This window comes from Pieris napi, chromosome 20, assembly GCF_905475465.1.
Source record: "Pieris napi chromosome 20, ilPieNapi1.2, whole genome shotgun sequence".
Taxonomy (NCBI): Eukaryota; Metazoa; Arthropoda; class Insecta; order Lepidoptera; family Pieridae; genus Pieris; species Pieris napi.
In genome coordinates this window covers 6,817,092-7,026,022 of record NC_062253.1, presented here as the reverse complement: position 1 = coordinate 7,026,022, position 208,931 = coordinate 6,817,092, and the positions used below count along the sequence as shown (strand labels likewise).

The 208,931-nt window shown below is 33.6% G+C and overlaps 10 protein-coding genes and 2 long non-coding RNA genes across 14 annotated transcripts; 5 read left to right on the top strand and 7 right to left on the bottom strand.

Annotated features, from left to right (window-relative positions):
• Nucleotides 1–2,215: 2,215 nt before the first annotated feature.
• Nucleotides 2,216–12,013, bottom strand: LOC125060027 (pancreatic triacylglycerol lipase-like). Its single transcript, XM_047664768.1, has 7 exons — nucleotides 11,805–12,013; nucleotides 11,252–11,339; nucleotides 10,233–10,381; nucleotides 6,385–6,633; nucleotides 5,793–5,984; nucleotides 5,035–5,206; nucleotides 2,216–2,627 (listed from the first exon to the last, which is right to left on the bottom strand). The coding sequence occupies exons 1-7, from the start codon at nucleotides 11,845–11,847 to the stop codon at nucleotides 2,480–2,482; spliced, it is 1,041 nt and encodes a 346-aa protein (XP_047520724.1). The 5' UTR covers nucleotides 11,848–12,013; the 3' UTR covers nucleotides 2,216–2,479.
• A 3,559-nt stretch (nucleotides 12,014–15,572) lies between these two features.
• Nucleotides 15,573–117,830, bottom strand: LOC125059905 (cadherin-related tumor suppressor). The gene is made up of 9 exons (XM_047664593.1): nucleotides 112,290–117,830; nucleotides 32,379–32,687; nucleotides 31,446–31,679; nucleotides 27,416–27,617; nucleotides 26,915–27,102; nucleotides 25,676–26,098; nucleotides 24,580–25,081; nucleotides 19,048–24,412; nucleotides 15,573–18,745 (listed from the first exon to the last, which is right to left on the bottom strand). The coding sequence occupies exons 1-9, from the start codon at nucleotides 117,441–117,443 to the stop codon at nucleotides 16,123–16,125; spliced, it is 15,000 nt and encodes a 4,999-aa protein (XP_047520549.1). The 5' UTR covers nucleotides 117,444–117,830; the 3' UTR covers nucleotides 15,573–16,122.
• On the bottom strand, nucleotides 69,119–70,134 carry LOC125059906. Its single transcript, XR_007118746.1, has 2 exons — nucleotides 69,937–70,134; nucleotides 69,119–69,675 (listed from the first exon to the last, which is right to left on the bottom strand). It is a non-coding gene; the product is annotated as an uncharacterized LOC125059906 (long non-coding RNA).
• An 8,622-nt stretch (nucleotides 117,831–126,452) lies between the features above and the next one.
• LOC125059916 lies at nucleotides 126,453–129,521 on the top strand. Its single transcript, XM_047664614.1, has 3 exons — nucleotides 126,453–126,802; nucleotides 126,962–127,751; nucleotides 128,014–129,521. Exons 1-3 carry the CDS (start codon nucleotides 126,753–126,755, stop codon nucleotides 128,110–128,112), a joined length of 939 nt encoding a protein of 312 aa, XP_047520570.1. The 5' UTR covers nucleotides 126,453–126,752; the 3' UTR covers nucleotides 128,113–129,521.
• Nucleotides 129,522–132,946: 3,425 nt separating this feature from the next.
• On the bottom strand, nucleotides 132,947–135,485 carry LOC125059761. The gene is made up of 3 exons (XM_047664310.1): nucleotides 135,049–135,485; nucleotides 133,838–134,682; nucleotides 132,947–133,185 (listed from the first exon to the last, which is right to left on the bottom strand). Exons 1-3 carry the CDS (start codon nucleotides 135,141–135,143, stop codon nucleotides 132,947–132,949), a joined length of 1,179 nt encoding a protein of 392 aa, XP_047520266.1. The 5' UTR covers nucleotides 135,144–135,485.
• Nucleotides 135,486–136,030: 545 nt separating this feature from the next.
• Nucleotides 136,031–147,439, top strand: LOC125059923 (synaptic vesicle 2-related protein). Its single transcript, XM_047664622.1, has 13 exons — nucleotides 136,031–136,406; nucleotides 136,652–136,811; nucleotides 137,114–137,210; nucleotides 137,767–137,891; nucleotides 138,748–138,811; nucleotides 139,694–139,819; nucleotides 140,367–140,438; nucleotides 142,358–142,497; nucleotides 143,898–144,058; nucleotides 145,138–145,246; nucleotides 146,301–146,385; nucleotides 146,688–146,777; nucleotides 147,200–147,439. The coding sequence occupies exons 1-13, from the start codon at nucleotides 136,286–136,288 to the stop codon at nucleotides 147,335–147,337; spliced, it is 1,488 nt and encodes a 495-aa protein (XP_047520578.1). The 5' UTR covers nucleotides 136,031–136,285; the 3' UTR covers nucleotides 147,338–147,439.
• A 6,525-nt stretch (nucleotides 147,440–153,964) lies between these two features.
• LOC125059716 (lysine-specific demethylase lid-like) lies at nucleotides 153,965–157,884 on the bottom strand. Its single transcript, XM_047664260.1, has one exon. The coding sequence runs from the start codon at nucleotides 157,333–157,335 to the stop codon at nucleotides 154,900–154,902; it is 2,436 nt and encodes an 811-aa protein (XP_047520216.1). The 5' UTR covers nucleotides 157,336–157,884; the 3' UTR covers nucleotides 153,965–154,899.
• Nucleotides 157,885–160,754: 2,870 nt separating this feature from the next.
• On the top strand, nucleotides 160,755–162,398 carry LOC125059837 (39S ribosomal protein L38, mitochondrial). The gene is made up of 4 exons (XM_047664476.1): nucleotides 160,755–161,059; nucleotides 161,128–161,690; nucleotides 161,761–161,922; nucleotides 162,072–162,398. Exons 1-4 carry the CDS (start codon nucleotides 160,875–160,877, stop codon nucleotides 162,344–162,346), a joined length of 1,185 nt encoding a protein of 394 aa, XP_047520432.1. The 5' UTR covers nucleotides 160,755–160,874; the 3' UTR covers nucleotides 162,347–162,398.
• A 417-nt stretch (nucleotides 162,399–162,815) lies between these two features.
• Nucleotides 162,816–171,332, bottom strand: LOC125059649 (hsc70-interacting protein-like). Its single transcript, XM_047664164.1, has 9 exons — nucleotides 171,159–171,332; nucleotides 170,843–171,080; nucleotides 170,545–170,636; nucleotides 170,172–170,383; nucleotides 167,835–167,944; nucleotides 166,267–166,426; nucleotides 165,639–165,920; nucleotides 164,528–164,660; nucleotides 162,816–163,579 (listed from the first exon to the last, which is right to left on the bottom strand). The coding sequence occupies exons 2-9, from the start codon at nucleotides 171,025–171,027 to the stop codon at nucleotides 163,506–163,508; spliced, it is 1,248 nt and encodes a 415-aa protein (XP_047520120.1). The 5' UTR covers nucleotides 171,028–171,080; nucleotides 171,159–171,332; the 3' UTR covers nucleotides 162,816–163,505.
• A 1,975-nt stretch (nucleotides 171,333–173,307) lies between these two features.
• Nucleotides 173,308–181,591, top strand: LOC125059859. Its single transcript, XM_047664501.1, has 5 exons — nucleotides 173,308–173,652; nucleotides 179,921–180,070; nucleotides 180,162–180,427; nucleotides 180,556–180,685; nucleotides 180,758–181,591. Exons 1-5 carry the CDS (start codon nucleotides 173,559–173,561, stop codon nucleotides 180,904–180,906), a joined length of 789 nt encoding a protein of 262 aa, XP_047520457.1. The 5' UTR covers nucleotides 173,308–173,558; the 3' UTR covers nucleotides 180,907–181,591.
• Nucleotides 181,592–181,868: 277 nt separating this feature from the next.
• Nucleotides 181,869–182,892, bottom strand: LOC125059860. Its single transcript, XR_007118738.1, has 3 exons — nucleotides 182,391–182,892; nucleotides 182,075–182,215; nucleotides 181,869–181,978 (listed from the first exon to the last, which is right to left on the bottom strand). It is a non-coding gene; the product is annotated as an uncharacterized LOC125059860 (long non-coding RNA).
• A 1,232-nt stretch (nucleotides 182,893–184,124) lies between these two features.
• On the top strand, nucleotides 184,125–202,929 carry LOC125059858 (glutenin, high molecular weight subunit DY10-like). Of its 3 annotated transcripts, XM_047664497.1 has the most exons (14): nucleotides 184,125–184,253; nucleotides 185,329–185,474; nucleotides 186,568–186,666; nucleotides 188,051–188,119; nucleotides 189,221–189,307; nucleotides 191,692–191,778; nucleotides 192,548–192,616; nucleotides 193,664–193,774; nucleotides 195,034–195,117; nucleotides 195,941–196,045; nucleotides 196,532–196,694; nucleotides 198,114–198,243; nucleotides 202,293–202,426; nucleotides 202,848–202,929. In XM_047664497.1, the coding sequence occupies exons 1-14, from the start codon at nucleotides 184,202–184,204 to the stop codon at nucleotides 202,886–202,888; spliced, it is 1,377 nt and encodes a 458-aa protein (XP_047520453.1). In that variant the 5' UTR covers nucleotides 184,125–184,201; the 3' UTR covers nucleotides 202,889–202,929. The 3 variants fall into 3 exon arrangements, with proteins under 3 accessions (XP_047520453.1, XP_047520454.1, XP_047520455.1); XM_047664498.1 differs by lacking the exon at nucleotides 188,051–188,119; XM_047664499.1 differs by lacking the exon at nucleotides 192,548–192,616.
• The last annotated feature ends 6,002 nt before the right edge of the window (nucleotides 202,930–208,931 follow it).

The window sequence follows — 208,931 nt, the reverse complement described above, 5'->3', positions numbered from 1 at the left end:
CTGTCGTATTCTGGGTATCTACTGACCCCAGAAGATTTCCAACGAACAACTCTAAAAGCACTGCCGAGAAACTCCGATTGACTATCACATCCAGGGACTCATGGTTTGGTTGACGGAGACGCTGTCTCTGCCGTATTCTGGGTATCTACTGACCCGAGAAGATTTCCAACGAGCAACTCTAAAAGCACTGCAGAGAAACTCCGATTGACTAACACATCCAGGGACTCATGGTTTGGTTGACGAAGACGCTGTCTCTGCCGTATTCTGGGTATCTACTGACCCGAGATTTCCAACGAACAGCTCTAAAAGCAGTGCCGAGAAACTCCGATTGACTATCACATCCAGGGACTCATGGTTTGGTTGACGGAGACACTGTCTCTGCCGTATTCTGGGTATCTAGTGACCCGAGATTTCCAACGAACAGCTCTAAAAGCAGTGCCGAGAAACTCCGATTGACTTTCACATTCAGGGACTCATGGTTTGGTTGACGAAGACACTGTCTCTGCCGTATTCTGGGTATCTACTGACCCGAGAAGATTTCCAACGAGCAACTCTAAAAGCACTGCAGAGAAACTCCGATTGACTAGCACATCCAAGGACTAATGGTTTGGTTGACGGAGACGCTGTCTCTGCCGTATTCTGGGTATCTACTGACCCGAGAAGATTTCCAACGAACAACTCTAAAAGCACCTCCGAACTCCGTTTGCCTGGCACGTCAAGGGACTCTAAGCAGGCGCTTGGTGAAGAGAACCGGAAGTACTAGAAGCGGGAATAAGGGACGGTGTGGATGCCCTCTACGTTAGGCAAGTGTTATAGGAAACCAAGTCAAGTAAATCATAACATGGCCTTAAGATTCAGAGTCAACGTTGCTATTTGATATATGGGAATAATTATTAATCACTTAGTCTGACTCTTTGGATGGCTGACCTTCGGGTCTTGCCCATGACCGCTATACGGTATGCGCACGTTGTATGTGTTTAAAAATATAGATTATAATATATTGAAAGGTGAATGTAAAACGCTGGCGGCACGTCCGTTCGTTACAAACACATACAAATCTTTTCTCTTTATAATATTAGTATAGAAGTATAAATATATTTAAATGAAAGCAAAACTTGCAGCTACTAATTAGTAAAGATTGAAATAAAAGCGCTTTCTTGTGAAACAATTGTACTACTGAGTTATACAAATTTTTATAATTTTGACATTCTATGTTTAAGTACAGTAGAACACATCGTCACCAAGGAGGTTATCAGCGAGCCATCTCTATATTATAAAAAAAACAAGCGTTTCGAGGTGCATTTTTCTAAAGAGGTTGAAGATTGTAGTCCTTATATTATATAAACATTGATTTTTATCACTTGGCCAAAAAATAGGCTTTTCGCACTTCGTAAAAAATGAAAAATCAAGATCAATCATTACAAACGCAATATAAACGCAGTTGCTTAAAATAGTAATTTTATTTTTGGAGTCGTATATATTTTTAAATTTGAGCAGTGTTGGCGTAGTGGCTTCAGCATGCGACTCTGATACCTGAGGTCATAGGTTCGATCCCCGGCTGTGCACCAATGGACTTTCTTTCTATGTGCGCATTTAACATTTGCTCGAAAGATGAAGGAAAACATCGTGAGGAAACCGACATGTCTTCCCCTTGTCGGATCAAAAAAACCGACGGCGTGTGTCAGGCACTGGAGGCTGATCACCTACTTGCTTATTAGATTTAAAAATGATCATGAAACAGTTTCAGAAATCTGAGGCCAAGACCTAAAGAGGTTGTAGCGCCACTGATTTATTTATTTTTAAAAATAGTTATCTGTGAAAGCGTTCAAGCATGCGTATGCAGTGCGAAGTTTTGGCGCCCTTTCTTCAGTGCTTTGTTAGTAATATGGTGGATGTTTTCCATTAAAATTTCCTACATTATAACTACTTAGAGCTAGTGTTTAAACTGGATATTATAATGCAAGACCTGTGGTCACTTGGTGGTTAATAACATAGTAGCAAATCCTTACTGCAACATTTATTGCATAAATAACAACTGCTCTCTTTCAAAATATGGATGTATTTAGTAAAAACGTATATTACCAAGGTTTTTAGGTGTTAAACAACTTTCGTGTTACAAGGATGTTTCTAGATGTTTTTAATACGAATTTAAATTAACGTTGCGTTATATGAAATTACTCAATGCGCTTGATATATAGGAGATAAATAATAATAAAACATTTTAATTTTTAATAATATAAAAGTTACATCGAGCTTTGGTTAGATCATCTTTGGTTAACATTCATCAAGAATAAATAAACTAATTAAATTTTTAGTAGCGGCCATTTTGGAACAACTAACACGTGTACCGCGGAGTTTTTGTTAAATTATTAGCATATTTCGAAACGTTCGAAATTCAAATCATAAGTAGCTCTTGCTAAATTTCGTTTCTTATATATAACGTAACTATATTATATTTCTTTGATGTATAAAAATCTTTTCATTCAAATAAAGAGGTGGACAATGATGAAAGTAGTGAGTTGTTCTCATAAGAGTCGTCGTAAACATCTGAATAGTTTGAGGAATTGGACGGTCCACGTGCATACGGGGATTCTGAGTTCGTAGTAAAGAAATATACGCCAGATTCACTGAAAAATAAACATTACCTATGTTATTACATAATTGTATTATACAAATAAGATCAGTCGTTTGCGTTAGAGGTGGAAGAAATGTGCTGATCTTCCTCTAATTTAAAATGATGAGGCCACTAACTGGCCGGTCGAATAGAAAAAGGCCAGCAACGCACTCGCGAGCCCTCTGGCATTGAGAGTGTCCATGGGAGGCGGTATCACTTAACATCAGGTGAGCCTCCTGCCCGTTTGCCCCCCGTTCTATAAAAAAAATCAAATGTCGAGAAATAGTAGAAATCCTTAACGGTCGAAATATGAAGTCGTCGTTTTTTTTTGGAACGGAATCTCGCCGTTGGCCTTATGGGTCTTTACAGCTCAGCTCGGGATGTTTTGGCGAGCATAGCTCGGCCTGAATGGGCGTTTTTCCACGACTAGCGCAAGGGCGTCTCCTGTGAGACTCGAACCTCGGCTTGGGCCGTCGCGGTGTGGTCAATCGCCAGAAGAACAGGACGGAAGCTCACTAGAGTGAGCGAAGTACGCAGTAAACGTCCAAAAAACAGCCTTCAAACAGCTTCCTGCACAAAATTTAGAGGGAAACATTACAGAAAATAACTTAAACATAAAAAAAACAAACAAGATTAAAAGTAAAAAACAAACAAGATTAAAAAATACAAACGCGCAATTTACAAATAAAAAAAAACCAAATAATTTTCTACTTTGCACTTATCACTATTAGTCACGGATCAACAGTGGCTGCAGCATCTTACGCCTGAAGACATGGAGACTGTCATTAAATGGATCTGTTTCGCATGTACTCAGAGCGTCGTTTAATTTCGATATAGATCTGTGTAGGAGCATTACAACCGACGTTGGTCCTCACTGCCCGAACGTAAAAAAAAAATATTGTTAGCTTCAGCCTACGAGCCTTTTTGTCTGATAATGAAGTCGTCGATTATAGGTATCTCTATATATGTGTTTTTTTTTTTTTTTTTGAAAGGGATCTCGCTGTTGGCCTTTAGGGCCTTGACAGCTCAGCTCGGGCTGTTTTGGCGAGCGTAGCTCGACCAGAATGAGCGTTTTTCCCGCGACTAGCGCAAGGGCGTCTCCTGTGAGACTCGAACCTCGGCTTGGGCCGTCACGGGGTGGTCAATCGCCTGAAGGGCAGGACGGAAAATATAATATGGTTTGCACCATATACCTATATATACCTTCTATTTACTTCTATCTTTCAGTATACACATTTATGATTTGTTAAGAATACGGAAAGAATATGAACAAAGTACTGAGAACAATCCGCACTTATTTGTCGCCAGTATAATGAGGAAGCGCATTCATTGAAATGAAGTGAAAGTATAAACACTTGTTTAGGTCTTAATGCGTTTGTAAAAGATGATGTTATCGAAATCGAAAGTGTTATCTTTGGGGCTCACTTTGTTTATGAATGTACTTTTGAAATGCAATAGAAGCGTTATGACGTTTAGCGGGACCGAAGGGCGCTGTGTGATAAAAGTGGTATGGTAAAAATCTCTCTTTTCACAGTATATTGCAAATCATTTTATACATACAACTAGCTGACCAGGCAAGCGTTGTTTTGCCATGTACCTATATTATTTCTAGGAAACATTTTTTAGTTCAATAAAAATAACCGTCTACTAAGGGTTGTATGTATTTTTAATGGAACACAAAAAAAAAATTTGGGTGGACACCCCTTATCATTTAGGGGGTTGAAAGATAGATAGTAGCCGATTCTCAGACTTACTGAATATGCATAAAAATCTTCATAAGAATCGGTCGAGCCGTTTCGGAGGAGTATGGGAACGAACATTGTGACACGAGAATTTTATATATTAGATATGCCGTAAAAAAGATCGTGCTATCAAAAAAAGTCGTACAATGCCATTCGTGTTTAGTTCATTAATACGTTCAGGATGTTGATGGGACTCTTACGGGAAAAATACACAGACGGAAAACATGCGACGGGGAATTCCCCGGTCCGTTCGACATACGCGCATCGCACATAAAATGTCAATTGATCTCAGGGATTCCAACCTTGTGATTGGATTTTTTTAAATTGTAGATATTTTTTTTAACTGTTTAAAATATTGCCTATTGTTTTCAGTGGGGACTGGGGGCCTAACCCTAAGTGTTTATGAATCAGTCGTGCAATGACAGTCATCGTTATATGGATAATGTCGCAGTGTTTCGTGAACCATTTGATGCATAAATGTTTTTTGTTACGCCTAGGACGATTTTTCAAGCAATTTTGTTACAACAATTGCCTTGTCCATAGACACTAGATAACACTAGATATAGTTTATATATGTTGTTCATCAACCTCATTGTTCTAGTGTTATTTCTCGATTTCGATTTCCGGGTGGAACCGAAAATAAACATCACGCATTTTTATACGTAAAAGTATACTTACTTTTTGGAAACATATTCACCAACAAGTATCTCATCTCCTGTGCCAATAAGGTGGCACAAACCCAAGATATATGTGAACCACGAGTAGCACTTTGAAGCGTAGAAGCCTGTCTTCGATGTTATAGACTCGGCATAATACAATGGAGCTCTGGAGTGACTGCAGGCGGATTCCGCTGGAAATTTTAATAAAAATATAACCCTGACAATGTTTTTGAATCCGATAGCGATTGTTCTAGGCGATATAAAGGTCGGTAGTCACATACGGTTACTCGATAGTTTTACTCGAAGGCTCGCACCGAGCCGGCTCGATGGAATTAAATGAAAGTAATTTCCTTCGAACCTACTCGAAGCGAGCCGTCAATCTTGACTCGAACGTGTGTACGTGATTGCGAGTGGCGCGAGGCGAGCGTCAGTCTGGTATTGTTTGTCGTGATTGAAACACGTGTTTTAAGAGAAATGGATTTGCGATTTATTCCAAAAGCGCTATAGAAGACTTTATTAACACATATAGACAGTGTGAGTGTTTATGGAATGTCAAGTCCAAAGATACTCCCACAAAAATAAGAGAAATGAATGTTATGATAAATTTCTTTTCACTTTCTTTGATTTTCTTATTAGATTATTTAGAAATATTATGACTAAGTCAGCTATAGACCTAAAAAAATTTTAAAGAGGTATTTTAAATTTCCGTATAATTTAATAAGTAACTCCCTGAAAATATTCTTCTATACAAGAACCCGGAATAAATCCAGTACTTACTTTCATTTTCAGTAGATGTACAACCCGGTTGATCTACGCCATTATTAGCAAATATATCTAAATGGCCAGAAAGTTCCAATTTTCCTTTTTGTAACGAATTCGTATGAAGTACATCTACGAATTTAGCATCGCTAGCATCTATTTTCTTGTCTTTGTCAATTGTCACGAATAGCGGTAAGGCTGGGTCGAGTGCTGTAAACGATTTCATCAATTGTATGTACGAACAAAAATATTGACTAGATATGTGCTTTATTCTTCGTAAATCTAAATAATATTGTTCAAACTACTAATAGGGTATAAACTCTTTTAATATGATTAATATTTTATTTGTAATTTAAATATAAAATGCATAGCTCAACTCATGCAAGTAAAAAAACTAGAGCAAATAGCTCACCATCTAAAGAAGAGGGGGGGGGGGGGGGTAAAGAAATACCAACTTAAGAAAACACTAAATAGGACACATAATGTTTAAAGGCAAAACAAACTTGCGAAGTTCAATTTTATTTCGTAATAAGTACCTGTTTTTGATCACTGAACGGAAAAATTACATTACGTTATAAACTTAACAAAACCTTGATACAAGGATACCCACCTGTTATTCTCTCAATTTGACCTGACTGTATAAAATTAGCAATAAACCCGGCTGCCTGTCCACCAAGACTAAACCCTATAACGTGAATGTCTTCCAATCTGAAGCCTTCATTCACCAGCTCATCAATCAGGAGGGCTGTGCACATACCTACCAGCTCTGTATTGGCGGCTGCTTGTATATAGCATGGCTCTAGAGCTATTGGATTATAGTCTATGGATATGATGTTGTAGTCACAGCAATCGAAGTATGCTGAAAGGTTTATTAATTACAGTAAATTCAGAAAATAAATTATAATATTAAAAAGCCCATACGTGTTTAATTTAGAAGTAAAGCCTCTAAGACTAGTCTAGCTTTATTGTTATCATATACAAATGTTATTATTCATATAAATATTTACATTACGTTTATAAACTTAATGTATGCTAAATACTATATGTCGGAGCAATGGCACTGGTATCGGCTGCCATTGTCATTATATGTCTCAGAGCTCGTAAATTAACACGTTCGCTGCGTTACGAGATCTATCAGATCTCTTGCAGGACTTTTGTATTGTGCGTTGAACATAATCGTGTTTTTTCACTCCTTGCGGGAGGGTCTAACTTGTAAAGTTCTTTAAGGATGAACAGGACAAATATACATATTTGCTTCCTACTTAAAGCTGAATTCAAGGACATTAAAAAATAAATTAGAGATGGATTAGGTCCCTAACGCACAGTTTTGTAATTATTTTAATTCCTTGCGTTAGGAGATATGTCGGTACTCGTGAAATCGTACGCCTCGTAGACGCAAGAGATGGAGGATGGGATTTTTAGTGTTGTCCTAGAATCGACATTCGGGAAGTCGCGGGCACGTTTTGGAAATAACACTCGCGTATATACCAGTGTGTTGATTATTTTTGTATGATAAAAAAGTGTAAAAAACCTATTTTATTGCTGAGGTTTCTAACAAAAAATCAACGCCGGATTATACTGCTGCATCGTCCAGTAAAATATTTGTTTTGGAAAATGTTCAAATTTGCCCCCCATTGACTAATAATGACAGTGATTCTGATTATGAAATATTTAACGATAAACCTTTTTCGTTGGAGCACACGCAGTTAAACAGCACTGACGCTTCTAAAAAAACTAAACGAATTGTTACCATTTGCGCGTAATGTACAAGCAATCAATGTGCTTACCATGTTTTAATGAAAAACACTTTGCATAATTAATAAAACTTTTAGAATCGATAACTGAGATATTATTTTATTCCCATCACTACTTACTACACATATTGAACTATCTTCGGGTGCGGTACGAGATACAATCGATATCTAATTTTTTTTTGGTATTTGTAGTTTATTCAAATGTCGTAACTGCGTGCGAACCTAGCAAAATATAAAGCAATTAGCTATCTTTCACCCACAAAAAATTCAAAATATATGTCATTGTTTTTTGGAAGATATAAATTATTTTCAAAAGTGTATTTTTAGGAGACTGATTAGGTCTCAAACGCACCAGGGGATAGGCTTGTTACGAGATCTTTTAGGTCTCCAACGCACCAGCTGAAAGTTCTTTAAAAATGATGGCGCAGTGAACGTGTTAACATCGTCAAAGACTTGTCAGTTAATTACCGTTAATACTCGTGTTTTTTTCGATTTGCCAATATTATTAGATCAATAAATTAACAGACTATTAGATAGTGTAGTAATAGCAGTTTTTTAGTCATTATTATTAATTTCAGAGGGATGGCGTTAGTGTCAGCTTACGTTTTCATTATTATTTAATAACATTAAAGTCAAACTAGTCTAAATCAGATAATACTACTGGTTAATTATATCAGTCAATGTTGCCAGAACTACAAATTAACAGACTATTTGATTATCTGTGTTAATAGTACTTCCATAGTTATTATTATTAATGTCAGAACAATGGCGTTAGTGTCAGCTAACATTGTAATTATAATTTAATAACATCCAATTCTATTTAGTACAAAACCGTTAGTTAATACTAGTGGATTATTTGATTAGTCAATGTTGCCAGAACTACAAATTAACAGACTATTTGATTATCTGTGGTAATAGTACTTCCATAGTCATTATTAATAATGTCGGAGCAATGACGTTAGTGTCAGCTAACATTGTAATTATAATTTAATAACATCCAATTCTATTTAGTACAAAACCGTTAGTTAATACTTGTGGATTATTTGATTAGTCAATGTTGCCAGAACTACAAATTAACAGACTATTTGATTATCTGTGTTAATAGTACTTCCATAGTTATTATTATTAATGTCGGAGCAATGACGTTAGTGTCAGCTAACATTGTAATTATAATTTAATAACATCCAATTCAATTTAGTACAAAACCGTTAGTACTAGTGGTTTATTTGATATGTCAATGTTGCCAGAACTACAAATTAACAGACTATTTGATTATCTGTGTTAATAGTACTTCCATAGTTATTATTATTAATGTCGGAGCAATGACGTTAGTGTCAGCTAACATTGTAATTATAATTTAATAACATCCAATTCAATTTAGTACAAAACCGTTAATACTACTGATTTATTTGATTAGTCAATGTTGCCAGAACTACAAATTAACAGACTATTTGATTATCTGTGGTAATAGTATTTCCATAGTAATTATTATTAATTTCGGAGCAATGGCGTTAGTGTCAGCTAACATTGTAATTACAGTTTAATAACATCCAATTCAATTTAGTACAAAACCGTTAATACTAATGGTTTATTTGATCTGTCAATGTTGCTAGATCTATAAATTAACGACAATTCAATTGTCGATAATAATAATGACACCATAGTAATTTTTATTATTATAAGCAATTTGTAATTTTAAAACTCTTAACTTAAAGACAATCAATATATATACATATCTTAAAATGTCACATGGAACATGGTGTAATGGTTGCAGCTCCTTACAAACATTTTGTAAAACAAAAAAATGGCGATTAAAAAGAGTGGCGGAGAGTTTATTGCCAATTCTTCTCTCCCGTTCTACGCCCTTGATTTGAGAACTGGCAGTAAATGTAAAATTAGAAGCATTAATATGTATTTCTTTACTGACAAGTCATAAGTGTACATTATGTTACCTATGTGATTAAATGATTTTTTATTTATTTATTTATAAAAGTATAAACGAGTATCTTTGACACTCGTTCCAATGACTGCCGTTTGACTCTAGTCGATTCGGGTTCTGTCACGAAACGAGTACACGAAACTTGTTTATCAAAAATTCGGGACTGGCACATTTCGGAACTAGTTGGTGCCCTCAGTTCGATTGAGCGGTCAAACAAAGCAGAAGCCTTTAAAAGTAGACTCTAATGTCGAAATTAGTTTTTTGGCATCTAATAAAATTTTAAACTGACGTCATTAATTCAATAATTTACAGGTCCTGTTTTGGTTAATATTCAGGCCATGCCGTTATTGTACCTAGTTTCCCTTCCCCTTGCACTTTGTCTGTCTTAGCCAGTTTTCCCATCGGTTGTCTTTGTCTTTCTTTTACGTTTTATCCAATCTGACGCCGTAATTTAAATAAATTTATTTAATTTTTAATTTTAATTTTTTTCATTTTCTGACAATTCATTTTCATCAATTTTCAGCAATTGAGCTAACACTGAAAAACAGGTCGTAACGTCGTATAAGAAGTTATTGTCTTTATGTCAATTAAAAAGTTTAAACATTTAGGAATTACTTTTCCTTTATCGTGTAATTGATTAAGTAATTGTTTATTAATCTGAGATAAGGTTAAGGCTGTTATAGTATCTTGTTGATAAATAAAACTGGGTTGAGGACAAGTAAGTAACTTCCAATGCGGTTTTAATACCATTATACCTATTCGTACCTGGTCGTATTTCCGTGTTAGGAGAGAAGTCTCTATGCCCAGTGTAACCATGGATTAGAATTTTGATTGGAGCATTCTTCACCCACGGAGCGGAGCGTATCGATTCTATATCTTTTGTTTTGATTTCCGTGGGAGTATTTGCGGTTTTCCTATAACGAATGATACATTAATCAGCTGTTATTTTGTATCAACTTGCATTAATTATTCATTTATGTTACAAAAATAAAAGTAAGTTAAGCATTTATAAATAGTATGTTATATTTCAGTTTACGACTAAAACAAATTATATTGAGTATACATAAACTATCATAGATATTATAAAAAACCTTGTCAATCCTTTAGTCGTTGGCTTGTATATGTCAGCGTAAAATTGTAAACACCGTTAGATTGTAATATATCTCGCGAGATTGTAAACTGTCGAAAGATTGTGAACCTCAACGAACTGCTTACAATTTAAGGTATTATTATTCGGTAGTTATATGAAATTGTTGGGAAGTAATATTAATCTGTAATTGACCAAAGAAGTTTGAATGATAACTAAGTTAGTGTAGTACAATCTACCGAATAATAATACGTTAAATTGTAAGCAGTACGCTGAGGTTCACAATCTTTCGACAGTTTATAATCTAGCGAGATAGATTACAATCTAACGGTGTTTACAATTTTACGTTAATATATATAAAAATTACCAGGTCTCGAATCCACGACCGACGTTAAATATCGCTTATTTAACTAGACTAACGAAGGAACGGAATTGTTTATTTATTTAAAAAATAACAGTTTCGCTACTACCCTTTAGATCTGGACCTCTTTTTGTTTTTTGTAATACGAAAGTAGGTGATCAGCCTTATGTGCCTGACGCACGCATTCGGCTTTTTGAGTTTAAGGCATTATGTTTTCCTTCACCGTACGGGCGAGTGTTAAAATTATTTACTCGACATGTTTATTAAAGTGCTAAAAAGTAAGTCAAAAGCTATTTTTTGCAATTAAAATGTGTTTAATGAATTAAAACGACGTACCGTGTATATAACCAAAAAGTAATGTTTTTATTTGGACATAATAGAGGCGGCGTAACACAGGTGGATCCAAATATATCCAGACCACTGCCTAAAATGTTTAAAACAATTGAATTTTTATATATAAAAAATGTGTCCACAGTACAAAGGTCTGTAATGAATTGACATCGCTGCATTTCACTAATAAGAATACCATAACTAGTACCACAATTATTTTGATATGAATAGGGGAAATGGTTAATTAAATCAATTAATAAATTCCCCCTAAATAATGATCGATTAAGGGTCTATTTCACAATGTATGGATAAAGTACCAAATATGTATGCAACACATAAATTATTTGGATGATAAATTGTGCTATTTGACACTTCATCTGACTCATAAGTTATGATGTATACGAATAGCGCTATCTAACAGTCGTGAAACGCAACAATAGTTTTTATCCTACCAATAAGTAATAAAAAGCTAATTTGGAACTTATGTAGAACTTATCCGTACATTGTAAAACAGACCCTAAGCATTGTATCTAAAAATTAAAATACAAATCGTACTTACTGAATTTTAACGAAATATATATTACAAATAAGTAGTGTAACATCTCCCTCAATTAAAATAAACTACGAAAAATACTTAGTCTTTTGCGACTACGTTTTTATTTATATAGGTTTATGTAGTCTTAAGATCTTTTACGAACTGCCTGCTTTTGACAATTTTATCAGTGTTATTGAACGAACTAGATCAATTTACCTAGACGAGTCCACAAATATACAGCGTGTTCTCAAGAAGTTCTTGGTACTATTGTGGAAAATAATTGATTGTTAAAGGTAGTGTTAGGGTAGTAGGGCCTTAGGTAGTTCTGTTATAATAGTAGGGTAGTAATAAGTACATCTGTGAATCGATAGTTATATAGCTTCTATACATATTTACAGCTTCATATAAATATATATTAATTTTCTTTCTGAAACATGTTATTTGGTACATTCTATCGAAGCGTAGCAAAGACCGTGGCCTATTCCGATTATGGTCCATTTCGTTTGTGATTAATAAAATTCGGATCGACTCGCGTGTCTGATTGGTCTAAATGCTGCCCTGCGATTCTGTAACTCACTTTTCGAACTCACACAGCGGTTTTCGCATCGGCGGTCGCTCTGAAATCAGTTGTGAAGCAGTCATTTTATGATTTGGCATTCTGATAAACAATAAACTACAAGCTCCCACCTCTTCAGACACAAACAAACAAAAACAAAGACAAACAAAGATTTGTTTGTTTGTTTTTAATTCGAAATTTTTGTTTATCTGCAGTTTTAGGTTAGTTGTTGTTCTTTGTAACCCGTTTTTATATTTTTATTTGAATTCGCCTCGTTGTGTTTTGCATATTGCAGGGACCATACCATTTTACCATTAAGTATAAGTCTATTTAGAAAATAAACAAATAAACATTTGACAAAGTGGTCCTAGCAAAAAAAGTAAAGTAACTTTATCAAGCTTTGTCTTTTTGTTCCCACTGTATTTAAGAACTTTTTGTAAATTATGTAAATTGTCAGAACAGTGTTTAGTGATGTTATCGCAGTCAACCTTTTTGTTTTGTGGCCCTCATAATTACAGTCAAGGGCTCAAGCAATTGATAAAGAGAAATTATTTCATTCTTACCTTGTAATCTTTATAAGGACTGACGATAATTAGTTCTAAGATTACTGAAATATTAAGTAATTAAATGAAACAGAATCCGTCAAACCAGTTTAATCTGATTTAACATTTATGAGCCTTCAATGATTCTGTAGATTGAAAAAATTTGTGATCTAAAAAACGCTTGCGTTATTTTTATTATTTTTAATTATTAATAATACTCTACTGCCATTGTGTCCAGGGACTTTTTCTATCTCTCAAATTTTTACAAAAAAAACATGACATATTATATTAATATCAATAAACTAGTTCACAAATTGTGTGTTACGCGTCTCACGAAATACGGCCCCGGCTACTTCGGTAATATTTTTATCTACAATATTCATGGGTGAGCCGGGGCGCAATTCCTCGCGTGACCCGCTCTTTCAGTTTTGTTTGCCGTCTTTATATATTTAATTTTTTTTTGCAGAACCGTTCCAGGCACGGTCTGTGCTTTATTAACATGTCCTGTAGGCCGTTACGGTCTACAGTCATCTGCATTTGTTGCTCCAGGTCGTGCCTGGACGATGCGAATATAGGGCAATGTAGAAGCACATGTTCTACTGTTTGTTATCGTAAACATTGAATATTTTATCAATGTCATACTAAGCATTATGTGGGATATGTTAAGGAATAGGGATATCAGATGAAGGTTCAGACTTGATACTTAGCTCGTAAGTATGACTACAGCCCTGCGATTCTGTAACTCACTTCACGAACTCACACAGCGGTTTTCGCATCGGCGGTCGCTCTCAAATCAGTCGTGAAGCAGTCATTTTATGATTTGGCATTCTGAAAAGGTGGGAGCTTGTAGTTTATTGTTTATCAGAATGCCAAATCATAAAATGACTGCTTCACGACTGATTTGAGAGCGACCGCCGATGCAAAAACCGCTGTGTGAGTTCGTGAAGTGAGTTACAGAATCGCAGGGCAGTATATGAAAAATTGCATTCAGAGACACAAATGTGGATCGCCTAGTAAAATAAAGATATCCAAAAGGAGCATAGAACGTGTCTGCCACCTAACAATGTTTTTTGATATGACCTCTTTCGTATGTTGTTATAAATCATTATAAACTTTTTCTAATCACATTGTTATTACAGCAATAGCAGATTGTGTGTAAGCGAATAATATTTTTATTCGCAACGTTAGGGAACGGAGACTGCGACTTCGGAAGAACTGCTGCATCTGGCACAGGACAAAGACACGCCAAAACTTGTAATACAGGGTCACTTTTCGGTAGAGTATATTTTTTTCACAGTGAGGTCCGAAGTAAACAAGAAGTTATGATTTGAAAAAAATTATATCGTATAACTTAATATTATCTTTAATAAACTCAATAAACAACTATAAATAGTATGTCTAACGCAAGGACTCATCAGTTTCATAATATCCACTAGCCAATCTAGTTATGAAAAAGATACAGGATGTAGATTTTTTTCGAATTTGAATAAGAAATAGTAAAAAACATCAATTTTCTTATAAAAACGCAAAATAAATTATAACTCTGCAGGGGTTGAGCTTAGGGACCTCCCGTAGAACAATTTATTGCAGCCGATGACCTCATCTATCCCCTAGTTGCGTTTAATCCATGACTTTTTGATCATCCTGTATATAATGCTAAAATTTCAGCTCGATCAGTGCACAACTTTTTGAGTTTTTGAAGCGTACACAAACCAACATAACATTTATATGTATATAGATAAGCGTACAGTTACCTCCGTAACTACAGTTTTCCACAAAATAAATTTCATTAAGATCGTTTTAGTATTTAAATTAACTGATTTTAATGTTATTTTTTAATTATATTTCGCATCCGTAGTAACCAGGAATGTATATAAAAGACTTTAATGTCTGAAATATGTGCTGTAAATGGTAATTAACCAGTAATTACTATTTACAGCACATATAAACGAAATTGTTATCGCTCGAAGATAAGGTAAGTATCGGAAAACTTTTATTACTTTAGTTTATGAATACCTTTTCCAAACGCACATTCCTGAAACGTGGATTTACCACCATTTAAAAAGAATATTCTATTTTTAAAATGATTCTCAGAAGACAATTGCGTGCTTGCTACGTCTGTATATGCCACTTGGAGGATCGTCCATTCCTTTCACATCGACTCATTCCTTTTGCACTCATTCCTTGGGCTTCGATGCAAGGGACGTGTATTCTTCGATATATTTGTTTTGTAATACCCTTCTGATCGTCAAGAATATTATATAATAACAATCATGTAGTAATAGCTACTAATAGGAAGTTAATGCCGGTCTTATGCCTCGGCACTAAAAGCTGACTTTCTTGCGACAGGTCTCGTGAATTGATTTTGATAAATTTCCGAGCTATTGGAGTAGAGTTTGTCATTGCATAACACTCTAATATCTCCTGCCAATATTTGCCTTAATTAATATTTATATAATTAATGTTTGATCATTTTATAGATGATGTATTTTTAATAAATGAAATTTTAATCGATATATTTGAACCATTTTCAATTATTAAATATTTAAAGTCCAACTCAATTAATATTTGAATACCTTAATGTACTAGGTTTGTAGGCATTTTTGTATAGTTTAGCTAACCAAATTAAATAATAATAATAAATTTCCGCCTACTCTACGTAGAGAAACTTTTGAAAGAAAAATAAAAAGCAAGTTAAATTATTGTCATTTATTTATATTTAAAATCAGTCGATTCTTACGAACAGAAGTAACATTTGGCACGTAATTCACTACATGTATGGCTTATGTCAACATACCATTAAAATCCCTGATAATAGTTACATTCAATTCTATCACATACAAAGTATAAATTACAGTTATAATAAAATTCAGTCTATTGTTCCAATTAGAATTTGATGTATATTATAGTTAATTTCATAAATACAATCAAAATTATTACTTATATTTCTGTTGTGCAAGTTTTTTTGTTACAAATATTTGAAAAGAGGTAGAATTTAATAATTTATATTTCATTCCGATTTTTAATTACAAAATATGGCTACAAAAATACAAATTACACGTTTATGCTACATTAATAGTATGTACAATATATTTACAAACATTACAGTGAAAAATGAGGTTCAAATTTAGGAAATAAGCACCTACAAAAATACATTCAACAAGATATGGCAAGATAAACTAGTCTAGAGATCTTGATACAAGATCGTAACATTTATGTACATATTTCGGTATTTACAAGACTTTTAAACATATTCTTCTGAAGGTTTCGGTGTTCCATTCGGAAGCCTTAGTGAGGAAGAAATGCGTCCATTTATTGAGTCTGGCAGTTCAGCAATATCCTTAAAGACGCCTATCATACTTTCAAAGTTTAGTCCCCAATTCAAATGGTAATCCCAACCCAACGTTGCCGGGGCTGGAGATCCATTGGCTTGCCTGTATAGAGCTGCACCTACGTGTGGCGCTATATCATCATCCGAAGCGACTAAAGTACTTAAGGAACCACGAAAGGAGGAATCGAAACTTTCATATGGTGGTGGCAGTATCGGCTTTTTACTATTATTGGTACTAGTCACGTTAGGCCTTCTGACATCTTCGGGTTTATCGGCACTTAAACTATTATTATCATATTCTATTTCTGAACACGTGAAGCTGTCATTCCCACTTTCATCGTCTGACCCTGTTGAACTCCTATTATCCACCGGTGGGGAATGGTGTCTATGGGACATATGGTGATTAACTCCGCCACTACGAGGCGCTTCACTAGAGCTTGACACAGCGTCTAATGTGGATACTAAACTTGAAGTGCGCTGCCGGGCATTCATTCTCTCTATTTCCTCAGCAGTTAGCCCCACAGCTCCGGAGCCAACAGAAACTTGAGGCACTTGAGCCGATACATTAGGTGTTTTTCTTCCTGCTGACGAACTTTGTCCGCTTAACTGTGACATAACTGGACTATTTAAACTTCTCTCACTATTGCTATGTAACGCATCTTTGCCAACACCACCGGAACTAGATGTTGTGGCTAGCAAAGCACTCTGCAGTGGTTTGCCTGAAATGTCATGCAGCGTTAATATCCTTGGCTGTTGGCTGAGCTCACTGCTTGGCGATAGTCGTGCAAGAGGAGTTGTTTGATGTTGTCTTGGTTGAGGAGGTGGCTGGGAAGCCTGTGGGAGTGCTCTGGGCGGATAACCACTTGAATGATGTGGTGAATGCCTATGCTGTGGATTTTGGTGTTTGTGGTGATAGCTTGCAATCGGTGGCGGAGTTGCTTTGTATTTCCGTACTCCAGCTGCTTCTCTAAATCCTTTATAATGGTAAACTATATCTATATCCGACGGCGCAATAGAACTTGCATTTTCAAGGTCATAATGTTCAGGTACTTCAGAATTTAAATCCATGCCACTAGGGTGCTCGTGATTATGAGAATGCGAGGTATTAGTAGACGTTGGAGGTAGTACGTGATGATCCTCTCTTAGGGCTGGGCTTTTTCCTACTACTTCCCTTTCAATGATATCAGGTCTTTGGGGTCGGGGAGGATCAAGGTTCATTATTTCCCGGTCTTTATATTTTTTGGATAGTAGCTCCGGCCCGACAATATGACCCACATTTCGCATAATATCAGCACCTTCTGACATATAACTGCTTAGACTTGTTTCATTAGTGTGCATATTTCTATTTAATAAATTGTCATTTGTACCAGCGATTAAATTAGGTGCATTAAGCATAGCTGGTCCCCCGTTTTGCTTGGAATGTACAGCATTACTTTTTAGATTTGGAACACCATTCTTTTCTTTTTTCTGTTTTCGAAGGCGGAAAACTATGAAAGAAACTAATATGGCTACAATTAGAATGATAAAGAATGATATGACTAGTGTTATCCCGATGCTTAATGGATCAGGGTTTTGGGCTAAGCCTGCTCCAAAAGCACTATGACATCCAGATATTACTTTTCCTTTACGGTTAACTTCTTTAAAAATGCTTCCATTTCCTGTGAATGGTTGGATTTCATGATTTACTGTAAAATTTGTGAGACAACCTTCGAATTTCTGATAATTTGATATCCACTCTGATTTGACACCGCCTAATGATATAACTGTTAAGTATGGATCAAGAAAATCATGTACACTTGCAGCATCAAGCTCCTCACCGACAATTTTGTTATCCACGATTAATTTTATACTCCTTCCATAGGCATACAACGTAACATTGTGCCAGTTGCCATCAGAAACATCGTGTTGTTCAGTTTGGGTCATATTCACAAGTGAACTTTGTTTTGAAGTGTAACTGACCTTTCCGTCAATCAATTCAACTAAGGTATAGTACTTATCCGTAGCAGCATAAAAAAGCAAACCAAACGGTTTATGAGATTTAAAAGAGAAAGATAAAGTTTTAGTTGGATTATTGGTTTTAGATGCAGTTTTACCATAACTTCTACTTGTTTTTTTATCCCACGTAGTGCTTCCTCCATAAAAGGATTCAAGCAGTTGCATACGTCTGTGTTTTTCGGAAATTGTGTAAAATAAAAATCCAGTCTCTGCAACTGAGATACTTTGTAGTGAAGAGCCGCAGTCTGATGAGATTATATTACCTCCGCATTTACAATAATTCGTTTTCCAACGATCAACACATTCACCACTGCCACATATGTCATTCTTGTAACATGCTCCATTTTCTGATCTATCGCAATTTGCTTCAACGCCTCTTGCTTTCAATGGAATTGTTAAATTCAATAATCGGCCATTTACTGATATACTGTGCATGCAGCCTACAAAGTCATCAGAATGTATTTGACCTGGTCGTTCTAAAGCAGGATCTGCCTTTTCCAAACCACCAATAAGAAGAGGCTCGTTGTTGAAGTTAAGGGTACTGAAAGGAATTAAATAATTTTAATTAGCAATGTTCCCCATGCGAAGTATAACATGTTACTATTAAGATGAAAGATTATTGGTGTATTTCATTAATTGCTAAAATAAAATACATAATCTTAATAATTAGAAGTAAAATTTCATTCTATATATTAGACATTAATAATTTGATTTTTTTAATAAAAGGAAGCGAACGAACAAGAAATAAAGGTGAGAAATAATAAGTCAACTATTCAATCCAAACCTCATTCATCATGGAAAATAAATAAAATGAAATAAAGATTATACTATTTAAATACTAACCCAGCTTGTCCAGTAGCATCATCATAGCAGGATTTGTCGCCTGGCTCACATTCTGTACATATGTCGCCGTGGTCTGTACATGAAGCGATACTCAGTGAAATAACTCGCCCATTTCTTGTTGCAGTTAACTTATACCATTTACCGTCGGCTAAATTTCTTTCAGTATCTGTAATAGCTACAGTTGTAATCGAGGTTCTCGCGCCTCCGAAGGAAAATACAGGTTTCCCTCCCAGTAGTTCTATAGCTATAAAATCTGACCGACCGCCCGTCTGTGCTCCGTAGTTATACAATAGAAGGGCGTCTGCTTTAGTTGTAGCGAATATCAAGGTAATGTCATTAGTCGATGCATCTAAGGCTGGGAACTGCATATATGACAGTTCATTAAAGCCAAACGTTGAGCTTTCACAATGTGTCCCATAGCGACCATTTGTACAGCTGCATTGATATCCTGGTTTAAGGCTAATGCATATTCCGCCATGTAAACACGGATTAGGTCTACATGAATCAATGAGACCTTCACATTGATTTCCACGATAGCCTGGACGACATAAACAGAAGTATGAAGTTCGATCTGAGCTTTCTTTGCAAGATCCGCCATTTTTGCAAGGATTGCTACTACATGCGTCATCTCTTTCTACTTCACAAGTTTTACCTTCATGGCGAGCTGGACATGAACACATGAAATCGTGACCTTGTTTTCGACAAAGTCCCCCAAATTTACATGGGTTTGGTGAACAAGGATCTTGACGTTTTTCACAGTTTTTACCCACAAATCTATCATTACAAAGACAGTTATAGTCATGCTCCACTGCGGGCGAGGCAATGATTAAGGCTGAACTTTCAATTACTTTTGTATCATTTATGACATTGATGGCATCACTGCATATGCCTGAATTTTGGCAAGGATTTTTGTAACAAGGAAAGTAGGGTATTATGAGTTGCTTCTTTATTACTTTTTTTATTTCTGCCTCCTTAGACTTCAGGTGATACTCCGTATTTTCTTTTTTCCATATAGAATTACCCTCTTTTATTGCTATGGTCAAATCCAAACTATCTTTCGATTCATTGATACTATATATCGAAATTACTTCCTTATTCTTTAGACCAACTTTTAAAATTTCTAACAAGATACGGTAATAATGTGTCAAAAAATTTGTGGCAGTTATGTTGAGTATGCGGAGTGTGACGGATTGCTCTACAGTTTCGTTATCATATAAAAAGTACTCAAGACTTACTGATGAAATCACATCTCTGTGAATACCATCATTTCCAGAGACTGAAAAAGAATATCCTTGTCCTGGTTTTATAGAATTGGTATAAAGATCACATCCTCTTCGTATAGTTAAAAGTGAAAGTGTATTTTCAGTAGTTGTCTCTTTTATAATTTTACATTTGTAATCTCCTACCACATCTAGGTCATTTGGCTTAACATCGGCTATCTTGCCTATTGGTACTTTGTTGTTAAAGGCATAAACTAAGACATGAACAGATCTTGGTGTTGGCGGGTTATCATTCCTATCTAAAACCTTTACTTGAATTGTGTAATTTGATGTCATGACTGGGTTTCCACTGTCTTCGATCTGTATGTCTATTTCTAAGTAGGGAGTAAGTTCTCGATCAATTTTTTTAGTTGTAAGTAATACTCCAGTATGTTTGTGTACTTTGACAAAACTCTGGTGTTTTCCTCCTATTATTTTATATGAAAACGGCGCGCCATTTGGTGGTAAATCTGGATCTGTAGCAGAGAGCGTAGTTATACTTGTATTAGGCGGTTCATTTTCATATACGGAACCATCAAAGTTCTCTGTGTCAAAAATAGGTCCATTATCATTTATATCAGAAAGTGTTATTTTTACTGTTGCAGTTCCTGTTTGTGGTGGAACCCCTGTATCGATAGCGCCTATTATAAGTGAATATGTTGACACCTTTTCTCGATCGAGGTATCTGCTAACCTCTATCAGCCCACTTTGTGGGTCAATTTTAAAATCATGGTTATCATTTCCAGACAGAATAGAGTAACTAAATTGATTGTTTTGAGGTCGTACATCCTTATCTACGGCTTGTACTTGAATAACATTTTGACCAATACGCGCTCCTTCGGACATTGATGTTTCATAATAATGGCGTAAAAAGACTGGAGGATCATTTCCATCTTGTATTGATATTATAACTTGAGCTTCATCAGTATCGTTGCCGTGTATACTACCATAGTTTTTGGCCAAAACAGTTAGAACAACTCTATTTTGTGTTTCTCTATCTAAGTATCGAGCAACTCTAATAACACCGGTTTGAGAATTAATGTTAAAGCCTTTGTCGTTACTAGATCCGACAAACAAGTAATATATTACACCATCTTCACCACTGTCTTGGTCACTTGCTTGTATTACTCCGACATTTGTGCCAACTTCTGCAGATTCCGAAACGTCAAAGTGAAAAACGGGCTGTACAAACTTTGGATAAAACTCATTTACACCAGTAATTTGAACTATAACTTCCGTCATACTTTGCATCGTAGAATTTGGGTTTTCCGCTAATATCTGTAATTTATATGTATTCTTTTCTTCATAGTCAAATATTTCTTTCGAATAAATCTTTCCAGTGTTTTCATTTATGTAAAACAAAGCAGTCATTTTATTTTTTATTTTGTACTTGATAATTGCGTTCTTTGGAGAATCTATATCATTGGCCCGGACCTCATAAATAAATGTATCAATTGGTGAATTTTCGGGCAAATATGCCTGATAATGTGTCTGATTAAATACAGGTGCATTATCATTTATATCGGTCAGGATAATTGTCACCGTAGCCGTTGCTTCTTTTGGCTTAAAGCCTAAGTCTCTTGCAGTAATATTAAGTCTATATTCTTGCACTTCATCATAATCAAGTGAACGAAGAATACTTATTACACCAGACACTGGGTGAATTTTAAAGACGTTATCTTCGTTTCCTGAAGAAATCTCGTATCTTACAATACCATTAGGACCATCATCCTCATCATTGCCTTTAAGTGTTAATATTGAAGATCCAATGGGTTCATTTTCTGGAACAATTACTTGATAGCTGAGAGCTGTAAATTTCGGACTATGAATATTTTCTCCTGTTACAACAAATATAAGACTAGTTTCATCTTGCTGGGGTGGAACTCCACGATCAATAGCTTTTACTTTTATATTATAAAATTGTCCAACATTGTGGAATTGTTTGTTAACAATGATCCATCCTGATATCTTATCCACAGTAAAGTAAGCAGTTCCGTTACCACTGAACACATAATATTCTATTTCAGCATTGATACCGTAGTCCAATGTATCTTTTGCTTCTAGGTTAATAATTTTTTCACCAATCAAGGCATCGTATGGAACAGGAACAAGTTTTTCATGGGGTTCAAACTTTGGTTTATTATTATTGGCGTCAACAATATTAATCGTAACTAAACATTCAGATGACATAGGTGGTTTTCCATTATCAGTTGCAACAACGGTTACGGAATAAGAATTTTCTGGGGAAGGGTATACCATTGTGCGTTTATAGTTCATTGTAAATTTACTTAGTATCTCTCCCGTTGCAGGGTCAATCGAAAACAAATCTGAAGTTTGTTGTAAAGAATAGGAAATGATTGAGTTTGGGCCTTGCTTATCTTTATCCGAAGCAATAACTTGTCCAACGAAGCTATTTTTCTTTTGTAACTCTGGGAAATTAAAACTATAATAGGAATATTCAAATTCCGGGGCATTATCGTTTTGATCTTGTATAGTTATAGTTAACGGAGTTTCAGATCTCCAAGCTCCATCAATTGCGGCAACCTTTAAAATATATTCATCCTGCATTTCTCTATCTAGAGGACGAGCTACTGTCACATTGCCAGTAAAAGAGTCGATAACAAACTTTTCACCCGGATTTTCAACAAAACTGTAGGTAGCGTTGGCATTTGGGCCAATATCTTGATCAGAACTCGTAACTCTAATAACAAATGAACCAATATCAGCATTTTCCGTCACATTCACGCTGAAGAGTCTAGTAAATCTGGGAGGATTATCGTTTTTATCCGAAACTGTTACAAGAACTGTTGAAGTACCTGTCAGTTGAGGTGTGCCATGATCAACAGCTTCTACTATGATTTCATAAAATGGTATCGATTCTCGATCTAATGCTATATTTGTATAGATTTCTCCATTGTATGAGTCAATAACAAATGTTTCTTCATAGTCATTTAAAAGCCTAAAGCTAATTCTACCATTTTCGTCCGAATCATCATCGTGAGCATTTATTTTCACTACAGTTTGTGGGGGCGATTCCTCTTCCGGAACGGTTGCATTGTATAAAATTTGTTCAATTACTGGAGCATTGTCATTGGCATCAGTAATTTTCACTTCGATTTCTATAAATGATTTCAAAGGTGGATTATCTGAATCTTTTACTTCGAACCATACGTCATAAAGGGGCATAGTTTCATAATCAAACCCTTTTCCAGTGATAAACACTTCGCCACTAATTGGCTCAACTCTAAGTGCATCCCCTACATTACCTCCTGCTACAGAATATTGTAATAAACCAAGGGCACCTTTTTTGGGTGAAGTTGCTGATAGTCGTGTTACTAAAACGCCTTCTGGCGTATCTTCAGGAAAAGTGAATGTCATTTTATTTGTTATAGTAAATTGTGGAAAGTTTTTACCTGATTTTGGAATTAAGATTAAATCTGCCGTACTCTGTTGCGGTACAGTTCCACTGTCTGTAGCAACTATCACAAGATTGAAAGCAGCCAATGCTCTAGATCTGTCGTTATATTTACTAAGATCTTCCTTGGCTTTAATAACGCCAGTTTGCTGGTTGATATTAAATAAGTTCTTGTGTTCACCCTTTAAATCATATACAATTTTTTTATTTAGTCCAATATCATTATCTTTAGCCTTAACACCAAAAACAAAGTCGTTAGGTTTTGTTTTTTCGGAAATAAATACTTCATAGGTCTTTTGGGTAAACGTCGGAGTATTATCATTTTCATCATCTACAATTATTGTAACGTTGGCAGTTGCTGTCCTTGGGTCCGTCGTAGATGAATCCTGAGCCATTACAATTAAATAATACACTTCCCACTCTTCTCTATCCAAAGTTTCATTTGTCATAATTGTTCCTGTCATGGAATTGATGGAAAATCGTTCGGATTTATCCCCAAGAAGGCTATAACGAATTTTAGCATTATTTTCTATATCAATATCAATTGCTTTTGGACCTAATATAAAGGTTCCTGGTGGTGAATTCTCTTTGATATGAGCTTTATAATCTTGTCTTTCAAAATCGGGACTATTATCGTTCACATCTTGTACAATTACTTTCACCGTGCCCGAACCGGTCAAAGGAGGTGAACCTGAAAGTAAATGATGTTATTTAATTAATAAATTATTATTATTCAAATAAATTAGGTCAAAGGTAAATATTTTAAATTTCACTACAATACAATATATGTTTATGTGATTCAGTCCTGTTTTAGATAAATAGTGTGACGGCATTCGTAAATCTATGAAATTTATTTACCTGTATCCATGGCAACCAACGATAATGTATATTCATCTTGAGCCTCTCGATCCAAAGTTCTCAGTAAAGATATTTGTCCGGAAGATGCATTAATTTTAAATAGGTCTGCGTCGCCTTCCTTTATAAAGTAACGTACTTGGTTATTGAAAGGTGGCGAATCAGCATCATAAGCATGAACTGTTAATATAAAGCCACCGTTGGGTGGGATAACATTTTCCATAACATTAGCTAAATAAGGAGAATCTAAAAATGTTGGCGGATTATCATTTATATCCTGCAATGATATTGATAGTTCTGCTGTATCGAATCTAACATCATCTTTAGCACAATCTTCCGCTCTTATCGTAAGAATATAACGAGATTTTCGCTCAAAGTTCAAATTCTTTGCAACTCGTACAATGCCTGTATCTTCACTTATACTAAAATCTCTATTATCATCTCCATAATCTATTGAATATCTAACTCTACCATTTGCGTCTTCATCTATATCTGTTGCAGACACCTGAAAACAAAACCAATTCGTTACGTATAGTACTATATATTAATATAACCTTCAGTAATATCCATGGTATAAATAAATAAAATAAATAATGGTATAAAAGTAATATCAATAGTAAATCGAAGCCAAAACCAAGATAGGCTCAATAATCTAAGTGCGTAACTCAATTCTAGGCGGTTATAACTGTTGAATTTGAAATGTCTAGTATAAGGAAATGTAAATATAATTAAATATCACCAATATTCGGTAGTTAAGGTTAACACGTGAGCAGCGTTAGTAAAAAAGCAATTACCTTCGCGCGTACTGTATGTACTGTGTTTTACAAATGACAGAACTGTTCATTAGCGAGTTCCGTTAGAAGGCTTAGCTTTATTTTTTATTAGTTTAGTCGAGTCATTAAAACCGATCAAATGAAAAATTAACTTTTACCGTTAAAGAGTTTTTATCAAATTTATACGTAGTCACGCTAAATTGATAAGCTATAACTTGATGTTTTGTGGGCTTTTCAGCAAGCTTGCGTATTTGTGTCTTAGCATAACCTAGGAAAATAAGGTTCCTACATGAATTAACCAGTTCATATATTTTGTAATAACTTACTTGTAAAACACTAGCACCTATACTAGCATTCTCTGGCACTGAAGCACTGTACTGTTTTGGATCAAACACCGGGCTATTATCATTCTCGTCAAGAATTTTGATATCAATTTTAGTTGACGTAATTTGTGGAGGATCTCCTCTGTCTTTTGCTTTCACGGTAATCGTATAAGATGACTTTAGTTCCCGATCAAGTTTTCCTGTAGCTCGTAAGATACCATCCACATTGCCTAAGGAGAAGTAGCCATTAATTTCTGGATCGGAATCCATGAAGTACTCAACATATCCATTTCTTCCTTCATCTTTGTCAATTGCTTTTATTGTCATAATCACAGTGTTTAAAGGTATGTTCTCGGAAACAGCTGTAGAATTAGGACTTAAAAACTCTGGTGCCATATCGTTTACATCCTTTAATTGTATCGTAACCTGGAATATCAGAGACAAATATTATAGAAAACGTAGGAGATACGCTCGACTCGTTTGACATATTGAAAAGAATATAAAAACTCTAAGGTCTAAAACTTCTAAGGGGCCATTCAAGTATTACGTAAGCAGATTTACTGCAATTTATCCCCCCCCCCTCCTCTTGTCAGCAAAAGTAAGCAAAGCTCTGAAAAATAATTGCGTATTCAAACATAGACAATGTTTGGGTAATATTTGTCAAAAAGTAAATAATTACTGTTGGCGTAATCATCAAATAATAAAATCAAAGACCCCCCTCCCCCAATAGTGCTTTCGTCATACTTGAACGGCCCCGAAGAAGCTAAGTTTAGCTCTTAAAATGTATTTATGACAATTTGAAAGATGGTAGTTCACGTACATGTTTTATTTTAGAATATTTTTTTAATGTAATAGGAGGCAAACCTGATGTTAAGTTATACCGCCGCCCATGAACACTCACATTGCCAGAAGGCTCGCAAGTGCGTAGCCGGCCTTTTAAGAATGATTTATTATAAGGATTAAGACACTTTTTACAAAAACTTTGTTGGCCAATCAAGGCAAAAAATTAAATTTTAAAATAGATCAAATTTACTCGACTACGAGTCACTAAGAAGTAATCAACAATAAATGGAAAAATACGGACTTTATAAAATGTTTGATATACTCGTAATATATTGGTAAACATATAAATCACTGGAAAATGTAACGTATGGACTTTTTCAGATAACCTCAAGACTAACAGAGAAAGTAACGAGTACTTAGAAAAATCAAATTTTGAAATATGTTTGTAGTCTAAATTACCTGAACAGTTGATGAGAGCTGGGGTTCTGGCGGTTTTGCCAAATCCTTAGCAATCACTATAAGGTTGTACATGGATATCTTTTCTCGGTCTAAAAGGCTTGCAGTATGGATTGTACCGTTGGAAGAAATAGTAAAATCGCTGTTTTCGTCTCCTGAAGTGATACTGTATGCCAATTTTCCATTCCAACCTGTAACGTTATAAAATTTATGAATTCTATTGCAAATGTCTGTAATACATGTATGATGTGATGCATAACTTACTGTATAAATAACAGTGCAAACTTAGAAAAATATCCGCTTTATAAGAAGCTTAAATAAAAACAAGCAAATCGTTTGTTGGAATCGTGCAGTTTCTCGTTCGACAATATTTAGTAATAATATATTTGTATTTGTAAATTGTAATATATATATATACACACCTGTATATAATATATATATATACGATTACAGGCTCGATTTTCTCAAAAAAATTTCTAAAAACTTTTGTAAAATAATGTTTACCTGAATCTAAATCAGTGGCGCTAACTGTTACCACAGAGGTTCCAACCGGTACATTTTCCAGGATCTCATTGGAAAAGCTCATAGGGTCAAATATAGGGGCATTGTCATTAAGGTCAATGACATTTATATATATCGTAACAGTTCCTGAAAGTGACGGCTGTCCGTTGTCTTGTGCCTGTGTCACTAATATATAGTGTGGTGTCTGAAAATGATAAATCAATAATGAGAACCTTTACTGCCTTGTTCATAATTGTCTAATTTATATATCAATTCATTATATAAGGCATTATATAAAGCATTATATTAGTCCAGTGTTCATATCAAATATGATCAAAAGACTTTTCAATGTAACTGAATTAATAATTTAAGCATCGTACGGTTTTGTGACAATATGAAAGGAATTCTTAATAGGGAAAGTTTTTGCGTAAAGGGAACAAAGTACAAAAAATATAATATTGTGTTTAATATGTATGAAATTTATAACTTAATAATTTTAACCACGCCTAATCATTTAATTTAAACAAAATAATTTAAACAAAAAACCCTGTTACTATAAAATAATTTAAATCTTACACACTTATCAATTTGAACTGGTTCTATCGAGAATTAGCAAACAATTTAAACGAAGGCAAAATCACTATTATTTACAAATTAAACATACAAGAATTAAATAAAATCTTAAATCTATTTAACGCAACTCTAAATTAAACAGTAAAAAAGCAATTGCATAACTTATTTTGTAACACTAAAAAATATTAATAAAAAAATCAATCACAACATAATATTAATAAGAACTTTGAGCTTAAAAATAAAGGAAATCTTCCAGACACAACTCACTAAGTGCCGGCGGGTTTAATAATGACCTAAATGAGTAATATCTTCCAAGCAAGCATTAAGGACATTTAATTTAAGAAATATGCAAGTGCCAAAAATATAAGTTTTACTTAATTCAGTATTATCTCATAATAAAACTCATAAGATCTTTTTGGATAACAAAGTAACAATATAAACGAGACTGGAATGAAAACCGCACATAATAGGTCACCAAAACTTCCCAGCTATGACAAGCTCTTTCATTCGTGGATCGTGAGCGCGTTGGCATTTAAAAAACAGGCATCGCTCCCGGAATCCGGCTCTTGAATGTTTTGCAGACGGTCGCTTTGTCAGACATTGTTCGGGCCTTAATTTCGATGGCGGATCGAGTTGGCAAATACCGAATATGATGCCCGACGCGAAAAAACTGTACCGGGAGGAAATTAGCAGCTCTCTAGTACGGGGAATTGGCGGGCGGTCGAGAAACGAATGTACAGGAGATTGTTTTTACTAATTAGCAAAGTCTGATGAGTCCTTGTTCACTGTCCGTCGCATATTTAATGTTGAACTACGATTTGCTTAACTACTACGTTACTTGGGTAAACCCCATTCGTCAATTGGTGCAGTCATTTCTGCGTAGCCATTGTAAAGTATGTCAGTTTTAATATCACATAATATTTAACATAACATTTGTTACTAACGAAACACACAAAATAGTAATAATAATTATCAAAATAAGAAACATAACAAAAAATATTCTGTGCCGACCGGGAATAGCTCAGGTCTTTGGTTTGGTCGTTTTCTTCCCCACATAATAATTAATTATTCGGAACTTAAAAGGGATTTTATATAATATTTAAAGAACATTTATCCACCGCTTAAAAAATATTATTACGTTTATTATATTTTCTTATAAAAAAAACATGTGTGTGTACTTATGTACAAGTGTAAGAAGTTATACTTTGGCGTAACAAGATAAAAATCTTTTTAAATGTTTTATCTTTCGCCTTATTATGTTTATAGAAAAAAACGACACTAACAATAGAAAAAAGGTGTTTAATACATTGAAAGCTTTATTATAACGCTGTTTTAGTTAAATAAAGTATATTAAAATATCACAAAAAAAATATTTCTACATAATAAAAAAAAACACATTTTTTATTTTGAAATATTGACAACTATTTATTAAAATATTGATAACTTCAGGGTGTCAATTTTTTGTGACGGTGTGTGGGTGTCGGTTTTTTGTCACAGAGTTCGTGCGCATCGTATAAATTTACTCTCATCATTTTTCCCTAACGCGCCAAAAGAAGTATAACTTAAAAAACGATAAATATTATTTTACAATTACTACTAATACAATGTTCATTTCTCTAGAGAAAAACAACGTTGCTAGAAAATAGTTATACGCTCCTATTTCAGTCTAAGTTATTCTAATAGTACATGCTCTGAAACAGCGAGTAGCTTTAAGCGGTCAATGTCCTAACAAAGATCTATGTTAAGATAATTGTATCAAGCGCAATATGTATATAGATGGTTTTTGAAAGTCCGAGACGTATCTCATCATCAGTTAAATAACTAAACGGGACGAGGGATTAGTTTTTATGGCTTGGTTCGAATCAAATGTCTCCTAAGCTGAATTGGTTTATACGCGTGTATTACATTATTCCAGCTATTTGTGATTTTATAATGATTAATATTTGTTTCGTTTCTAAGCGATTGTACTCGCACGTGTGTGTTTAATCTAACGACAAAATGTGACAATTAAAAGTTATAGTACGTTCCTGTATGGCTAGATACTTATTTTATTTAATATGTATCCTAGAGTTTTTTCTAGATACTGATGTCCTCTATAAAACTGTAGTTCATCACTTTGCTATATTAAAAAATAAAAAATCAGTGGCGCTACAACTTCTTTAGGTCTTGGCCTCAGATTTCTGAGTCTGTTTCATGATCATTTTTAAATCTAATATGCAAGTAGGTGATCAGCCTCCAGTGCCTGACACACGCCGTCGACTTTTTGGGTCTAAGACATGTCGGTTTTCTCACGATGTTTTCCTTCACTGTTCGAGCAAAATATGATAAATGCGCACATAGAAAGAAAGTCCATTAGTGCACAGCCGGAGATCGAACCTACGACCTAAGGTATAAGGGGCCGCCCGCTGAAGCCGCTAGGCCAACACTGCTGATCTTGCTCTGCTGCACTTTGCTCTATTGTCAATAGTTTTCGCAGCATACGCGATATAGGGAATTTTTGTTTTGGTTACATTATCGAAGTTTTCACAGGGATTTTTTTATGTAATAGGAGGCAAACGTGCAGGAGGCTTACCTGATGTTAAGTGAGCCCATTGACACTCACATTGCCAGAAGGTAAGTGCGTTGCCAGTCTTTTTAATGGGTACGTTCTTTTCTTGAAGGACCCTAACTTTTTGAAATATTTTATCTGTTCATCACAGATAATTCTAACAGTGAAAGAAATTTCCAAAAATATCCAGTATTTTCGCCCATACAAAGAAACAATCAAATCTTTCACTTTTTTTATCTCCGGACAATGCCGATTTAAAAATCAATAAAACAGACCCTGTGCCCCAACGGGGGCTTACTGGTCTTATATCTACGAACTCAATAAAAACTCATTACCGCACAAACGAAGTTCGTCGAAAGAAAGACAGTAATTGGCTATTATTTACTCTTGGGAACGTTTATCTGCCTGATTTTAATCACTTAACCTTTAAGCATGTTTTTATGTTATTTTACGGTGCAACTACGCACCTCGTTCCGCTTTTTTGATCGTGTTTAAAATGTTGGATTAATTTCTAGATAATTGAAATGTTTTATCAATTTACTATAAAAGTGTTAAATATACATATTTACGCGAGAATTTTTACGTGTAATAAATTACGCGCATTAAGTTTATTTTCAGAGCCAACAGGTTTAATGGTGATTATTTATCACTTAAAATGCATGTAGATAATGCAAAATGTATATTCCAGTATCGTTATTTGACAATTATGCACAGTATTAAAACAGTACTTTCTTCTCTTGTGCTACATCCGGCAAAAATAAACCAGTACTATTTGCGATGCGCACGCGTCGCATTTATAAAACAATTGAAAAATTGTGAAACATATGCCAAAATAGTTCTTGCCCTTTCAATAATGTACGTACATCTCAATTCACCTTTGATAGTTTTCCTTACATTGTAAAGTGAACTTACCTCTTCATAATCAAGCCTAGCTGTCAATGTAAAGACGCCGGTCTGCGGGTTGAGCGAGAAGATATCATTAGCCCAGTCAGAGATCACGGTGTATGTCAACTGGGCGTTGGGGCCGGCGTCGGGGTCGATGGCCGCCACAGTGCCAACTACAGAGCCTCGCGCTGCGTTCTCTGCTATGTCGAAGGAGTACGCGCTCTCTTTGAACACAGGTGGATTATCGTTTGTGTCCGTCACCTAGAAACAATCACAAGTATTATTATGAGCTAACATTTAGTAAAAGCTCGTATCAACATAGGAAGTCAACTAATAGGGCATTGTACGATAGTAAATTTGTTAAGGAAAGAGTACTGACTGCAGCACATTTGTTCATTGAGCATCATTAAGGTTTGAAAGATATGCAAATAACCAGAGTTATAATATAATTATAATATTAAAAAAAAAGAGTGGCGGAGAGTTTATTGCCAGTTCTTCTCTTCCGTCGCCCTTGATTTGAGAACTGGCAGTAAATGTAAAATAAGAACCATTTAATGTATATTTCTTTTTTGACGTCCATAAGTGTACATTGATACCAACATTAATAAATAATTTTTGAATTTGAATACCGCTTTTACCAATACGATAAAGGTATTTTTCATATTGATATATAAATCTACATAAAGCTTAGCAAGCCCTTATGCTTACTAAACTAAACGAAAGCCTTTATTTAAAAAGATTTGCACATAATTAATAATAATGATAATAGTTACTTTTTAAATTACGTAGGTTCAGTTTTGATGTGTAATACGATGCATTTATCAGCCTTAAACATCAATGTTAACTCCTCTGTCTTAAACCGAATACTTACTCGTTTCCCTAGAATCCGAAATCTCCGCGCTGACATAAACATACACATTAAAATGTCTTAGTTACTTAATAACCGAGCAATTTACAAACCTGTATAACGACTGTCACATCTGTAAACTGCATTCCATCATCAGCCCGAATGACTACTTCATATTCTGACGTCGTTTCTCTATCCAAGGGCTCCTTGAGGCTTAGATCTCCGGTCAGTCTATCCAACAAAAATGGCGTCGCATCATCTGACTGTATGCTGTATGTAATTGTTCCGATGGTGTCGGGGTCCTCTGCCGTGATCCTTGCAATGATCTGGCCAGGAGTGAGATCCTCGGACGCCGTGTACGCTGCTGGTATGTTTTTGAACTCCGGAGGACTGTCATTTCTATCCAGGATGACAACTTCCACCTGGAAAAAGAAATTGTTTGAATTTAACTTCAGATAGTAAAACTATAAATAAGAGGTTATAACAATAGTTTACATCTGTTTAAAGTTAACAGTTATATGTAGGTGTAGAAACTGATTTAAGTAATGTATATGTGTAGAAGATAATAACGATAAAATTATAACATATATTTTAGTATTGTTGTATTTGCACACCCAACATGTTAGTTTTTTCGACTATGTATTTGCGTGTACGACGAGAATGTAAGTGCGTGCTCCTATTTCACCAAGCCTACTGCTGATAGAGGACAAATCTTTGTTTTTTATTTTTAATTACTTAAGATGTCATGTGGGCTTTGTAATGGTCTTTTGTAAGCGTCTTACAAATATTTTGTAAAACAAAAAACTTGGCGATTAAAAGAGTGGCCGAGAGTTTATTGCCAGTTCTTCTCGTCCGTTATACGGCTTTGATTTGAGAACTGGCAGTAAACGTAAAATTCGAATAATTTAGCATTTAATATGTATTTCTTTATTGACGTTCATAAGTGTACATTGTGGTACCTTAACGGTTTGACGGTTATGAATTCCCGCCGTATATAATGCTGACCCTGCTATGATTGCATTATACCGTCCCCGTCAAATTATACATTTAACAAAACAATCTCGTACCACGATGAGTGATGTTTTATTTATAATGTTGGCAGAAAATCGTCCAGTTTAACACACTATAAGAACACGGAGCAAATTAATAATTCTAAAAATGCAGCCTGCGAGCGGCAGCCTCGACAAATCCGTAACTTTACCGTCCGACAGAATGACAAAAGATGCATTTCGATTTTTCAGATAAGTTTTATTTTGAATACAATAACCTGTTAAAACTTATTTCAATAATGCTTTTAGGGATTGATAAATTTAAAACAGGGTAATTTAGATCCGGCACAGTGATAGAAAGAAGTGTTGGCCTAGTGGCTTCAGCGTGAGACCATCCTTGAGGTCGGATTTTCGATCCGCGGCTATGCACCGACTTTCTTTCTAAGTGCGCATTTTACACGAGCGAGTGTGTACGGTGAGGTGATATCTCAAATCCCAAAAATGACATTTCAGCCTGAAGGCTGATCACCTACTTTTGTTTGAAATAAAAATGATCTAAGAATCGGATGAAATTTGAGGCCAAGACTTAATAATAAGAATAGGGTTGTAGCCGGTGGATTATTGTTATGCTTATGTTATGTAGGACAAGTCAATAAAATCATTGGCTTGTACAAAAGTGTACACTAAGAGCAGTATTGGCCTAGTGGCTTCAGCGTGCGATTCTCAAACCTAAGGTCGTAGGTTCGATCCCCGTCTGTGCATCAATGGACATTATATGTACACATTTAACGTTCGCTCGAACTGAGAAGGAAAACATCGTGAGGAAACCGGCTTGCCTTAGACCCAAAACGACGGCGTGTGTCAAGCACAGGAGGCTGATCACCTACTTGCCTATTAGTTGACAATGATTATGTAACAGATGCAGAAATCTGAGGCTTTATTTTTTATACCAAAAAGGTTTATTTTTTTTATTTGGATCAGGTATAACTATTTATTAAACTAATATCTGGCACTACGATTAAGCTTCGAAAATAAGTCATTGACCCTTAAAAAGGTACACTCGTTTGATGAGATGTTTTAGATAAGATTTATTAAGTTAGACTCGTGCTTTACAAATGCAGCCGTTGGACGTTTATAAAAAGGCAATCGAACAGAACTCGACAAATCAACAAAGGCAAGGAAAATGTAACTGAACGAGCTTAGTTTCGTCATCTGTACGGTGAAGCATGAAGAATTTGGAGCACAATGATCGGACCCGTCAGATATAAGATTGTAAAGATTTCTCTTGGAAGCTGCGCATTTGTTATGATGACTCAATCTTTTCTTTGTGTACTAGAGTACCATCGTTGGCTGGCATAGTCACAGCCGTCGACACCTACGCACTTTACGTAAGAGAAGCAGCAATTAACGCCGATTGAGTGTTCCCATCTGTCAAGTAAATAAATTGAATTGTGATAATAAAATTTATTGTTCACTTTATTGGTTAGCTTTCGAATTGAAACTTTTATGATATCAAACATTCGAAAAGTTTTGAAAATAGAACATAACAATCTTAAGGCCGATTTACATTATCTTAGTGTTTAGGAGAGTGCTTTAGTACAACTTGAAAGGCAAGTGCTTTAGCGTAGCGTTTACTAAAGCAAGTAGCGTTTACATGTTTCAACTAAAGTACTATCCTAAAGCACTCTGCTAAACACTAAGATAATGTAAATCGGCCCTTACAAAGTATACTTGCCTAATTATATTTCCCAACGTCATGTTAAATGTTTCTTGTGGATGGGGACCCCCTAGAGATTATGTTTGAAGTACCTCATCGATTAAGGGAAGAGAAATGACAGAATGTTCTAGAAACAATTAATCAAGTTTCGATAATTGATCGTTCTGCGCTACTAGATTAATACGAAATATCAAACTAATATGTTTTAGTCTACTTTTGAATAATGATTAGTAAATCTGGCACAAAAAAATATCGCATTCTTATTGATTATATTTAAATATTATAGGTTCATAATAAAGAGCGAGGTTTCTTATCATACCTATCCATTAAATCCAGACCTGTTTGTTGTAAAACAGATATTTTTTAATACCGCAAGAATACGACACAATTATTATTAAGAACAAAGTACTCAACGAATGTATAATGCGTGTTGTATGACAGTTTGAAATATTGACCGATTTTTTAAATTTTAGATAAATGGATACCAATAATCGCCTTCACAAAAAATGTCTTCCCACTCAGCACGTTTTGATTATGACAATCGTTTTACATGATTTTTTGTTCAGTTTATTAAACATCGACACCTTATAATTAATATTGTTCGTTTAATTTGTTTGATTTATATTCGCAATAAATTAACAGCTTAAGTTATTACTATATATTCAAATATATTTCTTTCTCATAGGCTTGTATTTAATACGTTACTAAATATTAAATTTAGTCGAAAGAGTATGTAGGATATAGAAAGACAAGATTGAATTCCATAAGAAAATAGGAAATGTTTAACTCCAGCAATCCTGGTGATGATTCCGTGGCAAGAGTGCTGGCAATAGAAAGACAACTCACCTCAAGGACTTAAGATGAAAAGTAAAAAGGTGTCCCTTCAAACCAGAATGATTTGTTTAACGGAAACCAAAATGAGGACCTTTGGCACTGTGTGAATTCCATATAAATAGGAAATGTTCAACTCAAACAATCCTGGCGATGATTCTGTGGCAAGAGAGCCAGCAAGAGAAAAACAACTCACCAGGGACTTAAGATGAAAAGTAAACCCCTTCAAACCAGAATTATTTCTTTAACGGAAACCAAAATCAGGACCTTTGGCACTGTGTGAATTCCATAAGAAAATAGGAAATGTTCAACTCAAACAATCCTGGTCAAGATTCTGTGGTCCAGCAATAGAAAGATAACACACCTCAGGGACTTAAGATGAAAAGTAAACCCCTTCAAACCAGAATGATTTTTTTAACGGAAACCAAAATCAGGACTTTTGGCACCGTATGAATTCCATATAAATAGGAAATGTTCAACTCAAACAATCCTGGTCAAGATTCTGTGGTCCAGTAATAGAAAGATAACACACCTCAGGGACTTAAGATGAAAAGTAAACCCCTTCAAACCAGAATTATTTCTTTAACGTAAACCAAAATCAGTGCGTCATTAAGCTAAGACCGCTATTGATTACAATGGAAATTTAAAAATTCAATCTTTAATGTCCCAAACGAGAAAGCGTCAGGTTCTGAAAAATGACCTTCCAATTTTAAGATACTGAGGCTATGTTCACCGACATCAATCATTCTACTCATTTGCTTCGAAAATTTCGGTCTTTTTATTGCGTTACTCCATTTTATTACACCTAATTTCATTCAGCGTCATCACAATGGTCAGACCAATGGAGCTATGGTCAGATTGGTGAACGTCGCCGCCGTGCAATTTATCATTTTTCGTACAGGTCATTTTAATCCTATCTAAATTTGTAATTTATGGGTCTTATTACTACAGTTATGTTTTTCATTGTGTTTTACAAAAGATATACAATTACTCATGTACGTTTTTTAAAATATATTACTATAATTTTGATTAGAATTATCTTATTTATTTATAGTTAAGTATTTTTATTATGTAAATCAGAGGCAACCAACGTAGGATAGGTTGAAAATTATTTGAAGATAGTTATTTAATTAGTTGGAGAAGTATGTATAATATACTTCTATAGTTTTCGTTAGTTAAAATTTTTCAGACTTTAATTATGTTATTTTTTGCGGTATTACATCTAAAATCTTTTGAACGCGTCTAAATATTAATTATTTATAGCCGAGTTGTATAAAGCAATATTTGCTTGCTTTTTGAGAAACGAATTAGTTTGCATTAGGAAGATTTTTTTTGAAGTCGCCAAACGATTGCCAAATAGGAATGTCATTTACGTAAATTAAAACTAATTAACACTTTTCACATATGAATGTAAGTAATACAAGACCATTGAATACAAAAAAAAACATTATTTTTAGTGCATTTTGAAATCGTTTTTTTAAATTCAAATATTTGTCTTAAAATTATATGACGTTCACTACGATTTGTCACCTAACTGGACCTATGGAATTGCAAATCGTATGTTTAGTCTTTGTAACACTTTAAAACAAAAGTGTACATGAAGAGCCATTTAGCATTCTGTCATTTTTACTGGCTCTCGATTTATCGCCTGAAGAACAGATATGGTGGCATCGTTTATGTTAGAATACTTAGAACAAAGTTAGAGCATGTTAGACTATGTTTAGATCGCTTCGTGACCGTGCAACGCGAGCACCGCTATACCCCCAGGTTCGCGCAATTATGTTACTTGTCAGAGATTACAATATTAACAGATACATAATCTTATTTAAACATAAAATACCAATATCAGAGTCGGAAGACCAATATCAACCGAAAGTTTTAGTTTCAAAGATAAACGAAAATAATCTTAGTTTTATCGTGGATACCTTTTCCATAACCTAAAGGATATGATTTTGGACAATTGTTGATGGTGTACTGTTGAAATACTTTTTTATGACATTTATCACGATTTTTGTACTACCTGTACAACAAAATTATAAGATTTTTACTCTTTTTCTTAGTGAATAAACTTAATTTTTTTTTTAATAAGACTATTAGTAGTGTATGTAAAAGCGTCAAGAGTTACTTCTTTGTTTCTATATATAATAGAGTGTCAAGCAATTGAGGTAGCCGATCAAAGTGTCTATCGTAGCCGATTTTTGAAACAATATGAAAAGATGTCATCTCAAACCGTACCCATAGGCGCTTCTACGTGATTCTACTCCTAATTTGTATTAAGCGTGCGAGTTGAGTCCGCCCACGTTGGCTATCTGTTGGAAATATATGTAAAATATGCACAAAAGTACGCAGGATAAAGTGCATCGATAAGAGGCGACGCAATTTGCATCGCCGTAAGCGCAATGATCGATAATTTTGAACCTGTCTCTACCGAAATGTTGCTACGAGACACAAAATACGCACATCAAACACGTATGGTTTAAATTGTCTCTCTAAATAAAACTGTCATCACTTGCTGTTAGTATAGAACTGGGTTTGATGTCAAATAAATAAAACATATTTTGGTTTTGATAGGAATCGCTGGCCAGACTCCACAATGGAGTATAGTCAAGTCAAGTCAAAAATCATTTATTAATTAGGTAACACAATGTACACTTATGAACGTCAAAAATGAAATATACATTAAATGCTTCTAATTTTTTTTTCAAATCAAGGGCGTAAAACGGAAGAAAAGAACTGGCAATAACTCCCCACCACTATTTTTTTCTTTTAGTTCAATGTTTCTTAAACATTTATATAATCACTTTGTAGCCCTTCATTAAAACGTGCATTGTTCGCCTCCAAGCCCAGTAACAGTAAAATCTATAAACAAGTTGATAGGAAATCCAAATGCATTTCCTAATATCAAAATCTATATATAAGATTAAAATCCGAAACGTTTAACTTAATTGTATAGTCCTTAAATTGTCCTCTTGTGCGATATGGTTTTGCAGGTAATGATATGCATTAGTGGGCATGCAAGTATCGTGCTGCAGGGCAGACACGCAAACATCCTGTATTTCTCCTAAATTCCCTTCCCGAGGGCATTATTGCCTTATTATTGCCAGATTGATAATGTAATTTTATAATAGCTATCTATCCGAAACATCTTAAAAATGTTCAATATATGGAAAATTCGTTTTCGTTTGTTTCGTCGTATTTGTATTCGTTATGTCGAGATTAAACCCTCTCTTAAATATTTTTTTTTTCTTAAAAGACAATTCACACCAATTGACCTAGTCCCATGCTAAGCTGGTGAAGCTTGTGTTATGGGTACTAGGCAACGGATATACATACATATTATAGATAGATAAACATATAAATACATATTTAAACACCCAAGACCTAAGCACAACACCAAATGCTCATCACATAAATGTTCGTCTCAGCCGGGGATCGAACCCGGGACCCATGGTTTCGCAGTCAGGGGTACCCAATATAAGAATTTTGTTTGTTGCATAAGCGCGGTTCCACCAGGACAATACACTAAAATAAACCACAGGTTTTGACAGGTCACTGGGGCAGAGTTCTGTATAATAATATCTGCATTATTAATTAATAGGAAAACACAAAAAAACTACTTCTAAATACGTAGGCTAATTTATTTTCTGGACACTAATAACAAACGCGGCCGAAAAGGCTCTCAGAGTCGCTTTCGCGTTATAACCGTGTGTAAGTATATATTTATATTGAAATAAATTTTAAATGCTTTATTCTTAGTTCCAACGCAAACTTGAAGAGTAATAGCAGCAGTTTGTATTCACAATGTCCGTTAGAACGGGTGGAACTGTCAGATAATTCAACCTCAAACAATATTCACGGTCTTCCAGAAAATAAATGAAGTACACGAACGAATATCACGAGTTCAGAATTTTTCAATGTCGCTCTGGGATCGCGATCGGCGCGGGCGCAGCGGCGGGCACAAAGCAGCGAACGATTAACGAACTTAAACCAAACGAGAGCATCTTAGTTTTGTTTTTACTTGTCGATTATTTGTCTTTGAAGTCTAAAATAAAACAACGATTAGCTTGTCATTATTTCGTGCCCGTACTCGCCTTTTCAAACGGCCGTACCAATGGTTTAATTTAATCGCAGGTTTTAATGAGAAAATTTCTCAGTGCCATATAAAGTTTCTTATGAAGCCAACATCCTGATTAGCTTTATCTATAAAATATTATTTTATGACAGCGATAATCATAACTATTTATCGAGGATGATTGGTTCGGAAACTCAAGTCATTGAGGGGAAACAATGGAGGCTATAACAAAAGAATTACAATGTACTGCCAAAACAGTACAATCACTCGCAGGTTGATCTGGTCATAGTAAATATTGCTTAGATAAACTTTGTGTTTAATTTTCCTATTTTCCCGCTCTCTTAGTCTTACACTTAATACTTAAAAATAGCCTATACAACTAACCCTATTTAATTTGTTTTTTAAACTAATATTATTACAATTAATTATGTATATTACATATGACTCAGATTTTCCCGGTTCTTGTTAATTATCACGACATTAGGCGCTTGGGAGACAAGTTGTTATGTAACCTATGTTTATAGCAATTAATAGATATTATTAATCTAACCGTACCGTATGGCTTGGCTAACTTCTGTTTTAAGTAATTATCAATTAGATTTATTCAACAGGTATTTTTACACTTGATATTCCATAAATATCTTTATAACCTATCATCTAGGAAACACATTACATCCTGTTTTTTGTTTTGTAGCCTTGTTGGCGCGGCTTTTAATGAATAAATACACAACACCGCGTACGTTGTATAATAATTTTAGCACTTCAGGCCGGCAACGCACTTGCGAGCCTTCGGACACTATTACTTAACACCACCTAACTGTTGTATAAAAAAAATGATTTCCGTGGCAACACTGTTTTGGTGAGGTACATACCAATGCCTTTAAAAAATTGACAATAGATACAAAAATACGTTGCATCCAAATTGTAAAGATTTAGACGACCAGGGGTCATCAGATCGTACGATAATTAAGATCAGTCAGCACTATATTTTACGCCTAGCATCTTGACTTCGGTCACGACTTTTTTCCATGTTGAGAGACCATTGTTGCTATACTGATTCATGACTCGAATTGAACACAAAAGCTTATGCTTTATCATTTCCTATAAAAGCATTTTCTAGTTTTGTTGAGTGGATATTGATGTTGGCTAGTTACGTGATTGGTTTTGATCAATAATATTAGGCAATGGAAATATACATTTGATTGTATTGCCCTCGAGATTTTGCGCGTAAAAGTAATTTTAAAAATGATTATGAATTCACGTGGTAACATTAACTGGCCAAATGTTTTTGATATGATATGAATTGGTTGTTAAAGTATGGCGTAGTTTACGGGCTCGCAATAAGAGGGAAGTGACTTTTTTCATTATAAAGAGATTATGAACATACTACCCGTTGTACCAATAATACCCGTTGAATCACTCTGTTCATTGATGAAGCATTACGGCGGCGACTTTACGACTTTATTAATTTCTCTTTTATATCGTGTCAAGATGTGACTGTGAATAATTAGATTTAAATTTGTTATTACGATAACAATTTTATAAGTGCAAAGGTTGTTCAACAAATAAAATCCCAATCCCATAACACCCTAAATATTAACCTTAGAGAACTTATAAATATAAGTTTTATTAATCTATATAAATAAAAATGAAACGCAAAATATGTTGCTAAGCCCCAAACTCGAAGACGGCTGGACCCATTGGACATATTTTTATTCCTCGAACTCGAGTTTTTTTGGAGAGAAAAATTAAAAAAAAATTGTTTCCCTATTACTTTTGATTTTGATTTTTTCCGGAACAGTGAAGTCTCTATGGTGTAGCATAGCGAATTTTTGCAGTGTTGCTACTAGAAAGGTAGGCTAAGTAAAAAAATCATATTAAGGCTAAACGAAGTTCAGTGTGTTGCTACTAAACATATAAAAAATGCGTTTAAATCATGTCAAATTAATTGCACTGCTTTAATTTAAACTTAAATGTACGTTTTACAGTATAACGGTCTATACGACTAAGAATGGTTCAGTGGCCATTGATACACAATATTAAAATAAAAGCCCTGAGTAGGTGCATACCTCGTTTTCATATTTTCTTAACAAAATTGTCAGTCGTTAGGATATGAAAAGATAGGTGCCAATACTTTGCGTTTAAAAACTTACTAAAAAAATTAAAAAATTGAGGACGTAACTATTAATGAATAATATATATATATATACAATAATCTCCAAAAATTGCGTGACGTAATACTTGAACGCTCCCTTAAGCAATGACCACACTTTAATGGTATTTAGTGTTAATATTGGTGTCATATCCTACGCAATGCGTCTATAAAATGATTAGGTTCCAAATACCAGTTTGTAAATATTTTGTCATGCGTAAGTAGACCTAATCTAAATGCTGATTGGTTCTAATTATTCACTACGAGGTTAAATAACTAAGACGGAAACTGCATATTTATCAAAATCGGGCGTTCTCGATTGGGATTTTCTCAGGCTTAAGAATTCTTTAAATTTATTACTTCAGTATCAACTTATAGATTCCAATTTAATTTCAACGATTCTAGGATAACTCTATTTCCAATTGCATAAAATTTTTCAAATTCATTAATTCAAAATGAGATATTATACAATTCAATGTTTTCTTTAGTTCAATACACTAAATCAAACATTTAAACTTATTTTAGATGTAGTTTTGCTTATAAGCATGCGCCTATGTAGGAATGATAGATGACAGTATGGTTTTTTAGTGTTTGAGGTACACCAAATGAAAACCGAAATAGAATTCACTAGCTTTATTGTCCTCTGACTTACATGGCGGTTATAGGGCGACTGATTGATCCACGTGCAAGTGGAATTACGAAATAATGATACGTAGACAATATTACAAATGGAATTACGAAATTTCTATATGGACAATAATTACACCTCTACATACACCCCGTTCTTAAAAAACGAGTAGAAACATATTAACACAAAAAACAAAAATTACTACTGAAACTTTTAAATAAAACTATGACAAAGTGTAAATGTTATAACTATATACGTAGTATAAATGAATTCCATATTTTTCTTTTAAATCTAAATACAATGAAGAGAATAAAAGTACTTTTGAATTGTATACATAATTTATAAGTATATTTCTGTTGGTGTCATAATTGAAACTACTGTTTTAGTGTTAATTAGTGTTTTTGTGTATTATTTTATATATTATCTTAGCGCCATTTATGTTAACATTTTCTGTTATTTCTTGTTTTTAAATTTTCATTCTATTGGTTCTCTAACATTGCCTTTTGACAGGTCTCTCGACGCCATTTTAATGGAGCAATAGCATCTCCCTCTCCAAGAGACACATAAACATTAATGTACTATTATTTATGTGACCTAATGATACTTCTGTACCTGTGGATTAAATGTTTCATTTGTTTATATGTAATATATAAGAGTTTAATTTTTATAGGATAAGTTGGTAGCTATTAACTAAATTTGAAACAGTATGTATTTCAAAAGTTTAGTTTTTAATAAAAAGAATTATAGCCTTGTGTGTGTTTTTATAGAACTGGGGGCAAATAGGCAGGAGGCTCACCCGACTCTAACAGATATGCCCATAGATACTCTCAATGCCAGAGTGCTCGCGAGTGCGTTGCCGGCCTTTTAAGAATTGATACTATCTTTTCTTGAAGGACCCGAGAACATTCATTGAACTCAGAGTACGCAATATGGTTTAAAACTTTAAAGCCTCGTAAGTTTAGATGTTTGTCGTGATATAGCTACCGACGCACGCATGTTATACACATTCAATTAATCGCATCGCACACGAAATTGTACCAGACAAAAATAAAAAAGCATTAGCAAATTCTTTTGCCTTCCTTTAAAAGATGATTGAACGATCCTTAATGAACCGGCTTAGCCCTCAGGTAATACGATCCAAGGAATTAAGTTCAGACTATTCGAATAGGGTAATAAAGATTTCAATTGTGCTAGTATTGGTAACGCATAATATCAGAATCGCGCGATTATAAACGCGAATTCCGTGGTAAATATAGTGTTGAATCAAATTATTCTCAGAATGTTCTCGAGACAATTGAATGTTACATGTAAAGCTATAAAAAGATTTATAAAACTTAAAAAAACCAGTGGTTCTACGACCTCTAGGACTTGGTATAAGATTTCGTAATCATTTCGTCTTCTAATAGGGATATAGGTTATCAGACTTCTGTGATTTGCAAAGGTCGATTTTTTGATCTAAGGCACTTCGTATTGTCACCGTAATAATTCACGCCAAGCCATGATTCGAAAGAACCTGAAATGGATGAGAGTCGCCACCATTACTCATAAATTTTAAAGAACCTTACTAATCTATAAATTAAAGTAATCTTTAAATAAGAGACTCCGATATTCACCTCCATAATTTACCTCTAAATAAATTGACTAAGTACCTAGTGATCGCTTAGTAACATAGCAACTCATTGTATTGAGTTACTTTTAATTTAAATAGACATATGTAGATATCGTTATTATTAACTGAAATATATAGTAAGTTTTCCATGGCACGGTTTGCCACAGGAAGACAAGAATCTTGCTTCCATTGTGTGCTGATAATATTCTAAGAGAATTTTAATGAAACCGTAGTATCACCAGCTCAATAACCTCGGGTTAATCTTGTTAACCATATTAACATATTCGGTTAACATAACCTTACAAATAAAAGACTTATAAGTTAAAATTTAACTATTACATGTTTTTTAAATACCTTGTCATTTCGGAATCTATAGCAAACGAGACAGAGGTATGAATCTAAAACCATAAACGATATGGATGGCGTGTTTCGATTGATTGTGATTGGTTCGCAATCTCTAGTTCAAACAAAATACAATCAACAAAAGCTGTCGTTTCATCTTTTCTTTTACATTTCAATCCAGTTTTATAACTATAATAAGAAATATTCTACTTATAAATACAATGCTTCGTTTACTGCAAAATAATTTACTACATATTTTTTAGAATAACGCCTGCAGTACATATTGTCTTTAATTAACGCGAATGTGATACATTATAAAACTGAGTTGATCAGTAAATGTGAATTTGGAAACATTTTTATTGATTGTTTTTTAAGGAAGATTGCTGGTGTTTTTTTTGGTGTTACCAGTTTTAAAACCCGCTTATTTATAGAAAGCATATGTACTGGATATATAGTTACATTTCATGGAAAATAAACAATATATTATAATGATATTGCTATTTAATTTAGGTGGACCGCCGAGTGAAAAGGCACTTGATGCTACTAAAGACCAGTAACTGGAAGATAATGGTGTATTTATTTATTTAGTTATAAGCTTACATCATCACACACAGTACGAAATCTACTAATTATTTTACAAAATCTTACATCTAAAATGTGTGACAAATTAAGGTAAACATAATTTTCAAAATTTTTTTTAAATAGAAATTAAAAATTAAAAAATAAAATTAAAAGATACAAGCACACAATAAAATAAAATAAAATTACAGAAATTTGTTGGCACTTAAGAGCAGAAAAAAAGAAAAATCATCAGGAGTGTAGGAGTGAAAGAAGTTTATCTAAGACGTATTCACAAATCCAGAAGTGTGGATTTAAAAAAATAATTGCCGAAAGAGTTGCCGCATTATTAACAATTCTAACATCGATAAAACCAATTTAACCCGCTTGATTAAAGTTGCTACTGTGGTATAACTAATTTTAATTCAAAAATTATACGTCTTTAAATACGTAAATAGGTACTGTAATTACTCAAAGAGACAAATGACTTAGATAAAACTTGATTTAATAAAACCTTTTAAAAACTAATGGGCTTGCATTGTTGACCGATAAATTTTTTTCCCGCTCGCGGTTGTCCATTACAAGCTGTCAAGATTTACCTAATATTAATGAGTTTCGCCTGCGCTGGATAATCAAGAATGTAAATTAAATTCGATTTGATACTTGCTTCATTGGGTTTTAATGAATATTCTAAAAAAAATTAGGATACGTAAATATCTTGAGAGCGGGCTAGGTGTTCCAAATTTATATCAATTTTTTTTTTTTTATGGTGAAGGAATATATCGCAAGGAAACCGGCATTTTAAGATCCAAAAATTGGTACGTGTCAAACATAGAAGTGATCAACTACATGCCTGTAAAGAATTAAATAATTAAATAGTCTTACAAAATAAACAAAAATTTAAAATATTTATTTGAACACAAAATAATGCGAGAGATTGATGTTTAATGACTTTCGTACTTCTTCGTGAACAATTAATCATTTAAACGATATTTTATTTTACTTTCATCTATTAGCAATATTCATTAGAAGTATCGAAACCACTGTTACACAAGTATTAAATCCGGAAATTTCCCGGAAATAGGACACAGGAACTTCTCTTACTTCGTTAGGGAAATGTATCATTCTCATAATAAAATAAGATTGAGAAAAATAGTTATGAGTACCCTTATAGATTTCGTCTGCGCCTGGCGGTCACAGTAACCAACAACCTGTAAGCCCTGGATTCGTTACTTGGTGGAACAATACTATTTCGGATTGGTATTACGTTTGCTGAAAAAGTTGCAGAAACTCTGCCTTAAGCTACGGGACTAAAAACCATGTCACGTTTAAGAAACAACTAACAACATTGTACCAATAAATCTTTGTTATTCTTATCTTTAAGTATTGTTATATTGAATAGTTTAGTGCAGTTCACATTATTTATGTTTGGGTTGTAAGGAAGAAACTGCTTTTAGTAATAAGAGCGCCCATTTACATCCTTTATCTTTTATTAAATTTTATATTTCTTATGTGACGCAAATAAAGTATTATTATACAACAAACCTAAAAAACCCTTACTAGATAATAAGACTATTGAATCATTTAAATAGCGAAATATTTTAAAATCTTTACACAACAAATTCTTCCACAGAATATTCAAGAAATAATAATACAACAAAGAACAAAAAACTCCGTTTTATCCTTCACACTCAGAAGGCGTATTGCGTATCTTATCTGCTAATATTATAGGATATTTCACACAGATATAAATGATTGGATTGCTTTTACAGTGTAAAATACACGAGGAAATAAAATATGCACCGTATAGCAATAAACATTAAGGAGATTACTTGAAAACATATCCAATACACATCTTGTGAAAATGTAAAAATACCATCGCAACTTGTTATTTGAAGACTTAATTTAAACTTGTATTTATCTACGAGATAAGCTTAGTTGCACAGTTGAAGACAATTTACAAGTAATGTGAGAAGACTGACCTTAAGTTCTCATTTTCACATGTTGGTATATAAGAAATGTAATGTGCTATAAATACCGGTCCGTTTTACATTATTTCTGTATTTTACGACGTTTCACTTTTTATGGATCTTTACTTTGCAATGTGCCATCTTTGTTAAGGCCATTTGCTGTTGACAAATTAAAAAAAGGTTATCTGTGCTCTATGTATGATATTTTTATATTCATAGTCGTACATTTAAATCAGGTAAAATTCAACTAAGGTTCAAATTTCACCAAAGTTGGATCAGTAGTTTCCTTTCTTTGTAATCCTATATAATAGTTATTACTTGCTACTTTTAATGATCTAGTGAATAGACTATCTCGCTCTTACAACTTAATTACTTACATTGATGGAAATATTGATATACTTTACAATAATCTTCCAACTTACCGCAACTTTGTTTATCATGATATTCATGAGGTTTATGTGTCTATTTAGTTTGAGCTATTATTGTTATTATTTTTAGTTAGTATTTAATTTATTTTTTATTTTTGGTTGCTTGTTTAATTTTTTCCCTTGCTAGCTTGCTTGATGTGTGTGTATGTAAAATTTGTGATGACATATTTTCTTGTATAACTTTATGCATACACGTTGCTTTAGAACTAAATAAATAAAAAAGTAAAAAAGCCTAGGGCTTCGGTGTGTGCCTCTTATCCTTGAAGTCGTAGATTCGATCCCCGGCTGAGCAACGTTCTTTCTTTCATTCTCTCTAAATATGTGCTTTAATCACTCACTTGTGCGATAAAGGAATATAATATCGTGAGGAAACTAGCATGACTTACACCCAAAGAGCTGACGGCGTGTCAGGCACAGGCTTATCACCTACTTGCCTATTAGAAAAAAAACAAATGATCACGAAACAGATATATAAATCTGTGCCTTAGGCCAAACAGGTTGCAGCGTCACTGGTATATAAGTGGAGCTTTAATAATTAAATATATATTGACATTATTATTCTAATTAAATTTGTCATATGTCGATATATTGGTGAGACTTTTTTCTCCAGAATTGTTCTGACAGCTAGTCTTCAATATTTTGCAATAAGTGTTATCAATTGCTTACTGTTATAATTAGATAGATATATTTGATTTTCGTTTGTTTCTAAATGAAAGATTTTATTCTTGGGATTTTTGAAGTGAAAACTTCTTTACACACTTTTTTTAAAATGGGTAAAAAATGTTAAACTCGCGTCGGGACACGTGACCTGATCGAAAATTCGTAAGACGGATGGAGAGTAGACAGCTGGCGCGGGGTATTTAATGTAATATAAATTGTCATGTTTGTGTACGATAGCGCAATAAATAAATATTGTATTCTACCTCATAAATGATAGTACTTTTATACTGATAATTAAAGCAATTCGTGCAAAATTATTCCCTAACCATTCCAAAATATCAAAAATGCACAACGTTAATGTTCAAGTTTTTACTTCTGCCGGCACTCCCGGAGTGCAAGTCGTTTTTTTTCTCTATCTCTCTAAATTCTCTATCTCTCTATCTAAATTTTAATGAATATATTATAATATACACATTACACACAAATTAAAAAAAACATTGTATAACGCGTATATCCTTGCGTAAACATTCTAATCATTCCCTACTTCCTGAGAAATTAATTTCCCTTTTCATCGACATAATGTCTTAGGAGATTTAAAAATTCTTACTCTTTTTACTATAGCGGTTATGGTCTTTGGTCCCCATAAATTCTATTAGAATCAACTTAATCCGTAATAAAGAGATAAGTGAAGTATGATTAAAGCCGTGTTAATAGTCCGAGAAACACGAATGAAACTGTCTTAAGAGCCCTTTACTCTTAATGGAGAAATTTTGTTCCACTTTCTTTAACATTGACATAGAGATTATAAAACTCGTTATTGCAGTTAATATATCAATAATGCTCTAATTATTTCTACACTTGGAAATTTAAATGTAGCGAAAACTGACTGACAGCTCATCTGATGCTATGTCAGCCCATAGACAATCTCACTGTCTGTCCGACTATGGCTGGCTTGGTACTCTCTTTTCTCGAAGGACCCTAAGTCGAATTGGTTCAGTAATACTTTAGTAGAACCAGAGCTGCTTTTAAAAAAGTTCAGTAGTGCAGTGATACGGGTGGAATTTCGTACTTTGCCTCGACGTCCGACGACGACGAACTCAAAAACTTGCTTGATACAACCGCTACTTTGCTAGCTATGAAATACGTATTCATGAAATATTGCGTACTATTATTTTTGGTATATGATTATAAAGCAGAGTTGAGCTAGTGGCGTCACCGTGCGACTCTCATCCCTGAGGTCGTAGGTTCGATGCCCAGCTGTGCACCAATGTACTGTCTATGAGCGCATTTAACATTCGTTCGAACGGTGAGGAAACCGGCTTGCGGAGTCTCAACAGGTTGACGGCGTGTATCAGGCACAGGAGGCTGATCACCTTCTTGTCTATTAGATTGACAAATGATCATGAAACAAGATACAGAGATCTGAGGCCCAGGCCTAAAAAGGTAGTATCTGAATGAGACAACGGCATACGAAACTTCTTTATATGATTTGAAACTGTCAGATTGTGTATAGCACCGATCGATGGCATAAAGATTGTTGGATTCATTCAGCAATATTCTTGGAATATTTAAGAACATAAATACCTTTCTAAATAATCCCTTGAATATATTGGTCATAACAGAACGTATGCGCGTGTCAGCTTGTTAAGCATCGGCCCAACATTTTACCGCTATTTTATAACCGTGTAAATTTTCAAATCATTAGCGGATAGTATCGGCTAAGTGTTAGTTTATATAATTACAGTGTCGTCCCCCGGGGCCGTCCTTGGTAATGGCTCGAACTGTGCCACTTGTGACGGCAACATGGGTTCATTAGCGCTATCACGCCAGTATACCTGATTCCGTAACTTTGTAAGTGTCTATTATCTTAGAAGCTTTTAGCTTGGAGATTTCTCTACAGATGTGTACGTTTTACGCTGACAGCTGATATCGGGGTTCTTAAAATAGAAGCGTTATCAGCCACGTACAATTTAAAAACAAATGCCGAACAGCACTAACTTTTAAAAGCTTGAAGTATGTTAAAATAAAGCTTATAAGCTTATAAAAATTATAAACGTTACAAAATAATAACGTCACTGTAGAATGTGTAATTTTATTTAACTGGTATAATCATGAAGTAAGGAATTATTTATTTTATTAATAAATAAGTCCTTTTTACCATCAAAAACTATGGACAAAAGCACATAATAATATTTTAACGAACATTGACGAAATGAAACATTTTTTTGTTTCCTGTAATGTTTGGTTCTCTGGACATACGAGGTTATCATTCTACAGCGACGATAAGACCCAACACAAAGTATACGTCAAAACATAATCGCATTATGTTTCATAATACAACAAAGTATACAGCGCCCTCTTATGCACCCGATCCATCGGGAGTGAAATCGCGACACGACGCGTAAAACTGTCATGATAAGAATCGGTTCGTAATCGAGATACTGATCGAGTTGCGATCTTAGCACGACAGTTGCCAGACATTGCGGACCAGCTCTATCCGCTAACGGAACAAACTTAATGAACATAGCTTATAGCTTATATCTGTAACACAGCTTGTCAAAAGGACAAATCTATTTATATAGAAACAGAAATATACCCATTTAATGCGTCTGAGCATTTAGTAATTATTATTCATATCGAGAAGAAGTTTCGTGCTTTAAAATACAAATATTTACAAATTAACATTAGGTAAAGTTATAAAATAAATTATGATTGTATCTATAGGCATTTGAACTTGAAAGTTGGAGAGATATGTTGATTTACGTTTAAAGCTCGTGACCTCTCGTCGGAGCCGATCATAGAATCGATAGACGATTCGAACGCGGACTGATATCAGCACATCGCACTCGTGCCGATATATCTTGGGAAATATTTCGCGGTGTACAGCTTCCCCGCCGGCCATTCGGAACAAGATTACTAGATTTCTTTGTTTCACACGATTCATGCCGTTTCTAATAGAATCCGGTCCGCTAATATCATAAATATTGGTGTTATTTACTTCGAGATTTTCATCATGACAGCATTCTTGATTATAACTATATATATTACAAGCGTAAATATCGTGACACAAATATAAGAAATTGAATAGCTAGACAATAATTGTGAAGAACTTTAATGTTAGACTGTAAACGGTTTGAAAAGTAATGGAAAAAGCTTTGTAGTATAGTTATAACGAAGTTTCGTTCTCGAATTTTGTAGCTTAAAAGTTCCACGGAAGTAAACAAGTTTCTTCTTATCAATGATCATTATTTATATGTCCATTCATTCTTAGTTAAGCTTGATAAAAAGCTTATCTTGATATTTAATTCGTATGTTTAATAATCGATACAATACGCCCAAAAAGAGACATTAGAAAACGGGGACGCTCTTGTCTTGTACAGGTCTAATACCTTAAGGTTACAACAAATGAACTTACTTTTAGATTAAAGACTTACGATATCAGACAAATAACCTTCTAAAAAAAGGGTGCGTGTACTTATGTACGCGCGTAAGAAGTTATTATAAAAATAGTTTTGGATTGCATGCAAATAATTAATTACAATTAAATAATCAAAGACTGGAAAAGGAGTCATTATAGTCAATAAAGTTCAGTTTACATTTGAAAAATTAATTAAATAAATATTTATTATTATTCTCTTACATTAAGTGTAACATAAATTCTATTATTATTCGAATGTTATTTTTAAATTATGTCCAATGCCGTAGCATCTTCCGTGGGCAACTTCATTCTGTTAATTTTGTGTCACGGTGCGCGCGCATCGTAAAATTTCACTCTCATCAATTTTTCATATGAGCCTAAAGAAGTATAACTTCAAAATACACTTAGGCTGGAGATGTAGATATTAAATTACTTTCAAAATTAACGTTCGACTTTATGCAAACGTGTCGATACGAATATCGTATCTGACTCCCCGCTGCGACAACAAAATATTTATTGTTATAAAATGGTAATGTATACAATCAGGTATCGCGTGTATCATTTAAATAATTGTGGCAAATTCCACACCAATACTTATTTATTGTATTATGGTTTATGTACATTCAAGAGCACTTTTAGCGTGATGTCTTGACAGGAGTACTATGCACTCAAACCTCAAATTCTGTACACAATTGGAATTCAATAAACATGTCAAGCAAAGCACATAGACCCAACAATTAAAGGAAGCACAGCCTTGCAATTCTGTAACTCACTTTTCGAACTCACACAGCGGTTTTTCCATCGGCGGTCGCTCTCAAATCAGTCGTGAAGCAGTAATTTTATGATTTGGCATTCTGAAAAGGTGGGAGCTTGTAGTTTATTGTTTATCAAAAACCGCTGAGTGAGTTCGAAAAGTGAGTTACAGAATCGCAGGGCAGAACACTGATCATACAAATAAATTATCAAGGAAACGATTATAAAAATCTGTGGCCAAGACTATGGAATATAGCTACACGTTTTTCTACCTTTAGACTCTACCTGAGTCAGGAAAGTATATGTTAACGTAAAATTGTAAACACCGTTAGATTGTAATCAATCTCGCGAGATTATAAACTGTCGAAAGATTGTGAACCTCAGCTTACTGCTTACAATTTAACGTATTATTATTCGGTAGATTGTACTACACTAACTTAGTTATCATTCAAACTTCTTTGGTCAATTACAGATTAATTTTACTTTCCAACAATTTCATATAACTACCGAATAATAAAACGTTAAATTGTAAGCAGTTCGTTGAGGTTCACAATCTTTCGACAGTTTATAATCTCGCGAGATAGATTACAATCTAACGGTTTTTACAATTTTACGGTGACATATACATTAACAAGCGAAGGTATCAATACTTAACTGTACCTACACGTTAACAAGCCAGTTTGAACCTGTAACAATTGAGCGATTTGTCAACCATGCATTTGAAACCGGTATAAAATTCATTGACTAGCTCGTTCCTCTCGTTACATACTAACGTGGATAAGGGTAGAGAGGACCCGAAGAAGGCGAGAACAGTGCAATGGCTTAAGATATATCAGCAATACAATGGACGGGCCTGCTCGGGAAACAAGCTTTTTGGAGATTTATTGGATAGATTTTGCGTGGGATGTATTTGCTTCCTTGCATCTACCGCCTCCATATGACAAAGCAACGTGACGCATAGCATTGGCACGTCGGGTATTTGTGTGTCAAAGCGAAATATCTTTCAGCTAAAGGTAACTCAAACATCAAACAAAAGACAACCTTCAAATGATGCAAACACAAGGAATCAGCAAAAATTGAATAACTTTCGTGAGTTATGTAACCTAAACTTAGTTAAGTTAATATATTTTAGTAAATAATTAGAGGTGTAAGCAAAATGTCCCACACTTGAAGACAATATTAGCTCTTTACTTTTTACCACACTCATAAATTGTAATTTAACATTCTCGTTTTCGATAATGTCCAATGAGATAGTGTCACTATAATTTACTAACTCTTCAATAAGTCAAGTTAGTTTTTTGTTAATCCAGCGTTGCAACCCCCTCCCCTTATGTTATCTTAGTTATAAGCTCATGTTTGAAACAATTAAAGCCAGTTATTACCCAGCTTCAAACAAATTGTTTATTTGAACATATCCATACAACAACCGCCACCGAACTTATTTGTGTTATGTTTTATTTACACACCACAACTCTGACGGACAAACAGCATTGAATAGGACTCCCAAGTACTGGGAAAGTAAGAAGTAAAAAGCTCAATTATTTATTTTATTTATTTATAGCCTTATATCAGAAATACAAAATATATACATTATAACTATTGTTTTTCTTAATCTACGATAACTGATTCTGTGTGCCTACGGACAAAAGCCTCCCCCATTGTCCTCCATTTTTCTTTTTTGTATACCAATCTTAGTCTTTCCAGCCAAAAAAAAAGCTCAATAAAGAACCTTAATTCGGTCTTGATTTAAACACTTAAACGTCTAGTGATAAAGGCCTGTTAATAATTACTACTTCAACGAGGAAGGAAGGGAATCTCCAAAATTCTTCATTTATGCAACATGCGTGAGTGCTACATTCAGAGGAAAAAAAACGGTTGTCTGTAAAGTCGGTTTACTGACGATAGTTAAACGTGATAACGTCACGAATCGCTCACTCAAGTAGGAGAGAGACAGATATCGAACGCTGAAGAGCGCGGAGTCCGATTGTGCCTCTCTGTCGCTTCGCGCTCTCGCTTGCACTTCAAGCCTTAAATGGAACGCCTCAGAGCGAGGTAACGTCTCAGAGCGAGGTAACGCCACATGAGTCATGTTTTTTCGATTTATAAGACGTTGTCACGTCAAAAGATTTTAAGAACGCACTATATTATTTGATAGTAAGTATAGGTGTAACTATAACCTTCGTCTGAACTCTAATAAGGTTGAGAATGAGGATGGATTATTATAGAAACAAACTGTTGTTTACAATTCCCTATTACGAATAACATACCATTCTACTGGTTAAGAGAGCGGCATCAATTTTCTTTGACCTATACTCGACCCGAGCAAAAGCTTGGCACCAACTTTGTAGGTCAGCTTTGACTGCTAGAATACCTGACATGAGACATTAAAATGCAATTACATAGAATAACAATTTCTTATTACCACTATGATATCTGGCAATTATTACAAAATAATTAATTTAACGGTATTCCTTTGTAATTAAAATGCTAAAATGACATGATGCAATACTGGTGCTGAATTTAAAATATTCGGATCCAACGTCAAGTCTGTGCTGCTCTATGGTTGTGAAACGTGGAAGGTCACCAAAGACATCTCGCACGACTCCAAGTCTTCGTCAACCGCTGTCTTCGCCGTATTCTGGGCATCTACTGGCCGGCTGCCGAGAAACCCCGATCAGCCAGCAGATCAAGCGACGCAAGTGGAATTGAATAGGCCATACACTTCGAAGGGATCCCAATCATATTCCCAAGCAGGTGCTTGATTTGAATCCGCAAGGAAAGCGGAAGCCTGGCCGTCCCAAGCAAACCTGGCGCCGTACAGTCGCAGACGAGGCAAAGAGAGCCGGAAAGACTTGGAGCGAGGTAAAATACGAGGCTCAAGACCGAACGCGATGGAGACTCACTGTAGACGCCCTCTGCCCCAACTAGGGGTTATAGGACATTAAGTAAAGTCAATACTGATGCGCTAGGTACATAGTTATTATAAAATTACCCCTTAATACTAAGCTACTGAGAAAATGTTTTCGATACCATTGTAATGGTTCGATTAATATAGATTTATCTTAATAATATTTTGTTAAATAAGAAAACAACTTTGTTTCTGAAGCTCTAAGTTACGACTAAATATTATTTGTGCGTGGTAGTTTCACTAGAGTGCTGTGTTTGACCGTTACCAAATGGTATCATAATCATTTCAAGGCAGCATATATACAATTATATAAGTTAAAAGAAAAATGGGATTCTGAAATGGAAATATTTTGAGCTTACGCAACCCGCAAAGAAACTTTATACTTATATAAAGCTGCATGCATATGGACAAATTTGACAAAGGCAAAAAAAATTTTTTCGTTTCTACAATACAATTTATATTCTATTTTCTTTTTAGTATGTATAGTAATTGGTTTACGCGATATACCTTCTTACATCATCGAGCAGTTGTGCTCAGCAAGGAAGTCGACTCACTTTTAATATGTTCTATCTAATACTCAGAATTATATGACATACAATTTTTTTAAAAATATCCGTTTTTAAACAAAATGTTTTTTATTAATTAGTTATATACATATATGTATATATAAGTATATATAAATAAAAAACCTTGTATATATAGTTTATGTATATATAAAAAACCTTGACAGGCCCTGCAAAGAAAGTGCTTTTTTAGTGTTTATAATAGTCAATTTTCGAGTCATACACTCATATTCTTAGGTATTAAAAGCTATATATATATATATAGGTAAAAAATGCCTATACTAATAATTTCCTCTTAAGACAGCAATTAAACGTGTCAATGCCTAAATGTTAGTTACAAGGCCTTTTCAACTCCACCAAACAAAGTAACAAAATAATATAAATACGCTTGTATTCAATTAAAAAAAAGACACTACAAGTTACAACCCTTGGGGTCTAGGCCTCAGATTTTTGGTAGGCCGTGATCATTTGTTTTTCCTAAGGCAAGTCGATGATCAGCGTTCTGTGCCTGACACACGCCGTTTCTCTCACGCTGTTTTCCTTCACCGTACGAGCGATCAAACATAGACAGTTTAATTGCACAGCTGGGGTCCGAACCTATGACCTCAGGGTTGAGGGTGACACGACGAAGCCACTAGATCAACACTTCTATTTGTAAGTAAAGTGTTGGCGCACTAATAAGAATTTTCAGTCAAATGTTTCGGTGGGAAGAGTTTATATATAGAAGCGTTTAAGTTCAATGTGTTCAGACCCTTTCTAACGGTGGATGCGCCCACTAGGTGTCGCCTGGTACATTGGCCATCCGTCCCAATGTTCAAGCAATTTACGAGACGTCGCCTATTTTATTGAGTAAAGCAATTCTCATAAATCCACCACGAACAACTCGCATTTTTAGTACATTTGTTAAATTAATTTTAACGAAGTACAATTTAATCAAGTTTATATTCAGGACACTCCCTTTAAATCAAACAGATGCAGAAATATGTCTGCCGTATGCTCAAATTTATTAGTAACATGTTATTTTATGCAGTTTATTTAAAAAACTTAATGTTTAATACAAACTCGTTCCTAAAGCGTCCTTTTTATTTAATATTTAATGATTTATTAACACACGAAATTTCTTTCTACCGATTTAATAAAAACAGAAGTTCCTTCACTGAAAATACTATATCACACAAACTAATAGTACGCCAGTTCTCATGTTATACACGTGTTTTGAAGGTTTGGTCTAACTAAAAATTATTTATTTATAAAAGCGCCATCTATATCAGATAACTATTATATTAAAAATTTCATTGGACACAATATAATATGACAAGAACGAATACTATTTATTACTTTGTAGGTTAAGAAAATTGTCATACTGTATATATTTTTAAGAATTTCGTATTATATAATTATATATTTCAAAGAATTTCGAGCGCTATCACCGGATCTCTTGAAGATAACCCAAATATTTTGCAATCCTAAAGAATTTTGTACTATAAAAGTAGTATAAAAATTTGCAGTTATAATTAATACCTATATCATCAAGCCCACTTATTAATTTCCCACCGCCCAGCGGTATGATTAAGGCTTCTAATCTAACTTTAAGATCACGAGTAACGCAGTGGGTGTGAAATTTGTTAGACACTCTATACAGTTACTGTATATTTGCTGTAGTTTGACTGCCTCAATATTCTAGTACATAACTTGTCTGCAGAATATAAATTCATGGGTGGGACAAATAGTTTATTTTTGAAGTTATACTTATTTTGGCGCGTTAGGGAAAAAATATGAGTAAATTTTTACGATGCGCGCGCTCACCGTCACTTAAAACCGACACCCTGAAGTTAGTTTAGAATTGTTTTTTTCTATTGTTAGTGTAATTTTTTCTACAAACGTAGAATAAAATTTTTAAAAAGCTTTTTATCTTGTTACGCCAAAGAGGTTAAACTTCCAACGCGTGTACATAACACACACACACACACACACACGTTTTATTTTATAAAACAGGAGGCAAACGGGCAGGTGGCTTACCAGATGTTAAGTGATACATGAGTATGGACACTCAATGCTAGTGGACTGGTGACTGCGTTGCTGGCCTTTTAAAAATTGGTATACTCTTTTCTACCCGACCCTAAGTCGAATTGATTCGGAAATACATCAGTGGGCAACTAGTTCCACATGTGGTGTGGCAAAAACTGCTTTAAGAAACGCTCAGTGTGTAAGCTGGTGGTGTATGAAAACCACGTTTCGATGAACACCCTTCGTATCGTACGAACACTCTTCTCCAATAAAATATCTCCTTAACATGGCCAGTCAAACATGGAATATCGGGCCATGGAATAATTTGTCCGACACAAAGGCTTATTTGTCGATATTTACAGATTCTGTATAAAAAGGATCCCAATCAGTCTTAACTTACGCAATCTTACTTTTACATTATTTTATCCTGCTATGGAATTCCCTACCTATTGATATTAGACGAGCTCAGTCCTTAAATTTAATTAAGAAGCTCCTTTTTGATCACTTTCTATCTGCCTCATAATTAGCTCTGCTGATATGTATTAATTATGGTGACTGTTAACCTTTGGATTGTATTTTAAATTTTTGTTTCTACATATTTTTATTTATTATTATTGTTATTTTTTCTTTAGATTTTACTTTACATTATTTTAGTTATAGCAACGTATTCTTTTGAGTTTTTTTTGTTTATAATTTTTGCATTACTTGTTCTCTATCATTATCATTATCTATTTTTAGGTGTTTCTTTTTCATTGTTCCACTTTAGGGTTGCCTGGAAGAAATCGCTTGTTAGCGACAAGGCCACCCGGTGCCTTATAACTTTTGTAATCTGTTTTTTCATTTTAGTTATGTGCATGTTTTGATTAAAGTAATAAAGTATAAATAAATTATTATAATAAGTTGTAAAAAATGTTATGCTCCCTCTGTTGGGAATTCTAGATACTCCCTTGGAGAACATTATTATAACAGTTAACATGTTATGCAATTTGAGAGTTTGAGTGACTGCAAAGGCAATCACAACCTCGGCCGTAAGGCATTCAAAGATTGTCTGGAATCTGACTAGATATCATCTGTTAGTCTCTGACCCGATGCACATTTAAATATCTTGCGTTCCGTTTATGGTATTTAAGTTGAAAAATCCTTAACGACATTCTAGTTACTGATGTTATGTCTTAATTCAATTGTTTTTTTATTCTTAAAGAGGTTCGCACGTTTCACATCATGATAATAATCTTGGAAATTAAATAGCAGAACACCGACAAATCCATCTATTATAATAATTTACTACTATTTGAATTGAATAAAATACTATTGAATTAATGCGCATGCCACACTAGGATATGAGGCACTTCAAAAATTTACCAAAACGCATCAAGTGCATACAAGTCGCACAACGGAAAAGCAGCGGAAACTAAAACTCTTCTCAAAGCCTTGATTAATATTTTAACGTTAAATATTAACATTCAATTAGATAAAATCACTTTCTAATTAGAAAGTAAACATTCAAAATTGTCACAATTCACATAAGTTTAAGATAATAAAAAGAGTATTTAAAAAGTCACCTAGACTTCACTTGTTTAAAGATTTTACTATCTGTTTCTTACATAATTTGACCCCGTGGTTTTTATTAAAATAACTTAAGGATTACATTAAGTAAGCACATATATTTAATATTAGTACCTGACCTCAAAAGGCCTTCAAATTCTTCCATTTGTCTCTCATCTTCACTACCATTTTCCAATATTTCCCCTCTATCTTTTTTTTTCATCTTCCCAGGTTTCTGTTTCTGGGCGTCCTCTCTTTTTTCCTTCCCCTGGGTCATTCCCAGTAAAAGGCTTTTTTCCCATCTATCATCACGAATAGCAATATCCCATTTCCACTTTAACTTTTTTGACCGTGATTTATATTGCGATCCCGATAGAGAGACATTTATAGACATAACATTTATTACTACAAAAACACACAAAAAAAGAATAATCAAAGAAAAAATATAAAATATAAAAATCCTTTTCCCGTTCGGTTCGTTTCAAGTGTTATTATAGGATCGATTTCCGGAAAATTATTTCGCATTAGCATGACAACGACTGACCATCAAGTATCAATTAAATGCATACGCACAGAATTTTGTAATATATTGGACAGGGAAATATACTTAGGAATTCAAAGTTGACTTAAAGACTCAATTATACAGTCCTACTCTGGAAATAAAGAATTATAATCACATGAATCGTGTTTTTAAAACGTTATAGAATGTATCGTTCATGTTCTGAATATACTTTTATCACGCAACGTGGTAGCGGATGAATATAAAAAGTTCCCACAACTTTTAAATTTTGTTTTAAGTATTTTATGGCTTTATTTAAACATACATAATATTCATAGCTGTTCATTTGTAGTTTTCTATAACGGAAGTAGAATGTCTTTGTATATTTTAAGGTCCGAATGAATATTAAGATATCGTTGTAGCTCTGTTATTCACGCTTGGTTTATTTGAAGCGGTGAAAAACAAAAGACGACAAAACCTAGATTACAAGTGGGCATATAGGTGAGGGGTACCGGGTTCGATTCCCGCCCCGTTGAGGGAAAATTTTAATTTTATTTAAATTTGCTCTCGGCCTTTGGGAGGGTTGTGCGGTACCGGGCGAGTGCTTAAACCGTACATGGAGGACACGGTCGAATTTCTAAAGCCAAGCACGAATTAAAAAAATCCTATACTTGACGCTGGCTAATACACAAATCGTGCCAGAACCATTTAAAAAAAAAAGTGAGCATAGGAGGCATTTTGTTTGTTAATACCGTATTCCAAATATAAACTGTTTCGAAATTTAAAAATTGCAAAATCTCAAAACATTATCTCAATCTGAATAAATCTGATTCGTTGTAGTCACGATAACCAAACAATGTCATGTTCGAGACTATTGGTACTGTATCGTGTAGATATTCCTTGCCTGTCGAGATATCATCGGACCCCCGTCGCCTTATTGATAAGGTTTCCATACTTCCCGTGTATACTGGAATGCTCCTGAGTTTATTTCATGTAATTCATACGAATAAAATACACGTAACATGGTGACCACTTCCGCACAAGATTGTGGACAGTACGGGAAATGCATCAAAGAATGGCCACCGTAAATTGAAACGATTATGATGGGCAAAATAGATTTGCCCGAGGTCGACGCGACATCACGAAGTTCGCGCAGGTCAGAGAGCAGTCCCTATACTTCGAATTATGAGCGCGGCAAATACAATAGCCAATTTCATGAAATTTGCTTTTGATGGATTCTCAAATTTTATGTTTAGCGATCGGAGAAGCTGTAATAAATTACTATCAATTTACAGCTTTAGAAGCTAAACAGAGTAGACTTATACATTGGTTTTATACGTTTAGCCTGTGGTATACGAAGATAATAAATACTAAGTAACGAAATACATAGAGTCTGGCTAATGAAAGAAGATAATAAAATTAGAAAACTTTCGGATGGCAACACAGAATGTCATTGAATTTCTTAGGTTAGTATGATTGACAATACTTCATGAGTAATTCCATGAAGTATCAAGACAATACTTCATGCAATTACTCATTTTTATTTCTATTATATATTTTATCCGAATAGTTAACAAGTATAATAGCCTAAACTTTGTTTTATTGATTTTTTGGATTCTGATTTTGATTATTCCGAATAAAGTTGTGTTTTATAATAAATATAGTTTTAGTTTTCCATGCAATGCTAGTCATTTTAAGTATCAATAGTAAAAGACTAAATACGTATAGTATTTAATTTCATAGAAATACAGTTACTATCAATGTAAAAAAAATCAAGTATCAAGTAAGTTTAATCCACAAAATATATCAAACTTTTAGGGATACCATACTAAAAAAAAATTGAATTTGCCGCGCTTTTTCATTATCTTATTTCATTAGCCAGACTCTAGATTATAATATTATTATTTTAAAGTCAATGTCGGTTACACGTTATTTTAAATTAGTTAATGTATTGTCTATAAATTATTCAAAAATCTTATAAATACTAATCGAATAATTGATAAAACCTGCTAAATAATTACACTTGAAATGAATTATTATATCAAAATCTAATATATCACATTGCTTGTTAAATAATTAAAAGATTACAGTGAAATATTCTCTTACGACAAAGGGTCGATAACTTTTAATACTCGCGAAGCGTGTTCCTCGTCTCACGAACACAAACGACGACCATTTCAGTTTCCAAGCCAAGTGTCGGATTAATATATTCAAACGTTAAAATAATTGAGAATCATGTAAAACAATTGTGGAAATTTCTACGAACATGGACTACATGTTTTGCATTGTACTGGCTCGTCAGCGTAGAGTTTTATGGGTAAAGTCAAAACTTATCGATACTCAATGTCAAAAATGTACTGGATTTTATCATACGGGTTCCATAGTTCGCCCTTTGCCAGGGTTTTTAATGTCCCAACAAAGTCTAACAAATTTATAATGTTGACACAATATTTAATGAAATTAATACCAGTATATTGGCTCTTGACTTGCTTTTGTTTATGTTACAGGAGGCAAACGGGCAGGAGACTCACCTGATTTTAAGTGATACCGCCGCCCATGGACACTCGCACTGCCAGAGGGCTCGCAAGCGTGCTGCCGGCTTTTTAAGTTATGGCTCTTTTCTTGAAAGATCCTAGGTCGAATTGGTTCGGAAATACTTCAGTGGGCATCTGGTTCCACAAAGTGGTGGTGCGCGGCAGAAATTGCCTTAAGAAGCTCTCAGTTGTGGAACGACGGACGTGGAGGCGATACGGTTGGTATTTACCATTTTGCCTTGGTGTCTGATGATGAAACTCAGATCCAGGTCGGCCGAACAACTCCTCTGAACACTTTCCATGGCAAATGCGGTAGAAGATGCAGAGAGATCCCACATCTCTACTTATTATATCTTATTCGTAAACGTATGTATGTCTTTGTCTTCCCGTACGAACTTGTAGATAAAAATAAAGATAAAAGATATAATTGAGGCCTACGTTGACGCCCATATGTTGTTGCCGACAATAAGGAAAAATCCCATACAATAAACAGTAATTAGCTAATTGTAAAAATTAGCAATAGACAAAACTGTTTATCAATAGCGGAAGTGATTTCTGGTTTAGTGGAGGCGTTTAAATTTACATGTATAGCAATAAAGTAAGATATTCTTGTCTTAATTGGCATGAAATAGATAGCTTAAAACTGGTAACTAAACCAGCTAAGTACAGAATGACAATATCCTCGCAATCAGTACAAGGCGCTTTCGAAAATCAGATGTAGACAAAGTAAGACTAAACACTGTAATTTTTGGATTTCCTTTATTAAAAGTCGAATTGAATAAGCGTTAGTTAATCTATGTAAATTATATCTTGATATCTTTTATACCTTTTTTTATAGAATTTATTAGTTAAAAACAATATCGTTTATAGATGTCATGTGCTTAGTTATATGGACAAACGCATGAGAAATACTAATACTGTACCACTAATACATTATTAACACACTTAAAAATAACCGAAGGAGAATAGCATCAATTCGACGTGTAATTTTGTATGTTCTAACATGAACTGATTTGGATGATCAAGGTGTCTATTGGTTCGGATTTGCTGTAAAAAGGCCCATAAGTATTGTTATCTGATTTATGATATCCATTGTAACTTAAATATGTCCTGTTATTTAATACCTTATATTATATTGTATACATTTTTTTTAATAAAGAAATTTATTTATTCCAATTTTCCTCATGCGAAATGTATTAGTATTTTATATTAGACTATAACTGTTCATTAGATTAAGAAGCTAGATGTCAGTAGCATTACAGTAATAAATAATCAATTTCCCCAGACAATATAATCTGATGAAACACTGTTTTTGTATCTGATTTTTGTTTGTGTAAATTTCCTTTAAAATTGAAATCAGAATGGATTCCATAAATCCATAAACGTAAGTAATACCGGTATCAGAAGCCTACTTTTACTTAAGTTAAAGCTGGATAAATTTGTCATAAATCTCACGGAACAATGAAAGTGTTGCGTAAGAAACTATTGCCTGGTCATTGTTGTAAATTACATAACATTTTAGTAAAAGGATATTTAACCTTAAATTGAGTTTAAATATTTTTTCAAATCCTGCTTTTCTTTAAGTTCATTTAGTGTATATCCAAAGTAAAATATCAGGTCTTCTAAGAAATATAATCGAAAGTGAGTAGGAAATAAATTTTTGGTAAAACACGACAAACGGTTTGTTAAGGTATTGTAAAAAAAGTCAAAAGTCAAAATAATTTATTAATTTAGTGTACAATGTATACTTATGAACGTCAATAAAGAAATACATATTAAATGCTTAATACTTCTAACTTTACATTTACTGCCAGTTCCCAAATCAAGGACGTAGAACGTACCTACGAGAACAGGCAATAAACTCTCCGCCACTCTTTAGGTCATTAAAATAAAAAGTCAACCATGGTTACAACCTTGAAGGAAGAGATCCGCTCTAGGTTGTAAGTCGAGTCTACTCATTAGTCTATAAACACTAAAAAACGTGTGCCAAAGATAAATATTCTAGAATGTATAGTTAGTTAAATCAAAGAAAGAATAAACAAGCCAAACATAAACTCACGTAAAACTATCTATGACAGAAGAACAAAGATAATATTACAAGTAATGAGTCATTTCATTTTATTGTAGTCTCAAGTGAAATATTTGACGCAGTAACATGAAACTGTTTTGTATATTTTACGCGAGGCTCGCGGGCGATAATTTCGATACGGAGTCCGTCTCAGACTAACGTGGCAGTTATGATTTATAATCCGGCCTCGGACGGGTTGGAGGACTTAAAAATTTCGAATTTAAATTGGAAGCAACTTATTAACTTTATTTGATGGGACAAATATGACTGGGCGTTTAAATGAGAATAATTTAATCATTTAAGTGATATTTCCCTCATCTGATAACCTCATCCAGTTTGTTTGTATGAAATATAAAATCGAATTTTCGGTAAAATAATTGGACATTAATTTATGAAAAAATTATCGTAATTAACTCTAACACATTCTTTAAAGCGTCGCTTGGGAAAGATGTACCGTTCCCACTTATCACAATTTTATAAATTGGACGTGCATTGTTCCCGATGCTAAAACGTTGGACAAACGATTGATTTCGTTATAATCAGTGTCAACAGACATGAACGCTTTCTCGCCACTTAATTACAGTCACGCTCCACCTAAGAAAGATCTTTTGTGCCCTTTCCCGTGCACCGAGAAATGTAACAAAACTGGTTGAGAATTTTTTTCATCAAATGACTTTTGGTGGCGTTTCAACCGTTGACGGTTTAATGAGAAAGCTTTGTGATCGCTGAGCCAGTCGACTCTGTGTCGAATTGTAGCTGCGATCCTTAACGTTTCATTTAACGAGGCAATATTCACGAGAAACTTATTAATAACTTTATTTAAATCCTTAATATAAATATATAAAACAAAGTCGTGTTAGTTATAACTCAATATCGGCTGGACCGATGCTAGTTATTAATAAAATATCGGATTAAGTTATCGAATAAAAATAAATTAATTAATTAATGTTACTAATGCAAACAGCATGTGGTGCCATCTGTTGACAAAATTACTCATATAAAAGAAACTACCTTTTTGTTCTTGCACCGGATAACAAAACGAAAAATGTTGTATATCAGAAAGTGCTAATTAACATGCAGTATCGCAATATTGGCTAGAGAGAAGCGGCCTAATGTGTAAAACTGCCATTCTTTTTTCGCAATAGGTAAAACATTTTTGTATTTGCAAAAAAAGTTGTATTAATGTTATTACCTTAATGAAGTCCAAAATTAAGTTTAACTCAAGTTAACAAGATATTATTAGACTGTTAGGCGGAACGAAGTTCGCCGGGTCCGCTAGTAACTTATTAATCATATACCTTCTGTTTATTTAATAAAAACCTAGTTGTATCAATTTCCTAATGTTAAGCTTCATTCATTTTGCAAAATATATCCTTATAAACTAACACTAAAGCAAAAACGAAGACCTTTGTGTATGCCTACAATGATATAGTTGAGAAATACTTATTGCGAGATTTACTGCTGACAGTTTGGGCCTAGAGCGGCGGACCTGACAATTCTAAGCTCTATAATATATCATTCGGAAATAGTAAAAAATAGTGTCAGGTCGTTACGACAGTAATCACTGCGGCAAAAACTATCTAACATAGACCTCCAATTAGACGCCATCTACGGATTCTAGCGAGCGGCTGACGTCAAAATGGAAATTATTTGTTCTATCAATATTTTCTCCAAGCGGTATACGACATTCCGTCCTTGCTAGTGTCGGAAATATTGCTGTGAATACTTCTTGCCGCCAGAGAGTCTCACTTTGCTCTTTACTCTTACCAAAGGTCTTGCAATATGACAATACTATCGGGATGAACAGCGGCAACAAATTGACCTACCCATATTTATTGACGTTGCTTACTTTCCTGTCGCTGCTTTTTAGTATTTGTCGTTTGTTGTATCTCAAGCTTTTTTTTAGTTCAGTTATTTTACTATTTTAAATATAGATTTTTTTTCTGCGGTTATTTGCAATCAGCCCTAAGCTATGAGCGAATTTTTTCTGTGGTGCTGTCCAACTATAGAAATATAATTTTATTATTGTTTATTAAGTTTCGCCCTTATGATTGTTGTTACCTAGAAGATATTGCCTATTATTGTTAGCGTAAGCCTTCCTTATCTTAGAAGTAACCTGACTTTGTACATAATTCAATGAAGTGTTTATAAATAAAAATAACAATTCTATGTTACCCTACCGTGTCAACAAAAGAGCATACTTCAAATTCCTATATGAAAAATAAAACATTGTTTACATACGATGATATTATTTATTAATTCCCGTAAATACGGAAATATCTTTGGTTCATTGTACGGGACAAAATAAGTCCGTGAATTTGCTTGTTTGTATTCAATATTATGTCATATATTTAATGTTGTTATTAATTATTTAATGACCTCTGAAAAAAACCGGCGTTACAACATAAAATAAACTGCTGATTGCCTCTATAAACATTTGAAAAAGGAATCGTTTGAAGTGCCATGCCATTATAATAAAAAACCTAGGCTCTATTTTAGAATCTAGTGAATATCTTCGCAATTACAGCAAAAGTATTCCGTCGTTCGTCTGTCCAGCGGCGCATACAAGATGGCTGCCGCATGCCTGCGCAAGATTGACTAGTATACCTAGTAGCAGAACGCTAGCCAGCGGCGATCTCAAGTCGATGTATCTCTTGCCCTCGGTAAATTAAAATACTTTTTCTTTGATAAATGCCCCGCGATTATCTGCCGTTCTATTTTCAAATACGATTGATGGGCTATTTATTAATTATTTTACTGTATTGGGTTAATCATGTATGTCTCTCGGACACGTTTTTGAAGACCCGCCCGATCCGGTTTCTTTGTTTGAACAGATTTTATTTAATATCAATTTTAACTACAGTGGAAACTCTTTATAACGAATTTCAAGGGACCGAGCATTTTTTCATTATAGAGAGGTTTTGTTATAGGGAGGGAAGATTTTATGTATGGGGATTGGGTTAAACCAAATAAATTTAACTCATTTTTTTTTTTAATTTTAATGAATGACGTTATAAAGAGTTTCCTCTGTATTTAAATTCTGACTCGTACTAGCTTAGACTTACTGTTAGAGTTTCGTTACCTAGAGATGGCGTTGTTCGTAAAACTTACCTGAAAAAATAAATGTTTATTAGTATAATAGGATTCGTTGTTAGTTCTTGTTAGTTAAGCGTGTGATTCTTAATACATAGTACGCACTACGCAAGTTATTGGATATAACATAATTATACACACTAACTGCGCTAAATTCTACAATAATCATCTAACGGTAGGCTGCCAAAAGCATAATAACCCTATTCACATTAGGCGGTACCCAAACCCATCATTATACAAATGCGCTTAACCCGAAACCACATAAGTCACATTTATCGCTACATCAAAAAGTAATCAAGGGACAAATGTTTAACGGGTCACAAGAACGAAAATACATTTGAAGCACGCTTAATCGATTCGTGCTCGGACCTATATTTCACACAAAAACTGTTGCTTATAATGGGAATGTCATGAAAAGGTCAATCCTAGTAACTTGTGTGGGCGCAAAAAAGTAATTGTTGCGAGACACTGCATAGATACTAACAAGGCGTATGTGTTTTATGTCCCGTAAATTAGATAATTTTTTAGACTTGAAACCATTGTCAGAAGCAGGCTCTTCACCCATATTACTTGTTAAGTTTAATATTCAGAAACGAGACTAAGTCCCACTCTCGTAAGTCAAAAATACTTATGTTATTATAGTAGGTACTCTAGCTGCCCCCGAGAACTTCGTTTCTCCTTAATGTGTTTTACTTAGCCTACCTTTATAGCACATACCAACATGGAACATTTTGCTATGCTACTCCAGAGACTGTTCGGTTTTCTGGAATTAAAACTTTTTAGATTTTTCTGTGAATTTTTCTCTATAATATAAAACCTCAGAGTCCAAGTCATAAGATTTTAATTAACAAGTAAATAATAGAGATCGTATAAGGGTGAATATTAGGGATTGTATGTATTTTTGTATGCTGTATTATAAAAAATATATTATATAATAAAACAAATTAAAAACAAAAAAAATATGTAAAAAATAAAAATAAGGGCCCGCCCTTAATATTTAAGGGTTTGAAAAATAGATAGTAGCCTATTCTCAGACTTACTGAATATGCATAAAAAATTTCATAACAATCGGTCGAGCCGTTTCGGAGGAGTATGGGAACGAACATTGTGACACGAGTTAAGTTTTGTTTTTGAATTTTCTAAGATTAGAACATGTTGTTTTTAATTGTAAACTCTAATGTCATTTCTATAGGCTCAACAACTGGTAGGAAATACGATTTGAATTATAAGTTAGGGGAGACCGGGTACAAAAGTAACACTTTGTACTTCACACTTGATTTGTGGCTAGGTTTTAATATTGTCATTAAATTAATATAACCATATATAAATTCAGTTTATGTTCTTTACACTAGCAGCTCGATTTATTTTACTATGGTGTGTTTTATATGAATAACAGAGAGTTAAAAAAAAAACGTCAGTTGTTACTTTCGACCACGTAGGCAGGTCGAAAGTAACACGTTGTGGGTCGAAAGTAACAAGAAGAAGAGGTCGGTAATTAATACAATATTATATGTAATACTTGTTTATTATCAACAAGTATTTATGTAAAAAGTAAAAGTTCTGCATTCTGCATCCATCCACTAGCATTGCCAGCTCCGGCACAACCAACAGGACCCTCAAGTATCATGTGGTCTTGGAATTGTTTCAATGGGAATACGAAAAAAAGGAGGTATGTGTCCTCCTTGAGCATTAATCGCAACAGCAACAGTTACTAATCTTCCACGTTCTGCTGAGGTTACTGGACCTACTTGTTCAGTTCCTTTTTGAGCAACAATCGTGCTAAGTTTTTGGACAGTGGACCCCTGTCTCATCCATATTCCAGATATCTTTTGGCTCAAATTTGTACCTATCAATTACCTCAGCAAGATTATCAAAAAATTTGCTCACATTATGTTCGTTGAAACTCTGAGATCTCAAACAGAGGCTCGGGTGCCGTTTTAAAAAACCCGTCAACCATTCATTACCAGCCATTTGACTATCGTGCCACATTTCAGAAAAAAAATTATCCGCCGCTTTTCTATACACTTATGTGTCGTGTAGTTGTTCTTATGCGTTGTCGCGGCATTCTGTTGGAGTAAAGGTAATTAAATCATTACGGGGACAACAGTAACTTGTTACTTTTGTACCCATAGGACTATGTTACTTTTGTACCCTTCCTCATTTTTGTTGAAACATGAAATATCACCTTAGAACGGAACGAGCTAAACAAAAACAAATTTAAACAATGTACAATCAATCTAATCAAAAATAGATATGCAAACATTCAGATTACTACCATCCTTTTACGACTATGTAAACATTAAATAACAAGATATCGAAAAACTTACTTTTGGTTTGTAAAAACACTTAGTATCCTCTCACACAATCTAACAGTGCTTGAAGTACGCGGCGACTAACTACAAGTGAGGGGGGTGCTCTCAGCTATCGCCTGACGGCGGCGGAGCTGTGTTCGACCATTGGATGAATCTAGAGAGCATTTGTTACTTTCGACCCGCCGTTACGTTTGTACCCGGTCTCCCCTACTTTTCATTTAATCTTTCTGACCCGATGACGTGTCCACATTTTGTTTTACTCAAAACTTAAAGATTTAGAAGAGTGGCGGAGAGTTTCTTGTCAGTTCTTCTTGCCCGCTCTACACCCTTGACAACCTGGTAGTAAATGTGAATTTAGAATCAATTTAACATATTTTCTGTTGACGTTGATACGTACTTAGTTACCTATATAAATAAAATTTGAGTTTAATTTTTTTTTTTTGAAATGATAACGTGAGCCCTGTGACCCGGACCTCTGGCTTAGTAAACGATTTTTTTTTTTTTTTAAAGACAATTCACACCAATTGACCTAGTCCCATGCTAAGCTGGTGAAGCTTGTGTTATGGGTACTAGGCAACGGATATACATACATATTATAGATAGATATACATATAAATACATATTTAAACACCCGAGACCTAAGAACAACACCAAATGCTCATCACATCGATGTTCGCTTCAGCCGGGGATCGAACCCGGGACCCATGGATTCGCAGTCAGGGGTACTAACCACTAGACCAATGAGTCGTCAGTCGTCATTGTTTTTTACCACAGACTTTATATTTGAATTAACATTTTATACCTAAAATTACTGTAAACATAGCTAGTAAATAATCCCGTAGAGACAGATACGACACGACGTCGGTGTATTGGAGTTGGCTCCCGCATACATCGGCCAATAAAGCTAGATCCAACGCGTTTAACTTTGGCCCAGACACCCCCCGCTGTCTCAAGAAATATGTTACCTGCCACCCGGTCGAGGAAACAAACGCTAAATGTATTGATGAACCTTGAAGCACGCTATTTATTAATAAATAAAGATTGATTGGGCAAATACAGAGAGGTAGGAGAAAAACAGATACCGAAAGATATTAAAGGAATATTGAAAATAATTTTACATATGTAGATATAATTAATATGTTGTATCCCAATACGATTCCCGTGGTGAAAATTTTTGATTTACAATTGTTAATGATACAGAATTGTTTATTTCTTTTTATGTTTAAAATAGCTGTTGTAATCTTAAAAAGAAATTTAATCTTTACAAAAAAAGTATATTTTTCAAACTGTATTTAAATGAAACTGCTATATCGTAGAGTTAAAATACATATATGATATTTTTTCTATTGACGGATATTGCTTAAGATCGTTGTAGTGTATGTATGTATTATAGGTGGTCCTATTATTACCATACTCTTAAAGATATTTTAAATGTATTATGTAAACTTGTAATTATAAAAAAATTGTTAATAGCAGTTGTAATAACTATTACATTTATCTATCCTCTGTATGTATAATAAGAATAATTAATATTCAAAATTATGTACTAAATAACACATTAACATAAGTATTAAAGTTCTGAGAAACACATTATCAGATCAAATATACAAGCAATTAGTGAAAGAAGATATTAGAGGAAACGCCAACACATCCATTACGATAATTTATAGGTATACTTGTAAAAATATTCCCTCAAGAGATTGAGAGAAAGCAGTTACCGCCGGATGTCTTTCACGTTGACCTAGACAAGATCGGTAACTATGGCAACGTGTTAATACGACACATTACATTTGATTAAGATGTTTATTTAAATTTGCCTATGCCTAGGTAGTATGTATAGGTTTTCTCAATGTATTAAGAAAAACTATACAAATGTCGCATAGTACAGCAGTAAGGGTAAGATTCACAATGCACTGGAGGCAATAACCCTGACAAATAGAGTTACCCTACAGTGGATAAAGGGACACAGTGGATCTCTTGGCAATGATGCTGCCGAACTTGCGAGGAGAGGCTCCGGAATTATGCCTGCTGGCGCCTGGCCCGTATCCGCTATTACCCTTGCCCTTCTCGCAAGTGCGACCCAAGGTTCGTCAGATCTGCACAACTCCAAAATCAAAATGGCGCTGTCAACAGTTAACCCGAAATTGACAAAGCGACTTCTAAACCTAAACAGAACTAATCTCAAAACAATGATAGGGACAATTACGGGCCATTGTCTCCTTAATAAACATCATTTTGTCCTAGGCCTTTTTCAAAGTCGAGACTTAGACTTCCAGATGTCAAAAACAGATTGGATTTGATAAACGGAAGTCCTACTTAGCACTAAGTCTTAATTAAATCTTAGCCAGCTTAGCTATGACATCTCAACTCACAGTTTAATTGATAGAACTGTTTGTATACTAATTACATTTAGAGATAAATACGTACGGTAATTACAATTTATATGCCACAATTGAGGCTGTACGAATATCATTACATAGAGTATAGAACATTTCTTTGTCTTTAATTCGCAGGAAATGCTGCTCACTCCATACACCACAATCTAGCCGGTCGCATGCGGCCCAGTTTGCGACTACGACCGCAATTTTTTGCTGCAACTATAATCTACATAGTATAAACAAGTCACTTCCTCTCGCCTGTACGCTTGGATATTTAAACCACGAAAAATTTTATACGGTTTCGTCAGATAGAAATCTAAATAAAACTTGTTTGATTATAAGTACTTAGGTTTTGAAGGTGTCGTATTCGCGCAAACCACGTTAATACAAAGGTATGTACCATTCAAATTACGTCTATATGCAATAGGTCGAGAACGACATTGCAGTGTCAATAGATATTGTTTAGATTCAAATACAATTAAGCATCCACGTCGCCAAAGGACAGATAGGATACTCAACTTAGTCCTCAGATAAGTGGTAACTTCTACCCACTAACACCATCTCTGGATCCAACACAACTCCTAGTCGCTGGTAAGGACTCGATTCTATCATCTCGACTTTAGGTTCGGAAGAATTTGTGCACAAATATAATAATAAAGCCCTTATTTCTAAAAATGTTACAATTTAATAATTATAATACGAATTCCTAGTTCTAGTTTTAGAACAACATAATATATAGGCTTCTTCAACCTCTGCCGCCGCCAGCTGCACCAAGGTCGACGGACCAACGATTCACGTGGATGCCAATGTAGGACTCAGTCACTCTACCGATTGTCGTTAGCTCTTGTGTGAGTTCATCGGACAAACATACACTTACTAAATTTAACACCTAAAAGCCTATATACCTGAATATTATCCAATTCCAACAATATCACAAACATACAGATCATTGATACTTTTCAAAGTGTGTTAAAAGTATGCGTAAAGAAAATTAAATTATCATATAAAAGCAACCTTTAAACATAAACCGTGTATGAAAAATTATGTTTATAAAGAAGCGTTGTTCCACGGCATCGTCATTTTGTCAAAAGAGACAACTTTGACATATAAACATTGATTTGTATTGATTAATTTTATTAATGGTAATCATATGTACATATTAAGACATAAATTCAATACATACGAGGTTGATAACCTCTCAATCAAGTAGAAAAGCTATAAAGATTTTATTGACTAGTTATTCTGAAGTTACTATTTTGTCCCTTTTGGTATCATTTGATTTAGCCTTTTGTCACTGTTAATGATAATGTAATATTGTAGTGGGATTAATAAAATGTATTTGGTTGCTAATGTAACAAAACCATACAGTAATATTCGTTTTCTTTTGGAGTTTTATTTTAGTTATACTCGTACTGTCTAGTATTCCGGGTCAGTGGCGCTACAACCTCTTTAGGTCTGGGCCTCAGATTTCTGAATCTGTTTCATAATAATTTTTCAATTTAATACGCAAGTAGGTGATCAGCCTCCAGTGCCTGCCACACGCCGTCGACTTTTTGGGTCTAAGACATGTCGGTTTCCTCACGGTGTTTTCCTTCACCGTTCGAGCGAATGTTAAATGTGAACCAAGTCCATTGGTGCACAGCCGGGTATCGAACCTACGACCTCAGGGATGAGAGTCGCACGCCGAAGCCAACATTGCTCCAGGGTTTATAACTTAAGTGAAATAATTTGATATTAATATTGATTTTAAAGGTTCTCAGCAATTTTTTTTTATATACTATATATAACTTACATAAATTAAACATTGAGCTTAAGGACTTTCAATAACAATCAGTTATTCACAGTCAATCAATTCTGAACTCTATAAAAGGTAGCTTTCAATTGTTTTTTCATTCGTGAAAGTAGGAATTTAAAATCAAACAAGGAGCGTTAATAATTTATTGATATAAGACATGCAAAGCCCATAAAGTTACCTTTGGCACACGTCTCGGCCCCTTTTAATTTGTAGATTGTTAGTGTCGAGCGCGCAAAGCGTTTAGATTAAGATTTCTCACTGCAACCGTCTAATAAGCTATTTCAATAATGTTTTCATTGTTCAATACTATCTTGTTTTATTGACCTTTTACCGAATCAGGAATAACGATTCAAACGTTGAGTTACTTCATTATTGTACAATTGCATTATAAAAGAACTTTGGATATTTATATGAAATTCGATTTATCCATATCCAGTCCAGGAGCGCCAAACTGTAAGTACTGGTAACAAATAAACATGACCGTCTATTGAAGTACCGCAATCGGTAGAGAATTGTAATAAATTCAAAATTCAAAGCTATGACAGTATTACACAATTCTACAAATAAGTTATCTGTTCTGTGGATGCTTGATGCTTCTATTGTTTATAATTTCCGACAGAATTCTAGTACACAATTTGACACACAATTTCTGTTATGTGGATGGTTCAACTGTCTCATTTTAAAAGTTCTGACCGACCTGAAAGAACATGTTTCTACGAAAGACTAGGCGGTATGGTCGAAAGACTATAGCCTACGCCATGGGCGAAAAAAAAATGAAAGAACGTGTTTATATAATAGTTAATTGAAGTGAAACTTCTTTATCGGGGTTGGAAAAAAATTTAGTGTAACATTTTTTCGTTACGCGTCACATTTTTCCGTTACGCGCCATGTTGCTTTTTGAAGTCAAACTTCTTTATCGACGTATGGAGAAATTTTGTAGCAAATCGTCACGTTTTTCGGTTACGCGCCATGTTGCTTTTTGAAGTCAAACTTCTTTATCGGCGTTAGAATGAATTTTTTATCGACGTATGGGAGAAATTTTGTAGCAAATCGTCACGCTTTTTCGGTTACGCGCCATCTTTTTCTTGTCCCTGCCACGGTTGATCCGAAGAGATTCGTAGCCATTAATAACAAAAATATTTAATAACGATAACAATGATAGTAATAATTCTATTACAATTAATAAAATTCTGTAATAATCTTAGTAGTAATAAGGTAAAATGAAATAATTGTATTTTTATTCATGTCTATGATAATAAAAGCCTTTTGTTAAACTTTATTTAACCAATTTCGTTAAGTTGCATATAGTACCTAGATCATTTTTCGAAAAAGAAGGTCATAAAGAAGTTTCACTTCTTACGTGTGTACACCTAGTACACGCATACATTTTTTGTTATAAAATATAAATTTAGATTTATTCAAACGCCTTGTGTTTAAACTAAATTAAATAAACACTAGTCATCTGGGTTGTAAGCAGGCGTAACAAAATAAGTATCACAAACAATACTCATAAATGTTGAGCAAACAAAAGTTATCGTTCAAGACTTGCGTTAGGTCGAATCCGAGCGGTGTGACCAGAGAATGTTAGAAAAACTTATAGAAAATGACAAGCGAGTGACAAAGATAGATAATATACCGTAGAGAAGAGAGGGACGGATAGAGAACTCGTTTGCCGGCATTCCGCCGTATGGTAGATTTAAGAACGGGGGCAGCGCGTTACGATTAGGTTATGCCTTGTTATTTTTAAGCTGTGATACGACTTCGATGAACATTTTTACTCCTTTCGGTTACTTAATGAATAAATGGAAGATACTTTCCGGTAGTAATTATTATAATTATTTTATTAATAATTCCGGGGAAATATTGTGATTCAGGCACCTTTAGTTTGATTCAGTAATTAGTAAAATTATATTATTTGTTTTAATTATTGCTTACATTTTCGCACCTTCGCTTGCGAGTGATAAAACCCTCTAAATGTTGCCCTATTCAAAAGTTATTTTTTTTAGTGCAATGAATTCGTTTTAACACAGATTTGACAATCTCAATGTTTGACACATGTCTTCTATAATAAATCGCGGGCGGAAATTTTTCCGTTTCAATAAATTCGTACCACGTGGAACACACGCACGAAACATGGTGTCCGGTTACTTATCCTAAACAAAATTTAACTTATACACAAATACATCCATTTCGCAAGAAAGAGAGCAATTGTTATAGTCTGTCTCTTTCACTAACTCCAGATTATGTATAATTATAATATAACTGCGCTTGATTGCAAATGCTTTCTTCGGCCATGCGTCCTGTGTTAAAATCCCGGCCAATAGACATAATTTATCAATTGAAGTTCAATTATATCATATACTTTCTGATTGAGTAATACATTATTTCATCGTGTAAATAAATTTTAATTTAATTCAATGATGTTTCCCATTCGATTCATGTTTAACATGTGAAACAGCGTTCCATTTTTAAATTCTACTTATATTGTAATATGTAACGCGTGGGACGTAAAATCAAAGAAGTATTTAATTCACTTAGAATCTTTACACGATCGTAAAAGTCACTTAAAAACTCGCTTACACTCAAAAAATATCAATCTTATCACTTATAACAAAAGCTTTAATATATTTTCAACGTAAAGGGAACTAAACCGAAATATCTAAACTAAAGCAAAAAAGGAGGTTACTAATAAATAAGTGTGTTTGAAAATGAAGACAATATAAACCGTCGCAAATTAAAATCAGTATAGAGATATTACAAAATCTTTTATACATCATTACTAGAACATGTTTGACTAAGATCCACGAATTCGATCTCTCAATATTGCGGCGGCACACGCGATTTGCAAGTGCATTTTTATAAATTTGCATAAAATAATAAAATCACCATGCTACACCAAATTGCTCACAGCCCTCGGGCAATTTTTTTTTAATTATGAGAGATACGTCACATAAATTCCAAACGTATCTTTCCCAATCGAAAAGGTGTCGTAATAACACGGGCATAAGTAATAAATTGCAACGAAAACTGTTGCTCATTATGAATAATTCGCCAACGAATGTTTTCAAACTGTACACATGAAGAATTTTTAAACAGCATCGCCGGTAACGGACGTCGATTTCAAAGTAAAAGCGATAATCTCCCCGTCAATTATTCAGCGGTCAAGTGCTTCGTTGTAAACACGGAAATAACTAGAAATCAATTTGTTAACGCTTTCTGGTTGTTAAAGAGAATGTCACAGAAAAAGCTCATTTTCACAGCTTATATTTCAACAGCATTCCATTAAAACATTTAAATTTGTAACTGAAATCGCATCCGTACTTTGTATTTTTAACGCATCATGGCAGTTGTTGTAGGTACTTTAACAAGAAAAAAAGAGTGCGTGTACTTATGTACGCGCGTAAGAAGTTATACTTCTTTGGCATTATTAAAAATAGTTTTTGATTGCATGCAAAAAATTAATTACAAATAAATAATCAAACTGGAAAAGGAGTCATTATAGTCAATAAAGTTAAGTTTACATTTGAAAAATTAAATAAAGAAATATTTATTATTATTCTCTTACATTAAGTGTAACATAAATTCTATTATTATTCGAATGTTGTTTTTAAATTATGTCCAATGGCGTAGCATCTTCCGTGGGCAACTTCATTCTGTTAACGCGCCTAAAGAAGTATAACTTCAAAAATATTTTTCTACCTGTACAGAAAAGCTAAGTAAAGAAATCAAGATCCGTATTTAAATAGAAATAGATGTAACATAAATAACATTTTATTCAGAATTTATTTACGTACACTGTTTAAAATACTCGAGTCTGTTACAATGGTTGTTCATGATAATTTTAATTTATTATTTCTTTTTAAAATATGAAGGTTATTTGAGCAAACAATGATTCTAAATTTAGTTTATCCTCTCATGCGCGAGCAACCTGTTCGATGCCCACTGGTCTAGTTTTTACTTTAATTAATTGTAAACTTCTATACGTCATTGTAAACTAATAACGCGTGACCGTAGTTCGCACATAAAGTGATAAACCGATGCGTAGGTATGTAGGTAGGACCTACATAGACAATGCAAAAGTTTTTGCGGTCGTTCGGGCGTTCGATCATTACAATGGCATAAAGTAGCCAGTTATGAAGCTTTGCTGCTAGTCGAAACAGGTTTATAGCTCAACGTCGTATTAAAAGAAAAAATATTTCCAAAAGCTTTAAGACGCATTTTACGAGCGCGGTCCACATGAATCATGCGCTTTTTAATGTACGCTGCGGTTAGAAACTAAAATTAAAATATGATCTCGAATTATCGATACACAAGTGATCCATAAAAGTCAAAAAGGAATATCGCAAAGATAAGCGACGCGCCTGTTGCATAGCCTTCGGCTGAGTCGATATTTCATGAAATAGCCGATTTATATGCGGGCTCCGGCAAAACCTTAATGTTCACCGAACGTAATTATTAGTAAAAAAGGGCCTTTCGTTTACTTGTTTATATAAAATATATAATACTAAGTGTTCATTTCATAAGCTTGGTATATTTATTGTTTAGTATTTTTAGCTTTGAGTGTCTAGTAGTAATTAGCAAAGTAATTTTGTTCTTACTTTCCCTTACAGTGTTTATTTTGAATTATTTATTATCAATTTTTTATGTAATAGGAGGCAAACGGGCAGGAGGCTCACCTGATGTTAAGTGGCCACCGCCCACACACATTGCCAGAAGGCTCGCAAGTGCGTTGCCGGCCTTACTACTATAACTGCCTAATGCCTACTTATAACTAATGCGCCTAACTTATATATTTTATACTAGCTAAATCTTTGCTCCTAGCAAACAGCAAAGTAATTAACTTAATTTTTCTCTTACAATGTTAACTTTTAATCATTAATTACCAATACTTTGACTTTGATAACTAATTCGCTACTACGTACTACCTACTTAATAAAAACAGACTAAACAAATAACCCATCTAAGTTCAAAACGAATATTAAAATAAGCAAAGTTATAAGTTTATAATAATTCGAATTACATTGTTTTGAACTACCCTTTTGCATTATTATCTAAATTATAGGAAAATGTGGGAAATATTAACCATCCATAAATGTAAATCTATTATGTTAATAAGTATGTGAACGTAAAGAGTTCCGCACTCCAGTGAACATGACTTAACTTTTGTTATCATTGTGTCGGACATACATCTTATCTTTTGTATGATGGATCGACCTTTTACCTAATACGTAATTCAATAATAATATAAATGAATTTACACTCTATACCAAAATTAAAAAGATTGTGTGATAACGCTAATATCAGGTTCGAATTGAAGCACTTAGTCCATTGAAAACAAATTGAGGGCCAAACTGAACATTTGTTAGAGGACGCCATTTTATTTATGGGACATGTAGGACATCAATACAAGCTTAACTCCAAATTTGTGGGGTTAGCGCCCTTGTCCCCCGCCATCTTGGAAAAAGGGGTGAAAACACGTTTTTGGCTATGTCTCCTATACTATCCATCGTACAAAAAATTTGTTAATACATATTTTGTAGCAAATGCTTTGCCTACAATTATGTCTATGTGACTTTTTATCATAAAACCAAAATTCAAAAGTTATAAGTAAAAAAGTGAAAAAAAAATCTTTTTTGCTTAATAACTTTTTCTTTTGATTTTATCAAAAAATTATGTGAGAACAATTTTGTAGAGGATCTCTTTCTGAAGATTTTACACTATTCTTTTACTTTTACGGAGATTACTTCATCAGCAAGTTGTTTTTGGAATAGCCCCTACTGGGGATTCGCCTACAGACTCTACCTTAGGTTACGGGGAAAAGAATCGGTAATGAATAGGTAAAACTGTTGGAATTGAACATAAATTTGTTTAAAATACACGAGAGATCATAAAAGTAAAGTGCCATTCGAGGTAGGCATAGCTAAAAAAATATGTAAAAACCGTGTATGTAAAATTCATTGCCATAGATACTTATAAATACTTTATTTTAAAGCAAAAAGCGATTATAAGCTCACGTCGGTTGACACTATCAGAACCAGATTAAAGAATTTTTTCTTTCTAGCTTACCCATCTATTTGTGTTACTAGATGGTATCTAAGCGAACAGGTACTTGGTACAAAAACCCTCTCTGGACAAAAATCCTGGACAATAGAATGCGTCAGATTATAAGATGAATGATTTTAATTTAAAAACCTACCTGGGTTGAACTGTATTTCCGTCTCTCAGAGGCATCGGCATTTTATCTCTCACTTATGAAATATTCAAAGTATGTATGATTGCCAATTTACTAAAAATTGTACGCTAATTAGCATCCTTAAAATTTATTAAAACATTTTCAATGTATTTGGAAACGATGATATTACATTAATCGTATAGTAAAATAGTATGTAAAAAAATTAAACATAGCTGAAATTAATAGAAACGAATACAATAACGTTTATGATGAGAATACTAGAAGAACATAATAGATGTATGTTTTTCTGTATAATTAAGTAATAAGTCAAGTCAAATCAAGTCAAAAATCATTTATTCATGTAGGTAACACAATGTACACTTATGACCGTCAAAAAAGAAATATACATTAAATGATTCTAATTTTACATTTACTGCCAGTTCTCAAATGAAGGGCGTAGAACGGAAGAGAAGAACTGGCAATAAACTATTAAAAAAAATATATAAAAAAAAAATTGTAGGATGTTTTTTGGGAAAGCAGGTATGAGCAGGTTTGTCACGTAAAGTTGTTTACCGCCGCCCATAGACATCAGGAGGTTTGCAATTGTATTGCCTGGTTTACGCTCTTCTATTGAAGTCACGGAAAAACATTTGATGAACCCATATAGTGCAAAAATAGTTTATTAAGACGTTAGGAATTTTATTACTTTTAATTAAGTCATTGAAAATGTAAATTCAACAAAGGCTAATTAAGCGTTTATTTAGGTACGAATTGTGCAACGGTCTGCATATTAAACCTACGAGTGTCGGATGTCCGACTGTACAGTCAGCAACAAAATACACGCATTAAAAGATGTTCTCAATTTACAATGGATTGTTTGAATAGAATTTTAATGGCGTCCCGTATCAACGATAGAACATTAATGAGACCGAGGGGGTTTGTAAGTGTCGCTTGTAATTGGCACCGAATCCTATACTATTGCTCTGACTGTACTAGTGCAATCCCGAACAATGGCTGCTAATAATAAGGGACGTCGTATTTACGAGCATACGTGCCGTTGGAGCTAGCCATTGTACTCAGACCTCCTATGATTATTTTAGTTCTTGCATATTTCCAGAAATTTCTTTTAATTTTTAGCTTTATGATCCTGAAACGAAATGAATCAAATGTTTAATGCGTAAGTGTAGTTTACGATCTATTAAACCACGCACCTGCTAAACAACACTTTTAAGAATGGCATAAAATGTATGACTAATTGGTGTGTTATTCTTTATGACTATACGATGCCTCCCCTTCGTTTATGAAACGCATAAAAATTTTATTCGTAATTAGAACTTAATATTAACTATGTTAAGTTTTGTTACACAAGTAGTGCTAGTGACCTAAATACAAGAGCGCCTGCGCACCCGGCGCCCGCCAATCACACAACGCCATTTAGATTGCGAATCGGCGCCAGTTCGAAGTTTAAACGTAATAATTGCAAACATTGTTCAATAACTAAGATTTCGTAACTTGGACTGTAATTGACCCTATATTACTGTAATTATTTGTAGGCTTAAATGTAATGATTTAGGGGGCCTCATAGCCTAGCGGTCTTATTAAGTGGCAGCTAGGTGAGAGGTACCGGGTTCGATTCCCGGTTCGAGGGCAAGTTTTAATTTAATTTAAATTTGTTCTCGGCCTTTGGTAGGGTTGTGTGGTACCGGGCGAGTGCCTAAACCGTACACGGAGGACATGGTCGAATTTCTAAGGCAAAAAGCACGAATTATAAAAATCTTATACTTAACGCTGGCTAATGCACAAACCGTGCCAGAGCCATAAAAAAAATGTAATGATTGGATATTTGTTATAAATTTACAACTAAACTACAAAAGTTATGCTTTAAATTAGGTATCAATAATTTGGAATAATATTATTTTTAAAGGCATACATAATTAAAATGACAGGCCGTGCCTATAAACCACTTGAGACCCGCATTTCGCACTCGCAACCGGAATCGTAAAGTATAAAGCCTAAAATTTTACACCTAAACCTTCCTTATGAATCCTTTTAGATATTAGTGAAAACCGCACTGAATTCTGTGCAATAACTTTTAAGGTTTTTTTTTTCGGTAAATTTTTACCGACGTTACCAAGCCGACTATGTCACTCTTTTCAATTTCCATTCAATAGATCGAGAGATTACAAACTTTACCTCTATAATATATAGATTAAATTATAGAGTTAAATTAAATTATGTCAAACTTTCAGCTTTACACTACATACATGAAACTGTTAATTTATTAATTTATGAATATTCTAGTAAGCTATATAATCTAGATGTTATATTTATATCAAAGGAAATATATGGCAAAAGTAAAATATATTTGACGGATTAATATAAAATAGTTATAAGCGACCTGCGATATAACTCTGGCTATTGAACTTCAAGTGACTGAATTTATAGATAGAATCTTTTTAAACAAGTTCTAAGTTTGCTCTGTTTCAAGAGAGGTGTGAAAACTATCTGCGCACGGTAACTAATTGCTAAATTATTTGCCTTCACTTAAAATATCAAATATCAATGTTTGCGCGAATATGAGTGTTATATTAAGGGTTATATACCATTTAACAGAGTTCTTTACATATTTAGCCTTTTCTTATTTATTGATTTTCCGCTATAATAACTGCTTTTACGTATTATGTACTGCTTTTGAGCATTATGTAATGGTTGCTTTTATTTTATAATAAACAAAAACTTGCCGATTTCATATAGTGACGGAGATTTTATAGATAGTTCTTCTCGTTCGCATTTGTTTTAAGATATAGGAAAAAGATGCAAGCATTTTTTACTGACGTTCATTAAGTGTACACCTACATTAATAAATTATATTTTTATTTGATTTAGCTTAGAGCTGTGTGCACGTGACAGCCCTCAGTGTCACACTTCATTTTGAGTCTAAGACATAACTAAGGGTCTAATTTCTAAGCAAAACCTCTCCGATATTTGTATGACTAACTAACCTACAAAGTTTAAATAAAATATCTGTATAAAAACGAGTATCTGCAAATTTATAACAACATCTAAAAACTTTTTTATTTCGGTTCATAAAGGACTACAGAGGAAATGACAAGAAACTATCTATCTATAACTAATCGGCTCGATGAGGAATCCTTTAAAAGCATTTTCAAAGCCGTAAAGCGCATTAAGGCCGAGTAAAGATAAAACTGGTACCCGACATAAAATAATATATATCGTGCTATAAACAACGATAATATTATATTATTATAAAGGTATTGATTGTTTATAATTAAACTAAGCAAAAGCAAGTCTGTTTCAAATCAGACATAAGTCCTTTCTGCCAATTTTTTGCGACTTATTAGAGTGTTACTTTTTTGCGACTTATCTCATTATATTTTTGGCGACGAACTCCACCTCGACTGATTTAAATTGGCCTTTTACGCAGTTTAAAATGCAACTACAATCACATGATGCGATAGAACAGATGTCTGATATGACTTTAAGCGCAAAGTAAGTTTCGCCCGGGATTTTAAACTAAACTTAATAATCTGTGTTGTTAAGAAAGTATTAAAAATAATAATAATCCATTCGCGCTGCAACCCTATATGGGTTCGTTCATTAGTCATTCCTTGGCTTCTTTCATAGACAACTCCTTGTCTTGATCAGTCTTCTGTCAATGTCATTTGTGGATTTGAGATATGCCAATTCCTCACGATGTTTGCCTTCACCGTACAAAAGAGTTTTAGCGTACATATACAGAAAACCCATTGCTGCACATTGGTGCACACCGGGGATCGAACCTACGACCTCAGGGATGAAAGTCGCACGCGGAAACTACTAGGCCAACACTGTTAAATTTTATTAAGTTAACAACGTATTCATAAATCGGTACAAGTTATAAGAAACCAATTTCGATCCCCACCCCATAAGCGTCGAGTGACAAAACCTCCGGGCCGGAAAAACATTCTTAACTTAAATATATTGCCGTCGCTTAAGCAAAAGTTAGTCCGATATTTCAAGCCGCGGCTAAGTTATTGGCTGTTATTAATAACAAGCCTTTCCTAACTTAATCTGACTTGAAAAGCATTGAGTTGCACGTCGCGTAGGCAATGTATTGTTCAGAAAGCAAATGGAATGCTCTTAGTATACGTATCTTGACTATACATTACATCTCAGCCACTTTTTATTACACCTACGAATATAGGCGACATCGACATTAAATAAATGGATTTTATCAATGATATTGATGCATAAAATTGCAAGCGGCGACATCTATAGAGTGTTTATAAGGTTCTATTGTCTTGTGGAATCTCACTTCCTTGTGAAAGATAATGTTCCTATATCAGTCAGCCAAAAAGTCGTTAGTACATATGAAAGTCTAATTATATTGATTCTTAGATAAAGATGCTTCGTTTTGCTCCGTGCTTTTTGCCTAAGCTATGGTTATGAAAAATTAAACAAACTTCAATACTGAATTGAGTGGTAAACTTTATCTGGAACACTATAGATTTTGATAAAACTTAGATTGATTGTATATCTAATTTAAATCAAACATAGACAAAAATGTATACAAGCAAAAATTTGCACACGCGCTTGGAAGCCCAAATGTATCAAATTCAGATATTATCCAAACACAGTAACTTATAATCTCCTTTTTTGAAGTCAGTTAAATGATCCCATTGTTCTCACTGAAAATAAAGGCTATAAAGTCCAGCTCTTATTTTCAGTTCAATCAATCAATTCATATCGTTCTCATAACAAAACAAAATTTTATTCTCGTCAGTTTTCAAGCAGTCAATTAATACATATCCTTTTCTCTAATATAAATGATTTCTTTTTGTAATTTTAATCACTATTCGCTTATCTTCTTAAATACCGCCGTCCATTGACACTCATATTGCCAGAGGATTCGCAAGTGCGTTGCTGGACACGCAAGTGCGTTGCCGGATTGGCAAGTGCGTTGCCAGACACGCAAGTGCGTTGCCAGACTCGCAAGTGCGTTGCCGGAGCTATAATTGCACCGATTTAAGTACCTAATATATCTATTTTATTACAATTTTAACACGGCATACAATTTGACAGCAAATAACGAAAAATTACTTCATTAAATTAATAATATTTGTTTTTTTTATTCAAACCAAAATATGCGTATTCATAAGGTTGCATTGTAATAATATTTATGTTTTTAAAATACCGGACTCAATTGTTACTCGTTACCATGGCTTCGAGTTAAAGAATCGAAGTATCTCTTCAAAACTAACGCTGTGTCATTGCGCAGTGGCACAAAAAGACGTTGAATAGACCATCAATTTTATTTAATTATTTTTGTTGGTACTATCTAATTATATTTCAGACATGTATGCTTATAAATATTGTGCTTCTCATGATACTAATAAATATGAATGACATGTCAGACGTTAACAAAACTACATTTTTAGATATTAAACATTATACGAGTACATCGAACGTACAAACACTTAAAGTACCTACATAAAGAACAGGTATTCAAATTTGAAGAATAAAAATGCTGAGCCTGAAACACTAGAGACCTGTTTGGGCTTGGGCATATATTTTTGTTTAAACTTTGGTAATAATTATAGCCCATTCTATTCTAAGAGTGTAATATTTTGTCATTATAAAATAATTTTCTTTGTATTAGTATAGATGTTTTTTTAAGGTTTACAGCGACTCCATGGTTTTATAAAGTTGGAATGGGGTACGATTGAGTGGCCATAGGTTGGCGTGTGGGCAGTCGAGGACTATTGAGTATTGAATATTCTTTTTTCGAAGTTTCTCGTCTAGCAATGGACGATTGCTTTTATGGTCACAGTAATCGCCATTTCCACTATCTTGTCGAGGTGAGCTTTTACAGAATTACTTTTACAATAATATAAAAACAACAGAGTTTTTTATTCTATAAAAGTTCTTTAAAACAATCGTTTAAAGGTGGGAACTGACCAATGTTACGAAGTGTAATGTAACATGTAATGTAATGTTACACAGCGAACATTCGTGCAGTCAGTACGTCGTGTTACGGGGAAAAACAACGTAACACGACGTACTGACTGCACGAATGCTCGCTGTACAACATTACATTACATGTTACATTACACCTCGTAACGTTGGTCAGTTCCCACCTTTAAACTAATTCCTGATTAAAATCTGAAAATATTTAAATAAAAAACGTCAAATGTCAGTCTTCATGTCAAAATTTAAGTGACAAGCCAAAACTCGTGTCTTTTTCCACAGACTAACATGCTTTCAATATTAGTACAATTCATATCTGTTTTGACACATGACAGATAATTAACAATCTAAAATTTTAATCTAATTATTTCTTTACACATATATAATGTTTGATGTAAAGAGATTTAAAGATCTTGTATATTTGGATAATTGTCATACTATGCGTCGTTAGTATAGTCTATATTTGAATTATTTCCACAGAGTAGTTTTTGATTTCGGTATTGTATCACTCTGTTCTATTATAAATCAATCGAGAGAATTCCAGCAAATTAACAAAAACTCAAATATTAAAGTGTGATCGATATGTAATCTATTTAGAGTTTTTACTTTTTATCAGACAAATTGTAACTTAGTTTAATTGCATCAATTTATGTTATATCTGTCCATTATAAACGTGAACAAGCAAATAAACATTTATCATACTTTGGATAAATGATGTTGTTTCCCAAATTAAACGTTATAAACCAAATAAACCATAATTTATCATGAACACTGCCGAGTACTTTACAAGTCGTACCTTCTAATTCGTGCTAACTAGACTAAGGAACACTTACTAAATGTAAATTTAATTTTAAACTTGTATAAAATCCAAGAAATGTACATCGTTAAGCTCGGATAAAATCAATTTTGTACTTTACTGTTGGATGTCATAATAAATATTGTTATATAGCTATTCATTCTCAACTTGATTATTTAAAACCGTCTCCTGACCCCGTCCAGGCCAAAATATGCCTTAATTTCATTAAATTTGGAAACAAATTGGAGTAACCGGCTTAATGTGTCTCCGTTACCTTTCTCATGTTTCGAAAACAGTATTTATTTTTGTGAGTCAAAAATTCTTATTAGAAACGGCTGGTGTGAAGAAACAGGTTCTTGAATTTTTATCCCATTTAAATATGCTCCGGAAAGTTCAGTTATGACTTGTGATTTGTAAATCTTTAGACTCGCAATGTTTGTACTACTAATCAATAGTGTTATCTTCATATAAGTACTGATGGCAATCAGTATTCCGAACTCATATGCAGTGAGAACGAATTAAGAACAACATGTTGTGATACGACAGAGAACAATAGAAAGGATACGACACAAAAACAAGCACGCAAGCACAAACACAGGCCGAAACTCGAAACATACCTGTGCTCGCCAGACAGAGGGTTATTAATTAGTTAATGTAGGGTGACAATCAACTTAAATACAGGAATAAACGCACACCATTACGGACATAATATAGCACATTAAAATTCAAATATAAAGTGTCAATATACGAATAACAAAAAGTAATACTATATTAGGTTATATGAGCACGGAGCGCCGTTTAAGCTCTTTCTTGCCGTCCAGAAAATTGGCATTAATAATGGTGCTCCTAATTAACGAAAAAGTGTCGCCACGCTGGCGAAGTACCAGTAAAGGATGCTCGAGTATACGCGGGCATTGGCCGTTGTGAAACTCAAAAAACCTTTTAAAAATCACTCGCCCCGCCTCCACTCCGCCTTCGAATCTTGCGCACTTATGATTTATCGTTACATCGACATACCTTCACTACGGCTTCCGTCCTGCTAATTATATTATGTACTTAATATCGCCAAATCTCTCACCACCGTTTATTTGAATTAAATTGAAATGATTGCACATGTAGGCTTATTTATAAGGTAATTAATGAATGCCATTATCGCCGAACAACACGGAAATACCATCAAAATACTTTACTAATTGCGGGACTTTACATGTAGGACATAAAACTGCATTTGTATGTATTAAAAAATATTTCGGAAATGCAGAATTTTTGGTCTGGTACATGACTTGGTTAAAGTAAAGTTTTTACAGCTATTTCGCTCGTGTTTAAAGCTACAACGTTTCTTCCATGTTATGAAAAGGTTAACATGTGTCCAGCAAAGTGGTAAAGAAGGTACGTATTAAGCATACAAATTAAAAATAGCCTTGCTTTTAAATAACAATTCGAGACATAGGTCTCATGTTTTTGGAACGAAGTTCCTTATCGCGCGTTGTGAAAGGGGGCTAGACGGAAAAAATTCTTACGAAAAGTTGTCACGACACTTTTTTGCTATTTGCTATTGTAATACGCCGGTTCTCGTCCGATCACCGAAGTTAAGCAACGTCGGGCGAGGTCAGTACTTGGATGGGTGACCGCCTGAGAACACCTCGTGATGTTGGCTTTTTTTTTCGTCGTAAGATTGGTGTCGAGAAAATCTATCATACTGTTATGATACCAATTAACATATAAATTAATCGAAAGGAATTTCGTTCCATCCGGGTGTCCCTTGACACCTCTAAAGTTTTTTTTAGTATTAATAGTGTTTACCGCCTCCATGGTCTAGTAATCTAGAAGATCATATCTCAGTAAGAACCTATAAAAACAAACAAAACCTGTAGGTGCCATTCATTAAAGAATATACTATCTGTTTTACAAAAAATATGATTGAGAAATTACATTTGAAAAGGCAAATATATAATTAAGGGTTGTCTTAACATTCATTCAAGCAAATTATACTGAAAGCCTATTCTAAAGTTGGAAAAAGGTAATTTTAAAATTATAAATACCCAGATATCCTGTTTCAAAGCACAAAGAAATATGCAAGCGCAGTCAGCTGCTGTATTAAGATTTGTCGTTCGAAGGACAAAATAAACAAAAAGCTCTCGAGTGTCTTAGGCTCATGTTCCAATGATTTAAACTTGAGTCTAGTTGAGATATGTCAAACCAGTTTTCTTTGAAATTGACGGTTCTTAGAAATTTATTTCGACTCGATTAAAACATTTACAAAAACTGACTATTGTTATCGTTAGTTTTACTAAATGGATCTTAAAGTTCTACGACAAGCAGAAAGCCGTTGATATCATATTTAACTGTACTTAAATTTGTGTTTCCAAACATTTAAATATATATATAACTATAAATAAATCTACAAGCGAAATATTAGTTATATATAGAGTTAGTTTCTTGTATCAATTTCATTTGTTACACGCTTACTTATTTAAGTTTCCTGATTGTTTTACATAATTTTATTAAGCACTTGCTTGATACATTTTCGTTTCAAAAAAAATTAGAATTCCACAAAACTTGGGAGGTTCATTACTATCCGTAACCATGGCAACTAAAACATATATTACAAAAAGACGTAAGAAAGTCTAGTTATTGATTCAGCGCTACTTTTATAATTCTCGTTACAGTACGTGCAAAGTAAATGATTCCATGTAAAATGATGTCCATTTGCTGCCAGATCACGCATCAAGGACGTGGATCGAACGTATTTAGAATAATTTTCAGCTCACTGGCAGTTCTCACGCTTGAGGCATTCTGAGTTAGCTGGTAATATATGCGTCCGTACTTTGCACCATGAAATTTTTAAATATCAAGAAAAGATTTGTCCTTACGGAGATCATTAAATATAATTCTACAACGATTCGTGTCAATTACATATATAACGTAAATAAGACTCACAGTTATTTTTTTAATTTAATTAATTAAAACATTGTTTTATTTCATTGCTAAATTATTAATTGACTAATTTTATAATGAGTATTGATAAATTATAAGTTATTTAGACAATTTTAAGCTTTTGATTTATATTATATTTATGTTATTTTAATTTTATTGAATAATATTTATTCACGTTTTTTTAGAATTCATAGCGATAACTTTAGTACTTGCATTAGTAAAAACTAATACTGTGTTACTTTTTAAAGCAGCACTCAATTGTTTTTATACCTTTATTACAAATAAAAAAAAATAGTTATAAACATTTTACTCACCAAATCCCTTCATAACTAATTATAAGTGCATTCAAACAACGCCTGCGCTTGTAGTTAAGCTAATAGAGAATTTATCCGTGACAAATTGAACGCTTACCGGTGCACTGAATACATTAAGTTTGGGTAAAAAACTTGTTTTGTTGTGACAGAATAAACCAAGACGATGAACGATCATTGACATACGTTCGAATGTAATTTTAATCTGTATTTTGATTACACAGATTAAAAAGGGTCTATTTTGCCTGTTCATATTACCACATGGTATTTTAATTTTCATAATATAGTTTTACGAGTAATTAAAAGAACAAAAATAGTATTGGTAAGTAATAGTATGATACAAAACTCAAAACTATTTCTCCGCATATAACAATAATTTGCTAATTACAGCTTTTAGTACGTTAAAACTTGGTAATGTGTTCAGTGAGAACGCCTTGATTCGATTTTAAACAAAACAAAATCAATATGTGATACAAAATATGAATCTGGTAAAAAGTTACTTTCTACTTATTTCCTAGACGTTGTACTATTAAAATATTTTTAAAAAATCCTTCTGTCATAAAGTTAAATCCAGAAAATAACATTGATTATTATTGTATTGAATTTACAGATATACAATATAGAATTGTTATTATAGAATGTCCAAATCCAAAACTTGAATTGTATTTAATAGAATTAAACTTGTTAAAGTGCTTTAGTGCAGTAAAGAATAATATCGGTTTATGTATTTACGATACCATTTCGCATTTACTGCATAGTCAGAGATAGGAAATGGTATTTGAATCAATATAAATAAATAACCCAATGGCCTGTACTTCAGATCTTAACACGTAACGTAGCAATAAAAGTATAACGCGTGATTAAAATTCAACCATTAACAAGTCTGTGTATATATAATATTATGTGGTTTATTAAATCCTTAACATAAAAATCAAATCTTAATATATATAAATTACGTGTCACGTTGTTTGTCCGCTATGGACTCCTAAACTACCGAACCGATTTCAATCAAATTTGCACACCGTGTGCAGTTTGATCCAAAAGATGGGATAGCTTACATCTTAAAAGATAGGATAGCTTACATCTCAATCTATACCCGCAATATTATTTAATGGCAAATTATTTGTTTATTATTTGATAGTCACAATTCTAACAGATGGCGCTGTGTTGAAAGTACTAACGTTTCACATAAGCTAAAATTTAATGGCATAACTACTTAGCCACAGCAACGCTTGACCGGTCTGCTAGTATACAGTATTTACAATATTCTTAACCTACGTAGTAATAATACAAAAATATAAATTAATAAACAGAAAATTAAATCAACAACAACAACAACTAACAACTTGAATCCTGACATGAATCATAATTTGTCTCAATCGTAAGTCTCAGCTCTGAATCTTCCTGTATCTCTCCGTCAAAGCTTCAATATATCTATTAGGTAGGTAGGTAGGTAGGTAGGTAAAGTAAGAATTTCAATGTCGCTCCCACACGCTGATCTACTACAAGTAATAAAGATAAATATTTTGTTAAATTAGAACCCCTTAAATAACGGTTAAAGCATATCAAAACTCGACATTCAATACTTTAGAAATCATGTACCTTGATCCTTGCGCAGGCGTCAGGGCACGGCGACGAATATCTCAGTTTTGTCATAAATCGCATTTATTTACGATCAATATCTTGTAGTGATTTACTACGACATTGTTATTAAATGTCTAGATTATAGAACAATACATAATAATTGTATTCATAATTCACCTTCGTAAGTACCTACCTACGCCTTTTTAACGCTAAGAAATGTAAGTCGAATTTATGTTTTAAAGTGTATCGATTGGAATATCTATGTGTAATTCCTCGTCGTAAATTAATATATAAAAGCGATAGAATAGTGTTTAAGCGTTTCAATCTTAAGAGTCTATTTATTTTTTTATAGAACAGGTAAAAGGCTCACCTGATGTTAAAAGATACCGCCGCCCATGGACACTCTCAATGTCAGAGGGCTCGCGAGTGCGTTTCCGGCCTTTTAAGAATTGGTACGCTCTTTTCTTGAAGGACCCTAAGTCGAATTGGTTCGGAAATACTTCACTAGTACTTTATAAGTGTATTTGAATCCCGGTGGTACAGTACCTAATGGATTTTTCTTTGTCCGCAAAAATACTTGCTCGTACAGTAAAAAAAAAAGGGTGCGTGTACTTATGTACGCGCGTAAGAAGTTATACTTCTTTGGCATTATTAAAAATAGTTTTTGATTGCATGCAAATAATTAATTACAATTAAATAATCAAAGACTGGAAAAGGAGTCATTAAAGTCAATAAAGTTCAGTTTACATTTGAAAAATTAATTAAATAAATATTTATTATTATTCTCTTACATTAAACAAATAAAACACTATTTATCTTTAAAACATTTTTATTTCATTATACTATTTATTTTTAAGTGACTGTCTTCATCAGAATTTCGGTTTGTAATTTTAAATTAATCATTACTTGGTTGTGCATCTACGAGGCTTCTCCAAAACTAAAACTACTACTTGCTTTCTGCAACAAATAAGAGAATATTAATTTAAGCTCTGTCCATGCAAAACTTAAATTTTTTTATAATTCATATTATAAATTTTTTAACACATTTATATTAATATAATTATATAAATGTGTTAATAATATAATTTGTAGCACATGCTACAGACCTGGATAGCAACTTTCTTTTATTCTAGTTAGAGATAGAGATAATTTAAATATAATACCGGTGTCTTCCTTGTAGGTTTCTTTGGAGTTGTTTGGGGATTCTTGTTGTTCAGTTCGACATGATTTTCTTTAACCTTTCTTTAATCCTACAAAATAATGAAATTGTTAAGTTATGTTGTCACTGTTGTGCACACCTTTGTTTGGCTTTTTTAGTATTCAAGTTATGTCAAAACTGATTTATTACCTTGTCATTGTTGGCTTTTGGGATATCAATTGTTTCCAAAATGATTTTATTTGTAATATCCTGAAATATATAAATAACATCTATTAATTTAAGTATCATGGTGAGTGGTTCGCACTCAGGTATTAAGGTGTATTATACCCACTGTCCATTATAAGTGGGAATGGGCTCACTTCTGGCTGGACAGAGTTTCGGTACTACAAGTGCAACATGGATGTTTTGAGGTATTACAATATCTCTAACTACCTGTAGGGGAATAAAGTACTGTTGTGAGCATACGCCTATGCTTGAAAGGTTGAACCTTGAACATTACCATACATCATATTTATAATTAACATTCCTACCTCGACACCATCACAATCAAATTCATTGAAATCTACTTCAAACCGTTGCGGTATCATCTCTGCCATATCCATTGTGTCTCGAGAAGGTGATGGTGGCTTTGTTCCACCTCCAGTTTTAGATGTTTCACGGCGATAAGATGACAACTCTTTTTTTGTATTCAATTTAGTGCACTTCCACTGATTCATCAATTGTTTTTTGTCTCTTGTCCTTATATTTGCTAGATTAAATCTGAAAAATTACATGTTTTGATTAAATAATGTGGTCATTTTTTTGAGATGCAGGTACTTATTAAAATGTTTACTTCTCTGTTATATCGCTCCAAGCCTTCATTTTCTCCTTATTAGTATTCGTGCTTAAATCTTTGTTCTCAATTATTGATATATAGAATATTTCTAAAACGTTGCTGTAACAAACGCAATAAACATAAGCATTGAATAATGGTTCATGTTTCAGTTTTAATCAACAATAATACTCGATAATACCTACGGATAGTTAACCTCAATTGTATTGAAGCACTCAGGAAGGTTGGCACAGTTTTTTCACAAATATTTTATCATATTAATTAGTTTTGATTTAGATATTAAATTTAAATCACTTCTGATTATAATTCAGACGCACATATAAAATTCGCACTTGTATAATGAAAATAACTAGATACATAGATAATCTTTTATTTTAAACAATAATTCAAACTCCTATATTTGTTTAAAAGGTAAATGTCAATGTCAGATGTCAATTGTCATGGATATTCAAAATTCTTGTTAAGCTGCTAAGCTAAGAAATAGAATATGCGTGAAGTTAGCTTATATTCTATTTCTTTTGTAGATTGCGCACGCTATAATCACACTCCGAATTTTGTGTCATAGGTGCGCGCGCATCGTAAAATTTCACTCTCATCAAATTTTCATAACGCGCCTAAAGAAGTATAACTTCAAAAAAAACTTAAAAATGAGATCATTCACACAAGAATGTTGGGTGGCAAGTTAGTAACTTCACTGTTACAAAACATTCTGAAAAAGAATTGAGTGTGAATAGTTAGCAGCATTAAAAGAGTTTTTTTTAAAACACGTTATTTTTTAAGGTCAAATTAATCCTTTTCTCTCTCAATTGGTTTTTGACAAAGCCCATACCAATTTTAATTTTCATTACGGTACCCCTGTTTTACCACTTCGTAAAACACATCTGGTCATACCAGTTACAGTTGACAACCGCAAGATTCGACGAATAACAAGTTCAAAGGTTATTTTATATTTTGTCTCACACTTCACACACTTCCTTAAGAAAATAAACTTACGCAATTACTTCATAAAGGCATTGCGAGATAACCAATTTTAATGCATTGGCGTCTATCTCGATCTTAAATTGCCCGATAGACTTACATGAATTAGCAAAGCCACTACCGGAGAAACGGGCTGAATTTCCTATTACAGCGTTTATATAACCACCTATATCTGTTATTAACACGTATTGGATACTAGTATTATTACTAGATTTAAATTAAGAAATGTAATGTTTTCGATGATTCGATGAAACTTAAATGGAAATGGGCAGGACACATAACAAGAGTAAATGACGGAAGATGGAGCGAGCGCGTACTTCATTGGTATCCCAGAGACGGCCGAAGGAACAGAGGTCGTCCCGTTATGAGATGGAGAGATGAGATACATGACATCGCCGGCAACACCTGGACAAGGGACGCCCAGAACCGACACAGATGGCAAAATATGGAGGAGGCCTTTACCCATAACCGAGTACCCAACTAAAGAAACAATTATTTATTTAATATACTATTAAATATAATACTAACAATAAATTGAGAAAACTAAATACTAACACAGCTAAAGTAATGTTATTTAAGGTTGGCAATAAAAGGCTTTTGAATTTGAATTGAATGAATTTCGATTTATTCGAAAAATAATAGTTACAGTATTTAAGATCTCACAGGGTGACGTATTAAGCACAAAATCCAAGCTAAATAATTATTATGTAAAGCGTGAGACCTCACAGTACTTTCGAGGTGGCTCACGGCAACCAAAAATTTAATATGGTTTACGTCAAGAGCGATGTCTAAGCACCTTTAATTTTTTTCAAAAGATTTAAGAAACCGGTTTAATAATACAGAGTTTACATTATTTATATAACACTGGTACCAAAAATATGCAAGCCATTTATCAACTTTATCCCAAGAGTATTAGGTTTTAGTATAAACATATAAATTCTTAAGTCAACTTAAACCAGAATATTATAAAACTTGTTACTAATTTTTATAGCCGCTGGTACCATTATACATAAAAGTATATTGTCATTGAAATCCGAAGCTGTGGATATTCAAATAAATTCTACTTTTAGTGATCATTAAACTTAATTTATTGCCACGTTCATACATCGTTCTAAAAGCCTATTGGACGATAGCTAGCTTTACCAATTTTAACGAAACGGAGATTTGATATTTTAGAAACTATGTTTGGTGAAATAAGCGAATATTTACATTTTGAACTTACTTTTATCGATATAAATGTAGTAAGAGAAATCACACTTTTAAATAATACAGTTTAAGCTGAGTCTTAATGTTAAGACAGAAGATTTAGAAGTTACCCGGGTAATACTACAAATTTAAAACGGTTTGGTATATGCTAAACTGAATCTAAGAAACTAATTACAAACAATTTGCCGTCTGGTTAGAAAGTTGTACATTAGATTTATAAATAGAACACTAAATTACTTACTATGTAAAATTGCATTATTAAAATAAATACCTTTTAAAACAATCCAAACACTTTTTAGTTTTAAGTCAACGTGCTTAAATGGGAGACTATTGGAGATATATTGAAACTCATCTTCACATTTAATGTCATGTTCAACATTATTTAAAGGACACATGTCAGTGGATACCATCTTATCTTCGTTACTATAAGACAACACCAGAAAATTGATACAAATATATCCTGTATATAATTTGATATACATAGTTATCGTGACTATATCGGCGGTCATTTAGATCATAAAACAATAGAACAGTTGCAACCACGAGAATGCAATGCGCAGTTATGCAAATAGGGTCGCGACCGAATGCATGAATATTGATACAGCATAGTCGAGATTGCAGATTTACTCGATAGCCTGATCTCTTTACTTTCTATTCACGAATTATACGAATTGCCCTAATAGGCAGTGATTGCAGACACAATTCAAACTTCACGGAGATAGGAAATATATTTGTCATTTATATCGACATCTATCCAGACCATTTTAGTATTTAGAAAAGCTAAATATTCAAGTTACATTTGATAGTGTTTAAACGGTGATAGTAGTGACTAGACAATCGTCCAATGCATCCAAAAATACATAAATTTTATTACTAATTTGGACATTAAACCAATTAATACACATATTGAAACCATACTAAACATTTTATGCTAGATTTTCTATGAGAATTATTCGTGAATACGGTCCACGGTTGAACGGTCGGTCATGATAACTGTAGAATACACATTTTTCAACTAGTTTTATGGAGCATTTGCTTACCCGAAGGTCGAACCCAGAACTTAACCTAGCTTTATATAAATGTGTAACTTATAAACACTATCTTTCAGGTATCCATCAATAGTTACCCTATCGGGAGGAGGCAGAATCAGGTGCGACGGACAAAGATGTATGCAAAAATATGCAATTCAAGGATAATGTTGATATGATGTTGACTGGTCACGCAGTCACAATGGCCCGGCTAAGAAATTACTTCGAAAAAGTGTAGCTTCGTCAAACGGTCATAAAATAAGACTCGTTTTATGGCGCACCTTTACGACCGCGGGGTATAAGGAATGCTTTTTTTAAATTTCGAAATTTTTTCTATTATTTCGAATATGTAAGAGTTAATGAAGTTGTGTAATCTTGATCTTGGTTTGTGGTTGGCTGGATTGTGATAGGAAAGGTTCGCGTATGAAAAACGGAAAATAGATAAAAGCGACTTCTGTTCTATTTTTGAATTTTGCTATTAATGTAATTTATAAATACCTACATGTTTTACCATTAGTATACACCATTTAAGGCCCGGACTTAAAAACGTAGAATAAATCTAAACATACAGAGCGCGGGTAGCAACTTATAATATGTAGATAACATATAAACATTTTTATTCACTTTATATTGATGAAAACTATTTAAAATCTATTGGATAGTTTGAAAGATCTGAATGATACCGGGGAATACTACTGTGCTACTGTCTTATTAAATGTATATGTTAAGTCGTGCATATAAAATTAATACTTTTATAATAACGCAGTAGAATCAAAAATCTGCTTTCGCAATACTAATGATAATAAATGATATTTTTACATAAATAGTTTTGATGCGGCGTTGGGACTCATTATTATTTATAGTTGAAGTTGTGTCGTAAACGTCCATTTTGATTAATTTACGGGACTAGAACTATTAAACTTTTCCTAAATGGCTCCATATAAACTTGAATAACGTTAGCTTAGAAGGACTATAAAAATATAGATTGTATATTATAATTATTTAATGCTATTTGGACATAGTGAATGTCATATGTTATTCCTGGTAATCGGAGTTCTTTATCTAATGGTAAGTTGTCGGTCACCTACTAAAAAATGACTAATAATATTAAAAAATATCTAGAATTATAACAGAAAAAATTATTGATAGAAATAATATTCAAGAGGATATATTGATAATAATGTATTCATAGTGTAATCCTAATTAATATCTTAAGTTAATAGCTAATATTATTAACTAAATATATAATTTTAACGGACATTAGAACCTCCTTTGTTATATAATTATATATGTACACTGTTGCCAATCATTGCTGCAAGAAGTGTAATAACAACAAAGTAGCTTTCGTTTGTACTCTTATATTTCTTTCTCCAGATTTCACGCATTTCACTGAAGTCGAGTCTGGAGATAAGATAACTTTTTTGAACTAAATACTGCTTATATAATTAAAAAAAATATTTTAATAAATTAAGATTATACTAGCGGACCCGACAGACGTTGTCCTGTACACACGTCAAATAACAGAGGAGTTCAGACATACACAAGTACAGTAGAATTATATACATATTATAAAGATTAAGCGCATTTAATGAGATTAAAAGTACCTTGATTGTGTTAATTGCGCGTATAAGTATCAAACAGCCGCTTTATACGTTACTAAACTAAATTAAATAGGGTAATAAAATTATTTAAGATACGGAAGTTCTCATTTGGTGAAATACCTGCTAAATTCTTAATCATAGCTACCTGCTACAGGTACAATGGGCTATGAATAAAAAACTACGTTCGGAGAACCCGAGGGTCCGTTACCTATTTACCTATTCTTGATTTGTGGGTCCGATATAAGAAATAAAAAAAAGGGTGCGTGTACTTATGTACGCGCGTAAGAAGTTATACTTCTTTGGCATTATTGAAAAAAGTTTTTGATTGCATGCAAATAAATAATTACAATTAAATAATCAAAGACTGGAAAAGGAGTCAATAAAGTTCAGTTTACATTTGAAAAATTAATGTTGGTTTTAAATTATGTCCAATGCCGTAGCATCTTCCGTGGGCAACTTCATTCTGTTAATTTTGTGTCACGGTGAGCGCGCATCGTAAAATTTCACTCTCATCAATTTTTCATAACGCGCCTAAAGAAGTATAACTTCAAAAATCATATCCCCAGTGGCGTAACTATACCATCTGGGGTCCGTGGCAAATTCTTTTGATACCCAATAAGTAAAAATCGTCTCGTTGTACTCAGTAAATTAATAAACTACGAGATTTTCAGCGTAGTCAATTACATGTATATGTCCCAGTAATGGCCTTAGGCCTCCTCTCTTAGGCGAATGGTCTGTAGTCCCCACGCTAGCCCAATGCATATTGGAGACTTTACATTCATCCATAGGACTTAATATTGGGCAGGGGCCCTCTTGGGTCGGGGTCCCGTGGCATTTTGCCAGCCCTGCCGCCCTATTGTAACGCCACTGCGTATCCCAGAGATGGGAGAAGGAAAAAAAGCCGTCAAATAAAGATGGGAAAACGATCTGCGGGAAGAATGGAGAAGGTCAGTTCGTGAAAGAGACGGGTGGACAAAGATGCGGAGGCCTACCAAGACAACCTGACCAACTGGCTAATGATAACTAGTGCGCTAAAAAAAAATAGTTAAAATGTATGTTATCGGTTATCGCTTAAAATTATGTATAGTGTATAAAGAATAGAAATTTAGATTACAACTTCTTTTGAAAAAATATTAAATCTTTTCGAAAATTACATACTAATATTACTTATCGTATACTTATCTTCTACTCCCCAGTAGAATTTGTCTGATAAGCTTTCGTATATGTAAAAAGACAAAGAAGAAAAGAAAAAGAAGTCGTAACTGCCAAGGTAATACAAGTTTCAATAAACCAACTCAGGACTTGCGAGGTATATATTAATTAAATACTTAGTGTTCCTAAACTACAGAATAAACTATATTACTACTAGCCGATCCGGCAAACGTCGTTTTGCCATGTATATCATTTATAATACAAAAATAGGGGTTGATCGTAGAGGGTTGAAAATTAGGGGTTGTATGTATTTTTTAATTCTGTAACATAAAAAAAATAAAAAATAAAATTTTATCTATAAATAAAAAAAAAAAAATTAGGGGTGGACTACCCTTAACATCTGGCGGGCTGATTTGTCTAATCTAAACCATTCCCAGACCCCCTTGAACACACACAAAAAATTTCATCAAAATCGGTCCAGTCGTTTAGGAGGAGTTCAGTCACATACACACGCACACAAGAAATATATATATATTAAGATAAGTTAAATGTGGAAATGTTTAAATCCTAATTAAGGTATTCATAATGAGATGGTGAACATCTCGTAATGTTCTAAATGATTTTAATGTTTATGTATATTACTTAGATTACAGCTAAAATATAGTTTATAAATCATAGGAAAAGGTAACATTAATTTGAACCATGCATAATAGGAATGAAATTTGTATAAAAAATATAACTTCCATTGTCTTAGAATGATATAAACCCTCTGATTATAACGTTGATCCGAAATTTATGATCGAAATTAATACCCATGAATTTGAGTATTTAATAAAAACAAAACAGGCAATCATTGAAAACGGTATAAACCTAAGATGTTTTATGTTTAAAGGGCTTAGAGCATCGTTTCTCAAGCGGGAGGTCGTGAGAGGTTGAGTTTGTTTAAAAAGGGGGTCGCAGACTTGAAACATAATAAATAAAAAAAATCATTTAATCACATAGGTAACATAATGTACACTTATGACTTGTCAGTAAAGAAATACATATTAATGCTTCTAATTTTACATTTACTGCCAGTTCTCAAATCAAGGGCGTAGAACTGGAGAGAAGAACTGTCAATAAACCCTCCGGCACTCTTTTTAATCGCCATGTTTTTGTTTTACAAAATGTTAGTAAGGAGCTGCAATACACTATGTCCCATGTGACATTTTAAGTAATTCATAATAATAAAATAAATTAAAAACAAAGATTTGTCCTCTATCAGCAGGAGGCATGGTAAAATAGGAGCACGCACTTACATTCTCGTGGGAACAACACGCAAACACATAGTCGAAATAACCAACATCATCAATACAAACTCATATATACAGGTACAAAATACTCGTTTATTAAAGGATTGAATAATTATAGTGTAGTGTTTTAAAACTAAATTATAATTTTACAGTGACGGAGTCGCAAGACTTTTTCACTTAACGTTTTTGCTCTTTCGTGAGAAACGATGGACTAAAATAACTTTAGAGTTAGGTATGCATATAGACGTCACCGACGCACACGAAATTTCATAATTAATTAACTTTAAGTAAAAATAAACCTTCTTAGGCTACTGTACCGAAAATATTTGCTTAATTTTTAATCAATGACTCTTGTCTTGCTGTAAAGAGTGCATACATAAACGTACGTACTATGGGCCTATTAACGTAAGAAGTGAGGTCAAAAATACTTAGAATATATTATTATTATAATAAAAAGATTGTAGAGAAAACACCTCGGTTTTCTATTTTTGTCTATATAAATAATAAAATAACAGTCTGTAGCATAGCAAAATGTTCCATATGTTGGTATGTAGTTACTAGCAAAGGCTGTGTAAAAAAAATCAAACTCACGAGGGCAGCTAGAACTTAATAAAAATAGATACAGGATTATTGCATATATACATGTAAATTATTTTTTATCGCTTTAGCGTTTCCGCTGGTATTATTAATACTGTTTTATAAGAACAAATGCATATTTCCTCGATTACAGTACGTTTATTTTGTTAGGCTTAACAAAAACGCTTGACTTGATCTCAATTGTCATGAGACATGAAATTTTGAATCCAACTTGAATTCAAAATTTCATGTCTCAAACCAAATTAGTAAATATTTTACAAATTTTAGCTCAATGGAATGTTATTATAATTGTAAAAGACTAAATACCCATTTAATTTCATAGAAATACAGTTACTATCAATGTAAAAAATAAAAAAATAACATCAAGTAAGTTTAATCCACAAAATATACCAAACTTTTAGGATCAAATTCAAAAAAAAATCATTTATTCACGTAGGTAACACAATGTACACTTGTGATTCGTCATTAAAGATATAAATATTAATGCTTCTAATTTTACATTTACTGCCAGTTCTCAAATCAAGGGCGTAGAACGGAAGAGAAGAACTGGCAATAAACTCTCCGCCACTCTTTTTAATCGCCATGTTTTTTTTTTTTTTTTTTTTACACAACGGTTGTAAGGAGCTGCAACCATTACACCATGTTCCACATGACATTTTAAGTAATTAATAATAAGAACATAAATAAAAACAAAGACTTGTCCCCTATCAGCAGGAGGCATGGTGAAATAGGAGCACGCACTTACATTCTCGTGGGAACAACACGCAAACACATAGTCGAAATAATTAACATCACCGCATACACGAATTCAAGTACGACCAGTCACCACAAGCAGCACCCGTTCACGAGTATGACGCATGGCCAGCCATCGGCCCCCTCGCCATATTTTAGGGAGAGAGACAACCCGACGCATGGACGCCGCCACAAGCAATGACATTTAAGCGAGCATGACGATCCTTGAAATGTGGACTTGGCTACATAAGAAAATAATAATAATACTGAAATAATTGGATACCACATGGATCACGGTTTGTTCCCACTTTACATTAAAACAGTCGTGGATGTTGACGATCGCCCCAGAGTCTGGAAATGCAGCCGAGAGATTCAGTCGTGTTACCTATAATATATACTGGAGCAACTCATATCCAAGCACTAGGATCGTTTAAATATTCATTTATATTATAATAAGCCTTAGTAAGCAGTTTTACTTTAATGTACGATTTAAATTTATTTATTGACAACGCTTGTATCTCACTAGGGATTTTGTTGAAAAAACGTATACAATTGCCTTGGAAAGAATTACTCGTTTTATGCAGCCTTCTGGTTGGTGCGCTAATTTTGTCTTTATTACGAGTACTATAATTATGGAAGCTACTATTCTTTTTAAAGATATCTATATTTTTCCGCACATACAAAATATTCTCATAAATGTATTGACTTGCCAGAGTCAAAATATGTAATTCCTTAAATTTGCTTCGGACCGACTCCCGTGGGGACAACCCACAGATCGCTCTTATAGCCCGCTTTTGCACTACAAATATCGATTTAATGTCAGCTGCATTACCCCACAAAATAACACCATATGACATTATACTATGAAAATAGCTGAAATAAACAAGCTTTGCTGTGTTCTCATCCGTAAGATCGCGTATCTTTTTAACTGCGAACGCTGCGGAACTTAGCCTATTCGAAAGACCTTCTATGTGTCGGCCCCACTGGAGTTTACTATCTAAAGTAATTCCCAAGAACACCGCATTATCAACAAAGTCTATTTCCTCGTCTTTAATTATTATTTGAGAATGACTACTTTTTACATTTGTAGTTACAAATTTAACACATTTTGTCTTCTTTTCGTTTAACTTAAGATTATTTGTATTAAACCAGTGAACTACACTGGAGATGGCACTGTTTACGTTATCAAGTGATGGATTTTGTCGTTTCACTTTAAATAAAAGCGAAGTGTCATCAGCAAACAGTACTATCTCGTGAAGCTCCTTTACAAGAAATGGCAGGTCATTTATATAGACAAGGAATAAGAAGGGACCAAGTATGGAGCCCTGCGGTACTCCCATAGTAACAGAGGATCCCTGTGATATAGCTCCATTTACATTTACCTTTTGAATTCTATCGCTCAGGTATGATTCCACAAGATTTAGCGCCCTTTCGCCAATGCCATAGTGTTGAAGTTTCTTGATTAGGATTTCGTGATGGACACAGTCAAAAGCCTTTGATAAGTCGCAAAAAACTCCAATGGCATCATGAGAATTTTCCCAAGCATTTAAAATCTCGGAAATTAATTGAATGCCAGCATCTGCTGTAGAGCGACCTCTTGTAAAACCAAACTGCTGGCTATGCATAATTTTATTATTATTAAAATGTGTCAATAATTGTTCAAGAATGATTTTTTCAAAGATTTTACTCAAAGCCGGCAGCACAGATATGGGTCTAAAATTTGTGGGGTCCGAAGTGCTGCCCGTTTTGAATAACGGTGTGATTTTACTTATCTTCATCTGGTCTGGAAAGACTCCACAATCTATACATTCATTAAATATTATAGCCAACTCTGAACTGATAGTATTGATTACTGATTGTAAAATGAAAACAGATACACCCCAAAGATCTTTAGTTTTTTTTATTTTTAGCTGTTTAAATGTTTTTATAATGTCATTGCAGCTAATGCGGCTAAATACAAACTTATGATTGCATACAGGAACATTCTTTTTCAATAATAAAAGGGCGGCTGATGGTGAAGAATTTAAAACGCTGGTTGTATTTAAAGGAATGTTAACTAAAACTAACCAAACTAATTTTTTTTTAATTTGCCGCGCTTTTTCGTTACCTTCTTTCATTAGCCAGACTCAATTACACAATATTCAATGTAATCTTTGACTATTGTATATGTATTCTGTGAAATAAATATGAAAACTTTTTCACAAAATTGACACTTCGCATACTTTACAAATGAATTGACATGAAACAGTTGTAATAATTCCAGCCAAGTCATATGTCATTTTGACAAACACATTTTAATATCCTGAACGTAACGTTAAACGTAAGAAGGAGTTTAAAAACGTGTAAATGTTGTCGGCTATCATATCTATTGTCTATAGGTTGTCCAAATTATAATAATTACGTTATGAATTGTAACGGTGCAAATGTCTTATGTGGGCGTTACATTCCTAACATTTCACAGCGCATTTACATTTTACAACTTTTATATACAATGAGGTTTTAACGTATCAGAATGTTATCTATTTCTCTGTCTCTTTGTAAATTTATCATATCTTACTAGCGAAGTAGGATCTGGAGCGAAGAACTCGGACCAATTTCAGTCCCGCGCTTCTTTTGTTACGATGTATAATTTGAAGGACCATCAGTCTTTAACTCGTGATCTGATCTGATATGTCCATCTCACTTGTAATAAAAGCGATCTATTGCCTCCGGTATTGCCAATCACGATAAGCTTCACTAGGATTTGGTCGCCCCTTGGCATTGTAGGACTATTTCTTAAAATACCAATATTTTATGACTCACAGAAAATTTTGAACCAGCAAAAATTATAAATATGGCAACACTAGATTATTTGATATGTGGTGTTTTTATACAACATAACTTTTTACCGATTAGGCAAATTTAAGACAATAAATTCGTTTATATATATTTGAAATGTGTTATCGTTACCTAGCAGGTATTATAAACTATTTATTAAATTCCTTTCGTGTGAAGTTCGTGCTATTAATTTGAATTTATTGGTACTATTATTCATCTCTGAGAAGTCATAACGAAGTAAAACATATTCTGCATTGCACGCTCCTGCGCAGGCGCATAATAAACGGCGTACCGTTATGTCCAACAGTGATACTTTATGACAAATAAAATATGTAATTCGCGTCTGTTGTTATGTTAATATTGTTTTATTAAGCGAATTGCTTATGTAAATGTAAATTAACTGAGTTTTGTAGTACTAATAATTTAAATTATAGAGGTAACGATGACTAATCAGAATGCTTTGGTACGATTTTCAATATAATAAGATTGGTAATATAAGTGTTAGAATAACTAAAAAAATCTTAAAGTTTTGAGTTCACATTGTTTATATATTTTTAAGGTATAATTTATTTAGAGTAATATTTTTCAAAATATAGCAACTTTGTAACGTTAACGAATTACAAATTTAAAGAAGCATTAGAAAATTAAATACAGTCAAAATCTGTTATAACGACATCGAAGGAACTACTCATATTTGGTCGTAAAACCGATAGTCGTAACAGTCGATGATGTTGTTATTAAGTACCTAAACAATAGAATTCAGCCGGGACCTTTGATTTTGGTCAATATAATATGTTATTCTAAACGATGTCGTCGTAAACGGTTTTGACTGTAGCTAATATTCGTACTATACGTCGGTTATACAAACTATAACTACGTCTCATACAATTGTTAAGTACAAAATACAAAGATTTTTTAATACCATTCCCATTTAATCTATGCCTTGGGCCAATCATTTATATTCTACTAACATGACTATTAAAAGCTGCAATCTGCACGATCCACTCGGCCCATGTATTATCTCATTTATTGAGTTGCTCCTTTATAATTTTAATAGAAACCTCATCTAAGAATAGAAGTTTGTATACATCTGTATTAACTTCTTAAAGTTAAAGTTGTTTCTAAAAGGTGCACACTTTTCTTTAAAATATTTCGGTTCTGAATTTTAATTGTAAGATAAAATTTTGCACGAAACATTTAAATTCAGTTGGTAAAATCAAGGCACCTTTTCTTGAAAGTCAAGGTCAGGTTTTAAGATTTTTCGATCCAATCCAAAATAGTTTCAAAAGCGTTCATACATTAGAAAGAGTTTTGTAATATAACAGCCGATAGATATTTTCATTTAATAATTAATATAATATATTATAATAACTATAAAAAAGGATCAAGCACTATATTTATATTTCAAAAGTCATGCCTTAAAATGTCCTAAATACACATACAGTACTAAAACGGCCATGCGTTTAATATATTTGAAAGGATGAAATCGCCCGTACAATAACAAGTAAATCATTCTTAACCGTAATGCGCGAGAGGTGTGCCACGTATGAAATTAAAATGCAATAATATCCACCGCATTTCTGGCCTGTCTCAGATCTTTAGATTATCGTAAAGTATTTATTTATCCAACCTACCCTCGGGGAGTTAGATACCATCGAGAAATCAATTTTGCATACGTCGGGGAGGCGTAAAGCGGCCCTTAAAATACAGGTGGCAGTGGTATTGTATTAAACCCTCTACTAATTAAGTCGTAGCTAATTTTATCAATTTAATCCCACAACATTAATGATTCCAAGCATATAAATTAACATTAAATAATGCGTACATACCAACATTTATTAGAAGGATAAAACTTTGTTACTGAAGCTCGAGCAGAATTAACATGTTCTCTCTCACGCAATTCATTGATCTTTAATCGGAAATTTACGGACGTCTTCAATGCATGGAATCTTTAACTAAATTATAAAGCATTGTATTAAAACAAAACTGAAATAGACAGCCGATTGTGAAAGCTACAAGACCTTCCCAACTAAACTGCAATCACGCCATCACTTAAGATACACAAATCATAATAAACATCATACAAGTCTAAAGTTATGAGATACATACTTATATGTATGACGTAGAAAGCGGGAGAGCCTCGAACCGGTTCAACTTCACATGAATACACGCACTCGAGCCTCCAATCAAATAAGGTCTATGTCAGTCTTGATACGCTTTCCCAGTTCGATCTCAATAAAATATTCAGAAGCAAAAATCTTCACGCTTGCTTAAGTTATCGGGTAACTGATAAAAGCTAAGCTGTGACAAAGAGATACTGTATGAAGAATAGGCTCTCATAAGTGATGATGTTTGTTGGCGACGTGGCTGTCCACTGCAGTCAACGATTTTTGTCATAAAGTTGATATTTATTGCAAAAATATGTATAATAACGTAGCCTATTTCTGAGAATATTTATTGTTTACAATTCCTTATCGCAATCATATTATTAATTTGTTATTATTACACTGTTTCTTTATCAGATAAATGTTCTAAGACTTGATTAGAAACGCAAAGAACTCTCTCTTCGTACACTAGATTTTCCAATTCAATGAACGACTGAGAACTGATTTATAATGTCGTGGCAAACAATACTTGATAATATCTTTAGGTACTTTTCTAATTCTGTATGCGTAATACTTTATGCCAGACGAACCCCTTGCGGTAAGGTTTTTTTTTTTAATGGCTCTGGCACGATTTGTGCATTAGCCAGCGTCAAGTATAGGATTTTTTATAATTTAGAAGTCTTTAGAAATTCGACCGTGTCCTCCATGTACGGTTTAGGTACTCGTCCGGTACCGCACAACCCTCCCAAAGGCCGAGGACAAATTTAAATTAAATTAAAACTTGCCCTCGAACCGGGAATCGAACCCGGTACCCCTCACCTAGCTGCCACTTAATAAGACCGCTAGGCTATGAGGCCCCTTGCGGTAAGGTTACTTACCTGTAACTTACAAAAAATAATTGTAAGTTTTTTTATTACCTTGTAGGTTAAGGCCCAATACGCCGGACGTTGACAAATTTCGTGGACCATAAATAGAACAATATTGATAAAATATTTAAGAGCCTGTGCCCTTATCACTTACGTTAAAATGCATTAGACGACGCAACAGGTTAAAACGAACGTTGATTTAACATTAAGTTCTTTCAAAGTGCACCTCCTTCGACCAATAAATTTGTTGATAAAAACGAAACGGTTATAAGTTAAAAAGCATCCGACCACGGCGGTAGATCGGCAATTTTGCTTTCAATATTTGTTTTGCATTCCGAAACAAATAAGAGCACAATGAACTGTATACAAGTGTTAAAATTTTGTAATATGGTATGATGTCCTTATATTAAAACAAAAGTGAATTTGTTACACCCAAATTGCTAATCTGATTTTGTTTTGCTGGCCTGAATTAATTGAAAATAGGAGTTCTACGCAAACAAAATCGATAGTTTTAACTACTTTGAAATGTTGTAGACGATGTATATATTCGTCTCTTTCTAACAAATTATGTTGTTTTTGTTAGGAAAAAGTCAATTTAACATAATAAATACAGATGATTTTTTTAGTTGGATATTTATATTATATGCAAATTTTTAAAATTATAAATTATTGAGTAAAACTAAGGATTTTAAACATTTTCATCTCTAGTAATTCGTATATTAAATTTGCCAAGACTAACAGTACAATTTACAAAGTACTTAGACGCAAAAGTCTGTATATTTGTATCAATACAGCACAGTAATACAAGATTAATCTTAAACGCAATACAAGTAATACAAAGACATCCATCAAAGCACAGCAAAGAGAACAAACCTAGCGTTAACTGAGGATTAAGCGTATTACATAGACAGAAGACTATTAGTATTGGCGTGAAATAATGAAAGCTATTTCACAGTATAACGTAACTTGTACGTTCAATAAGTCGGGTGTCGATGCCCGCGCCGGAGGAGCACGTTGCATAAATCAGACGAGGGAATGCTGCTTGGCGCCCTAATGCGCTTTCGTTGTCAGTTGATAGTCCACCCTTCAACTGCCTCCAATCCTTTGGAATCCCCCGATGCGCGGGAGATTTGAAATTCTCTAATTCGTTAAATGTTCTTTTGATTTATAAATAATATATCTCGCCCGCTTTGCTGGGCGAATTAAAATAGGAAATAAATAAAATTTTATGCTTTATTAATTTTTTTTTTCATATTTTTATTATTCTTCTTTTTAACTTCCCTCTAAGAAAATTGAAAATTTTCGAAAATCGAGTTTTTAACAGATGTTGACGTTTTGAGGTTCTAGGAAGCCTCCCTGAATGTTTCCGCGGTGTAGTCCGTATGTATAAATTTTCATAAAAGTAAAACAGCAATAAAAAAATGAAGGAACGTTGGAATTTAAAAAATAAATAGCCATAAACCATCTAGGAAATTCTGGTGGAAATTCGCAGTTTCATGTCGATACAATCTGTGGTTTAGGCGTGAAGGAGCCTCAAACGAAGACCATTTTTCTTATATATATAGACAAGAAAGCCATTAATTATCCTCGATGTATGGATTTTCTTTAACTCAAATTATAAATAAAACTTATTTTTAACTCTCTTAATCTTATTATATACATAGTTGCTGTTCATTTTTCATTCTTTTCTTGTTATAATGATCTTTTAAGATCCCATGTAAGGCCTCACACATGTGAATGTGTTTTAATTTGAGTACAAGTACCATAAATAAAGGACAACTTTATGTTATATTTTATATTTTTTAAATAACACATACATTGATTTAATAATACTAGATTCTAGTCTTCTACTTAAATAAATTATCAGAGATAAGTGATAAGAATATAAGATAAGTGATATAATGTTGCTTCCTGTTAAACCCGAAATTATAGCTGAAATTATAGAAAAATCGAGCGTTTGTAAAAGTTTAATAATCAATATATACACATGAGAAATACAAACTTTAATTAAATATAATAATTTATTTCACACCAACGTTTTATAAATAACAGGTGATTATTTCCTAAGGATATTTAAATCTGATCCAATGAAATAAAATCGGAATAACGGACATGTGAAGTGACACTCGAACACTTTGCGGTCAACAGCCTTCAGTGAATTTAGTTATTTGAATGGTATCACCAAAATATGCAGATTTGGAGTCCCATCAAGTCAATATAAATTCGAGAATATTTTGCGACACTTATTAACACGCGTTATGAATTGTGGTATTTGAGGTAATTTAAATTTTGAGGATAAAATTGCGAGCCAATACCATTAACATCAAAATATATGATACAGCGCAAGGGCCTTGATTTATTAAGATTTGTTAAACAGATTTAAACGCGTTTATTACGATTATTAAATTTGACAAAATTAAAAAGTAACCTCGTCGTTTGACGTGTTTTAGTAACATATACTTTTAAAGTTTTTCGCGTTTAATACTTTTTTTTAAATAAACTTGACTTTTACCTCTAACTGATAAATTTAAGAGACACATTAAACGGTATTTAATTTTTTCACTGATAAACCGAATTCAGCGTTGAGAGAGATTTAAACAAATGTCAAAATTAAAGAAAAAAAAAAAAAAAAAGGACCTTGAGCCAGACAAGATGGCGGATGTTTAAGATGTGTAGAATTATTTGTTAATGAAGACTAATACTTGTTTTAAATAAAAACCATATTTTATCAGTAAGAAGACTTTTAAACTATGTTTCAGTTGAGAAGTGTTAAAATTAAAATAATCTTTGCATGGTGTGCTTTATAAAACATGTATTTTTTTCCAAAAAAAAGAGTGGCGGAGAGTTTATTGCCAGTTCTTCTCTTCCGTTCTAAGCCCTTGATTTCAGAGCTGGCAGTATATTTCTTTTTTGACGTTCATAAGTGTACATTGTGCTATATGAATAAATGATTTTTGACTGCACACACACAAATAAATCAACAAAATATAAAACCTATTTTTATTAACAATATATGAATGATGCGAATTCATACAGTGTGGAATGAAATAGGACCACTCTCACGTGTGAAGACCGCATTTTCAAATTAAAAACATTTTGTCATTAAAATCCCATTGTTTGGCATACTTCAGTATGCTAATGTTTTTGTTATAAATCGGGTTTTTAAATTAATACTCGATAAATAAAACCTAATACGACATTATTAATTTTTGAAGTGAGGAGATATTGTGGTTTTGCCTGTTAATGTGTTTGTACCATATAAAGTTTCTGAGGTTTGCTTTATTGTCATCTACTGGTGATAAATGGTTATATTTAAATAATGTATGAAGATTTAATCGTAGAACGAAATATAAAAACTATTTAGATTATTTTATTCATTAGGATTATAACAGTTTAATGTACGGCTCTTGACGTGTACAATTTTTTAAATAAAAACATAGATTTATATTAATAATTATAATTATTATTGCACCTTTCTGATTACAGTTGACAAGTGCTTAAATAAATTTGATAAAAGTCCGTATTTACTAAAATTATAATCGAAGCCGCAGTCGATGACTAGATTATAAAAATATTCGTGTATAAAGATATATCGTGTTGATGTATAAATCGGTAGAGTGAAATATAAAGACTTATTCTAACTTTTTTTTCATGTTTGCGATTAAAAATTCAAATTAAATTATAAACTAAAACCAATGTTTCACATAATCTTCGAAAGGTTTCAGAACGAATGTTGAGATATCGTCGCGAGACGCAGCTTATCGTTAATTTAGAGTCCTCGATTAGAGTCCCCAGCCGACATACACTAACGAGCTTTCGTTTTAAATTTATTTTTCTTTTGAAAAGTAAAATGTGTTGTCTCCTATTCAAGACGTGCAGTTTAATTATTCTGAATTTGAATGGCGGAATTTTGATTATTTTTATGAAACAAACTTACTAAAGCTTATTGTAATTGTCCTTTATTTATCCTCAATTGAATTAAGTATGTAAAAGTGCATTTCTGTTGTTTCTCACAACAGTTTTAATAGAAATTACTAGTATCTACAAATATAAAAAGACTTACCTTGGTAGTTGTAGACTTTAATGGTGAGCCAGAAGACACAGCACACACCTCCACTTCATATTTCTCTATCCCTGCTTCACGGTCAAGTGGTACCGCTGTAGATAATATGCCTAAAGACGAGTCTATGTCAAATAATCTGTCCACTTGTCTGCCATCACCCGTAACATTCACTATGTAATATTCTAGTCCCGATTTATAATTGTTTGTCATATTAAGAACAGCAGTTCCACCGGGTTCATTTTCCGCAACAGAAACGGAAACCGCGTTTGTCCACGTTATACCTTGCAGCTCAGTCCCACCCATAATGAGTGTTAGATAAGTCTCTGTACTTCTTTGCTCACTTAAAACCGCCTCATCTGTAGCTTTTATAACAAGATTCCATCGGGCTTCCGGTGATGCAGGTGGATAACGAAGACTCAAAGCACCATTACTTCTATGCAAGTCGAACATATCGTTTCCACCATGGATAAGTTTATACGTCACTAGGCCATTTGTACCAGAATCTAGATCTCTAGCAAGGACATTCATAATAAATATACCTCGTCCAGCACTTCTCCCTAATCTTTCTGAATTAACAAAGGCAGCATTCATAGAGACAAAGACAGGCGCATTGTCATTTATATCCTCGACTATAACGGTCACCAATTTTTCAGCGGAAAGTCTTGCAGATTGCGGCTCCGCCCTATCGTATGCTGCAACTGTTATTCTAAATGTATCAACACTTTCTCTATCTATAGGCAATAAGGTATGTATAACTCCAGTAACATTGTTTATAGCAAAATGCCGATTCCCATTATTGGGTTCCTGATGAATAATAGAATACCATACTTTTCCATTGAGTCCGGAGTCGGGGTCTTCAGCTGTAACTGTTACTATAGGAGTGTGTTTAGGGATACCTTCTCTAATCTGTCGGACAATTGCAGTGTTGGTAAAAACTGGTGCGTTATCATTGGCGTCAATTACATTAACAGTAAATGATATACTTGATGATAAACTTGGGCTTCCATTATCCATTACTGTGATATTTAAAACATACACTGTCAAATCTTCATAATCTAAATGTTTGTGTAAAAACAACTCTCCAGAGTAACTATCTATAAAGAATGTTTCCTTTCTATTTCCAGATGATATAGAATATTGCAATTCGTTGTTAATTCCTAAATCTGCATCGTTAGCATGAAATTGTATAATTTTCTTATTTATTGGTTCTGTTTCTAATACGGACACTTTTAAATCTGTTTGACTAAATACTGGTACATTGTCATTTTCATCTAAAACGTTGACGGTAATTGTCGTAGTGGCTGAAAGACGAACAGTTTGGCCAGAATCGTGGGCCATTACTAAAAGCTTGTAATGATCCAAGGTTTCACGATCCAGTGGCTTGTTAATAAATAACTGCCCTGTTGCTTCATCAAGCATAAACTTTTTCAAATCATCACCGCCAATAAGTTTATAGTAAATATCACCGTTTAGTCCTTCGTCAGCATCAGTTGAAAATATTCTTGTAACCGATGCCCCAACGCTAGCTCCTTCTGATATTTCTACAGCATATGGAGTATGCGTGAAAGTAGGTGCGTTATCATTCACGTCAGTTATATAAATTGTCACTCGTACTGAATCAGAAAGTTTAATTTTTCCATTGTCACTTACGGTCACAGTTAATGTTATATAGTTCTGACCTGTAACTTGTGATAGGCTTTCTCGATCAAAAGATCTAAGAGTTTTTATGAATCCATTTCTTGAATCTATTCTAAAGTCATTCTGAGCAATAGGTAGGCTAAATGTTAGCTCAGCATTACGTCCTATATCTTTGTCAATGGCTGTTAACTTTCCAACAAAAGTATCAGGTGGCTCATTTTCTTTTATCTTAAATACAAATGTTGTATTTGTAAATTGTGGACTATTATCATTCTCATCTAAAACATGAACCACTACTGGTACTTGTGATGATCGGGGTGGAGCTCCATTATCACGAGCAATAATAGTAAGTGAGTAGTAATCTTTCTCTTCTCTGTCTAGAAGACTTTTAACGTAAAGATAACCATCTGGAAATATTCCAAATTTTCCATCTGTGTTTCCTTCTGTGATAATATAAGATATTTGACCATTTGGACCTAAGTCTGCATCGGATGCTGAAATAGCAAAAAATCTTGTGTTAACGAGTGTAGATTCCAATAAAGATGTTTCGTAAGATGTATGGTCAAACACTGGAGTATGGTCATTTACATCATCTATTATTGCTATAACGTTATATTTAGTAGCAAGTGCAGGTTTTCCATGATCTGTGGCAGTCACTTCTATCGATAAGGTAGATCCAGGTTCATTTGTAATAGCTTTATTCAAATAAATCACTCCTGTAGTTTCAGATATTCGAAAACTGTTATCTGAATTATAGCTCAAAGCATAAGATATAGTTCTATTGGAACCGGAATCTCGGTCTATAGCTCGAGCAAAATAAACCTCTTGTCCCACAGCCATATTTTCAGCAATATGTATTTCGTCTTTGCCTTCAATGAAAGTAGGATAATTATCGTTTATATCTAAAACAGATATATTAACAGTTGTAAATCCATATGCAAGCCCACTTTTAGCCATAACTTTGAGGTGATATGTTACTTTCTCTTCTCGGTCAACTGTAGACTCTGCACTTATAGTCCCAGTGTTTTCATTTATCTTAAATACTCGTTTTTGGTCGCCTTCGATAATATAATAAAAAATTTCATCACTCGTTTTTCTTACACTGACACGTCCAACAAAACGATTAATCTTATGCTTTGCAGTTCCTTCATTTTCCACAATTTTAAAACTGTAGCCCCCATATTTGTCAAAGTCCAAATTTTTTCGCTGCGACTTCCTTATAATTTCTACAGTAGCATCTTCGGCAGCCCTTCTATTACCTTTATCTTTACAAGAAACTTTCAATAAATAAATTGCCTTCGAGGCTTTACTAAAATCTTTTTGTAGGATTATATTACCAGACGAGGGTTCAATATCAAAATAACCATCACCTCCACTTTCTATTGAATAAATAATTTTTGCGTTTTCCCCATCATCTTCATCAAAGGCTTTCACTTGAATAACAGTTGATCCTAGAGGTAGATCTCCTGATATATCTGTAACGTATCTTAGTGGATAAAAATAAGGATCATTATCGTTAACATCAAGAACTTGTAACAACACTGTAGCTGTTGAAGACTGTGGCGGAAAGCCTTGATCTTTAGCAATAACTTGAATTTCGTACGTTGATATTTTTTCTCTATCCAGTTCCACAATTGCACTTAACTGACCAGTTATGTGATCAAGTACAAATGTCTTAGGATATTTTCTTTCAATACTTGGAGGTAAATAATAGGACACAGATCCATTGGTCCCTTGATCATAATCAGAAGCTGTAAGGATCAATATTTCTTTGACTGGTATAATATTTTCAGCTAACGACGCGTTTATTTGTGTTTGAGGAAATGTAGGAGCTTCGTCATTTTCGTCAAGAATAGTTACTTTCAGTCTAGTATAAGCCCACTTGGGATTCGGACCTCCATCTCGTGCGGATATATTTAATTCAACTGATCCTTGTATCTCACGATCCAACAAAGATTTAGTGGTCACTAACCCAGTTAGATGATCTATAAAGAACCACTGTTGTTGGTTTCCGTCATAAAAATCATAATAAATTTCAGCATTTACACCAGTATCTTCATCAGTTGCCGTTATACCGGCCACGTATGTTCCAGGAGGTGCAAGTTCACTTAAAATAGTCGTATATTCAGATTTTTCGAAAACAGGTTCATGATCATTCACGTCATTTACATGTATAACCAAAAAAGCAGTAGCTGTTCGAGGAGGAATTCCTTTATCAGTCGCTACTACAGTCAAATTATATTTACTTATCTCTTCTCTATCTAATATACCATTAACATGTACAATATAGACGCTACTGGAATTTTCTAGACGAAAGTGATTAAGTTCATTCCCTGATATTATACGTATGCTTGTGATACCATTTAATCCTGCATCCGCATCTGTTACTGTAATAGCTGCAACCAGAGATCCATTTTTTGCATTCTCATCGACTGTGGCGAAATTAGCAGTCGAAGGTACGTAAGTGAATGTTATCACTGGATCGTGGTCATTTGCATCTATAAGATTAACAGTGACATACGATCGGGCGTCTTGACGAGGTACACCGTGGTCTTTTGCAATTACAGTCAGTACACAAGTCATATTACAGGTTGTATTACTGCAATACTGAGGGCAACTAAGTTTTTTTGTTGTTGTAATTACTCCTGATTCAGGATCAACCGCAAATTGTTTTTCTGTGTCAGTTACTTCATAAGTAATTTTACTATTATCCCCAAGATCACTGTCAGTTGCAGTTACTTTAAGTACTGTAGTGCCAGGTGGTACACTTTCATTCAATGAGACAGAAAAATCACTTTGATCAAAAATAGGTGGGTTATCATTTACATCTAAAATTGACACATTTACTTGTAAATAACCATATTTTGGAGGAGATCCACCATCACGAGCAGAAATATTCAGTACATAAAAATCGTTTGTTTCTCTATCAAGTTTCCCTGTAGTTTCTAAGTGAAGATAAGAAGTCTGACCACTAGGATTTACAGTTACGTTAAGACGAAACTTTCCTTCATTATCTCCATCAATGATTCTATAATCATTAGTGATTCCATTTTCACCTAAATCTTTATCAGTAGCTGCATCCAAAAGAAGTTTAGTTCCTGGAGAAGCGCTTTCAGAAAAAGCGACTGCTATACTGGGTTCAGGGAATTCTGGTAAATTATCATTTACATCCGTCACTCTTATCCGCACTTCGATAGGGTATGTAGGCTGACTAGATAAGACAACAAATGCGTAGCGATCTACACTTTCCCTATCTAGAATAGTATTTGTTTTAATTTCACCTGACAATGGATCGAGGGCAAATTCTTTCGGAGATTCATTAAAGCGATATGTAAAACCAGGTTTTATAGGTATTCTTCCTACAACTGTTCCTATGGGCTGAGCTTCAGGCACACGTAGATCTACACCGGTGTCAACTGCACGAGATTGCATTTGCTCGGCGGCGGCGCCAGCGCCCGCGCTGGTAATCAGCGCCAGCGCTAACAGCACCACGTGCCACCGCCCCATTACGGTCATGATTCCGATAAAAACATTGCCAGGTCTGTTCCTCTCCAGTTAAAGTCTTGTGAATCACAATAAACTATTATATCGTTAGCACAAAGTTGCGCCAGCACTCGACTCAGGTATGCAACATGGCCGCGACGACCTGCTCGGGCAGGAATATCTCACGGAGAGTGCGACTTGCCGTTGCGCCTACGCCGTCACATTCATTGGTAAACACACGTGACACACAGTAAAAACACTAGTCTAATGACTGAAATAACGTTCACTGTTAGTATTATTCACAATCCGTTATATCACAAAGTAATCCTGTTTTGATAGCAATCCTTAAGCGCACGAATAAAGTTTAAGCACAATATCCAAGGCACAAACGCGGCAAGCTTAGCATGCGGGCGACATAAGAGCCGACACGGTACTGGCGGGCGGAGGCTTTCACGCCGCCCCGCGGCCCTCCTCGCGTTGCGTCGACCCCTCCCCGCAGCTTTTAAAGCTCCGGGCTGTGGAGAATGATGATATAGAGATAATGGCCGCCTAAGAATTTTACTATTTATTGTTCGATACCACAGCCATCCGCCGTTCTGAGAATGAGCTTAGTATTCTCAGGTAAACTTTTAAACGTAACTCTTTCGATTTTGAAGTTATATTTGTAGCGTATATATTTGTTTGTAATGATTTCTTTGATATTTTAAATCATATTATGGTGTGTTACGTTAAGCCCGACATTGAAAACTACAAGTATGTTTTATGAATGTCAGCATATTAATGGGTTATGTTAAGTTTAAAATATGTTTTATTTATTACTAAAAATAACGATTACATATTGATGATATTAGACTAGGTAACAATATTATATTTCGATACTCTAACGACGGTCGGCGCGTTGAAGTCTTTTCTAAGCAATATTCAACGCTACAGTTAGCTCTTATTTCTTTCATTATGTACTGAGTGAAATAATCTCGGCATACAAAGGGTTAATATTTTTTTGATAATTAGTTCATGCATGTATAAAATAAGAATAGTTATATATATGATTGAATTACTTGACGGGAATAAGATAAAATTAAAATTCTTTAATTTATATACGTTTTTTTTAAATCAATTTAAGTTAGGGTACAATTGAGCATAATAAAAACAATAATTTGTAACTTCTATTCCGTATTCACAATTAGATTTTATATTTTTATTAACTAAAGCATTTGTTAAATAAAATTTAATTATTTCAATCATTATAATTACAAAGATTACTATTGATTACGATTATTTGTTTGTTATAACATTTAAATTTTACTTAAACAATCATTTGTATAACAGAGACATCTAGCGGTTCAGTGGCAAATAACGCTAAAGCTTTATGCGCCAGTAGCGACTTGGACGCTCTTAAAGCTTCAGTATAATTTAAGCTATCATAGATGTCGTGAGAAAAGTATATACTACCAAAGACTGTAAAATACTTATATCTATAGTTATACTAGATAGCAAACGTTGTTATGCCATGTATTATTATTTCTAGGAAACATTTTTTAGTTTAATAAAAATAACTATCAATAATAAAAAATAGGGGTTGATCGTAGAAGGGTGAAAATTAAAGGCTGTATGTATTTTTGTATGATGGATCATAAAAAAATAAAAACAAATTTTTTTGTCAAAAAATAAAAAAAATGGTTTTGGGGTGGACACCCCTTATCACTTAGGGGTTTGAAAAATATATAGTAGCCGATTCTCGGACTTACTGAATATGCATAAAAAATTCATAGGAATCGGTCGCGCCGCTTCGAAAGAGTATAGGAACTAACATTGTGACACGAGAATTTTATATATTAGATAAGATACTATATGATTTGTAATGTAATCGATTGTTTTATACACACATCATTACAAATATGAGAGTGATACATTATAGTAAACAAGAAAATTATTTATTTTATATGTTATTCATCACAAGCACACAAGAATTATATTTTGATAGGTTCTATATTATTAAATGCAAACACTTTCATTTTTATATGTATTATGTGAACAAAGCAAGTTTAACGCTAAAACATTTCTAAAATGAGAAATAGAACCAAAATAAGAGATGTCTTCAAAATAAAAACATAATTGGAATTGGACTGAACACATCATAAGACAACCCTGGAAAAGTACACTAGGGCAAATGTAGATGAACAGAAAAAAATGAGAGGATTAGCGAAGTTAGCACAAGATAGAACAATATGATGGACAGCCTGACGAAAAAAACGACGGGTTGCACTCCGGGAGTGCCGGCAGAAGTGAAAACTTGAATATTAATGTTGTGGATTTTTGATATTTTGGAATGGTTAGGGAATAATTTTGCACGAATTGCTTTAATTATCAGTATAATAGTACTATCATTTATGTGGTAGAATACAATATTTATTTATTGCGCTTTCGTACACAAACATGACAATTTATATTACATTAAATACGCCGCGCCAGCTGTCTACTCTACATCTCTCTTACGAATTTTCGATCACGTCACGTGTCCTGACGCGAGTTTAACATTTTTACCCATTCCAAAAAAAGTGTACGACGCCGCTTAAGAAGTTTTCACTTCATAAAACTGTTTTTAGTTAATAATATTTTAACAAAAAAAGTTAACATAAAACAGTACTAACATTAATTTTCGCAAATTGTCACTTGTCAGTTAATAAATGTTACCTTCAAAATTTTTGTGCCTTTATCCATACTTGGGAGACACTGGGTTCGATTCCTTTCAATATTTGTTTAGAATTTTGTCACACAATACAAATCACCTTTATATACGATCGAAACATGTAGATATGCTACAGTGACATTGAACGGGTTACAGGAATTTAAACACAAAAACGACGCAGCGTGACAAAGTTTCAAGTCATTGTTGCCATAAACTTTGTCAGACAGTATTGTTGCTTTTACATTTGTAAACGAATCCTGATAAATGTTGACAAAGTTTTTTTTCTGGGAATATGGCTTTGAAATCTAAGTACTCTAATGTTTTTATTATTTTTAATGTTTACCTTATTTACGTCTTGGTATAGAAGAAAGTGCTCTTCAAAATATCATTTATTTATGTAGGTGCTTCTAAATTTACATTTACTGTGCTCAAACTCAGGGCATAGAACGAGAAAGCTGGCATTACACTATCCGTCACTATTTTAAATCGCCAAGTTATTTTATACAAAATCTTTGTACCTGCTCCTCATTACACGTTATACGCAATTAATTTATTTATTTACATTTCGTTGTACTAATACAGAAATCCAATAAAATTAAATAAAAAGGAGCAATCTCTGCCGAGCGACCATTATGAGAAAAGAAAAAAAAATTAGATAAGGCAAAAAGTGCAAAATTATAAAAGATATACGATTACTTAAACAAAAAGAATGGAACAAAGCAAGTAAAACATATTATGTAGACTAGTAATAATTAAAATTATGAATACTATAGCATTAAGTATTGTAATTAAATTTGAGCGGCATTGGCCTAGTGGCTTCAGCGTGCGACTCTCGTCCCTGAGGTCGTAGGCCGGTCGGTCGTTTTATCCGGCGTCGGGATGTGACGACCCCATCGCCCACTGGTGAAATAACCTGTAAAAGAGGTTATTTCACCAGTGCAATCAGTCAACCCCCATCCTAGTGGGAGTGCCATGCTGCTGCTTTAGGGCTTCAGCCAAATGGGCAGGCTCGACCGGGGCAGTACCACTGTCTCACAGAAAACCGGCGTGAAGTGATGCAATAAGTTCATCTTATTGTACTCGCGTTTCGTGCGGTGAGTGAGACTCCCGGAGCCCATCAATCCCCCCCCCCCCCAAAAGTATGAAGATGCAGTTCAAACAGAGATTACCCCAGGGGGGTACCACACGTTTACGCTGTGGAGAATCCCCTTCTGGGCGTCCATCATCGGAACAATTGGTATTCGATGGTGGATGCACAGGCTGCCCTTCGTATTCTTTGGGGGGCAAAAACTGCTCTAAAAACTTATGCATTAATAGGTTTCGATCTCGGGGCAAACGGAAGCATTTACCTAAGGCAACCCCTTCCACGCTCACGGTGGACTTTACAAATGTTAGGGGGCTGAAAACTAACCTAAACGCGGTTCACTTTTACTTAGAAACTGCGAAGCCGGCCTTATTCTTCCTTACTGAGACTTAGATATCCTCCCCGGCTGATACTTCTTACCTCTCCTACCCGGGGTACAAATTGGAACATTCATTTGTGCCGCGGGCGGGAGTTTGCGTGTACGTCAGGGAGGATATCTGTTCTCGTCGCCTCAGGACGCTTGAAGGAAGGGACCTATCTAACCTCTGGCTGCGCGTAGACTGCGATGACCATCCGCGATTCTATGCGTGCCTGTATAGGTCCCATAGCGGAAATGACGAAACTAACCGACTCATCGAGCACATTCAAATGGCTACAGATTCCCTGCTCGAAAGGGTTCCTACCGCTTTAACGATTGGCTTGGCTCTGATACCACCGATCACGCGGGAAGATCCTTTCACGACTTTGCTTTAGCCTACGACCTGACACAAATGGTCCCTGCGATTACGCGAATAACAGATGTGGATGGTCATAAACCCTCTTTGTTGGATCTTCTGCTGACTTCACATCCGGAGAACTATCAAGTCTCTGTTGACCCGCCATTGGGTTCATCAGATCATTGTGTGGTCCGGAGTATTGTGCCTTCTACGCGCCCTTCACGGCCCCGCTTTTTGGGTTGTCGCCGTATTTGGCACTACGAGTCAGCAGATTGGGACGGGATGCGGTCTTTCTTTGCGTCCTACCCTTGGGGCCTATGTGCTTTTCGTCGGAAGCTCCAGATTCCGTCGCTGCCTCTGTCGCCGAAGTGGTTCTGCAGGGCATGGAACTCTTTATTCCATTTTCTGCGGTGCCGATCGGTGGCAAGTCTCAGCCCTGGTTTAAACGTTCTTGCAAGGCGGCCTCGTGTCGAAAGCGAGAATGCTTTAAGGCATGGGCGGAAGCGGCGAAATCTCGTGATGCCAATACCAGCGAACTTAAAAAAGCATATAACTCAGCCTCCAGGTCCTTCAAACGGGAAATCACTAAGGCAAAGTCAGAGCACATTGCCAGATTTGGCGAGAGATTGGCCCAACTCCCTTCAGGGACTCGAGCCTTCTGGTCTCTCGCCAAAGCTGTCCAAGTGAATTTTTGTCAGCCCGCTATTCCACCACTGCACAGGGAGGATGACTCGCTGGCCCACACTGCGAAGGAGAAGGCCGACCTTTTAGGCTGTCTCTTCGCGTCCAACTCGACTTTGGATGACCGAGGAAGATCACCACCGACCATTTCGCGGTGTGATTCTTCGATGCCGGAAATCACATTCCGGCAACGTGCTGTCCGCAGAGCACTATCTTCCTTGGACATTCATAAGTCGAGCGGGCCTAACTAAACACCCTTTGTCGCTACTCCTCTTTTCGAAAACACTCTTCTTAAAGCCACAGCCAGCATTGGAATACTTGGCGTTGACATATCGAACGACGTTCAGAATCGCGGTCACTTGGAGGGAAAGGCTAAATTAGCCTCCAAAAAGCTTGGTGTGCTCAGCAAGGCGAGACGGTACTTCACTCCGGGCCACCGCATGCAACTATATAAAGCGCAAAATCGGGCTCACATGGAGTACTGCTCTCACCTCTGGGCGGGGGCTCCCCAGTACCAGCTCCTTCCACTTGACCGTATTCAACGCAGAGCGGTTCGAATCGTCGATGACCAATCCCTTTCCGAGCGGCTTGATCCTTTGGCGTTGCGTAGAGATGTGGGGTCTCTCTGCATCTTCTACCGCATTTACCATGGAGAGTGTTCAGAGGAGTTGTTCGGATTAATACCTGCAGCTGAGTTTCGTCATCGGACGTCGAGGCAGAGTACGAAATTCCACCCGTATCACCTCGACGTCCGCCGTTCAACAACAGCGTTTTTCAAGGCAGTTTTTGCCGCGCACCACCACTTTGTGGAACCAGCTGCCCATTGAGGTATTTCCGAACCAATTCGACTCGACTAGGGTCCTTCAAGAAAAGAGCGTACCGATTCCTGAAAGGCCGGCAACGCACTCGCGAGCCCTCTGGCATTGAGAGTGTCCATGGGCGGCGGTATCACTTAACATCAGGTGAGCCTCCTGCCCGTTTGCCCCCTGTTTTATAAAAAAAAAAAAAAAAAAAGGTTTATCCCCGGCTGTGCACCAATAGACTTTCTTCCTATGTGCGCATTTAACATTTGCTCGAACGGTGAAGGAAAACATCGTGAGGAAACCGTCTTTAACCTTAGACCCAAAAAGACGAAAGCGTGTGTCTGGCACAGGAGGCTGATCACCTACTTGCCTATTCGATTGGCAAAGGATCATGGAACAGATACAGATATCTGAGGCCCAGACCTAAAAAGGCTGTTGCGCAACTAATTTTCATTTATTTTAATTAAATACAAAATAATTAATAAATAAATAAAAAAACCAAACGTTTCATCTTAATCTGCAAGGCACGGTGAAATAGGAGCTTGCCCTTACATTGTGGGAACAACACGCAAGTAAAGATGTATGTCTTAGCAGTAAGACAGCCCATTTACATCCTTTGAATACTTATACGATTATTATTACTCTGTTGGAACGTCATATTCGATTGAAATAAAGCTTATTTATTTGCTCGTAAACCAAAGACAATATTAAAAACAAACAGCTACACAGCAAACATGCTAGTAGTAGAAATGCATAAACAATAAACGTTTCTACATTACAGCGATTAATTATAATAAGTTTCTATTTGAAACTATATAGCTGCCCTCACGAACTTCTAAGTCTACATTTTTAGTAGCTACATAGCGACATATGGAACATTAGGCTATGCTGGCATATAGAGACTGTTCGCTTTTCCAGGACAAAAACATAAGTATTAAATATATATACTTTTTTTTTTCAATTTTTCTCTTCATAAAAACCGACAAATCATCAAATCTAGGAATAAATCAAATAATACTCGAATGAGTCCAGCCCTGCGATTCTGTAACTCACTTTTCGAACTCACACAGCGGTTTTCGCATCGGCGGTCGCTCTCAAATCAGTCGTGAAGCAGTCATTTTATGATTTGGCATTCTGATAAACAATAAACGACAAGCTCCTACCTTTTCAAACCTTTCGAAAACCGCTGTGTGAGTTCGAAAAGTGAGTAACAGAATCGCAGGGCAGCCGTCTTCGAGATTGGCGCTTAGAAACATATTTGCGTTGCCGGTCTTTTAAGAATTGGTACGCTCTGTTCTTGTTTGTTGGGAAAACTGCTTGTTAGGCCGAGAAGAATAGTCTTTACTAATCCAACTGCAGTAATCGATGATTGAACCCAAGAAATTCAAAGACAACACAACTCTTATTTTCTTTATTACTCGAACAATATTATAGAAATAAAAATCGTAAAAACTCATTTAAATTTACTCCAAATTTTAATACATTTTAGTACTATATAATTTTCATACTTTAATCGATATCGTGGGGATATTTTCCTGCAAGTAAAAGTGTATGATAAACGGACATATATAAGTCACAATAAGACGTATAAAAATACATTTTTCATTACCGTCACAGACAAAGTCTTTCTTTTGGTGGGTTATAAATAGCCTGGTTTTGAATACTACATCTATTGGTATCACTTGTTGCTTGAAAGTGTTGACGTCAGTACCCCCCCCCCCCCCCAAACTCGCCGATTTGTTCGGGGGGGACCGCGCCCCCACAGTGGGCTGCACTGACGTAAAGACTCACATTCATGAATGGAAAGAGCCCTGATCATATACTTTAGTTTTACGTATTAATAAAATTTCATTTGACTGCAATTTAAAGGGACTTACTAATTCTTTATTAATTCTGAAAATTGTTCTGTTTCAGAGAATTTCTGATGTTTTATTATGAAATAACCGCCTACGCAATTCTCGTTACACTTTGTGTGGGTGTTATTAATATCGTAAGTTTTTTCTTTAACATGTTAGAATTGAAGGTTAAAATCCAGTCATTTTATAAGAGAGTGGGCTGTAAGTCAGGAGATTCACCTGATGTTAAGTGTTACCGCCCGCGTACACTCTTGACAGAGGGCAGTACGTTGCCCGCCTTTTAAGAATTGGTTCGCTCTATTTTAATAACATTGAGGAAAATAATAATACATACCATTAATTACAAAAGTCTTATCGACGTTCAAAATAGATATTGAGCGTGTTCGTTATGATATCTATAGATAATAAAGTATTATCGTAACGTTAGTAATCATATAGTATCAAAATAACTTTAATTTGACACAAAATCGATACTATGATAACCGAAACTCCGTAGTTCCTAGCTTTAAATAGTTTACTTCTCAATAAGGACATAAGTACCATGAAGGAATGTAGCAGATGTGTTTTATAGCAGCTATATTCCCTATTACTAAAATTCAACAGTTTCATAAAAAGAGTCATGAACTTCTGCAATTTTAGCGGTTAAATCTGATTCACCTCCGGCATATGGATTGGAATCTAGGTAAGGTAGGCTAAATCATTAGTTATTTGCAACGACTTAAAGGCGCCACCCGGTTATTGACCCCATATTTGTGACTTGCAACCTGACGTTGCACTTAGACTGCAACGAAAAACCGATATCTCCCTCCGACCTACCCCATCGGAGAATCCGCGAGCTGTTACCAACTAAAGCTATGCTTCCCACTATGTAATAGTTACCAGACAGTAACGGCACATTGGCTTCAGACTGCTACAAAGAAATTCATAAGAACGGACATAAGCTTCTCAAAAACGGACGAAAATCACAAAATTAATGACGTTAAGCGTGGGTTACCACATAAGTAACTGCTATGAGCTGTGGAAAAAAGGCATAGGGCTGAAAATATTACACTTTATTTTTCAGACCAGACCTTAATAATTGAGGCTATAATATTATAAAACCGTATGCTGATTAATATTTTATGAAAGACAATAGAAAAAGTAATAAAATTTCAACGTGAATAACGTATATATAAAGCAAACAAATATTGCTCAATTTGGCTTTCTTACAGCTAAAATTGCCTTGTTAAATACCATAGATAACATTGGAGAAAAAATATAAATAGATTCAACAGTTATTCTAAATACAAATAGGTATTTACCAAAAATAGTAACCAGTTTTAGTAAGATGAATAATCTGCGGGTGCGATCGATAACAAAGAGGTCGGGGTTAGGGCGCAACGGTGGTATGAGTTCCCCCCTGGGGTGTAAACGTAGGGGGGTTCATTGAGAACGTGTAGGCGGTGCGCGTGGGCGACTAGCTTATAAAGCTCTGCGACCCACCCCGGCCATGTAGTCTCTTTCCGACCTTTGAATGCAAATAGTGAACTGTGTGACAATGTGCAATCTTTTGGCTGGTCTGAGGTGAGATTTTTTAGTTATTAATAGCCCATATTTAATTGTTTTAATAGTAACATTTATTAAAAAAATTACGGTTAAAAAAATCTAGTTTATAAATTCTACATTAATAAAAATTAGTATAAAAAATATAAAATTGCTTCAAACAATTTATTTGTATTGTAGAATGTGGGCGGTCTTCTTGTGCTATTTATTAGCCGAAGTTAAGACATATCCCATGCAAGGATGGCCTGTATATGGACCAGAACCCAGAGATTATAATGAAGATGACTATTATTATTCGCCTAAAGTCCAATACTACTATGATGCTCCAGCCGTCAACCCCCCTGAAGTGTACGGTCAAGTTCCTTATTCATACATGTACGATCCATACGGGCATTTTGCCAAAGATCTCCCGAAGATAGACGATGAACGTTTTTCAGCCCTACCAATAGGCCAAGAAACGTGGTACGAAAGTGATTCTAACTCCCGCTGGCGCTCGAATAACGAAATTGATGACGTCAATGCAGCTTTCCTTGACAACCTTATACTTACGCAAATGGCCCGAGACGCCCAAAGGCGGCGTGAAAACGCCCGTGCTGCGTTTTCTAACGTCGATTACGAAGAAAAAGGCACTGAAGATGAAGATGTTAGAGAATTAAAAGCACTGGCAGGAAAACCCATGTACCACGTACCTAAAACAGTCCCAAGGTTTGATGATGATGAAGACGATGATTACGAAGGTGACGACTCTGAGAGCTTTATAAACTGGAATGGCAACAAAAGGAGCGTAACCACAGAGGCACCCCAAACGACGACATTTACACCTGTGGCTCAAAAGGCGGGTCAAAAAGAAGTCGTGATGCCTCGCCCTGCACAGAAAACTCATCATTTCAATATTCAGTCTAAATTCGACCAAAATAAGCGATCCATTCCATTGTACAACGCATTTCCTCGACTTGAAGATATAAATAATGTAAGTATAACTAAATTATATTAAGATGAATGGCTATGTGATAATACAGGTATTGGTAGAGATTGTGAAACCCCCAAGTCTAAAAATAGCTTAGCCTGGCCGGGGGAGGTGGGTGACACAGCGCGCTAGAGGCCGGGTCAATCAGGGCTGGGTGGGGGACGAAGCATCGATATAAGCTCGAATCTCCCTCTCAACTAACCTATTTCAAACTGTCATGTATGAATGAATTGCAACGGAAATTTATATTCTCCCTTCTTTACAGGACTCAACGAAAACAAGAAGAATTGGCAAGCGCTTTGTAGCTAGTGATTCGGACCTCGTTGTCGAATTAAGGGGCCTAAAACATCGTATCGCAACTTAAATAATTTCGCATTGAAACGCCAACTTACTTATATGAGACTGAATTAATTTAGCATTGTAGATATACGACAGTGACCTGACACTTGAAACTCAATGAAAATCCAAAAAAAAGTAGGACATATAGCCGTAACATATTACTGAAAACTTTGTGTTAATAATAATCTTCTATTGTAAATTTATATTTCTTCTTGACGTTAATTTTAATTTCCACCAAAATTTGATTTGGTTAGATTCGTAGATGTATGGGAAAATGATCGTACAAAAGACTATAGGTACATAAGTGAGTAAGAGGAGGTTGTTAAATGTGAAATATGAAAACTATAGTTTATTTAAAAATGTGAACCCTTCATAAGGCAGCTAATAATTGCACAAAATTGTGCATTTGTAAATAATTTAGGTACTGATTGTCTTAGAATTAGATAGAAGGTTATATTAAAATCTAATTTTTGTATACTATTACTACTTTTTGAACTTTTTATTGCATAAGTAATTCATTTATGCTATCTGATTAAACAATATAAAATGGCGTCCACGCGATACTTTCTGCTATTTTAACGAATTTCTTAAGAGCATAAATTACATGGAATGTAAATCATCGTCATCAGAATGTAACAGCCATTGCTACAGTTAACTATGTATACTACCACATAGCTGGTGCTATAACTTATTTTGTTACGTACCTATTACGGTCTAAGCAGACAATACCAGAGATCTTTTTGCGAAGCAAAACAAAATGATATTGTATAAAAAAAAACTTTATCGTATATAAGATGGAAGTGATTCTCTTGTATGGGAGAGGATTAGGTGATATTTTAGCTTTACAGCTTCTTGTCTAACACAGAGAGTCTTAAAGACATTTTTATAGAAAACAAAAGTATAACGCATGCATTTTCAATATACCAATTTGTAAATATTTCACCATTTTCCTAACCTGTATGTTAGTAACTTTTGTATTACACTTTTATATGTTCTATTGTCGTTAATGACTTATCTTTCTAAAGTACATATCTGATTATTATAACGTCACAATTCAAGGCGAAATAGTGTCAGCCGGAGTAAGTATAGATAGTGAATTAGACTCACATAATATATTACTAGTTCCAATTAATATACCATTTGTTTAATGTAATTTCCATTCTTCCTTTACCATTTGCAATTTGCTTTCTATTAGCCTCATTCAAATTTAATATAAGATTTGAGTGAATGTTGGAAATGAAGGCTCTATCGAAACGAATTTTCGCGTAAATGGCTCAATTTGTGTACATAGATTGATCATTATCCATCAATCTATATTTTTAAATATGTCTGTTTCAATTAATTTGAGGATACTAGACAATTATTCATACGTATTGTATCTACGTAAATGTTATAATGTATCTCATGAAAAGGAATTAAAATATTTCAATGTCACCTGTTATTATTTTGTCCTGATACTCTGCCGTTGATAAATAACTCAACAACTTCATAATTGAAGTTCCGTTTCTTATTCATTGCAATAAAGGTCTCCCTTTATCAAGAAAATGTTTTCGGATAATTTTTGAATAATGAGTAATATAATGTATATAATAAACTAACCAAAACATACATATTTTTATACACTATTCAAATACTTTTGCCTAGAAACTTTTATTTTAATACAATCGAACTTATAAGTCAAAACTTCTAACAAGTAATCTATATATGTATATATAAATGAAACCCGTTTTTTTTTTTTTTTTTTTTTTATAATAGGGGGGCAAACGAGCTTGCGGGACGACCAAAAAGGGTAGTCCACGCAGCCCATAGACACCCATTTTAGTGGGTGCGTTGCCGGCAAAAAAAAATGAAACCCGTTTTCCGTTGTCACGACATAACATTAAAACGGCTTGATCGATTTGTCTGATTCTTTTTTTATAATATTCCTTGAAGTACGAGGATGGTTCTTACGGAGAGAAAAATTAAAAAAAAATGAGTGAAACAGTCTAAAAACAACACTTTTCTATATTCCCATACAAAAGATTCGTAATAATACACGACACACGACACACGCCGTCGAGGGGAGAAAAAAATGGGTCGAGAAAATGTTAAACACATACTGCGCACAGAGAAAGTCCATTGGTGCACAGCCGGGATCGAACCTACGACTTCAGGTATGAGAGTCGCACGCTGAAGCCACTAGGCCAACACTGCTCAAGCAAAACAAGATATAACCGTGGGAATAATATGTTATTAATACAAAACCTTTATGACTGATATTTAGTAACTCTCGTAACGTCTGTATCGCTGTTATTTTTTCCATTCACACATCATAGACCAAGTGTCAACTACCATTCAATAATTAATGATTTACAGTTTAGGATCATTACATTCAAGATACGATTGCGTTATAGAATACAATGCTCTATTGTCGGTCTATTGCTCTATGGTTGGTCTTATTTAAATTATATAAACCCTGGCTTAGGTTGTTCATTTATAAAGTTTAACCTAGTGCAAAGTCCATCGCAGATATTAATTAACGTCAATAGAAATAGCGATCCTGACGTTGTAACAATTTTGTTATAGTTTTTAATAACCGCGATGTCGCAACCTTTATAGAGTACTGAAGCAGATTCTATCTTTCTGTTTAAAAAGGATATATTATTATAAATAATAATGTAATATCTATAGTTGCAATATCTGAGCACCATGTATATAATATATAATAACTAGTTGACCCAGCAAACGTCGTTTTGCCATTTATATCATTTATAATAAAAAAATATGGGTTGATTGTAGAGGGGAGAAAGTTAGGGGTTGTATGTATTTTTTAATGCTGTATCATAAAAAGAAATAAAAAATATGTCTAAAAAATAAAAATAAAAATTTAGGGGTGGACTACCCCTAACATTTAGGGGTATGAAAAATAGATGTTGGCCGATTATCATAGATACCGGATAAGCACAAAAAATTTCATCAAAATCGGTCAAGCCGTTTCGGAGGAGTATGGCAACGAAAACAGTGACACAAGAATTTTATATATTAGATTTAGTACCTACCAGGCCATATTGTTCTAGGTACATGGTCTTCACATTATAATTATCAAATCAATGTATACAATATATTGGAAAAATATTTTAAAAGAGTAAGTATGGAGTTTCTTGCCCATTCTTCTCAATATGAAACTACCTTTTGGAACTAGTCATTTTTTTTAAATATTTTTAACTTGTTGTTTTGACTTTCAAAATTGCCTTTTTAATAGGTTTATTGAAATGAATGATTTGACTTGACTCGCAATCAGAAAAATATGTAAAAAAGTTCTTTGTACATACATACATTTAGCATGGAATGCATTTGCATTACGTTAGTTGACGTATACAAATACTCTTTTAAAAGTTAAGCCTCTATCGTACTTTAAAAAAGTGATCTAATTTCACATCTACATTCACAAGGAATCCTTTATTGTTCCAAAGAGTTTTCTTTATAAATATTTATTTGGAACTTGTTAAATAGAAAGCAGCTGAATACATCTGACCTTTAACCTTTCCACATAAAGGCAATTTTACTAGACAGTACGCCCACGTTCCTTTTCTTTTACAAGTTAAGTCAATAACATGCGAAACCTAATGAATAACGAGCTTTTATTTATTCTTCTAAATAATTCAAAGGACTGTTTTATATCCCCTTTTATTTTGTACAATCCCTTCGAGATAGAATTTGAAGATGCGAACGCCGAACACTATATGCTACAGAAATTCTATGCAATTATATAAAAGGCAGAAACACCAAAACAATTTCGAGTACTTCTCGAAGGCTTTTGATCCATCCAAGAGCTAATTTCCCAACAGAAGAACATTTTTTTCTATTAACGATAAGAAGACTTAAGTTGAATTTATTAAAAAACATTTTAAAAAGATATTATATGAATTTTAAGACATATAGTAGAGAAACTTCATAAGGCTATGTACGTTTTATATTGTTACCAACTCGCGATCTGTTTACAATGGATTGATTACTTTCACGTTTTGCATTTGCATTGTATGTACGCTCATCGTGGCAATATCACAAATAAGGGTTTGTTTTTGGTCTGGTAAAATCTTGTTATATCCACAACCAGTACAATTTAATGAATGTTATATAATTTATTAATTTGCCATAGTTGAAAAAGTGTTATAGTGCGAAAAAAATAAAAACCCTGCGATGGACCGCAGAAAAATAGTCTGTTTTTATTTATGATCGCAGGTCAATAAAAAAAATACTACGAATAATCGCATGAACTAGCCATAATACTTTTCCTCAGATTCGCGGACGAACGAACTGTAATGGTTAGTCAATAAGTAAAATGTCTACCATATTTTTTTGTATTCAGGGGGTTCTAATAAATCGAATGGATACAATTACTGCTACGAGCAAATGATTTGTGTCGGTTAGAAACAAAAGTGGTCAAATCCATTTGGAAGTTTTTATGGGAATCAACGACTTTTTATTCTGTTCTCCTTGCATAAGCTGTTTATAGAGTTTGAATCATTATGGCTTCGTCTAAGATGTTCTTACAAATTAAAAAAAAAAATACATGACCGTTGTACTAAAAAATCAAAATAATTGAATTTAAATTTGGGATTTGACCTATTTCGAAACCAAGCTATGGATTTGACTAGTTTAGTTATTGATGTATTTGGATTTGACTATGTTTGATCCTTAATAGCATGGATATGACTGACTTTGATGCTAAAACAATATCATGTCAGGGGTTCTCAATATTTATTTGGGTCGGGTCGGTTGGGTAGTAACAATAAATATAAACAACTTGGTACATAATCAATCTTGCTTTATATGAAAAATCTTAATTTTTATCCATCATTTTTATGTTTTTAAATTTATTAAACTACTATGGCTGGTAATTCTTCAAAGAAATCACAGTCTTCAACAACCTGTTCATGAGCAGTAGATGATTTTGGTCTTGATATTACTTGTTTGTAATATCGTAAATCTGAGATTTCTTCCCACTTCTCTCCAAAATGTGTGGTTAATAATTTCTTCACATCATTTAATTTTTCTTGTTTAACGTCCACATATAATTTAATCACATCTGGATTTATAGCAGAAACCTTCTTTTTTCCTTTACATATATTTTGATACTTATTTACAGTACATATTTAGATAAGATTCTTCCGCTCGAATGTAAACATTTTGTTGGTCACGAGTCCTTTTAAAAAAAAATCTTTTACATTTTTTAATCGAAAAGTGCATGTTAGTTGTAGTTTTTAATACCTCAGTCGTTTCCAGTCGTAGACTTTTATATCAAGTCCCAAGTAATATACAGTCCCATGACGGATGAAAATTTCGTAATAATCGTCAGGGCAAGTCATTACCTCACGACTTTTTATCTCTTTTTCAATTTTTGCGAAAACTCTGTCTGGTGGCAAAAATGAATGGCCAACAACTGGAAACATTATTTCTATGCCCAAAATGTGTACAGGTGCATAGTCTTGTAACCATTTAGCTGCCATACCAAGAACAGATTGGTTTTTATTTTGGCCACTGCACCCATCTGCTACCAAACGAATCTGTGTAATATGCTCCAACCCAGGACTCAGAAAAATTGAATTCAAGCAATGAAAAACAGCGCTAGCAATTTTCATTCGATGCTTTCGGCAAAACGTCTTCAGTCCAGGTATAGATAAACGTGTTATTAACAGTTAATGGCGATTTTGAATTTCCAATTACCACCGTAAAATTGTACACATACAACTGCCTCGAGTAATATGCACTTTGATCGGGAACTTTTGGACACGGTTGGTTCTTTTGGCAATCGAAACTTAAAATTAAAATATTTTCGCTGTTGTGTTTTAATAAAGCATAAAACGATTTGGCTCTCAATTTGTGAATTCTACTCTCAATCATTAATTTATTTTTTATCTCACTATTTTTTTCATGTTTTAGTCGTTCTTGTAAAACTATGCAAGTGGAGCACATATCTGTACGAGGGGATCCAAAACCTATGTTAAATTCGGTTTTGAAAATTTGTCTGAAGTAAGATGCCTTAATATTTTTATTTTCATCCACGGTTTCTGCGATAAACATTTTGTAAAGTTTACTAATGCTGAGCTCAGATGACAAATATTGTCTACTTTTTATTTTACTTCTGCAGTAATGTATTTCTAAAGGCTCGAGCTTCTTAATAAAGTCTTTGACAGCTTCCCTCTTAGGTGCATATTTTTGTGTTTTACGCCGCCCTCCTCTATTCTCTTGTGCAGATTCACCCATTGCTTTGAAATGTCGACTAATAACACCTGTCACTCTTCCTTTCTTTAAAGCTAAAATAGATAGAAATGTGGGTTTGCAAATTGGAATCAGAACATTATGTCGTCGTCGTGCAAAGTACGTTACCGACATTTCTTTTTTATTGCCACGATTATTTACTGGCCGTTGTCGCTGAGTAGTAGTAACTTTCGTATGGTTAATTATAAAATTATCCTGATAAATTTTGTCCGGTTTTTTATAGAAGGCTTTATTAAATGCTATTATATCAGCATGACTCAATGAAGTGCACCTGTATGCTTTTGTGTAGTGGTCACATGGAAGCTTTAAATTTGGTAGCTCTTTTGAAGTGTACCTAAAATAATAACGATCGTAAATAAGTAAATATTATTAAAAAATATAGGACCCCTTTTCTACGATTATTATTTAGTATTTTCATCATTTTTCTATAGTATTGTTATTTTAGTTATGGGTTTGCGTTGCGTTATAACGACGCATAAAAATATCATACTAGTTAAATACAAAGCTCTACCTTTGGGCTTCGCAGCACACAGATAAAGAATACTTCAAACAAAGAATTTGTAAGAAAAAGTAAATTATTCAGTAGCTGCTGATCCAAAATAAAACACGTCGCCTGTACGTAATAGAATTATTATGAAACAATGTTGAGCACAACTGACAATGAAGGGCAGCGTGAGTGATCAAAGCACCACAATCATACCTTTCCTTCTTCAATTTATTGCATTTCCAATCCGCTTTTTGTTGCGTCCTTTTCCGTGATAGCTGGGGAGTCGTTTCCTTTATTAAATTATCCATTTAATTGTAATTTAACACCAAATTTTAATTAAAAACGGCGACTAAAATACAAAACCACAATCCAAAAGCTTCTGATTCTGCAAAACGGCAGTTATTTTCATAGATAGTTCTAGCTTCTGATTGGCTACACGGATTAGACCGATTTTGTTTCTAAGTTTTAAAGGATTTGACCATTTTTGATAGTGAGCAGTGATTTCGAATCGATTTTTCTACGAATTGCTTTTGATTTAACTCTTTTTGATACCGGTAACAAAAACAAGATTTTTTAACGAAACAAATGGCACATTCGGTTCCAAAATCTTTATTTTTGGATTTGACTAGTTTTGTTTCTAACCGACACATTTAGTTGAGCGTTCTTTTTACATTTTTACATCTACCTTCTGTGGTAATGGATGTCCTGGATATCTTATAGATTTTCTACGCTATCTAAACATTGACCACTAACCCCAGAGGCAGACACGAGAAAATGATTTAGTATCAAATTTTTTTATAGCTTTAAACCCCTGTAGCTTAAAAACGCAGCAACGTACTACCTTAATTCATGAAGAAAATTTTGTCGTTTTTTTTCTTCTAATCTAATTCCTATCAATACGAGCAAATCATATACTTAATGCTCGCCAGCATCCTAGCTTTTACGGTAACAAGATAAAATAGTCGCTCCTGTGACGTTGGCTGGTTGGAAGACAATAGTCAACTGTCAAGCCAGATATGAAATAAGTAATTCAATAAAAAGTACATTGATAGCTGACAAATAATAGATAGGTATATACAACGGTCACTGTTAGACGTCACTAGTCACTACTGACATCGCCGTGACGGATGACCCTATACACACACCTACCATAACTTATCCGTCATCTGTGACTACCGACTGTCTTGTAACTTGTTATTTCGGTAAAATGTCCGGGAATTTTGTTTATTTACTTACAACTTAAAAATTAAACGAGAGAAAGTTTTACTATAGATTAAGTATAATTAGTATTTTTTTTATTATTTTAATTATAATTGGCTTATTAGTGAAAGTAAGATTCTTATGGAAGTTTTTATAGCTTGATTTTCTACGAGGACTTCCTATTGTATAACATAGCAGTGAATTTTTACCGTTACATTAAAACCACGTCACATCTAAAAAAAATTGTATAATGCGTCGATCAAAAGGTTATCAAGATCTTGACGAAAATGCTAAAGAGCTACGGCAACCCGTGGTTCCTATGCCACCACCACAAGAAATCGAAATGGCTTCAGTTTCGGTGGTACCAGATGGTACGTAGCACACGTATACTTTTCCGGAAGATCCTACACACAAATATCATTCACAAACCAAGATTTGATAGTAATTTTAAATCACCTTTGTTAAATTTGAAAAACCTCCTTTTTTTGCAGAATACTTACCATTTCCCTTAAGTTTGAAAGTTTGACCTCACCTTCAAGTATCATGTATGTGCTACAGTGAAAATGAGTATGGAATCTCAGAATGTTACTATACAGTTTATTAAATTGGCTTTCAGACACCTTTACAGTTACCCAAGCAGTAAATGCCCTCGGTTTTGGCTGGTTCCAAGTTAAATTATCACTTTTCACTGGTCTTTGTTGGATGGCTGATTCCATGGAAATGACAATATTGAGTATACTTTCTCCAGCTCTCCACTGTGAATGGAATATTAGCAAGTATGCCTTTTAATATCTTACATGAAGTTTTAAATACAAAGCTATAAAGGTTTTCACTACCTCTATAGCTTGCATGAATGTGGCAGATAGCCTGGGGATTCGTACTTTGAAATAAATTTATTTAATTAATTAAATGTTTGAATGAAAGTAAGCGTATAAGGCTACCATCTGCTATCAACTATAGGTTGTGCATAGTTTATAAAAGATCTAAATTCAATTGATGCATTGTGTGTCTGATCATGTGAATAATTAATTTTTCTTATTTTTAAATAAAAATATTTAAAAGTCATTGCATATTTCAGGTACCAGCAAGCCTTAACAACAACAGTGGTATTTATGGGCATGATGTTAAGCTCCACTTTTTGGGGAAACATAAGTGATAGATATGGAAGAAAAACGGTAAGTACATCAACAATAATTGGTCCCTTAAGACAGGACCTTCCTTTAGTTATCTGCTTTTATTTCAAACTCAATTATTGGCTGGCACACTAGCTGATATAGCCTGACCGATTTAAAATAAATTTAGTGTTATAAGTGTAATTAAAAAGATAGTAAAATTTCTACACAATAGTATCCTGTATGTTTTATTCATTAAAAAGATTTTTTTTTTTAAGACAATTCACACTAATTGACCTAGTCCCATGCTAAGCTAGTGAAGCTTGTGTTTTGGGTACTAGGCAACGGATATACATACATATTATAGATAGATAGACATATAAATACATATTTAAACACCCAAGACCTAAGCACAACACCAAATGCTCATCACATCTATCATCATCTCAGCCGGGGATCGAACCCGTGACCCATGGATTCGCAGTCAGGGGTACTAACCACTAGACCAATGTGTCGTCAAAGACACAAAAAGTATGGTCAGAAAAAACAAACCAAATGGATTAATATAATAATAAGTAGTATTAGTAGAAGTTTATAGGAGTTAATAAATTTTTTTCAGGCTCTCAGTATGTGTGGTGTATTACTATTCTACTATGGTCTACTCAGTGCCATCGCACCAAATTTTCTATGGCTTCTATTTTTGAGAGGTCTTGTTGGTTTTGCTATAGGATGCGTTCCACAATCGTTAGTATTATTATGTATTTATCTTTTGAATTGAAAAGAAAATATTTTGTTGCATAAGTTTTAAGTAATTTTGTTCTAAAATGACTTGCGAAGGTTTTTTTAAAACATAATATTATTCCAAATATATACGCAAACATGATTTAATTTCGAACCATTTCATTCGGTTTTAATAATTTAGGAAAAAAGTAGTCAAATACTATGTTGCAGACAATATATGTATATATGTATGGTTTTTTATGTATTCTAACAAAAAGGTTCAATATGTAACCATCAGTTTTTTATAAATGTTTAACTAAAATACTCATGTGTCTCTTTTCACCTCGACGTAAACACAATTTGATAGAAAGAGATAGAAGATAATTTTTGTTAAGTGACTCATTTAGTGTTTATGAATAAAATTGTAGCTGCGTGCATGCTCACTGAAATGTCATTGCTTGTGGTGGCGGCATGCCCGGCCATGCATCGGCTTGTCGCTCTCCCTGCAATATGTGCGTAGGGGACGCGACGGCTGGCCATGCGTCGTGCTCATTAACGAGTGCTTGAACTCGTATATTATCTATAATTTCAACCAGTCATTTTTTTCGACTATGTCTTGTTCTCACTATAACGTCAGTGCGTGCTTCTAATTTGTTAATTTAGACTGGTGCTAAGCGTTTTTAACTTTAATATAATATTTTGTTTCAATATTTCAAGTGAAGCAAGCAGCTTACATTTTCCTTATACAAAGCTTGGCGATTAAAAAGAGTGTCGGAGAGTTCTGAAAGTCTGATTAGGGAACGTAATGTAAATTTAGATCATTCTATTTTAATATTGATTACATACTAATATGATTAAGAAATGACTTTGATATTTTCAGTGTAACATTGTACGCAGAGTTTCTACCAACTAAACAGCGCGCGAAGTGTGTGGTACTCCTGGACGTAAGTACTTATATTTCTTAGCAATTTTGACATTTTCTATTGAAATGATTAAAAGGACGCATTATCGGACAATCATGGTTATTTATGAGAGAAGTTTTAAGGCTTAAGTTACCCTCATCGAGGTCATGGATCAATGGAACACCTACTTCTCTGTGAAATAAAAATTACCAAAGAAACAGTTGCAATCTGCAGCTACTACTCACCCACTGTGAGTTGTAGCGCCACTGTACTGTTATTATTAACAACAGTACACATGTACAAAAATGAAGAAATGTCTTTTATACATTCGTAGATTATGACAATTTTTTCTAGTGCAACACTGCTCTATTGATTGCTCTGCTCTGACACCGTGATTTACTGTTATTACTTTTTACACGCTTTATATTAGCTTCACCTGTATGTATGTATGTATGTAACCGAATCCTTCGGACTCGATTTTGACCCACTTTAAACGGACAGATTTTATTCAAATTTTGCGCACCTTTCAAAGATCGATGACAATGCAATAATCCGAAAAAAAAAATTTTTTTAACTAAAACAATAAAAAATAAATAATAGTTAAAAAAAACTAAAAAACACGCTTTTAAAGCACATCAAACTAAAAAGTGAAAAATAATTCGAATTGGGTTGCTCGATAGACGAAAAATATGGCGCAGAGCGCCCCACCCTTTTTCACAATAATACCAGTATCTTTTGTTCTTTACCATTTCCAGCCTAAATTAGGAATTATTTTTCACTTTTTAGTTTAATGTGCTTTAAAGGCGTGTTTTTTAGTTTTTTTAAACTATTATTTATTTTTAATTAAATGGAATACATATTTTAAAGTAATGATTTCTTGAATCTATGTATTATTATTTTTAGGTAATAATTTTTATATTTCAGTGTTTTTGGGCGCTAGGTGCGTGTTTAGAAGTAGCTGTGGCCTTAGTGGTAATGCCTACCCTTGGAGTACATTGGCTGTTGGCGATTTCCACAATTCCACTGCTCATATTTGCTATCATATGTCCAGTAAGTATTGTTTTCAAAAACATTACTACAAGACCAAAATTCTTTAAATATCAGATATCTGTCTTCAATTAGGAACAACTAACTCAAGACGGATATCTGATATTTAACAACTAACTAAAAAATTAGGACACTTACCATCTAGATATGAGAAGTTTAGAAATAGGTTGAAACCATTTGTTCAAAGGATTCTTTCAGTAACGTCACTATTTGAAGATATCTGAAGCAAGCAAATTTCGATAACACAGCTTGACAGTTGCGTACTCTAGTTTTTTAAATGTGAATAAAAATATGGATAATATATTAACACTATAGCTATACTTTAATTTTAACTATTTACATGTACATAGCAATAAGCTAATAAAATTATTCTGATCTCTAAGGATATATTATACGACTTCTCGGTATTAGCCATTAAGGTCTTCGGACCAGTCAGTAGTAGGACTGGTCGAGGATCCTCCCGTTAGGTCGTAAGAAAACCAACACCGTCTTTGTAATTCCGTCTTCTACAAAATTTAACATATTTTTATCTGTATTTTTTATATTTCAGTGGCTTCCAGAGTCCGCACGATTCCATGTAGCAAGTGGACAGCCTGATAAAGCATTGGCAACGCTAGAAAAGGTATTTTTTTGTAGCAATAGTCAAATCATTTATTCCAATTAGACCACCGAAATTGGCACTTTTGAACGTTTAATATAGTAGTTTATGCAACAGTCATATAATAGAGGGTATTAAAACGTGAGTGCAGTTTTTTTCAAAATAACATTACACGATTGTTGTAATACCTAATTATATGCAGTTGCATACACTACTTTATTTAATCTCATGGCTATAGGTTTCCAAGTCATAAAGTCTTGGTAACATTTGTCGTACGCTTTTCTTGATTTTTCTGGCAAAAGACTATTCGTCAGTTTCTAGAATGTTAGGTGGAGTTAAATTTTCACCACAGATTATGTGTACTTAAATTGAATTGAAACCTCCTTGGTCGAGACACAATGTACTTTAATAGTTAAAAAATTATTTTAAAGCATTGTTTTGTTAGGAGAATAATGCTTTTACAATATTTTGTATACATTAGTTAAGTAATTATATGTGAATTATAATTAAAATTGAAATAGCATTAAAATACTACATAATTAGTGATTTTAGATTTTCTATACTCCTTCATTTGACGTATACGCTTTGACAATTTTCGTGTTACATTAAATTTTTAAATGACAACGTATGTATGTACGAATGTATGAAACTACATAACTAGTTAATGAAACGTTCGTATGAGTCTAAAAACTATTCCTTGTCATGAAATTCAATTCCCTAAAATATTGTTGTCAGATGACCAAATAATCATCATTTCTATTAAATAGATATAGAAAATCCGAAATCTTATGTTTCGAAGTACCATATCGTGGATTACATTTCAAACCATAATTTTTAAAAGTGTAAATAATTTAAACTAGCTTACATTGTAAATATCAATACATATAATTTACTAGCGGATCCGACAGACGTTGCCCTGTACACACGTCTTGCAAACAAGTAAATATATGTATCTAATAATAATGTAAATCATTCTCGAATTCACTTGAACACACAAAAAATTTCATTAAAATCTGTCCAGCCGTTTAGGGAGTTAAATTCCGAACACATGCACAGATGATTTATATATATAGCAGCTGTTTATTTGCTTTATAGATAAATAACCTAGATATCGACTGCAGCGTCATCTGACGGGCTGATGTGTGCATCTAAACACAATTCATTCAAATCGGTCCAGCTTGAACTCCTCTTGTTTAAGTAGTACAGTAGAATTATATATATATAAAAAAAATATTGGTTGTTTGTAAAGTAGGTTTACGATCGAGATGTTTACGTGATAACGTCTTATTGGTGATATAAGTTTTTGGGAAGTAAGGAATTAATGAAGATAACAATTTTTTCAAAATTTAAATTGCATCTATCGTTTTATTCACACTTTTGATGATAAATTTTGGGTGTAAAATGACAAGTTTACTTATTCGACTATGATATACCTACATTTTTCTTCATACATTCACGGAATGACTGGCAGCGCTCGAGATGAGACGGGAGATCGGTCCGTCTCTCTCTCGTTATACCTGCGATCGCGCTCGTGAGGTTTTGGTGTGACACAAGTTTCTGAACATGTCACCCGACTAAAACGATTTTAAAGACGTTATCACGTCAAAATGATCAAAAATCTATCTGACTTACATATTTTTTTTTTATTTTATTAAATTTTACAACTATTTTATGTGTTGCCCTGGTGGCTACACCGACTCTCATCCCTGATTCGATCCCCGGTTGTGCAACAAGGACTTTCTGTCTATGTAGGCATCTAAAACTCGCTTCGTACGATGAAGGAAAACATGAGGAAACCGGCATGTATCGCGAGTCAGACACAAGACTGATAAGATATGTCTATGAAATAAAAATAATAAAAAATGGATGCAATCTAAGCCCTTGTAGCACTCCTGGATTATTTTTTATTACTATTTTAAAATAATATTAACAAAAAATTTCAGATAGCCCAAGACAATGGGCGGCCGATGTTATTAGGAAGACTGGTTTGTGACGATTCAGTGGGTATAGGACAACGCGGTAGACTCAAACATCTGCTCATCCCGCACTTAAGGAATACAAGCCTCCTGCTTTGGGTCATTTGGTAAGTATGGTTGACGTTTATACAGAAGTGATTCGGCCTCATCATATTTTCAGATACAGTGTAAACTCCATGTAACGTCACTCGATATAACGACAAACTCCCTAAAGCTTCGAAATCAATTGGCTTTAGCTTGTCTTCCATACAATAAGGGAGCGTTTAAGTATTACGTAACGCAATAGATTATTGGAAACCCCCCCTCCCCCCATGTAACTCGCCGTAACGTTTTTCAGTACCCAAGTATAGTATGTTCCCAAGTCTAGTAAAACGTTTCGTGACCACCTAGTGACTCTTTAGTTACTATTATGTGGTGTAAGATGAAAATAATATTAACAATAACGCGTAATCCCCGCCCCGCATCGTAACGTTTTACAAAAGGACCCCCCCCCCCCCACAATTCGTTACGTAATACTTGAACGCTCCCTTACACACTATCAGTTCATAATGTATGTAACTATAGTTATGTATATAATTATAGTTAATAATAAGAAACGCTAACCAAATGTTAGCAATTATCGCACACTTAAAGCCAAAAGCCTATTAGTTTTTCCCACACTCATAAATTGTAATATAACATTCTGGTTTCCGATAATGTCCAATAGGTCGACTACTTATATTCTTTATAGGAAACTTAAGTGTCACTTAGATTTAATAACCCTTTAATTTAGTTAGGTTTTTGTTAGTCCAGCTTCAACAAAGTGTTTCATTTAACATATAGTTGAACATTCTTACAACAACCGCCATAGAACTTAATTCAATCTTAAGTCAATTTTGTATGTTATAGCCAAGTTCACATTTCAAAGATTGTCATGCTCGCTTAAATGCCATTGCTTGCGGCGGCGTCCATGCGTCGGTTTGTCTCTCTCCCGAAAATATGGCGAGGGGGCCGGTGGTTGGCCATGCGTCATACTCGTGAACGGGTGCTACTTGTGGTGACTAGTCGTACTTGAATACGTGTATGCGGTGATGTTAGTTATTTCAATTATGTGTTTGCGTGTTCCTACGAGAATGTGAGTGCGTGCTCCTATTTCACCATGCCTCCTGCTGATAGAGGACAAATCTTTGTTTTTAATTTATGTTATTATTATTAATTACTTAGAGATGTCATGTGGAACATGGTGTAATGGTTGCAGCTCCTTACAAACGTTGTGTAAAAAAAACATGGCGATTAAAAAGAGTGGCGGAGAGTTTATTGCCAGTTCTACTCTTCCGTTCTACGCCCTTGATTTGAGAACTGGCACTAAATGTAAAGTTAGAAGCATTTCATATACGTTTTTTTTGACGTTCAAAAGTGGATTTTTGACTTTTGACTATAAATATCTGTTTTTTGAAAGTGAAAGTGAAAATGAAGACTAAAAAAAGTATAAAAAACAAATGATAGTTTATCCGTGTTTTGTTAATAGGATGTCGTGTGCCTTCTGCTATTACGGCCTAGTACTGATGACGACGGAACTCTTTGAAACCGGTCCCTCTGGTAGCGAAGAAGCGTGTGCTGCGGACTGCCGTCCATTGCAGACAACAGACTATATGGACTTATTGTGGACCACGCTTGCTGAATTTCCTGGTATGTTTTTTATATGATAAACGGGTTCATCTGACAATGCCCATAGTATTGTCTTTTATTGACATAACTTTCACACATTTGATAATAAAACAATTTTTTACCGGATTTAAGTTATGTATTTACAATTATTTTTCATAATTTCAAATTTAACCGACGTTTCGCGTGCTTTACAGCGTGCGTGGTCACGGTGACTGAAGACAAAAGGTGTAGAATGTCAAAAAGTATCACAGCTTTAGAAAAAGTTGTATCATCTGTATTTGTTTCCCCGGAGTTGGTATCGACTAAAAGATGGAGCGTTTTGGCAGAAATGGCTCACGGTGTCCTCTATTTTCGCGGATTGTTTATCTAGGGATTTTAATTTGGATATTATTGGATCCCAGGTGTTTGACAATTTTAGGCCGTCTTCTCTATTGAAATTGGGGTGATTTTTGATTTCAATGGCTTCGCGTACCAATCTTGGGAAGAATCTTTTTTCTTTCGCAAGTACTTTCGGTTGGTCAAAGCGTATATAGTCATTAGGCGGTTAAATTTAAAATATGCCCATGCCCATATTTATTAACCTCAATTAACCTCAATCGAATTGGTTTGGAAATAATATTAATCCAGAATTTATGATTTTATGAAAGTATTGCAATGAATTCAATATAGTTGTAAGTTCACTACAGCCACCGAATTACATTACTCATCGTTACAACGTGCCTTGATTGTTTGTATATTTGAGAGATATATTTTCATTACTTTACACAATATACATTTCTGAACGCACGCAGAAATATTTGACAACCAATATATGTAAATGTAAATTTGTATTAACTAACTGACATATTTTACATTTTTTAAATCAAAAATTTGCCATTATCCGAATATTGTGGATGTATCTTGTTTAATTTGTGGGGAAACTTTATTGTATCGACGGGATGACCATAAAATATTTGACAGTTACAAAACCCATAAATTTTTTATTTATTTTATTTTATTTTTTCGTAAATTTTGTAATACCCAATAACCAAAAATCATGAAAAGACCAAACCCGATTTTTATATATGTATTAAGATGAATATAGTATTATAATTTTGCAGGTATCTTCGCAACGATATTTATAATTGAAAAGTTTGGACGGAAAAGAACAATGGCGATCCAGTTTCTTATATTCGCTTTGTGCGTTTGTCTGCTTATTTATAACACCAAGTGAGTATTCAAAGATGTAAATTGTTGCAGATTGACAAAGTTCTTGGGTTTTTGCAATCTATAAAAGTAACTGAGTGTTCTCAATACGATATCTATCATACGCAGATTGTGCGATAATTATTTAATGTATAAAACTGGTAATTATTCTGGTGGATATTATATATAATCTTGATCTATAATAAAGAACTTTTTTTTTTCGCCCATGGCGCAGGCTTTTGTCTTTCGACCATTCCGCCTAGTCTTTCATAGAATTTTTCCTTTAATTTTATTTGGTTCATTTATGATAACCAACTTAAGATAATAATAATTATACGGTTCTGGGACTTGTCACGTGACCTTTTTAATACAAATTCGTTTGTGGTCAATGTTGAAAAGTGGTTTTGCCTCAAGCTCCTTGTAGGATAGATAGCTTCAGGTACACACTGCGCCAAGTTAGCTAATGGAGAGTACAGATGGCGCTATTTGCATATGAATTGAACTTGAAGACATTATAATATAATTATTATATATTTTAAAATAACAGATATGGTTTCAAGTATTTTTATATCTACGTCGCGGGCTTCCAATTATGAAAACCCCCAATACAATGGGCTTTAGGCAAAATCACTTATTGACAGGCTAAACCCAATTTTTTTTATGGAAATTATGGTTTACAAAATAAAATAAAATTTCTCTATTCTAGAAAATTCTATTATTAGATGTTTTAAATCTCTATTCTCCGTCTTAAATTCTATTCTTATGCAAATAGCGCCATCTATGCTAGCAATTAGCTAAATAGACTCATGTCAGCGCAGTGTGCACAAGTCAGCTATCGTACTAGAGGCTTGAGACAACCACTTTTCGTCACTTACTAAGCCTAAACAAATTTGTATGGAAATGACATTAGCTCACGCATTGTCACGTGACCATTTTCATACAAATTCGTTTGGCCTTAGTGGGTCACGCAAGTCGAAAAGTGATCTTGTCTCAAGTCCAAGGGCTCTCGCTGATCCGTAACGTTTTAAATTTTAGTTTAAGAAGTTTTATTTAAACGGATTTGAACCTTTTATTTTAGCCGTACCTTCCTGACATGCGTCTTATTTCTCGCTCGTGGTATCATCGCTGGACTCTTCCAAGCCGCCTACGTTTATACACCCGAGGTATGTAAAATGATATTATTAAACTGAAACAATTTTTTTTATATTACGTTCAAGTATTACGAAACGCAATTTTTGGACTCGCCGTAACGTTATTCAGTACCCAAGTATAGTAAAACGTTTCGTGACCACCTAGTGACTCTTTAGTTACTATTATGTGATGTAAGTCGAAAAAAATATTAACAATAACGCGTAATTTAATCCTCTCCCTAAAGCTCCCTAACGTAATATATGTCAGAGTTTTTAGTATTTATATTTTTACCAATAAAAAAAGGATATTTTTGTTATGGTTATTTCAATCTTAGGTATACCCTACGGCGTTGAGGTCGACAGCGGTAGGCGCTTGTAGTGGTGTTGCCAGATTAGGGGCAATGGTCACCCCGTATGTCGCACAGGTATGTCTTATGGAGCCCCATAAAAGATAGATTCACTACTAGTCAAGTCAAAAGAACTTAAAAAGTGTTCTAGTAAAAAAACATTAGTTTATCTTAGACTAACTTTATAAACTCTAATTATAGTACTCTAACATTTAAGTCGCATCGTGCTTTAGAAAGAGATACTCGGCTAACTTTGGCTTTGTATAGCGCCGTCTCTCTCACCCTTGTCAACCCGGTAATTTAGTCGCTGTAGTTCAACGTGTTTCGTTTCGTGTGACAGAGATGACGCTCTACATACCCGAAGCTAGCCGATTATGTCTTTCTAAACCACGTTGCGACTTATAAATGGCCTGGTACTGTAATTTCTATTTTTTTTTTTTTGTGTAAACAGTTTTTTTTTGAATGTTTAAGTTTCGTGTTAATTATAAAACATGTTACAGGTTCTACTAAAAAATTCGATAGTGATAGCAACGGGTGTGTATTCGTTCGCTGCTATATTAGCTGCGATGGCGTGTCTTGCGCTTCCCATCGAGACAAAGGGCAGGGAAATGAGAGACACTATAACTGCAACTGGTTAGGCCTAAAATGAGTAAAAAAAAGGGTGCGTGTACTTATGTACGCGCGTAAGAAGTTATACTTTTTTGGCATTATTAAAAATAGTTTTTGATTGCATGCAAATAATTAATTACAATTAAATAATCAAAGACTGGAAAAGGAGTCATTATAGTCAATAAAGTTCAGTTTACATTTGAAAAATTAAATAAATAAATATTTATTACTATTCTCTTACATTAAGTGTAACATAAATTCTATTATTATTCGAATGTTGTTTTTAAATTATGTCCAATGCCGTAGCATCTTCCGTGGGCAACTTCATTCTGTTAATTTTGTGTCACGGTGCGCGCGCATCGTAAAATTTCACTCTCATCAATTTTTCATAACGGGCCTAAAGAAGTATAACTTCAAAAAAATTTAATAAAAAATATATAGCAAGGTTATATAACCTCACATAAGAAGCACAAGTACAGAAGTAAAAGGACGTAAGTGCCCTATTGTTATAGTGTGAATACACTGATACAATTTTGTAAAAATAAATTCCGATGTAGTTGTTTTTTTTTGTTAACATACGTTAATATATGGTAACAGACATAGAATTGTAGGCTTATGACTCTATGTGTAATTTAATTGTACTTTCACCGAATGTGTAAAAAAATTAATGAAAACACAATTATAAGGTATAAAAGCTAGACATTTGCATCTAGAATCAAGATGAATGTTTAAATTACCTAACATAAAGAGCGATTAAATTAGATTTAGTGGTCTGAAAATGTTTGTCTTCGGTATGTCTTCCTTACAATTAAAATATTTTGTAGAAATTTTAATCTATTGATATTTCATTAAGAATTTGCATATGAGAATATATTTAAGAGCGTCGACTTGAAGACTGTTATTGACTGAATTAATCAAATATATTTTTAAATAATAATTATCATTCAACTATAAGTGATAGATTTAAACTTGTTTAATATAGAAAATTTAGAGTAATTTATTTATTGAATTAACTCCAAAGAATTTCTACTTAAGTATTATTATATTGATCCGTCCATTAACATACTATTTACCGGTATAAGAATACTCAAAACTCGCCCTAGTGCCACGCGTATATACGTCTAAAACGTACTTTAAGTATTATATTTTGACGTTGAATGTACTTGATTTTTTTATACTTCGTTTATTAAGCCGCATAATGGAACATGCAAGTATAGGTATGTTATCTAAAGCTGGCGGCTTCAACACATTTACACTTTGTGCTTGTGTAGTGTCTGTGAATAAGCGCGAGACGTGATGTCAAACTGAAATACAATCACAAATACATCACGAAAAGACTGTCCGTCTCTCTCGGTCAAGCTTATGAGTATAAAAGAGACAGTTATTGTTTTTCTTTTGATTATTTTATACATGTTGATCTTTTTTCAAACATTACCAGGGCAATCTCGTGAAATGGTGCACAATGTTTTTAATTATTTTAAGCATCTTAATAAAAACAGTTTAATGAAAAAATGTTATATTTAATTTGACATCAGATGTGACTGGGGTTTCTAAGAGGAGTATTGAAAGAATAGTTAGTGAAGTAAAAGTGAAGTGTGTTGAGCTAGATGGAGCTTATGTCGAAAAATGAAAAATTATTTACACAAACTACTCTTATACGTTCTTGGTCGGGCTTAGAACTTTTGGATCCACCCTCATATGCACATAATATTTATATGTATTTGACACATTTTTATTTATTTAAAACCCACCCAACCTTACTAAATCCAGAGTAGACTAAAATATATAGCTTGGCAAAAAAGTAATATTTTTAAACATACTGTATAGTGAAATTGCATTAGTGTGAGTACTGTGAACGCGCCAGCTTTCGCTAACGGACCTATACAGCCGGCATTAAAAAAATATATAGAAATGTCGCCAAATAGTAGTACGATTGATGTGTTACATAGAAATCCCGCAAACTTTAAAGTTGATAGTTTTTCAATGATCTCCATTAGTATGATACCTACTTATTAAATGATTTTGTCCTGGTCCCATTTAACATGTTTCAGTATTGAATCACATTTGCCAAACAAATTTATTGGCAGAATATTCTCTCTAAACGGAGTTAAAACTGTCTTCCATTAACCTTTTCATTACTTATGCATTTTTACTATCTTTCATATATATTATATATACATATTTTTTCTTACTTTTTTTATATGTAAGTTTACGTGTACTATGAATTTTTTAAGTGTATAGTAAAAGTCCGGGTCTGATTTTAACAAAACTGAAACGAATCCAACCAAAAGAATATAGGAAACATTCTTGTTGTTGTAACTACATTCGGTATGAATAAGTAGGTATCAAGTGAAGCAATATTTGTACTAATAATATAAAGAGGTCATTATTGTGAGTTCGTGACGTAATCTCTGAAACTACAGAATTAATTATGTAAATTCTAATACAAAACTAGGTACGGTAGTCAAACTTGCAGTTGGAGAAACAACGGTCGAACGAAAACGTTTATTAAGAACGGTGCCTTAATGATTTAGATATATGAATATGATTCAGCCTTGCGATTCTGTAACTCACTTTTACAGGTGGTACTTTTACACTTTTATAAGGTGGGAGCTCGTAGTTTATTGTTTATCAGAATGCCAAATCATAAAATGACTGCTTCACGACTGATTTAAGAGCGACCGCCGATGCGAAAACCGCTATGTGAGTTCGAAAAGTGAGTTACAGAATGGCAAGGCAGTTCTAGAGATTATAAAGCCTACAAAAAAGTCAGTGACAGCTTATTTAACTTATATCTAATATATAAAATTCTCGTGTCACAATGTTCGTTCCCAGTAGTATGCGATATGGTTCGACTGATTCTTATGAAATTTTTTATGCATATTCAGTAGGTCTGAGAATCGGTTACAATCTATCTTTCAAACTCCTATGTGATAAGGTGTGTCCACAAAAAAAATTGTTTATATTTTTTAGGTTTTTTTTGCATGATACAGCATACAAAAATACATACGACCTTTAATTTTCATCCCTCTACGATCAACCCCTTTTTTTATTATTGTAGATAGTTATTTTTATTGAACTAAAAAAATGTTTCCTAGAAATAATATACATGGCAAAACAAACGTTTTCCGGGTCAGCTAGTATTATATAAAAAGAAGTACGTACTAGGACCTGCTGCACGTATTGCGGTTTTCACGACACTTGAAAAATTCACTTGTATAAATTTATTAATTTCATAGTAACAGGCCAACAAAGAAATATGTACCTACTATAGTAATTATTGATACTCGGCTCAGATATAATAATAAAACCTTGTTCTTTAACACTCGGATTTTAAAACTAATGGTCTAAGATCCCGCTATACAACGACCTTCACCGAGATGCTTATTTAATGAAACGTATTTTATATTTAATTTAATATGTCAATAAATATAATCCATATGGGTTGTCTAGCAAATTTCAGTCCAGAGTATGTTTAATTAATAATTTAAAAAAATATTTTTTTTAAATATTTCACCGGTATGATTATTAGATAAATTCTATACCAATCGAAAGTATGAAGCCCATAGAATATGCAAACTTTATGCTGCCCATTCTTTTCCGGTCACAACTATCGGGTTGCCAGGTATAAACAGGTAAATCTGTACTAGCATTTTGCAACGGTCTGTTTATTGAATGAAATTTAAATTAAATTAAAGATTATTTTATTCTGAACACGGTGGTATAGGGTTGGCTTCGAAAAATCAGTCCAGAATTGCGGTTGTCGAATTTTAAAAAGTAAAATATTGCTCCAAGTGAATGTGTGCGACTGAGAGGTCCCAACCGACCATCCCATGCGATAGAAGAGGACACAGCATAGCAGCTGTTTAAAGTCCGCCCACTTAAAGAAAGAGAGTGCGCATGCTATTTGGGCTTGGAATAGAAAAGGATAGCGATGGACTCGTATATACAATGCATAATTTTGGAATAGTTTATTATTTAAATAGAGAAATAGTTATTTTTTTTTTTTTAATAAATTAATTATTTATGTGTATATTTTTTATGTGACACTAAAGTATATTTACATCTTTAGTAAAAAAGAAGGTTATAGTGATTCATATATAATACTAGCCTGATTAAAAATATTGATTGAAAAAAATTAAAAAAATTACTACATGCAAATTATAAATCTATAAATATATGTGAAACTTGAGCCTGAGAACTGCGGATGGTTCTTAGATGAATATTTAAAACCAGTAGGATTCATTGGGGATCATACACCTTTAAAGATAGCAGACATTGTCGAAAAAAGTGAAACAGAGAGTGATGACGAAGAAGATTCAGAAGTTGAAGATCGTAGTTTTATGTCCGATGACTCGGATTCTGAAATTTAAAAAAAAAATTGTATTTTTAATTTTTTACAATAAATAGAAGTAATTTTTTAATTGTTGTTTTTTTTATTATTACCCTGATTAAAAAAAATCACTTTTATGGGTTTTGAATTTTTTCCAATAGTTTCAATTGATTTCAATTTCTCTGTTTACATTTATAGATTTATAATTTGCATGTAGTAAATTTTTTAATTTTTTTCAATCAATATTTTTAATCAGGCTAGTATTATATATGAATCACTATAACCTTCTTTTTTACTAAAGATGTATATGTTAACGTAAAATTGTATATACCGTTAGATTGTAATCTATCTCGCGAGATTATAAACTGTCGAAAGATTGTGAACCTCAGCGTACTGCTTAAAATTTAACGTATTATTATTCGGTAGATTGTAATCTATCGAAGTGAAACCGTCAAATTGTGAAACGGTACGCTCGAGCGCTGATTGGTCGGCTTTATAGTAGACCGTTATATGTCCATAGAGTTAGGAATGAAACAAGGGTATCGGTCAAATAAAATGAATGCACTTCAAAAATTAGTATTTATTACTTAGTAGGAAATCAATAATTCTGACATCACATGATAAAAAAAATTATATCAAAATAAAAAAATCAGAAACGTAACAATATTTTCTCTTCAAACACAAATTAAAATTGAAAAATTAGTTCAATTTTCTTTCATTTCATTTCCAACACTAACTTAGTTATCATTCAAACTTCTTTGGTCAATCACAGGTTAATTTTACTTCCCAATAATTTCATATAACTAATTCTAAAGCTGTGAGTTACTTACAACACGACATCTATTTACATTCATCAAAACAATCAATTTACATTCGACAACAAACAAACAAATATGGTGGCGCGGGGCATATTCTGTTCTATTAATCAGCGCGCGAGGTGCGATCCGTTTCACAATTTGACGGTTTCACTTCGATAGATTACAATCTACCGAATAATAATACGTTAAATTGTAAGCAGTTCGTTTAGGTTCACAATATTTCGACATTTTACAATTTTGCGAGATAGATTACAATCTAAGGGTGTTTACAATTTTACGGTGAGATATATATACTTTAGTGTCACAAAAAATATACACATAAATAATTAATTTATTTAAAAAAATTAAATAACTATTTCTCTATTTAAATAATAAACTACTCCAAAATTATGCATAGTATATACGAGTCCATCGCTATCCTTTTCTTTTCCAAGCCCAAATTGCATGTGCACTCTCTTTCTTTAAGTGGGCGGACTTTAAACAGCTGCTATGCTGTGTCCTCATCTATCGCATGGGATGGTCGGTTGGGACCTCTCAGTCGCACACATTCACTTGGAGCAATATTTTACTTTTTAAAATTCGACAACCGCAATTCTGGACTGATTTTTCGAAGCCAACCCTATACCACCGTGTTCAGAATAAAATAATCTTTAATTTAATTTAAATTTCATTCAATAAACAGACCGTTGCAAAATGCTAGTACAGATTTACCTGTTTATACCTGGCAACCCGATAGTTGTGACCGGAAAAGAATGGGCAGCATAAAGTTTGCATATTCTATGGGCTTCATACTTTCGATTGGTATAGAATTTATCTAATAATCATATCGGTGAAATGTTTCAAAAAATATTTTTTCGAAATTATTAATTAAACATACTCTGGACTGAAATTTGCTAGACAACCCATATGGATTATATTTATTGACATATTAAATTAAATATAAAATACGTTTCATTAAATAAGCATCTCGGTGAAGGTCGTTGTATAGCGGGATCTTATACTATAAGTTTATCATTATAAATAATATTCTCAATATTTCTTATTGTCAATAATTTTATTTTTGACAGTTACTGTACTTAAATTTTTGATACAGGAAGTAATTTAAGAATGATCGCATTATTTATTATTGTTATATAAACGATAATTCTGGCTGTCATCTACATGAAGATCTGTAGAAGTAAGCACTAAAATATGTTTTATATTAATAAAAGCACTCCGATTATATGATTTTGTTTCATTATGTGATCCTAAGTTTTGAGCCTTGAAACTTATGAGAAAAACTTAAGCTAAACTGTAGCCACAACAAGAAATTTATGTCTGTAAATAAGCCCGGTTAAATTTGGTTTAAGTCCAAATTTATTCCAATATTCTTACCGATGACTTACTTGAATGAAAGATGATTATCACTTTTTTACTAAGTTTATCAATCAGACCTTTGTACAACCAAACCTATCTCCGAAATAGAGCCTACAAAAATTATTAAAAAGGTAGAAAAAACTACAATATGAATTATAATATAGGATTTATTTTTGTTATTTTAAGTTTTTATCTATTTAACATTAAAGTACATACCACACATTGAATAATTTGAAGTCATTTTTATGAGAATAAATAATACACAGACTAATTTTTACTAACCATTTTGGTTACCCAAATTATTCTCCTAAAAACTATTCATCACACAAAATTTCAATCCACTGGTACACTTGATACTCTGACAAAATTAAATTACAATTTGATATTTTTATTAGTTTAATCAGTCAATTAATAATAATGGCATAAAACGAAACTACAACCTACTAAAGAATATTGTGTGCAATCAAATACTTAATTTACTGACTTAAAATTAAAGAACTCTTTATATACAGATCAAATAGTATATTGGTTACATCATAGCTTTTTGGAAAAAATCAAAGAACTGTGTCAGATAACTTAAATAAATGTTTTGCGAATTATTAAAAATTATTGTAATTGAAATATACAAACCTAATTCTGTATTTGGAAAAATTTGGATAATAGATAACAATACTATACTTTATTACAATTTTAGAGTAATCATTAATTATAATTTTTGATTAATACTGAATGAGATCATATAACAGTTTCAATTAACAAGGGCAATTAATGTCACAATAAGTATGAATCCTTTTAAACATGTAATTAGTTTTACGGTGGGCATTAATAATTATAACTAAATCTTACAATTATAACTAGGTGTGAATACAAGTATAAAAACCATCAGTTATCTTTATTTTGCAAATTCAACAAACATTGACTTTACCTTCTTTTGTAAAATTGTGATGATAGCTGCCGCTTGTGATGAACTGATGTTTACAGTTACAGTATAATTCCTAAATTATAGGTGCCCAAAATCACAATCACAATGCAACCTAATGTTTACTTAAGTAAATCTAAAGGTTTGTACTGGAACCCTTAATAATTAATCATCATCTAACTCTATAACTATAGTTTCTACATTCTTAGTAGCCTTTGTAAACTCCTCCTTCAACTGTGTTAGTAATGTGCACTTTGGTATTTTTAATTCTTCTGCCTCATCTACCAAACATTTCAGTTTTTGCAACCTACCTATGTCTGGAGCTGTCGGCAAAAGGATGTTTTTTGTTTCAGTCATCCATTTATCAAAACTATTAACCCTGAAATCAATTGTTTGCAACATTATATGCAATTCATCCATGTCATATCTATAAAATAAGGTTTTTTTGTTGTATGCACATTTGCATAGTTCATCTGCATGTAATAAACAGGCCATTTGCTTACATTCTTCACATGATACAGAGGATAAAAAGCATGTTGTTTTACACACTTCACATAACCTTTCATCATCACCTAGCAATTCAAATGCTGTTCTTTGTACATTTTTCAATCCTTTTTTAGCTACTAGTGTTCTTAGACGTCCCTCTTCTTCTGTGGCATTTACAAGTTCTTTTTGTGTTTCCAAAGCAGTTTCCAAATCTAAACGATCACCCTCAAGAGCCATTTTACAAATAAGTTCATCATGAGAAAAGACACAAAACCTCTTCAAATTTTTATAGTGGCTTATACATTCTCTTCCAATTTTCAACCAGTCTGGAGGAGCAAAATTAACTGCTTCTGCAAAGTTATATCCCTGATTGAAACCAGCATGATAAGCTCTTGGAAAAGTGACAACAAATTCACTAGCATTTTGATCGATTCTGTATATTGGCACTCCAGCTGCCATTAGAATGTTAGGATTCATTATTGTTACAAGCTGATGAAGTAGATCTGGTTGAGTCTTGAATAAATCTGGGGCAGCAGCTTTCATAGCATTTTCCAATAGTTCTGCTCCTCTACCTGGAACTCCATACCAAGTTTTAGGTTCACCCCAATGCAAGTAATTAATAGAATAACTCCAGTGATCCTCATTATGCCAGCAGAAAGCTGAAAAACACATACCAACATACATCCAAGGTACTGTCATACCAGATATATCAGCATTGATAAATCTTAGCACTGAACCATCTAATACTGGAAGATTGTTTAAATTCCAACCAGAATCAACATACTCCTGATCCCCAGGATAGAGATTTAAAGATGATCTGGTAGGAAATCCTGATCCATGATCCATGGAATGGAGATCAGCCCCATACTCCACTGTCACATCTTCTTCAACTGATGATATTATTCTCCAGAATTCTTTTTCTGCAACATTTGTAGGTACAAGATGTCCCGACATCCCAAAATAATCTGACTTAAATTTATCAGCCATTTCACCAAACTGCTGCAGAGTATATTCTCTTTCAGCTTGAGCAAAACCAAAAGCCTCTGCTGGTTTGTGAACTACGGCTGCAATGCAGCATGGACAACGCCAGTCACCATCAGGTACAGCATTTAATGGTGGTTTTAGACAAAATGTGTGGTATGTATCAGAACATCCATTACATATTAAAAGCAAGTCATCTCTATGATCCTTTTGGCAAATAGCACATGTATAATCTGCTAGTGGATCTAAATCATATCTAGGTCTCTTCCTAGACTTAGTTATATCAAACTCTTCATCATTGAGTCCTGGCATTTTTGGACCAGGTCCATAACATGCTAAACGCCTTAACTCCCTACTACGCTTAACAGTTTCAACATCTTTATTCTCACCAGTAGTAGTAGGCTTTATATCAGAACCTGTTTTGGTTTTCTTTATGCTAGTATGTGGTTTTTCTTCTTTTATATACTCACTTTTAACATTTGTTATAGATTCTATTGAAACTTCTTTTATTTGGTGTGTATTTGATTCTTTATCATTGTTTAGCTCAGATTTTGGTTCAGCTTTTTTGACAGTTTTCAGTAAAGCAGCCTTACTTTTTTCAAAAATTTCATATGGAAGTAATATTTTTTCATAATTATTCCTAAGAAAATTCATAGTGTTAGCATTTTGACTGTAACCCATGGAATTTGCAATCTTACGCCATTTTTTTGGAGAGTTACAATTTTCAAATCCACCTTCTTCATCCACCCAAAACTTTAAACAATACAAATCCAAAGTTTTATTTTCGATCATTGGTATTTTTAATGGCGAACCTTGTAATTCCCAAAATTTTAATATTTTTTCGAGAAAAAGAAGTTTCAAACGAGTAATCGCCTCTAATTCGTTAACTTTTTGTATTCGTGGAACAAATTTTAATTTATCAACATCCAAAGAAAAAGGTGGCTGCCATCCAGATGGAGGCTTAATTTTGCATATTCCCGTTTTCTCAGCTACAGGGCGTATTTTAGCAATATATGCCAGGGGATCTGCAAATTCTTCTAAGGTAGGTTCAAATACAGGAGCTTCTGGCGGAGGAGTGAAAGTAAACTCCGCACTTTTGTGCATCGCACTTTTCTGAATATTTTTGCTATCCATTTTAATAAGTTTCTTTTTAAAACCACACTTGAAAATAACACCTATTCTGGTGTCAAGGTATAAACAAAAATATCGATTGTTGCTTCAGCATTTCACTGAACAAAACACAGTCTACGTGACTTCTGGCCATGTGTAAATGGCTTCGCTTTATATTAATTGTTTCATATTCACTCACTAAATGTAATAACGCACAGTATCTTTGTGAATTTATTGTTTTAACTTTAAGTTGAATAACCACTCAAGAGTCTTGGAGGTGCTGCTCATTTAAAATGTAAAACTACACTAATGGCCAGATTACAAAGAAAATTTTAATATAACTTATAATTATTGTGTCCAACTGTCACAAAATAATATTATTATATATTTGCTATCGAGATTATGTTACACTGCACAGCTTTAAAATATTTGTCTTTTTTTCTTAGAACAATAAAATACAAGAAATTGATAGAAAGAAAATATTCATTTTCATTTTACATATACTTAGTAAATTGCTGAACGATAAATCGAAACTAATATTTGTCCGCCCGTATGTTAGACTTATGGACACAATATTATAGCGCCACAGAATTATCATGCCTTTGTGCCAGTGACACAGATTTTTAAAATTATTGAATTTTGTAAGTAAGTATGTATATATCTTTTATTTTGTTTGGATATTATCATATTTTACTATATTGATTGTTTAATGGAAAGTTTAGAACGTATGAAATGAATTTCATCTTGTATGTTAGGCTCATATAGCATATTTTCTAATAATTAATTATTCGCAATATTTGTACCAAACTTAATAAATTAATTAAAGAACTGACAAAATCTTTGAATTTTTTATTTGAATTGAAGAATCATAGTAGGTATTTCGTTCTTTGAAATATTTTTTTGTGTTCTGTTTTTAAACACAGATTTTTTGGCTCTAAATTTGATTATAATTTATATAGTAATAATAGATAACAGTAATCTAGAAATTTAAACATAATTATTTAATGAAACGTTATTCTTCTTCAATTTTGTTTTATTGTCCTTTAAAAGCTTCGTATGATCATGCATTTTTGTGCTTTACTAGTAAAAAGGTAATAGGTGGTGGCGGAGGTGGTGGTAAGGAGGTGCCCAGTGCCTTGCGCTAGCCTATACAGTTACTCGCCGGATATGATAGGTTGGTCCTAGTCCGTACGCTCCGCAACCACGACTTCTTCCTTCTACCAGCCCATTATGACTTATGGGATGCAATAAGTCGTATCAATGATGACGCAAACGTGTGCGAGTTATGCGACTTTCTGTATTTTAACAGTGTGCATAAACTTTCATGTCGTCTCGATTCGTTGACGGACTCCTTCATTCGTCACTCTTTGCATCCTAGCTAATGTAAATTGTAAAGTATGTGACGGCAGCACAACGTCTCAAAAGCTTCGAGGCGCCTCCTTGTTTCTTCTTTCATAGTTAGTGCCTCACAGCGTTATACTACTGACTATATATAACAGAGTAAGATTCGAACCCAGAATTTGATACCAATGAGGCGACAACATAGTACTTTTTTAATTTTATTAAAAGAAGCCCGGGCCATTTTATTTCGAGATATAATGACTTGATAGGACTTTTATTGCCGGACGCAATCAAGAGCTCTATCTCCTATGAATATGACAGTTTAGATCACGGGCAATAACTTTTTTTTTTAAATTTCTTTATTTTACAAAAAAAATATAATACAATCATAATAAGTTACATTTGAAAACCGCTGTGGTTTGTATTAATGTAACCATAGCAGTCTTGTTTAGGAGCGCGACAAATGCATATAAAAGTAGTTTTTTAATTTGCTGTTTATGTTGGTTTGCGTTAGGCAATCTAATATGTGATTTGGTAGACCATTTATTAGCCGTGGTAGCAAATACCTCAACGTTCTCTCGCCATATACGTTGTTTGCTCTCGATGTACAGAGCCGAACTTGCGTTACCGCTCGGGTCTGTACGTCATGCTCCACTCGTTTTTTTATGTCATCTCGAAAAAAGTATTTCTTTGTTTAGCGTTCACGCTAATATGGTGCATTCTGTCTAGAAGTGTTTGCAAGTCTTCTACTGATGAAGCAATCATAACTGTTTCATGTGCGTACCGTCGGTTATTTGTGAGTCCCTTCACCTTTACACCTTAATGTTGTCCTTCTACAGCAAATTTTGTAGTGGCCTTTAAAAAAATAGCGGTGACAGTATTATATTAATTTGTTTTGTTTCTTCATAATTTACTCTTCCGATTGCTTTTTGAATTTCAAATAAGTTTATTATTAACCTAATGTATTTTCCATTCAGTCCTATATCATTGAGACTATTCATAAGTACGTCGTGCTCTACCTTATTAAAAATATTATTAAAGGCTTTCTCGTTGTATGTCTATATACTTCAGTACTAAGACATTTAGGTAAGAAGAGCGTCATGAGTTACTACGGTAGACTCAAAGCTAACCTGACTGATATCCCAACTGTTCATCATTCTCAACCTTATCCTGTTTTGTATGACCGTCAGGAACAACTTTCCATCAGCGCCAAACAAAATTGGTACCTTTCTAAGGTTAAGTTATTTATGTTTTCAGGATGATTAAAGCTTTCATTTTTATTATGTAGAAAGTACTGTGTGGATTACAGCATTTAGTTGTTAATATTGGCTTCTATTAGTATTCTTACACAGCCTTCTGTCCTCCATGAGTTGTAAGATGCAGTATGTCATCTATAATTGCGTTTTCTTCGTCATTCTGGTTTAAGAAACTTATCGCAGCATTGTTGATGTTATTTTTCAGGCTTTTCCAAAGTTCTGATGTTGTAGATGGTAGTGAATTGGCATTTAAATTTGTTCCCCCTTAATTCACTTCTTTACTTTATCTTGTTACTTTTATTTTGTCGTCTAGTTCAGTGTTTTTTTACGTTATATATTTGTTTGCTCAACAGTGCTTGCAGTGGTCTGTTTCTTATGCACTCAATTCGACTATTACTTAACATTTATTTGGATACTGAAAGGCTATGTTAACATCGAAATGTGTCATAATTAAATTAAATAAAAACTTTTTATTCTTAGTAATAGTACTCTTCTATACCCTAGGTAGTGGTATATACTATATAGTGGCTACATCAAAGATACACAGTATTTGTATGATTGAATATATTAGTACATAAAGTAATTTACGATTGATTTATTTTTCATGATATATCCTATCTTAAGAACCCGATGTAGAACAACATTCTTTTTACAAATAACTAATATACTTCATGTTATTTAATACTAAAGACATAAATAAAAATTAAGCAGTCTCAAGATCACATTCAACAAATTTTCATTTTCCTATTTGCCATGTGATTCCGGTAGAACTATACCACAGGGCACAGACAAAACACAAACCTTATTTTCGAAAAGTGATGGCAATTGGCATAGGCATTTAGGCATTACTAGATAAAAAAAATCTGTCATTATACGTTTATTACATTATTAAAATATTAGTTACATTCGTACTAAAAAAAATATTTTTAATTTGTTAAATGTTAGTAAATTGAATTAAACATTGAAATGTTCGGATTAAACGGCATCTTCCGAACGAATACCTCACAATTTCGGCAACAAGTGAGGTTAGCTCATAAGATTAGAGGAAAGGCACCTATTTATTGTAGAACAATAAAAGAACGTATTGATGAGTTGAATTACAAAGATGAGCTTTATACAACAAGAATAGATATTGGATTCCCACCCGAAAGGTTTGTTTATTACCCAATAATCTTATTCAACCTATTGATAAACTAATATTTAAATCAAAATATTTCAGGAAAGAAAAAGTTCGTCAAGAACAATTCCAACATCTTAAGGCTATTAAAAACGATAAAAACCTTGAAAAACTAGCCAGAGATCAGAAACTTTTCATTGACTTGGATGAATCTAAAAAAGTATGGCTTGAAACAGTGGGACCTCTACACAAAAAACAAATTGCTGATCATTATGCTATTTTTGAACATTTGTATGGAGAGGGATACTTTATACCATTTTTAAATTTGGATATTTTCTATGATTTAAAACAAGATTCATGCCTACCTGTTTATTCTGGAAATGTTATTATGCCAGCTGAAGCCATTGAACCACCTATTGTCTCCTATCAATGTGCTCCAGATACTTTATGGACGCTTGTTCTAACTAGCTTAGATGGTCATTTAACAGAACAAAACAAAGAATATGCTCACTGGCTAATAGCTAACATACCAGGTAGAGATGTAGACAAAGGTGACATACTTATAGATTATTTACAACCTTTTCCTCTGAAAGGCACTGGGTATCATCGTTATGCATTTGTCTTGTACAAACAAAAGGAAAAATTATCATATGAAGTACCAAAAGGTTTGTAATATTACCATACATCTTATTATTTATATTGTATCATAAATTTAATAGTTTGTTAAATTTTTAGTGACTTCTGAATCCTCTCTAGAAGACAGAACATTTGTCACAAGAGATTGGTATAAAAAGTATCAAGATGTAATAACTCCTGCTGGCCTGGCATTCTTTCAAACATCCTGGGATTCAACTGTGCGAGATTTCTTTCATAAAACATTAAATCAAAAGGAGCCAAGTAAGATATTTTAGCTATGATAATATTGTTTTTTGTTAAATTTAATAGATTTGCAAATGTCACTATAAAATAGAATTTTCTTTGTGTTCAATAAATTACTATGTTTAATTATCTACTAAAGCATCTAATTTAGATATATTTATTTACAGTGTACGAATACGACTTTCCTGAACCATACATAAGACCTCAAGAATGGTTCCCATTAAGAAAACCTTTTAATTTATATATGGATAAATACAGGGATCCGAAACAGATTAAGAAGGAATATTTATTAAGAAAGCTTCAATCTGAGGATCCCTTCAAGAGCCCATCTCCTCCTCTGAAGTTCCCTAACGCGCAACCACTACCAAAGTCAATGCCGTCGTGGTTGAAACTTCATGAAAAGAAAATAAGATTAAAGTGGGGAAGAGTGAATGATGTGTAAAATGTAGTAATAGTATAAATACTTGTTATGTACAATAAACATTAGATTAAAAGTGGTTCTTTTTTTCATCCTCAGTGAATTTTGGTTAATAATTTAAATCTACTATATAAAAATAAGTCGGGTTTTCCTTCCTGACGTTATAACTCCAGAACGCACGAACCGATTTCCACGGGTTTGCATTCGTTGGAAAGGTCTCGGGCTCCATGAGGTTTAAAGCAAATAAAAGCTAAAGAAAATTCAGGAAAAATTTCAACAGAAAAGCGGGATCACTAAACGAAATTTTACATAAAACGAAGCCATCTGGTGGCGAAACGGAGTTCGCCGAGTTTGCTAGTTTATTATAAAGATGGTTGGCTTTTAAAGATAATTTCTTAAATTTTAAGACTTGAATGAATTGCAAGAATTTTATTGCATGTCTACTAAAAATAATGTGACCATTTTACTGTTAATATAAAAAAATAATACCATAAATTATTGAAAAATATTTATTATCAAACAAAAGATTTAAAAGCACAATCAGACTTTAGACATATCTAATAATATATAATTACTAATGATGCATTTTCATTATGATGCTTTGAAAAAGATTACAGTTATGTATATTACAATACATATACTATATTAAGATGGACTTGAATAACATTTTAACATTATCACTTAATAGTATTTGGTAGCTATTGGATTGCTACCATCAGCTTAGGATAAGTGAAAAAAATTTTAAAGCATTAATTAAATATTTAAATGCAACTTCGTACAATACAGTTATATAAAATTTTAATGACTGATGGCCGTCATCTTTAATTCATGTCTGAATTAGACACATATAATATTGGCAATGTAAATTTGGTAACATAGATATATTGATAGTTATATGCCCTGCAAAAATATTCTTTGTTCTTTTTAATATGTGACTAGCAATAACCAATAGAGAATCATTGAATTTGCAAATAATAAAAAAAATCCTCCTTATGAAATTTATAACTTATTGAGCACGAAAACACTTAGTACACGTTTTATGACGATAACCAGTAGAATATATAACTAGATGCCAGATCTAACTTAATCATAAGATAAAAAAAATATTAAAGATGTGTAATTTGAAAATATTATATTGAATAAGGAATTAAATCTGTCTTGGTGTAGGTGTCAGTTTCAAGACTTAGTCCAGGCCTACGTCATCGTCGAAAGGTTTTGGTCCTTCGGGTCCTGCGCCTGGGTTTGCTCCACCTAAGTCTGAAATTGTAACATTGGTTTCAGAATAAGTATTAAACTATAGTGACACTGAATAGACTGCATATTTTCTGGCGTTATAGAGTTGTTACATAGAAAGAAAAAGATGCATGGTACGGACAAGTCAAACCAAGCATCCTTATAAAGGCAATTTCAATATTTTAGAGAGTTAAACACATAACTTTACCCATCAAGTTATGTTACCTATGTATTTAGAAACTCCATAGTTTACACTGTATTAACATTATACAGTATTACAGCTTGTGAATTAGCCTGGGACTACCCTCCCGATATATATTTTTTTTAATAAAAATAGCTCACGTAACTATGGTAAGAACATAATTTATTTTCTGATACAGGTTGATTTAATATTTAAAGTGCACATGTATGTTGAAACCAATAATCGTAAAAATTGCGTTAAACATATTTTAATCAAGCGTAATTACAAAGTTAGTCTAACCAGTTCGATTCCTGCAAAAAAATGGTAATTCAAAGCAATAAATTTACGAGAATTCATAGTATGTGCAAAGTTACTATCTTAATATATATAAATTACGTGTCACGTTGTTTGTCCGCTATGGACTCCTAAACTACCGAACCGATATCAATAAAATTTGCACACCGTGTGTTTGATTCAACTTAAAAGATAGGATAGCTTACATCTCAATTTATACCCGTAATGTTATTTTATTGCAAAATATTTGTTTATTATTTGATAGTCACAATTCTAACAGATGGCGCTGTGTTGAAAGTACCAACGTTTCACATAAGCTACAATTTAATAGCATAACCATCAAAAAAACCTTGGTGGTCCCCATGACTAGTGTTTTTCTACTATGGAATATTACAAAAACCTTAGCCACGGCAACGCTTGGCCGAGTCTACTAGTTACTTATAAAAAACCCTGTGCCGGTATAGACTACTCCCATACAAAGTTTAAGGGGTACTCACTAGGACCACATTGGTCACCAAATTTCTTCTGCAGCATTTCCAAAACAGATGCCACTCTTGGGTTGTTCTGATATTTGGCAAAGTTGGCTGGGTTTGAAGATACATCATAGAAAGCTTTGGTCACCTCCGGGTCCTGAAAAAATATTTGAACACAAGTTAAATTCACATACTATATTTAGATTTTTGATTTAATCATTTTTAGTACGGGAGCTAGCAACATTTGAAAAGTAAGAATTTCAGGTCAGCTGATTTTGTGATATGTCGTCCTTCTTGCACTTTCGGTTAGAGTCTGGGCTATCTGGCTGTCTCTCTCGGACTACTAGCATCATACTGCAATACTTTTCATTTTAATTCAACGCTTAGCAATCAAATTAATGACTGACAAATTAATTTTAAGTTTTTCTTATATGTAAATAACATGGTATTGGAATTACAGACAACAAAAAATACTTTGAAATTTTTATAAATTTTTAAAAAGAAATATCGCGTATAGCACATAGTTAGCATTGTCAAAAATGTCTGGCAATAAAAAAAGTATGTCAGGTAGACTTATTTAAAAACAAAAAATTTAAAATTACGCTTTTTAAAATCCAGGATTATTACCTGGACAGGTAGGATGCGTACAAGAAGGACGACATATCACAAAATCTATATATCACTATTTGTATTTAGTAAAATATTTACAAATACCTACTTTGATTTTTAAAAGAAATATATTTTAGTGTATACACTTTAGTAAAAATAGTAAACAATATTTGCCTTAAATGGTTACAATTATCTGACCTTATTATGAAACAAGGAAGACAATTATAATTTTAAATTGTACCATTTTTTAATATGTAGTCTGCAAATAAAAAACTATAAATATATCCCATAGTAACTAAAAATATTTAAGATAAATTTACAATTTTTTTTTAAATTTATAAATAAAATACAATTAAAGAGTAACTGTGTGATGTCTATTTTCATTGAAGGAATTGTGTATTGTATAGGTATTACAAAATCTGATTGATATGTTAAATTAACTATTTATATACCAACATATTACTATACCAATATAACTTGCTATAACTATTAAGGAAATTATATAAAAACATTCTCATTAAATTACCTGTAATGCAGCCATGATTTCTGGATCACTAAGAAGCTTCACAAGGTTCTCGCTATCGAACATCCCACCACCCGATCCTGGCATGCCTCCCATTCCTGGCATACCGCCCATTCCTGGCATGCCACCCATTCCTGGCATGCCACCCATTCCTGGCATACCGCCCATTCCTGGCATGCCACCCATTCCCGGCATGCCTGTAGCGTTGGCATTCGCTTCTTGTTCACGAGCTGCTTTAGCGCGAGCCTCTTGCGCCTTGCGAGCACGACGGATTTTGTCCCGGCGCTGAAAATCGTATTTGCTTCATATGTTATATTGATTATCATAAATTTATCAGGATTAAGGCAGTGTACTGAGGGCAGTCTTCTACTTTCGGTTTAACATTTGCCATCCTTGCTGATATATGTCATAGCTATTTGCTCAAATTGCTAAAATTATTTTATGTTAAAAATTAAATATATGAGTGATGGCAAAATCGGATTAAGTGCCTCCCTAAAAAAAAAAAATTGAAACTCCTTCTTGATGCAAACTTAGTAAAATTGAACTTTGATCCTAATGTATATATAAACACTATCTACTTATTCTATGTTCCAAATTCAAATATCACGACAAAATTAAATTATGTAAGTACCTCCTTTTCTTCCTTCTTGCGCTGAACAGTAAGCTTGTGTTGACGAAGTTTCTCGGCATTTGGTTTCACTTCATTTAACCATTCATTTGTTTGGTCGTCATAATCGATCTTCAGAGATTCGCAGAGGTCATGAGAGGATTCCTCGAACTTACCTAAAAGCCTAACAAACAATCCGCATAAGATTTTAATTGTTCATGCATAAACCTTATAGTTATAGGCTCTGGGATCCGACAGACGTTGTCCTGTACTTCTTAAATAAAAAATCATCAAATTTTTAATCTGAACCATTCTCGAATGTAAATATAAACTACTTAAACACATACAAAAAATTCATCAAAATTGGTCCAGCCGTACAGGAGTTTAATTACAAACACAGTCAAGTTATGGGATGACACTCCCAACTTGTAGGTGAATGTCGGTTTTTCCACATTAAAACTCACACAGAAATCTGTCATGTGCTACTAAGAAAATAACAGTACTTTGGCCTAAGTAAACTACATATTATGTACAAATTGTTTGTTAACAACATTGTGCTGATATTTGCCTTGTATTGTATATAATGAGGTTAAATAATAAAATATACAAAAGCAAAAGAATGAAATTACACAACAAAGGATTTGTGGTCTGTATTTTTATTTTCACTTTCTGTAGTCTGTGCAGATAGACAATTGTCATGGGAATTAAGATTGCGGGAGTGCTTTTTGCTATGATGACAATACTTTTACATCATTCTAGTTTAACAGTGGGCTTAGTCAAAATGCCTTTACAGTATTGTACACACATTGGAAAGTCGAAAATTAAATTTGTATTAAAATTTGTCGATACGAACTGTTAAGGCACCTTGACTAAGCCCCCAGTAATCCACCTTGCCACTTATATAAAAAAAAACAATTTTTTTAGCAACAAATATACGTAGTTGGTCCCAAAGTTCTGTTACTGTCAAATTTCGAACATGATTTTATAAAAAAAATATTGAATTCTATTTTTGAATGTTTGACTATTGTTTTAAAAGAATAAAACAATCACTTTCCGTAATTTTTCACGATGGAGTGGACATTGAAAGAAAACCGAATAGCTGGTTTGAGCGTCAAAACATTGACTTAATTAGACATGTGGATTGGCCTTCCTCAGGTCCGAACCTTAATCCTTTGGACTATAAAATTTGGCAGATCTTAGAGAGGAAGGTCTGTGCTATAATACCACATAAAAAATTGGAGAGTCTGACGTCACTGAGAATATATTTAAATAAATCAGTCACTGAAATCGACATGAATATGGTGCGTGCTGCGATAGACGACTGGCCGCGGCGCTTAAGGGCCAGTATTAAAAATAAAGGAGGTCATTTCGAATAATTTTATGCTATTACTACTCCTTAATTAATGAACTGTAAATTGATATATCACTCATTAATAACTGATAAGTACTTTTGTTTTTATCATTATTTCCATTTTGACAGAACTTTGGGATCGACTACGTAAGTTTGTATAACCGTCGGTCTCCAATCACTAGTAAAAAAAAAAACAATTTTAACTTAACTGGTTCCCCTAGCATTTATTATCAAGACCTACCTGTATGCACGTCCGCGGAACTTGTAAGCGGCAGCACTGTCACAGTTCAGTTTCAATGCATGAGTGCAATCCTTGATACAGGCATAGAGGTTGTTCAGTTTAAGAAACACCTGAAATTAAATGGGTCTTCTAAATTTATATAAGGAAGGAATTATATTTAGTATACAGCATTGAATATAAGTTTTTTGAATGGATTGCTTAACAGACTATTATATTTAACTAATTTTACTGAAATATAAAAAATTAGACTTGCAACGAATATTCGGTTACTATTCGGTATTCGGCCTGTTCGGCTGCTTTTATTATATTCGGCCGAATACCGAATACTTAAATAATAATATATTTTGTCATAGAGAAATAATTGGTAAAATTAAAAATTAAAATCGATTGATACAATCATATATATATTAAATTTGTTCAACATTAAAAATTATATAAATGTAAATCATATATATTCATATTTTCATTCCTGTTATAATTATTTAAGTAGTCATTGGTACATAACACAGGTAGATAATCATCTTCTAAATTGGAAAAATGGAGGATTCTATGTATTTGAATTATTGTGGTAATCAAAATTTAGAAGGGGAAGGTTATGGTGCAGAAAGACTAACTTTTCTGCATTTTTACAAGTACAAAATTTTGGCGCTAAAATCCAGCCGAATACTTTTGCCTAATATTCGGCTTCGGCTATTCGGTCAGAGGCCTCACCGAATATTCGGTATTCGGTATACTGCCAAATATACTATTCGTTGCAAGTCTAATATAAATGTATACTGGATGTTTAATTAGTTTGCATAAAAATATATTCATTATTACTTGTCATGATTTTGGGTTTCAAATCTATTCAATGCAACAAAATAATCACATTTTGTTACTGTAAGTTTGATAAGATAGCAACTTTTGTCAAAACATAACAGTGAAATAAAAACAAATACCATATTTTTAGTATAATACATAGGCTGAGATTCAGAGACGTGATGTATCATGTATGACACTCAATGGGGAAAGACAAGTTGCGGCATTATATCAGAAATCATATTCTGAAATATCGTTCTTGACAAACTTTGCTTTGTTTGGCTTCTATTTTTTGCAACGATAAAAGAGGGTTTGTGAAGCCCGATAAAAATGTAATAAAGTATTGCAAAATCAAATTAAAACATATTAATATCATCTGAAGGAACAACAAGAATTTTGTAGTTATTAGAGAATACCTTTCTTAGATAAGACAAAGAGAGATGTTCTAAACTTATATATACCTAAATTAATTTAAAATAGCACAGATTTTAGGAGTAGTAGTTCCATTTGGTGACATCAGATTGGGAACTTAGTCTTATTTATTTATTTGCTTAACGGTATTCCTACAGCTACTTACGAGTACTATACAATATTAAAAAAAATACACTATACACAAAAGCCAATAACGGAATACACATTTAAACATACACAAAGCACAGTCACACCTATACAAATACAAAAAATACAAAGAATATATGTATTTATTATAATAAATTCTAAATTCTCATTACAACATATTTAGTATAAAGGAGGAATAACAAAGCCATTCTATCTAATAAAGGATACTAGAGTTTTTATATAATATCTTAAGCATTTTTTAGATACATTAAATCTCTCAATCAAACTCTTGCTGAGATTTCATCAATTTCACTGCCTAGGTGCTAACATTTGACATAGAGTGTTAACATACAGGAATCATAGTTCACAATTAGTCTGACTCCCTTTCATCAAAAATGTATTGGATTTTGACATATTGTCATGATCGTAGAACAATGTCGGATTTGAAAAAAATCCACAATCCACTTTTTATCATATTTGGATTATCATTGACTAAATATTATGGCTACATTAAAAAATAACTTCAAAAATCCATGTGTATTAAATTTCAAACAAATCAGTTGGTAAAGTGACGGATTTGATCGAAACATGTGATTTTTCTAGAAAGCTGTGTAATTTAATGTTATTATTTTTATTTTGTTTCGAAACAAACCCTTTTGTTTGCTTGTATGCTAATTTTCATAATAACAGAATATGAATTGAAATAGTTATGACAAAATGTAACATGATTATATTATTTTGAAATGGCTGCCATGTAAAGTTTACTATTTGTCAGATCCATAACATTTCTTCTACTATGACGATATGAGTGTACAGTTTATGCACAGTGATGACTGTGGATAAACTGTACTCTCATTCAGACCTCTAAATCACTAAATCATAAGCTGTGTTTCAGTTTAGTACCAAACTTATTGTGAAAATTATATTTTGAATTACTAATTGAAATTTGAATACAAATTCGTAATTATACTAATCACTTACTTGTCCTCTCTTTGCAAAGAGTAATGCACTCGACGGATTAAGTTTTATTGCCTCAGTGTAAGCCTTTATGGCTTCTTCATAATTCTGTTCAGAGAAAGCTCTCATTGCCTCGGACCGCTTCTCATCAGACTGGTCTCTCTCTTCATCAGTTGGCTCTTTTGTTTCATCACCCATTTCTTGAGTAGCCTCAGATGGGTCACCTTCAATGACGCCTAAAAGTATTTTTTGGACATTTATTATACATTGTTTACCTTATTCATGTTAATCATCTAGAGTACAACAGGGCAAGCATAATGATTGTTAGTTGTTATCTATACATACAGAAATTCTACAGCCTAATTAGAAGCAACTAATTTAACCAAGTAAAATTTACCTTCCATATCAAGCTCCACATCAGACTCTGGCTCATCCTCAGATTCAGAAGATGGCTCCTTTGCACTATCTCCAACATTGCTTTGAGAGTTACTGAAAAGTTCATGATAAATAAATTTTATTGAAGTCTAAATTCTGGTTTCTCCAAGGAAAAACTTACACAACATATACAACGTAGGTATACAATAGCAAAATATATACAATCTCTGAAATGTTCTGAACAGTACAGAAAATATGAGTAAACTAGAAATTAATTGGTCTAATTGGTAGTACATAATTATAGTTAAAAAGCAACATACCCATCTCCTGCAGGCGCAAATGTTTTGGTACCAAATGTAGCCGTGGGTAATGATACACCTAAAGACACCAAATAATCTTTAAAGAAAGATAATTTTGGATGTTGGAGTATTAAGGGTTGATTTTTGCAAAGCTCAACAAATGTCTTTAGTTGGGTCAATTGTTCTTCGTTGAAAGGGCAGCTCATGTTGAAGCAGCTTACGCGACGCCGGTACTATATATATTTTTTTTGGGCTGGACCTACAAATAATGCGACGTAAGGATTGATAAAGCCATAGGAATGACAAGATTGCTTATTGATTAAATGAAGTTACGCACCTGCACGATAAATAAGCTGTTGTAAAAGTTAACAAGGGTCTCACTTTTCACTATTTGTTCAGTCAAATCGAAAATAGAAATCGAAGAAATAAAAAATGTCGCTGTATTGCGTACTGTCATTTGTCTAATGCGATTCCGATTTCTAAATTATAAAGCCGGAGTCCAGACTCTAGCGACCGGCAAAGTTGCCAACTTCACAAAAAATATTTTCCCAGAAAGAGTAAAATACTACAATAATATAGTCAAATTATTTAAACAAACAATGGCCTAGTTTCCCTTTTTGTTTTATTTACTTAATCAACTTTATATCATAACAACTTGTCTGTCTGTTAAAACTAAAAATTAAACTTATTTATAATTTAACAGATGCCGAGTAAATCTTGTCTTTAGATATTATAATGAGTAAGATAATAATAATATTATATTATTTGATCGGAGTCTCGCTGTTGGCATGAAGGGCCTTTACAGCTCAGCTCGGGCTGTTTTGGTGAGTATAGCTCTGCCAGAAATGACAATATAAAATTGTAATGCATTTTAATTACAATATATTTGTAAAGTTTATTAGTTTTTGAAGTTATACTTCTTTAGGCGCGTTATGAAAAATTTATGAGAGTCGAAGACGGACTATGGTATAGACCAGGCATCAGCGTACAGCGTGTGAGATAGCGAATGATCGACATATGTCATATTAACAGTTTTAATTCATTGAAGATTGCTTATTATTGACCAAAATACACATTCGAATGAATAATTCTTGAACAAAGTTACTGAGTCGTGACAAAATAAGCTACTTACCGATGAAATGTTATGTTTGTTTCTTTACGTTCACTATAGCTTTTACAGCCAATTATGCAACAATTCACCATGAATGGTACTTTGAATACAACTCTTATAAGGATAAAGTCTTAAAATATGGGTTTGACTTGGGTTTCACCGATTTATCAGTAAGCGGTGAAAACTTGTTTACCACCAAGGGCTCGGTGGTAAACAAATAAAACCCGATACGCAAATAGATACAGAAAAACTGATACTCTGTTTCGCTCGCGCTTAAGTATTTCACGTTAATGCCTTCTCTCTTTAGTTATTATTGTTATTTTAGAAGCTCATCTAGTTCTATACTCTATCTACGATGAGAGTGAAATTTTATGATGCGCGCGCACCGTGACACAAAATTATCAGTGTGATTATAGCCGGGCGCCGAGCGTGCGCGAGCGAGATGGGAATAAGACAATCTACAAGAAAAAAGAAATAGAACATGCGTGAAGTTAGCAGCTATGCCAAGAATTTTGAATGACCATAATGACATTTACCTTTTAAACAAATAAAGGAGTTTTAATTATTTTTTCAAAGAAATTTAGCAATGCTTTTTCACAAAGACCTATTGTTACTTAGTTAAAAGGTTGTGAAACATACCTAGTTATTTTCATTATACAAGTGCGTATTATACAATTTTATATGTGCGTCTGAATTATAATCAGAAATTGAATATTTAAATCAATACTAATTAATATTAGAAAATATTTGTGAAAAAACTGTGCTCATCAACCTTCCTAAGTGCTTCAATACAATTGAGGTTAACTATCCGTATGTATTATTATTATCGAGTATTATTGTTGAGTAAAACTGAAACATGAACGGTTATTCATTGCGTTTGTTACAGCAACTTTTTAGAAATATTCTACGACCCTATTATATCAATAACTACTAAGACAACTTGTCTGTCTGTTAAACAATTATGTAATTAAAACTTATTTATAATTTAACAGATGCCGAGTAAATCTTGTCTGTAGATATTATAATGAGTAAGATAACAATATTATATATTATTTCATTAGAGACTCGCTGTTGGCATGAAGGGCCTTTACAGCTCAGCTCGGGCTGTTTTGGTGATTATAGCTCTGCCAAAAATGACATTATAAAATTGTCATGCATTTTAAATACAATATATTTGTAAAGTTTATTAGTTTTTTATAATAAAGCAAGACTCTCATGTTTATTTTTATTTTTACCTACTTGAATGCCATCCTGTTTATTAAGCGATTTAAAAATAAATAACCCGTAGGAGGAGGTTATGTATTCGAAGTTTTTATAACCTAATTTTGAGTGAAAAACTTTTAAGTCGGCAACACAGATAAATAAGAAAACATGTTATATGGTGCGTTCCACTAAGCGCTCACGACGATCAAAATGCTCCTTTAGCCATTCCACATACCGACCGCGGTCGTTGTGGTCACGGCGAAAACGTCACTCGTGACGTCATGACTAATGCTCACGCAACGCTCACAACGACCCATCTAAAGAGGTGGGTCGTTGTGATCGTTGAGAATAATTTGGCGCAATTTTTGAAATTTTATTTTGAAATATGACAAATAATAATATTATTATATTCAAAGCTTAAAGATGGCGACAAGAAAAATCACATTATTTGATTCAGAAAGAGAAATTGTTGTAGATATTATCGTTTCTGAAGCTGAAGCTGCTCGTGCAGAAAGAGGTAAATATAATTATGCAATATAAATTTAATACAATTGATTTTAGTTTATATTCAACAGCTATTTATACATTTTTCCTGAATAATTTATAGCATAACCTAACTCAATGTAAACGATATTTATTTTCATTAATAATATATATATTGTAAAGTTTTAATAAGTCGATACGAAAGATAGATCAGGATTTAAGGTTTTATTAATATTACAGAAATACATAGCTTTTGTATTAGACATTTTTAATCAAACTATTATTATATTTCTTAAAACGAGATTGTTGCTAATGGTAGGGGAGCCCACGATGCTAAATGGGGATTTACTCGAGCGTCGTAGAGACCTATTGGGATGCAAAGCTTAGATAAAAAGAAGAAAAAAATGTTATATGATAAATTCCTTTTCATCGGTGGGAGAAGCGGCTATAGATAGTTAAATATGTAAAAAAAAACTGTTGCATGGACATCCTCGAGCGCGTCAGATATTGATAGCATCTATGCCCTACGTATTTTTAATAATGTACGTATGTTAATCTGATCGTTTGCATGATGCGGGTGGTTGTATTTAAGGGTTGAAAATTAAAAAAAAAAAAAAATTATCGAGCGCGTCAGATTTTCTAAGGGAGTGTTAAGTGCACCAAAAAAAAGCTCTCATTCACTAATCTGACGATTTCGATGGGACGCAAACCCACAGCCATTTTCTTAATTTGCAAAAAAAAATCGCAATTTTGAAATACTCAAGCGCGTCAGATTAAGATATATGTGGTTCATCTTTATGTTCTAAACGTACTGTCTCATAATCTGACGATTATCTAGAGGGATTCGCCTGATCTGACAAAAAAAAAATAGAAAAACGGTTCACCTAAAGGGCCATCCCTGCAACTTCCCGCTAATTCCATTCCTGGGCGCTTAAAATTGATATTTTGAGCTCGCTGAGTTCAAAGAAATAACATTTCTATGCATTTGAGCTCTCCCAGCTCGAAAGTCTGATAGAAGTTTCATAGAACACTATTTTTGGAATTTTCAAACCGCAATAACTTTTGAATGGATCAAGCAATTTTCACGCGGTTGGCGGCATTCGACGCAGTTTTATCATTCTCATAAGTAATTTTGCAATTTTAATTGATCGAACCACAAATTTCGGAGTAATCCCGAAAAAACACTTTTTCGGGTTTCTTTCGTGTACGATATTTCTCGAACGAATCAACCGCTTTTGACCAGCTTGGTGGCGATCGACGTGGTTTTTCAAGCTCAAAGGCGGATTAGTTTTTGAAGTTGATCGATAAAGAAACCACTTTAAAAAAAAATATTTCTTATTTTTTTAAGATTTTTCAAAATTTCTCAAAATCTATCGGTCCGAATCGGTTCAAATTCACAGGAAATGTAATTTTGAGGGAAATATTTAGAACGCCGTTTAGTAGATTCCGATCGGTTTAAGGAAATGTAGGCATCACGCAGCTGCACGCATTTAACTTTATCGACGAATTTTTGTTATTTCGGCTTGCGGAAATCGTCAGATTATATATTTTTCATTATTCTTGAATTATTTCCTTCAAAATAAAAAAAAAATTAGCTACGCTCGAGAATGTCGAGATGACGTTTTTTTTTTACAACTTTGTTGCCCTCCCCTTTTTTTCCGTCACTCTCAAATTGTCAGATTAGTGGAATATACACTTTTTAGGATGTAATTAACTCACCCTACCTTAATCTGACGCGCTCGGGAATTTCTGATGGTCAATTTTTTTTTACTAAACTGATCCTGTCTCCTTCACGTGCGGCCTTATATATGGGCCTCATATTTTGTGGAGGTACTTAACCGGGTACAAGGTATCCCCCTATATATTAATCTGCCGCGCTTTAGTAAATCCCGAAATCCCCTCTTGGGCTCCCCTACCATAAGGCAACTTCTTGTATGCCAGTAATCAGTATATACATACTTCACACCCTCTTAAGTTTTTAGAGAATATATGTATATAAATTCTTTAAACCCAATTGTAAGCAAAGTTCTTTTAATCTAGGGCCATACAATGGTTTCGTTAGCATATCGGCTAACTGTATCTCTGTGGAAACATGTTCTACTGTAAAGTCTCCATTGCTAACACATTCTCTAATGAAGAAATGTTTAAGTTTAATGTGCTTAGTACGCTTATGGTACTCATAGCGTGGATTTAGCGCGAGCTTTACAGTTGATTCATTGTCTAACTTCAATACTGGACTTTCGGCTTCTGTAAGTTGGCGAAGTAGGCAATTTAGCCACAAAATTTCTTGTGCTGATTCACTAGCTGCTATTAGCTCTGCTTCAGTAGATGAGATGGAGACAGTTGCTTGTTTCTGACTTCTCCAGCTAATTGCAGCTCCAGAAAATAAGCAAATCATTCCGGAAGTTGATTTCCCACTTGCTGGATCTCCACCATGATCTGCGTCACTATAACAAATTAAATGACCGGGAGATCTTCGTGTATAAGTTAAACCGATATGTTGCGTGCCTTTCAAATAACGAAAAATACGTTTTACCAACATAATATCCTTTTTGGTAGGTGAATCAAGCTTTCTTGAAGCGACACCTACAGCATATGATATATCAGGTCTCGTGCCTACAGATAAATATGCCAAAGCACCTACTGCTTGTCTATACGGAAAGTTTATATTGATATTAACTTCCTCTTCCGTCTCAGTTTCTTTTATGATTGGTGTTGGTGCTGATTTACAATTCGACATTGCATATTTTTCTAAAACTTTTCTTGTGTAAGCCTTCTGACATAATGTAATGGTCTTGTCTTTGCATATGTCTATTTCTAATCCAAGAAAATATGAAGCAGGTTTTATTGTTATTTTAAATCTGGTTTGCAATTGCTTAATGAATTCATCACCCGCTGTGCTTGTGTTATATGCTACAAGTCCATCGTCTACGTAAAGACCAATGAAAAGTTTCGTTTGTCCTTTATTTCTAATATATAAACAAGGATCTGCTTCACTCTGCATGAATCCTGATTTTTGTAAAAACTCAGCAATACATGAATTCCAACAACGTGGAGCTTGCTTGAGTCCATATAAGCTGCGTTTCAACTTGCAAACTCGTTTCGTGTTATCGGAATAGCCTTCAGGCTGTTTCATATAAATCTCTTCCTTTACTTCACCATATAGGAAAGCGGTTGAGACATCGAACTGCAATAATTTTAAATTTTCTTTAGCAGCAATTGCAAGTAAAGTTCGTACTGTGGTCAGACGAACTACTGGGCTAAACGTCTTATCATAATCGACACCAGGTATTTGGGAGTAACCCTTAATTACAAGTCTGGCTTTGTACCTTTCAATGGAACCATCAGGATTCATTTTAATTTTATATACCCATTTACAAGGCAGGGCTTTTCGTCCTTTAGGTAGATTACCCAGTTCCCAAGTTTGGTTGTCATTTAGTGAAGTAATTTCACTTAGCATAGCGTTTTGCCATTTTTCTTTATCAGTAGAATCCATCGCTTCTTTAAAGGTCGAAGGTTCAGTAGGTTTGTGAATATTTTCAATTTCTTCCGCTGCGGCTAAGATAAAATCATCATAACGCCTAGGAGCTGTGATATTTGATCTACTTCTTAGTGACCTTATTTGAACGGAGGCGTTTTCTACATTGTCATTACTGTTTACTGCTTCTCCGACACCGTTTTTAACAGGGTCTTCAATATTAGAAGAACCAGAAAGTGAGTCGTAGTCACTTTCAATATTTGTTGGTTCCTGAATATTTTGTTCCAAAATTGTATTGTTATCATTTTTCGTGTCAACATTGTTGTCATATTTATCAATGTCATCAAGCGTCATAGTAAGTTTCTTTTGTAGTGTTTGTTGTGAAGACAATTGTTGAGGTTTTGCTGTAGACTCAATTTCATTAAAAAGTGTTGAAATTCCGTACTTGTTTTCTTCGTAGTACATGCATTTCATAACTCGAATATCTTTCGAAGTAATGATTTTGTTTTTCGAAGGAATGTAGATTCTGAAAGCTTTTGACGTTTCAGAGTATCCCACAAACATCCCTGGAATTGCTTTAGGTGCAAATTTGTGACCATTAGATCCCTTTTTCAAAACAAAAGTCTTACTACCAAATATATATAGATGATTTACACAGGGCTATCTACCAACCCATCGTTCGAATGGTGTTCGATTTTGAATGGCATTGTTTATGTTTCTATTTGCCAAATAATTAGAAGTAGCCACTGCCTCGCTCCAGAGTTTCAATGGTGCATTTGCATCTATCATCAATGCTCTTGCTTTTTCTAATAGGGTACGGTTTTTACGTTCAGCAACTCCGTTTTGGTGTGGAGTATAAGGTGCGGTAAGACGTCTTTGAATACCACACTGTTTTAAGTAAGTGTCAAACTGCTTATTAACATATTCAGTGCCGTTGTCAGATTGTAAAAACTTAATTTTGTTACCTGTGTGTGTTTCCGCTAACTCTTTGAACTCTTTGAATTTTTCAAGTACTTCGCTCTTATTTTTCATTAGATAAACTCTACAGTATCGACTGTAGTCATCTATAAAAGTAACAAAGTATTTATTTTCGCGTATGGTGGGCGTCTGAATAGGTCCACACACATCGCTGTGAATGATTTGTAAACATTCTGTTGTTCTTTGAGTTGTTTTATTATGTGGAGCAGGTTCACGATGGAGGTTTGCTTGTATGCATACTTCACAGTCATTCAAATTTTCCGATGCATCAAAATTTAAGCCAATTAAGTTTTCATGTCTACGCGCATATTTCAGATCTTTTACGTTCATGTGACCCAGTTTTCTATGCCAGTCATTAATACTTGATAAAGTCGTTGAGTCCTTCGGAGGAGAACTTGTGACCTTATCATTAGTGACCAAATAGTTCCTTTCATGTTGATCTGGTTTCACATAGTAAAGACCGTCTTTTTGTTTATATGCCGTTAGTTTTATTCCATTTTTAGGGTTATTTACAGTTGCTTTATTGTTAGTAAATAGCACAGAACAACCAGCATCTGTCATCTTACTTACGGACATTAAGTTGGTGCAAAGGTTCGGTACGTATAAGGTGTCTTGTAAGCGCGTTATTGCCTTACTGTTGCCATTTTTAGTTATAAAGGAAACTATTCCTTTACCTTTTATCTCTGCAGTGTACTCGTCCGTCGCAAAGTTAAGTTTTCTGGATGTACTATCTATTGTTTTAAATAAGTCTCGTTGATAAGTCATATGAGACGTGCAACCACTGTCTAATACCCATATGTTGTTTTTAAGTTTCTTATTATTTGTAAAAAGGCACTGCATTATGTAATTATTTTTATGAGAAGAATCAAATTTCTTAGCATGTTTACCTTTATTTTCCTTCCAGCAGTTTGAACAAATTTTATGGTGTTTGTGTTTAAAGATATTACCTCTTCGTTTACAAACTTTACAGGATGCATATAAAGCTTCTTCTTGAATAGAGGATTCAGATTCGTCGTCATTGGTTTTATTGTGATTATGGCGAGCTTCATATTCTTCGATTATTTTAATTTTAAGCTCTTCAGGCTTAGGAAGAACATCTCGTGATTCAATAGCGACTCTGAAGTTCTCGTATTCTTTCGAGAGGCTGTATAGCATTAATATTGTTAAAAGGTCTTCATTGATAATTATGTCCATGTCTGCCAGTTTGTTAACTATATCCATGAATTTGTTTAGATGACTTTGTATTTCATGTCCATCTAATTTATTTAGGATTAGTTGTTTCAGTAAAAAAGCTTTACGGGCAGGTCCTTTGCTAGCGTAAATGTCTTGTAGTTTATTCCAAACGGCTTTTGCAGATAGGCATTTTTTGATTTGGTTAAGCTCAGAGGGAGAAATCATAAGAATTAGTTCCGATCTGGCTTGTCTGTCACCTTCTGTTTCAGCTGCACTTGGATCCTTACTTAAAGGACTTTCAATGTATTTCCATAATTTGTTTCTTACTAGGACTGCTTCAGCCTGTATTACCCATGTATCATAGTTTTCTTTTGTTAGAGGATCTATTCTTGCGATCGACATTTTTTATTTCGCTTTTTCCTTTTTTTTTTTTATTCCTTTTACTAAACGCTCTGCTACCATGTAAGGTTTTAATGAGTCGATACGAAAGATAGATCAGGATTTAAGGTTTTATTAATATTACAGAAATACATAGCTTTTGTATTAGACATTTTTAATCAAACTATTATTATATTTCTTAAAACGAGATTGTTGCTAAGGCAACTTCTTGTATGCCAGTAATCAGTATATACATACTTCACATATATATTTAGTAAATTTATTTTATTTGCAGATGTATTTTTTGCAACTGAGCTATTAAGAAAAGCTGAAGCTTCCGCATCTGTTCAAGTAGATCAAGAATTTATTGAAGAGACTTCAGAGAGTTTTATTGAAGAACGGCTTGATAGTGATAATCTCAACTCTGAAACTCCACAATTTGAAGGTTTAATGAACATCTGAAATTCTATTATCATTTTATTTCATATAATATATTATGCGAGAATTTTAATTATATTTATTTTTTTTTTGCACAGGAGAAACTTCAGTATACAGGTGGAACTCACCCTGCGTATTATTATTATTGGAATTATATAGGTCTATGGAAGGAACTCTGAACAGTGGAAAAATTTCTCAAAAACAAGTATGGAATAAAATATCCCAAGATATGAAAAAAAAAGGATACGATGTGACCGGACCGCAATGTCATTCTAAAATACGAAGCCTAAAAAAAACATATAAATCTACTAAGGATCATAACAATAAGTCAGGAAATAATAGAAAGACATGGCAGTTTTACGATGTTAGTACAAATTACTCAATATTTTCATAAATTTTACATTTACTTGAATATTTTATAAAACCAATAAACAATTTTCTTATTCATTAAATATATTTTATATAATTATTTTTATAATATACTTTTGGTAGATTATGGATGAAATTTTTGGCAAAAAAGCATGGTGCAATCCAGTTGCAGTTGCATCTTCTACTGGTCTGTCATTGAAAGAAGCAGAAAATAATGATAGTACAGCGGGATCTGATAGCGGATGTTCACTAAGTAGGTTGATTATGTGAGATAATTTTCATTGTCTACAAAAAAAACTAATTTACAAATTCAATTTCATTCTAGAAACAAGGAAGGCGTCGATAGCATCTTTACTGGAAAAAAGATTGCATCAAAAAGAGGAACATGAAGAAAATAAAAAAAAAAGTCACTTAGAGCGAATGAAAATGGACGAGAAATTTCTTGAAGTTTTAGAAAAATTAGCCAACAAATAAGAATTTAAATGTTAAATTAAAAAAAATTAGTTTGTAATAATTTGTAAATATTAAAAAATTTATTTATAGTTCATACAATTTACATCAAATTATTATTTTCACTCAAATGTCCAAAAATCCAATGATCATACAACTTTGATAATTTTCGGTCCTATAAAACTATTGTGATTACTCCTAACAGGATTTATGATGAGTTTTCTACCAGTTTTACAAGGAATTCATAATAGCATCTCTTTTAATAACTCCTGCAGTTCTCCTGACTTCACGTGAATAGTTTCCATTATTTTCTACGTTTTCTTGATTATGTTCAGGGATAGTGATTACATTTAACTCATCTCCTTGTAAAATGCAGATATTGTGGACGACACAGCATGCAATGATGTACTCAGCCATTAAATCGACTCTTGTCATTGGTAGACAATGTAATAAACTTCTCATGCGTCCTTTTAATAATCCAATACATCGTTCAACAGTCACTCGTGCAGCTGAATGACGATAATTATAGTTTCTTTGTTTTCCAGTTAAATGTCCATTATCTCGATACGGAGTAAGTAAGTGTTGATGTATTTCATACGCAGCATCGCCTAGCATATGGCAATTTTCTAAGAATTTATCATCATCATTTACGTAATCTGCAACTTCTGATAAACGGAAAACTCTCTGATCATGAACAGACCCAGGATGTCCAGCATAACAGACCCAGGATGTCCATCACATACGATCTGTAGAACATTTTAACTATATGTAAATTAATTTTCAATACTAAAGTTAGTAGTGTGCTTTAAAATAACAGTCGCTAAATACCTGTAACTGAATAGAATGAAATCCTTTCCGATTAATATAATCTGCATGATTTTGTTTTGGACCATTAATACGAATATGAGTACCATCAATTGCCCCTATTACTTTTGGAAAGCCACTCGCTCTTTCAAATCCATGCATCACTTCTATAGCACGTTCCCCCGTAGGCCATTGTATAAATCTTGAGGATTTTATAAATAAAGCGTGGCAAACTCGACGTACAGCTCTCACAGCAGTGGCTCGGCCTACGTTGAATCTGTCACAAACTGATCTATAATAAAGATTTAAAAAAAAATATAGTTGTATTTCATACTTCTCAATTATAGTATAAATACATCCAAAATAGTTTATTTTTCATAAAAGTGACCTATATGAATCCATTGTTGCCATTTTCCAAAGGGCTATCATTAATTGATGATGAGATGGAATTGTAGGGCACCCAGGGACATGTCGAACCAAATTTTCTTCTATTATATCATGTAAATAATTGAATGTGTTCCTTGAAATTCTAAAAAAATAAAATATAGTTAAATAAACTAATTATATGCTTCGCCGAATGAAAGGGTCTTAGCTCTCGTCGCGGTATACGGTGTCCTGGGGGTTGGCATCAACAAGTATAATCTACGCCTGCAATTAAACAATATTTTAAAATGTACAGTCTAATGAGATAGAGAATTATGTACCTGAAATGACTTTTAAATTCTTCATCCGAATAGCGAAAAATTACATTTTCATAGTCAATAATACGTGGCCTAAGTTGTCGGTTTTCACGATTATAATTTTTTATAATTGCATCCCATTCTTCATCTGAGCTAGATGAACTAGTTTCTGGAGCTTTATTGCGATGCATAAGCAAATATCCAACTGCCGTCAAAGCCATTTCGATTATATTTAAACTTAAGTTGTTTGATAACTTCACGAAAATTATTTATAAAATATTCAATTATTCTTCACTTTTAACATAAATAAATTTAAGTCACAAATATCAAAACTTATTGTTTATGATTACCTAACCTCCTTAAAATTCTACTATTTTCAAACTTGACATTTGTAATATTTACATGAACGCCCGAAACGCTCATAATCCATTCCACTTGAGTTAACGACAGTAACATTGACAATCAAGTGGAATGGGGAAATCAGCGGTCGTGAGCGTGAGCGTCGTGAGCGCTTAGTGGAACGCACCAATAGTATAATGCAGTAGGAAGTTATTGGCAGGAAATGACGGCTCGTGGAAAATCTTCTACAATTTCTGCGAGTCGGTCATGAAAGTCAAAGAAGAAGCGGAAAGGACCAGGGAGCTTTGTCCCGGAACCCATCCGCGGCGGCGAAAGAAACCGCAGGCCCGTCAAATCCTCGCCACCTAAAGAGTGCCCAAGCGGGGAAGCATGGATCCATGCGTTCAAAAGAAGGGATGGTGATCCATCCCTGCAAGCACTGGACCCGATCTCCCCTAGCTATTCCTAAAAGCGTATGGCCCGATCTGTGAAGAATCGCATGTCGGGAAGCGGATAGGGCTCTGCTGTTAACGCATCCCGCCTAAGGCGATTGTTGGTGGTGCCTTGGGGTTTTAGTGGGTATGCACAATCGCGAGTCCCACATAACCCTCCCGCACTAAGCAAACGCACCGCGGTATGCGCAATGCATTTCCCCAAGTAAAAAAAAAAGTAGGAAGTTATATTCGAGTATTCATAGCCGTCAGCTGTCAGGCTGACGCGTGTTGTAGATGTCACAAATTTAAATTATATATGCTCTGTGCCAAATGTAAGTAATTTTATAGGTTGGCGCGAAATTTTTAAAATGTTGTAGCTAAACAGTGCAGAAAAGAAAATGATTATTATTAAAACTGTTCTGAGTCTGTCTATATACATCTTAAATTTATATCAGTGCCATAAACATGAATCATTACGTTACTTTAATTACTCTGAGCATCAGATGCTTCATTAAGCGGTTAGTATTATTCACACTTATGATAGTATTTTGCTTTTCTGATGAAATCTTAATTACAAAGTCATATAATTGGAATTTTTGATCCGTCATGTGTGGCTTTAATTATTACGTGTGGGTATTTTACCGATCTTAGTATATAGTTAATCTATAAATAGTAGTTTATTCACGTTATATTTGTAACTACTCTATATTATTCTATGATTTTTTTAATATGCCATCTGTTCTGAAAAATCTTTCGCGATTACAATTTCCGGCGAACCAATAACAATTATCAATTTGTCAAATTTATCGCTTAATACAGTAACTTAGTTATCTACTATGATTTGTTTATTTTACAGTCAATACCAAGTTAAATTTGATGATCTGTAGCTATTTCTATTGGCGTACAGAGTATTACTAATACATATTAACTATTTAGTAATGAGAATAGGGTGTTAATAATTAATGATCATTATGATAATGTATAAAAGACATTTACCTTGACCACGGTCACTAATTTAGTGCACGCGTCGAGTTTGTACCGGTCGTGTTTGAGTGTTGCATTATGATTTGCATAAAGTTATTACTCTTTTGTTTTTTAAGTGTGTGTGACTTTGGTGAGTGTTTATATTTGCAAAAAATATGTATGTCTTAATATGAAGCGTTATTGATAATTTTAGTAAATTTAATTAAAAGTCCCGGTCATTTAAGTCATTCTTTTGAGCGATTAACAATTTTTCAATTTTTTTATGATTTAACAAAACTTTGACAGTTGCGTTTGTGAAAAACATACGTGTTATAACGATATTTTTTACTTGATTTAATCGTAAATAGGCAATTAACGTAAATATCTATTTTATCGTCATAATTAAAAACATATTGAATTGCCTCTATCTAAATTTTAATTATTTGCTTATTAATTAGTATTGAAAAATCATATTAAAATGATTTACTGAGATATATCCGATTTTAATGGCATAGTGTTGCCATTAAAAAAAAATTACTCAGTTGTAATTGTTATTGTTAGGAAATATTATGTATATAGATTTAGACTTAAGTAAGCTTTTAAAAGCAAATTTGTTTCCAGTAAATTTGTGTTGGTTTTAGATTTTTTTTCTTAACGTACCTATATAGAAACTGGCTTTAGTTACCAGCCGGGAGTTATTAAGAGTCTTCGCTATTATTAGTAATAAATACTCAGACAGTAATATATTATACAAAGGTCAACAAAATACCTCCAGTGGTCTTACGTAAACCGCTTTAAATAATATACATAAAAAATCCTGATGGCTTTTTAAATATAAGAACCTAAAACTAAAACATTTTCACTATTTCAATTAAGCTTTTTTTCCATCGTAATATATCAAAAAGTCTAATTACACCGTTTTAACTAAAGTCAGCTGTATCTTTTTATCACAGCGTAACCACAATTTGACAGAAAGAGACAAAAGACCTACGTATTTATTAATTAAAATTAGTTTTTTTTAAGATCTATGTAACATTGAATTGTATTAAAATAAGGATTGCGATTGAGGAAAGCGCTCTCGAACGATTAACTTTCTGGATTGGTGCCGAGTTTGCAGGGCATATTTAAAATATTATGGAAATAAATGTACCATTCATAGCATTCTCCTGAAAGATACAAATACATAATATCAGTAAAAAAACAAAAAAATAATGATTTTTTTCCAGGTCGCATACAAGGTCAGTTATTGACAAAGGAGAGCGGGTTTGATTTAAACAGTTTGTTTGGAAATCTTTTTCCTAATTTTGGTTTTCGGAGAAATCCCCAAGCCAATTACCCCGGTACTTCGCAATACCCAATTAATGAGGGGCAGGTGATTATTATCAATTAGTTTAATTACGTATTAATAGTTTATGCATACTAGATTTTATAATGGCTTGCTTTATTAAGTAGATATCATGCAAGGGCGGGTCTCCTTATGGGGATTTTTTAAAGTCAGTGCTTTATCTAAAACCATACCGTACCATAAAAATAAAAAAAATAATTACAATATAAAAACAACCTATCAATGAGAAAACGGTTTGGTATGTGTTTTTTGTCGTGTAAAGCTAAAGGGATGGGGGAATGACCCCCATAGCCTCTTGACCCCATAGATCCCTAATGAAACCTTGATGCCAGATGTTAAAGCAACTTGAATTCCATTGTTCGATGTATGGGAGCGAGAATTCGTTTTCGAAAAATCAATCAAGAATGACGATCACGCGCATAGATTAATTTACTAAACGTTTATAATTTATATATTAATTACTCCGATTATTTAAAGAAAACACTTTTTTACCGGATTGAAGTTATGTATTATTATAAACTTATAATTTTTTTTTTCGATTTCAATCCGGTAAAAAAGTGTTTTTTTTTAATGTGTAAAAGTCATCTGTCATAATCTAAACTAAATCAGATTGCCTACAGCTATGTAGATTTCTGACTGATATATACAAGGTAAAAAGTTATAATCTTAATTGTCTTAGATATCTTTATCAGACGGCAAACATATATAAAGGCGAGGCAAATAAGTCATATTTATAATAAAACATCTGTCCGATATCTCATTTAAATGCAAAGCCTTAAGCTCCTCCTTTGTGTGAAACATCGTTTAGTAGATTTAAATATACGTATATATGCTCCAACAAACAAACGATCGAAAAATAATCATTTGTTCTGCAGCTCCATTCGTCTTCTATGCGCGTTCTAAATATAAAAAATAAAATAGTTGTTTTATTCAGCCAGATAGTCATAAGTCTATTGTTAGTTACAATATTGTCTATTATTCGTTAATTCGTTAGAACAGTTTTTATTGTATACTATAATATTATTTATATGAACTAATTTCATACTACGCTGGACTAAAAATCTTTTATCCTATCTTGATTGAATTTCGGTATCTCTAGTTTTCTTTGAATGTCTTACAGTTGAACAATCCCCAAGGAAATATTTGGAATAATGGAAATGGCAATCCCGGGATGAATTATCCGGCTAATTCACAATATTACCCAGGCACCGCGATTCAGGTAATATACATTTTATTCAGTTGGCTGAAATTCCATAAAACCTCGTTGCTTTATCTATGTTAAACATAGACAATAGGTAAATATTTCAATATTAAATCATCATAAACAAAATTTTCATAAAACCTCATTGTTGATTTATCTATGTTAAGCATAGACAATAGGTAAATATTTCACTATTATTTTATCATAGAGTAAAGAAAATATTTTAATACTATTTCGCCATAGAGTAAATACAGGCATAATATAGCCTGTATGTTGTTGGTTTTCCTTTTGGCTCTAGTCGCTTGTGAAATTGACTGACCTATTTTCCCAGATTTTGTCCATATTTGCAGTAAAAGAAATGAAATAAGATTTTTTTGTAATTGCAAAGCTAAAATGTACTGCAATGCAATACACATTTTAATAGTACACTTATAGTGTAATGTAGGTATTCTTTCTAGTAATATCGATAAAAATTTCATTATTAATTTAACAAACTAAGTTACTTAAACTAACAAGTAAGGTTAAGTAAAAATGTCCGTAATTATCTATACTATTTTCGTTAATTTCGAGTAATAATAATATTAATTATGATTATCGACCACTATTTAGGTGATATCTCTTTAGAGTTGTTTTTTAAAGAGCCATAATATAAGTTCATTAATAATCTATAAATTTCTCGCTGACCCAGCAATAAAAATAACTATCTACTATAATAAAAAATAGGGGTTGATCGTAGAGGGGTGACAATTAAGGGTTGTATGAATTTTTGTATACTGTATCATAAAAAATAAAAAAAAAAGTTTTGTCCATAAAATAAAATTTTTGAGGTGGAACCACCCTTGATGGGATCAAAAGTAGTTGTTCGATCCTCAGACTTACTGAATATGCATAAAAATATCATAAGAATCGGTCGAGCCGTTTTGGAGGAGTATTGGAACGAACATTGTGACACGAGAATTTTATGTATCCATACCAGCTCATCTACTGGCAACGTAAAAAAAATATTAGGGGTTTTTTTTTAATTGTTTTGTTCACATTTTGTACATAATGTCGACAATAAGATCAAAAATTCTTACTATCTACAATGTGCTATTTATTCTTATAAACTAAAAAAAAATATATATTAAATACTTTGATTATATTCTATATAAAACAAAGATTTGATACAAATTTCATATGTATACTAATTTCAAAGCTAATTTGCATTTTTCCTTCCTGGTCCGTTGCTAGGCAACCATACATCTTTTGTTTTTCTATAAGATTGACGAAGTTGAGGGTATACATCGGTATAATAATTGCTTTGTTACCAATAACAATATAAATTCAATTATAATCAACAATAGACAATAAAAATAAAATAAAGTTTCTTAAGTATTCAGGTATAATAGTGAACTTATTTTAGGGTCAGCAGAGGCCTACCGGAAATAAGAATGACTGGAATAACCCCGGATCGTCTGTGAACCAAGTGCAAGTATGTATATATTAGCTATTAAGTTTATTTATTATGTATATATACTCTGATTCTTCATTCCGTATAATTCTGACATTCCATAAATGTTGTTACTAAAAAATTTCTCCACCGAAAAAGGGACAAATTTGACCCATTTGAGGGCAAGAAAATAAAATGCAACATTTTTTTTATATTCCAGGTTTAGTAAAACTTAAAAAAAAAAGAAATTTTATCTTTACTTGTGCGATTTTTACTATTTGTGATGAAAAGGCACTAAATTATCAGTCGCCGTAAAACCACTTTTAATGTTGCACTTAATAAGCTAACAAATAAAATGTATGTATAGAGACAGATGTTCAGACTCGTATAGAAATTGAAAAATGTACCCGGCCAAAAAGGTTTGCTATTTCTGACATGTCAAGAAATGATAGCTGTCAGAATTCTACGGAATTAAAAATCAGAGTGTAGGTGTAATGGTTGCAGCTCCTCCTCCCGATTAAAAGAGTGGCGGAGAGATTATTGCCAGTTCTTCTCTACCGTTCTACGTCCTTGATTTGAGAACTGGCAGAGAATGTAAAATTAGAATCATTTCATATATGTATGTGTTGACGTTCATAAGTGTACATTTTGTTACCTATATGAATAAATGATTTTAGAATTTAGAATTGTATTGGCTTCTGCAGGGCTAGTGAATGTATTTTATAATTAAAATAAATAATACTTAATGCCGGCTTAATACCTACTCGTAATTCTATAGAATGGACACCTGTTCGTTTTGTGCACCAATTAAATGCATTTAAGTTTGTTTGATATGTCATACAAAGATTAATTAAAAAAATGAATATTTCGCACCTTGATAGCCGTTCCTGTAAATTTGGATATACAATATTTTGCGAGAGTTTGTTAATAGAACAATGTACGAGTCGTAGACATTACAATTATATAGATAAAGAATTCGTTAGTTGTGATTGCTTATTCAATTGATACACAGCTTCTGCATTTGTTTTCCCGTAGTTGAAATCGATGAAGAAATTATATAAAATCGTCATTTGTTTTTATGACGTAGAATGAAATTTAAATCTAACTTAGACTGATTAACCAGTTTCACATTTTTAAACTCAGGGAAATTATCCTCAAACTTCGGTACCACGTCAAGGATGGAATAGTCCCCAAACACTGATGAGATACCCCAACCAACAAGGAGCACAAGTGAGTTTATTACGCTGGGTCACAAACGCGCCAATGTACAATTGGTTTTTATTTATTTATTTATTTCGTAATCCTACAGCTAACATAAATTATATATAATAACAAACAGTTACACTGAAAATATAGCCATTTTAATAATATAATACATTTAACTACAAAAAAAAAGGTTCAAAAATTTACAAAAGGAAACAAACAAATAAAAATTATTCAATACATTTAACTGAGTGGTACCTAATTTGGCTGTGTTGTGTGATGGTGTAAAAGTGAGGGTAAGTAGGTGTGAAGGTGTGTGTGTAGGGTATGCTCATGATGCAGGTGATTTTGCGCTATGGATTTTCTTATACTCCTTTTAACCATATTCCGCGATAGCTTAAATAAGTCAAAGCTTAAATATTGGTCGTTGTATGTCCGGGCTGCGCGATATAACTGAGTTTTTGTATTTATAGTTAAATGTATATAAATAAATACGCAAAATACGTTACGCGCAAAACTCGAAGACGGCTGTACCAATTCTAGTTATTTTTTATATTTATTCCTTGAACTTTGTGGTTATTGCGAAACATACGGAGAGTACGGAAAAGCAAACAGTCTATCGGATAGCATAGCAAAATGTTCCATATGTTGGTATGTGTGTTATTATATTCTGCATTATAGAACAAACAGAATATAACTAAAGCATGAGTACTTGTGGGTGTGTTAATATGCGAACTATTTCGAACTTGCATACAACAAAAATAGGGCGTGGTCACGACACGGCCGTTGTTGTTCTTGAAAGTGTATAAAATATATAGATTTTAACGATGACTAATGATTAAAACATAAACGAACATCGTAGCTTCTCCGAGTCCATCAAGTTATACCAATTGCAAATATCGATACGCAGGAAAATAACCTCAAAATGGAGGCGCTTCCCCACCACAGCCCCCCCTCTATCTAGACGATATATTCGAAACTACAACGCCAAACTGTATACCCTGATTTTTCTATTAGGTTTTTGAAGTTATACTTCTTTAGGCGCGTTATGAAAAATTGATGAGAGTTAAATTTTACGATGCGCGCGCACCGTGACACAAAATTATCAGTATGGGCGAGCGTGCGCGAGCGAGATGGGAATAAGAAATCTAAAAGTAAAAAAAAATAGAATATGCGTGAAGTTAGCAGCTATGCCAAGAATTTTGAATGACCATAATGCCATTTGTAGTACCTTTTAAACAAATAAAGGAGTTTTAATTATTTTTTCAAAGAAATTTAGCAATGCTTTTTCACAAAGACCTATTGTTACTTAGTTAAACGGTTATGAAACATACCTAGTTATTAAATTGAATTAATAATATAATAAAATAATAATAATAATTGTTATTAATATTAATGAATAATTGAATAATTTACTAAATATTAAATATTATTAAATTATTAACGTTAAATATTTATTATTAATTATTTAATATTTAAAAAAAATAAAGAAAGCCAAAGAAGTATAACTTCTTACGCGCGTACATTAGTACACGCACCATTTTTTTTGGTTGCCTGAGTATGATAGCAAAATACGTAGAAGTAGTGGTGGAGAGGCCACCAAGGGTTGTAGCGCTCTTGATTTAAAGACAACTCTAAACTAAATCGGTTAATTATAACGCCGTAAAAATTGATATTATATTTTAGGGTCAGGAAACACCTACCGGAAATGAAGATACATGGAATAACCTCGGCTCGCCTGCCAATCAAGTAAAAGTATGTATTACGTATTGGGAATTTGTTGATAAATATCCGAAGGTTAAATAAAGTCGTTTATAATATTTATTTTGCAAATCAAAAAGAGATTGTATAGACCCCAGTTGATAGGTTTTTTTGACGTTCATAAGTCTACATTTTGTTTCCTATATGTATAAATGAAATTTGAATTTTTGAATTTTAAGTCTTTTTCATCTTCATTAAAGAAGGTCGTGCCTGTTTCAAAAGATTAGTGTAAACCTTTTATACTTTACCCTTTTATACTTATTCCTAATTTAGTCTTCACATTATGGTTTTACTGAGTTTTAATGAATAAAACGAAAAGAATGAATGGTCTGTCACCAGTTAGATTCCCTAAAAATCGCCACATAAAAACAGATTAAAACTATTTTTCTCACAAACAGTACAGACACAGTATGTATATCGCCGATAAATCAAACGTCACCTATTTCGACCAATGGTGACGCGATGTAACTTTGGATTTTTCTGCGAATTTTTGCACGGATGATATTTTATGTACTTATTTAATTTATAATAAGTAATTGAGTAAACAAAAGAAGAACTATCAACGTATATCAAATATATAAACCCCAAGTTCCATTCTTAGTGTGATTCAGTATAAATATTATTAAATCAAGTAAAACCTTTAATCGCAGGGGGATTATCCACAAACGTCGTTACCAGGTCAGGGATGGAGTAGTCCCCAAACTCAGACAGGATATCTAAACCAACAAGTACCACAGGTAAGTTTTCTATCTACCTAGGATTCAGGGAGTAATTCTCTGACATACCTACATAGATAATGTAATAAGAGACCACAATGTCATTTGTTTTATTACAATGGCAACACCACACAATAACCATCTTTTTTATTTATTTTTTTATTTTTTATGGCTCTGCCACGATTTGTGCATTAGCCAGCGTCAAGTATAGAGTTATTTTTTATAATTCGTGTTCGTCTTTAGAAATTCGACCGCGTCCTCCATGTACGGTTTAGGCACTCGCCCGGTACCGCACAACCCTCCCAAAGGCCGAGAACAAATTTAAATTAAATTAAAACTTGCCCTCGAACCGGGAATCGAACCCGGTACCCCTCACCTAGCAATAACCATCTTACAGTTTGTAAATTTTCAATATGTCAAAGTCAATTTGTCAGTAGTGTGTTAGAGTCATCGTTGAGTACAGTACGCACTGACTTTTTTTAAAATAACTGCCAAATGTCGGACAAACAGTGATTACTAATATAGCTAATATCGTTTTGAATTTTCGACATGTATTTTTTTGAATACCTTACAATTGTATAGTAAATCTATGTAAGAACTGTTCATATCAATTTCGCATCTCGTTAAAAACGCGTCCTAAGGGCGAAAGCGTATTCGGAAAATGTATTTAGAGGGCTTACGTAAACAGTTTGATGACTAATTAATTTTAAATTGGCGAAAAAATATCTGGTCACGCAGAAAACGCAAAAAATGTAGTAGGATGTTTGGTTAACTATTACTTATATTTTAGGGTCAGCAAAAGCCCACCGGAAATGAAAATACATGGAATAACCTCGGCTTGCCTGCCAATCCAATACAAGTATGTATTTCGTAGAAATTTGTTGGTAAATTCCCGAAGGTTAAATATAATACATATTTATTTTGCAAATCCAAGACCCTATGACACAGTAGTAGTTTTGAATAATTTCAAAATTTTCGGAACCCTACACTAATTGAAACATGAAGATAATGTAATAAATATGTACATTTGTCAAGTAATGGTTAAATTAGGTTCAACTTTAAAATTAAAAAATGAGGAAATAATCGATTCGATTAATTTATCGAGAATGTATCTTATAACCAATAGAAAAGTAGAAAATGGTGGATTGTTTACGAATTTCAATATATTTCACAATTTTTTTTTAAAGACTTAGACGTATTTCCGGCAGCAAAAATCACTTGGAGGTGTTCCAATCAGAGTCCCCCAAGACTCCTGTATAACCAGTATCATCAGATTCGGGTTACTGATTTCTAAACCCAACCCGTAGTTTCAACTAGCTGTTTAAAAAACTCACGAAATTCCTTTTGATCCATTTTTCTAAACAAACAAAAGTTCCTTCACTCTGTAAGATATAGTATTTTGTTAGGGCTGGCTACAAATCATAATTTATTTATTATTAATTTAATAGGTACTAGAGTTCGTACTACGAACTTTTCAGCCCATCGATTACATATACAATACACGTTATTACTGCGTCCCCTGGCACTAGTATTTTTTTAAATTAATATAAGGGGTCCCAACTTCTATATAAACAAAAAATGAATCCCAAATTATGTTCCTAAGCGCAAAACTCGGAGATGGCTGGACCAATTCGAGTAATTCTTTCCAAAAATTTGAAAATTGAAAAAAATAGTATTGTTTAGTAATTAATGTTTTATTTCGAAAAAACGAACAGTCTCTAAGGTAACATAGCAAAATGTTCCATATGTTTGTATGTAGCCACTAAAAAGGTAGGGTAAGTAAAAAAATCACATTAAAGCGAAACGATGTTCGCGGAGCTAGTTGTATATATATCATTTTAGTTTCTATATGGTATAATATAAACAATAATGAATTTTAAATTTTAAGAATTATGTATAATCTCAGGTCAATCAACCTGGTCAATATCCTGACACAGGAAGGAATTGGAATGGAATCGGTGCTAATGTTAATTCAAATAATCCAAACATGCCGTCCTACCCGCAGAATGGATTACAGGTGAGAGATAAAGTACCTTCAATTTGATGTTTCATTTTTCGAATGTAACGGAAAACACTTGTTATTGGTAATATATAAACGCTATTTGGTATTTTTAATCTAATATGCGAAAATTACAATTGTACAGTGCCACATACTTTTATTGACTATACAATATTTTAATATTGATATTCAAAGTGTACATTATTATTTTACAACCAACATATCAATAATGTTTAATCCCGACGCAAAAGAGAGATCGTGTAGTTTTACATGTCTGTCTGTAATCATATTTCCTAACCAAAAAGACCGATTAGAATGCTGTTTTTTATAACGCGACGTGATCAAAATGGTTCTTAGCTTCAATTTTGAAGATCTTTTCAGGTGGTTTTAAATTTACACAATATTTATTTATTCAACATGTTTGGCCCAATCGAAAGCTCTGGTGAGCTGTAATGGAGGTCGAAGGTTCTCAGGGGTTACATAATTATTTAAAACTATACTTGTATTCACGTTAATATTCAACAATGAAATCATCAAACTGTAAATATATTTTAGTTTTCATTAAAAAATCGTAAAATAATGAGTTGGTACCAAAGAGAAGGAAAAAGAGCGAACAGTAGAAGGTGGGATAATGAAATAAAACTCGTTGCAGGCAAGGTTAAGACTGAGAAAAATGGAAGGGGGAGGCCTTTGTCGGGATCGGCAAATGGACTTTAGTTTGTTTTTAATTGATTGTGTCAGAAATAAATGACAAATATGTATATGCGTGTTGTTCCTACGATAATGTAAGTGCGTGCTTCTATTTCATCATGCCTCCTGCTGATAGAGGACAAATCTTTGTTCTTAATTTATTTTATTATTATTAATTGCTTAAGATGTCATGTGGAACATGGTGTAATGGTTGCAGCTCATTACAAACGGTGTGTTAAACAAAGAACTTGGCGATTAAAAAGAGTGGCGGAGAGTTTATTGCCAGTTCTTCCCTTCCGTTCTACGCTCTTGTGAACTGGCAGTAAATGTAAAATAAAATGCATTTCATATATATTTTTGTTTTTGACGTTAATAGTTGTACATTCTGTTACCTATATGAATAAATGATTTTTGAATTTGAATAGCCGGATTGCGACAGGCCTCCTTTAGACACTTCCATTATACCCATGTAACCAGTTTTATTTCACGTGAAAGTATGACGTCAACAGCCTGATGACGTCAATAATTTTGTTTCCTGGAAATTTTCGAAGTTTGAGGAAAACCAAAAATTTAATGTTTAATTTTAGACTGGTGCGGCCTACTCAGGCCAGGAGAATGCAAAAAATCCCAATTATTATCAACCTGGCAATCCTGGCAATGATAATGTTCAGGTAAGAACTAAGTTATTGATTTACGTAAAGCTTGAGTATTTATTCTAATATGTTAAAAATATTTTTAACACATTAGAAAGAGGTTTTTTTAAGATTAATTGGTTTTTCATACCATAAATTAAATAATACTTAAGGTTATTTTACATGACTATATGTAATTTAATTATAATTATTAAAAATAATTTATCATTGTTCTTTCTATTGTTTAAACCATTAAATGGGTAATATTAAAATGTATCACTGCATTCACTTATACTATATCATTGCATATTTCCAAAATATTTTTGTTCACTTTAGATACATATAAAGTAGTGTAATATATATTCATACATTCATGCTTGTATTGTAATTCGAAGTGACTATTTCATTTCACACATACAAAATCTATGAAAAATTGTTGTTTAATTATCGTATACAATATACATACTTGCGGTACGCTTGCGGTTCGTTTGCGGTTTACTTGCGGTGCCTACATTAATTTGCACATACCTATGTACTTTCATGTATTATAAGAACACGGAAGCCTGTGAGCTCCGTACTCTTGAACGTCTATCAAACTTAACACAACATACAAGCGCTGTTTGAGGTTTGACAATTGACATATTTGACAGCGCTCAAGACGAGATTCTGAATTGAGACTCGTTTACTAATCGACTACATTTTTGTACTACGTCAAAATCCAATACATTTTTGACGTATCCTGGTCAGAATTACCGCTACGAGCTAAGGAGATTCGTTTAAATTAACGTAATAATTTTCTTAACGCATCATTTAATTAAGAAACCGAAAACAGCTCTTCACATTCTTTAAAAAATATTTCCAGAAACTTAACCCTAATTACCCGACAGCGAATAATTGGAATAATGGTTTAAATCCGCGTGTTAATTATCCAGGGAACCCTCAGCCGTATCCAGTAAATGGAATTCAGGTAACTTTCGTGATTAACTCGACTTTTCAGTAATGAGATTTATTCCTAAAACATGACATTTAAATGCCTCATTTCAGTGCGCTGAAGTTTATTCAATAATTTATTAGTGGTGATTTGGCAAAATGGCTTAGGTCTTTTTTTAATTTTTTTGTTCTAAGTGGCGTTTGTGTTTTGGATAAGCTAAACAATTATGTAGTCGAACAGTGTTGGCCTAGTGGCTTCAACGTACGACTCTCATCTCTGAGGTCGTAGGTTCGATCCCCGGCTGTGCACCAATGGACTTTCTTTCTATGTGCTCAATTAACATTCGTTCGAACGGTGAAGGAATATTATTTGCGGGTCTTTCACGATTCATCAATCGTAATTGCTATTACCTAAATACTTAACAGTTAAACTCGGAAGCATGTTCAAAGAAAATTGATAAAAATAAACGATTGAATAGGCTTTTGAAAGTTTTGTGAGTTTTAAGTTGTAAATTTCTTACAGACTGATGTGCCAAATAGTTGGAATGCTAACCAAAAGAGTAACCAGGGGTACGAAAGTCCAAGTCAGTTGGGCTATCAGGGTGGCCAACTTCATCCTGGTACTAACTACCAAAATGGATACCCAAGTCAGAACGGATATCCGCCTCAGAGTGACTCCTACACGGGTAAGTTTGATAATATAGATTAGTTTAATTAGTATAAAAGTTAATTGTTATTACCTAGATTTACTATTGAATTTTGAAAGGTATTTGTGATTTTATATAAATTCATGAATTTTTCGCTATCCTACATCAAAATTGTACGATGAAACAAAACTTCTAACAGGTACACATAAGGCAATGTGTCGAAAAATTATTACTCTCGATCTAAAACTTTATAATTACAATAATAATTACATCACATCTAAACCTGTCTTTAACTCAAATTGGTGAAACCGTAGTAAAATTTGTGTTAAAAATAAATGTTGTAATAAATGTTGAATTAAAAAAAAATACAATAAAATGAGAAAGTGTCTTTGATTTGACATACTTGAAGAAATAGTACATTCAAGTATGTCAAATCAAATACACTTTCTCATTTTATTGTATTTTTTTTTAATTAAATCAAATGTGGCATAAATATATAATATATTGTAAGTTACAAAAATTCTTTTGTTAGAGTATTTACAGTATTCTAACCTACATAGTAATAATAATTGGATTAAAAGATAATTAAAATTAATTTAAAGTCATGTTTTCATTGCAGTTTACTTTTAATGCTACTTTTCCTCACTGTATTTATCCGTTGAGCGAGGAAAGCACCAGCTCTATGGTCATCGGTACTCTACCTCGATCTACCAGACAACAACTTAAATCTTTAATTAGTGCCTGTGCACTTGAACCCCGCAATCCAAGAGTCTGTAATATGGAAATATTTTTTACAGTTTTACAATAAAGCAATGTACATTTGTATTTATTTTTACCGTTTATCCTGTTAACTTTAGTTTAACTAACAATAAAGATAAAAATCGATAATGAATAATGATAGTAAAACTCACATTTATCAAGACTATTATTTTTAATGTTTGTCAATTGCTTGTGTTCAACAAAAATAAAAATTCTAAATGTAGAACTTAGAAAAGTTATCAATTATATTAAAGTAAAGATTTTTTATATACAATAAAATGGGTTGTTTGTACGTTAATTTATCATATTTATTTTCAATAATGGTACAATATAATAACTATTTTTGAAAATGACTATAAATAATTTTATTTTAAAATTTCATTTATCATGCACAAGAGCAGCGACTCTCACCCTAGAGGTCGTAGTTTCGAACCCCGGTTACGCACAATAGACTTTCCATGCATTTAACGCTCGTTCGGTGATGGAAAACATCGCGAGGGAACCTTAGGCCCAAAAGAATTCAAGAAATAAAATATATGATCACGAAATAGATACAGAATGCTACTATTGCAATTTAATTATGTTTGTACGAGTATATACACAGTTCGTTAGTATAGGTATAATCAAATTATTCGCGGACATATCGTGCAATTCACAAAACCCAAGTTACAGTAATTGGATATGCATTTTTTCCCACAGGCTTTCGGAACGAGGCCTCACAATACCCCAATCAAAGTGAGCAGGCGGATGTAGCTGTCACAACAGAAAAGGCTATATTAGGCAATCCGGTCATTATTTCCGAAATAAAGCCTCCGTCAACCCCTAAAAGGTATTTGTTGGTATTTATATCGATATTTTTTTATAATTATTTTAATATAGGGATCTTTTTCCAGTTCTTCTCTTCAGTTCTACGCTATTGATTTGAGAACTGGCAGTAAATGTAAAATTAGAAGCATTTAATGTATATTTCTTTTTTGACGTTCATAAGTGTACATTGTGTTACCTATATGAATAATAATTGATTTTTGACTTTTGGAAAACTATGTAAGGTAGCGTCTCTTATTATCTTTTTAATAGTATGTAACCAAATCCAAACAGCTATTACGTATGTTTCTTATTGAATTTTTTATTAATAAAGTAAGAGAAAGGGTTAAAGTGACTCTAGATTAATAAATAATGACTGAAAAAGTTCCAAAGCTTGCCTGTGGGGAACTTTGTAAGGAAGGAAGGAAGGTTGTAACATCTTTGTATTATTATTATTAACAGCAAATTATAAAATACACCATTGCTTAGTGGTTAATGCATGCCTTAATACCTTACGTAAAGCCCGAAAAATTCCAAACAAAAAAGGTTCGATTGTTGGCGATTTTTGATGAAATAATCAATACTATTTAATTTGTCTTACCCTTTCTTTAGTAACCGTTTACTCATTTTAATAAAGTGTACTTAAGGTTTTATTTTGCATCAAAATATTCTACGTTGTAATATTTCATAAGAGCGGTCGACTCTATAAACATTTTTGATCTCGGCGGTGATCAGTGAGATTAAGCCGCACAATGCCTTGCAGCTGTAGTTAAAAATGCAACCGCGGGCTAAATTCCCTTCTTTGCATTGCTAACGAGAGATGAACTTTCCTTTCGTAATTTTTGTAAGATAAGCCGTTTCTAAGGACATTTTTTCTTTGGGCGATACACGCAAAGTAGGACAGGTTGTTCCAACTTCAAACGTGTCGAATATGAAATTTTAGTTCGCATTTTTGAAATTAGAACGAAGGAACTATTCGACGTATTCGTATATCCTTTGCATGGCGAGAAAACCATTAATATAGCAATTCTCAAGTCCATTTCAAATAAAATAAAAAATAAAATATATATTGAATATTCAAATACTACTACTAGTTTTGAAATTAAATTTTGTGGTTTACTATGTAAAAGGTTATTTGATTTTCGAATGATTGACATCTGTGGAAAATAGATTTCATCCACTGGTTTATTCAATGAGTAGCTAGTGAACCATTTGCGCTTTCTTCTTGAGGTCATCTTTCATCCCTGAGGTCGTAGGTTCGAACCCCGACTGTGCATTAATGTTCTGTTTATGTGTGCATTTAACAATCACTCGTACGGTGAAGGAAAACATCGTGAGGAATCCGGTCTTGGACCCAAAAAGTCAACCGCCTGAAGGCTCAAAAAGGCCTGAAGGGTTGTAGCGCCACTGTTTTTTTTTAAATCCTAAACTAGCTGTACCCTTCGGTATCACTTGTGAATCTTGTAATGTGATTGTACATTTCATAGTGTTAGAGATACACGATGACCCTTAACTAAGGGTAAGACTCAGAGACTAAGAAGTATGACTACAGTATGTCATATACGGGAACCATAAGATATATTGTTTGTCCCAATATTGAAGTCAAATCAGACTTTTTAATTATTTCAATCTGTATTTAGTTATTATTGTTGCACGAATACACTGAAAAACTCTACTGGATCGATTTTAAAAATAATTTAATTATTCGCATTTACTTATTAATTGAATATTGTCCGAGAATAACGAACGCCATATTTTCAAACAAAACACCAATCCAGCCGTGTAAAGCCGAAGTCTCTATCACTAGTATACTATATAAATTAAAAAAAGAAAAAAAAAAATGTTCTCTGTGGCTTCACTGATTGCATATTCTATACTAGGACTTTTTCGTAAAATCTCATTCGAAATTCAAAATTCTAAAGATATAGCTTTTAAAAAAGAAAACTCCACAAGGTTAGCACTAAATGACAACTGCGAACCTAAACTTAAGGGGCGCTTGTTCGCTCTTAACCTAATTCTTTGCAGAAGGAAAAACATTTCGAAGCGGCCTATATTTTTATTGCATACATTTCCAGTTAAGTACTGAAATATTAATAAATATTTTACTGAATATTTCCACAAAACTGATTAGAATTGTTATTTGAATTACTCAACTGATGATAACTATAAATTTCATCTATTTAGCTGTATAAAGGGAATCCATAACGATTTTATAAGAATACAGATTATAATGATAGAGTCAATAATTAATTGATAATAATTGATAAGAAGGAACCAAAATCCTTATCACCTCGTAAGTCTTTCCTTAACTGAGCGATTTCTAAGGCAGTTTTTTTTAAAGACAATTCACACCAATTGACCTAGTCTCATGCTAAGCTGGTGAAGCTTGTGTTATGGGTACTAGGCAACGGATATACATACATATTATAGACAGATAGACATATAAATACATATTTAAATACCCAACACCAAATGCTCATCACATCGATGTTCGTCTCAGCCGGGGATCGAACCCGGGACTCATGGATTCGCAGTCAGGGGTACTAACCACTAGACCAATGAGCCTTTGCCGTGCACCATCAGTATGTGGAACCAGTTGCCCAATGGTATTTCCGAACCAATTCGACTTAGAAAATTCGACTTCAAGAAATGAAGAGGCTGGCAACCACTCGCCCTTTGGCATTGAGTGTCCATGAGAGGCGGTTTGCCACCTGTTCTACAAAAGAATGACGTAATCTAGGAATTAAATCGATATAGTTGTCATTGGACATTCAGAAACAAGATTTAGCGCGAACTATGACTGATGACTCCTGTATGTCGAAAACCAATATTAATTTTGAAATACGGGTGTCAAACAGCGCTAAGTCTCGTTTCCATAGCGCTAAAGTTAATAATAATAATAATGATAATAGTTATAATAATAATAATAGTAAGAATAAAGCCCGTTTTATTTCCAATCATGACAAAAAAAATTTATTAAACACAGCTTAGATTATTTTACATTTCTTTTCTTTTACTTTACGTTATTCTATATTCTAGCTTCCTTCAGTACCGTCGATCGGAACCCCTTCGCGGGTAAAGGCCTCCTCCAGCTTTTTCCAACTGACTCTGTTTATGGCTCTCTTTCTCCATTCGTTTCCTGCTACCGCTTCTATGTCCTCTATCCACCTTTTTTTTGGGCGACCTCTTCTCCTTCCTCGTGGTCCTTTCCATACCGTTGTCTTTAAGGTCCACCTATTATTATCGGTGTGTCTTGCTATATGCCTAAAGCGCTAAAGTTACAAACATGTATTTATGTGGAACGAAAATATAGTTAAAACATTCTTGGAATTACAGCCGAGATAACGTAGAAATTAAAACACAAAATCATTTGCCTTTTCGCAAATCTTATTTTTAACTTATTCGTATCTTTGTATTGGTGCCAATAATAGACTTGAAAAGATTTGTGGAAAATCACAAGCCCACCCTCGGTCTGGATCTGGAAATATATGGGTACAATTATACTCACACAAATGAAATAGAATTTTCTACGGTCCTATTATATGGGTTTCTCAATAAGTTATTCAAGCGTTTATTGGTGAAGCTATTGGGATTCATAATACATACAAATTATTATAAATTTAATACGAAAGGAAAATTAATTTTCATTAAATACAATATCGACACAAAATCTACGTACTGCATTCTGTATTTTTATTTATAAATAAAATGTGACGGAACACAAATTGGATACAATTGCTGCGTCCACCGAAGCGTCGACGAAGCAAACGAAAGAAGCGAATTAGTACAGTAATATTATAATTATTAATAACAAAATTAAATATTTGAATTAATTACTAATTTATTTAAATTACATAAAAAAATAGAAACTTCAAGCAAGGAAAGTTTGTGGTTTAGTGTGTTGTAGTTTAAAGCGAAAATAGACCCGTGTAACTATGTGGGAGTGTGTGAGGGGGTGTGTTAAAGTTTACGATGTTGTATGGTTTTTGGGAATCCATGTAACATGAACGAGAAACTCCTTGTGGAGATTAAATATTAAACATTATATTAGGAATATAAATTTTTTTTTTTTAGTGAGGTGGATGGAGCCCAAACAAAATGTGTTCAAGATTGCTCTACCTCATCGGATTACCAACCCATATGTGGAACAAATAATGTGACATATTTCAATGAAGAGAAATTTGAATGCGCGCAAAAATGTGGAATAGGTAAGCAAAACCCTTACTATGGTGGTGATCCATTTTCCTCTTCAATAATGCAGGTTTTTCTTCTTCGCGTGTTGTGACAGGATATCAGTCTGAATGGTACATGCAAATTTTATTTATACATAATTTTAGTATAAAGTTTTCTTTGTCAATATGTAATACTTTATAATGTTGAGAGTTTAATGAGTTTTAACATCCCCAGATTTAGGGGAGGGCAATCAGGGCCCCACAGGGCCCCTAAAGCTCCCACCATAGAGACTTTAATAATAAAATAATCTATACATACTTAATTTCACAATAATTTATTGGAAAACTCGACTGAATAAAATTGTCCATTTAATTTGGAGCCAAGAGGCTTTCACTCCTTTGTTGCCTCCAGATATCTAAATCCGATATTGAGACACAATGTTTCTGTTATTTACAGAAGTGGCGATTCGACAACAAGGCGCGTGTGATGGGCATTAAAAGATGTGTTTTATTTTATAAATAAAATGTATTAAGACTAATTTGTTTTTTATTTAAGTCACCTATTTTAAAGTATTTTCGCCTAATTATTTACTACTATCGGAAAGAGCCGTTATCATAATTTTGTTTAAATGTTTGTGCGGGAACCGATGAATTTTCTTTCTATGAGCGCATTTAACATTCGCTCGAACGGTAAAGAAAAATGGCACAGGAGGCTGATCACATGCTTGAATATTAGATTGACAAATGATCAAGAAACAGATACATAAATCTGACCATAATCTGAATCTGACCACGGCCTGGACCTAAAAAGGTTGTAGCGCCACTGAAATATTTTATTTTTATGTCTGTAATCAGTAGTTATACGTATAAACAAATAATAAATCTAAGAATTAGATTGCTAATGGCTATATTCGTTTCCCAAACGAAACTTTATAAAAATATCTAATATTTTAAATATTTTATCACCGAGAAAGAACATATACAAGAATTACAAGAATTGCTTCATACAGCTTTTTAAGGAAGTTAAAAAAAGAGTTACCTAGGAATATTACAATTATCACTATCCATTATAATGGTTACGTTGCGTGCTACAATAAATATTTACATACTAGATAACGAAGTTACCCAATAATGTGTAATAATGCGTTCCCAATTTCTGTTAAAACATTTAGGACACATACTTTAAGTGTCCACTATAACATGCTGTTCACAGTTCGATATCGGTCTAATGAAATATTCTTTATATATAACTAGCTGACCCAGCGAACTTCGTTCCGCCTAACAGTCTATTAATATCGTGTTAACTTTAGTTATACTCCTCAACAAACGTTGTGTAAAAAAAACATGGCGATTAAAAAGAGTGGCGGAGAGTTTATTGCCAGTTCTTCTCTTCCGTTCTACGCCCTTGATTTGAGAACTGGCACTAAATTTAAAGCTAGAAGCATTTCATATACAGTTCTTTTTTTTGACGATCATAAGTGTACATTGTGTTACCTATATGATTAAATGATTTTTGAATTTATACTTAATTTAGGATTTCATTACGTAATAACATTATTTTTTTTTTTTTGCAAATACAGAAATGTTTTATTGCTTGCCATTGCGAAATCGAATTGCGAAGATCGTAGTTTCACCTGGAGAACTGACAGGAATTCGATGTAAAATGATGCGAAGTTTTGTCAACAGATGGCACCACACGCTGTTTGCATTCGTAAAATTAATTAATTAATTAATTGTTATTCGATAACTTATCCAATATTTTATTAATAACTTTTTCTGCTATTCGGGGCGGAGAACCATCCACCAAAAAAGAGTTAACTAACATTGGTCCAGCCGATTGAGTTATAAGTGGTGTAACTAACACGACTTTGTTTTATATATTTAGATTTGGATTCGAAGACAACTGTCAAGTATAGTACGAATGCATACATTGGTTTTCTTTTAATATGCCAGACCGTTATAGAACCGCGAACGAATCGTGAACCTACATCATTCATACATGACACCCACACTTTTACACCTACACCATCACACCATACAATCAATAAACACTATATGCTTTATATTACTGTGATGCGTTGGAGAAAAAATCAAGATAAGCGCAATAATGGCAAGCACCAAACTTCATACTTGAATCGTTAATAAAAGTTTTAAATTAAAAAATGTTAAAGATCGTATCCAAATTACATCCACTAGGCAACGTGCCCAGAGATTTTATCCGGATGTCAGCCAAGATATTTCTTTAATTTACACAGCTTTAATTAGGTTTTCCTAAAATTATATGGAATCCTGTCTTATTACAATTAATATACTGTTATTGTATTGAATGAGGATAGATTAGGGAAATAAGTTATGTATGGGAGATTCGTTGAAATAAAATGGGAATAATAAATAATAACTCCGAAAAAATAGTAACTTAATCTAGTCTAGTATATGTGAAACAATCGTTTTCATAATGGTATAAAAAATCCATAGCGCTACAACCCTTTGTCTTGGCCTCGGGTGTATGTATCTGTTTCATTTTTTTTCTAATAGGCAAGTGAAGGTTATAGGTGATTAGCCTTCTGCATTTGACACATTCCGTCGATTTTCGCCGGGATTCGAACCTTCAAGCTAGCAGCAAGCAGCTAGGCCATTGCTCTTTCATAAACGTACATACTAAAATTTGATAACCATACTATTTTGTCTACTGTATGTTTAATTAAACTAATATTTATATTAACGTAGTTTATTGTATGGAATATTACGGAATATATAGTATTCATTACGCAGAAATCATTAATAGTATCAAATATTTGTAACAGTACTTAACTTGATATACATATATTAATTATATGATAATTATATCTGATGTATATTCGTTTTTGATATACATTTACATGCGGAATTTACAATATATGTACCCAAATTCAACTTAGGGTCCTTCAAGAAAAGAGCGTACCAATTCTTAAAAGGCCAACAACACACTCACGAGCCCTCTGGCATTGGGTGTCCGCATCATGTCCATTATATCACTTAACATCAGTTTGACCCCTGTTCAATAAAAAAAAAATTGTCGAAATATCGGAGTCAGTCCCAGAAGGAAAGGCTCGACTCTTGAAAAACATACTCAGAGGCCGTTTAGACACAAAACTTATAGCGTTGAGAACCAGCGACAGCCTATATGATATTAAATGATACCGCCCGTGGACACTTACATTGCAAGAAGGCTCGCAAGTGCGTTGCCGGCCTTTCAAGAATTGGTACACTCTTTTCTTGAAGGACCCTAAGTCGAATTGGTTCGGAAATACTTCAGTGGGCAGCTGGTTCCACATAAACTGCGGAAACGCGGAAAAAACTGCCTTAGAAAACGCTCAGTTGCGTAACGACGGACGTCGAGGTGATGCAGATGGTATTTTGTATTTTGCCTGGACGTCCGATAATGAAACTCAGCTGCAGGTATTAGACTGAACAACTCCTCTGAACACTCTCCATGGTAAATGCGGTAGAAGATGCAGAGAGACCCCACTTCTCTACGCAACGCCAAGGGATCAAGCCGCACGGAAACTGACTGGTCGTCGACGATTCGAATCGCTTTTCGTTGAACAGTTCAAGTGGAAGGAGCTGGTACTGGGGAGCTCCCGCCCAGAGGTGAGAACAGTATTCCATGTGGCGAATAGGCGCTTCATAGAGTCGGTGGCCCGGAGTGAAGTACGGTCTCGCCTTTCTATGATTTTGAATGGGAATTATTCATCTTTAACGTATAAGCTTTTTCCAATACACGTATAAAATGTAACTTTATAATCAAAACCTAACACCCAAAGTTTGAATCCGTAATAAAAACAACTCGATAACGAACGCACGTTTACAAGCGATTGTCGAATCGGTAAATTGAAAGGGCCGTTACCCTTATCTCGCGCCTACATGTGACTCGATTTGGACGTGCAAAATTACGAAGCCGATAACGAGATAAGTTTGACGATGTGATTTGTAAAACTTGTCAATAGTTTTTCGCGAACTATTCGCTGGAACGCTTTCTTGTTTGTTAAATATTAAAACAAAATTTTACATGACAGTGGAACAAAAAAGTTTTTCTATCAATCCATATCGTTGTATTACCAATAATTTTTTGTGTGTAAAGTGAAACTTTTTAGGCGCATGAGGGTAAATTATACGGATACGTCACGAAGATGTGCAGCGTTTTTGTCGAAGAAAAGGGAGAGAGCGATTGAGACCAATTGAGAGAGAGTACCTTATGAAATATGAGTATTTTATATTTTATGTAAAATAATTTATTCAAATCTTAAATGACGAATTGTAAATTTAAATTCCACGTGTTTTTATTATCGAAGACATAAATTAAAAAAAAAATATTTGTATTAATTTTCGACACTTTTAATATGATGTATGACAAACAAATTCTTTAAATTCCTAACATATCTTCCTTTTTCCCTCCCCCTAAGTCTCGGAAATTTGTAGTTTTTCATCCGTACATGCGATGAACCAAATAGTTGTTCGTAACGAAATCTTTGAACAGAAATGAATAATTTAGATGCTAAGTCACCGGCACTTTAATAAAAAAAAACTGGCGCTACAACCTCAGTCTGGGCCTCAGATTTATGTGTCTGTTGTGATCATTTGTTTTTTTATAAGCAAGTAGGTGATCAACCTTCATCAAACGTCGAAAAGCCCAAGTTTTGAACCTACGATCTCAGGGATGAGAATCGTACACTGAAATTACTAGGCTAACAGCACCATTACTTAAAGTAGGTAGTCAGAAAAATAAATTTATTTTTTATATAACCGATGCAATTTTCCATTTTTCAAGAAACCGATTTCTTTTAGATAATAAATCGTTTAACGTTAAACCACTTCCCTTTCTGGCCACGAAATATCATAAATAATATTTATAGGTACTTTAAGTGCAATAATTCGTTACCAGGCTATACGTCATGTTAATGCTTTTGAAATATCGACGATTCTATTTATTTATTTAATTATAAGTAATCTTACAGCTAACATACATAATATTACAAAACAAACACTTAGACAGTACATAAAGCCAAAACAGATTACATAGATAAACAATATTATATACGAAAAATAAAACAAATAAGCGCATCAACAAAACTATATACAGAAAACTGAAATTTAATATTTAAAACAACAAATTATACTAAATATTTCGAATCACTACCTAAACAAAACTAGATTCTTCCCGCCTCTTCAAATATTTTCTCACATGTTCTTTGGTGAGGTGGAAAATATCAATATCCTCATAATTAGTGTCATAGTTAGATAAAACCCTGTTTTAGATGAAATTCTGTGTCATTTTCATCCTTAAAAATTAAATACCTATTTCAACTTGTTCAATCTGCTGAGTACTTGAGTGTCTTTGATTTAAAAAGGTGAAGTTGCTAAGGGCGGGTGGTAGGGGGGCCTTACGAAAAGGGTATGCCGGGGAAATTGTGTAAAAGCACCCTTGACTGATTCTCGACGTCGGAGTGCGTTTATATTATCTTGGCGCGAATATACCATATTACACTATTTATAATCACAATCTTAGGATAAATCTGAAGATGAGTCTCCAGATTAACGATGATCAAATCGGGGATATAGCTTAAATTACTTGGTTTTTAAAGAACTTCCAGAATTGGTAAAGCTGAAAATTATATAGACTTCAAAAAATCACCTTGAGGTACCAAAACTAGTATTGGTCTGCGTAAATGCTCGCGTTATAATAATTAGACGAAGAATTTTACTGTGACATAGTAATTCTTACTAGATATTGTGATTTTGACTGTCAAAAATACTTTTCAATCCTTGATACTACAATCAAATACATAGATGTTCCAAACGCTTTGGAACAATTACGTGGCGCAAAATATTGTGTCATGAGCTGTTACTAATGATGATATATTTGACAAAGCTCAGAGCAAGATTTAAGATACGAATTGGAGTTATATTGTTCAAGTTTTATATATCTTGATACACAACAAAGCCGCAAAGCCGAGGCACTAGCACTTCATTCTTAAACTTGCTCCAAGAACTTCAATAATACAAGAGGAACAAGCAACTATAGTCAAATTACATGCAGCAACACAAATTACCTACTTCAAGTAAGACTTCATGAATTTAATATCCAAGTGTATAGACTTTTCGTTAGAAGCGAGAGGTTTCCGGTGTTAAAAATTCAATATAACATGTGCTAACATAAGTGGTATTGAAACAAAAGGGAGCTTGAGCGATGTATGAACTTATAAGAAATACTGTAATACATAACTTCGTCGACGGGACAATGACATTTTATATATTAAACTTTCGAGACAAGAATCGTTGAATAAAATTTATATACTGAACGTAAAGTTTCTCGTAGGACTATCAGCATTGTATGAAGAACAGACCCACTTCTTGATCAAGACAGTTGTTATATAAAATATGACGTCATCTATATAAATAAAAATGAATCGCAAAATATGTTGCTAAGCGCAACTCGAAGACGGATTGACGGTAATTTTTATGTATTTATTCCAACTTTGCGGTTTTAATGGAGAGAAAAATT

What these genes read in the sequence shown, in the direction of transcription:
- LOC125059905 (XM_047664593.1), bottom strand. Translation starts at nt 117,443, where the DNA reads ATGACCGTAATGGGGCGGTGGCACGTGGTGCTGTTAGCGCTGGCGCTG. An exon ending in CTAGGCTTGATTATGAAGAG is followed by an intron (nt 27,618 to 31,445) that starts GTAAGTTCACTT and finishes TATCATTTTCAG; the next exon opens with ACACCACACTATATATTAGT. An exon ending in GTTGGTTGCCATGGATACAG is followed by an intron (nt 24,413 to 24,579) that starts GTAAATAAATTT and finishes ATTTACTTTCAG; the next exon opens with GTTCACCTCCTTTGACCGGT.
- LOC125060027 (XM_047664768.1), bottom strand. Translation starts at nt 11,847, where the DNA reads ATGTTACACTACTTATTTGTAATATATATTTCGTTAAAATTCA. An exon ending in ATATATTTCGTTAAAATTCA is followed by an intron (nt 11,340 to 11,804) that starts GTAAGTACGATT and finishes TAAACATTTTAG; the next exon opens with GCAGTGGTCTGGATATATTT. An exon ending in TACATCTACTGAAAATGAAA is followed by an intron (nt 5,207 to 5,792) that starts GTAAGTACTGGA and finishes TAAAATTTCCAG; the next exon opens with CGGAATCCGCCTGCAGTCAC.
- LOC125059716 (XM_047664260.1), bottom strand. Translation starts at nt 157,335, where the DNA reads ATGGATAGCAAAAATATTCAGAAAAGTGCGATGCACAAAAGTGCGGAG.
- LOC125059859 (XM_047664501.1), top strand. Translation starts at nt 173,559, where the DNA reads ATGGCGACAAGAAAAATCACATTATTTGATTCAGAAAGAGAAATTGTT. An exon ending in AGCTGCTCGTGCAGAAAGAG is followed by an intron (nt 173,653 to 179,920) that starts GTAAATATAATT and finishes TTTTATTTGCAG; the next exon opens with ATGTATTTTTTGCAACTGAG. An exon ending in AGACATGGCAGTTTTACGAT is followed by an intron (nt 180,428 to 180,555) that starts GTTAGTACAAAT and finishes TACTTTTGGTAG; the next exon opens with ATTATGGATGAAATTTTTGG.
- LOC125059761 (XM_047664310.1), bottom strand. Translation starts at nt 135,143, where the DNA reads ATGGATAATTTAATAAAGGAAACGACTCCCCAGCTATCACGGAAAAGG. An exon ending in AATAAATTGAAGAAGGAAAG is followed by an intron (nt 134,683 to 135,048) that starts GTATGATTGTGG and finishes TTATTATTTTAG; the next exon opens with GTACACTTCAAAAGAGCTAC. An exon ending in TCCAAAAGTTCCCGATCAAA is followed by an intron (nt 133,186 to 133,837) that starts GTGCATATTACT and finishes ATATATGTAAAG; the next exon opens with GAAAAAAGAAGGTTTCTGCT.
- LOC125059923 (XM_047664622.1), top strand. Translation starts at nt 136,286, where the DNA reads ATGCGTCGATCAAAAGGTTATCAAGATCTTGACGAAAATGCTAAAGAG. An exon ending in AGTGTGTGGTACTCCTGGAC is followed by an intron (nt 138,812 to 139,693) that starts GTAAGTACTTAT and finishes TTTATATTTCAG; the next exon opens with TGTTTTTGGGCGCTAGGTGC. An exon ending in CTCCTGCTTTGGGTCATTTG is followed by an intron (nt 142,498 to 143,897) that starts GTAAGTATGGTT and finishes TTTTGTTAATAG; the next exon opens with GATGTCGTGTGCCTTCTGCT.
- LOC125059837 (XM_047664476.1), top strand. Translation starts at nt 160,875, where the DNA reads ATGTTCGGATTAAACGGCATCTTCCGAACGAATACCTCACAATTTCGG. An exon ending in ATTGGATTCCCACCCGAAAG is followed by an intron (nt 161,060 to 161,127) that starts GTTTGTTTATTA and finishes AAAATATTTCAG; the next exon opens with GAAAGAAAAAGTTCGTCAAG. An exon ending in ATTAAATCAAAAGGAGCCAA is followed by an intron (nt 161,923 to 162,071) that starts GTAAGATATTTT and finishes ATTTATTTACAG; the next exon opens with TGTACGAATACGACTTTCCT.
- LOC125059858 (XM_047664497.1), top strand. Translation starts at nt 184,202, where the DNA reads ATGATTTGCATAAAGTTATTACTCTTTTGTTTTTTAAGTGTGTGTGAC. An exon ending in CCTCCGTCAACCCCTAAAAG is followed by an intron (nt 198,244 to 202,292) that starts GTATTTGTTGGT and finishes TTTTTTTTTTAG; the next exon opens with TGAGGTGGATGGAGCCCAAA. An exon ending in CGCGCAAAAATGTGGAATAG is followed by an intron (nt 202,427 to 202,847) that starts GTAAGCAAAACC and finishes TGTTATTTACAG; the next exon opens with AAGTGGCGATTCGACAACAA.
- LOC125059916 (XM_047664614.1), top strand. Translation starts at nt 126,753, where the DNA reads ATGCAAATAGTGAACTGTGTGACAATGTGCAATCTTTTGGCTGGTCTG. An exon ending in AATCTTTTGGCTGGTCTGAG is followed by an intron (nt 126,803 to 126,961) that starts GTGAGATTTTTT and finishes TTTGTATTGTAG; the next exon opens with AATGTGGGCGGTCTTCTTGT. An exon ending in GACTTGAAGATATAAATAAT is followed by an intron (nt 127,752 to 128,013) that starts GTAAGTATAACT and finishes CCTTCTTTACAG; the next exon opens with GACTCAACGAAAACAAGAAG.
- LOC125059649 (XM_047664164.1), bottom strand. Translation starts at nt 171,027, where the DNA reads ATGAGCTGCCCTTTCAACGAAGAACAATTGACCCAACTAAAGACATTT. An exon ending in TGTGGAGCTTGATATGGAAG is followed by an intron (nt 170,384 to 170,544) that starts GTAAATTTTACT and finishes AAATACTTTTAG; the next exon opens with GCGTCATTGAAGGTGACCCA. An exon ending in AAATCATGGCTGCATTACAG is followed by an intron (nt 164,661 to 165,638) that starts GTAATTTAATGA and finishes ATATTTTTTCAG; the next exon opens with GACCCGGAGGTGACCAAAGC.